We start from the raw sequence: 288358 nt of genomic DNA, 5'->3' as shown, positions 1-288358 counted from the left end.
TGGAAGTTTCAAGGAACAATACTGTAAAAGCATCAAAATATACTGCAAAACATAAAGCATTAAGTAAGAAAAATAATTAACGGTGAAAATGGGGCAGCAACAGTGACGGAAAAAATACCCCCAAAAACTGTGGATTTACTGTAACATTCATAAACTGTAAAAACTGTGAAAATATCAGCAAATATCTGTAAAATAATTCAATTTTTCTGATTTAAATACAGTAAAACTGTAAAAAAATTTACATTCTCACATTGCAAAAAAAAACTAGACAAGCCCCCAGTAGAGGGCAGAACCACGCCTATGCATGATACTCTGTATCAATTTTGATCATCCTACGTATCTCCCTTCCTACTTGATGTGCTGACCTGTAACTCCACAACTGAGCAGGGGACCTTAGACTGATATTCAGTGCCAAGTTTGATTATCCTGACTTCAGCACTTGCAGAGATATCTGACCGGACATTCCCACACACATACATACTTACCCAGCCAGATACCGAAGCGAATGTAGTAACCCCGCTGACGGACGTCAGGCGTGGTTAATAAAACATTAAAATTACTTGTCAGAATTATGTCAGAGTTATGATGTGAATGTTCTTTTTTGCTGTTGTTATTTGTTATTATTTTTTTTGTTTTGTTTGTGTTTTATAGATAGGATGTACATTTGCACTGTTTTTCTGTCATTTTATTCGATACAAGCTGTAATTCTGTAACTAAAATATACGAAATCTGAAGAGGATACTCAAGTTTGCCTTTGACGTAATAAGTAATAGCAGGTTTAATGTAATATTCATATCTCATTGTCTGCTTTAGTGTCCTGGGAGGGGGAAGGGGAGGAAACACAGCAGTAGAATAATACCTCGATCACTAACTGAGCTGGAATGACGACTAAGAGGCTGTTTCTACAGCTATACTACAAAGGATATTCAACGTCACTTGCATGGGCTTCGTGTCTTCATAAATATGCATTTGACGGATCAGGCTAGTAAAAGGATGGCTCCTGATCAAATTGGAAACTAATTACAGGCAGAATATGATTATGTTAATCACGATCCGCTTTCAAACGCGTCACGGAGAGATTGTTGCCAGGTGAAATACCAATAATTCAGCCTGACTTTTGTCCTGCACTTATCAATTAGCAGCATACTTGAACTCGAAGAAACTGCAGTTGGATAGCTGGCTGCTGGGAAGCAGAGTTACATTGTTGTTAGATGGCTGGAAGTTAAACTTCATTGCTTGAATAGATGGAAGCTTTGTTGTATTGTAAGATGTGGAATAATTGGAATCAGATACAAGGGGGGATTACAGTATAAGCAACCAAATGTGTTGAAACTGGATTTTAAAGTGCAAAGGGTTGACTTAAAGTACACTGTATGGACAGGGATAGATTACTATGGTCAGGAAGATATAAAATAGACAAAACTTGCTTCACCTCAACCAGTTATTAATGGTGTTTACATATGAACCCATTGTTAGTATATGGTAAATCCCAGTACAAAGACATGAGTGTACCTGCAGATACCTGACACTACACTTCTCATTATAATAGAATAGAAATGCTTTATTAATGCCCTAGGTGAAACTCAGTTGTTTCAGCAGAAAGAGTACAGTTATCCCCAGCATAAATACAGATAAACAAAAATATGCAGTAAGTAAAAATAACAGGAAACATTTTAAATGCACAAGCAGAAACGCAGTACTCTGCTCAATCGTTGTATCATTTCATTATCATTTCAACTCTTTGAGTAGGTTTGACTTATTACAGTTTGTCTTGGAGCCTCTCGTGCCTTTGTGTTCCATGTAACTGCTGTTAGCAGCTGCAAACTAGTTTACGAAGTTACCCATGTCTGGGGTTTGCTGCAGCCACTGAGAGATGGTTGCTTGTAGCTGCAAGCTAATGTGTGCTTTGAGGAACTAGTTTTGTTAAGTCTATGCAGTCTGCGCTAGTTTGTTAGTTTCTTTGTTAGTTGTGGGTGTTGCTATTGTGTCTGGAAGTTTGGTTGTTGTCCGTTAGCCTTGATTTGGTTCTTTGATTTAGCAACACCCACCAGTTCTCTTTTCTTTGTAGTAGTATCATCAGTTTCTTTTTTTACTTACATCACTATGAATGAATTGCTTTTCCCAACCAATAACGCTTGTTTTATGGGGTTTTCATTGTTACTCCCAGCTGGGTCATACCAAGCATGCTTGACTTTGTTCAGAAATAGCCCAGATTTTCCTCTCTGTTTTCTCTGCTCTTGCAACATCCATTTTCAAAATAATTCCACTTTTCTACTCCACACACATCCTCTCAACTCACTTTCCAGCAGTGAAATTCCTCTTCCCCAAGTTCTTTCAGCGACAAGATGAACATCCACTCACATTTAAGGCATTAAAGCAGTAGCAAGTGATTTGTTGACTTTTTTGCCCTGGATTCCGTCTCTTGGGCAACACTCAAGCTGATCTATATTCATGGTGGAAGCTGGTAGGGAGAGCGTGCAGCCTGTGAATATGGCTACAGGCGCACAAAAAAATCAGCTAGATGTTTAAATTTACAGATAACTCTCCCAAAAAGACATTAGAATTGGTCATCAATGAAAGAAAATACACTGAAAGATCATTAAAGGGTAACTGTTGACATTAGAATTACTTGTTTGTTATTTTGAGAGTTTTTTTTCTGTTTTATCTCCTTTTTCTTTTATTTGTATTTATTCATTCTAATGTTCCTTGTATGCCTGTGCTTATTTAAAGTATTATCACCTTTTATTAAAACTATTGCCTTATGAGTCAAATAAAATAAAGAAAAGTTGTTTAAATTTTTGGAATAATATATCAATCAGTCTTAATGTATTACTTGCTAGATGATAGCAGAATATATGGATCAAGAAATGCATAGTACTTTTACACATTGATTTTTGTCATAAGACTTTAGGTCAAAGAAATAAGTTGAATGTGTTTCATGCTTCATAAATCACTTGCAAAGTCAATTTACTTCATATTTGAAATTGCACAAGGCTTGTATGCAAGTTTGGACGCTTGCATTCCTTACTGTTGCTGTTTGCATCACTGCCACCAGCTGTTAATCAGTGGAGGAGCTCAGTGTGTAATGTGTCGCACATATTTACGTGCTCGTGCATTTAAATAATACAAACAAAATCAAGACTCCACTTAAACCATCGCTCCATAGTGTTAGCAGAGGTGAAAACTCCTTTTAATGAGGAGATTTTTCGCTGCAGCGCTAATGTCGCTCACTGCAGTGATTACACACCATTTGAAAGCACAAAGCAGCATGATGTCAATGCACAGCTCCAATAGCAGCAGGGTTCCGTTGCTTTGTAGTACGAGTGTGTAAACAGTATTACTATCTGCTGCACGCTATTTCCATTCTAAGAGTCCAACAAACGATATGCTCCCAAGTTTTGAGCCTTTTTTTAGTGAGGGTGGGGGTGGATGTTAAGAGGCTAAACTTGTTTCTAGTGATGGGATGTACTGTGCCGAGGCTTCGGAGTATGTGTCGAGAAATCCCAGAAGTCTTCTATGAAGCATGTATCAAGGCTTGCTTCTTTAAGGGTGAGCGATGTTTGAAGCCTCGCTGGTTCAGAAAATAGATTTATGAACATATATACAGAGCAGTGAAAAAGTATTCTCAAATTCTTGTTTTTTTTTTATATTTCCTCCATTTAAATGTTTAAGATGATCAAACACATGTAAATATCAGGCAAACATATCTCAAATAAACACAAGATGTAGTTTTTAAATGATGATTTTATTTATTATGGGGGGGGGGACTATTCAAAGCTACGCTGTGTGAAAAAGTAATTGCCCCCTAAAGGTAAAAACTAGTTGGACCACCCTCACCAGCAACAACTGAAATCAAGCATTTTCTGTAACTGGCAATGAGTCTTTCACATCTCTGTGAAGATATTTTGGCCAATTCTTCTTTGCAGAATTGTTTTTATTCAGCAACACTGGACAGTTTTCGAGCATGAATGGCCTTTGTAAGGATTCAATCGGGTTCACGTCCAGACTTTGACAAGGCCACTCCAAAACTTTTATTTTGTTTTTTAAGCCATTCAGAGGTCGGCTTGCTGGTGTGTTTTGGATCACTGTCCTGCTCCAGCTTCATTTTGAGATCACGAACTGATAGCCAAACATTCTCCCTTTGAATTTTCTGGTAGAATACAGAATTCATGGTTCCATCGATCACAGCAAGTCTTCCAAATCCTGAAGCAGCAGAGCAGCCCCAGACCATCACACTGCCACCACCATGTTAGACTGTCGGTATGATGATCTTTTTCTGAAATGCTGTGTTGCTTTTATGCCAGATATAAAGAGACACCACCTTCCAAAAAGTTCTACTTTCATCTTGTCAGTCCATAAAATATTCTCACAATGGATCCCCCGTAAAATTTGCGTTAGTGTGACTTTAACTAGTTTACTTGTGACACAGAGGAACTTGTTTTCATGGAGCCAGCTAAAAGGAGAAGGGTGTGGGCCCCAGTCACCATCATCCCGTTATTCACAAGCACAATCCCTATCCCATCTTTTGAAAACACTGCAACAGTTTTAGCAAACATCTCACTGCTATTGGATTTATTTAAACATTGGCTGAAATGATACATTAACAGAGCTCTATTGCCATTACCCACACATTAGTCAAAAAAACAGATTATATGAATGAATGAACCACACAAAATCAAATTAAGGTGTTTTTATTTCTATTCTTGGCAATGGTTATTCCAGTGCTGACACTATTGCAAGACAGCAAAGAGTCCATCACAAATAGTTGAATAACAAAAGTTTTGACCGGCAGAGAGGTTTACGTGAACTTAAAGTCTTGAGAAATGGACCAACTAGATGGAAAGCTTCAAGGCTTCATGAGAGTTCATCTGACCATCACTACTGGTTCCTTTGGTTCTTGGAACAGATAAAGAGCTACATGGTCAGAGCCTTTTGGATTTTAAGAGTAAAGTGAGAATGGGTATTTATAGCTGCGGGGGGGGTGCAACCGTTTTCTTCCAAGTGACTCGGATGTGTTTGAACAGCTACTTATTAGTGTCAGAGTGTCTCTAATACAGCCAGGACTCTTGTGTCTAGTTAGTCTCGCTGGTCAAAGATGAACTGCAACAGCACTGTTTGCTGCACGTGCTTAACTACCTGATTTAAACAGGGAGCTATATTTTCTATTTCTTTCTATTTCTCTAACTTGTGAGATATGCCCAGAATTAATTCACATTTTCTCCACTGCGGGATTATACTGTCAGCTAATAACTATTAAGACTTGCATAATCTACAGTCTCATTAGGTTACAGACAATCAATAGGATCCCAAAAAAGAAAAGTAAAAAAAAAACTGTGCATGCATTGAAATTGTCAAATAGCAGACAATTATTTGAAAAGAAAAACACAAAGAGGTTCAAAGAAGGTGCACAGTGGAATGCATTAAGCTGATTTGTTCCTAAAAAGCCCTAAATGAATAGGAATAAATTGTCTCATATATATTCACCTTGAATGCATCTGAACAGAAAAGTTCAAACGGTGTCAGACAGTGAATGTCGAAAAGGATACGTCAAAAGAAAGCTTCCAAATATATTCTTGCATGCCATTCATCATCATTGATGTTTTTGATAAATATTAGTTAATTTCTAATCAGATATATTGGGAACAAAATGAGAAATTTAATTAAAAACGTTGGTGAGTGTTTGTCTCTTTATAGAATTTCTAACAATTACACTGGAAGTAAAGCTAGCAGAAGTCTAAAAAGACGACATGAGAGCAATGATATTCTTGTTTTGACCAAATAAAACCTCACTCCAGTAACATCTACATTACAAATACAGGTTTTAAAATGACAATCCTATACTGTAGTTGGAGGACTTGTGTGGTCACCACTGAGTCATAATGTCAGCTGATAACTGGTGTCATGTCAGTTTTATCTCTGGGTCTTTAGCATTGTTCCAGCTATCTCATAAATTTCCATAAAATCCCCCGACATTCACATTTCCCCAGCTCTGTGCCTGAATGTTGGTGATTTCCTGGTTTTTCCTCAAGTGGGTGTCAAGTGAAGTGATTTGTCAACTAAATGGAATCTTGCAATTAAATTGGGGGCAGACACTCATTGTCCCCAGAGGATGAATCACAGAGAACCAATTCCTCCAACAAGAGCAGGCCAACATTTTCCTTTATCCACTAATGTTTTGGTGATTAGAAGGACTGTATAATTTTTCACCAGTGAATAGGGCTGTGGCCACCAGGGGGCATCAATTAGAATGCACTCCAAGACAAGGTGTTCCCTTTTGCTCTTTATTTGCAACAAAGGTTAAACGCATGCAAGTATTTGTATGCGTGTGGTTCTGAAACAAGAGGTAAATAGAAATAAGTAAATAAGTGTGCAGTATCACAGCACTCTCTGACTCTACATTGCCTTGGCACTATAAATCTAAAGAAATCAAATCACATAGCCCAACAAACAGCATATTCACCTACCTGTAAAGTGACAACCAACACACAAATATAGATGTGAACAGCCTTAACAAACAGTCTCTTCTGAATGAGAGTGCTCTTCTGCAGAGCACAGCGGCCACTGATTGGCTAATGGCTTTATTGTCAGCTAATATCATATTGAAGATTTTGTCACAAAATCTTTTGTTGTTTAGTGTATGTAAGACATTCAGACACCCTCAAGGAATCAATCACAATGCCTTTAGTTGCTCCTGACTTTTCCGTGCATGTTGCCTTCTGTTTTGCACAACTAATGTTAGCATGCTAAAAGTGTAACGATCTACAGCAGCATCTACTGTTATCTGTAAGTTGTAATGTGTAAATGATAAACTGAGGCATAATGTTGCTGAAATTGAACAAATTTTTCTTAAGAAATTTCAGGTTGTTCATGATGTTTTGTAAAAAGATATTTCCTTAAACGTGAACATTTTCAGAATACACTTTTTTACACTAAAACAAAGGGCAAATATGGAGTTGTTGTTATTTATAGGCTATCATGCTCTGATTTAACTGATTCGGCCCACTTGAGATCAAATTGGGCTGAATGTGGACCCTGAACTAAAATGAGTTTGACACTCCTGAGCTACAGCGTAGCAGGTCTGCTAGTATGGCTGCTAACGTTCATTTTTCAAGTGTCATTTTATCTTTCTCAGGCCCATATGTATTCATTATAGATATTGTTTTTATCATTCCAGAATTCTGTTTGGTGGTTGTATGAAATACAACACAAAATAACGCTATTTGAAGTGCTATTTCTCTTAATAGTGACGAGCTGAGGAACAAAATGCATTAGATATGTTGTTTTATGATAAAGCTCAGAATATAACAGTGTACATTTATTTCTTTTTCTTTAACATATACTTAACAAGGAAGTTTCTTGAACTTGAAATCCCTTTTATGAGGGAGACCTGAAGAACACACACTAATATAAAGTTACAAACAATGATCACATTGAGTATGACAACGGCAGACATGAGACAAAAATAAAGCACAATGAATGAACCAAAGGATCAAAGCTAAAACTAAACCCCGTTTAGAAGTAGCAAGTGCACTCTTCAGTTACATATCTTTTGATCAGAGCTTTGAACTCTCCCAGAAAGACAAAATCATTAAGCTGCAGTTTGTTTTGAAGGTTTTTCCATGACCAGGATGCAAAACAGAAAAAGATCGTTCCACCGAGTTCAGAGCAGAATGCCTTGCTATACGTAAACTTGCTTTACTTTACAAAAGACATGTTATTTTCCTCACATTGCTGCAGCATCTCTTCTCAACCTCTGTCAACCTCTGTCTTTTTCGGGCCTTCCTCCTGACAAGCCCATAAAACTCTGAGTAGCTTAAGCGAGAAATAACGTGAACTGGAAGCTACTCGTTCTTTGTTTGAGGCCGTGCCAAACTATTCATTAGGCATTCGTTATGCAAATGTTTTGCATAGTGATGTACGGAAGTGACAGTGTTTTCTGTGGGAGAGAATAACTCTCTTGGTGCGGTAACTCTGCAGACCTTTTGCATGCATCAAATAGTTACAGAACACAGTAGAAGAAAGAGAAAAGCCAACAAAAACAAAGCATAATATGGGATTTCATGAACAGATCAAGTGACATAGTTGAATGAAGTCAAACAGGCTCAGAGTCAGTAATACATAATTCAATCCTACTCAAAATGACTGGATTAGATAGGCCTAGATTTGTAATTTAAATATTGCTCCTCTGGAATGAGATTTCCTGGGTGCAGTGTCTATGATCTACAAAGGAACATTTCTTTAAAAATAATGATGAAAAATATGGAAATTTACTATTAGATTACTGCTCACCCCAAGTAGCAATCAATGTGTGTCAAAAATATCTATCCAAATAAAATAAATTTCTCTTTTAATTGACTGTACACTCAGGAATCTTATACACAAAGCTAATCAACTTTTATAGAAACAATGACATATCACTGAAGTGTTGCTGGATCAATATATAATTGCGGGACTTTTTGTAACATAGTTGACAGATGTCAAAATGACATTCTTGCTGTTTTCAGGCCTGAAATCAACATGGCCGCCTATAACCAAACACCACATGGTATTTGTACAGAATGATTCTTTTAAATATTTTATATACAATAGAGTAAAATTGAAATTGAAACTCACATGCTACTTTATATTAAATAACTCAGAAAGCCTTGGAGTCTTGCCAGTCTTTTCTTCAGGAGGAAATGACATCATGCGGATCTGGATTTAACACACTTCATGGAGAGGTGTTTTTGTCATGGGTAACTTTGTTGAAAGGGATTTCTCAGACACAGATACAATTTGTTATTTTCCATACAAAATTTGCCAAAAAAATAAATATCTGTCACGATTATCTCAACTTAGCAAAGAGAACACAAAACAATTTTTGAATAAGCTCATTTTATTCTTGTTTAGATAATTAGATGGTTTAGTGATATCCAGTCATTTTATCAATAAGTGACTGATTCCATAATAAGTAATTAGGCAATTTGTAAAGATATGATCATAATGAACATAACACTATTTTTTTTAAATAAAACTGTATGCAAGATATATCCCATGGACTTTAAAATTTCCTCAGTTATATATTGATCCTGCTAATATTATGAATATGATGCAATATTTAGTCAGTTTAAGTCATGCAGATATACTATACATATTCTTTTTAAACTTCTTTTCTTTCACTAATCCTAAAACAGACTCTGGCTTCACTTTGTCCCACTGGAATATTCTACTCCATCTTCAAAGGTTACTGTAAGTACATATAGATTTATGTGATCGCTTTAGTTCTTTATAGCTAATGTGGAATGATCAGCAGCGTTGGCTTCATCTACTCACTCATTCTGTTTTAAATTCATATCTGTAATTACATTGTAGAGTGATGTGAGAGATTCAGCCCCAGAGGTGCTGTCTGCTCCCAGATACAGCTCTGCTCTGCTGAAACACAAGCCACTGTTCCTGTCTCAGAGGAGTATTCGAAGACCGGTTCATAATTACATACATGACAGCGAGCTCAACTTGAATTTCTGCGCTTCAGACAGAACTTGCCAAGCTTTATCCAGCCATATCAGATGACAAAAAATGAGAAATAGCTCATCAAGAACTGTCTCCCAGATAAAGCTACATGAAAGTCCTCTTTGCAGACGAATTGGACGCTTCAGTGAAAATTTGGAATTTGCAGTAATGTGTTATAATTTTGTTCTTCAAGCAGTGCCCATTGAGGCCAGTAAAATCCATGAACTGTTAATTAGACAAAAGAAAAAGGAGGAAGTGAACTGAAGCAAAAAGCAAAGTGGCCCCAAACCGTAGACCGAAATACTCTCCTGGATATTAATGTACTGTATGTGGATTTAAGCCTAATGAGGGTGACTGAGGTTGTTAAAGAGCCCCTCCAAAAAAAAATCTTCCAAATGACTTATATCTTAGAAGCTAATGAGAGGACAGTACATCTTTGTGATCCCACTAATTACAGCTGAGAAAAAGTGGTTTGTCTCTCAGTTGCCTTCTGTTCGGCGCTCTGATCTATTAAATGTGTATTAAATCTGATGATGAGCCCTTTAGCATTTTCAGAGCTTTCAACCACATCTCACGTTCATCACGGAGCCGTCAAATCACATGCCAATGACTGTTTTCTTCATGCTGTTGCCGCTGTGCCTGGGACGTTCTCTGCCACCTTATCCACCTCCGATTCAGTCTCTCCTTTACCCGATCCTCTCCCTGAGAGTCTCCCACTGTCTGTCTTTGTGTTAGATTGCAGAAGGAGACATCTGTGCTGGAGTCGGAGCAGAAACTCACCAGCTGCAACCAGTTCAATAATGAATCTCGACAAACAGCCAGGCTCCACAGGCTCTGCTCTGATATGTACACTGCAATCTCCATACAGATGAGCAGTATAGAATCATCTCGGAAATATTCTTCATCCATACTGACGCACACCTTCAAGCGCCAACCCCGTCTTCATAAAATTGCTCCTATACAAGTAAGGTGCATTTTCAATTACATTTTGAGGGAAACGTATTTTTTGTCAGATTGTATTTGTTTGTAAAGTATCACAAATGCGTTTCTATTCGAAATGTCTTTGCCAAATCTGTTCGGAAATGGCTGTAATTCAGACATTTTTTTTCAGTAATCTGACTTTTTACATCCAGAGCTAGATGTATAAGTATTCATTCAGGGATAAAAATAGCACTTGCAATTTGTTGTCTTTAATTGCAGGAAAATGCTTTATTAAAATATATTTAGCAGGGCAAAAGCATAGCCAATAAATCATCAGACAAATAATCAAACCTTAGATAATATTCAAATCACTCATCCTAACTCCTAACTGGTATTATGCTTTCCTAAAAGAGAAGTAATATTCACCCAGATTACATAATTTGGAGGGAGAGCAGTCACGGTGTGGCCACACCCGGCTGCTCACCTGAGACCCGACAAGTGTTTGAGACCCGCCGGGGCCCAGGGGGAAGTGGACGGGGGTCCGACCAGATTTAGATCTGCATATATCCATTTTTGTTGTTTGGTCCAGTATTCCTCACATGGAAAATAGAGTTCAGTAATGTTCCTTCAGACAGCATTATTTCCAGATCACAGTTCAGTAATCCTCCAACACTGCAGGAAACGCAGTACTTTGGTCCATAATTCCATCAGAACAGTTATTCCTTTGCAGATCATGTTGAATTCCCTGTCCGAGTTACGTGGTAATCATCCCCTGTGCTCAGACTGATGTCTGGATTGCACCCAGGCAGATACCCGCAACAATCTCCCAACTTGCATCTCGATCAGATGTAACTTATAGTTTACTGTATCTTTACCCCCTCCCAACTCACACACTTGCCCCATACACTGACCGCATGATCACCTCCACTTTTAAGGAACTGAAACTATCTGTTTTGGACTGTCCAGACAGCCCATCTTGCCCCCCCTGATCTCTCCTGTCTGCAACTCAGCACAGGCTCCTGATCAAGAAATGGAAAAGCGGATGTCAGCCTCTAACTGTCGCTGGCATCCCATTGTGCAATCTTTTGGACAATGTGTACAGACTTATTAAAAAAACCCAATCTATTTTGAGTTTAGCAATCTTTACGGTGAACATTTGACCCTAGTTCACTTAACTCGTGACTTCTCACCTCTTTACCAGGTTAAAACCCTCTTATTTTAACAGTAGTCAAACCTCTTTCTAAAACATCTCAGTTTAATAGTAATCAAAACTCTTAAAAGCATTCCCATTTCATAAAGCATAAGTTCCTTATTTTAGTCAAATCTATCAAAAACATCAGTTTTCACAGTGAGCTGCTGTTCTGACCTCTACACTGTTTCAACATTAAAGAATGTAAGAAATAGACACTTGGTTAGTTCAAACTCATTCATTAGGTTATGGCATAATCTGATCCTAAATCACAGGTTATAATATCACAATGTTCCCTTATTTAGCTGTTGTTCTGTTAGAGTCTCCCCTTTGTGTCTGATTCTGGGATCTCATATCTCCATGCTTCACAACAAGCTTTACCTCAGGTATTTTGTATTTTCTATTGCTTCCTCCAGTGCAGTTAATCTGTTTCATTCTGATGTAGCTTCCCTGCCCTGGAGTTACCCTCAGTCTTTTGTATATCTGTTCATTCTAACTTTACTCCAAAAGCATACTAAAGGGCTCCCGTTCCTAGTCCTGCTTTCCGTAGGCTTCTCGTTGTGACCTTTTGTCACTTCCGAGTGTAGTCCGTTTGCGAATTTTGTGGTTTTTTTTTACTTTGTAATATCCTGTTTGTAAAATAAAAGCCTTAATTCATTTAATCATGTATCGTGTCTCATACCCTGCACTTGAGCCTCATAAGGGATTCAAAACAAGCGGTCGATTTGTAGTAGGATCACGATCATGTGAGCGTCAGCAGGCAGCTGATGTAGCGTTCACTTGTCATAGTTACAGTGACGCCGTGTTGCTATCTTGCAGTGATACAGAAATCTTGAACAAATCCATGGACCCAGACAACAAGCCTCATCGCTGCCAAAATCAAATGAGTTGGTCCTTGTCATTTCTGACCTTCCCTGAAAATTTCATCCAAATCCATTCATCCATTTTTAAGTGATGTTGTACACAGATGGATAAATGTGCGCCAATTGTCACATAACTCCACCGTTCCTTGGTAGAGTAACAATCAGGTAAATGGAACATAAATACAGAATAGACCACTAAAGCTGGCTGAAGTTAAGGATAAACTTCACATAAAAACAAATGTATATATGCATATATATTCTCGCGGCCGTACAGTTAAATCTCAAGATAGATGATAACTTTAACCGGTAACAACAGATATTCAGTTAATGCCTCCAGTGGGGATGCAACCAGAGGAAAGAAGAGCCCTGATTGAGAGCAGCCGACACTTCAGAGCATCAGTGCCCTGAACATTTGCCCGGCACCGTTAATAAGCTGTCGGGATTACTGCAGCTGCCCTGAGCTCCTGTCTGAAGCAGTTAAGTGGTACACATTTTCACATTAGTCCACAGGTCTGTCTGTAGTGTGAGGGCAGCCTGAAGCCAGACTTTACCAGTATTTACAACAGTACTGGAGCACTCACTGAGTAATGGGCTGCCTATTGGTAAAGCCTTAAAGTAAAACGGTAATTCACAGACTGCGATAAGGTCGTTTGGTCCAAGGTCTGGCTTTACAAGGTGCTGAATGAGCCTTCGTTTGCATAATGCTAAAAAATAGTCGTCTCATGCCGAGATTGAAGAGGTTCTTCAGGGTGGATTACTCAGGAGGAAACTGGAGTGATGAGGTTCAAAATGGAATCATTTTCAGGCTGTCTTCCTTCTTTTAAGAAATAGATGGCCACGCAGAACACAGAATTTATCAGTTTACAGGAAACTGGCACTCTGGTAGAAGTTAGGGATTTGTCTAAGGGTCGGGGTATGACTGCTCGTAACCATTAAAGACATCCTCTCTTATCGTGTCATAAATCCAGTGTGTTTGCAGCTTCGCTAGGAGACAGAGGGAGATCCAATTTGGTGTAAAACGGAGGATTATGGCGATTACTGACAGTACTGCGTTATCACTCTGAGTGAAGAGGAACAGGACATATTATACCTGCCTTAAAGTCGGTTTCTGTATTCATTTTAGAATTCCTTTACTTACTTTTCACACTTCAGGGTCTTGACTCAGCTTGTATGTCGCACAGCTTGATGTATGATCCAGTCAGGCATGTCAAAATGAAGGACTTTGACATGCCCAACTGGTTTATACATTACATTCACACAATGGGAGAATCTTAACATTTTTTACACCAGAGAGCTGCTAGAAGTGTTGAAATCTACCATATTATCATACAAACTCATTCAAACATAAACTCCACGCCGACCTTTTGAGCCTGGCTTTTGACTGAATAAAGGCACTTCTTACTCATGCCATTGTTTTTATGTTTTATATTTGATTCTATGTCTGTTTACTCCAATACCAAGTGTTTTGAAATCATTGTATAATCTTTAAATGCTTTTTCTTTTCATCTAAATTTATTCAGTTTGAATTATTTTCTAACCATTCCTTTTAAATCCTGGTCTATTTGGCCCTGTTTTTTCTGTTTTATCATTGGTTCATCAGTCATTTGTGACGCACTTTGAACTGCATTATGGTGTATCAAAGGTGCAATACCAAGAAAGTTTTGTTTGTGTTTCGTTGTATCCAGGGGATTGTTTTGTTCTTTTGCTATGCACAATATTGTTTTCTTTGTTTCTTCAAAAAGAAATAATCTTCTTATTTGGAGATTACTGAATTCTAACCTGTTTCTCCTGACTCTTTACCTTCATCCTGAGGAGAAAAAAGGCGAAGAAAAATGATCCTGTCCAGAGACGTATTTAAAAAAAAAGAGAAGCACAAGAAAAGCAGGACTTCTTCAGCTGTGGTCATAGGATTGTCAGAACCTTATGGAGTAAGGTTATGGAGTAAAAATTTCAAACAAATAAAAGAAAAGGGCTAGCATGAGTTGGATTTCAACATCATCGAACTCTGGTATCAAATACATCTGATGTGTCTCTTATAAACTGTTTGCATCCAGTCTTTAAAAAAATATGAGAAAACGTGAAGATAGAAATAAAACATCAAGCAGAATGGACAAAATTCAATCTATCTATCCATCTATGGAGCAGCAGTCGACATTCAAAAGTCCATTGCAGGGGTAACATGGAGAGAAATGGAACCGTTCACGCTCACATTCACATTTACAGCCAATTTAGAAACAGTAATTTACCTACCATTCATGTTTTTGGACTCATTTTGCTTTCCATGAAACATTTACTTCATACCATGAGTCTCCGTGGATTTAAATAGAAGATTGAGCTGTTCTGCAGACCCTGGCATGAAGGGAAAATGCAATTACTCTACAAAAGAATAGCTAGCTGGCAGAATGTTGACTCCAGTAGGTGCAACAACTTGCGAACAAGCAGGAGAACTACTGATGATGATGCACTGCAGTTTTTATATTGTTATAATATTAGGGGGACGGATCTTGGAAAGCATGTCTCCAGTGTACCATCAGGTCATGACTTCTAAATACAAAACAAACGAAAAACAGAAACTCTTTCTATTCTTTTTCAGCAATCATTTTCTGAATTAGAAAATGTGATTAGAAACAAGAGTCTGACCTAAAAAAAAAATCCACCTAAAAAGCTTACTGAGACGAATGTATTCTCATTAGTTACTTGAAAAACATTTTTAAAAAAGATGTTTATGTAAGTAGCAGTTACATGCTGTGAATATTTCTTAATGAACAACAGACAGGTTCAGTGACTGTGCAGATTCCTGAACTGCTGTCATCACATTGAGGTTATTTGGACCAAAACCAACCCTTATCTACCAGTTCACCTTTATAACAAGCACATAACACATTTTTGTCTGGTTTAACACGCAGCTACACCCGTGTTCTGTTCTGTTGCTCCCATAACAAGTCGGAGAAAAATCCACAGGCCTCATGTCCCTGAAATGAATGGCACTTTAATTCATCTTATTCTCTCTTCTGATGTTCTTCTTGCATTTTGAGCAGCAGGCTGGTATAATGCAACGACTGACCGGGGATCCCTAAAGGCTGAGTATTCTGCCTCCACAGGTCTGATGGTGAGCATATTTCTTGCTAGCTTAGTTCTACTTTTCTAGTATTTCTTTTTTTAATCAGCCGTTTTCACCCTTGAGATTCCTCTGCCAGGGCCAGTTATTAAAACACTCCCCTGGTGCCTGCTCAGTAGTAAAATAATTAAAGGGAAGCAGCATTAATGTGAAACATTTCTGCTGCATCAAATTTGCAGTTCAAGCAGGTTCAATAACACAACTGTATTGCACTCACTTTTGTAGAACTGTTATGTAGTCTGTGATTTATGGAAGAAAAAATGGGGAAAATAATCCTTGTTTTTCTAAGTTTTCATGAGTGCCTTTTTCCTTGAAGCAAAATGTTGCTTGTTTTGGCCTCACAGTTGTAAAGATTCATTACTGAATGAATTTGGAGATGTCTTTAGAGGTTTAAAAAAAAAACAGCTCAAAGCTAAACAGTTATGGGTTGTATTTCTTCTAAATCCACTGAAAGTCCACATGCACTGTCTCACTAAATCTGGTGATTTAGAATGTGTAACAAAACTTTATAAACACTTAAATTTGTAAAGACAAATTCTGTCAATAGAAGTGGTCAAAAATACAAACTTAAGCTTGCAAGAAGCTTGTGGACAGTGACCAAAAGCACCAAGTTGTGGTGAAAATGGCCAGAGGACATTGAACCAAATATTAGAAAATTAGGAGTTATAGTAGTCATTGGAGACTCTGGCGTGATCACATGGTCACTGACATGATATACATAGTCTTTAAATGTGCATGTAAAGTGTTGTTCACAACGGTACACTCTGCATCTGCGAACACACAAAAGTCTGTGAGGCAAACTTTGTCATCTCCCTGAGTTGCAAGCTTCCGCACAGAGGCACATATTTGTATCCCAGCAGACAACCCAGTCTGGTTTTGGAGCTTAATTGAAGTTCAGCAAATTACATAATGATCTTCTGCTTCCTGGATAGTCACAGAAGCATCTTAAGTGAACATAAAAAAGACAGCACTGCCAGTGTTGTTTATATGTATGCTTATAGTTAAAGATTAATAATGAGTAGATCTTTCTCCAGAACCTTTACCAGAAATATACATTTTGGAAGCGGGTGAACGCTATCTAGGTTCAACATTTTGAGGCAAGGCTGAGCTATTCTGTGCTTCAAACGGGAGGAGACAGTTCCATTTCTGAGACTGCTATTCATAATGACAGTGACTGTGGGTTGTACAGTGGCCAAGCTTGTTCTGAAAAAGATTAGTGGGATCAATGAAGACAGGTGTCATCGTCTGGCAGGCATCAAAAACAGACAAAGACTGTTGTTCTATGCTGCCAAAGTCTGCAATAGGAAAATCCAAATTCTCAGCTTCACCTCCATACCGAAGTCTTAGATAATCTAGCAGTAATATATCTTCTATGAAGCATTAAATATTGGCATCTACAACACTGTGAGCCTGGAGACCAACACAGTAGAGGCTTGCACTAGGAAACAGTTTGATACATAACATTTTCAAGTGGATAATAGCAACAGCTACAAGTCTGTAGGTATCCAGAGCTGTACATGTGTGTGTAGATGTTAGATTATAATCAAGACTTTACTGTTAACATTTTTCTCAATTGACAGTGTTTTGACCCTTTCAACCTTCATCACATGGACAAGCATTAGTTTTATGTATCTACAAACATTCTGGCGAAATCATCCAGTCAAAGCAGCACATTTCAGTTCATGTATGTGCTGTAATCTAAATCACCTTTAGCCTAAGTGGTGGAATTCCTGCTAGCAGCTTTATTTCAGTTAATCTTTTTTATGCTTATGCATCTTTTTCCACTTGACTAGACTGGAAAAAGTGGTGGAAAAAGTTTCATAATCCTATTAAAACCTGCATTGGTTTTCTTACTTGCGATTTTAAATGGATTTCTTATTTCATAGTGTTCTATATGCAGCAGCCTTTGAGCCAGGCGTAACTCATTTAAAATGTCTTTGGGCATATTGCTACTTCTTCCATGACCCAGCAGGGCTCATTAGCCCTGAACCGACATGGGAAGCAGGGGGCAGAAGTTCAGCTTCAGCAGTGAGGTAATGCAACTTGCCATTTACACAGTTCTGCAGGTCGATAGGTGCCCTTTTATCTAATGAGCTTATGAAGATGAGGAGACGCTCTGTCAAACTGTCACAGTAAATAAACACTTTGATGATGTCTGAAACTCACCCGTAGGCCTGGGGGAGTTCTTACAGTGGCTTTTATGAGTCATGTGGTAACAGGGGGCATGAAAGGTCAGGACCACTCCTTGATGAAATTTAAGGCAGTTGGTCTATTAGAGAACAAAAAGCAGTTTTGTGGTTGAGCTAATGAGCTGGGTGAACACTGATGCTGATGAAGCATCTGCTTAATTCAGCTGCAAATTGGCTGGGGACCAATGGTGAAAGATGCTTTTGACCATGCAGATGAATCATCCTGCTGCATGTTGGAAAATGTAAACCAAAAAAGACTACTACTGTACATAAAAAGATCACATTACTGCTGAAGTTTCTAGGCACATCACAGTTACACTTCTGATTGTAGGTATTTGGACATTTAGTATGGGCTTCAGCATATTTATTTTCAACTAAACTAATACATACTACAATAAACAAAGAATCTTGGCTTTCATTTGATAGTGTTTGTGCCAGTCTAAAGGAACAGGAAGTCAGTATGTGTTTAGCTGAGCTTGGTATAAGTGGTATAAATGCTCCCACTGAAGCCTTTTGAGGTCACTAATTAGTTCATTGTATCTTCTTTGTTTAGTCTGTAGACAAACAAAACTGTAGAAAAAGGAATGAATTTTGAGCTGGCAGTATTTCTTAATTAACAGCTGGGTGCAGTGATTGTGTGCAGCATTCTGACGTCTCATCTTCACTATGAGGTGCCCAGAACCAGTGATCATGGTTCATAGAATGACAGGATGGATGGATTCACTGTTGTTTAGCCCCAAGAAAAGTTCCAGCATGTAAACCCCTTAACTCCCTTTGCTCCTGTCATATGTTCATTCACTGTGAGCACGTTTTTCAGTGCAATATAAAGTCCTGCATTACCATGATTAGAAGAAGAGATAAATCAACAATATATTCTACGCAGCATAGCAACACAGCCTGCAGTTCAGCCCAGTTCAACAGACAAAAGTAACCGGATTTTCATCACATGTAGCTGAGTCACATTTTTGTTTTTCATAGTTATGTTTTTTTTTTTTTTACAGAATCTAAGGAAAATCGAACATATTTTTCAATTAGGCGTGTCAAATAAAGTGACTTTGATGAAACATCACGATTTTAGGTGCATTTTTTTGACAGAACTGCACATTGCACATGATTAGTTCAAGGGCCGTCAAAAAGTTTAAAAATCTGACAATTCTTTTTGAATTTGCACTATCTGGTACTGATAAATGATGTCATTTTGGCCTATTAAAAAAATGTAACTTTCAAACCCAACAGCAGGTTTTGTAATTTAGAGACTTGAAATCCGAAGCCAATTTTAATTTTTACATTTTTGTTTGTGTATAAATTAAAAACACAGATGCAACATATTGAGGTGTTGGTAGGTTTAGTCTTGGACTTATTATCTTGGACATAGCCAGGCTACTTCCAGTCTTTATGCTAGGCTATACTAAATATACACTGACTTCAGCTTTGTGCTTTAGCATAAGTGTTGTTTCCTTACATCGTGTATGTTTTTGCATAAGTGAAAAAACAAAAAAAATGGCATTAAAAGTCTTTTAACAGCTTCTGCTGAGTAGGTCCTTTCTATCATATCTATTACACATCCTGGTGGATACGCTGAAACAGAATTTTCTTCTAAATGACAAATCAGACCACATCACAAAGGACAAGATCAAGAGAAAAACACTGCATTTCTCCTTGTCTGGGAGAATAATTGCAGTTCCCGGAGATGCTGTAATTACATATTGTGGAGATTTTTCAGGCAATTACTTCATTTAATAATGCTGTCCATCCACACGGTAAGCCTCAGCCAGCCTTCTCATCACAATAACTTTTATATTCAGTTTATTAGATCTTATTTGGATGGCACTTCTCATATAAATAGCATGTAAAAGAAAGTGTTTTACAAATGTGTGTGTGTGTATATATATATATATATATATACATACGTTATGACCACTGACAGGTGAAGTGAATTACATCTATCATCTTGCTATAATGCAACATTCTTCTGGCAAACACTGACTCCTGACATTCATGTGGATATTTGACATGTACCACCCACTTAAACATTGCAGGTCAAGCAAACCCCCAACCTCCTATGACAACAACAGTCCTTGATGCCAGTTGCCACCCTCAGCAGGGAAGACTACAGAGCTAATGTGTTCACCCAGGTTCCACACTCCCAAGATCTAAATCTTATTGGACTTCTGTTGGACATACGAGGGTAAGCTTGATCTAGGTAGTTCCCACCCTGCAACCCACAGGACCCACAGAATTCACTGTCACCATCCCGGTGCCACAGGACATCTTCAGAACTCCTGTATCTATGCCCCACTGGGTCAGAGGACTTTTAGCAGCATTAAGGGGACCAACATAATATTAGACAGGTATTTACAATGTTATGTGTGATCAGAACATATAAACAATGCCCCCACCTACTTCGTAATCCCCCCATAAAACATCTTGCTAGAAATGGCTGAATGTTGTTTGATCAAGGTTAAACAATAAACATAGGACCAATCTTTTTTTTTTCTTTTTTTTTTTTCTTTTCTTTTTTTCTTGTCTGCAAGTCCGCTCAAAAATGACACCAACCACTCATGGTGCCATTGCTTAAGCTTCATGTGCAACTTTTTTTCTTCTTTGTGACTGTGACCATCACCGGCCCTCATGGCAAATTAACCTATCATGTTTATTTCAAGCTGTTTCCTACATTATGCCATTGAGGGCTGTGCACACCCAAGTGAAACATAAAACAAACACAGGACAGACAGAAAGGTGAGGCATAGACAGTGTTCTAAGAGAAAAGGTGCATTTTATTTGTTTGTACTCTTTAATTCACACCTTAAAACCATTTACAAATCTAAAACCCTTCACAAACACCTAATACGACAAAGTCCCAACTGGATCAATCATGAAGATGTCAGGAGGCCACAAGAAGGATAGATAGAGCAGAGTGAGATCCACAGACACTAACCCAGCAACCTCCACTGACTCAGCAACCGGAGGAACATACTCTATTGAGTTTTGGTAGGTGCCGGTGTGGTGGGTCTCGCATGCATGATAACCTCCACCAAAAGGAGGGAGCTGTCCCCTCCAGCCCAAGGAGGTCCACCCAGCCCCCCCGCAGGAGCCACCAAGCGGAGACCCAGCCCAGGAGCCCGGAGAGACCCCCCCCGACACAGCCAGAGCCCCAAGGCCCGCGCAGCAGGACGGGCCATAGCGGACCCCCACGGCGCCCCACCGGCCCACAGCCCCACAGCCCCACTTCCCCCACGACCACCCGCCCCCCCCATCCCCCCCCCCCCGCAACCCGGCCCCCACCGCCCCCCAGACCCCAAACCCCCGCCCCCCCCACCGTCCCACCCCCCGCCACCCACCCACGCCACCCCCCTCCCCCACCATGCCGCCCACCCACAACCCACCCCCAACACACTGCACTGGGGCCTATCCCGTCTAATGACGTCCCACCCCATAACCACCCACCCCCCAGGTAGTGTGGTGCATTAAAATTGGAGGGGAATTGTGGAGTAGGAATAGTACCTCTCTGCTTTGAACGACTTCTTTATTCTCTGTGTTGCTCGTCTTGTAGGCATCCAACACCGCTCCGTTTCCACCGAGCACCAGATGACTCCAGACACCCTGCTGGGGAAGGTTTTGATCCTCCTGCAGAGAACTCTGCTGGATCAACTTCAGACACCAAAACTCCCAACTCTTTCATAAAACAAATGGTTAATTGTCAGCACTTATAGAGCAATTTACTACCTTGGTGGTACTCAAAGTGCTTAACATGTTTCCCGTTCACACACATACAGTCATGTCAGAAGCAACTTTACGTTCAGTGTCTTACCCTTCAAGCATGTCTCACACTCAAAATAATGCCATGCCACATAAGATGAAGCCTTAAAGACATAGGCTACACAGGTACTAGACAAAAGCACTAAAACAGAGCACATAAGACACAGTCTGAGTGCCTCTGGTTGATAGAGGCTGACACACAAAACTCCATCATTGCAAGTTCTGACTCATTTACATACGGTACTGCTCTAGAATTTCACACCCATTACAGATTAAAATGTCAATAAAAATAGAACTTTACTGCTATGAAGATGATGTAACAGGTCAGATTAATAAGATTTACGAATAATTCATCAAAGAGAAACTGTCCCTAATAAGTAGTCTGTGGTTTTACAAAACAGTAACAGGAGCTGACGTTTGGCTTATTGCTTCCAGCTGTTTGTAGGAGTGTTTGAATACTTTTAGCCTAATAAAAGCAACAGTTAATTACTTAAAATGATAAATCATCCCTGACATGGGTACAGGATCGATCTGGTTGATAGTACGTACTTTTTTCACTTAAGACAGTTGAGTTGTCACATACAGAGTCATAAAGCCCCTTTCAAACCTGCACGACTTTTCATTAGTATGACACTTTCCAAATGTTTCGCTCTTTGTTTGAATGAGCAACTTGGATCTGTAGAAGTCAACATCTTTCTCGGCCTAGTGGCTCTGAACCACATTAATGGAAAGCCACACATATGATTACGGGTCAAATCAATACAAAGTTTTATGGATGATGACCTTTAAACTATGATGAAACATTTCGATCCTAAAGGGAGTGGTGTTTTCCAGGATGACAACGCCCCCATTCAGAGGACACAAGGAATCACCAAAAGGTTGGATGACTAGGAAACTGATGTCAGTCATATGCTATGACCTTAAAGTCACCAGATCTCAATTCATCCATCCATCCATTCTCTGTACACCGCTTTATCCTCACTAGGGTCGCGGGGGGTGCTGGAGCCTATCCCAGCTGACTCAGGCGAAGGCAGGGGACACCCTGGACAGGTCACCAGTCTGTCGCAGGGCGATTTCAATTCAGTTGAACACCAGTTGGAGATTTTGGACCAAAATGTTGGAAAGCACTCTCTAACACCACTGCTAAAACAACAAATTAGGGAATTTCTTTAAAAAGCATGGTGCCTTATTTCTGAAGTCGTGTTCTCAGGACTTGTAGAATCAACACCAAGGTTCATGTGGGTTACTCTGGCAGCACTGTGTTTTTTCCCCCTAGCTTTTTGAAATACATATAAACTGTATGTTCTTACATTCATCCACGGCATGTACCACAGCAGAGCCACGGAATAAACTGCATCAGCTGTGCACCTAAACAGTGATGTTCCAATTGCATCTACCAGTCACTCTAATTTCTGTGTTGCAGCTACTCTAATCATGTCTCTCACCTTGATCTGTTTACCTGTTTGTGAGTGCGGAGGATTGAAGGTAACGCCTGCAAGTCAGTGTTGATTGGAGAGCAGCTGTGAAGCCCAGGGGATGCTGGGAAGCCTAATGAAATCTTTATCAAGGACATTCGCCGTGAGAGGCCGCTGGGGCTAATTAGCCACAACTTTCACCTAGGGGAAGAACACGAAAAGAAAACGAGCCTGTAGTTTAATAAATCATACAAGCACAATGCTCGGAGAAGTTTAGGAGTTCAAAAGGAGCTCATTTAAAAATTATGAATGGCATGAGTGGAGGTCTTTACAGAGCAGGAACGTAGAAGGCAAGAGTGCCCTTCACAAGCTGTTGTTAATATGTACTCAGTAAGGCTATGTCGCTATCAGTAATGTTATCGGACATTAAAGATGCTCAGAAGAAGGAGATTTTCTTTTGGAATTTACGGACAGTAAGGCATGAAATAGCAACAAATCAGCAAGGACAAACTTCAACAGCGGTATAGTGTGAAGTGTTGTGGATGTACTCTTTGCATTACTCTCACTTGAATAGCTTTTGGGTTGCTAGCGAAAGGAATGAGTTCATTTCAGGACTAATGACAACTCGGACAATGTAGCTCCTTTGTGGGAATTCAAAGACCTCTGATTAGAAGCTGCCATATTATAAATCAGAACATGATTAGCTATACATTGTCTCATTGTGCATTGCTTCTTCATTATGTTTTACAAACCACGAGGGGTGGGGATAGGTCACTGTACATGTAACAGAACAGTGTGGTGCTAATCCTGTTATTGATTTTCTCTTATGTGAGTCAAAGCTGGAAAAAGACAGGAACTATTCCAAGAAGATGGGTGAGTTTAAGAAACAACTAAAAGCGGAACTAAAAGCTTTAAGGATAAATGTCAGGAAGTTGCATAGATGGCAAATAATGTGAGTGGAATTAAAATTGAAATCTTTCCTTCCTGGTGTTTGTTCTCAGAGAAATCTACCCTGGGGTATTGTAGGCAACAAAAGGTGGACAATGTAGGCAAAAACACAGATGGGGTATGCAGGGTAAAAATATGTGGGCTATATAGGAATAAACAGCTGGTCCATGTTGACAAAACATTTTGGCTGTTTGATAGAAAAAAGTGAGTTACATTTTTGTTTTTGCTCCCATTTTTTATGAGATAAACTCAAAGATCTAAAACTTTTTCCACATACACAATATCACCATTTCTCTCAAATATTGTTCACAAGTCTGTCTAAATCTGTGACAGTGAGCACTTCTTATTTGCTGAGATAATCCATCCCACCTCACAGGTGTGCCATATCAAGATGCTGATTAGACACCATGATTAGTGCACAGGTGTGCCTTAGACTGCCCACTATGAGGTGGTTGTGAAAACTGTTGCTGGCAGATAGTGGAAGATGAGGAAAAGCCTGCATGAAATGCAGAAGTTGGAGGCTGATACCTGCAGATTACATCCAGTGAGTCTGACTAGCTCTGTTATAGCCAAATGAAACCATGATTCTGCTTGATTTGTAAATAATTTACCGGGTTCTACTCTTCATGCGAAAGCCTTGGCACCTCAAAACATGCCACAGTTCATCATTGATTTTGGACGCAGTACTTCCAAGCTACACAAATACAGAGTGGATACAACACTTCATCAGCAGTCAGCTACATCAGTTACCAGCTGCACACAGAGTTAGACAAGAAGGATAAAGTTTTTACTTATGTGTGCCTACAAAGAAACAAGCTGCTATTGTACTGTGGAAACATCCAACCACTGCAGAGTATAGAAATGTCTCAGAATTGTTTGGTACTGTGTGTTTTAACGTGTGAAGCACTTCTGTGTCACTGTTCTCAAGGTTCCAGAAGTGATTTCTGTATCAGAAGCAGATTCATTTTAAAGATTGCTGCCTACTTTCTGATGTGCTGGTCACATATTACAGTAACTAGGCCAGAGGATTATAACACTTGATTGCAGAGGTCTGCACTGTCGATTTTTGGAATGTGTTCACAGAGAAAGCTGGTACATGAATGATGCCAGAGTTCACAGCAGACCGTTTTGTCATGTATGTGGGTTGGCTACTTCTTGTGTATGGAAATGAGCTGAAAGAAAATGGGAAATATGTTTTTCCTCACTTTTTAGAGAGAGAGAAATTATTCTTTATGTATTCAGTTTTCTATCAATAACTATATTTTGCAGAGACATGAGGCCTGAAAGACATTAAAACCATGAGTTAACAGGCTTTCAGCAGCTTTAAGTGATAATATTAATTACATATATAAACCCAATCATCTGTGAAAATGAGATCGTCACAGTGATCTGTATTCATAGCCTAGATGCATAAGTACCATTAGAGTCACAGCCTTTTGCACGCATAAAAGGGTAATAATTTGACCCAGCTTTTGGCGACGCCACTGCTGCTGACAATAGAGTGTAATTGTTTCTGCATGGATGTGGCATGAGCCTCAATCTCCATGGAAACACAGTGGACGGTACTGTGGCAGTGGCCCGCTGATAATGAATCTCTGAATCTGTCGGCTGGAAACGCATGAAGTGCTTCAGAATTAGAACTTCTCAGGCATTTATTTTCAACCCCTTAGATGCTTGAATGAGTGATTGGACCCTACACTCTTCCATAAGTGGGTCAAAAATGAGAAGCAATAAGAAGTATGTGTTTATATGCCATTGCTGTCATTTTGGTTAAGAACAATGATTTTTTTTATTTTTGTCTGTGTTGCATTTTTGTCCACACAAGAATGATTTCTTGCTTGAAATATGTTTCTTTTTCACTTTAAGATAGAGTTTGAACATTTTGACAATTGAAAAAGAAGAATTTTACATAGAACAACAGAAGAAGTATGTCAACATCCATTTTGTTGATATTTTTCCACTCTTTTCCTCCAGCTGTTGCTGCTCTCCATCCCTCCAAGTTGATGCACTGCATTACGTCTTGTATGATATCATCAGTGATAAAGAGCCTGGGGTAGTAATACCAACATCATAATTTCTTTAATAGTATAAAAGGTAATTCAAAAATGTAAATAGAATGATATGAAAAACATATTTTATGAGTATTAACTGTAAAATGAAATGAAAAGAGATAGTGCAAGAAAATGACCCCATGGATCATTTCTTAACCAACATATGCATCTAAGTGCTAAAACAACAGACTTTATACACACATGGTAATGGGACTATTGAGAAATTGTTCAAGAAGGTGCATTGGTGTGAATTTTAAATTTAGGACTTCTTGTCACAATGATGCATTACATTGACGGCCATCGCAATGAGAAATATAAGCTAAATGTTTATTTAGTGCTTATTTAAAACTAATTAATACTTGGCAGGTGCTCTGAAAATATTCAAAAATAAGCACTTGAACCTTTTAACTGACAGTTTCTGTTTATGAGCAAAATATTGCTTCAGTTCAGAGCCTTTTTAGAGAAATCTAATGTTCACTATGGACCAGACTGACACGACCAAGTAAAGAAGACAACTCTTACAGAGCGTGCTTATGTAGTTGAGACAGCAGTCATGTGTTAATCCTGATGCAATCTGTTGGAAAATAGGGCCAAGCATTTTGTTTATTTGGACACACATACACTTTTGAGGGGTGATGCACTTTCTTTGAACACCGGTGTCAATGTCCATCCATCCCGGACCAGCGGTTCGTTTTTATCTCCTGACCTCCAGGTGGATTAATTCGCTGCTCTGTGCTCACAAAAGGACAGTTTCAACAAAATAAGAAAACATTGGTTTTGCAGGTGAAAAGCCGCTGGGGATTCTGAAAACCTGTGTAAATTTGACACAAATGCACCTGTGGGAGTGCAGATAACATGCAGCTGCACTCTCACTAATGGATGAGATGTCCCTTTTTTCTTTTTTTTTAATTTACATGCTGACTATACTGTCCATTTAAAAATGAGTAATTGTGTTATTTGGTGATTTTCTGCGCCATTAATTTACGTTTAGCCGCTAAACTTTTAGCTGAGATTGAAGGGAAACGGTCACATCAGGATACAGAATATGTTTATCCATCAAAGTGACCATATCTCTCCGTCTTGCATTAAAGCAGAAAGGCGATTTAAGTGCCTCTGGGTGCATATATTAGCTATACCTGCTTAGATTTGATGGTTGCAGTGAGGGATGGAGCATTTTGCAGCTTAAAAAGGGTGAGAGATGGGGTAAACCCTGGACAGATCAGCTGTCAGTCACATACAGACAGTTAACAATTCACACCTACAAGCAAAATCAAGTCACCATCAACATAACTGACAGTCTTTGGACTGTGGGAGGAAGCTAGACCACTGAGAGAGAACCCACGCAGTCAGGGGGAGAATATGCAAATTCCACCCAGTTTTTTTTAAATGATAGATTATTGTAAAATATTCATGCATTAATATAACTGTGTCTCTTTAGATGCAGGGAGACATGACTAGCATGGCAAGCATGTTATCTGTTCTATTCCTTTATCAGAGAACAATACCTCGTCTATCTCTGAAAATCCCTCTAAAACACATTTAACTCACAAAATCTCCTCCTGGGGGGAGAAACAGAGTTTTATCTGATTGCAGAGATAGGTTTTCTTGTGCAGCAACGCCTGCAGTGTGGGATAAAATAATTTGTTGTTCCGAAGGGGCTCAGTTTAGAAATGTGAACGTTTAGTTGTACAAAAAAGCGCTGGTTTAAGTGTTGCAGAAGATGACATGAAACAATGGGATCTTAATGGCGACAAGTTTAAGTTAATGAAAAATCTATACGTTCTTTAAAATTTACTTTGCAGGCACAGTCAGTTTATTTTAGATTATTGGAACCCCCATTAGAAACAAGACTGCAGCAGCTATTTGCCATGGGGTCCACAGAACAGCTTTACATTTTGCTTGTGCTCCATAACAATTTGACATGGAACACTGCGAAATAAGCAAAACAATGATGAAAACACGCACATATGGGAAAATAGAACCTTTGGGATGTGGTGGAACAGGAGATTGGCATCACGGATGTTCAGCCGACAAATCTGCAGCAATTGTGTGATGCTATCATGTCAATATGGAGCAAAATCTGTGAGGAATGTTTCCAACACCTTGTTGAAAGTATGACACCAAGAATTAAGACAGTTCTGAAGACAAAAAGGGGTCCAACCTTTTACTAGCAAGGTGTACCTAATATAGTAGCCGGTCAGTGTATATTCATATGTACTGGGAGAGAAAAAGGGAAGTGGTCTGCTCTGAAGGCAGCACTCTACTAATAAGTAATAGTTGGCTTTTGGAATATTAATTTAAAAGTGTTTCTTTCACCTTTGTTCCATGTTTTCTCTTTTGGGTGCTACTATTAAATTTGGAAACTGCAAATTAATTACTACCTGTTTTTACAGCTCATTTCTGCCAGCAAAATGTTTGATTCTACCGATGCGTCATCATGTTACTCACACCTCCCCTTGCAACAATCAGGCACACAGCAACATTAGCATCCATTTCAAAAGTGAAAATCCAGCATCATTCTCTTGTTTGAACTGTTTTTGTCGTCACCAGCTTCCAGGAAAAGTTTATCAGAGCCGCCTGATTTATTTTCTAAAAACAGCTGCCTGCTGCGTTTGGAGGAGAGCAGCAAAACGGAAATAAAAGAGGAAACAAACATCACATCGTAGAGGTGAGAGGAGCTGCAGAGTCGGTGATAATTTTGTGAATTCATCACGACAAGCGACACCTTTCACATCAACCATATGTGATGAGGTGAAAATGCAAAAATGGACTCTTTATCACTCTGCTCTTTTAGCAATTAAAACTTTCAACTTGCAAAAATCTGTCTTTCTTACTTCCTTTCACAGATGAACCTTCTACCAGTGGGTTAATATTTCTTGCAGAATGGTAAAAACAAAACAAAAAAGGCCTGAAAGCTGAATAAGATTACTATTTATTTACTTTCATTTCTCACAGGCAGGCTACTGTTAAAATGGCTCATATGCAAAACAAAAGATACTTCCTGAAAAAAATAAAGGTAACATTTCACTAACAAATTTATATAGATCTGTAATTGATTGCACATTTGAATGGGAGAGTCACGCCAAACATTGGCCGAGCTCTTTCCTCCTCATAATGACACAGGTAATATATGCTGGCCTGACATTTAGCCCACTTGAAAATACAATTGTGCATTGGATGCGGTCCAAGATATGCTTCAGTACCGGTAATTGGACAGGCCAGTGCAATTTTCTGGTAAGCTGTGTGGATCATTTGATCTGCTTGGAAGTTGCAGCCCAAAATGTCCACCGTTTTTTGACCCAGAGCTAGTGTAAAAACAGCATTAGCACTGAAAGTTGACGTGTTAATTTTGAGTAATGACGCACAAATGGAAGCATTAATGAATGCAAGGATAATGTGCGGCCTTTATCTGGACATTCAGATTAGTGGCATTCGTTAATAAGTTTCTCACAGTACCGTTCAAAAGTTTGGGGTCACTTAGAAATGCCCTTATTTTTGAAAGAAATGAAAAACATGAAATTTGTCTGGGTGACCCCAAACTTCTGAATGGTAGTGTATATGTGGCTACAGCAATGTGAGGCTGTGAGAAACTAAACTTTTAAACCTTTTAGAAAATTTCCAGCTGAGAGGACATCTACAAATTAGGTCAGTGATAGCACCACAACCATAATGCCAAAAATAAACAGCTTTGGGATGTTTGGGGAAGAGATAGCAAGGGAAATTTGGAAATACAAATAACTTTCTTGTCCCAATCACCAGGCAGGAAAAAACAGAAAAATTACTGAACAAATTTTGTAAATCTACTTAATTTTATGAAACAAAAATGAAGCACGAGGTGTTCTATGATAGTAGGAGAAGAATTAGTCTTCTGGTTCTGCTACAGGGACATTCAGAGTGGAACAATATGCTGCATCATTTCATTATTTTGTGAAATATGTACTCTCTTACCATAATATTAAAGTGGGGAAGGTGGGGAATTAACACAAATCTGTTCTCCCTTCAACAGTCTAGAACTAAAGACAATATTTTCCTGAAGGTCACAGCTTGGCAAGGACAAAAGGAGAATAAAAACAAAGCTGCTGGAACTTGATTTCTATTAATTTTAACTTGAACTTTTGTAAACTTTCCCCATTATTTTAGTTAACGATTTTACACTCAATGAATCATGCATCTTGCCCTCGATTGATTTCTCCTCTGCCTTCGGTTACACATTCTCACATGCAAAATTTATTGAACACAACTATAGATTAGATTTTAGCACAAGCCACAGAGAGTTTAAGTTTACAGTTGTCCGTCCATTTCTAGCTCTTCTGCTCCACTGGATCCCCACAAAGCTGTTTTTGTCCTCTTTTGTTGTTGTTCTTTACCCAACTAAGTGTTAAAGTGCTCAAAGCATAACAACTGTCATTATTTTGTGTTTTCATTACATGGAAATAAACCATGGCCCAGTGTTTTTTGCAGTCTGGTGTAGATGGGTATTGATTTCTGAAATCATCCCCCAACTTTGGTGACAATCATCATTGAAGGATTGCCAGTGGAGACATTCTGAATGAAGCTCAGCTGTGATGAAAAATATCGTCTGATATGGAAAAAGACAAATTGAAGACTGTCAAAAAATGTTCTTCTTTTCTTTAACTGAATCTGTGTCAACCATTGCATGGCTAAGAAAAAAATAAGCATAGTCGTGTCTATGTAAATATAAAGCTCCAGCAGCGCGCTAGCTTAGCTTAGCAGAAAGAGCTGCTAACAGTCCAAAAGGAAAACAATCGTCAGGGACTCCAATGAGATTTGAACAACTTTTTTCATCATTTCTTCACCATTTGAGACATTTGTTTATTAATATTGAACAAGTTTCACATCATTCTGGATGAGTTTCTATTATCTTGGACTAAATTTGAGTCACTATCTACAATTTTTGAGTCATGCTGGACACATTTTTATTTATTCTGGGCAGATTGTGAGTCAGACAGTGATTGTGGACAATTTTGTATCATGTTGTACAAATGCTAGGTCACTTTCAACAATTTTTGACTAATTTTGGTCACACTCTCTAGAATCACCTATTCTTTCAGTTTTCAATGTTTTTCTTTTCTTTTCGTGAATCTGTGTTAACTGTTGCATGGCTAAGAAAAAAGCTGAACATAGTCATGTCACAAGTCAAAACTATTCTAAGTTATCATCTGAAGGATCTTAACCAGTAAGCCAGTGCCACTCAAAAAGCTGAGGTCACTCTATGAGACCTGCAGCCGCCTCTACATGACAAATTTCACTTATCTCCTAGAAAAGCTGAAACCGACAGGCTCTTATTCATCATTCACCAACTTTTCAACAAGAATTAGCTTTACTCTCTCTATTCAGCTGACCTTATGGAGGAATCTGCTGTTCTTGTCTAATATATACACTGCGTGTCCAAAAGAAAATAGTCACCATCTGGGCTTAACTAAGCAAATAGGTAAGAGCCTTCCATTGGATAATTAATGCAGTGATGAATACGTTTCAGCTGCAACAACTTATTTAACCTTACCTGATGCGGGGAGGAGCTTCTCATTTCTGAAACGACCGTGTCAGACATATCATTTGGTCATGGGAAGGATGTAAATCAGTTTCAGAGGGGTCAAATTATTGGCCTGCATCAAGCAAAGAAAACAACTAATGAGATGTCAGAAACTACTAAAATGAAGTTAAGAACCGTCTAATGCATTATTAGAAACTGGAATGACAGTGGTTAACTATTAGCCTAGCCATGCTACACCCATGTTTCTGACGGCACAAGGGTCTAGGGAAGCTCGACAGGGAGGGAGGCGGGCTAAAAGGTTGTCTATCAAATCCCTCTGCAGCAATTGGGTAGGTATACAACCAATCAACGCAACAAATAGGCTGACGTAGTTCCGAGAGCACCGGCGGATTGTGGCTAAGTCCCATTACCTTCCCAACCAGCGGAGCCAACTGGTATATTAAGGATTTGCCATATCCCGTCGGCATAAGTCCAAATACGTCTTTCTTCTCATTGAAACACTTCAGTGCCGTCCTTTGTTTATCTTTCAAGTTGAATTTTAGCTTCAAATCTTTAAGGGCTGTGGCCAAAGCCGAGTCGAAAGATAACTGTTTATTGTGCGCCGGTTGTTTCCGTCAGAATCGTCACGCCTCTGTCGTCACTTCATTATGCCCGCCTTCTGACTCAACACTTCATGGTGATTGGTCCGGCCAGTGTTAGGAGAATCCAGCCTCGAGCCTTATGGAGGGTAACTAGACCCACCCTGGCAGAGAATTAAATTTGTTGCCGTGGGTTGTCTAGCGCGGCTAGGCTAGTGAACTATCATGTTCGAGGAAGAAATGTGGTTGGAATAAACTCTTAGATGATCGTAGGAAATCAACAGTAGAACTCACAGCTATGTTTATTAGTGAAAGTAAGAGCATTTCCACACGCACAGTGAACTCAAGGGATTGGGACTAAACAGAACAGCTGTAGCTCTAAGAAAACCACTGCTCAGTGAGGCTACTAGAAGAAATGGCTTCAGTTTGCTAGGTAGCATAACGATTGGACTCTGGAGCAATGAGAGAAGGTCAAGTGATCTGATGAGTCCAGATTTACCCTGTTCTAAAATGATGGGCTCATCAGGGTAAGAAGAGAGGCAGCTGAAGTGATGAACTCATCATGGTTAGTGTCTACAAGTTTGTGGAGGTTAGGGTTATGATCTGGGGTTGGTCAGGTTCAGCAACATTATGTTCCCAAAGAATGAGGTCAGCTGACTACCTGAATATACTGAATGACCAGGTCTTTCCATCAGTGGAGTTTTTCTTCCCTGATGACATGGACATGTTCCAAGATGACGATGGCAGGATTCATGGAGCTCATATTGAGAATGAGTGGATCAGGGAGCATGAGACTTCATTTTCACACATAGATTGGCCTCCACAGAGTCCAAATCTCAGCCCCACTGAGAATCTTTGGGATGTGCTGGAGAAGACTTTGCACAGTGGTTCGACTCTCCCATCATCGATATAAGATCTTGGTGAAAAATTAATGCAACTCTGGACAGAAATAAGTGCTGTGACATTGCAGAAGCTTATTGAAACGATGCCACAGCGAATGTGTATCATTCTCAGTGCTAAATTTGGTCCAGTGAAATATTAGAATGTGCAACTTTTTCTTTTGGATGGACAGTCTATATTCATAATGATTCTGCTGTTATCTCGTTTGCAGCAAAATGTTGTCACTACATGAATAAATATAAATGTTAAATGTCATTGATGGGATGATTACAGAAAAACACAAAAGATATTTTTATAGTTACGGCAAATGCAAGTCCCACAAAACAGGAAGTGGATAAAAGGAATTTAGTTGTTTTTTTTTTGTTTTTTTACAAAGAACTAACTAATAGATGGTGTCAATGAAACCAGCTACTACATGTTGAGATCCTAAACTTTCACTTCAACAATCAACAGTGCTGCCAGCTAACTTGAGAAGAAGCTTTTCAACTAATATTTTTTTAGTGAGCAGCACATTGTTAATAAGATATGTAGGACATTTTAGGCTTACATCCAGGATATTACTGGATTTTAACACACTGGAGAACATATTCATGAACTTCCCTTTAGGTCTGGTTTGTAATGTGAGTCCATTTCTGTGATAAATTTCAACTTTTCGTGACACTGCCTGCCTCTTTGGAAAAGTGTAATGTGTGATGCTCTGACACCCCTGACAGACAATACTGTCATAGCTGTCGCCCTGCTCCCAGTAGAGTCTTCTGAGTTCTCTATTTTCAGCCACCTGGTCTCCTCTGTCCTCCTACCTGTAAAACTGATCCCAGCATGCCATTTTGAAGGATGTCTCAATTGCAAAAATACATTGCCAGCAGGTTTGCTGAAATGTTGAATGCCTGTTGCTTCGACTACTTTATCATCATGTCCCTTACTTTCCTCCTTAACTTGGATTCAAAGTAAAATGTGGACCTTCAATAAATCAATCACCAAATCCCAAAACGGAGACAATTCAGGAAGGATGTACTCTCCAGCTTTGTTTATTTGTTTTGTGTTTGTCCTCATCAGTCTGGAGAGCCACACTAGTAGCCTGTTCCAAAAATGTAGTTTATCAAATAATCCAGGCTTGTTTCAGTACGTCTGACTCACTTTTAGTTAATTTTGGCTCCATAAATCAAATTCAAAATAGTTTAAGTGCATTTACTGTTGAAGACGAACTATTCTGGTCCAGGGCAGAATAACTCTTAAACTAAGCCGCAGATGTTGCTGAACCAGAGATTTTACAACTAACTCAGAGTGAGACCCAAAAAACAAACACAGAATTTGAAGAAGACAGAAAAAATGTAGTCACTGCTTCCCACTGTGCATTTAGAAAATGTGTTCATATTAAAAAATGAAGTTTATTTCATGATATTGTGCCATTACACTTTGATGGTGATGGCAAGAATAACGTGCATGCCAGTATGACTATTAATTGTGAATCATACATCAACAACATGCTAATTTTACTGTATTCTTTCTATATTTAACAGACACCGGAAAAAAAAAAAAAAAAATTCCCTGAGGAGCTCATGTCATATTAAAGGGAGCTGAGCACCCCCTGTGTAGTTTACACTCTGGATTTATTTTTCAAAAATGTTAATTTTTTTAAAAATTACATGATAACACAGTTGCTACTTTTTTATATACTGGTAGGACTTCTTTTGTTTCTTATTTTAACCGTTGCATGGTGGTCGTAAACATGACTGTTTTTTTGCCATTTTCAAACCCCTCCAGCTTCTCAAAAATAATTGCACACAGAAATTGTGTGTGGAAACAATTATTTTGACTACCTGAGTGTGTAATGAATTATCCTGAGTCTGTTCCCTTGAACTGACTTCTATGGAATCGTTTCAGCTTTTTGTTTGGGAGGTCCTTTAAAGTCATGTCTAAGACTTTAATCCCCACTTTTTCAATGTAATTCAGTGTTATTTATATAAGGGAAATTACAACACATGTCCTCTCAAGGCACTTCACATAGTAAGGTGAAGACCTTACAAAATTTGTATAGGGAAATCCAGCTAATTCAAGATATCTTTGGATTCCCAAGTTGTTGCCAACAGTAGGGTGATAAAACATCCCTTTTACGGGAAGTAAAAACTGACTGTAGAACCAGGCTCAGGGAGGGCAAACATCTACCTGGACTGGTCAGGGTGAGGGTAACAGGATAGCAGAGGAAGAACAAATAAGTAGTGCATAAAAAGCGATAAACACTTCTGTGTTTTTGAAGCAGATGCTGTTCACATCTTCAGGACAAACTCAAAGAGAAGCTGCCAAACACGGAGGAGACGGTTTTTTTTCTGGTCAACATGGGGTTATTTTTTAATTTCCCTTTTGACAAAAATCTAATATGATTAAAGAATTATTATGACCACAAGACTGGTGATGAATTTGTCCAGTCATGCAGCTAAAACAGAATAAGCTATGACCAAAGAGAAGGCTGACACCACAGCACAAACCTGGACTTCTAACACTGAATATTCTCCAGCAGTGTCTCTGTCACCCTGACCCTGATTTACCTTTCATCTCCTCATCACCACTTTAATCACCTGACTGCGATGCCGGTGGTGCCACCGGTGGAGAAATATTACCGGCGGAGGATGACTTGTTTTTGACAGTGTAGGGGAAGGAGGGTGAGGAGGTGGGAAGGCTTCTTAATCATGACTGGAATTTTTCTCTCTGGTTTTTGTGAGAGGAACCTCGTCGATTCCACACCGTCTTCAGTTCCTTTACTTTGCTGCCCTCGGTAACTACAAGGTCACTTAATGTCTAGAATACTGACGGTGTGGTCAGCGCTGCACATCCACTCATTACTGACTGTGGAGGGTGTTACCTACAGGCTGCTGCATGCTGAGTGTTGAACTGAATCTCTTAGTCTGTCGGTATGTGTCGTCTGTTAACCAGAATACTTCCTCATTCTTTCAGTCGACTAGAACCAGCACATTTTGTCATGTTATCTCAACTGCAAAGTACTTTGGGTTGCATCGTTTCTTTGACAGGTTACAATTTGCTGATTTATAATTTCCTTCTTTTTGTTCATTGTACTCTTATGTCATCAAATCCAATGAAAACATACCAACATTTCTGAGATTCTCAAATAGCAGAATGTTTTCAACCTCAGCTGCAAGGGAACCAGGCCAAACTCCTACTTTCCCTTCTTTTAAAAGCCGATCATATCTATTTATTTGCATTTGAAAGCATTGAACTCTGGACTGTGGAAAGTAAGAAAACTGTAAACTACCTGTGTGTTTTGTATTAAAACCTACTGCAACACAATACATTCAAACATTTCTGTTTGTCCTTGTCCATGGTATTGAATCAAACTGAATGCTGTAAGTCTATCGTTTGTGCCTTTCTGGTTTATGAACTCCACTTTAAATTCTAGCGTAGCTAATACCACTTACAAACTTGTGTAAAAGTGCAGATATTAGGGGGAAGCAGTGCAATTCTTCACATCACCATTTCAACCGTATTAAAAATTTGCCTCCTGTCATGACCAAATGTACTCACAGAAAGCAATTTCCTAGAAAGGTGTGTCATATACAGATATGCACACAAATGTAGTAAAAGACTGAAATGAAGTCATGACAACATTATTAACTCTTAGTGATTCGACCCTACACTCTTCCATAAGTGGGTCAAAAATGACCCATATAAGAATCAATGTGTTTCTATTACATTTTTGTCATTTTCATTTAGAATAATCATTTGTACTATTTTGTATTGTATTTTTGTCCACATGAGAAAAATTTCACATTTGAAATGTTTATTTTTCACTTTATAACACATTTTGATGATTGATAAAGAAAAATATTACACAGAATAGCAATACAAGAATGTCAACATCCATTTTGTTGACAGTATTCCACTTTTTGTCTCCAAATTTTCACACTTCATCACCTTTTGCATGATATTATCAGTAATTTAGAGCTCGGGGTAGTAATACAAATATCACAATTTCTTTAAAGTATCAAAGATAAGTTAAAAAATGAAATGAAATGATATCAAAAACATGTTTTTGAGAAAAAAACTGGAATATGAAATGATCAAAACTTTACAAAGAATTTGCAAGAATATGACCTCACCGGGTCATTTTTGACCCACACATGCATCTGAGGGTTAATTATGCATCAGTGTAAAATATATATGCAGTAGTTTTGGGGTGTTTTTGCTCCTGTCGTGACTTTATTAACTGTGGGCTAATTTTTAACTGCAAAACAATCCTGCACTTTTATGGAAAGAGCGCAACCACAGCAAAAAGTATCATAATACCACAAATCTTAACAGAAGGATGAAGTTACTTTTTTCCCTATAATTTATTTTATAAACAAACTCTGAAATTTACATGTACAGCATTCAAAATAAAAATCAAAAATACAACATAGCTATGTTATGGGAAATTTGACGGCTAACATTTATAATTTTTCTTCATACTCATCTCCTTTCTGCTCTGTGTGCACAGCGTGCAGTTCAGCTTAGTTCAGTCAAAAAGTCCCTGAATTTTTTTTCAAAAGATTTTTGATTTCAAATGAGTCACTAATGACGTCATGGTTTCACCAAAGAGTACTTACTTTGTTGTGGCACATCAAAGATGAAAAGTTTAGATGCTGTCAGAAAGTTGCAAATGTGATGATTCCTTCCGAATTTTATAGTTTCTGGCTCTGATAAATGATCTAATTTTGAGATATTTTATTTAGCGATAACATGCCTTCAAAGGGTTAGAATACAGTGAGAACTAGAAAAGCACTCGGAGAGCGCATACCTCCGCCATACCCTTTGTCTGTCCGTCTGTGTGTGTGTCTGTCTGTTTGTCTGTTAACAGCATAACTCAAAAAGTCATGGACGGCCACCTGGCGACCGCCTGGCGGCCATTTCTCAATTGTCCTTCGACCTTCAAAAAATTCCTGGATCCAGATGGTGATTCGGATCACCTCCAAAATCTAATCCATTCTTACTCTTGCTCTTCCGGACATCCTGTAAAAATTTGGTGAAAATCCATCCATGACTTTTTGAGTTATGCTGTTAACAGACAAACAGACAGACACACACACAGACGGACAGACAAACAAACTCCGGTGATTACATAACCTCCTGGCGGAGGTAATGAACATAAATAGTAAACTTTATTGTTAGAAGCAGAGTCTGAACTAGACAGGACACTGTATTCATTAAATGGATGAAGAGTACTGTCCAAGTATTCTCCTCATTGGTGGATGTGCCAGCTTGATGAGCTTAAAAGTTTGTTCTTGACCTTGTAAATAAACTGGTACCACCTGCTGCCAGAAACAACACATTAAAAAAAAAAAAAAAAAAAAGGTAATACGATACAAAGACAAAAATCTTGAAATTTTTTTTTTGTCTTTTTGACCTTAAACTCTCCTGATGATATTGCTCCTGGATAATGTGTCAGTAAAAACACAAAGAAGCCTAGTGTACTTTAATATAGTAATATATGTCAAAAATGCACAGCGATTAGAGAAGCCTCTGTATGTTTGGTTCTGACATGTGGGATCACAGATATCACACATTCCAAAAAGGCATCAGCTCCTGACAGCAGCGGATTCTCTACGATCTCATTCCTAGCAGAGGCCTTAATGATCTTTCCTCCACATTAATGAAGCTATGTGGAATGTTGCTGGAGTGTGAAACCAGTTTACCACATGGAGAGCGGAGGAGCAAGATAATTGGATACATAAAGATCTGTCAGCTGCCCGGCGTCTACCCATCTGTCTGTTCCCATCAGTACTGTTGGATTAAATCCCTGTCATCGATCCCCTGAAGGTCTCTGTATTTATAATCGAGGTCCGGGAAGGTTTCAAAAGCCTGATGAGCTCATGGAAGCTCATCACACACGGAATGGCTGAAAGGTACAATAAGTGCACAATTTGATAGAAATGGGACCATTTAGAGGTGGTTTGAAGGGTTGTTAAAGTTTTAGCAGGGTTCAAAATGATAAAAAGCACCATATGGTGGAGTCTGACATCAGCCCCTCATTCATTCACACTCAGTGCTTTGCTTTATTTACATGCCAAATCATTAGACCTACCTTTCGAATATGAGGTTGGATCTACAGGCCTCTAATGAGCAAAGGAGACATATCATGCTTTTCCTTATTTTCCATCATACAATTTTATTGTTGTAGAGTCAGATGTTTCTATTTAACAACACCAAGGCTTTGAATGATGATTTAAAATATGTCAAAGTAATCCTTGTCAGCTAGAAACTGCTCTGATTACTCGCTACTCCACTAAGGAATGGGGGAGTTATGTGACAACTGGCCTAAGTTTGTCTGTCCGTCTGTCTGTTATCAACATTTCTCAAAAACTGAATAGTGGATTTGGATGAAATTTTCAGGGAAGGCCAGAAATAACACAAGAACCAATTGATTAGATTTTGTAAGTGATGCAGCTTGTAGTCTGGATCCACGGATTTGTCAAAGATTTCCGATTAATTGTGAAATAGCGGCACACCGTCACTGTAACAATAAGTCCTCAAATTCATACGACCGCATCGGTCGTTTGCACCGTGCACCGGAATACGACCTATGCGGTCGTATGAACGTTTGCGCCCCTACGGGGAAAACGAACGCATTACGGGATTTAATTCGCGAAACGGCTTTTCCGTCGCAAAACGGCTTTTTTCTCACTTTCCCAACACGTTTTTAGGGTTATGGTTAAGGTTAGGGTTAGGGATAGGGACAGGGATAGTGTTAGATAAAAGTTTGTTCATGGTGACGTTTCACCTGCGTTTCTCCAGAGTGTCGATATTTACTCAACCGCTAGAGGTCGCATACATCAAAACGTAACACTGGGTCGTAATACGGGCGTGTACAGACAACCTATGTGGTCGTTTTTTGTTTGAGGACAGGCTGCACTGTAACCATGACAACAAGTGAGCTGCCTGCTGACGATCACATGATTCAGATCCTACTACAAATCGACCACTGCAGAGTTATCAGGACTTATCCATCGGAAATGATAAAAGAACAACTGATTAAATTGTGGGGGTGTTTCCGAGTCCCATCAATTCCCGCCACCTCCTACATATTTAGGTCACATGATTTGGTTTCTGTACATAACGTTCACGTGCAGAACACATGCCTGTGCTCAGCATTTGGTCATTTTGTTTGTGGGTACATCTATATTAAATGGCCACATTCTATGTTGCCGTGATTTCTGCCACAATTTTTTCCAAGATTTTATCCATCGGAAATGATACAACTGAGCAGCCTTGGTGCAGTACTGTGCTATCTAAGTGCTTTTATTGTTTTGTATGTGATTTTCTACTTTCACAGATTTTTTTTAAGAGCTAGTGTTGCCTGTTTGAGGCAGAAGCTCTACTGAGGGGGCTGTTCAACAGGTAGAATGAGATGAAGATTGCTTTTGAACTGGTGAATCATGCAAAGCTACTCGAGTGCAAGTATGTCTTCAAATATCCCTCAGTACCCTTCGGCTGATTCATGGTTTGTCTCTTTTTGGACAACATCAGTAGGTACTCACCACTGCTGACCAAGAGCACCGCACACCCCTCGTCAATTCAACAAGTGTGATATACATCTGTACACCAGAAAATATGTGCAATTCACTTCTCATGGTATCTATTTTTTGAAACTTTTTTTAAAATAAAAAGTGGTCTTTTTATGCTGTGTCGCTCGTTCCAAAGTCAAGGCTTAAATCTGAGGGTGACCGGGATTCCTCCGTCAGCGCCCTTCGACTTTGGAACGACCTGCCTGAGGAGATAAAGCTTGCAGAGTCAGTAGCTTCTATTAAATGACCTTTTAAGACCCACTTTTATAGACTTGCTTTGATGTGAAGTTTACTTTTAGCTTTAATTCGTTTTAGTTTTCTATTCTGTATTATGTCCTGTTTATTTTGTATGTTCTCACTTGCTTTATTTTAAATTTAGAAACATATTTCTATGGTGTGACATCATCGTTAATGCTTTAATTGTCAGATTTTTAATTTCTAAGTGTTAATCTTCAATCTTATTCTTCAGTTTCAAACTGCCTAGTTCCTTTATTTGATATGTGTATTAATGTAGCTAGTTATTCATTTATCATCATTTTTAAAGCACCTTGTGAATGCCATTCTTAGGGGTGCCATATAAATAAAATGTTATTCTAAATACTTAATTTATTTTTATGATATGTGTTTGTAATTTTCTTTTTTATTGCTGTTGTTCTTGCCCTTTTCATTATTTTATGTTACCTTGTACGTAAAGCTGGTTCGAAAAAACCTACAAGGAATTCCAGAGATACCTGTACTGTAATGCACACATCCAAATAGCAATAAACCTCTTTTCTATTCTATTATAACTTAAACATTTAGGCCTTGTCAGAATCCCCCAAGTATACCCATTTCTCCTGCATCCAATACAACAACTTTAATAACTGACTCCCAGCACATAAAGACAGCCCCAAGGACTGGATTCATAGAGGCAGTAGTCTACCGGACAGGACAACAGACAGGAGTTTGTCCAAAGATGCCCGGTGGACAGTAACAATGTCAAGATGCAAGCTGGGACAGTGTGTTCTGACAGACATAATCAAGTGGCGGGGATAACGTGCAAGAACATCCATGTTGAGTATGACCAAAAAAAACCTCCCAAAGTCCTAATGAGGATGGTCAATAACAAAATGGCTAGGACCCTGTGATTCTTGAAATTTAAAACAGACAAGGGGCTGCTGAAAGGCCAACAAGCCAGAATGAAGGTCGATAAGGAGCAGAGAAAAGGCGGTCGTGATAGATGTGCTACTGCCAGGTGATGTGGAGATCAGGAGGAAGGAGCATGAGAAGATCAATCAGTCCCATGGGCTGAAGCAAAAACTTGGACAGATGTGGGAGATGAAGTCCAAAGTGTCTCCAGTGGTTATAGGAGCAATCGAACTGTGGCCCCACAAACTGGAAAAGTAGCTCCAGAAGAAGAATGTTTTCATGGTTTGGAAACTAAATCCACTTTCAGTAATAAGTGATGCTTATCTAAGGAAGCATAAGGAAGGTTTTTCTATAGCAACACAAAGACACCATAATGCATCTGTGGGTGGATGATTGGACTGCTGATCAATAGCAGTCAGCGGTGATTGCTTGGCCAGAAGCCAGTCTTATGAAGCCACATTTGTTGGCTTAAATGTGGCATTTCTGTTTCCCTAGAGCGGCTCACTTTGAAGCAGGTACATTGCCATGGTAACTCAGGCTCTACACCTAACCTGCCGTGAAAATGACTCCAACATGTTCAGACTATAGAACCAGCATGGATTAAAGTGATCTCCCTCTGACCAATCAGCTGCAAAATGACACTGTATAATGTAACTCTGAGGGGATTCTGGGTACAGAGAGTGACAAGAAATGTGCTTTATCTTTCTGTTTTGATCATTTTAACACCAGATTACGATCTGGAACCTACAACATTTGATTGGTTTGTACTTTTTGTCCCCAGTTGCATCTTTCCACATTCAGCAGTTACAATGCAAGCTTGCTCAGATTTATGCAAGACTACGTGAGCTGAGTCACACCCAAAACCGAAATGGACATTGTTGAAAAAGGTGGTTTCAACCTTGACGTGAGTGTCAAAGGAGACAGAACTGATTCCCTGCTGGTTTTCCCTCCTGCCAGTATCACTGCTGGGAATGGAGAATTAGCTCTGTAGTGGTAGACAGAAACTTCACCCTTGTGACCTCAAAACATTTTTTTAATTAAATTTTAAAAAATACTAATTGCATTTAAGCTGTTATCCCCATTCCAGTGTTATCAGTTTAGCAAATCTTGTGTTCTTACTTACTGAGAGCCTCTTCACAATTAGTGCAACTAGGAGAGTAATTTTTAAATTAGTTTTTCCCATTTTCCAAGGGCTTTCTAGTCACTTCAGTACACTTAGATGTCAAAGACTTGAAAAATACTCCATTTAACAAATGCATCATAGTGACAAACCTATCCATCCTGGTTTTTGTTAAGTGTTATTTCAGTTTGAACTTTAAATATTGTTACAATCTAAAAGTGATCTGCAAATTCTTCCATGTAGTGCATTCACATACTAAGGTGAAGATCTGACAACAGAGCTTTATTTTCATTGTGTAGTATCTGATCTGAGATGTATGTTGGGATATATGTTGCTTATTAGAATAGATGTGTTTTTTTGCTGAAGGAAGTCATTTCTGTGATTAGATTGGGGATCATTATGTCCAGGAAATGATCATTGTTCTTTGGGGCTCAAATGACTCTTTGGGTGTCTTAATGATAGGTGGTTGTTCTGTAGGGTCTTGTTCCATGACCAGAAGTCTTTTAATTAGGAAACATATGTTGTGACCTCATACTTGCCCAAAACATATAAAGATGATCTCAGATTGCTGTTCGGGCAGATTCATTTGGCCGGATTCTCCCAGACAGTCTCTCTGTCTGATCGATGCTGTTCTTCCTTATAGTAAACTTATTATTAAGCAAGTCAGTGTCAACAGATGTTTCTTCTCCGCCTGCACATCATGGACATCAGAGAAACTACAACAATTGTAATGCTGGGGAACTCAACATAGGGCGCACAGTCTTACTGGAAATAAACTTATCCTTCAATTTGAACATCAGAGTTCTGTCTCTTTTCAAAACTTGCGATCAATAATTTTTGGACTCTTGGAACTCTTGGTACTAAACAGTGGAGTATACCCACATCCAGCAGTTAGAATCAACATGATCATTCATTTGGAGTCATATTTATGTCCATTTGTAACATGTAAGTGCAATATTTACTCTCTTCAAGCTCTGTTTCTGGTTTCTGCCTCCTCCTATGCTGACCACCTACCTTTTTACTGGGTCTGTCTAGTTAAATTGTCATAGCAAAAACTGTCCGTATTTTGACAGTTGCATTGAATAGTGCATGAAGGTTATTTAACTGACCTTAGAATGAAAGACAGTTTGAGCTACATGACATACACATGCATTATTCTTGTACATCAAAGTCACATGTGACTTTCATTGAATGTTAAAAGCTGAAAAGTCTTCTTACTAGCTATGGTGAGCTCAGACAAACTTTTTAACCACGCCTGACGTGCACGTCAGTGGGGTTACTGCATTCGCTTCGGTATCTGGCTGGCTGGGTAAGTATGTATGTGTGTGTGTGTATGTCCGTTCATGGGCGTTGTTCTGCCATCTACAGAGGGCTCGTCTAGTTGTGATCTCAGACAAAAACCCCAGGATGAGCCCATCACTGATGCTCATTAAGTCTGAGGAGTCAGAGACGCGTCCGCAAAACACTTGATATTTTCTGGCATCTTGAAATTGGCATTACAAAATCCAAGATGTCCTTCTAGTCTAGGACAAGCCCTGAGAGCAATCAGTACGTGGCAGCTAATGAGGGCGCCTGGGCAAAGAAGATAGCGGGAAATAAACACCGTTATAGATTTGAGTTGGTTTAATTCGCTTTTTCACATCTGTTTTTGTGAACTTTCACTCCTGGCATGAGGTTGCCTGAGTATTGATTTCACACATCCAGGAGAAAGAGGCCTTCTTGTAATTAGTGCGTCCTTTCTGAGGTCAGTTTTGCCAGACAAAGCGAAAGTATTGGGAGTGAGGCAGGTTTTGCATAACTGTCACTATGTCTCACGCACTGGCATTGAACACTGGCTGGGAAATGGATGTAGATCAATAGTTTAACCTAAATGCAAATACAAATCCCCAGTATTTTGCTTCTATCGAACACATCACACAAAAGTTCCATTTATTATGAAGTCACATGTTTTCATACAGGAAATCTTCTGAAGTAAACAAGTTACTGTTACAGTATACGACTGAAGTGAATACCTCGCTGTTGCAACTCTTCCAAATTTTTTTCTTGCTTAGAAACTCTGTGTGATTTTGGCAGCTTGCTCTGGGTCATTATCATGCTAGAATATTCGTCTTCTGCCAAGTTTCTGCAGACTAAGAGTCATCTTGTCAGCCAGTGTTCTGGTATAAACACATTTGACATTCATGGCACCATCTATAAATGTCATCTCCACAACACATGTGCAGCCCCATATCATTACACTGCCCCCTCCGTGCTTCACTGTTGGGACTATGCATGCATTGTGATAGTTATATTCAGGTTTATGCCAAAAATGCTGGATCCTATCTGAGCCACTGAAATTGTTCTTGGTTTCATCTGGCTCTGAGGACTGTGCTTCCAATATTCATTAAGCTTTTTTGTTTCTCTCCATTGCATTTAAAGTTTAGCTTTGGAATTTTGTGCTGAAGCAAGAGCAAAAGTTTATTTTTCCTCAAATGCCGTCCATACAGATTTGACAGAATGTGGCGTTCTTCAAGCTGTCTGAGCTGTCACAGAAAGTCTGATTTCTTTTGAAAACCGCCATGCAAAGCTTAAACCATTTGTGAATGTGTTTTTCAGGCCTCGACTGTGAAAATACTGCACTGCCTGAGTGTCGTGTTATTAAGACAGCCACTACAGCTCTGATTAGTAGTAACTGGAACTTCTTCTATACCTCCTGATTACTTCTGCTCCACTGATTTTTTTAGATGGTCATAAATGTTCCTGCATCATTTCTCACCTTTGTGAAGTCCCAGAATCAGATAAGCACAGCCCATATGTCAAAGCTTAGAAAGTTCTGTTGTTCACAGATCATTTTAATACTATGTTCATGTACTTGGGCTGATTGAAAATCTCAAGTGTACTCAGTTTTGGTTCATTGATTACAGGCTTTCTGTCTTTTTCAGTGTAGTCTTTTAAAAGTATCTGTTATTGATTGCTAACAAGAGAAAATCCTCTACTTGTGAAATTAGAAATGATGCCGTTAGAAAGAGATGATACCGTTTTGAATCATTTGACATTCAGGTGATACTGCACTTCTGTTGTATGCTGTACATTAGTTCATGTCACCTATTGATTTGGTGCATTGATAATGGTCTCACTTTGATTGACACATTTTAAACACTAAAATAACGTTGATCTCATGTTTTTTATTCTGTGTAAAACTGAAGTCCGGTTTTCTTGTTCAGATCTTTGGAAACTTGCCACAGGCCGATGGCACAGGATGGAAAATATACCCAGAACAACAGAGCAGTGTTAAAATGATTTTCCCCCAGCAGTCCTTGACAGTAAAAAGTGTTAGGTTTTATTATGATATTTTTCAGATTTCCATAATGATTTGCTCTTTGTGAAAAATAAAAAACTAAGAACATGTTTTACTTCTTTTATCCTACATTTCCCACTTCCATGCTCACTGTGTGCAACGCATTGAGCCAGATGTCACAGATCGCTCTACTTCTACTGGTCTGTAAAGGTCATTTCTCCATTTTTATTACTTCAATGCTACACTTGGCTTTTCTTGACCTGCAGTACACTCAATGACTGATTGAGGTCAGAAGATCCATTTCTTTATACATTATAACAGCAGCATTATTTCTATCAACTTCAAAGGCTGCAGCGTGAAACACAACCAGCAGTATCTTACACATTTCACCCCCAAATAGCAGAGCTTTGAGATATATTCATATAAAAGCCTGTTTTTTCATTTATTCTCTCTTTACTTCAGTGTAAGAGAGAGTGTTACATTTCAATCCCTGGTTGGGCAGCTCTTCTGCCAGATGGCCTGATCATCACCCAGCACAGATCAGCAAGATGTCTGTTGCACATTTTTTCATTTGTTTTACACAGATTTTTGGTTTTCAGTTCCTTAAATTAGCAGCACATGTTCACACATGTGTCTCCTGTGCTCTTCTTCTGTTCTCACATATGCAAATTCTATTTTCATTTATGGGTGAAAATATCCAACAAAGGAGCTCTCGAGTTTTATTCACCTCAATGAAAATAAACAGTGCTGAAAGGGAAACCAATGGACTGGTGTCTGGTCACAACACCACACTATATTAAAGTGTTATAGTGATAGTACCATCTTGGTGATTTTACCATTCTTAAAAACATTGAGTTTTTGGAGTTAAAAACTAATTTTTGCAGCAACATTTGATCTCTATCCCAGTCTACAGTGATCACAGCAACAGTAGCTATTTGACTTTTTCCACATAAAATCATGTAATTAAGTCCTGCACATCCAAATAAGGTTTTGTCTGGTATTCCATGCCAGCAAAACTACATAGAAACATCCACCCACTGTGTTTTTATATGTGCAGCAAATTCAGACATTCATTGTCTGCGGTGTGGGGCATAAGGAGCCGTAGATGATTACATTTCTGTTCTAATCAATCAGTGCAACGATAACCTCAAATACAACATTTTGGAGTGAAGCATTACAGATTTGCTTTATTTAATGAAGAATCTCATGCAATGATGATCACTTCATCAATCAGCTACAACATGATGGGTTTTTTCAAATCAAAATGTTGAATTTTTAAAATCAAATTAAGAGACATTTTGACTTAACTTGTCAGAACTGGTTTTCATTTGCTTGTTCTGTTAACAGAATTATAAATATCACCAATTGGAAGACCTGACTAAAGTTAGTTTATATTACATATATAAAGACTTCATATTACACATCTACCAGTGAACAGCATACTACTAATTTAAAATCTTTATCTAAATATGTAAGCTATCACAGTCTAAACAACTGAAACTGTGTTTGAACCTCCTCTCAGGTGGATCACATACTGTCCAAACTCAGTGCACTGACGTCTCTATCAAGGCTGAAAATTTCTTTTACCGAATAAACACTGTATTTGTTATTCATGCTGTGTGAGGTTTAGCAGTGATGTATGTCAGGGTTTGCATGCATTTTTCAGAATTTGTAAGGGCACAGTTGGGTCATGCTTTAGAATGGATTTATTCATAAGCCATGATAGCAGCAACATTTTCAGCAGTCTTGACATAATCATAGTTTCCAACCATTAACAAACCGACGCAACACAACTCAGATTACAAATGTGGAGTATATTTCCCACAAGAACTATGATGATATTCTTAACTGAAGTTCTATTTTCTTTATGTTCTTTCACGCACTTATCTTCAGCAATGAAGATTATAGTCTTTGTACAGTGTGCATTAAATGGTCTCCACTGTCAACAATCTCCACCAACATTAGAAACCTGTAGGAGAAAACATGAGCGGCCCAGCCTCACCATTTCCACTTCCTGCAGCCCTTACAAGTAATTACATTTTCCAGGAGATGCATGTGCCCTATAGCATAAGTACTGCACATCTCTGTACACTTCAAAGGCCACAGAGATAGTTGTCCAAATAAGGATCCTATGGAGAAGGTGGATGTTGTTGAGGATTGATCATTCCTTGAACTCCGTGACCCAAGTGGGCAGCTGCCAAGGAAATGTCACAATATCAGAAAATGAATGGCAGCACACATGCTAACATGGTTGATGTTCAGGTGTTCAAGGATATTTCCCATGACAGTGTCTCCATAGAAACTCAAGTCAGCGGCATGTTCACATGAAGGTTTTCCAAACATATCTTCATCTAGCATTATCGTTGAGGCTTTTACTGTTAAGATTTGAGCAGCGTACAAATGAGCAAGCTCCATAACAGTGCTGTAAAAATAGCAGAGTACACCAGTCCTCAACAAAGGACTGTCTTTATGTGACTCTTTTCTGTGTTTGCAGAGCATGAGTAACGCATTCAAAGAAATATTACACATAGTGGAGATATCAAAAATTGGTAGGTCATCTGGTCTGTTTTCTGTGGTGCAGAATCACGTGTTGCAACACATTTCACTGCAATATTCTGCGAAAACACAACATCCTAAGACGATCTGACATGTTTTCTCAAGGTTCAAGTGCAGCTTGTATCACCAGCAGCATCTAATCACATCCCCCCCAGCTGCCAAACCAACCGTGCATTCTTCTGTAATGCTGGCACATGTATGACACTGGTTACACACTGCTAAGGCAGAAAGCCAATAAGATGCTCAAAACAATCTTCCCAGCCACTGAAGAACAACACCGAGCTGGTTGCATTCGGAAGCAGATACGATTTGGACATTGATGGATTGATTCTGGCTACAGCGGAGGCTTGGAAATACATCTGGGGAAGGTGCTCTGCTGCATGTGGGTCAGAATTTTCGATGGTGTCAGGCATTTTAGCAGTGCCATTGAAGTCCCTCTTAATCGAATTTGTTTTGCTGCAGTGTATGTGGGTCTGATATATTTTAGAGTTAGTCTAATGAGGGATTCGATGACCTTGGGGGGTCACAAGGCACAGATGATTGCAAGACACCTGATCTGTCTTCACTGTCACTTGATTTATCTCCTAATGGAAAGTTCTTCTAGCTAAATCTAAACCCTGATTCTAGCTGTTCACCAACTCAGTCTCTGAAATCATGCTCTCTTCCAAGGACCTCAGTTAAAGTTACATACTGATCAATTGAGGGTACCTGAATGAGAAAATTCTAAGTGTGAAAAGTGTTTAAAGTTCTGTTAAACCACACATATTAAACCACATATTTCTTGCATAAGGAAGCTAGAATGCAAGTAATGCTTTTCAATCCTGAGACTGAAGTTGCTATGTGGTATTCTGGCCAGAAGATAGCTCTACTAAAAGAAACATTAAGAAGTATCAGCAATGGAGAAAGCAAAGACAAAAGTTAGGAAAACTGCCCTGAGCATTTTTCTGAGTTTCATGAATAATCACAGAATATTCCCTGTCAATCTGTCCAGCAGTGAATGCTGTATGAGCACTGCTCTGTCTCAGCTAAAGCCCATATTTCAGAAAATTAATCAAAGTCTCATATGTCCCCACAGTGTGTCTGCCAGTTTTTCAGCTCAAAATACTGCAAAGATTTTTCATTTCACCCTCATTGTATAACACCTGGTTTTCGGGCTATTCTAAATTGTATGTCTATCTAATGGTGGGAAGGCTTGTGGAACAGTAAAAGTAAATATCTTCATAGACTAACAATTTTTATTTTTTTATCTTCAACTACTGCAAAACTAAATATAAATGGATTTTTAACACATTTGATCTTTACAGGTGCTGTATGCAACATTCAGAATCAGTAGGTGTCACTACATTAACTGCGTCTTACCAAAATAAATGCAATGTCGGCCACACTTTCCCCCTCCTTTAGCATATAATTTAAAACCAGTAAGGTTGTTCAAAGGAGATCCAGCAGCAAATAATACAGCCCTAACTTTTAGGCATCACTAGCACTGTAAAATATATTAAATAGCCGTAATGAGCTTGTGTTAATTCATTCTCTTCATGTGAGCTTTACTCCTCTGTTCCACTCCGCTCCATGTATGTCTGTTTCACCTTGAAAGAGTAGAAGAAACACAAGGTGAAACAGAGGCACGCACATGATAGAACGTTAAACTTTTCAGACATAGGATAGATAATATTGCTGGTTTCAAGAAGCTGTTAGTGGTGATATTCTGTCATTCAGACATAGACCCCTTTACGTTGATTTTCCTCATGGCAAGATTAGACGGTACATCATATGACGTGGTATCTGATATAAGACTTACGCCATGTTAACAGTATGTAAATATTACCTTGTTTGATATGGGTAAGGTTGCCATCCCGACTCTTATAGAAAAGTAAGCAGACTGAGCTAATTCAGACATGAAGCTAACATGCTCACGACGCTATCAGTATAATGTAAAGGAAGGTATGTTTGAAAGGGGCTGAGGAAACACACATGGTGAAAGAGACAGCCGATAATAATGGAGGAGAGCAGCAATACAACTGTAGAAAATCTCACACTGAGCTGAAATGAAATAAGTGCACATAAAGTAGGTAAATAACAGATATAATATTGTATGCTTGTTTGTGGGCCATCGGTTTAATAATCCAGGCTGAACCAGCAACCAAAACCTTTCTGCGCTTCTCCACTATATCAGTACATAGCTGTTAGTTTAATATTACATTATTGTTCAAGATCTTGCATGTCGAACCTTTAATAATAGTGGGCTGTAGTTTAATACCAGTGTTGGCTTTGTCACTGCATGAGACATCAGTATGCAACAATTGTTAGATAACTGGCTGTCTGTGTTTGGACAGAGATCAACTCATCTTTGTGCTGCTGAGTGTCCTGCTGGGCTTCTACAATGAGGGCGGTGATGAGATTCTTCAGCCTCCGACTGTAAAATAGCCATGAGCTCATTATAGCTCATTAAAGCTCATTAAAAGTAACTACAAGGATGGATACAACCTGATAATGTGTACGTTGTTTAGATTAAAGGGCGTCTGGAAATATTAATCAGTGACAGACAGTGAAATTCTGGAGATCTAATGTGAGACAGGATGCCACTGACACAAAAGTGGACACATTTGTTATGGAGCCGGCTCATGTGGAGACTCTCCATATTAGAAACATGACAGTATCCATCATTTAAAAGCTATGCTATAAAACCTTTCTTGGAGAGTTCTTCTGAAAAAATTACTTTTTTCATCCAGAAATGAAGGAAAAGGAAGCCTGATGTGAATGTTATACCACTGAACAACCTCTAAGGAACTGGTGAGGCCACTGCAGTTGAGATTAACACACTTCCATTTTCACTGAGACCTTATTTGACTTAATCTTTGCTTTATCATGACTGTATAGTTGGGGTTATGCATGCCCATAAGCACAACTGTCAACATCAAGAAGTAGCTACCATCAAGTTGGTTTTGGAGTTTTTGGCAGGTGAGTGTCAAAGGTTTTTATTCAAAGTCCATCAGATATTAAATTCAGGGGACTGCTGCAGGGTCAATAAAATAACTGTCATAAGAAAACTGCAATATTACTATTCCACTATTCCCTATTCATGTAACCTGAACTACCATATAGGTCATTTGTCCCTACATTGTGATCTGACTCATCGCAGCATTTACTGAATCAGCAACCCTACTGCCTGCAGATATTTTTGACCTCTGTGCAGTTACACTGGTCCACAAAAACAACTTGGTGAGCTGTAGGAAAAGACGGGGCTTTGGGGTTAAAATACAGGACCTTTGTTGTCATGTTTCAAGAAATGACCTTGACTATTGGTTTGAAACTGGAAAAAAGCAGCAGACTTCAATGCTAATATCCAATGTTTTGTTGACCCGTCCATCCACCCTGACCTCCCTATTAGCCATACACCACAAAACTAATTTCCCCAGAAATTAAATAGAAACTTAAAATTAGACTATTAGAGTAGAGCAGCCTCATCAGGAGGTTAAACATTGCCTTAAGCAATACTGCGTATTTACGAGTCATCTGAGCCCATTAATCACAATCTTTAAAAACCAAATGGTACTTTAAACGTTGCAGAATATGATTTAGCATCACTCCTCCTGTTTTGTTTATATTCCAGTTTATTGTGATAGCCTTTGACTACTTACAACCTTATTTTCATTTCTGTCCAAACACTGTCAAACTGGTTTTACAAGATATCCTATGCCCCATGTTCCACCTTCCTACAGACTGGTGACCATATTAGAAATAAAGAACAAAACAGCATGACTTCCAATGGATAAGTCCTGATAAGTCTGCAGCAGTGGATTTGTAGTAAGATCACAATCATGTGATCGTCAGCAGGCAGCTGACGTAGCCTTTACTTGTCATAGTTACAATGACGCTGTGCCTCTATCTTGCAATGATACAGAAATCTTTAACAAATACGTGTCCAGACTATAACCAACATCACTGCCAAAATGTAATCACTTGGTCCTTGTGTCATTTTGGACCTTCTCTGAAAATTTCATGCAAATCTGTTTGGCTGTTTTTGAGTATTTTTGCACACAGACAAGCAGACGAACATACAGACATACGCCGATCGCTTTGTAACTCTATTGCATTCCTTGGTGGAATAATAAAACCCTACGTGTGATGTCTAAATTTGCCACAGTGCCCAATGAATTTAGTGAAAGCTTTTTAAAACTGAACACCTCTGCTAAAAACTGAAAAACTAACTGGCAAAAGATAACGTTTTCAACCACTGAAATCAGCTGGTTGTCGAATCAGATGACTTCAGGGAGCATCTCAGTAAGTTTTTCTTTCTCAGCTTTGTCAGTGTTCAGATGAAATGTCTCATCTTTGAAAAGTACCCTCCAGAGTTTGCTGCTTCTGTGTTGCCTTTACCTCCATCTCCAATGTGAAGCTGTTAGAATGTCGGGTGTTTCTTTATCATGTTGTCAGTTTTGAAAGTAGCTTTCATATTTCCAAGCTGTGGGATTCCACACTGCAGAGAATTTCTTGATGAGAAGACGGTCTGTTCGAAATGCAAATGACTGTAGCTTTGAAATACTGGACAAAACACAACACATCCAGAAACATACAGCAGAGACAAAGCCACAAAAAAGCTAAACTAAATCAAAAGCAAGACTTTTGAAAAGATTTACTTTGCCCAGATTGTTAACCGGTGTCTGGATTTTTATTGTATCTTATAATGTTTCCACAGATATGGCCGCACTTATTCCTTCCATGTTGTTTTACTTGTGAAATTTCACTTCTATCCTGTTTCTACAAAATGCATGAAACAATATATATTTATAATTCTGCACATTAATTTAAATTCAAGGTCTGTTGTGGACCAATATAGACACAGCTTGATTATAATAACTGTACCATTCTTTGAAGCATTTGAATGCAGTGAAACATTTTATTGTGTGAACTGCAGAAACGTGTTCTTTGTACTTTGGGTTTGTGCTCTTCTAATGAGGCTCGAAATCCAGTGAGTCAGGCCTTAATTTTTCTATTCGTCTTCGTGACATAACACCGACAGTCATCGGTCAGCTCAGAAGCATTATCAGGATGAAATCTTTTCTTTCATTTCAAAGACTATTATTCACGTCTTTATTTACTGCCAGCTATTGTAATTGGTTATTCAATAACCTTCGCCAACAATAAACTGAGCAGCTCCAGCTTGTACAAATTACTGCTGCAAGGGTTCTCATAAGAACTGGAAAATATGCCCACATCTCTCATCTTGGCCTCCTTCCACTGACTTCCTGTGGCCTTCAGAATTGATTTTAAGCTTTTATTACTTGTTTTTGATTCACATGTAGGCATTAGACATGCAACATTTATGACCTTTTCTCTATATATCCTATATACTCTGCACAGTACTTTGACATCTGTTCAAACAGCTGTTTTAACTGCCCCAAAGTTTAGACTAGAGAATAGTTGGGAATTTACAGTCTGGAAATTAGATAATAAACTTCAATGTGCCCTATTAAATCTCATTGTTGTATTGACAAATTAGCTTTGAACTAGTTTTAATTAGGTCTCTTTCATTTTATTAGTCTGGTTTATTCATTTATTGTAGTTACTTAGATTCTCCTTTTTGCTGCATATTTAATCTGCTACAGTGAAGGCTCACTTTTCTTTTGCATTTTAGTTTTTTCAAAGGCATATGTGTTATTTTGGGCATATTAAAAACTATCTAGTCTCGAAAATGTCTGACTTACAATAACAGATAAGCTACCATGCAACAAACAGAAGAGCGTAAGCTGTGATAATAACACCAGATCCATGAAATACAAGATTGCGTTTCTTCTAAGGTGTAAACACTGAATTGCAAAAAAGAACGTCTCCATTATTTGATCCACTTATTCTGCAAGTTCACTTTTTTAAATGTTTTGTTTCTGCTTGTACCACAGTGGAATGGAACCATTCAGGGAGAGAAGATTAATGACAGCTATAAAAAGGAAGTGGAGGGGATCTCTGACTTCTAGTGAGATCAGATATTTATTATATATTCAATACTAACACAATAACAATAGAGGGATTAACGGGGAAAAAAACCTGAGTGAGGCAGGGAGCTGAGCGAGTGCATTAATCCAGTGTCTCGCCTGAACATCCAAATCTCTGACTCAAGTAACAAGGCTGCTGTTCTGACTGTGAGGCTGCAGTTTCTCTCCAATAAAAGCTGGAAGCACTTTGAGGCCACAGCACGGAGATATTTAATATCCCAGCTAATGATACTGACCCAGAGAACATTTGGTGAAGGTTTTTTTTTGCTACTTTTGAATGAGTAATCATTCAATTTTGCCTTATGTCGTTCTGCAGGATGTCTTTATTATGAGGAACGTGGGAATGACTAATGGTAAACCTTCAGAAAGAAAAATGCGATTGAAGAACAGATTGCAGAAACAGTCCTCCGACCTGAATGATTCTCTTAATCACTTGTGTCTACCTCAATAAGAAGCCATACCAGCGGCAGCAAAAATTTCACATATTTTTTTTGCCTTTTTTCCAATCTTAAATAAAAGATTTACGCTAATAATCGCTGTTCAAATAAATCTAATCTGGATGAAGCTTTAGACACTTATGACACTGATCAATGAACAAACGTTTGTCATGTTTTTGGTTGCACTAATAGAACATTCTGATTTCAGTTAGCATTGTGTAAATATTTGTGGTGAAGCTGAAATGGCTGTGAAGAGTGCAAGTTTTAAAAATCAATATTGCAGTAAATTGGATCCATTACTGTAAAGCACAGAAACCAAGCAAGGATGGTGCCAATACGAAATCTGTTAGTTAATTTGTGAGTGACCACATGCAGCCACTTGCTGTTGTAGTTGTTTATTAGAGTTGTTTGTGTTTTCTCCCATTCCTTTATCAAAAGCTCACATTTAAAACGCTACAGCTATGTTCTGAAGTCATGTCAATTCCATCTGTGTTAGTTTACTGATTAGGGCCTCATTGTAGAGATCTAGATGGAGCCCAAGAGCCACAAAGTTACAGCAGGGAGGAGGTCAGGGTGGATGGTTGGGGGACTCTTCGTTTCCCCATTTTAAACCTAAATCTTCAAATCACAACCTTCACCACATGTTTAATATTGCAACCATGAACACGAATTGTCATCCACATCACGATCTGTAGTGCAGAAGAACCGGTTGGCAGCTTGGGAACTGCCATGAAGTCCAGAGAATCAAACGGGTATTGTATAGATTTCATAATGAGCTGAGGGTGAAGGCATGATGTCTGTTAATGACAGATAGATCACAATGGCTGTCATATTAAAGACAGCCCTTGGGTACACAGGTACACAGGATTTCAATATTCATAAAGACATAAACTTTGGCTTTGATATTTACTGTTTGAATACAGAAATTAAAGAGTGTGTCAGACAGCATCTTCACGCTCAGCAGAAAGGAAGGAATCAAAGACAGTCACGAGTTTGTTGAAGAAAATCATCCAGCGAGCAGGAAAAGTTCACAGAATAGGTTACCAGGGCAACTGTTATCATGATAACTAACCCAGAGTTTAAGTTACTTCAGAGATTTTACTAAACCTGCGTTCTGAAACAGGCCCCTGCAGCTTTACACTGATTAGTGAAGTGGTTGCAAGTGATTGGAGAGGAGGGACGGTCAAGTGACTCTGCAGGCGGAAAAGCAGGACAGTTGGGAGTGGCTGAGAGGAAGCAGAATGAATGAAAAAAATAGCAAAATCATGACAGGAAATCTGGGTTTCTTCAAATAATGAGAGCTGCAAAGCTGAATTGCGACAAAGGCTAAAAAAAATTTGCTGGTTTCAGTACCTTGAATATGATCCGAGATCGTGTCCACTTCTGAGAAAATCTCACAGTCGATACAGTGTTTGCTGGTTTGTAATTTAACCAACATTTAAATTAGCAAATTTCCAAATTTGGAACAGTCTAGAGGGGTCTTTGTTAAAATCTAGCCTCAACACATTTATTATTTCATTTTTGTGCATGCATATTGCAGATTCTTCAATTAAATCCACCATAGAAAAACAACACCTTGCACAGAGTGTGAGGAAGAAATAAGGGGCCAGCAGCTATTTATTTTTTTTATCCCAGCCTGACCCAAGCATGCCCTCTGACACATTAATCCAAGTGCCAGACAATGGCAGGAGAGTGCAGCAGTGTGTGTATGTGTGCATTGTGAGATATCGCATTTCTTACACATGGTTCAGCAGTGTGAATGAGAATTTCTTTGAAATTCAAGCGTTGCCTCTGCTCTTGTCTGACATTTTCAGGTGGTTACTGTCGCTGCTGCTAAAAGGTGAGAAGCGTAAATAGAACACAGCTGCCTCTAAAATGACCTGAGGATACCCTCACCTAACAGAACCATATAGACAGTTAGTTAGAAGTAGAAGTTGAGATTTTCTAATTTTGCTATAAAATGCTGCTCCTGTAAAATGAGACAATACTAGCTTTGCTGCTAGTTACTAGCCTTGGTCACCATATCTATAGTGTTATGATAGCTAACACAACTTGCATTAGGAGGCTTAATGGTGCATCGAAGACTGTCTGAAAACATTGGAGAAGTTTGAAAATAACTGTTATTGTACAATAGTTGAAATGAAAGCCTGAACGATATATTGATCAGTCAGTATTGGCAAATCACAGATATATTGGTACATGTCTGAAAATATGAAAACTTTTTTATGTTTTAAATTGAACATAATACAGAAAACATGCTTTGAATTATTCAGAAATGCTGCCATCGCATAGTAGCACTGTCTGCAGCACATGTAGCAGAGAAGACAGTGGTGAGTAGTCGAGTAGTGTCATCATTGTAGCTTGTGAAATACATTCCTGGAAAGTTAATAAACAATGACCAAAGAATTTTCCCTTCTCAAATACTTCTTCTTTGTGTATAAAAATGAAGAATATCTTCTAATAAATTGACAGTGGTTAATTCCCTAAAAATCTCTTCAGCATCGGCCTTTATCAGACATTAATGTCTCTTTTATAAAATCTTTTTATAGCTATAACCAGTAACTACCAGTTACTTCTACTCCACATCAAGCTGTTTTGTAGTTTCTGTACTTATGTTTGTAAGTGATGTATGTGTGTAAAAAATTCAAAATAAAGGTCGTTAAGCGCTTGGTGTAGTTTTTAATGTAAGTAAGGGAAAATACCCCTAATTTTCCTTTTGTGGTTTTGCTATCTGTTCTTTATTGATTTGATGCAAAGTGTTTCTTGTGTTGTATTATCTAAAAATTTAATTGAAACAAAAAACTGTGAGGGTTTTGTTCACTCAAACACATCTTTAGGGACTTCAACATTCACTACTTTACCAACAGCAGGTATGACAGTGTTATGTCCAAATAATTCAAAATATTCTTTCCCCAGTTTGCAGTGATAACACCACCCTGCCGTATGCAGCTCCTCCCAGTTTAATGCAGAGCCTGCTGCTCCACACTGATATGGCATCATACATGATTGATCACAAAATAATTTGGGCCCAGGAGGTCAAAGACGCCTGAAGGTTTAAGGTGTTGTCCTTTGATCAAAAGGTTGCAGTTTGATATTGCAGCAGAGCAGTCTTCTAAAGTGCATTGCTTTGGTTTTTCCCTGACACAATAAACCGTCGACTTTTCCTATGTACTGCTTGTTCATTCAGAATATTGTCACTGTTACTCAACAAATAAGTAATTAACATACATTTCTTTCATTGGTTTCCTCCTCAACAAAAACAGCACAAAGATTCTGATACTACGGATTCTTATGGCCCACTGAGACCATTGTCATTGTACTCTTGTCAGCCCTCATACATTATGCAATTAAGAGAGATTAATGTCATCATTATAAGGAAATAGAAGAGCAACGTTCAGGATTCATTTGTTAATTTTGTGACGAATGTTCCTCCATTAAATCATTCTTAAAAGTCAAATCTCTGTCTTAAGAATGACAGTATTACAAATCATAAATGAGGCTGCTTCCTCTGCAGTGAGGTTCAGCTACATTAATAATGCACATAAAGGTATCTTAGAACATCCCAGAGCTTTGCTAGCAATCTGTTTTCTTTTTCCAAGACTGTTCACACCCAGCTATGTTTATCTCTTTATCGATGAATCCAGATGAAACCAAGCAGTAGCCAAACTCCAATCATGTCTCAAGGACATAAAAGACCTTAATGACCTATAAATTTCTTCATCTAAATTCAGACAAAACTGAAGTTATTGTATTTGACCTTAAACGTCTTAGAACCACACTATCTGACCAGATAGTTACCCCGATTGGCAATGTCTTGGCCTCCAGTTGTACAGTAAGGAAGCACGTCTCTGGTAAAGCTTTCTTTCACCTGGACAGTATTGTCAAATTTCGGAACATCCTGTCTCAGAGTAATGCTGAAAAGCTAGTCCACGCATTGTAACTTGTAGGCTGGACTTTTTCAGACCTCCATCTGATCCAAAATGCTACATCTCAAAGCTTTGGCAGGAATCAGTCAGAATATTTTCTCTTTATTGGCTTCCAGTAAAGTCCAGGATAGAATTTAAAATCCTTCTTGTCTCCCAATGATCAAGGTTCACCATTTCAAAAAACCTAATGGTGCCATATTATCCCAACAGGTCAAGAGGATGAAGAGCTCATAGCGAACCGTAGTCAAAATGGCAATGTACGTACTTTGCTGCTGCATGCAGGAGAACTTTGCCTAATATATCTAACAAACCTCACATTAAACAGTAAACTAGGCGATGGAAGCTACTGAATTCACACAGGAGAGGAATATGAATGCAATGGCCATTGGTACAGGAAATGTGTCCAGTAGACGAAAAGAAGCACTGCTGGTATTTTTGAATGTCAGCTAACAACATGAGGCACAGCAAAATTGGAGCACTTAAATGCCATCGCACTACAGTTGAGGTTGTTTGTACTGAATGTTCTTCACCAGACACCTTGGGACATTACAGTAGAACTCGATGTTGATAATATGATCCTGGGGGTAGAATTCAAAGTGCACAACTCCATAACTGTAGAAGAAAATAACAAATATGTTCTTGGAGTCCTCCTGACCTGAAGTGTCTTCTACAGTCTCGAAGACTGTGGGCTCGTCCACTGCAAAGACTGCTGTTTGGTCTATGGACCTTAACCTCTTATCACCTTTGAAGACTGTTGGCATGAAGGTTGGTTCATCGCAGGTTGTTGACTGACTAACTTTTTGATCTCACATCGTTCCATTGTAATCATTTAAGCAGCAGAAAAGCATAGGACGAGCAGTTGAAGGTTGATTTAGGGAGGCAGCTGAACTTGACCTGTGGCAGAGCTTGTATTAACATGTTTGTCAATGAAACAAGGAATTTTTCTGGAACTTGCTGTTCCTTGGGAAATCCGAGCACAGGAAACCCATTTGCAGAAGGTGGCTGAGATCTACCAGCAGGATTGGAAACCATTAAATCTCTCCATTCTAGCTTGTGTAAAAGTCATGGTTGCATAGCAGAGGAGCCAAAGAACATCACTGAAACCACTGTAAAGGCTTCACGGTGGCTGCGGATCAAGAGGAGGGACCCGTGGTGTAGCACTCTAATTGGACACTAGCGAGGGACTTAACTCCCCTGGGTGGCCCGGCTGGGAGAGGGTGTCCAATGATCAGTGACCTGGAAAAATATGATACGTGCAATGTGAAATAATGATGTGTCCAGGTTGTACCATTTAGGTGTATTGTAGAATTGGATCTCTAATGAATCTGTCCATCACCAGGGACTGGTGTCACTGCGAGGTCTTACCAGCACCTTAAGACATGAGGAAAACCCTGACATTAAAATTCACCATGGTGGTCTGGAATCTGGTCTTTGACAGGTCTCTACAAGTTTAGTAGCAATTTGTTAAGACTTTCTTGATTCCCCAATGGTGGAAAAGCTCTTTTCAATGATTCCCACAGAAAAAGAGTGTTGTAATCACCTTTTGCTGGTTTTAGCAGAGAACAAAAAAGTCCCACCTTACTTAGCTACCAATTTTTCATAGTAACGAAAACCTAATGCTTGGATTTTCATCAAAAAGCTTGTTTTACAAAAGAATTAATGTGTATACCAGTCGAATGGAAGAGGTATAATGGAAAATACTGGATCCAGTATTACTAAAAGTACTGCTGCTTTTACACTGACACTCCGTTTTAAAATCTGCACCTTGTTTGTCCTCTGACTTTGTAGAAATGTCCTACCAAAGTACTTAGTTAATGAATTCCTCCCTGTGTTTATAGGTGATAAGAAAGACCAATCAGACAACTTGCTAACCCCACTGTCAGAGACCAAGAAAAAAAAAGCACAAAGGTGTGAAAACTCAAAATAAGGTCAACTAAACAAAAACACAACTGAAGTTTAGGGATAATTGAACAAGCCTGACCTTACAGAGGACACACAGCAGGTGTGTAGAATATACACAAGACACATACAAAAGGGGAATATTTCCAAGACCAGCATTATTCAACAACCTAAAGACACCCAAAAATGAAATAAATATCAAAATAACAGCATTCGCAAAGAAGAATTATCTTTAATGTAAACAACAGAAAGAGTTTCGTTCACTGTTTCCAGCAGCGTCTCTGTTCTTTCATCCCTCAGTGTGTCTTTTCCATAAATGCCTTTTTTTCTCCAGGTGTCAGTGTTTTTGCCAGGAGCTAAGTAGTAATTGCCAATTAAAATGAAATACAACAGAATATAAACTAAAATGTGGACACCCAAATTACAAAAAAGAAACTGTCTTCAATAACATATGAAAACAAAAGATGATGTGTCGTGTCATTATTTGGAAAATGTTTGGGCGTTTAATGTGACCAGTTCATTTCTGACACTGGTGTTGGATAGCAGCTTGTGGGGTCAGCACACCCACACTTATCCACTAGCTTGGGGATCATTTTTGCAGTTTATTAACTTTCCTTTTGGTCTAACAATTTGAGTAAAGAAGATGTGGATGAATAACCACAGTTCTCTACACACCACTGAGACTCATGTTTGCTAAATCAAGCTCACTTTGAGTGATCCAGTCATGTTCCTAACAAAAAGACACCTCCTCCACACATTCCAGTACACTTAGAGACAACACCATGCATGGTTTCTGCTAGGTTTTAGTGACATTCCTTCAAATTTAAACTGTGTGATGGAATGTTTAAACTCAGACACTGCTTTTCTAATAATCTTTATGCATGCAATAGTAAATAGGAATTCAAATTAGGACTCAGTTGCTCACATGAAGCAGACCTCCAAAACATGCTGCTTGCTGTGAAACTTAAAAGTTAAACGAATGATTGCCTGGGGAAAGAAAATTGACTGAAGAAATTAGTAACGAGGTTGATAGACAGAATAGGAATCAGCAACAGTCCTAGCAAACAATTAATTGCCATCAGTGGTCATTTGTCTGCCGCTTTCATCTTCTCAAATGTGAAAATGTCAACATTTGCTCCTTTTTGCACTGAGCTAAATGTCCTTAGGTTTGAGGCTAGTGAGAGAAAAAAAATGAATATGTCATTCTGAGCTTCAGGAAAGCTGACTCACCTGCAGACATTCTGTCCTTAAAAAACCTGGCAGAGGCATCGTTTCACCAGCTGGAAGTCAAACATGCAGCAGTTGTTGTGCAGTTTAATGGACCGGAAAAGGGGTTCCCTATCACTTTGTGAGGCACTCAACGAAACGTGATGCCCCAGTAACACATTTCCCAACATGGCAACCAGCACAGCGGTGTCACTCTTCTCAGCTGTCAGATCATGAGTGGCAATACACAAACAGATATCTCTCCATAGCTTCCAAATTATTGCTAATATGTCAGTGCTGATGTGCAATTCACGACAATCAAAGGTGAGATATTAACATTCTCGAACCCTGCAGTGATGCTTATAGTTGGCAGAAATGTGGAGATATTTTTCTTCTGTATGTCTGCATACTTCCAGAGAGTGACAGTTGGTTTTGCCTCTGTCAGATCTATCTTTACACTAACTCTGCTGTAACATAGCTTGATAAGAACTCCAGTTAAAAATTGTAATTGGGCACTATTGATCCTCACTGAAACGCAGCAGTTTAATTATTTCCCCAGATGCCCCAAAATCAATCAGCTAACCACAGGATGTAAACTGACAGCAGTATTGACAACTGATGAATCATTGAAGCAATTCTTTAAACAAAAACACCGAAAAATAATTGGTGCCGGTGTTTAAGTTTTGAGCATTTGTTCACAGTATGCTCCATGTCCTCTGAGAATGTTGACTAAGACTTCAGGAAACAATAACGGGCTTCCTTTTGACTCATTTTTGACATTTGAAACTGTTAACAATCAACCTATTATTAAAGACAACAACTTGCCAAATGTCCTGATGATGAACATAATTGTTAGTTGCTATCTTATAGTCTCCCTATGATGGAATAACGCATCCTTATCTGGTATTTTCTGTGCATCTGAAGCACTTAAAAACCCCAAAAAGTAGGGGTAAAAAAATAGAACAGCAAATGAGCTCATTGCGAACTGAAGTAATAGGACATGTATACAGTTCAGCGATGAGTCAGGTCCAGCCACTCTTGCCCTCTTTCCTCTCACTTTATCCCATTTTTCCAGTTTCTTAGACCACTTAGAGACTCTATTACATCTCATTAAAAAGCCTTTTTCTCATTATTTCTCTTACTTGTCTCGCAGGGAACCGAAACACCAGCTTCACCAACCACAATAGGACTCTGGACACCCTTTGCAGAACGCTCTACCAGTTTCTGCTCTGTGGAGTCTGGGCTGCTACTTTCCCAACAAATTGTCATCTTTTATTCATGTGGTGAAGACTTTTTTTTGGGTTAAATATAGGCCTAAAGCTAGATTTTTTTACACACAGTACTTCAGGGAGATCGGGACAACAACACGGTGGTGTAATTTCATAATTAATCCGGTTATATAGATCTAATTAATAAACATTTGGTTGGGTGGTCTGGACCCTCATTGAGTTTGTTCCAATCAGTTGACGTACTTTCAGCGAAAAGACCACTAAACACTACAGTGATTAAAGGGGATGCAGCAGTGTTGTAATACTTTACTGCATTCATTTTACCCTCTACCTTCACAAACCATCCGGATTCTGCTGCTTAGAAGCATCTAGATCATGACACCACCACCACCATGCTTCACAATGGGGACGGTGTGTTTGTGATGATTGCACAGTGGTTGGTGTCTTCTGAACATCTGTTCTGATGGCTAAAAAGCTTAGTTTTGTACACCAATCAACCGACTTCTAGTGCCATATTTTTTTCCATCTTTGACTACGGATTTAATTTAAAATCTCGGGTTAAAATTAGTAATTGGTCAGAGAATAATTGTGATCCCATTGCCATTTTGAGGGAACACTAGAACTGTATAATGTCCATCGCCCCTGTCCAAGACAGTTGTGCCTGGTTTTATGAAACACACCATAGCAAAATGATAATAAGATGCAGTCAGACCGCTCTACATAGAGCTGTGTTGGCATAATGAGATACGGTCAGACCATTCAGTGTAGGACAAGCAAATAGGAACCTGTAAGATAATTTGAGGTGATCTATAGGTTCTAAAACTTGATTTAAGGTGACTGTAGTTGACAGATGCAACCTGCATGATAGTTTGAGATGTCTTCAGCTAACAGCTACGAGGAATTACCTCAATAAAGGGAAACAGAGTAATTTTTCCTTCACAAGATACAGTCAGACCATTCTACATAGAGACCTTTCAGCATAATGAGATATGGTTAGATATTTCTACACACACCTGTGTTGCCAAAATAAGATACAGTCAGACCATTCGGTACATTTAACAGTTATCTAGTTTTGTTTTAGACATTTTAATGTTATGGTTCATATTATAGCTGTATAAAAAAATGGCTACTGCCCTTTCATAGACCTGTTTTTCTGCAGCAGAAGAGAAATGGAAACTACTTGCTAGTGAATAAATATCCTCTGAATTACATTGGGGCTGTTTACTACACTGTGGAGTCACAAGTGTGGAGGGAGGTTAAAATTCCGACAGGACCTGAAGGCAGCAGCAGAGTGACGCCAGCTTCGGCAGTAGAAGAGAGGAGCAGCAGCGGTGTGGAGGAAACTGGCTCAGGAACTTCTCGTGGTCGCTTTCCACAGACAGATGAAGAGCAGGTGACTCTTCACGCCTGATATTTCCGCCGGATACAATAAGTTTATTTTATTTTTTTTTACAGTTTGTGCATCATGTAAAGAGAGCTGCCGGTTTGTGCAACAGGAGACAGACATTGCATCTTTTTTTTGTGCCTAAAACACGAAGAGGAGAAGATGAGGTGAAGGAAGGTTTTGGTGACTGAACATCAATGGTGAGTGAAGTAAACTTGGAGCTTCTGGGGGTTTGTGGTCCTTTTAATGACTGGATTTAGTGGAGAATGGTGCGTTGATGTGCTGCTACAGGTGCCCTCCCTGTCTGTCAGCAACCAGCCTGCAGCTCCTCCACTGTAATTCATAAAAACAAGCCTGATACTGTCAGGTCCCTCCTGCAGCTGCCTTTCACTGACTCTCCCTCCACTGTTTTAGGAAAAATCACGCAGCTGTCGTGCACAAACAAGACCTATGATGCCATAAATTACAATTTGAGTGATGTGGATCTTGTTTGTGACAGATTTTATCCATGAGAGTGGCAAAATCTGCATGAATAGCTTCAGGTTGGGATGCAAAATAAAATTTAAAAAAAACATTTTACAGCACTTTTTTGTATTTAATATAAAAATAATAACTATTAAATTGATTAGCAGTAGAAAAAGTGCAGGAATCAGTTTAATCAATTAGTTAACATGAAATGTGTTGCTTAAATTTTTAATCTAACTTGTTCGAGTTTTGGATTGATGCTCATATGAAACAAGCTTTTTTTAAGGCATAATCTTCCATGCTATGTCCACTTTCATTCTGACACTTTAGAGGCTAAACAGGTAGTTTAAGAATCAGTTGATAGATGAGCCCGTAGCCAATGAAAGTCATTAGTCATAGTAGCCAGAGATGCAGCCAGGATATCAGAAACACTGAGATTAAGTCCCCTTCCCTCCACAATCTGGAAAAATTTTAATTATTAGGATTTTTCATTTTTTTATTTGCTCATCTGTTCTTTTTTAGTGATTTTTAAGTCTCAAAACATAAGCTTCTTCTGTTTTTTGTGTACAATTTAGAACAGCAGGTGCACTGGTAAAAATATTATCAATCTTGATAAAGTCAAAGTTGAATATTTATGTATATTGTCAGCTCAAAAGTGACCATTTTCAAACATGCTGAGTCTATTCTGGGAACAGTTTGTCATTTTAAAAAAGCAGAACTCTCCCTAGGTTGCAAAAAATTCCCCGAAACAAAGCAAAAAACAACAACAAAAAAACCTAAATGTCTTCAGTGCATCTAGTATTTCAGCAGCAGTGATGTGTTTGTCTGTTTGTTTTTTGTCTGTAGTTTGATATTGCTAGAGTTGCCATTTCTTATTAATGTTTTGTCGAAAGAATATCGGCTGAAATATAATGAATGTAGGATCATGGCAGACTGGGGTCAGGGAGGTATGAAATAGAGCTGAATGGTCATTCTAGTGCTGAGTGAATCGGCTCGAATGGAAAGTGGGCACACTTAGTCATTGTGTGTGTGTGTGTGTCAGCCAGATAGAAAAGCACAATGAGAAGGTAGATGAGGCTACTAGGACTCTATTTCTTCCATAATTCACTTACTGAAAGTTTGCCTTGATTTAATCAGTCAATGAAGGTAAAGCTAAACAGTTTCTATGGATTATCGCGCATAGAAAGACTTTCCTGTAGAAGAACTACATTAATGTTTGTAGAAAATCCAATACTATTCGGGTGCTTAGGCCCTCTAGTGGATGTAGAAGTTAAAATTCTTTTCTGACTGATCAGTGATCAAGTGTGAAGTTTTCAAGCCATGGTTTACATTTGGAAAGTTGTAGTGACGCTCTCACATTAGCTGTTGTTTGACATGAGTCATGTTGTTCAGAGGCAGAGTAGGATGTTCACTACATCAGAAATGAGTCAAAAAAAAAGGTGTTTCAAGCACCAATAAATGGGAGAGTCAAAAAAATACCTCAAGCAAGAATAAAAAGTAATTGTTTTCAAAATGTGCTGTTTCCATAAACATTTTGTGACGTGATGTTTCAAAATATACACACGAATGCCTTATGTAAATACAGTGATGAATAGATGGATGTGTCAAAAAATTAAACTTTAACACAGGCCACTGTTTGTGTCTTTAAACAGCCAAAATTGGCTTCTTGACTGAGATTGTTCCTGAAACTCAACCACATTACATGATTGCAGCAATTGATTGGCAACAGTATATGTCTGTTTTATTTCATCCAATGAATTTTCCATAATCAAACCTATTGTGGTTCTATGGTTCATGTTAGCTTTGCGCCTTCTTTGTAGAATCACATAAATGATGTCAACAAGCTTGACCTCCCATCAGCTTTCCAAAAAAACCCTGATTCTTACAGAAGTCTTTTTAAACACTTTTAAATCTGACAGATGTAAACACAGAAAGTTGCCACCTGGAACAGCCATTTTGCGAGCTGCATTGGGGATCTTCAGGGACATAAACTTGCCAGCTTACCAAATCACTTGTATGTTCAAAATTTTCATGTGTAAGTCTGTGGACAGCTTTTCGCTTCAACTGTGATAATGAATGAGAGGTCACAGTAGATGAGAATTCCAGAACATTGTAACAGCTTTTCCTTACTTGCGTGGAAAGCTGAACATTTGGACCAGCCAATCTTGATGTTTTCTTCTAGTTACAAGGAGATCAAGCTTGTTGCCCTGGTATATGCTATTCTACAAAGAATGCGCAAAGTTAACATAAACCATAGAACCACAAGAGCTTCAATAATGGAAAATAGGGTGGACTAACATACAACAGACATACAGCCATGGCCATAAGTTTGGACACGGCATGACTTACTATGTCTGTTTTGATGTCTATTACAGAACATAACTAATATTTTTTGACAGCACCAGTTTAATTAGTCAACAAATCAACAAGGGATATAATATTATCAATAAATTCCAACAATTGGAACAACTTTGTTCCCAAAACATAATATTAGAAGAAAATAACAAAAAATGCAGTACTTTCACAACCAAATTTGGTAAGAATAACAAAATGACACCAAACTCTTTTGATGTTTTTTTTAAATATGAAACTTAATATAGTTCTCAGGAGTTGTGTACTGTATTGTAAGTGACAATTTTGTGGTATTTTCTAAGATTCACAAGCCTCATGGTACTTGTGTCCAAACCTATGGCCATGGCTGTATACTGTAAGAATAACGCTCCCTGTTGTCAACAATTCTGGTTGATTTTGAGGAAGTAATACACTATTTGTAGGATGGCAGTCCTCATGTTATAATTCCACAGCTGGAGTTATTGTCATTCATGAACACATGGAGAATTTACAAGTGCGGCTTCAACAACTCTCTCAATCTTTGCAGTAAAAGTTGTCCTCCTCAGTAGGCAGCAGAGAAGTGGCTGCAGAAACCCCAACAGTTTCCAGAGGTACATTGGCTTCAAGGATGTCCTGTTGTCTTTCTGCACCCATCCTCTACCATTTAGCTTAGTCATCTAACTGAAATCATTTTCAACCATCTTCATAATAGTCTACAGAGTTAATATGCCATGACATTTCCAGAAAACCATGTACAACCACATAGGTGGTAAGATATGACTGTCTGTGTGCTGTTATGTGGAAGTACTTGTTTCCACATTGCAGACGGTGCAAAGTTAGAGCCACAATAGCTAACCTAATGGGGGATAATTATTCTCTAACAAGGTAGTAATTTCAACTGAAATCACAATGTTGCTTAATGTTAACCAAGTTGTTTTGCTTCATGAACCCAACCAAACCTTAACCATAGAACTGTTCCACCGATTAATGGTATTATTTGTCATCCTGTCAAAGGTCTACAGGTGAATGATCAGAAAAGGAGACATAGACTGGTGTTTTGGCATTTATTATTGCGGATTTGTTGTACGTATGTCTCATCCTCTTGAACTGTGTTTGCCGCATTTCATTTTATCTCTAAGGAGGGTTAAAAAGTAGATGTCCTCTGGATGTATGTCTGTGAAGGTTCTCGGTCGTCCAGGTCATCTTTAGGTGAAGGGTTTAGTTCAGGCAACTGGACTTATTCTTGTGATCTTGAAGACAATCCGCCTCTCATCCGAGTGGCTTCTTCAGTTTTAAAAATTAGTTTGGAGAGTTCCAGGTATTTAACTACTAGAGGTGAAGGTGGGGCTAAGGCTGATGGTATCTACTAAAAGACTAAAGAAATCTTTCAACAGCAACCTGTTGTTGAAAGATTTCTGAACTAAACCCTTCACCTCCTGTGGATGTACGTATGATTTCAGCAGGCAAGGTAAACCTGAAGGGGCAAAGCCAAATAAACACACACTAGAGAGGACCAGCATTCAGATTAAAATACAGAAAGTAGCTAATTAATGTGTACATTTTATTTATTTGAATTTTAATTGCAAAACAGTACAGAGGTCAGGGCCACAGTGTCCTTAATGGCAGCAATGGTCCGACTTGGAGCACTTGTCAAAAGGTGAGGTTGTAAGTCCTGCTGGCAAATATGCAAAAACACTTTAGAAATAGACAGAAGCTTTCTGTTTCTGAGAAATGGAAATTTATTAAACCTGTAGTATCAGAGATCCCTGCAGAGATTCAACAAACCCAAGCAGATATTGTACTACTGCTGTAGTATCCATATTTAGCTCCAGTTTAGACTGTTAATCTTCCATTCCCCTTTGTGCTGTCTACTTTGATTAACTACTGTGAAAAGATGTGTTCAGTCAATCACTGTCATCTCCTGAAGTGACTCAGACAGATCCTGATGTATGTCAACTCACGATCAATTAATTTTCCAGATGACACACCAAACAATAGCCACACTGCTTAAGCATGTGGTATTTGTTGTTCAAAGACACTTTCCTAAAATACACTAGTCCTTCAAAAACAGCTCTTCAGTTCAGTAATTTCAATACAAAATAAATATTTCATCAAACAGGAAGGAATTATGCATTAAACATTTCTTTTGGACTATTTTTCTTTCCTTGCCTTCTTTTCTTGCTGTCACTTCAGTCTTCAGTCCTCCACAAATTCTCTGTGGGATCCAGGTCTAGACTCTATTTGGACCTCTGTAAAATGTTAATGGTGTTTTCTGTTAATCTTGTTTGAAGTTCCAAAGTTGCACAAGGTCAAGTTTTCCACTAAAATCTTTATTTGGTCATCTTTTCTTATTATGCCATTCTCTTTCACAGGGTTGCCTGGCCCATGGACACCCTAAAAAAGACTAAATTGCCACCACAAATTTTGACCACGGGGATGAAACAAACTGTCCTAGTGGCCAAACAGTTCAGGATTGATAGACATGGCTAAAACAAGCTTCAACTCCATTTTGTTTTTGGTTACCAGATGATGAATCCCTGTCATGTGATTGGTTGCATAAACCAAATCGGACACCAGCAACTTTCTGAAAAAGAGAAAGCTAAATGGACATTTGGTCTAAATCTAAATTTTGCATGGGTGTGAATAATTTTGTTTCCTAGGCTCAGAATAAATACATAGGTTTAAGACACTGGAGACTCACTAGAGAGTTTCCTTATTTATCACTCTCAAGTAGCTCTGGCACAAACATCACACATGATTGTTGACATTGACAGAGCGCTGAAAATGTCTGTATGGTGGATAAACTTCTCAGTCCTGTTGTGAAACCCTTGGCCTTGAGATAGGCTCTAGCTTAAAGCAATGTTTATGTCTTGTTCATGGCTTGTCTTGCTGTATCCTTCAGCAGCTGCACTGTATTAAGGCACTCTGTAGGATCGGTCCACATTTCTGCAGCAGGTTGTTTCCCTCTCGGCTGAGTTATTACAGATAAGACTCAGGAGTGTGATGGAGATCTGGAAACAATAGCACTATCATTCCTCCCAATCGCAGCAGGGGATTAAGCTATCTGCACCATTCAAAACAAACTTTCATCCGTTTGCTAAATAAATCCCCACTACATTTCTTCTCAAAAACTGGGATTTAAGCGGCTAACTTGTAAAATGATAGCAGATTAATGAGATTAGAGCAACACTGAGGCAGAATAGTTTCCATTGAGGGTTAAACTATTCTTCAGTCATTTAGGGAGGATTACCAGAATGGGTACATGCACATTATGGAGTTGTATGACGTAAATTGGACAAGGTTTTTTTCCTCAGTGTACCTCCCATATTGGTCCAAAAACATCACAGAAGCAGGACAAAAGACACTTTGCTTGCCAAAATCACAAAACACCTTCTCCTTATCTTTTCTCTCAAATGTTACATCTGTTAGATCAAGGTTTTTCTTTTTGTTGTTTTTCCTCTTGATCTGATTCAAGTCATTTGATATTTAGTTTTTGCTTGTACCTAATACTATATCCTAGATACCTAAAGAATCGTAGATTAGCTGTAAAACTACCAGATCAGGGAGTCACGTCTTTATTTGTAAGCTGAGAGCAAAATTGGAGTTCTTCAAGTAAAGTAGCACTTTGGTAGAAACTTGTATGAGACTTGCTGACCTCAAGCCAGCGAATGAGCATTAAATTAGGCTAGTAAAATGTAGAACAGTGATTCTGTGTCTCAGTAGAACATCTGCTAGATGTCGTTGCATTATTTTTCATGTTTGTGTCACAATAGGGATACAGAAGGGATTCAGTGTAGGTTTGTGCTGATCCTGATTGTTTCAAAATATCTGTGATAGGTTCCTGGGAATAAGCCAAACATCCGGACAGAGTCATTGAAAACTACCCTCATTCAAGCAGCACAAGAAGTTCTTCAACAGATGGTCTGACCCCCATGGAGCCCTGATCTCAATATTATGGAGTCAGTGTAGGATTATATATGGAGGCAGAAGATACAGAGAGAGCCTAAATCCACAGAGGAACTGTGTGCAAATGTACCTTGGAGAAGTCGGTTTAGAGTTAGCTTGCTCATGCCAAATATTGATTTGATTTAGGGTTGTTGAGTGCACTTTGTATGGAGGTCACTATGTTCTGGGTATACACAGTGAGCAGCATATTAATGTAATCGTCACCTGACCCCAGTTCACTTTCATTATCAGAAAGGTGTAAAATATTGCAACACACTTGCCATTCATTTTATTTATTGTAATAATATGAATGCATAATATGTTATTTATTGGTTCTAGTTTGCTTTGCAGTCACACAATAATATTCAGTTTATTGGATCTGTGCTGGTTCCTGCTCCCTCCTCCTCCATTCGCTCCTTTTGTTCTTCAGAGCCATGCTCACCTGTTTGTTTAGATGATAACAAGAGTGTTTCATGAATCATATTTACTGCTGGGCTGGCTAGCAAACATTATCAGCCTCATAAGCTATATAATTCGAAGAAGAAGTGATGATTAATCTACCGGAAAGTTATTTATTTTCCATTACAGTCAACATAGATGTCCATTGCAAAACTTCGTCTTTGTTTTCTGTCTGACGGCCACGTAATGCTTTCCATCTCTGCTTGTCCATGTGATGTTAATTCCATCATCTGTCCAAGTCTTTGGCCGCCCAGAATTTGTGACTGTGTGGATTGAACACAGAAAGAACAACAAAACAAATTCTTGTTTTGAAGAGTGGCTTTGTGAGGATTTTTGGCAGTATCCACACCTTTAAAATTCCCAGTTAAATTCATATATTCACAGTGCTTTGATTTGTACATGCTGGAGAAGCTCCAAATTCTCCAGCCATCCAGTGCTATGTTCGCCCACTATGCTTTGGACAGCAAGGCAAGAAACTCTGGCTCTGGTATGACATGGTATTAGAACCAAAATGGTAACTGTTTTCTTTATTTTATTAAAGTCACAGTTAGCCTTTCAGAAATTTTACTGGAGTTGTGTGTTTTATGATTGAAGGGGCAATATGATGTGCTACCTTCCCTGGTCCAATAAATCTGCATCTCTGCTGAGCTTTCAGATGGTGGCATCACAATCTGGCGTCAAGACTCCAGGTTGCTGCTGGTGTGATGGTGTGGGGAATGTTTCGTTGCACACTTTGGGCTTCTCGATTCTAGCAGTCATTGTTTCAATGCCACAGGTTATCTGAGTATTGTTGCTGATCGTGTGCATCGCTTTATGGCTACAACTTGTCATCTTATGATAGTTACCTCTAGTGGGATTTAAAGCTCCATTTCACGAAGCAAACGTCACCTGAAAATGGTTAGACAAATGAGTTTAGTGGAATTTGGTGGCCTCCCCAGTCAGCTGTTTTGAAACAGATTGAACACCTCTGCGATGTGGTAGAGCAGAGGATCTTTCAGCATGATTATGCAGTAGGCCAATTAGTACAAATAATGTGATGAATCACATGAAGCAGAACCTCCACAGATGTTTCCAACATCTTGTGGAATCAATGAGACCAAGAACTGAGGTTGTTTGAGAGAAAGGGGTACTTGGTGAGTGTATAGTAAGGCTACAGTAAGGGACTGCAGATGGAAACTAGCTAATAAGCTATAATCTGGTGCAGCACATCTCTGACTCATGTGAGCTTAATGTTTCTGTACATTGTCCCTTAAATAAAGACTAAAAAAAACAAAAACAAAACATGATTGTAACCAGAATGCTAATAACAATTATTTATCATGAGTATTCAATGTTTTTTTTTTTTATTGTACTCCCTTGCCACTGTCCAAATCTTTGCATGAAAATAACCCTGGTCTTTAATCACAGTACATCTCCAAGGAGGAAAACATAAATCACATTGTTGCCAGGCAACCTACAATGTGATTGTAGCAAAATGTTTAACCCAGATTTATATCAACAAACCACTGCATTCTCTGTCTTGTCGTGTGATACAGTGACAGTATATAGTAGATATCTCAGCTGATTCTTGAGAACGACAGGGATACAGTGATGTAACTTGAGCAACAATATTCTTCTTGAACTTTACGCGTTCATCATTCTGCACTTTGTGGTGGTTTGTAGGTGGTTGAACAAGTCAGTTGTGTAGCTTCAAGGTACAGAGTCTCCAAAACTGATTAATTCTTGCTAAACATCTCTTCCGCCTCAGACAATTTATTCTCATTTTGCCCATCTGCTGTCTATTGTCTATTACTCTCTTACTCAGAACTGCAGCTGCAACCTCCAGGAACTATTTACAGGCGTGTGTGCGCAGCGGCATGATGAAACATCTTGATCTCTCCCTGGTGGCTGGTTGTTAGTTTAGGAAGCACTTAATTTGATATGCTGCTGAGTTTTCTGTGAGCACAGCTTGCATTGTAGGCCTCAGTATTGCAATATTTTCATGTTCATTTCATGCCGGGAAGCAAAACTCATGATCAAGATTAATATTTCATAACTGTGCAACCCCTGTGTGTAGTTTTCTCTTTAGGTTTTATTTGTTTCTTTTGGCGAACCGATTGACTTTACACTCTAAAAGTCAGGGTTCTTTTAGTGGAAAGAGTGTTTTCTACAGTGTTTGTATTGTCTTTAGATTTGTGCAGTCACCGTGGAATAACAAGGGTGTTATTGTTGGATTTCTTTTCAATCATTTTTTGCTTTGTAGAAAATGTAGATAGAGGAGAAAGGCAAATATGAGGAGGGGAAAATTACAACTGCTGAGATAAAAGCAGAGCTCAGATTTTCAATAATCTGATATGCAGACTCACACAAGAGGCCTCCATCTTGTTGGTGAGTGAAAATGTTTCACTGCACTGTAGCTGCCTGTCTCATCATACGAACGTATTAGACCTGTACAAAGATCACACTACTGATGAGAAGGGATATGCCGCTCCTGCTGTCTTTGCACTTTCACTGTTTCTTCAAGCAGCTCAGCACATCATACGCACAAGTGTCAGATTGGGAGTGTAATATAAATCATCTCCTTAGCCTGGCAAATTATTCATTGTAAATCTTTTATTCACATCCTTAGAACACAATGGTCTTTCACCGAATCATTTCAGCATATAGAGAGCAGAGTGCAGACTGGCTTTTTCAAATAAGAAAATAATGTGGCTGTCTCGGAGGTTCCGGGTGGCTGAGTGTGAATACACAGCAGAACTGTTACATTGCCAGAGGCAGAAATGATGTATTGTCATATTTACATCTGCAGACAGATTCAAATTCTGGTCACCGTATTGTTTGTGTGTAATATGCAGCATTTTGGGACACTTTTGTTAGATGGTGTCAGTAGAGAGTTGACAGGAAATTAAAGCAGTACGAGAAATGGAGATTAGTGTTCAACAAAGATACTCAGCGCCTGAAACCCAGAGGTCAGAACCAGAATAGTAGCTGACCCCAGTTAGCACTGCTCCTAAGACAGATGTATGGTTGTGAACAAAAGTTTAAATGTACTTGTAAAGACCATGTGCTTCCATTGATTCTTATAATTCTCAATTTTCTATGATGGGACGATTGAAACGCGTAATTGTCACAAAAAACTATCATGCATTTTGGTTCTTTCTTCAACGTATCATAGGTCTTCTAGAAATATGACAAAATCTGCCGGGTCAAAACTACACATCTGGCAATACTAATATTTGGCTAAATGTCTCTTGGTTATTTTCACTTTAATTAGGTGCTTTCCACAAGCTTCTGGTTGCATCTTTGAACTTTCCTCTCGACAGACTTGTTTCTTCCTCACAGTTCACAGATTCTTGATGGGGTTTAAGTCTGGACTTTGGGAGTGGCAGTCTTAGACCAAAACCCTTGCCTGATTTACTCATTTCTTTGCCACTTTTGCCATGTTTGGGGTCATTGTATTGTTGGAAGACCCAACCTTCTGGCTGATGATTTCAGGTTTTCTGAAAGAATATGGAGATAATTCTTCTCCTTCATTATTCCATTTACTTTGTGTAAAGCATCAGATCCACTGACACCAAAATAGTCCCAGAGCATAATACTGCCACCACCATGCTGGACAGTAGGTTTGGTGGTCTTGAGGTTAAAGACACACTTTCTTTCAATCTTTCCATTACGGAAAATTAATAATTATAAGAAGCATTGGAAATTTTTGTCTACAACTGTAGTTGATCTAAATCAGTCACACTTCTATAAACAACAATGGTTTAGGCTAAGGTTCAGAATGCCCACCCAGGTAGATAGTATGTGTCTAAATTGTTCTGAGACAGTTCTGCAAAGCTCCAGTAATGTTTTCAATGGGAAATTTTGTTTTAGTTTGGTAATGTAGACCAGGCTTGTTGGGATAATCTTGTGTGGATTGTCTAAGACACTTTATGTTTCCCATTCACAGAGCTAGGGTTGCATAGCGACATTGGGACAGCGAGCAGGCCGTCAGGAGATATTTGCTGCATTTCACTAAAAGTATATTGGGTTAGAATCGCTCTACCTCTACGTTTTTTCTGTGGCAGAACGAGAGCTCCAGTATCATTCCCAAAGGCTGGGCTTGGCCCAAGATCCAAGACTGCATATCTTCCCTTTTTTGCAATCAAATTCAACAAATCAATAGTGTACTTTTTCTTTGCAAGGCACCACTGACTACTGCTTTGCAGACAGACAGGCGACGGCCTTGCATGCCGCCTGTAATCCTCCACAACAGCTCGCAAACTTTTTAACTCCTGCTCACCTCCTACGAGTCACTCTCCTTGCTAAGCACACTTTGTCCTTTGCTACAGTAATTGCGTGGAGAGTCGAAAGCAGCAGGTATCAAGCTGTCAGACAGGGAAATAAACAAATCTGCTATGTAAATGAAACAACAAGGACACTGTTTTGTATCATATTTCCTGCATCACAGTCAGCGTTGTTATGATATTGAGAAGGCAGGTCACTCTATGTAATTACAGACACACTGAAAAGATAAAATACTGTTTATCCATTACTGAATTTTGTTATGTTATTGACACTTAGACATACTGTTTATCCCTAGCTTGAGAAGGGCTTATTGACATTTGTGAAAGTGTGAAAGTCGTGGCTACTAATGTACAAAAGCTTATTTTCCACTTCTTGTAGAAGTTGCCTGAACACAGTTGTGTCAATTCCAGATATTAGAAGCCTAATTCTTTCAGATTTTGTGGGGTTTTCCTGGCGTATATGTTATCAAGGACAGACAGAAAGTCAGGACATATCAAGAGCTGCCTGCAGGAGGTGAAGGTGATCCTGACTTCCTAGTGTAGAGTAGCCTTCACTTCAGTCAGCACTGCAGAGACAGGACTTTGAACTACAAAGTGACAGCTTGTACCCTTAAGAACACCTTCTTGTCTCTTTTCTGTCCTTGGCCTTCACCTCAATATTTTTATGAAATACTTTAGGACTTTGCAAGAACTCGTGAAACTGTCAAAGGCTTTTTTTGTATCACTAATCCTGTGTGGCATCATTATGGGCTTTAAAAAAGAAGGCCGATGTTTTACTACAGTTTTCTTATTTTTGAAAAATTCCTTAAAAAGATCTGAATTCTCTGTTCCAATTGAGCCCCAATTCCACTGACTCCTATATAAATCTTCCACCACCATTCACAGCACCTCACAAGTACATGGTTTCATTTTCTTAAAGGGCTCAGTTATTTCCAACAACAGCTGCTCAGTAGATTTCATCAAACTTGAAGCGCTATATTCAGCATGGTGTTGTGCTTAGTTGTTCCAGTGAGGAGTGATGGGAATAAATGTTTGAAGACTGAAAACAGAGAACTCACTTTGAAAGAGTTTTCCACCAAAATATTGCTGAACTCCAATGACATTGTTGGACTTACAATGGGCAGCTTTTCGAAGCGTACTGATGCCTTTACTTCCCACCTTACTGCATGAACATCCTTGTACACGGTGTCCTCTATAGAGTACAGATTCAAGGTTTCAGAGGAAGCAAAATGTGAGAAAATTACAGTATTTTCAGCCCGACTAACTAATCACCACTTCCTTTCATTGTACAAAAGTGAAGCCAGAATGTCTCCAAAGAGGCCACTGACTCATGTCCTGTTGTTGTCATTAGCAATCAGTCTTTGCAAGAGTGACGTGGGGGTGGAGACTTTTGGGTAGCTGCCATGAAATCTATCTTCATTTGCAGTCTAAAGAGACTTCCACTGACAAAGATGACTGACTTCGGCTCTTCCACCCCTTTCAGCGGTTGGATTAAATATATCAAATTCTAGAAAATGTGTATTTGAATAATGTTTTTAGGTCAGTGTGCATCATGTAATGAACACCCGAAATGTCATACAACTCAGCGCTGACAAAAGTTGATATTGGATGAATGGATTGGTGTGACCTCGAAACCAGTTGATGGCTCCCTCTAAGTTACTGGATATTGTGCACAAGTGACAGGAAAATGGAGCTTAAGATTGTCTGCAGGATTTGTGCAGCGTCATCAGTGTTATTGGTGTTGTACCAGACGGTTGTAATGAAGAGGGCATTGAATCGGGAGGCAAAGGTCTTGACTTACAAATCGATCTACGTTCCAGCCATCATCTTTGGTCATGAGTTCTGGCAAGTGCCCAAAAGAATGAAATTGCGAATACAAAGCGCCAGAATAAATTTGCTCCATACAGTGGCTGGGCTCAGCTTTACAGATAGGCTGAGGAGCTTAAACATCAGGAGGGAGCTCATCGTAGAGTCACCACTCCTGTGCATCAAAAAGCAGTTCAAGTATCTGATTATGATGCCTTCTGGGTGCCTTCCGTTTAAGATTTTCCAGCCATGCTCACCTGGGAGGAGACCTAGAACTTACTGAAGGGATTACTTATCTCATCTGGCCTCAGAACACCTCAGAGGAGCTATCTAGAGAGAGGAATGTCTGAAATGCCCTTCTCAGCCTGTTTGGAGGGATGGTTTGGTGTGTCCTTCAGAGGTTACTGTACTTCAATTAAATGTCAGAAAAAAAAAAGCTGATGGAAGTTGGAACAGATATTTGACCGACTTCAAAACTTAGTTTGTTAAGAGAAGAATAAAGTGGCTAAAAGTATGTCTACCAATAGATGCGTTTCCATTACCCTTAGATATGCGCAAAATGTAAATAGTGCAATAAAAACTGGTAATGGAAACACCTGAATTTCGAAAAAGGACTAAAATATCGCTAAAAAGTTTTTACGCTCTCGTGAGGTGGTTTTTCAGACGTTTCAATATTGAAAAATATCACAAAAGCGCAATGGAAACACTTTTTCCGCAATTATACGTCACCGGACGTGACGTACCTGGTCACATGACCAGTTCTCTCGGAGTAAACATGGCGCAGTACGTGTGGACAGAAGAGGAGACTTTTCTTGCCATTATTCTTGAGAAAAACATCACTGCCATACTAGACAGCAAACAGCAGAGGAATGCAGAGTGTTATAAGGAGATGCAACAGGTTTTGGGCGTCGATCTTCCTGCAGTGAAATCTCACGGGATGATATTTTACGAGAGTTACGATGCTTCTGCCCAGAACAACCTTCAATGAAAACACGTTCAAAGCGCAAATATACTTTGTCGAAATTTTAGAAATATTGCTTTTATTTTGCGAAAAACTGGAATGAAAACCCAACTAATGACAAGCTTACAGTCACTGATAATGTGAGCAATACAAACAGTTAGTCTTTGCTTTGTACGGTTTTGCCAAGTAATTATGAATCCCGTTGTTGGTTTGGTTCATACTATGCTATCTTCTGCAGCCTTTTACACCAATGTACTGTAAGTAGCGTCAGAATTAGCATATATTTGTACCTGATACAGTGCCCTCTAAATCAGTAATTTTCATACTGTAGAAATTAAGTACGTATTACAAGTTATAACATATTTTTTAGCTCCCAGTATTACCTGGCTGCCATTGATATGGTCTCTTTTCCAACTAAAAACTTGGTTAGATTTTAAATCATGACTTCTCATCTTTTAAAAAAAATTATTCAAATAAAACTATTTTAGGGCTCCAAACATCACTACAGCTGCATGCTGGGCTAAAGCAAGATATAAATTAGCCCCATGAACACCACGGCTACGTCTAATAAAAAAGGAAGCTCTACAATAGCAAATCAGTGATGCAGTGCAGTTTTCACATGATAAATGTTGCAGCCTGCGTGGAGCTTGTCCTTATGCCATCTAATTTTGTAGAATAACAGTTAAGGACAGCAGGAAGGACAGATTTATGCCTCTGAGTAGTAATAGTGTTTACTTCCATGTTGTCATCCTTTCCATGTTATATGTTCATCTGTGCTGCTGTTATTGATGGTACCAGTGTGTCATGTCAGTGTGTGGTTCATTGTTCCAAGCACAATTTTGAAAACAAAATCCAAATGAAAACATGTCCCAGTACCTCTCTGACAAGGAAAACATGTCGATGAATCCTTAATATGACATGAAAATGAAAATAAAAGAGGTCCTGCAGTTTCTTGTTAATTAAAAATAAAAGGTGGATTTACTGTGGGTTTAGCAGCTGTCTGTGCAGAGAGGGATCCGTGCTTTGAAGCCCTTAACACAGTGCAAATTATATCCAGAAAGCAACTGCCAGTCAGTGTCTGAGTGACAAATTAAATGAGTGTGTGACATTATCTCGGGCTTGGAGCTCTCAAAAGGGACATCGGTCCAAAGCAAAAATATGACTTTAAAAAAGTTTATTTGACACGTTCATCTTGTTTTTGGGAAATTTTCAGAAAAGGATTCTGTACTTTGCTACCAATCATGGAAATGGAGATTCCTGACCTGATGCTTCATTACCTCAACATACACTGAAAAAGCATATTTGAGTTGTAGCTGAAGTAAAGTACAGTTCTGAATGAAACTAAATAGTGTCTCTGCTTTGTAGATGGCAGGTTACTTTGTGGATTCTGTCAACTTCAAATTAAACTTTGTGCCTTTAAACTGGTGTTCTAGTTTTAGCAAAAATGCAAAAAACATTAGGTTTACTGCTGTGTAGGACTGCATGTCTGATGTCTCAACATCAGTGTGTCTATACATTTTTTTTCTTCCAGTAGGAGTAAAGAAAAGGGAGAAAAAGTAAAATCTGATGAGAAAATCATGTTTTACAATTGATGTTTGGGCAAAGCAAAACCTTTGGTTGGAAAAAGTGAAACTTACAGTTTATTAAAATTAAGTTGCAGCGATGAAACCTCCTCATTTGTCAGAAATCTAATTATTTAAATTCATCCAAGTTACATCCCTGTCATCAATATTACTTATTCAGGTAATCTGGGAAAATTAAATTCATTTAAGTCGATCCAACAATTCTGCCTTTTCAATATAGTTGATAAAACTAAACCTCACTTTATACTCAGTAACCACACTAGGTGCTGTTATGGACCTGGTCTTTTTAAAAATCTACAACTTAAAATACTTGATGCTTTTGAATATTTTGATTGGCTTTTGGCTGACAAGAATTGAGATAGACTTTACCACTGATCAACTGGGGATCAGGTTCAGGCTTTGCTCTCCATTTTTGTAGAGGGTGAGACTTAGAAGAAATGTGAGACCTCTGTACTTCTGATACATCAGTGGACTAATTTGCTTCGTCTTCCTGCACTTTAGCCCTGTTGTGGAAACACAAATGTGTCAGAAGGCCTTGAACTGTACCCTTAGATAAGTTCCTGGATATTAGAGGAAGTACAGTCGGACATCTTCTCAATGCATTTGAGACCGTCACTTGTGTTGCGCTGGCAGGAACCGCTCACCTAAGTGAAAAGAAGCAAAAATGTGTTATTTCTTCAAGACATGAAGGTCAGTTATTCCAGACAATTTGAAACTTTGAAAGTTTCTTGAAGTGCAGTCGCAAAAGCAATCTAAACTATAATGAAAGTAACTCTCATGAGGACTGGCCCAGAAAAGGTAAAAACCAAGAGTTACCTCTGCTGCAGAGTTTATTAGACCTACCTGCCGCAGACATCAGCAATGAGCAGCAGCTCAGATTAGAGCTGACATCAATGTTTTTCAGCCTTCAAGTAGCAGGACACATCTCAACATCAGCTGAAACAGATGCAAAGAAACCCCGACTGAGGGAGACTGATAAGAAGAAGAGAACTGATTTGATTCCAAGAAACTCATGGAATTATCTTCGAGATTGTCAATGTCAGTATAAACCCAATGCATTTAAGAGGATGGTCAAAATAGCTAAAACGCTTGATTGTGTGAGATTGTTTCAGGTTTTGATTGGTACTATTTTAAGTATAAATTCACTCATGAATATGATTTTATGATTAAACATATTCCATCCGTGAACAATTCATGGTGGCATAAGAAGGTGAAAATGAGAGAATTATTTTTAGTCAGGATCAAGGTTACTTCATTGGCTGATATTTTCTTATCTTTTTGGACTGTTCCCCTACATTGCCCAGTATTTTATTTTGTTTGTGTAATTCACTCCATCTAGATATCACCCTAAGCTGTGTTTTTGATGTGAGATGCAGGAACAAAGGTTACTGAAATCCAGTAAAATGATTCAAATCTTGTTTCCAGCTCCACCAATGCAGTTGTTATTCGTTCAAGTTGGCACTGAAAACAGTTTATGCATCTTAAAATAGTCTCAGTAGGGACATAAATAATCAAATTAAAGAAAAAATTAACAGAGTAACCTGTTTATCATATTGCATTGCTGTGAGGGGGTTAATACTCGGATATACAACATGTTAGCCCAAGCCCGGGGTTATATTTCATTACAGAACAAATAATCACATTCAAGTCCACACACATGCATACATCTTAATATATATCTTACTAAACACATTTGTTGAACAGATTATGATGAGGGCAGTTTCAGATCTGTTTGTTTTTATGCACGTGGAGACAGCACTGCGTATCTTTAGCGATGGAGCAAAATGAAGTCTAAAAAACACGTTTTTTCAGTGGAATTAAAGTTTTATTTGAGTGTCATTATGTTGTCAGACAGTATGGAATAAAGTCTGAGCATTCTGCTCTGAGTCACAGTCTGCTCTTTGTATGATAAAGATGGAGTGTTACTAATACCTGCTTGTCAAAACATCCAATTGGATGTGAAATGAAAGGGAGCTCCACATGACCCATCCTCTCATCGATCTTAATCTGTCAGCCCACTTTCTCATGCCTGTCATTTCTCCACTCCATCACGCTGTTTGTTCCATATTGTGTCATAATAAGTGACAGCACCCTGTCTGGCTTTATCTTCTCCTCTGGCCCCCTGCTTTCTGTTCTCCTCTTCTCTTCAGTAATATGGTTAGCATGGTTACTACCGCACAGAGTGGTGTGAAATTTACTAATGACTGAATTTCAAATGCGGAATATGACCGTTTAGAGGTCAGGGTGGACTGTCTGCCTGCGAGTTGAATGGTGCCCCGATTCTTAAACTGCAGACACACCAGAATGCTGGCACTTTTATGAAGACGCAAAATCACCTCTGCAATCTCCAGCCTGGAAAGGTCATCCATTTTCCAGGTAAGATGACAGCTGAGTAATGGCCCTCACCGGCAGGCTCCCCAGGCATGACTGGCTGCTCTGCGAATGATTTAGGGCTGCAGTCCTTCAAGAAGCTCTCCGAATTTACCATTGTTGTAAAAGCCAGTGTTGGAAACTGAATTATAGACAGCTGCTGCCACATCCACACCAAAGATGATTACACGCGTTTAACAGCATCTTTTTGTTTTCAGAACACGAGATGTTTTGTAAGACTGAATAGATTCAGACACTCTGCTTATTAAAGTGTGTTACCGCATTGTAGGAACAAAGCACGCGTGCAAAGCATTGTCATCTGATAATAATTCATGTTAACCCGGTGAAATATGTCGTAATTGATATGACTGAACCTCAGGATGCGGTTTATTAACCGTGTCGGGGCTGATTAGAGGTTCGCCTGTAGTGATTTCTTTGTAGATTGACTGCAGTGACACGCAGCTATTTCTGTTAGTGAGTGGCAGGGAAGATGGGAAAGTGAGAAAACCTGCCATACTAACACTTCTCTGTGCAGTGTAACAGTATGAAAGTACGAGACTGCAGGAAAGATCAGTAAAACACTGGTAATCATCGTGTGTGGATCAGAAAACAATCTGAATGTCACTTTGAAATGAGGTTTCTGTTATTTTGCTGTGTCCTGTGGTTACCCAATAGCAGTGTCGAGTAGCCAGCGGGAGCTTGGCATCTAAATAAAACATGTGCAGTACTGAAAACATGATTTGTGAAATTTTTGGGTGTTCTCTTTTCATGGAGGAGGGTGATTCATCATGAATAGGCATCAAAAAGGACACTGGTATGTATGATATTCAAACCATTGAAGTGTAGTGACACAATATCATAAACCTGACTCACATTAACTCAAAAAAAGTCCTGGTTTCATTTTTAGTGCTTAAAATTAACTCACCATTCTGGATCTATAAACCTTTATGTGCTCGTTGAAGGTCAAACAAAATCTGGAGGATGAAAGTTTTTTTGGGCTCAGTAATTGTCTAAGATTGATCATGCCTTTAAGTGTACTTCTACCTGATACTGAATGAAATATTCAAGTATTCTTTTCTAATTAGCTTCCACAACTTTGAGCCTCACTTATGTTTAATGTTTCCCAGTTATAATGGCATCGTGTGTCTCTAAGTCGTACATTAAGATCTAATTGTTATTTTTCCTGGAGTGTAACAGCTTGTTGATATCACCACAAGAGACACCAGTCAGATACTCAGAGCAGGAAAATTTTATCCATTGTGCCTTACACTTATTCTTAAAACCCCAAAGGAACTTGAACTCTCTTTTCTCGGAGTAGCAGCTCTCTCTCGCAATCCATCTTCCTTGGTACCCTGGCCTAAGCTTTGGAGTCGATGACTCTCATCCCAGCCACTTGAAAGGAGAAGACTGAAACGACAAAAGGTCACAAATATAACTTCAGACAAGAATTCTCTGGGCTATAATCAATTTTAAGGTTAGGCATTACCTACTGTAGAGAATCCTGCATCTGTGAAATATGTGGAAATGTTTTTGTACCAAATCCTAGCAGGCGAGCTTTGGATCACCTGGACAGGTTTTTTCTTTCTGATGCTAGAAGGTACTGTCCATGACAATCTCAAAACATAACCATGGCAAGCCAAACAATGGTAAACACCCGTCAAGAACATGCTTAAATTTCCTGATTTTTCAAAGACCAGATGACAGACCAGATGGACAAATGCACCAAAGGACATTGTCAGAATCCTTCTCCACAACACACATGGACCTATCATGGGCTAACCCATGAACTCTCCAGAATCCTTAGCATATACATTAAGATCTGGTCCAGTGTGGATTCAACCGGATCCACATTGCTCCTCAAGAGTCTAAGATTTGACTGTCAGCCAAGAGCAATCAGCGTTCTGAGTCACATCATATTCACCCTTGTAATTACCTCAGTGACCTCTGCCACAGAGATGGCTAAGGCTTTCCAAGTCCTCAAACTCTGTCAGGGATGTCAGTCAGATCTAAAAATTCTAAGTGTTCCCTCACTGTCTGACAATATCATCAGTCAAGGTCAGACAGTCATTAGACAGTTTGACAGGCAAAATCTCCTTGAGACCATCTACAAGTCCTTGTCTTCATGGATCAGCATTTTCCTTTGATGACGGCGGTATTCAAAGGACTTTGAAGTGTTTTCCCATTCAACCATTACACAGTATAATCTGCTATACAAGGTGTTTGCCTGCCATCTGGAGCAATTTCACCTGCAGGGTCTTGCCCAAGGACACTTTACCATGCAGAGGGGCTTGGGAATCAAACAAGCAACCTTGCAATTAGCGGATAACCCACTACCCCAATCTACCTAATCTGTGCCAGCTCATTCAGGAAAAATTCCTACAGATATGAGATCTGAAGACAGGAGTATTGATTTTTAACACCATTAGAACAGATTGGTAGTAGTCTGATTTAAAAGTGCTATGATGACAGTAGAAAAAAAATGTACACTTAGAATCTGAGGAGAACTTGAAGACATAAACCTAGAATAGGATAGGTTTCCCACAGGACTCAACATAAATGTAGGTGCAGGATATTTTTATACTCATGTGGGTGAAAGCAAGCAGTCTGTATCAACGCTCTCTCTGTCGTTCTGTTTTTTTGGTGTAGTAGGATGAATATTTTTCGTTTGAGCATCAGTCAATAAAGTGTTACATGATTATAAATGAGGGCTAGCCCTCACCGAGGTTAAATAAATTTAATTAATCACATTAAATTTCCATCTTTAATCCAGACCCCTATCTGTTTACGCTATTACTGACTAATGGAGCTGGTTTGTATCTGTTGCTATGGGAAACAGTATCAACTATCAAAGCATGAGGGTCATGATCCATGTTTTTATCCACTTTTACTTGCCACTGCCTCGGTATGAAGCAGGTTTTTTTTTTCTTGTTAATGCACTCATTAAGCTTATTATCAGGTCCCCTATTTAAATATTTTTCCACTTTAACCCACACCCATGCAGATGTGATTGCAATCCAAAACAATACATCAGTATCCCACTCAGTTCTCTCTCCGACAAAATCTGCACGAAATTTTGTAATAAATTTCACAGAGCCTAGAAAAGCCGTGGCTGCACAGTGGTCTAGTGGTTAGCACTTTCACCTTGCAGTAAGAAGATCCCCGGTTCAAATTCCGGCTTGGGCCTGGGATCTTTCTGCATGGAGTTTGCATGTTCTCCCTGTGCATTCGTGGGTTTTCCACGGGTGCTCCGGCTTCCTCCCACAGTCCAAAAACATGCTGAGTTTAATTGATTACTCTAAATTGCCCACAGGTGTGAATGTGAGAGTGAATGTTTGTCTGTATATGTGGCCCTGTGACAGACTGGCGACCTGTCCAGGGTGTCCCCTGCCTTCGCCCGAGTCAGCTGGGATAGGCTCCAGCACCCCCAGCAACCCTAGTGAGGATCAAGCGGTGTATAGAGCATGGATGGATAGAAAAGCTGTACAATCTAACAATGAAACTGGCATCACAATTTGAAGTATTTTTTTTGCTATATCTCATGCCTTTCATCTATCCAAAACTTTACACAACTAATTACTTATACACAGTGAGACAGCAAGTGGCGACTCATCCTTGATAGGGACCAGGTTACGTAGAACTTACCCATTATTCTATATTTCACTGACTCATCTCGTAAAATTTTTATGATTTTCGTGAACAAAAACTTTTTCACAGTTTATATAACGTGATGAAGATTATGTACTGTATGAATGAGAGAGTGCAGTCGCTTTTCCATTGCCTTGACTACTGTCGGCTGCCAGCATGCCCTTTTAACCTCTGCAAATGGTCCAAATGCCACAGCTTGTCTGGTCATCAACCAGTCAAAGACAGCTCATTTCACTCCACGTTTCTTTACCATCCATTGGCTTCCTGTTGCTGCTCGCATTGTGTTTAAGTCACTAATGGTCGTCTATTTTCATCTCTGCTCCATCCACAAAATGTCACGCTTTTGTGTTACTTCATGCACTTGCAATCTTGGTGCACCTTTCTGTTGAAGTTCTTTCTCTAAAAGCTTCCTCTTTGATCTGATGTGGCTTTGATGTTATATATAGTACCTTTATACAGAAGTGCCGACCATACGATTGAATATAAATGTAATAGCATTTTGTTGTGTTAAAAATCTATGAGATATCTTGCAGGGAATGAGACAGATTTTAAAAGGAATTATCGCACTGGTTGGCAGTATCACAGTCTCAGTAAGAGTGGACCCCATTAGGACATCTTAACCCTCCTAAGTCATTTGCATAAACTCTTGCCACCTCAAACAGCCCCTGCCGATGTGAGAGTCAGACCTTCATACTTTAATTAAAGAAGAGCTACTAACCTTGATCTAGGTTGATCCATGGTGAATAATAAAGACCCTCACCGGATCAAGTCAGGTTTTTTATCTTGTTAGCCTGTCCATATGGTGTTTTTTTATATGCTGGAAAACACATCATGAGCAAAATATGCAGTCAGTGCCACAGCTGAGCATCTCCATCTTGAAACTGCAGCACTGTGTACTAATGACAGTCTCAAAACACAGAAATCAGACATCTGAGGCTCAATGCATAGCAAACCAAAGGAAGCAAACTTGACAATTTGCAAGTTGGTGCTTTCTCTATCACTGTTCGTCTTCTGAATTGGTTTCCGACCTGAGTATGTACATATGAATTACTGCAAAATTACAACTTGAGTCATGAGTGAGCTGGTGTGCTCAAGGTGTAGCCAGTAGAGAGAGGGAGGTGTAAAGAGAAGCAGGGACTTCATAGGTCTGTGCCTTATAGATGAAGTAAGTTTGTAGAGATGCATCTAAGCAATTTTAAGATAAGAATAGATTCTTTTCATGGGGAAAAAACTTCTAAATATGGTTCTTTGATGGTTTAATTTCAGATCTGTTGTGGTTTTGTACAGAGCTGAAATGTTGAAAATTGTTTCAATGTCCAAATATTCATGATTTGACTGTATGTCTTATCTATGTGGACATTCTAAATGCAGTGAGTTCCTAGAGTGATACAATCCATGTGTGGTGTCCTTTAAAATCTACAGCTGTTCTATTAGTTCTGAGGAGCTCTGTTGAGGCTCTGCTGTGATTTTAGTTAGATGCAAATATAAAGTCAGCATAACTGATTTTTAACAGGTGTTAAATTAACCGTGTTAGCATGCCCTTACTCAGTTATTAGCAACATGCTGAATCCAGCTGAGGCTGATGGGAATGTTAGAAGTTTTACTGGTATTTGGTCATAAACCAAAGTACTGGATGAACTGTTGGCCTGATGATGATTTTAGAGGAAATAAGATGACAGAAAGTATTACAAAAAGCCCAGAGGGGGACATAGATGCTTGCATTAGTTTGAGAATAGTCTAGTCTTTCATCTTGGACAGGTCAACTACTCAGAAGCACAACCAGAGTTGCCAAACTTCAGTTACTTGCCCTAATCATATCAAAGGTTGTATTTTCTCAAACATTTCAATTTATATTAGACTAGTTGAGCACTCATTTAAACAAATCTGTTCAGAACAGACTGGTTTCTACAGAGTTGGAATGTAACTAAGTAAATGTACTCAAGGACTGTACTTAAGCACAGCTCTGAGGATCTGGAGTATTTTCTTTCATGCCGCCTTCTACATCTTTCTAACTCCACTATGTCTCAGAGGGAAAAAAAATAGACTTTTTGCTTCAAGACTATTTATTAGTAAGATGTGAAATAGTTAAAGTGAATGAGGAATACCTATATTCATGTAGTGTGTTTTGTGACTTTATAGAATTGTGTGTGTGCACCTCTGTCAACCAAAGTCATACAAACTGCAATATTTCTACTCTTTTAGTTCAGAAACTGCATACAGTGTTCTAACACATATAACTCCTGTGTATTTTTCTTAAAGTTTTGGCTTTAGGTCTTCCTCTTATATGGTGTGAGATTTGTCCAGGAAGTGTGAGAGTGTGAGACTGAGCCTGACAGCGGGAGTCTCATGACAAAAAGCAAGAGAGTTGGCAACCTTGCACAACAGAAGGCTTCTGTAATCACGACCAATTTCATGCTTAGCGAGAGCCTTGTGGCCCTCGGAATAAAAAATGAGCTTCATCCTATTCTGGGGGAAATAAGACAATGGTATACACAATCTGATTTAAAACAGTCTTTTGATGTTTGTCTGTCCCAAATTTCACGTCTATGTCTGATTCCTGAGGGTGGTCAGTGTTTCAGACGTAGGCCAGCTACTGTATCTCCTCCCTCAGGGTCTCTGGTTTCTGGAGCGCTGCCTGTCACATGGGATTATCCACATCCATGACAGAAGAGAGGTTATGGCATGGCCTGGAGAAGGAATGGTCCACCCACATTCTAATATCCGTCGTGTTTTCCTTGAGGGTTGCAGTTTTCGTGGAAAAAAATATCACTGAGCTGCACTGATTAAGGATTGTTTTAATGTTTCTATACAAATATCATTTCATGGTGTAATTTCACCGCTGATGCTTGGTTGTGTCCACCGTAGCAGAGAGTTGGGGGAGAGGTAGGGACAGAAAGGGGGATAGCATTGGAGTTTATAGGAATGCAACAGCATGTGTATTTGGCTTGAGAGAATTGGTATGCAATGTTTGACTTATTGTGAAATTTCCTTGGTTTAATATGACCCGTAAGCCACACAGCTTCTGTCAGAAGCCTATATATACCTGTATTCTTGCAGCAAAATTTGTAGTGCAGAAGCTGTTCTCCATCAACAACTGCAATTCTGAGATAGCTTTGAAAGCTGTGCAGACATTGTACAGTTTTGTTAACCATGCACAGCATCTTAATGATGTCAGGATAGAAATTTTTAAATTTTACTTTTTTTTTTTTGGTCTTTATTATATCGGAGAGAGACGGAGAGAAAAGACCTGTAGCAAGTGGCCATGGGTCAGATTTGCATCTGGGACTATAGCCCTTGTTTATAGGTCACCCACTCAATCAGCTGAGCTACCGGAGTGCCTGTTAGGTTTGAATTTTAATCAAGCAGCAACCACTTGGGCTGAAAAATTAAGCAAGTGTCAAAAGCTGCAGTTCCTCAAATGGCCACTTGAGACTGACACCAAAAGCAAGTCAATCCCCAGAGAGCTCGGTGACATAATGTCCAATTCTACCCGACTGGTACAAAAACAGTTTTGATCCCTATATTCATGGCAAGTGTAGGGGGAGATGCATTATTTTAGATCATTTTCTCATTCATATTATTTTCAGTTTTAAAGTTATGCATAAATAAGGCTGTGACCGCTTCAAGACAATCAACGGACCAGCGATATTTATAGGTCCAGTTACGCTCTACATCAGATTTTTGTATTAGCTGGGAGTCAGGTACTACCAAGATGGCCACCGTCAGAGCTACCACACTGAGCTTCACACAAAACAGCTCTTCAGGAAGCCTATGAGGTGACACCGTGAAGGGTTTGTTCCTATTTATAATCAGTTAGTGATTTTAATCAGTCTTCCTGCATGACTAAAATCTGCGACTTCTCTGCTTATACCATACTGGTCAGTCAAGCTACCAATCCAGATTCACCTTTACAGTGCCTTTACCAGTTTTAAAAGCTGAAACTGCTTTGTTTCTTGGTAACGCAGAGAGTAGCAGTTGCATGATGGTAAACTGTGGTTTGAAGTTATGTACATAGGCTGGGGAATTCAAATCATGATTGACTGGTATTTAGATGTACAAAGTGCAACAAGAAAGCAATCCTGACACTATTACACCACCAGCATGAGTCTGAATGGTTGAAAGAAGGTTGGTTGGGTCCATAGATCCATGCTGTTACCGCAAACTTGTGAACCCATGCCTCGGCAGAAATGGAGATTTATCAGTCCACTGTACATTTTTCCGTCTTTAACCATTCAGTTTTATACAGCCTGTGCTCAATGCAGCGTCATTTCTAAAGAGTGACCCAGTGTGGTCTTCTGAGGTTGTGGGCCATCCACTTTGTTTTGGTGTAAAGAGTAGCTACCTGAGTTACCCTCTCCGTTCTGTAGGATGAAACCAGTCCTCTGACCTCATCAACAAGGTGTCTCCATTAACAGAACAGCTCTTCACTGACAGATTTCTGTGTAGTCTGAGTAAACTCCATTCTTATAGCAATTTTTTTTTCCACATTCTGATGTTTAATATGAACTTGTCTCTTTGCACGTATCTGCGTGAATTGATGCGACGCTGTTGCCTCATTATTGACTGATTAGATTATAGAACGAGTAAGTCATCTAACAGTTTTCTTTCTTTGTGGAAAAGCAAAGATCTTTCTGTGCTGCTGGCCTTGACTAGTCCTGAATTTTGTTTTGTGACTTAATGGAAACCTGCATTGAAAGCAATATGAGCGCTGAAGCTTTTGATCCATTCGATCCGCGCAGACTTCCACCTCCATTAGGCATGTCTGTCCTCAGAATCAGCTGTCTGACTGGAGCTCAGAGGAGCTGAGAGGAGAGCGGCCTAACAAAGGTTGACCAGAATGACTGATGGTAGAAATTTTCCAGATGAAAGCAGTTTTTATCTCAGCTCTTCAGGAAGAAATCACCCTTGTTTTTATGTATGAACTCATTGATTTTATTGACTTCTGCATTTTGTTGTTTCCCTCAATTTCTCATCATTTGACCAGCTGCCATCTCCTTTTATTTGCTGCTATTTCATCTTCTAGCTTGGCCCAATCGCCTCTATGTTCCCCCTTTCTCCCTCATCCACTTCCTCCTCGTTACCTCTGATATCATCTTTTTTTTCCTTAGGCTTCTTCCATCTCATCTCATCTGTTTTACCACCTCTCTTTCCTTTTATCCTCCCCAACTCTTGAAGTCGTCCATCATCAGGAAAAAAAAACATGCAGGCAATTTTCTAATCACAGTGGCTGTTATCTAAATTTTAGCATCACTAACTGAGGCCGGCAGCTTCAAACTAATAAGGGCAGTGCGTGAAAACTTCGCTCGGCCTTGATGAGTCGCATTCTGGGCTCATGATTGTTTTGGTTAATAAGTGCTACTTCATCAATAACAGATTTTATGATGGAGCAAATAAATTGTTTTAAAATATTCCCCGCCGCCCGCTCCCCACTCTATCTGGTCTACTCCGAGTCACAAACTGGAGGTGGAGGAGGAGTGAGAGCGCTCTGGGACACAGCCCATGTCTGAAGTTACAACAACGAGAGTCATTTTAGCATTAAGACAGCAGGAAGCGCACACCTCCACACAGCTCTCCCGCTGAATTGTACTTCTAGAGATAAGTCACTGATGACTCATCTTGGATTCAGCTGAGAAGTTTTTTTTTTTTTTTTCCACTTCATCCTCTCAACTCTGCCAAGCAGTGAAACCTAATCATGACATGCACAATGAGGAGACTGTGCTGCAGGTGCTGTTGAGAAAATTGCATCCGGAACGTTTGTCCATTCATGAAAACATCTCACTTTTGTGTAGTGTTTTGATAGAATGTTTGAATATCTCACAGGATTTTGCATCCCTTGTTAGATTTTTGAATATACAATTTCTAAGAGCTGGGAACATGTCGGACAAGAGCGCAACTAATCCTTTGATTAGTGGACGTCTCACTCTCCTACCTGAACACAGCCATTCAATTTGTATGAATCCTCTCAACCCTAAAACCTGCGGTAGGTTTGAAAAGCATGTTATTTCTTTTTTTTAAAAATCCTCAATTTAGTATAATTTATCAAAGCCAGAAACTGTATAAACAGAAAAAATCATCATTAAGTTTTTATATCTTTATTAATTCTTGAGTTAATAACGTTTGGCATGCAGTTTCGTAGAGAAAATTAATCGCATCACATCTGAAAATCATGATATTTCATCAAAATAGAAAGTTTGTTTTCATTTTAAAATTCACCAAAAATGTACCTTTGACAGAAAGTTCTGTTGCGTTAGTAACTCAGCTTTAACCCACTATTATGTAGCAAAGGTTTAGGGACTTTATTGCCTATACCGGAGGTCCTCACTTTACGACGTCGTCAGTTTATGACGTCCTCAACCTACAGCATTTCGTCATTATGTTGGAACTGGTTACGTGGAACTACATGGTGTGCAGAGCGGATGAATACATTGTCACGTGGCGCTCTAAGACTGCTTATTTTACATTCTCCACATGTAAACCACCTTGGATTGTGCTGCATTCTCTAACTTTTTGCTCTTCATTATGGCTCCCAAGCGTAAGTCAGACTCTTCTGATGGTAAAGAAAATGGTGAAAGCTGCAGCTATCCAACTAGTTAAATTCGTGCTTGCAAAATGAGTCATCAGCAAACTTGAATTCATTACTCTTGATACACATTACAAACATAGTGAAAAAATCAACAAAAACAGAACAAAACAACACAGATTAATGCAAATAAATTCTTTTAACGTAACCAGTAAGTCCAAAAACAAAGTTAATTACTTATGACAATGCCTCAGTGGCCAGAAAAGCACGTACATGTGTAAAGCTAAACATCAAAATAGCGGACAGAAATTGACAACTGTTAACAGACAACTTCAAACTAAATGCTTTTTCAAAATAAAAGTACATCGATAATTCTGCCTCAAGGGCGACACACCACTGAAGTGAAATTAGATTTAATAAAACGCTCGGAAAAGGGTGAAACACAGACAAATATCGGCAGCATTATTAGACCAAGTTGTAAAAACAGTGGAACATAACATGATTGTTGATCATTGGTATTCATGTCTTTTATGAGGAACTGATCAATATTGTTATGCACGTAACTGCTGTATTTACATTCCGACTTAAAGCTTAAATCGACTTGCATCAATCTGTATAAACGAAACTCTAACTTAAGTCGAGGACCCCCTGTACTGGGTTGAACTGCAGGCTGTGTAAACAGAACGCAGAGAGGAGGCAAGTATGTCAAGAAACTAAAATTAGAAGTAGGTGTTTTCAAGTGTTGTTCAATGAATAAAGAATCTCAAGTTTCAGATTTTCTTTTTTATGATTCAAGCGTTCATAAATGTGTACAGAAGAATTTTTTGGAATTCTTCTTGCCATAGTTGTCATAGTTGCTGTTTTCACAGAGGTGCAGGGAAACTGCAGATAGAACTGAATCCACCATGAGTAAAGATGTGCAAAGAGAGACCATGAGATGTTGAATGGTTTGTTGTACATCATCCACAACATTACAACCGCTGGCAGGTGAAGTGAAAACATTCGTCATCTTCTTACAGTTCAATGTTCTGCTGTTGTTGCGACACACACCACCTGCTTGAACAGTCTTAGTAACCACATACACACCTTCTTAGGAATTCCCCACGGTATTGTTTTTGATGGCAGTGTCATCTTTCCGCCGGATAATGCATCAAAGCTGCACCATGAAAAAATGTTGACGAAGAGTGACTGTCATTAAAAAAACAGTATCAGTGACAAATCTCAGTCAAAATGACCCATTCAGATTGTAAATGCATGGTCACAAAAGGAACAAGTGTTCACATTTGGTCTTTATGTAAAGCTTTGTTTCTTGTAATGTCTGCGATTTGCTCCATTTTTTTTAGTATTTTCAGTGCCGACATGGTCCATCAGAGCTGTCATCGGCGATGCTAAACCCCACCCATGGTCATGTCTCCAGGCTGTGATTAGACAGTTGTTTTTCTTTCTAACGCTGACAGTTCGTCTCCATCCCACAAAAGAAAAAGCTGACTCATACTTCCTCATGAAAACTAATGACAATGCTTTGCGTTTAGAATTAGCAGGCCTGTGCTGCTCTCTGTTGGACAACATCAACATATTATGCTTATTTTCCTTTTTTGTATGTGTGTGTTGTGGAGAATTACGTAAGATTATACTTTTAACGTCAGATGATGTGATTCTGATACAGACTGGTTGGTTGAGCGATTATCAGAAGGAAGAGGATGATTTGCAACCTAAAATTAAAGATGAGGTGAAATTTACAACACCAACACAAAAGACCACAGGCTGGAATTATAAATCAAAGATACTCATGTACATTTCTTCCTAATTTTCCAGCATTGCTGTCATATGCAGCATGTACTAATTTATTTTAAGGTAGAAACCTTTTTTTTCATTTATCTTCGAGACAGAAATCTTTTGTCTCAAACTGAACCACGGTGGATTCAGAAAGTATTGAGACTCCATCACATTTTTGCATTTTGTTATGTTGTAGATTCACTTTTAAACAGGGGTAAATTAACACATCCTATTCACCAATCTGTACTCAATACCCGATAATTTTGCATTCACTTTGGAGCAAGTTTTCTTCAAGAACCTCCTTGTATTTTATTGCAATTATCTTTCCTCCTGTTGCTCAAAAGCATCTCTGTGACATGATGCTGCCACCACCATGCTTCATAGACTTGCGTCATTATAGTGTCTGCAGTTCAGCTGACGTAGTATAGTCCATTCATTTCTGTCCATTCATTTCTGCCAAACGATTTCACTTTTTGCTTCATCTGACCAGACAGGTCTTAGAGATCTTTCAGTGCTGTTTGGCATTTAAAGGTCATCCCGTTCTAAGCAGGATGACCTGTCATATCGTCTGTCTGCTGCACTATGAGGATCAGATTGACGGAGAGCCGCTGAGATAGTTGTCCTTCCAGCATCTAATCTACGTCCTGTCACAGTTTTATCACTGAGGTATACAGAGAGTTCTTGGACTTTTTGGCTTGGTTTTTGGTTTTGTATGCAGCCTTATACAGGTGCCTCCCTTTCTGAATTTTTTTTGTTACATATGAGCTTCCATCAACATCAGAATGTTAGTATTTTTTGTAAAACTGCCAAAAAAACCCTTGTATTCTCTTTGTCATTATAGGTTACTAAGTGTAGATTGATGAGCAAAAGCGACACTTACTTTTAATCAAAATGAGCATTACAGAGGGGGGTTTCGAATATTCTTAAAATGAATATTTGGATACCACCTTCACAACCGAATATTCAGATGCATATTCGGGTAGCTAACACAATGTAGCTTTAGAACACAGGAGTGATGGTTGCTGGAAATGTTCCTCTGTACCCCTATGGAGATATTCCATAAAAAAATCAGCCGTTTCCAGCTAGAATAGTTATTTACCACATTAACAATGTCTTTTTCTGATTAATTTGTTATCTTCATTGAAAAAAAAAGTTTTTATTTTAAGCTTTTGAACAGTAGTTTATTTATTTATTATTATGTTTTCTGCCATTTTGATGAGACAATGCCACAAACATATTATTTCTGTGCATGCCTCCCTGGAATAGAAGCAAAATTTTAACCCCCAATTTTCACAATTAAAGACGATTCATATTTTCAGTTAGGTTAGCATGACACCTTCTAAATGTAGCAGATGACTCTTAATCATCTTTTTTTTTTATTTTCCAAAACTTGGTGTAGCAAATTCAAGTCCAGCAGATATACAGTCAAGCCCGAAATTATTCATACTACTAGCAAATTTTGACTAAAGTTACTTTTATTCAACCAGCAAGTTTGTTTTTGATGGGAAATGACACAAGTGTTTCCCAAAAGATAATAAGATGAAATACAAGAGGCATCTTTGTGGGGGAAAAAAATTCTCAGCTTTTATTTATATTTAAAAGTAACTTTAAGTCAAATTTGCTAGGGGTATGCATAATTTCTGGCTTGAGTGTATTCTACCATGAATGGAGTGATTTGATTGATCCAACCTCTATGATAAAATTTAGTTTTTTAGAAAGTGTTTGATGCCTTGAGATTTAAGATTACGTAGTTCAAACCAGGTAAAGCGTTTATTTCTTGTACCTGTGTCTGAATCAGGCTCCTGTCGGTGAGTTTTTCCCTGAGGACCTGGATGTTTTCACAGCATGCTGCTGTTCTGGCCCACCTGTCTGTGATTATTGGTTCTGCTGATGTCTGGTCGTACAGGAGAAGCGGTCAGCTGTGTCCATCGTGACAGCTCCCCGTGAGCTATTGTTATCAGTGACAGTCACCACTCGGTTAGCTGCTCCGGCCCACCCAGCATCCGTCTCGGTCCCTCGGGGAGTTTCAGCAGGAAGGTGTTGGATTCGGAAAGGTGGGAGATGAGCTTGAGCATTGAATAACCGCTCAGTAGTCAGTTGAATGAGCGTCTGTTGGAGAGTGAATAAGTCTTAGTATTCATGCACAAACATGTCTGAGAACCTGCTGCTTGGGTCTCACAAAGAAAGGAGGTGTTTCTTTTATAGAAGCTGAAAGTGACAACAACTAAACAAAGGTCTGCCAGACTGTCAAGGCCTTTTTGTCGTTACAGAGAAAAGCCAAACCGTGTTTTTGTGTGTCGGCGACATTTTTCTGGCAACTGGGCATGTCATATTTGAAAACCACGCTTCTTCTGCTGTCTAACGTGTTGTTCGACCAGACCTGATGCATTTGGGTTTTGACAAAATAGTTTAAAATTATTTCAGCAAGATTTGTAGTGTTGTTATAGAAGCAACACACACGCCATTGCAACGAATAAACTCTTCACGTTTCTTTCAAGAACTCAGGGTTTTTTCTACAGTTTCAAAGAAAGTAGCAAGGGTTCCAACTTGTACACAATAAATTTAATACAGTTTGAGCTACCTTGTAAAAAAAATGTAAAAATCTATGGTAATCTGACAGTAAATGTGTCCAGAAACAAGCAATCTGTTAAAAATGATGCAATGCCAATGGAAAAAAGTGACATATAAACAGTAAAAGTAACAGCAAATATCTGTTAAAAAACACTATTTTTTTAACACAGTAAAACTGACTAGTTTTACAGTCACATATTGTGAAAGAGAAATAGTTTATTTTGAAAATGTAGATTTTTGGTCTATTTTTTCCCCTTTTGGTCTTTGCAGTCATTGTGTAAATTGATTTTTTTTCCCACTGTGATTTTACTAAATATTACTTCTAATTTAACAAAAGAGGAAAGATCCCTAAAATAACAGATCCTAACATGACAAATCTTAAACCATTTTTTATTCATTCATTTGCATGATTTTCTTTCTAAAATTATGTTTTGATTATTTAAACACAGTAGAACAAGTGTGATTTTATGATCAAACATAAAAGAGCCAATTACCTTTTTTAAAAATACAGATATTTATATGGATGTCAATTTCTCAGCTTTGGCCTGTTTTTATGATTAACGGTTAAATTTTACTTTTTGTCTGTGATTTTTGTTGTTTGTCATTGAACAGAAAAACAGAATCTGTAAAATAACGGCCAATTTTCATCCAGTATCCACACAGCTCTTCATCCTTTATCTAACCGTCAGTCTGTTATGGATGGACCGATTGATGCATAGATGATAGATATGGATATTATCTATGTCACTCCATCCATGATAGATGATGGATAGATAGATATGTGTGTCTTTCCATCTGTATCATGGATGGATGAACAGGTATTGATAAGGTCAGTTCATCCATCAGCACAATAAGCTAAACCTTTACTAATCCCACAGTGGGGAAATTACAGTGTTACAGCAGCAAAGATGGTGCAAACATTTAAGTTCAAAAACAAAAATGAACTCAAAATTAAAAACACATAAATGAGCCACACAACATTGTTTTAGAAACAGAATTTAATAGGATTGTTTCAGAGTGCATATATCTAAACCACAAAAAACTAAACTCCTTCTTCTGGATTTAAGAATCTTACCATGTTTTGTATGTTACTCCATTTATTACATGTTTGCTGTTGTGATATTTTATGGGTGCTTGACATTTGTTTTCAGTTTACAGAACCTTTAAAATAGCTTTAGGCCCATCTGCAAATTTAAAATGTTTGTAGTCTTTTTAAAAAGTCACCAGATTTTCACAGTTTAAAAGAGCCAAAGTCTGTTAAAACAGAAACTTATGCGAATCTAAGCTTAAAAATCACAGTATTTACCAAATTAAAAAAAAAAAAAAACCCTGAACAGTTTGAACTAAATCCATTTCTTTAACCAATTCAGTAACAAAAATAAACAAGAAAAGCACTCAGAGAGCACAGTACTCCGTCAAGCCTGCTCAGTGGTTGTATCATTTCCGACGGCTGAAACCTTTAAAAAATCTGTGGATCCAGACTATAAGCCGCATCACTGCCACAATATAATTAACCGGTCCCTGTGTCATTTCTGACCTTCCCTGAAAATTTCATCCAAATCCACTAATCCATTTTTGAGTAATGTTGCTAACAGACAGACAAACAGACAAACCAACAGCGATCGTCATATAACTCCACCGAGGCTCCACCTCCTTGACAGAGTAATAAATAAACCAAGAATTATTTGCTGCTTGGTGCAGCTGAGAAGTCATTAGTCTCAGCTGGGATCAACAGTTACGTGACAAACATTCAGGGAACTTTTGGCTGACCTAGGCTGAACTGCAGGCTGTGTTTGCACAGAGCAGATAATTAGCATTTGGAAAAAAAAAGTTTAGTGTTAACTCTTGGTTTATTATCAGCTTTTGTAAGATAAATAGTCAAAGACAGTCAACTTTCACCTCTTCTTTTAATGATTTGTGAAATTATAACTTGGTTTTACTAAGCAGAGGACACTCACTGCTTCTGGCCATGGTTGTGCTGTTTCCATAGAGGTGTAGCACTTTATATTGCAGTGAATGAAAATGTGACAGCTGTTTTGGGTTCAAAGGTTTACCTTGGAATAACACATTTGTAACAAATTGTTTTTTATCTAACGTTGATGTAATGTATCCCTGTTGTGCCATGGTCATGGGTTTTTACTGTAACTCACAGAACCGATTTACCATTTATATGAAAAAAGTCACAGTTAATTCTCTAATGACTCCACTGACTTTGCAAGAGACCACAAAACTTCAATGACCCAGGTAATATCTGTCATTAATCAAATCTGCCACCTAATCCGAGAACAAGAAGTGACATGTTTGTACCTGGAAGAGTAATGGGACCGGTGTAGACGAGGTTGTGTCTTTAACTCGGATGAAAACACAATGCAGCCGCGACGATAAGGTCAGTTTAATGATGTGTCATCACTAATGACTGATGTTTACATGACCAAAATACTACTAGCAGCCTCTTTGTTAAACACAAAGCTGGACACACTGACAGCCATAAGCCATAATGACAATTAAACTACTTTTAGGGCCTTTGTGGACTCAGCAAATCTCTCTTTCTGTTACTTCAAACTTTTCTCCACATAACGATTATACGACTTTATGGAATTTCCACCTAAAATGACACCACAAAATCCGGCGAGTTAAGCTCCGCAACCTTGAGCTCTAGGCTTTAAAGACACCTCGAGCATTCTGAAAATTGCAACATCTGAAGTTCGACAATGCTGAGTCCATTATATCCTTGTCGTACTGGGAGCCTCTTCATTGTAGAAAAGTGGAGTACCATGCTCTGCAACTTCTCGAAATGGGATTGCACTTAAATAATAGATACAATCAAGTTTTAGGAGCAAAATAGTTCCAGAGTCATATTTTAAGGCTGATTTGGCATCTCAGTATTTCAGAAACAGTTTTAAGATCTTCTAGATAACCTTTTGGTGGCCTCTTTGGTTATACTCTTGACCTTTGAGCACAATATGAGCTTATATACAAAAGTGTACAGTAGCCTGAGAGGTCTTTTATCTGTTCCAGAAAGGACAGAGCCAAAGTCAAACAGCAATATCTTATAAATCACTTCTCAAAACATACTTGCTCTTCTTTTTCTGAAGGTTCTATTCACTTTGTCTGATATTTCTGTTAGAATATGAATTTACTTGCTTTCACTTTTTCCATCATAAGAGCTACAGAGTTTATAATTTGTCAGTTTTATGTAATTGTCTTGTGCAAGCTGTATTGGAAATTAAATATAACAGCTTTAGTCAGATGGTGGTGATGAAAAAAAATGGAATTTCCAAAATAAAAGACAGTGTTGTTAAATTAACTTGGACATCACAGAGAGAGAGATTTGGTTTCTGATCTCAATTTTGGGTCAGACTAAATGATGTGTTTGTTTTGAATTTATATCCAGAACATTCTGATGTTAGGGTCAAAGATTTTACACACCACATAGTATTATCTGTTTGAGGTTTTACGCCTCTTCTGGCTGCATCATTCACTCCCTACAGCATAAGTGACATGTGTAAGTGATCAGTGGTGTGAAACTGACTGATGGGGAAGCTTTTACCAAGCAATCTGAGGGGGAAACTAGCTGACCGTAGTGTTGTGTTCCAGTCTCTGTTTTTTTTGTTTTTTTTTATGTATGCGGCTCATTAATTCATTTGTGCACCCACACATCCAGAAAACGGATCCATCTCTTATTAAACTTCTGGCTGCCACATCAGTTCCTGTATTGATAGAACTAAACTGCACTTCCACTGCAGTGTGAAATCAAAGACAATAACAGTGTTGTCAATAAACCATTTGCATGAGTCCATCATGGCGTGAAATTAGTTGGACTGATTATAGATATATATTTAATTTCAAACCGTCAGGTTGGCACCCTGGATGAGGGCGCCCTCCAGCTGCCAATTACAGCACCTGATTTCTGCAGGAATAACTTCCACATAGTTACTCCAGTGAGATTCACTGCCATGGTTGCACAGGACATCTGTGTTTCTAAGTGGTTAACAAATCCAAATAACCAGACTTTTTGCACTGCATAACCGCAGTGTCCATGGTTTGATCTAGATGTGGAAGCGTGCTATAGGTCATGCCTGTCTGTGTGCTTCTCGCCTTTTTTCCTTTCTAATGCTGACATGCGCTTGCTGAGGTTCAATACCAAAAGGGATGTTTGTTTCTTTGGATCCTGTGGTGCAAAAAACTGGAATAAGTTTCAAATTAAAGCCATAAGTGACAACCACAGTTTCAAAAATGAAGTTATTTGGTGATTTATAAATACATTTTTTCCTTCATGATCTCATTTGAAGTGATTTTTATTGTTATTTTTATTGTTAATAACAGTCAAATATTTAAACATATCTACTCATTTAAGCATTTTTCTCTATTTTTACTATTTTTGAGTAAAACCAAATATATGAAATTATGAAATAATAGAAATGGAATTATGTTGGGGATGCACAGTGGCTTGGTGGTCTGCACTTTTGCCTTGCAGCTAGAAGATCCCCGGTCCTTTCCCAGGACGTTTCTGCATGGAGTTTGCATGTTCTCCCTGTGCGTGGTTTCTCCAGGTACTCCAGCTTCTTCCCACAGTCCAAAAACATGCTCAGGTTAAGTGGTAACTCTAAATTGTCCTTAGGTGTGAATGCAAGTGTGATTGTGTCTATATGTAGCCTGTAATAGACTGGTGACCTGTCCAGGTGTCCCCTGCCTTCACCCTAAGTCAGCTGGGATAGACTCTAGCAACCCTAATGAGGATTTAACGGTGTATAGATGGATGGGTAGACTGAATTATGTTGTGATGGGGAAAAGGTATAAGCAAAGTAAAATGTGTTTCATGTTTTAAATCCCTTAAAGTTGCAATTGACAGCTTTGTCTCCAACATTAAAGCACTGATACTATCAGTTGTGTTGTGTAGCGTTAGTATAGCAGAGTCCTATTCAGCTACTGTAGTAATCTATATTATGACAAGAACCGCTCAACTAGCTAAAAAAGAAACACCAGATTGTCACTTTATGACTTGAAAGTCAGTCAGCCCTGAAAATTTCAAACAAAAAAATCAATCAAACACTGTGATAACAGTGGCTGTCATGAGAAAACATCATAAAAAAGCTACTCACATGCATAAGTATGAGGTTAAACATTCACTTTTTACTGACTTTCACTTTCACACAATACTGAATGTGATGTTGTGCTTTTCTGGTAAAAAGACAAGTAAACCAACACCAGAGACCACAGTGGGAAAAAAGCCACAGGCATTATGTTTGACTCTAGGTGTCACCTGGGGTTCTTTCTCTGAACTAGAGCTAAATGAAAGCGACGACTCATTCAGCTCACGAGGCAAACTGATCCTAAAGTAAATGAAATGTTTTGCATACATATGGAATCTGTCACATTCTGTCACTTCTCTGTTTAGCTCTTATTTTCTCCATTTAATTGAATTCGAGGGACTTTATTGGCATTAAAGCTTCAAGAAACAATGTTGCATTGAAATATTTTTGTGCAGTACACCTGAAGAATACTTTGAACATTAGTACAACATTAAAATGAATATATAATGGATGTGCTGTGTATGTCGAGGTCATTCGCTGTCCTTCAGGTTGGGGTAATTTGGGTAGAAAGATATGTCCTGCCTCCTTTTCCTGTGGGCAGTTAGCTCTTTGAAATTTGAAATTTCACAGTTGTTAAAATACATCTTCGGCTGTTCATTGAATATTATACATTGCAAAAGGAAGTGTATCTCTGTCTCAGGTTTCCCAGCCTCACTTGTCAAACTGTGACCACGTAGTCTCATTTTTAATTTTTTTTTTTACTTTTTCATCACATAGAAAGGATCATCAAATCACAGGGATTTATCATCTTGGGAGCATAATTGATCACTACGAATGTCACTCCAATCTGACTGTAGGAGCCTAAACGCACTTAACTCAATGTTTAACAATTAAATTGCAAAACTTTCAGTTCATGGTAAACCAACATTGATTTAAGTTTAATTAAAAGAAGTATTAACAGTTGTGTAATAAGATAACTATTTCTTGCATTTGAGGCATGAGGTTGATTTAAAATGGTTAACAATTCCATTTATAGATTTTGTAATATGTGGAAATTGGTGGTTGTAACCGTGCACCTTTAACTGCTTCTTGATTTAGGGGTATAGGGAATGTGGCTAGAAAAGCTGACAGTCGGGCATTGAGAGTAGAGCCACACACTTTTTCGACCTCTGTTTCTTGCATTATTTTTGAAAAATTTGGAAAAGGATTATTTTGTACAGAGTATTTTTGTTGTGTGCGAGTTTAAGTAAGTAAACAGTCCAACTTTATCAGGAGGTCCTGTAGAGTGCAAAGGAAGGAATTTTCAGGCCATCTAGCTGATGGCTTTTTTTATGAGAATTTACACTGACCATTTCAAGTGTGGGTTAAGAGTTAGCATAGTAGCCAACATTGCCATCCTCAAACACAAAAACAAGCATTTTATTGCTTTTACCAGAAGATCCCTGTTAAGAAAGTATCCCAGCATGCATTGTGTTGAATTGAGGAAAGCCCGAAACTTTGAAAAGTGCACTTTGTTTCTAATGCACCATTTTCCTGTTTTTGTTGTTTCAGAGTGACCTTTGACTTGAGTGAGAAGTGTCTCCCTGGGAGGGTTTCCAGGGAGGGAGGGTCCAGAGACAGACATGGAGAGCTACTCAGGGGGAATCACTACTGCACCCAACATCACCAACTGCACCATCCCACCCGCCAGCACTGCGCTACCGGTCCAGTTCACGGACGGGATGGCGGTCGTGGTGGTCGTTCTTGGCCTCCTCACCCTTCTCACGGCGCTCATCAACGGCGGCGTCATCATCGCCATCTGCACGACCAAGAAGCTCCACCTGCCGGCCAACTACCTCATCTGCTCTCTGGCCGTCACCGACTTCCTGGTGGCTCTCCTCGTCATGCCCATCAGCATCATCTACATCACCATGGAGACGTGGTCGCTGGGTCAGGTGGTGTGCGAGGTGTGGCTGAGTGTGGACATGACCTGCTGCACCTGCTCCATCCTGCACCTGTGTGTCATAGCCCTGGACCGGTACTGGGCCATCACCAAAGCTATCGAATATGCTCGCAAGAGGTCGGCCCGCCGAGCCGGCGTCATGGTGGGGACAGTCTGGGTCATCTCGGTTTTCATCTCCATACCTCCTTTATTCTGGAGGCAGAGGTCCGGCAGCAGCAGCAGCAGCAACCTCCAGCAGTGCATCATAGAACACGACCACCTGGGATACACTATTTACTCTACGCTGGGGGCTTTTTACATCCCAATGGTCATCATTCTCATCTTATACTACAGGATTTACAATGCCGCCAAAACACTTTACCAGAAGCGCGGCTCTTCTCGTCACCTCAGCAGCCGCAGCATCGGCAGTCAGAACTCTGTGGACCATTGTCGAGTGTCCCACACATTCTGTGTGTCAGACTTGTCCAACTCAGACCCAACGCTGGCTACTGACAAACTCGACACCACCATCCGCATCCCGTCCTTTGAGACTGATATGGATGGGCAGGACGAGAAGAACCAGATCTGTACGTCACGTGAGAGGAAAGCAGCGCGGATCCTCGGCCTCATCCTGGGAGCTTTCATTATCTGCTGGCTGCCTTTCTTTATGAAAGAGCTCCTGGTTGGTCTGCGGGTTTTCCAGCCCTCGCAGCTCATCTCGGACTTCCTGACTTGGCTGGGTTATATCAATTCTCTCATCAACCCCCTGCTGTACACCAGCTTTAATGACGATTTTAAGCTGGCTTTTAAAAAGCTCCTCAAGAGAAAAGAGCATGCATAGGTCCGAGGTTAAAAAAAAAAGCACCAAAGGAATGTATACACTTTGACTGTCTGTCTTTTGGCAACATGGCGTGGGATGTTGTGCTTTTCAACAAAAAAAAAATTGACATCTCACCATACAATGTATAGCATTCTCTGTTTTTCTCAATAAAATAAATCTTTGTGACTACTTTTCATTCATTACATTGCTTACATTCCTTCAAGCCTATTCTGCTCTAAATGTATAATTAACAATGTCTGTCATACATACATACATACATTATTAAAACTACAATAGATAGATAGACAGATTAAATAATCTTAGACAGTTTCCAGAGTATATTTTATTAATTTTACTTTAATAAATGGTAGATTTTTGTGTATAGTGTACTACCACTAAATATTAAATAATATTCTACTATGTAGTAGACCACTAATTTTTTTTACAAGGTAAAGTAATGGTTACGCTGGGCTAACTAAGATTTAAATCAAAGGTAAAGCACCTTTCAAGTAAATTAAAGAGGCTAGCAGTAGTTTACAGTCACTGGCTATGACTACAGTGTCAGCCATTTATATAAATAAGGCTTCAGCTACTGGAGTATTGTGATTACGACGGACTCTGTAAACAGATTAATCACAGACACAATTATCTCACAATTTAATTGCACCAATATCTTTTTTTTATTGCTGTTTATGGCAATTAAAGCCTTTTAATACTTTTTGATAAGACAAAATGTTATTAATCCTGAAGGAAATTACTGTGCCAGATATTTATCAGAGAACAAAAATTACATAACATGAGAATAAATGCAATGCTTTATAGAATACAATACAGCAGGATTTCTTCATTGTCTTTGCACATTTTCAATTAAATTGGTCAATAATCTTGTAGTGCATAATAAATAAATACAAGTGCATGAAGAGATAATGGGAATTGTTAGTAGGTACTCGGGCTCAGACAATAAAGGTGAGTGTTTGAAGGAGGTCAGTTCTCTTACGATTCTAGAAACTGTTTTTAATGAAAAAGCAATAAGATGTAATTACAATATATTACTCAAATAAAAATACATGAACAGAAAATTGACTAGAATAGAAAAGTAGTAAGTATTACTGACAATGATCTGAGGTAGTAAAGTTACAGCACAAATAGTAATGAAATATGACACATGAAAATGGACAAGTGGACATGAAAACAAAATATTACATGACAAAGAATTTCTGCAAATGAAATTCAAATAATTCACATTAAATTGAAGTACTGCATCTGAAAAGTAAAATATTGCACAGTAAATCTTGCACAGGAAATAAAATATTACACATGATCGTAAAATGAATATTGCGCAAACTATTTTGAAAAGTTGTAGGCGCTTCAGTAGAAATCAACTGGACTTCTCTTGTGGGTCCTTCAAGGCGTTCCACCTCTCATCCAAGAGGCGTCTTCAGTTCTAACTGACTGATGGGGGTTTGCGACTCCACTATCCAGCACGTAAGACACAGTGATAAGGTTTCTCCCCATAAGGTTTTACCATCATGAACTTTAAGTCACTCCTCACTTGACAGATTCACATCGTTTGTTGTGTGAGCTGGCAGCTCCATCACCATGTTTGCTGTCATTTTGGTGAAACACCTGGTTTCTGTTGTGGTTTCTCTTAGAAGTGCCGAGGTTGAATAACACGTCCGGTAACCCTGTTGCTTTTAATATGACTTTATTATAAAAAGACAGCATCTGAACAGGCCCCATGGTTTGCCTGTGGAGGTTCACAGCAAATACGAACATCTCTCAGAATGATAAAGACAGCATCTAATCAGGCCCATGATCTGCCTGTGGGGGTTCAAAAGCCAATAAGAATCTTACAGAACAATGGCCAGCGATCAGTTTGTATAGGTTTTCAACATGTAGGGAGTCACAACATATGGTTCTCTGTTACCTACCATACAGGGAGGCAGGGAGCGTCGTCAACCAACCCCCCAAACTCTACAGCTCCTGAAGAGCCCCTAAATCAACGTCTTGGACATAAGAACCTCCAACAGGAGAACACATTCCATTCTACTAGGCCACATTTGTTTCACTCAGGTACCAAATATGATGAGCGACCCCTATCAGACACTAGAACAGGCAAAACAGATTCCATTCTACTAACTTATTAAGTAACACATGTCTCAGATCAGATACAACATTTCACAATTCACAACTTTGAGGCATGTGAGTCCTGGGTCATTAATGGGCCATTAGCCATGTGAACTGTTGGGTAGAACTGCAGAAACCTCTTGGATGAAGGTGAAATGTCTTCAAGAACCTACGAGACAAGTCCAGTTGGTTTCTACAGAAGCTCCTACAACAACCATGACCTGGATGATAGAAAATCTACACAGACATATTTAGAAAAAGTAATTTTTCAAATGACATTGATATTATTCTTCAGATTAAAGTGTTTCAGCTGCCATTCCTGCAGGAGGGGGAGGAGTTACACAGTTTTTGGGCCACTTGTCATATTTCAGTACCTGAGATTAATCAAATGAATCAGTAAGATATGAGTGTTTTTTACACAAATGTTGAAAGAAGTAGATTTTTTATCCACTTCTCTTACCAGTTGGTGACGCTAATGCACCAACGCGTTGTTTGCCAACCGCCAATAAACCTGCAGAAGAAGAAACAAGAGCGAACTGACGTAGTTACGTTGTAGTGGTACGCGCTGTAGCTGGGTGTGAAGATGGCGGACGAGGAGGCCGAGCAGGACCGTAGTCCTGCGAACGGTATCCGTGAAACGATCGAGGAACTCAGACAACGGTTACAAGGACTGCAAGAAGTCGTGGGTACAGAAAGCAACGACTCCACAGACGAGTCCTCCTCTGAGTACTGCCAAGAGTTTTGTAGGGTGAGTAATTTTACCCCTCATATTTAACAAACAAGCTAGCCAGCTAGCATTAATGATAACGCTCCGTCCTGGCAGCTGGGTAATCCGAGGAAAGGGCTGCTTTCAGAGCCAAACTGTGTTTGAATGGGTCTAGTAATTGTTGTTAAACTAATAGTTGCAGACTATGAGAATTTGAAGCGAACTGGTGAAGCGAAACGGACAAACAACTCAGTTCAAACGTTGACATGGCTACTCTAATGAGCTACTAGCGTACGCTAACTGAAGCTGTCTGTAGGAGACCGCAGTGTTGGTGTCGTTAAAAGTCCTTCAGATGTGTCTTTATTCATCTGTCGTAGAGTGGTGCACGCAGACTACTTGACTCCTTTTCATTTCGGGTAATAACAATTCCCACGTCCACATTATAGCGCATCAGTTCGGCTCTGCTTACAGTTAGCCTGACATTAGCATTTAGCTTTGTGTGTTTGATTGCATGCGCGTTCACGTGAGCATAGTTTCGCTGATTGTCTCTGTGGGGAACGCAGCCCTCAGGCTACATACCGCTTCGTGGTGGGTTTTGTTGTATCCACCCTGCTCTAAAATTCACTGCTAGAAACATAGTGTTGAACGTAGCGCATTTTAATAATTCTATAGAGAAGAGCGGCAGCGATTTGCGACCTCTCTCATTAATGAATATCTGGTGTGTACGTGCAGAATGAAACGCACGCCCGCAGAGGGGACACGCCGTTTTCCATCACAGTTGCGTAGTGAAAACGCTACAACACCGCCAATCCCCCCGGAGTCCTGTACGTTGCCCATCAGTAAACCATCTGCTCAGTTTAGTGGCTGAAAAGATGCGTGTCGTGCTGAGTGCAGGGAGGGCGGATCTGCACCAAGCATCTTGACTCTCATTGGAGTGGCCTTCCTGGGTAGCAGATTTGATGGAGAGAAAAAACAAATGTGTCCACTGTCCTTAGAGCATAAAGGGATGAGGCAGTAATGTGAATGTCTATGGGTAAAACACAAGTGGTTCCTCTTAATTAAAATTACTAGTAAGGTGAAAAGTAACAATCGTAGGGGGAAAAAATAAAAAGGATTGCATTCAGCATTACAAAAGTAACTTTGTGCAAAAAATTCCATGTACAAATGCATTCTAAAAGAGCATTTCCTATTTCCGTGACAGAAGTATTGACCAAACTGTCAAAAATGGATGCTGTTTAAGGAGGTTATCCTTCACATTGTGATTTCATTAGCAAACCGGATTCTTCCTTGTCTGCACCACAAAAACCTACACAGGAATTAGTCTGATTCTAAAACCTTGTGAGCATATACAGCACAGAGCCTTTGTTCTAAACCAGCATTAAAGCCTGTGAATTAACTTACTATGCAGAATGCAAGAACACCGAAATATATAGAAAGGCACATTCAACAGCATTCAATTAAAAAAAATCTTGTTTTTGAAGAGGCATTTGTTTGTTTACAGTATGGAGTGTAAGACATTTTATTACAGACAAGGGAATTCTTGTAAAACTCTAAATTACACACAAGACTGTCATAATTTGATTAACCTACTTTTTTCCAGTTCTCAAATAGATTTTGAGGTAGATGTGTCGTTACTTAATTTACTTAATATAATGAATTGAATTTGAAACTATACTTAGTGTTTTTTTTTAAATGCATTTATTGTGATTTCTTACCAGCTAAAATAGGGTGGCAGGTTGCAAGTTTTAAATCTGGACTTGCAGTATTTCCTTTTTAAACCCTAATGATTAGATTTTTAGATTTCCCTTCTTTGATAGCTTGGTTTTATCTTTTTGCTTTAACTGGATAAAGGGAAGCAGTTACTGTATCAAATTGCATTGCAGTGCTGGAGTAGGAAAAAGCATCGCAGGATCTACTGAACGGCTCGTATTACGGATGTTACTAACAACAATGTTTCTATTGATTAATCTGTCAAATGTGCAAGGATCTAATAAACAAAATTGTGTGTCATTCAGTAATGCTGCAGCTCAGTACAAAGTGCAAACAGAGGTTCACATTAAAGTGCAAAACTGTCAGGTTGCACTTGCAACTTCAGCATGATAAAATTACATTTTGAAAGAGGGCTTAATTTAAAAGGCAGAAGTGCAGCCACTAAAGATTTTCTGTCAAGCCCCTTAAGGAGGGAGTACACCTTGTATGCCTTCAAAAAATCTAAAAAAAAAAAAGTTAAGTGCTTAAACTATTCGTTAGGTATCAAAGAAATGTTTAGTTAGTGACATACAACAGCATGGCAAGTACTTGTGCATGGTTCACAATCTTTATCTGCCATTTTCTCAAAATCTGTACTTTTTGGGACAGGCATTACATAAAACCTAATAACTTTTAAACTATTTGAGCAATCATGCTGATTTTTTCACAGATTGTTCTTAAGACAGTACTTCTTAAAATAATGTATGCTTTTTTAAATACTTTATAATCTGACCACTTAAGACCATTTTCATTCTGGGGTAAAGAGTTATTTCTATTGAAATGGTTGCTGTGACAATAAGAAAAAGCGTTATCCCCAAAGCACCCATTATTTGTTTTACAGTATCAAAAGGCATAATAGTCATTAACCCAAAATTGATGGACTCTGAGTAGATGGTATCTAAAGATGGGTCACCGGGAAATGTGTATTGGCATGTTTGACAAGATTTTGTCCCCAGGGATCACTGCATGTAACTTCTGTTAAAATGATCATTTGCAACTCATAAGCTGTAACATGATGTATAGCATGTTAAATTGGGTCATATCAAACATTAAGAGCCTATACAATATAATGGCTTTGTGAACCTGTGAAATAAGCTGTACTCCCCCTTAAAGTCTAAACGCTTGGTTTTTATTTGAAACAAGTGCAACAAGCATACACCAGCTACAGCAACTCTTTCTCTCCTTATTGTTTAATTATTCAGTGCCTTTGGTAGTAGCTTTGAATTCTGTGAAAACATCACTGCATTCACAGTCTTTGACTTATTTGTGTGGTGAGTTTGTCAGATGTCATAGTGATAAAATCAGGATTTTAAAAGTGCAGAGCAGCAGCTTGGTTAACATGTTGCTCAAGCCACATTTCAGTCACTGTCATTCTTGTTCCATTGTCTGACAACAGAAGAAGAAAAGTATCAAGGTCAAGGTTTCTTTATTGTACCAAATGGTAAAATTGTTGTGCAAAAAGGAACTGAAAACGGCTTCATAGGGAATTTAATTGTATTGCAGTTTATGTGAGTACAGAGTAAGAAAAAAGCAAACAGATGTGAAGTGCCTTCATGTTGGACAGGACCTTTGTTTTTGCTTTGGGTGCTTATGTGCTGTGTGAGTGCTACTGTGGTATGCCATTGAAAGTCTGCACTGTCTACACACCATCTATTTGCTTTGTGATCGTTTTAAGTACTCCCATTCTTTTGAAGGCTCGGGTGTTTTAGAAACCTTTAAATTGAGCTGAGCAGACTCTGCAACTGCCACCATTGTCTAAAGCTGTAGTGCTGACCGCAGCTGACCAATGAGTGGAACTAAAAACTGTAGATGTAGTAATGCAGCAGTTGTGATACTGAAGCACACGTTTATCATGAATTAAAGTTAAAAAAAACAAAAACAATAATGCATCAGTTACAAATATCGAAGATGATACATTATCACTGCTGACGTCAGCAACTATGCAGATAAATCGCTACATTTCAAGGACATTATGTTGCCCAAACTTTCTGTCAGATATGTTACAATGTCAGATGTTCACATTTCTTGTGATAAAGTTTCAAAATAGGAGGTAATCAAATTTCAAGGTAATCCTTGAGAACCAAAAGCTCAGTCTTCAGAGTGCTCTGAATACTGGGTTTCTAAAACATTTTGCTGAATTGAGTCTGACATCAGCTGGTTCTTGATATGGTAAATAGTTCCAGACACAGCATACCCACAAAGTTATACTGCAGTTGTCTTGGTGAATGTGTGTACATGATTTCAGGAAATACTAGTTCTCAAAGCATTTATTGTACTCCAGCATACAAGTAGCTGACAGTAAAGGGAGATACTTTAGTTGTTTGGCTGCAACAGATTTCCACTTCAGTCTGTCTTTTAGTGCATTTGCATACATACGCTTGTTTGCCTTGTGATTGAAAGACTAAATTCACTTATGTTACACTCTGAGCAAGTAATGAGCCTGATATTTACCAGACACAGACATGTAGTCACACCTGTTTGCATGCAGGGACTGTACGTAGGCTGCAGAATTTATCGGGTCAGCATTGGCTTATGATTTGTAATAGTCACATTGCAAGAAATACAATTATGCATTGTTTTTATGAAATGATACAAGCAGAAAAGATGCATGGTTTTCAGTTTTATGACAAATTTACAATCAGAAGCCTGTGTGATAGAACATAATTTAGTTGATTTAAATGTTGTCGTGTTCACAAGTTTGGTTTCATTTTATCTTTTACTTGGCTCACAAAACAGATGTGCAGCAAAATGAAGAAGAAACAAGAGAGAAGCACTGAAAGGGAAGATTATGTTGCAAAAAGATGCAATATCAGTTGTATGGAAATATTTCAGCTACAGAAAGAATCATGACCAAAAACATGTCCTCTGTCAGCAGAATAAAAATACGTCGCTACACATGAGCGTATTATGTCCCCCTTTAATAATCTAGAATAGTGTTTAACTTTGTAGATGTGTTGAATATACTGTTTCTTTGTGGGTTTTCAGGGCCAATATCAGTTGTTATTTTTAAAGGACTGATATTCAGAATCGACATGCATTACAACAACGCTATTTACTGACAGCATGTGATGGCAAGGAACCTGCTGTTTCTAACACAATGTTTCAGTAATACTCAATGTAAATGTATACAGTAGAAATAGAACTGATGATGACAGAGTGTCATGTGACGTTAGGACGCTCTTCTGTTCACTGTGATACTGACTGAGATTGTTGTTTGTCTCCTCTTGTCCTGCAGTAACATTTGCTGATCTTCTGTTTCATTAATGTTTAACTGTTGTGTCACTTTAATTGCCCACTCACATCCAGATCCTAAAGCTTTATTTGTCATTTTTGTAGCATTAGCCACTTTTAATGAAGCCAGTTTCTTCCAATTTGAGCAACATCTGCATCCTTAAAATTATTTGCTACACCTTGATTGTACTGCCATAATTTGCATTTGCTGTGTATGTTTAAAATAAATGAAACACTCCAGTAATGCTTTAGGCCTGTTACAAGAAATTGATGTCAGACATATTTAGGGATGTCTTTAATTCTGGGTAGAACCGCATAGAACGGCTTGTTAATGCACCCTTCTCACAGGAGATTGTAGTTCAAGGAGCTAATTATTGCCAAGAAAATATTTACAAACTGTTACACCATTAACTCTGTGAGATGGTAAGAAAGGATTGGTTTCTGCTGCTTACACTAAATTCTGTCCCTAGCATCTGCATGTGGCAGCAGAAATGGTCAGACATCTTTCCAATCTTCTGCTGTCCAGTTTTGCTGACCTCTTGCCCACTTTGGCCTCAGTCTCCTGCTTTTAGTTGTCAGGAGTGAAAGCTGCTCTGCCTGTCTCAAACTGTTTTCTCCCACAGAGCAGCTGCTTACATGTTTGTTTGTTTTTTTACACCTATCTGTAAACCATTTGTTGTTTTGGAAAGATGGCTGAACCTCTTGCTCTTGTCAGCATGATTTTTTTGTATAGAATTACTGCTACATTAATGACTTATTGGATATTTTCATTAGCAACCTAATGGTAATACTAAGAAAGAATCTTTGCAGTAAATTAAAAAAAACTTCACAGTTAAAACAGGAAATTAAAAGTAAACAAAGTGATTAAGATAGATTAATAATCATTGTAATCAAACACAGTATTTTTAGTAAAAAAATAAATAGGAAAATGTAAGTAGTAATACCTAAAAAAGTTACTGTGCTTTGTAATGTCCTGATATATATGTAATGGTTGTATTAATTTGTTCTGGTATTGTCTAATATGTGTGTTTTTTCCGTGTCAAACACTAAAGAGCCCAGAGGGAGGTGTTGTCAGTGGAAGATCATGAGTGTGTAGGCTGAAGTTACGATGTCTGAAAAGAAGAGGGCATGCTTTATAAACAAAGTTGTGTTTGCACTTGAATTGGTTGTCTTCCCTGCAGGCCATAGTCGCCTGCATTTATCCAGCAAGATAAGACTGCTTTTCATTTTCTGACCAAGGTCAGCATGAACGTTGAGAATGACTAGATTGGTGAAAACTGAGTGGGTGTTCTCTTTTGTCAGTAGAATAAATCAGTTTGAAGGAATGTGTGCCTGAGTACTATATGTGTATTTTGAGCTGGAAAAGTCTTGTATGCATTTACACCGCAGATGTGAACATCCAAATCAGGGCTTGATGCTTTCTTTTTTTCCTCCCCAAGGAACACGTGCATCTAAGGTCTGAAATGTTTAAACATCTAAAGAACCTAACGGGTACAATGCAAGTGTTTTGTTTTGGACACAGCAATGCAAGTTTATGGTTAAGTGCGTTAGTTCCAACTACTTAAACAGTCATTGTTTCACTTACCCTTTCTGTAGAATTTTTTTTATACACATCCTACTCATAGTTTGGGTTGCCTGCTGCTCTCACGGTCTCTGTGTGAACATTTATCACTACAGTTGCTTTTAGAATGACATTTTCAGCACATATGCAACTGCTGACATTAGTGAAAACTTTCAATATTTAGATAGAAAAATATGTCTTGATAGACGACCATATTACTAACTTACTTGTTGCCAGTTGCTGTTAGAGCTGCAGTTCTTAGACCGTCTATTTTTCAGCATATGCATTCTTCTGACATCTTTCTGTTGATGCTTTTGTCTCTCTTGATGTTGTTCAGTTCATAATAAGCAAACACACTTGCGCAAAAAGAACAACCTTCTGATTTTATTTTGAAACTGCTGCTAAAAGTTGTCAGGCTTTTCATTGAATTATTAATAAATATGACTGGTTTCCCTTGCAGACGCTGTTGGAGTATGCAGGCCGTTGGAGGATAGAGGAAGAGCCTTTACCACTGGTGGAAGTGTACGTAGTCGCTCTGCTGAGTTACGCCCAGGCCTCACCATACCTCTCCCTGCAGTGTGAAAATGTTCCTCTTGTGGTTGAGAGGCTCTCGCTGTAAGTACAACGAAAGTGTGTTTAACTGCAAGTCAGATACAGAGTTTACCTCTTAATAAACACACATGTTTGTGGTTGGATATCTGCATATACTCATCATGGATGTAAATGGGCTTTCAGTTATTTGTTTGAGCTGTTCTTCTTCTGGAGCAGAAACCTTCAGCCACAATGTCAGTAGTGGGAAATACACCAAGTTGAAATTAACCACAACTGTCTTTTAAAGTGTGGTACTCAACAGTAACCTTTGATTTTGTTGGTCATTTGTTGTGCAGGAGCTTTCTTGAGCTTTTGCTCTCGCTGAAGGAGGACGTTCCAGATGGCTTATGGAAAGAGTTCAGGTCATCTGTGCAGGTAAAGATGAAGAGTTAAAGACAAAAGTGTGGATTTAAAGGCCAGGAAAGTGTTGTCACTACTTGCATAACATTGTAAATGCACTCTGATGTCTTTGTAATACAGTTATGAATGTTATTGACAGGATGTCATATGGATTGTTCATGACCCCTAGTTTATTCAAATAGTTACATTTACATTATTTTGCTGTTAATTTGCATTTCCAACCAACCAAAATGTTGCCTAAATACACTCAAACGTCAGGCTGCCAGCGTTATGACTAAAAGTAATGAAGTTTTCCTGTTTGCAGCTCGCTCACAGCAAGCTTAAGGAGAATGGAATCGCACAGCTGTCACTACTGTCTGTTTTGGGCCAGTATGATGGTGTCTGGACCAACGGCGTCCTGCAAGGCCTTCTATCAAATGAGAACCTTCAGGCAGAACAAGGTGAGTGCCGGGCATGGTTTTCAGAAATGCTGCAAAGGTCTGTTTGATGCACAGGAAAATATAATAATACAACAATACAATATGATTATTGAGTATCAGGCCAGTTATTGTGCTTGTAATAGTATGCCTTATCCAATGCAACACCTTACATTGCCTAAATATCACGTTGGTGGAGCAGGTATTTGAATTAGGAGAGCTATCAGCAGTTTGCAGATATTTTAGTGAATAACAATGACATAAGTAAATTAAACTGCAAGGTCAAAGGCCGTTTATAAGCTTCACTTGCCTATTACGTGCTGACGAAGACGTTGAAATTTTAAAACCAGAAGTAGAAGCCAAACGATTAAAAAGTCAATTTTATGCAACCTTGGATTTGGGGTTGCTTCAGATGTTCAGATTTTGTTGTTGAAGAGCAGGCTTTAGCTGTGGAGTGTATCCAAGGACCGTATTTACATGTCAGACTCAAATTACTTGACACCATCTGCCTGCGAAGCTTGTCTTATTTTCTTGTAATCATTAGAAAATGCAGCAAAATAATTTGGCTTCTGGCTGTGATAAAGCTGTCAGATGATTTATCAGCAACTCTCCCAACCGTTGGCTGAAAAGATAACGGTGTCAAGGATTTTCAGAAACGGTTTGCAGTTCCTAAAGTGTTGTGTGTACTCCTGTTGCAAAAATGTAAGACCACTTGAAACACTGTATTAAATCAGAACAGAATTTCACTATGTATGTTGCTGCTGTTGTTTAGTTGAGGAGTTCCTGGAGCAGGAGGGGCCGGTCCTGTTGGAGATGAGAGTGAAGCAACTCATGAAGGATAAGCAAATGGGGAAGGCTGCACTGCTGGCAAAGACCTGCTGCAACTGTGCTGCTTTCCAAGGGAAGGGATCTTTCAAGCAGATGTACCTCGTCTGTCTCTGTGCTACCTCAGAACAAAATCAGCTCATGGAGGAGGTAATGTATATTTGCATACGATAAAGATACATGTGGAAGTAAACACTACTAGACTTTTAAATAGCCAGAATATTTATTCATCCATGGATTTTTTTTTCTGTTCATGAGAGTCCCTAAAAGTTGTTGCTGTTGATTTGTTTCTCTGTATGACAGTGGGGGTTTCCTCTAAAGAAAAATTTGTCTTGACCGACTTTATTATAAGCAACAGTATGTGGTGCATTTAGATAATTTAGTCAGTCTAGTTGTGCAATCTAAGTGAGTGGGCCTTCCCTTCCTGTGTGATTGTGTGTGTAGAAGGAAGCAGTGGTTGAGATGCTACTTTATATTTGACAGTACTGTTTTATTTTCTCCATTCACTAGTAGAGTGAAACAAATTGAAGCAACTACCACATGAGCTGCCTCGTCACCACATGTTTTTGCCTCTATGAACTTGTAAATGTCCCTCTCACAAAAAAAATATATGTGAACATTGCCACTGGTCTTATTTTTTCTGTTCATTTGGGATGTCTCCTTGTGGCACGATGTCTTAGTTTAAATTTTTTCAAACCTCTTCCTGTAGTACATTAGGCATCCACTAGATGGCAGGCGGTACTTGCATACAGAGGAGACGGACAGCATTGGAGACATTTATGTCGTGTCCTGTTGGCTTAGGATGCATTAGTGGTTCCATTAGTGGATGCATAATTGTTCCTTACTCTCCAAATGGCTTCTTTCTGTGCAGCTTTCCAAGGAGGACTGCCGCGACGCATTAGAGATGATCTGCAACCTGGAGTCAGACGGAGATGAAATGGCAGCTTTTAGCTTGTGCTCAGCCTTCCTGACGCGCCAGCTTCTCCAAGGAGACATGTACTGTGCTTGGTAAGAAAACCTATGCTGCCCAGTGTGATGCTTACATACGTCACATTTCCTTATTTGATGAGAGAAGAAAATATTCTTCATTGACAGACAATAAATGAGTAACACAGTTATTCTATTGTACTCAAAAATCAGTTGTAAGATGACTGAGGTCGTTTATTTATTACACTAACAAGTGTTTATGTGCTTATAATTTAATAAGCATTTTTTTTAAATTCTGAATTATTAATGGTGTCTGTCATGAGTTGTCTGCGCAAGCAAAATATGATTAAATGAACCAGCAGAGCACAGGATGAAGCACAAAATCTGTATGCTAATTCTATCTTGCCTATTGAGCCTGATGCTCATTCAGTATGGATACAAAAATGAATAGAAAATTAATGATCACATTTGAGGCTAAGCATTCCCTTTGTTCAAATTAGGGAGCTCACTCTGTTTTGGAGCAAGCTGCTGAAGCGATTAGAGCCATCGGAGCAGGCCTTCCTTGATAGATGCCGCCGGATGTCTTTACTCGCCAAAACTGTGTACCACATCCTGTTCCTCATCAAGGTCATCCAGTCAGAGGTCAGTAGGCAGTAACATTTTTTTTAATCTGAAGTCTTGATTTGATACTAAATACTGAATGTGTAAAATGCGTTTTTGTATGCTTAGTGATATCGATTTAAGAAATCTGCTTTATCTAAAATCTAAATGTGAATACGTTTCATTTAAATTGCAGTGTTGTAACAACTTTGAATGTGTTTAGCAGCTTTGATTGATTTAATTTCCTTTTTTCCCATAGATTGACCATGTTGGCCTGCCAGCATGCATCGAAATGTGCATAAGGGCTCTACGGATCGACTCAGAAGATGGAAACACTAAAGCCACTGTGTGTAAAACTATTTCCTGTTTGCTCCCTACTGACCTTGAAGTGAAGCGAGCTTGCCAGCTTACAGAGTTCCTCCTGGAACCCACAGTGGATTCATACTACGCTGTGGAGACGCTATACAATGAACCAGATCAAAAACTAGAGGAGGAAAATATGCCTGTTTCCAACTCTCTACGCTGCGAGCTCCTGCTGGTGTTAAAAACGCAGTGGCCCTTTGACCCAGAGTTCTGGGACTGGAAAACACTGAAGCGTCATTGCTTGGCACTAATGGGTGAAGAGGCTTCAATAGTGTCTTCCATTGACTTGCTGAATGACACTGAGAGCCCCGACGAGGACGAAGACAACATGAGTCTGAAGGGATATAATAACATCCCAGACCACATCTTCAGCGGAACCTACGAACTTACGGATGTCACTGACAGGAAACAGAAAAACAGAGAAATGAAGAAACTGAGGGAAAAGGGTTTCATTTCTGCCAGGTTCAGAAACTGGCAGGCATACATGCAGTACTGTGTGCTGTGTGACAAAGAGTTTCTCGGTCACAGGATTGTACGCCATGCACAGACTCATCTAAACGGTGGAATATATACCTGCCCAATATGTGCTCAAACTTTTACCTCAAAAGATACATTTATTCCTCATGTCACGTCACACGTTAAACAGTCGTGCGAGGAAAGGCTGACAGCGATGAAAACAAACAAGAAACTGGCTAATCCTAAAACAGCCGCCCCCGTTATTGCAGCCTTAAAGGATAAAACAGAAAATAAACTTCACGGAAACAGTGATTCCTCAGGGCAAAACGGGGTCCTGATTCAAAATGTTCAGGCCAAAGTGGGAAGGAGTGTCCTAGAAACCAATGAGGATAACATGTGCCCTGTTGGAAAATGCAGAAGGAGCTTCAAATTTTTCAAAAATCTTATTGCACATGTTAGAGCTCATGGGGACAACGAGGAAGCAAAGACTTTCCTTGAAATGCAGAGCAAAAAGGTTGTTTGCCAGTACTGCCGTCGCCATTTTATTAGTGTCACCCATCTTAATGATCATCTACAGGTCCACTGTGGGGTAAAGCCTTACATCTGTATACAGTTGAACTGCAAAGCAAGTTTTCTGTCCAACACTGAGCTCCTCGTACATAAGAAAACACATGCTGTTTTCAAAGCTAGATGCATGTTTCCAAATTGTGGAAAGATTTTCAATGCCGCCTTCAAACTGTATGACCACGAGGCACAACATTATAAAACGTTCACTTGTAAAATTGTGGACTGTGGAAAGGTTTTCCATTCACAGCAACAGCTGGATTTGCACCAGGAGAGACACACTATACAAGAAGAGGAAAGTTCGTCATCTGAGCAGACTTCCCAAAATGTGCAACCTGGGCCATCACTCGTTGAACAAATGCTTTCCAATCCAGCTCCCATCAAACAAGAAAATTACCAAGAGAACTGGACCACTGACAGTGCTGTTAATCCGGATCATGGAAGGCTGCCCATGTCCATAGACAGTTTGTTGAAATCTTCACAAGAACCAGTGGAAAGCTTAGGCCAATATGAAGTCAAACGTGAACCGCAAAATCCGGATTTTTCCACTAGTCAGTCACAGGGTTTAACTCATTCTGTGATTCAGTCTGTGCATTCCCACCTGTCTGAACCTAGCAGACACAGAGATGATTCAGGACCTCAGTCTTTTGATTGCATGAGACCACCCCCACAGAATCAACCCGTACCTTCATTTGAAGCCAATTTAGCTAATGTCTTGCAAAACCAGCCACAAATGTTCCCCATTAATGTAAATACTGAAGCAGTTAGTTACAACTCTCATTGTAACTTACCTTTGCCAGTACAGCAAAGCCCAATGTGTATGAGTAGTCTGTTGCCAGTACCACCACCACAGAATTCTATGGAGCCAGCAATGTCGCAGCCACTCCCCCCAACAGTAAGCGTTCAGCAGCTACCTGGGAACAGACCTGAGAACTCTGTAACCTCCTCAAGTAGCATTGTTCCCCCTTCAGAACAGAGAGAACGATTTCACTGTCCATTTGAAACGTGTACAAGGCACTACAGCTCTTACAGAAGTGTTACCAAGCACATGAAAGCAGTTCACCCAGACTTCTACGAGCAATGGAAAGTTGTCCGAACTAAAATCAAGACATCTTACGGTCCTGCACCGAGCACATCATCTGTTGGGCGTCTAAATTCAGTGTCGTTGCTTCAGAACCAGCAGGCCAACAGAGTACCAGTTCAGGGAGTTCAGAGGCAGAATGTCATCCAGTCACCTCCTTATACTAACATGGGCCCAAGCGCAAACTATAATGCAATACATTCGCTTGCCTCTTCTTCCCACAGCCAGAATGGTTCAGTGCTAATGGCTAATGTTTTGAATCCCATTGTTCTCTCTCAGCTGGGGAGTGATGGAAATCCACCTGCACCGTCCCAAGTTTCAGACACTCAAAATTGGCACTCGGTCACTCCAAGTGAACAGATGCATAATCATAGCTCTTCCCAAGGCTATCCATGTGATATGCAAGTGATGCCACAAATTGATTCTACCAGTGCTGCTCTGCCAGTTAGTGTGCCATCTTGCTCTATGATGGGCGCAACAATGAACAGACCTGCAGAGTCCTTGCAGTCAGCACTGATGGACAATAGACCGCAGTCCATTCTTCACTCATACTTAAATGGCGCAAAGGAGGTTTCACAGCAATCAGAAGCTCTTCCACCTTATGCATCACAGATGCAAAGCAGTTTAGTCTCTGCTACGCAGAAACCAGACAAAACACAGACGATGCAAAATCATACCCATTCGACATTTCCTTCTCCAGACAATGCAAGCCAAAAAAGTAGTAACGACCAACCTCAAAATGACTCAGTCATCTCGGAAAATTCTTCTGAAAATCAAAAGCTATCCAGAAGGAGCAGAAGGACCAAATGTCCAGCAATTGTTAAGGATGGCAAATTTTTTTGCCGCAGGTGTTTTAGACAGTTTGATAGTCCTAAATCCCTTGGAGGTCATTTGTCCAAGCGCACAATTTGCAAACCCTATGGAGAGTCCGAACTGAACTCCGACTTGCCAAGTTCATTTCTTGATCTTCTCAATTCAGAGCAAAGTGTTAGCGCCTCTCAGCCACAGCTGTCTTATATTCCTGCTCCTGTGTATCAGGAGAAACCTCATCAGTCAGTAGCAAGTGCTTCAGTTGCAGAAAAAGATTATTCTGCTGCTAATTATCCACAAGATAACATGCCAGCATATGGGAATAGTGATTCAAATGATGATATTCTGAAACAAATCATGGCTGAGTCCAACATGTCTGATCTTTTTGTGCACACTTCATCCCAGATGTTGTTCCAAAACCCTTGTGTTCCGTACGGACCTGGTGAGCGTTTACCAGGAAGCTCTGTAATACAGCATACAGAAAATGTCCAGATGAAGCGTGAAGATAACTCCTACAGTACAGCCCATTATCCTCAGCAAAGTGTTGATACATTTGCTGGAAGTGAATTCCCTGACCCGCTTCTTTCTCAAATCCTCACAGATAACCCTCCCCCTGCTGTTCCAGGCGGTGCTTCCACTAACCACATGGCTCCTGGGGAAATCCACGGTGAAGGGTACCACTCTGAGACGACTATTCAAGTACCAGATGCAGATTCAAACTTGGTGACCCCAACGCTGTTACCCGATAGTCAGCTCAGTCCAGCAACAAGTGGGAAGCAGGCTGAGATGCCAAGGAAGACCACTGAACAAGATATAAAAAGGAGACTGCGAGAGCAGATTTTGGCTGGCGACTTTCAACGCAGAAACAGCATGTGTCATTCTGGCAACACCGATACTAAAATCAGTCCATTGTCTTTTGGCCAAACATGTAGCCCTTCCAATATTTCTGGATTTCATCAATTGTCTCATGACACCAAAATCGATTCAGCTAGTCAAGGACAAATGATTCAAGGAAATTCTGTCATCATCCCTAGCACGTCCGCCGATATTGAGGGACTTCTGAACACACAAAGCTTTACTTGCTTCAGAGAGACTGCGACGCCACAGCAGGAGGTACTGAGCCCAATGGGCATCATGGCAAATGATCCAGATTCTGAACCCTCTCAGTTATCAGTCAGACAGCAACAGGGTATGACAGAAATTCAAACTGCATTTGAAAAGCTTGACTTGGTCAGAGAAAATCCTGATAGGATGTCAACGTCTATTCAGCAGCACAGCGCTCCCACTAACAGTCAGACTGGATCTGTAAAAGTCGAGCCACGTAGCTCGGTGCCCCCAGTGTTTGTCAAACCATATGCTTGTGACAACTGTCCATTCAGCACCATGTCTGCTGATGGATTGTGGAGACACCTCTCCAAAGTGCACAACTACACAGTTGAAATGGTTAATGTGGTTAAAAAAAGGTATGGCCAGTATGCTCCTTTCAAATGTCAGAAATGCCATAAGTCATTCACCCGTAACTCAAACCTTCGCACTCACTATCTGTCAGTTCATAAATTACCAGCTGAAGAAATTGCAGAACTGGATTTGAAACGTAGGCTGGCCAAAGATGCTGCTGCTGCTGCTCAAAACCAGGTTGTTGGTGTAAACCAGGCTCCTGCAGTTCAAACCAAGGCAGCTACTCATTCATCAGTGAAGAGGACACATCTGTATTCACCCCATAATGCAGTGAAGCGCAAGTATCCATCGCAGGCATTTACACCGTGCACCGATGCAGGCGTTACCCATCGCAAATGTCAAGATGAAAATCGCTCCACAGTCATTCATCCTTTGCAAGCTGCTCCCATGCACAATCAAGTAATGACTCCATCAGCACAGGCCCAGACTTCTACAACTAACTTTCAGTCGGTACAAGCAGGGATGGTGGCTGAACAGTGGTCACATGAACAGCAAAGAAATTTGTCCAAGTTGCCCGCTCAATGTCAACGGAGTCAGAAAGTCGGAGTTCATTTGCCCAGAGTGTCAGTTCTTCTCACCCAAGCTCTGTGTGCCCCACCTCAAGCTAAACCGCCTCAGTCTCTGGACAAACAGGCTGACATCAGCAAGCAGGCAATAATTCAGCCAAGTATAGACATTACTAAGAAATCTAAAGAGAAGAAACCCAAATCAGGCGACGCTATGAGTCCATACAGACCGTATCGCTGTGTCCATCAAGGCTGTGTGGCAGCTTTTACCATCCAGCACAATCTGATCCTCCACTACAGGGCTGTTCACCAGTTGGCTTTGTCAGCGCTGGAGGTGAACAAAGAGCAGGACCAGAGTGAGGGAGTGGATGAAATGATGGACCACGATGAGGAGGAGCTAGAACCAGAGTTCCCTCGAATCTCTGAATTTAGATGCCAAGTCAAAGACTGCTGCTGTGTTTTCCTAGAAGTTCCCAGCCTTTTCCAGCATTACCTGCAGCTACATGAATTCAGTCTCAATAAGGTTGGGGATCTCTTAGGCGGCATCAAGCTCGGCAAGTTTACTTGTGGTCACCAAGGTTGTACAGAATCCTTCACGGCTTTCTGGAAGTATATAGGCCATGTCAAAGAAATGCACAAGGATTTAAAATTATCCAAAGCTGAACAATTAAATGGTACGTTTAAGTGTGAAATTGAAGGCTGTGACCGTTCCTATGCCACAAAGTCGAACCTGCTCAGACACGTCATGAAAAAGCACCAGGAACTTTACCAGACTAAACTGAAAAATCAACATATAAAAGATGATGGTGCAAAACAGAACTCAAAGACTTTGCATTACCAAATTACTAAGACAAGTAACGGGAAAGAAAACATTGAGAGCAATAAAAAGATCCTACCGAGGGAAAGTGACACAAAGAGAGTTGGCAAATCCAAGCTCAATCACTGGACGAAGTACGGAAAACCCTCATTGAAATCTAAAGTGGAGGCAGCTGCAATGTGTACTAAGAAATTTCCTCTTCAGTACCCTTGTATGATCAAAGGTTGCGATTCAGTCATGAACTCAGAGCGGAGCATACTGAAACATTACGTGGGACACGGTTTGTCAGAAAAATATTTGGAACAACAAAGGAGCTGCTTCATATTCTGTAAAAAGTTCCCCAGGCAGAAATTTCGTTCCAGAAGCGATGACTCAAAATCAGACAACACCTCGGACCTGTCGGACAATGAGGTGACCGCAGATCCTGGCCTGGCGGAAGGAGAATATGACCAGTCAAAGCCTGTCCTGCGCCGAAGGACCACAACCTTGTTCGACAGCAAACTGTCAAATGATGAGAGCTCTAATGGCTCTGTGGTGGCCAAACGTAAGCGGGGACGTCCACGAAAGTTTAAAAAAGTAGTGAAACCCAAGAAAATGGCACGTACCGCAAAGTCGGAAGAGGTTCGCAGCAAAGACGAAGGATCAGTTGCCCTGGGCCCTGCAGCAGTGCAGGAGGAGAAGACTGAGCAGAGCACTCCGCTCACCTCGTTTAAGCCAATGGGATTTGAAATGTCTTTCTTAAAATTCCTGGAGCAGTCAAACAAACCCGAACACACCATGATAAGCAAAGTTCCTGTGATAGAGAGGTGTAAGATTCCACCGAACCTGTACATCAGAGACACGTGTGTCAGGTTCAGCAACCGTCAGAATTTGAAATCCCTCAGCAACGTTAGATTAAATCTCGACGCGGCCTTTTTAGGTGTCTCAAACCTGATGTTGAAACAGCTGCAGGACATGCGGCCTGCAGTGGTGTTGGAAAAATACGACTAGTGTTTTGTGTTGTTTTTTGTTTTTCTTTAAAAAGCAGAATCTCAGGACTTCAATGAGTAAAATCTGCTGCAGACTGGTGCCCTATATTCTAAATGTTTTTTTACACCTCAGATTTTTTTAAAAAGTTGTTCTGAGTTATACAGTAATATCTGTACAAATTGGGTTTTTTTTATAGAAAATTGTATAGCATGTTTTTAAAATTATGGACAGCAAATTGAAAAAGAGAATTTTGCTCAAAGATAAATTATGACATCAGCTTGTGGTGTCCTAAGTATCCCTGTGGGACTTGGAAACAAATGGACTAAGAAAGTGATTGTAATGTTGTGTGTAGTTTGTGAAGATGTTCATTATTGTGTGTCGTGTATATAGTTTGAAATCACCCACTGCCACCAGCAGTCTTACTATTAAAGTTTTTTGTACGACTAGTTCGACTTGTATTTGTTTATTTGTTTTTCAAACAGCCAGAACTGTTGTGTGCCCACTGAAGGGAAAATGATTTTGTGAATGAAATGTTTTAATTGCCACAATAAACATCGTTACATGCTAATTTTTTGTAACCCTGTAAAGCCTGACCCATCAGAAAATAGCCAGAAAATTCAACTTTTTTGGAACTGAGATGTCTGTTACCCCTTTTAACCAAATCCAAAAGAAAAAATTTGCCATATCATGTAAAATTTCCTGAATTATACATGAAAATTTAGGAAAAAGGCAAGTTATAAACCCAGAGTATCAAATTCGATAGACATTTTAACACAAGTTAATTGAAATTTAAACAATTACTTAATAAACATGCTTTCTTTCAATGCAGAAAATATTTATTTTTAAAAAATGAGTAACAACTTGCATGTTATTTTTACCTTCTTGAAAATTAGCGATGATTTTCTTGAAACACGTGGATGAGTTCATGAGTAGCCATTTTGAAAAGGGGCAAAATATGACTTCAGCTGCCTGTAGTGGAATGATAATCCACAGGGGGGCAGAATACATGTATCAGGTTGTATACAATAGGTCATTAAGGAAATGATTCATGTTGATGAGATAGAGGTCTCAAAGTCATGTATCAAATATTATACAAATGGTTATGTATTTGATAGTTACCTCCTGTGTCTTTAGGGTTTAATCCAAGCTTTATTTTTAAAAAGAGTTTTCCCTCCATTGTGTTCATAAAAGACTTCTTTTTATTTGTGTGGAGTGATTCTGACACTGCTTTTCCTCAGTACGCTGGCAGAGTAGCTATACTTCTATGTAATCATGTAAAAAGTTCTATTAGCAGTGTTAGCAAAAGCACAATTTTGTCCATATCTGCTCTTGCTGTTACACATCAACAGTGCAAATGAAGTTTCTGAATATTTTAAACTTGGAAATAATCTTCCAAAAGTTTATCAGTGTCCTAAAAGTGTCTTTATGTGGATAAAAGGTCAAAATGCATAGACAAAGCCGTTTTTAACAAAATACCTGTGTGTGTGTATATATGGACAGGGCAGAGGAACCAGATTTTATACCTGAATTTGTCATATTTAATATTAACTGCTCATAGTCACATTCACTTGACCTAAAAGAAATAACTGCATGTCAGTCTTTTAAAGTCTGACAGTCTATGATCAGGACGAGGAGGTTGGTGAAAAGTGCTTAAAGGGGTCCTTTAACAATGTTGTGGTTGTGTCTACGTTCAAAACAGTTTTACGTGGCCACAATGTTTTAACACACTTTCTGGGTTGACCAATCAAAACAGCAGCTTTTAGCAGAGAAGCAAGAAAGCACACTTGGGTTTATGTCTATATATTAATTTACTATTGCACTTGACATATTCATAAGCTGCTATTGCATGAATATAAATGATGTAAAATGTAAACAGTGTTACACGTATAGACAAGCTGCACTTATAAATGTTCCATGATTAACTAATATGCAATTAACTAATATTGTCATGCTCATTTGATTTGAAAAATATATTTCCTATGCATATTACATACATAATAACCAGTACTAAATATTACTTCAGACAATATCAGTAGAAATCAGTTACAACAAAGACAGAAGAAACTCTGTCCTTTGAGTTTTGACAGCAACCTTGTGGTCTAATATGGTTTAAATTGCCCAAAAGCTGTACATGCATTAGCAACTTTCCTTCTTTTTTCAAACTTGACACATTCAACACCTGAGGACTCTATAAATGTCCTTTCACATGCTAAATCATGCTGCTCACTGTGACTGTAAAATAGGAGAAAAAGCAAGAAGTTGAGTTCTGCTGGTTCGAGTTTAACTGGAGCCATGTGGAATTCATCTTTTCAGCTAAACTGACTCCTAAACCAAACATCTGTTAAAGTAAAACATATTTTATTAGCATCAATATTTGTAAGTAGTTTGTTCACCCTAAAATGTAATACAACTTATTTTTTCAGTTTACACCCAACTGTACCGTTAAATCTATTCAGCTGCTTTATTAATAGCCCAGGTTGTATAAAGAGACACTTGTGAGCAGCATCCATGTAAGTACAGGTGAACAAAAGTTTCCCTGTGGTTTCACTCCGATGGGAACAGAAGCTGTGGGTCAGTCTCAGCCCTTCAGGACTGGACGGGCAGGTTTTCAGGGGTGGGTACAGCTTCAGATTCAGGCTCTGTGATGCTGATCTCTGTGTTTGCTGTGGGCTCAGCCGTGGCGAACCTGTTGACAATGGAAACAGGTGGCTCTCTGTGGCTGGGAGGCTTCTGCTTCACAGGGATGTACCGCTTGCTGAATAACTTCCACAGCTGCTTCCACATAATGTACATGAGCTCCACGAAATTCAGCGCGATGCACAGGATGGAGGTGCAGCCCATGATGTAGAGGAAGATCTTCTTTTCCGTGGCTTTGCCGATGAAACAGTCCACCGTGTTGGGGCATGGACTCTCAGTGCACTGCAGCAGTACGGGCACCTCGAAGCCGTTGTATAGGAAGTAGAAAGCGAGCAGGGAGCCCACCTCGAAGGCCGTCTTGAAGACCAGGCTGATGGTGTAGGTGCAGAAAAGACCTCCGTCGATGCTCCCTTTGTCCTGGTACAGTTTTCGCTTGAGCTTGGCCTCCCGGTGCTCCCTGTAGGCCACATGCAGGGCCACCAGAAGGGACGGGGTGGACACCATGATGAGCTGTAGAGCCCAGAGACGCACCTGGGAGATGGGGAAGAAGTGGTCGAAGCAGGCGTTCTCGCAGCCAGGCTGCCGCGTGTTGCACACAAAGTCCTTCTGTTCGTCCTTCCACACCTGCTCGGCCGCCGCCACGTACACCAAGATCCTGAAGAGGAAGACCACAGAGAGCCAGATGCGTCCAATCACAGTGGAGTACTTGTTCACCCCGCTCAGGACATTCTCCAGAAAACCCCAGTTCATCTTCTTCTGGTGTCCTGTCAGGGAATAGAGCCATAGTTAGCTGAAATATAGCATCACAGGGAATAATCACGTGTTTCCTGTTCCCATTTGTTGCACTCAGTTATGACAATAATTCATCATGATTCACAGAGACGTTAAAAGCAAACCTTCTCACTCTCCTTAGCTGCAGAAAGGTTGCTTCTGTTCAGGTGATGACACTGACTGTGTGTGTTTCATATGTCTGAAGACTAAGAGTTAGCTTACTCTGTCAACAAATACCACTCTCTGCATTCTCTGAACCAGCTTCATGAGGCGCATTTCCAAGTCTTGAAGGAGTCTCCACATATTGGACACTCTTTATCACTCAGCCATCTGCTTTGCTACCCTTCCACAAGCTTCACCACTATCTTCATTTTGTTTATAAGTCAATTCAGGGCAAGACAAATCCCTACCTGACCTCTCTTCTTCACATCGCCCATATCGCACCAGGTCCAGTGACTACATCAAGCTCATCATCCCCAATACCTCTGCTATTTTTGGCCACAGCTTCTTTCGCTTTGCAGCAGCTAACAACTGGAACACCTTCCAAAACACCCTCAAACTTGCTGCGCTGACTTAACTCACCACCTTCAAGCTTAAACTCCAGCAGATTGTAGTATTGATATATACACACACACTTTCTTACAGCTCCTGCACATTTTTTTTTTTGTTCACGCTTATGCTCCCATGCTTCTTACTTCTTTACTTTTGTTCTATGTTACTGTTGTATGTCTATCTGTGTCTGTGCTTTACATGTGTATTTGTTCATGCTCGCACCTCTTGATTAGGTCATATTTGCAAATGGTTCTCAAACATTTTTACCTGGTAAAATGAAGGTCATAAAATAAATAAACATATGGGGCACACTTGTTAGCTGCTGTTCTTTCACTGTGCAGTCTTACTCATCCCAAACAATCTCCGTTAGTTTAAGTTTAGGCGACTGTGGATGCCATCTGATGCAGCCCTCCATCACTCCTCTTATTGGTCAATCAGCCCTGACAAAGTCCAAAGGAGTCTTTGGCTCCTTGTACTTCTGTAAAATAATGATTGTCACACTAAGCTCTGCCCACATCGGATGTTGTGTCCCTACAGGTCATGTTGCTTATATATTGCCTTGAATTCTAAATAAATCCCCAACAGTGTCACGAGCAAAGCTCCATGGCTTACAGTGGAAACCGCACATGCAAATATCAGCGTTTACCTCACCGCATCGCACAACAACACAACTCCTAGAAACAAAAATCTCACATTCCCTTTATCAGACTAAAGCCCAGATTTACACTGATCTAATGTCCATTCTTTGTGTCCATTGGCCGAAGCAGTTCTTTCTCTCCTTATCAGTGTCATTCACTCATGGTTTCTTTGCATTGGTGTCACAATGAAGGTCTGATTCACATAATCTCCTCGCAACAGCCATTGTTAAGATATATCTGCTATGTAAAGCACTAATGTGGGCTGAGATGCTTTTAATTGCACAAAACTGATTTCTTATTTTTGATTATTTTCCTTTCTTAAGGTGGTCCAGGCTGGCAGAGATGAACTTAGCCACCCCGTCAGAAGTTAAGAAAAAGGTTCTTTTTGTTCAGTTGGTGTTGTTTGGTCAATGGAAAACAAAAGCACAGAAAATACCAGTTCTGCGATCTGATTGGATGAACAGGCTACAGCCCATATTCAAAGTTGCATGACCTTGTAGCAACCAGTAACACAATAATGGCCAATAATGGAATAAATCTGGCCATTTTAAAGATAATAAAGCCAATAACTTACCAAGAAAATAATAAGTGATGAGCATAAGTGACCTAGCACTAAAAAAAATCATTTTTTTAAATCCTTTGAAAATGTAATAACTGCAGCTGATAATGTAATAATACATAAATAGGACTGCATTTCTTGGGAGTAAACGATTTTTATTGTTGTTTTGGTGTAATTAGCTCGTCATATTCATTCATCAACTATACATCTCCTTAAGTATGGCTGTAAGAGTCAATTTGAAAATTATTTGTTGTTCAAACTCTTTATTCAGAACACTGTTTATTTACTTAGATATGTAAATTCATAATTCCATGTCAGTGTCTCTGTTGGATGTTGCACTGTCAAATTAATTTACCGCATTTTTTTTCCTCAAAAAACATTTCATTACAACTTTTTTCAAACATTTCTCAAGGAAAAACAATTCATTCCTCACTTATAACTTTAATTAAATAACTGGACTGGCACCATAATGGCACCAAGCTCCAAAAAACGGAAGCGTATTACATACACATAGAACTAAGAGGAAAAAATAAACATAAAATTCATTAGTTCTTCCACTTCCACCCAGTGGCTACATTACTGAGAAGAATCTAGGCTGTCATCCATCGGCTGTCATCACCAAATAACTGTTTTATGTCTAAGCTTAGACTGCTGTTGCATCCAGCAGCATGGAAGAGCTTCATAATACCAATGGAACAGTCCTCTTCTGTCTCGTTTTAGGCTCTCTGTAAATGTTTCTCATATATAAGAGAAGAAATGCAGTCCTATTTGTGTGTTATTACATTATTGGCTGCAGTTATTGCATTTTCAAAGGATGTAATGTAATAACTTATTACATTATTGACAAAATGTTATTACTTTATTGGCAAATTATTGCGTTATTGGCTTTATCCCACTTAAAATGGCCAAAATTATGACATTATTGACAAGTATTATATTATTGGTTGCTACAGACCTTCTCCAACTCGTGTGTTGATTGGAAACATTTAGCGGTCTAAATGTTAGTTCAGGTTAAGTCAAATGTTTGTTCATTGCGCAGATTTATAGCATAACACACGATACAAAAAGATAAGATATTCCATGTCAGGGATCATGCAAAAACATTGAACTGAAAAGAAGTGATTTAAACCAGCAACCTTGTGATTATTAATCCATTTCTCTAAGCTCTGGACCATCTAACCTGCCCATTCATTGTTTCTATCAGCCCAAGGGGTCCTCATTAGGCTCAGTTTTCTCATAGCTTTTGATGTTTTTTGTTACTGCACTTGTTACTCAAATCTTCTGGCTCCAAGTGGTGTCCTTATGAGCTTGTTTAACTTGTTTAACATATAACTCATTTGCTAACCTGTCATCAAGGCAAACAGTTTCATTTTCATTTCGTTTAACAATTTAGAAAAAAAAAACAGAATTGTAATATGTAGAGAGTTGTAAAACTGTAGAAAAAACATTAAATACATTGTTCAAACGCAGGTGAGTTCTGTGCTTGACTGGAATATATTTGCAAATATTCAAATGACCTCTAAACTTCACTCAACCAGTTGTTAGCTTTGCCGGCTGGTTCTGCAGCCTCGATGAATGATTCATTGTTGACCTGCACATCTACATACATTTATGTAGTTACTGTTTCTGCTCAAGGCTGTGTTGAGGCTGCAGTTGGTGTTTTAGGACATGTTGTCAACGGAAATGTTTGCTATCAGTCTTCATCACATATCATACTTTACAGCCCTTTACAAACACGGTGCCTTGGTAGTATGTAAATGGACTTACAAATTCTAAACCTGTTACTTGGACCTGATTTGTCATCAAATTGTAGAATATTATGACAGAAAGAGGCGTTGTCTAGATGTTGACAGGTTAGTGATTAGTGCTATAGAGGCAGACCTGCACACTATATGAAACAATATGATCATATCTTTACACTATATATAATTAAATATATATGAAAAGTCACAATTTTGTTCATGTGCTAGCATAATTGCCCAAAGGTTTTCTAATCATCAATGAGCCTTTCATCACAATTTGCTAAAACAATGTAGCATTCGAGCACAGGAGTGATGGCTGCTGGAAATGTTCCTCTGTACCCCTATGGAGATATTCTATCAAAAATCAGCCGTTTCCAGCTAGAATAGTCATTTACCACATTAACAATGTCTGTACTGTATTTCTGATTAGTTTTTTTTGTCATCTTCGTTGAAAAAAAATGCTTTCCTTTTAAAAATAAGGACATTCTTAAGTGACCCTAAACTATATGTATGTAAATGTATATTAAAACAAACAGTTGTGATCAAAATAAAGTGTATGATGAAGTTCTTGTTTGCAGTGAAAATGAAACCAGGAGTCTTTATCAGATCTGATGAGTTTCATTATTAGTTTTGGCCTATATACAGTTAGTAATTCTGTGAACTGAGCAGTAAATTTAAATTACTCTTCATTTACAGCCAAAGATTATACCAAAATGAAAAATAAAATTGCTTTCCACATTTATCTGGTAAATTCTTTCAAATTTTTTGTCACAGAAGGATAAAAGATTATGAAATTATCCTTATAGTGGCCTTTGAGTAAAAAGTAGTGCAAACACAGGACTCGAAATTTACTGATGACAGTTCAGCAGTTTTATTTCTTGGGTCAAACAGAAGTGAGAACAGAGAACTTACCGTGGCTTCTCCCCTGTAGCAGCAGTTGGTGTCAGGTCCGTGTCCTCTGCAACCTGCACACCTGCAGGGGACAGCTCAGTACCACACCTTATCTGAGCAGCCTCATAACAAACATCATATCAGCTCCATCACATGCTTTCCATTGTTCTCGACAGATCAAGTTTGCTCTGAAATCCTGTGAGCAGCAGCCTTCCTCTAAATCACCTGTTGGGCTTGTTAATGTCTGAAGTGAAGCGTAGGTGTGTGTATGTTAGTGTGTGTACACAGACATCACCATGGAGCTCTCTAATGCAAATAGTATGTGCTGCCTGTCCTGTTCAGGCTCAGCGTGGGGGAGGAGAGGCTCACACAGCATCAAGTGTGTTTTATTTCCTCCTTCTCCCACCTGCCCGGACTCACACATGGAACTTTGATGAGACTGGAATCATGTAACAGAGCTGATGAATAAATAATAACCATGGTGCCTGTGTCTCTTTTGTGTCAGGGTTATTTTTTTTTTTTTTTTGCTACAACACCCTGCAATAGATGCACGATAGGAATTAACGATTGTCGGACCCCTACTGATCCCATTATAGAGTAAATGTCAGAAACTAACCAGTAGCTCTGAGGCTGATGTGAGAAATTCATGATTTAATTTAACACTAATCATAGTGAGCAGTGTTTTCATTGTTTTGAAAAAAGACACAACCAGGAGAGACTTAGCACGTGTTAGACACATAAAATTCCCATCACGATTATTGATTCAAGATTGAAGACCTTTATTTATCAGAAACACATTTATATATAGTGTAATGCACAGTGAAATGCATTACACTCCTGTTCCAAACTGGAACAATAAGAATAATAAAAATAAAGAATAAAATCACTCGAGAAATATACAGGAATATATACATATATATTCAGACAGTAATATGCAAAATAAATATAGAAATTAAAGTGTCAAATTGTGCAAAAAAAATATATGTATATACACGGTGAAGAGTAAACAGTACAATGGACAGGATTTGCAGGTTGATTGTCTATTGAGTCTATTGTTTCAGGTTCAACAGGTGGACAGTCTGTAGAGAGAAGCTCCTCCTTATTTTGTTTAAACTTAAAAAAAGAGGACCTCTGCAGACTTTTAGCTGCGAAACAGTGCAGCGGTGCAAAGTTTATATTTTTGTCCAAATAGCTTTTTTTTTAACAGTTTGTATCTTCTTCTTTTCCTTTTGGCTTTTCCCTTCAGGGGTCACCACAGCGAATCAATTGCCTCCAGTTTGTATAATCATTGTATTTCTTATTTTTGGGGTAATTACTTTCTTTTTTTCTTAAAATATCGTACTCTTACTTAATCTGTATTTACCTTAATAAACCTTATTTAGAGAATACTAAAGAAAGAAAAAAACTAAAAGAAACGCGTCACCTGAAGTTAATCCAGTTGTGTGATTCGTCCTCTTCACCGCTGGGGGCGCTGTGAACTGTTAAATGTTTTTCACTCTCTTCTTCTTCGTTTTCTTCTACTTTCAACATGGCTTCCTTCAGGCGACCTGCGTAGTGCCTGTGCCAAACAGTGCAATGTTTATTCCTCGACCTTTAGCGTGATATATTTGTTTTTCCAAAAGGCGAACAAAAGGTTCGAGCGGACATGTCGGAGAAAGAGGCAGGGACAGGGAAGGAGGGTTCCGGGGAGAAAGGCTTCAGGACCCCGGGGCTGAGGGGAGCTCAGACCACCACACTGTTCCGAGCTGTCAACCCTGAACTCTTCATCAAACCTGTGAGACACTCACACTCTCTGTTTCTGCTTCAAATGTAACTTATTAGTTAACCCCTACTTGTAGGTTAACGACGACTCTGGATAGTGCAACACATGTATCATTTTGCCACTGTTTTTAAACGACAAATTATATTTTTAACCAATGCGTGATGCGTTTTCTCCTTTATTTTTTATAGATTTATGCTAACTTTTTTAAGATATGCGTCACACACTAATAATTAAAAAGTGTCTAACCTCTAGCACCTAGTAGAATGTAACATCTCTCTTTATTCAGCGCTGTATTACCTCATTTAGGACACCTTGGGCATACTTGTGCCATATGGGCCCCATTTTTCTTTTAAACCCAAGAAATTTAAACACATCTGTACAGACAAGCATTTTATGCATTTTTGTGCTTGGTTCTTGGTCTTTTATCTTTTTCTTTGCCTAATGTTTAGTGTGTTTGAATGCTTTGTGAAGCACTGTGTAACCCCTGTTGTTGATAATAGTACTGGTAGTAATAATAGTAATGATAATAAGAATATTAACATGCCACAATGCTGTTTTGTTTAATGTCTGAATAGATCTCAGTTAGGGCTGGACAAATAATCAAATGTTTATCCTGATTTTGGCTTCCCACAATTAAATGAGGAAGATCGACTTGGATATTGATTCTTAAAATGTGTGCACACAGTCTGCAACCGTGAGTGTTGCATTTTTCTCCAGCCAAATAAACAAGGATGCCACTTTTCTCTGATGATTTTGATGCTGTACCTCACAAACTGACAGGTGGCAAATTAAAGGAAAAACCTACAGTGAGGGGATCTGGTCGCTCTTTGCTGCCAAAATTTGGATGCATTTTTCCTCTTCCAGTTAAGAGTCACTGCAAATCAAGCCTTTTGACTGATCCGCTCTATCCTTTACTAACATATTTCGTCCTGATGGGAGCTTCCATATTGACAGTACCCCCATCTATTGGGCGCAAGGCTCACTGAATACAAATTATGTGAATTATATGCTTTGGCCTTCACTGTCAGTAAATCAGAACCCACTTGAACACCTCATGTTGAGGGAAGAATAATGTTTCATCACTCCTGCAGAGTTACAAAGATTTATAGAATTAATGCTCAAGTTAATTGAAGCTATTCTGGTGGCACTTTGTAGGCCATCACTTTGCTAACATGTCTTATGTTGTTCATCCTTTAGTGTCTCACCTGCATGTATGTTGAAAACAACAACCCAACAGTTAAAAAGTACTGCTAGTACTGTCTTTATGTAAGAGCTGTAACTCCTGTTAATATTGACCTAACAGTAATTATCTGCCAAATGTTAACTGGTTTATACAGTTTTAGTCTTTCATCTTTATGTACAAAATCACAGCAGTCCCTGTTTTGTAGGAATGTTTTTGTTTGTTTTAATACCACTGTCAGAACATACCATAGCATCTTTAAATATCAATTGCTAGACTCTTACTTGCTTGACTTTAACCGAAACCTGTGTTGCTCTGCAGAACAAACCAGTGATGGCGTTTGGGCTGGTGACCATCACTCTGTGTGTGGGCTACCTGGGCTACATGCACGCAATGAAAGAAAACGACCAGCAGCTTTATGAGGCCATCGACAGCGAAGGAGAGAAATACATGAGGAGGAAGACTTCCAAATGGGACTGAATGTGTGTGTGTTTATGTACCGTGACGATGGTGAGGATTAAAACTTGACTGGACTGCAAAAGAAAAGACACCTGTCATTCTCTCTTTACATGCATCCACTATACTCTGTTATAAATGTACCTGCTAATGATTTTCCAATCGGTACATACAGTTACTGTAATGAAATATTGGGCTTTTCTCTGTCTGTCATCGTTGTAAACTGACTGTTTCTGGCTTTGGGACATCATCTTAGCTTGGGAAATTTTTTTACCATTAATAGTAGATACTAAAAATTAACACCAGTTGCAGACTCACTTTGTCTGGGGCGTCATAATTCCCACCAGTTCTCAGCTTGGATCGGCCCAGAGAGTAATTGAAGACAGCTGTGTCGGTGGCCTTTTATTCAGGGTTAAGACATGTAAAATACTTGCTTTCTATTCGATGCAGAAATGACAAGTTTGAAGATTGTCCTCAGTTTCTTGTTAAAGCAGAAATATTACTTTTTACCAGCTGCCTTTCACTTTACAACAAAATATTTATCATGTTATAGTGAGCTGCCAATTTAGTTCTTGCAAGAAACTTCAACAGTGAAAAAAGAGTTTTGGGGCAAAAAATTAATATGTAAGCATGTCTATATAAAACTACATTTAAAATGACTTCCACTAAAAATACATACATTGCATCACTTAATATATATGTATTTTGTGTATGGCACAAATAATTTATTTATAAATATGACTTTTCACTCATAATTGACCTCATGCTGGACTATGTGTTCTACAGTAGTGCACTACATTCACCAAATAATAACAATGAGAATGGCAGTAATAGAAACCTTGCAAAATTACTGCATCAGAGACATGAGAAAAGATGCAGAGGGAATCCAGGGAATCATTGGATTTGTTGCGTTTTCCTTCTCTCATGTATATTTTTGTAGAGTCATGACTCTAAATTAGCCAGGTCAAACCCTGTAATTACCAATAAAGTAGGGTCTTTGCCTTAATAATTATTTTAATCATGCAAAGTTGTTTTTTCAAATAGTTTTAATCTAATGTTTTAGGAGTTAGGAGAAGCACCTAACTGCAGCCCGCAGATCGGGGCGTGGCTCAACGTGGGCGGAGTTAAACGTTTAGCTCCGCCCACATTGAGCTTGACTCATTTATTGTCGCCATCTGGTGGCAGAGACTATATAGCACATTCACAAACGTCAATTCAGCTTCTAAATGCTGGCCTTGAAACCATTTAATGATTGTACATTAAGCTGAACTGTATCGTTAAGGAAAGAACACTTTTGTATGCATCACCTAGCATCTTATGTGATTTACTGTCTTGATTAATTTTATATCAGCATTACTATTTATATCAGGATCAGGTCTGGAGCCAAAAAGTAGTTCTTTGAGAAAACATTTTTCTTGTACTATCAAATCCCACAAATACAACATATACAACCCCTGGCAAAAATTATGGAATCACCAGTCTCGGAGGACGTTTGTTCAGTTGTTTAATTTTGTAGAAAAAAAGCAGATCACAAACATGACAAAAAACTAAAGTCATTTTATTTTGCAACTTTTTGGCTGTAAGAAACACTAAAAGATATCAAGAGGAAAATTGTGGTAGTCAGTAACAATTACTTTTTTAGACCAAACACAGGGAAAAAAATGTGGAATCACTTAATTCTGAGGAAAAAATTATGGAATCACCTCATAAATTCTCATTCCCAAAACTAGCACCCACATCAGATTAAATCTGCTCGTTAGTCTGCGGTTTAAAAGGAGTGATCACACCTTGGAGAGCTGTTGCACCAAGTGGACTGACATGAATCATGGCTGCAACATGAGAGATGACCATTGAAACAAAGGAGAGGATTATCAAACTTCTCAAAGAGGGTCAATCATCACGAAACGTTGCAAAAGATGTTGGTTGTTCACAGTCAGCTGTGTCTAAAATCTGGACAAAGTACAAACAACATGGGAAGGTTGTTAAAGGCAAAGCATACTGGAAGACCAAGGAAGACATCAAAGCGTCAAGACAGAAAACTTAAAGCAATATGTCTGGAAAACAGAAAATGCACAACAAAACAACTCACACTCTTGACATTCTTCTTGGTCTTCGCTGTTGTCAGATGACCCTGTTGGCATTCCAGCTGATGGGGAATGAGCAAAAAGAAAAGATAATGTTACATACATTGTATAAAGTTGAATAAAGTGGATGAGGACAATAAATGTGCATAAATATTCATTAACATACCTAAGACTAGCCTTCCGTGGATGTCCCATTGCATTTCAACATCTGAAGGAACAATCTTGCTATACTGCTCTCGGACTCTTTTGTTCTTTGCCATGTTATAATGATGAAGTATGTTTCTTTGTAGAAATATTTGTGTGGATGGGGTTGTCATATTTAAAAAGTAATTGTTCTTTCTCATCCCAGAAAACAGCTGCTCCACACACTGGCTGTTTATAAGACCAGCAAGTTCAGGCACAAGCTCCAGCTTTCTCAGAACCTCCCTCTGGTCTTTGCTGTTGCCTTGGTGGAACACATCGTTTAAAGCAAAATGCTGCGAGGACCCAGTGAGAGGGTGACCATTTTCATCAGCTGGCATCTTAGAGTTTTTCAGCCATGGCAAGTTGACATGAACCTTGCTCTCTGAGGCATGCTTTATGTTGTCTGGGGTGGGATCCAGTAACCTTCCTTGAAAAGGGGCAAAGATTCCTGGCTGCCTGCGGTTCGCATGCAATGCCAGCCCTCTGGCATAACCATACACTGAAACATTGGGAAAGTCTTTCCACGATAACAAGAGATCCACAAAGTCACGTGGACTCTCTGCTCTGAGGTTGAACTTCAGTGAATACACAACCCCACACGGACAGGTGATTACAGCCCAACCACCTGGAAACAGAAAAACAGTGGTCAAGGGCAATTTTATTTGTATCACCCACTTTTACAAACAGTTTGTCTCAAATGCATATTATGAGACTATAGTATGAGTAATAACTGACATTAGGAACATGTATGGCTAACTTACATAAATATATACTGTTTGATGATGAACACATTACTTCACTTACCAGAGGCAGCCCACACTTTCTCAAACACCTTGTTGTAGGTGACTCTATTTGACATTTTTTCCCAAAGTCGCATGACAAGATCCACTTTGGAGCCTTTGTCATCCACACCACAGTTTTTACAGAGTGCTCTGATCTCCTCTACCTGTTCCAAACATGCATTTGAGTTGATATTGTGAATAAAGCATAGACACATTTTTTATTAGCACAAAAAAGTGGATTTTGCAGATTTCATCAACTAATTCACCTTCAAGTTCACAAGCTCATCTGTGAGCCGCTCTTCATTAATCATTTCATCATCATCATCCCTACTGTTTGGTGTTTTTGGAGCTTGCATTTTCTCAAATTCAGTGTTTAAAACTGAATTTGATCTTCGGGTGTGTGGGCCAATCCATGGGGCCCAGTGATGATAACTGGGGGGCACAACAAAAGGGTTCTTTCGACCACCTTTGTGAACAAATATGAAGAGTATTAGCTATTATTAGCACAAGACTGAACACATATTAATATACTTTACTTTCAGTGCAACTGCTCTTAACCTGCCTTTTCAAATTACTTACATGGAATTAAACCACGACTAATCATTTCCACAGCCACAGCATCCCAGAAATTTGCTATATCCACATGGCCATCATAATCATCAGGCAGGCTTTGGATCTCACTCACTGTTAAAAGAACAGTTTAATTGTTTCCATTTCAATCACTGCTAAAAAAATCTGAGCACGAGAGCTGACAGAATATTAGATTAGATTGGATTCAGCTTTGTCATTGCACATGTCACAAGTACAGAGCAACAAAATGCATATAGTATCTGATCAGAAGTGATTAAATAACTATGATAAGGTATAGTATGATATACATAGATGTATACAACTGCACAGTAGGTATACAGTACAGTATACAGTATGAATGACTAAAGTGACTATAATGATATAAAGGACTGAGGATATAGGTATGTACACACCATAAATGGGCTATGACTATGATATGTATGTACAGGAACAGTTATGATTATAGAGTATAATGATTATGACAGTATGTACAATTGTTACTGTGAAGTACAGTGCAGGACATTGGTAGTACAAAGTGAGAAAAAGTTCACTTCCTGAGGGGGTTGGGGCGTGTGTGTGAGGGGGTAAGGGGCGGCGGGGGGGAAGAGTTCTGTTGGGAAAAACCTGTTCCTGAACCTGGTGGTTTTAGTCCAGAGGCAAGGTCATTTTATTTGTATAGCATATTTTATGAACAGTTTCATTCAAAGGGTTTTACAAACCATCATAACAACATCCTCTGCCTTTAGACCTTAACAAAAACTCCCAAGAAAAACAGTAAACCTCAGGGTGAGCAACAGAAGAGAGATCCCTCTCCCAGGATGGGCAGACAAGACAACAGTTTACAACACAGAAAAGGGAGAGGAGATGCTAAACAAACAATGAAGCTAAAATACCTATGTGAAATAACAGCTTATCAAACTCACCTGGCAAATTGAAAACGCCTTTCTTGTGAAGATCCATCACAACAACCGCTGGGCTATAGCCACATGACACACAATTGTAACTGTAGTTATGGTTTGTAAGGGCCTCAAAATGAAGGTAGGCTTGGAGAACCCTCTCCTTGTTCGGAAAGGACACGTTCTCCGTTGTTTCAATTATTTCTATCACTTTGCTGATAGCTGTATGCGTCTGGAAAATGATGAGAACGGGAGTATTCTAATGTTATATAATTTCAAAATGTAAGTTGTTTTGTTAGAATTGCATCTTCAGTCACCTTAGGAAAGAAAATTAAATATATTTTATCTTGTCAAAACTTTTTTTGTATTACTGTGAGTTGAATTGTGGTGTCACTCAAAAGGATGGAAAGAAATCAAAATGACATCACATTACATACAAAATCAATTCACTGGACTTTTCAGTGAGCAAAATGCATTATTGAATTGTACGATCTCACCTGTAATGCATTCCTAACCATCAGGCACAAATGCAGAGACAAGATTATGTGGTCGTCAAAGTTGTGGACACCATCCTCCCACTCCTGGTATCTGTAGATCATGCCACAGTTCAGGCATGACTTCCTGTACGTTGATATTCCTAAAAACACAGTCCAACCAAAGGTTATGGTTGTTGCTGGAATGTCCTTTGAGATTAGTAGAACTATTCTTTTTGTTTGTCATGTACATATAAATTATGCAACACACTAAATGATAAGACCATAGAAAGACCTGTGATAGTACCAACCTTCAACTACACCCGTGCTTGTCAGGATCTTGGCTTTTGATGTTATGAGTTGTTGTTCATACATTGTGTATTCACATTCTACACACTTTGTTTCTTTAGGGATAAGGTGCTTTGGAAAGCTGTCCTTTGCTCTTCCCTCTCTTGACTGCTCCATGAGAGCTTGGGGCAGATCTGCAGGGAGCTTTTTATTTGTGAGGAGGTAATTCAGCATCCTTGCAACACTTCTGTCATCTGGTGGATAACTGTCCTCCACACTGTCCTCACTTGCTGGACCACAAAAAGATTTTTCAACTCCAAACACACCATTTTTGACATCAACACATTGAGAGGCCAAAAATCTGTCCTTCAACACTGTCTCAAAGTGGTGGGTATGCTTTCTTTTGCAGTGTGTTTTGAAGTTTTTCTTGCTCAACATCATGTTGCAGTGAGGACAAGTGACTTTCTTGTGTTTTCCATACATTGTGTGACTAGATGCTTTAGGGGTATCCGGATGCTGTGCGTGAGCCACAGGGAGCTGAGTGGGGGCCAATGGGAGCTGAGTGGGGGCCACAGGGAGCTGAGTGGGGGCCACAGGGAGCTGAGTGGGGGCCACAGGGAGCTGTGCAGGAGCCACAGGGAGCTGAGTGGGGGCCACAGGGAGCTGTGCGGGGGCCACAGGGAGATGTGCGGGGGCCACAGGGAGATGTGCGGGGGCCACAGGGAGCTGAGTGGGGGCCACAGGGAGATGTGCGGACGCCACAGGAAGCTGTACAGGAGGCACTGCGAGGGTCTTTGTTTGTTCTTTGGGGGCTGCAGCATGCTCCTCCTCTTGGTGTATTTCTACGTGTCTTAGAAACTGTGCTCTATTAATAATTGTTGCAGCACAATAGCAGCAATGAAAATGTGCAGCTGTCCGACAACTTAAGCCACACTTAATAATTGTGAATTCTGAAAGAGAGGAATGAAGTAAATAACATTTGTACTTGTAACAAAATAATGGTCATCCAAATATGTGTCATAAGTAAGTACCTCTGTGTTTTACTGAGGAATGTCCTTTTATATGGTTCTCCACCATATGTTTAGCTGCCTCATATTTGCAGAAAGGACAGTGGAAATGTTCACTGCTGCTGCATTTTGATTTTGTTGTGGTTGGTGTATCGCCATCCAGAAGTATGGTAATGTGTCTCTACAAATCAGAGGGGAAAAATAGACTTAAAAAGGCACAATACTGAGGAATCCACAAGACAAAAAACTCTGAAACGATTTTTCACCTCAGCAACAAATGTTGATTCATGTCATGTCATGTCATGTCATGGATGCGAACAGATGTCTCGACAGGAAAGAACGGTTCACCGTCTGGTAACATGGCAGCTGGAGCCGGATTGGCATTTTTAGTCCAGACTGGCCCAATACAACTGATCAGATTTAAATGTATATCAACAGCCACAAACAAAAGCAATAAGTTCTATTTAATGTCTAACGCAATAATTCATAAATTAAACATGATCATTCCATTAGATTACTCTGAATATTTAGAATTATTCTAATGCTAAAAGGAATGGCATCATTTTAATGTTTTGTTAAACGTCACTTTTCCAATTGGCTTGCTACTTAGCACGTGACAAAATCACGACATCGCGACAAAATAAATAAGTCTGACGTAAGTCTAAAACTAATACAAGGAGATAATGTAACTGGAGATAAAATAATATCACTTCCTTCCTTGTCTGTCACAAAATAGCAAAACAACAACATTAAAGCACGTTAAAACAGCACGTTTAAACAAAATATAAACCTGCTTACCTCCATTTTGCAAACTTCTTCTTCGGCGGTTCAACTGCGCGATGCGGGCGGAGTTAAACGTTGAGCCACGCCCCGATCTGCGGGCTGCAGTCAGGCGTAGTTGGAGAGTGGGCATTTTCGTCACGTTGGGGTACATTATTTATTTGATATCTATATGCTGAAATTTAAAAGCTATCAGCTCATATCCTATATCCGCTATCACATAAGCATCATATCCAGATGTACTATATTTTATCATTCATTTTGTTAATATATTTTTTAAAATCACAATCACAACCAAAACGTAACCTGATGGTCCCCTCACCATTTCCGTATATGGATCGATCCGCTCGATGACGTCCACCAATCAGATTCAAGTATCAGAATTTGAAATCGCAAAGGGAGTCACTCACTGACTGCCAGTCCGCCTGAGACGTATTTAGGTTTGGAAATGTATTAATTTAACTTTCGGTTTTCTGTCGGATAAGACAAGTAAATTCAAGAAAAATGACAGAAGAATCGGCGGTAAAAGTTTGCGTTCGTGTCCGTCCGCTTGTTGCGAGGTAAGTTTAAGGCTAACAGACAGTTAACTATGTTTTCCACTATACCTCAAGCTATTGCTAGCTAACTTAGCTGAAGTAATGTTTATAGTTTGTCGTTGTTTTAAACGTTATTGACAGGAAATTTTTAAAATATATATAGAATTATTCTGTGTAACGTTGGCAGTACCGTCTTACATTTAGCTTTCTTGTGCTTTACTATCGTAAGCTAGTGCTGTAGCTGTTAGCTAACTTTTCATTGGAATGCCAGTTGGCCGTTAAAACATTCAAAGCCTGACTTGCGTTTTTGTAGACTCTGTGTGCTAAATGCTCACAGCTGTGGTAATAGTGACATGTTTTCAAATACTGCATCATTATTCAAGTTATTATAATTCTACAATAATTGACTGAATTGATTGGCCTTGTTTGCCATGAGAAGGCCTACACAGTATGAGAAAACTCTGTGATATGTGTTAACATTCTTCTCTCATGAACTGACGACATGTTATTTGATGAATAAACAAACCTGAAGTACATTAACCGTACAGTTCCTGCTTCTTTCTGTTTTAATCGGGACCTGCTGACATAGACTCCATAGAATACCAATGCCCATTCAATAAAAATTTGAAATACATCATTTCAATCATACTATTATTGAACAAATTGAGGTCGAGGGGACGTCTGATTGGCTGAATAGTGTGAATGTGTTGCACCAGTGTTTTGAAATGTTTCCAAATCCTCGAAATTTAACAGATGTCAGACTTTTGGACCCCCTGTTTGAGCTTCTTTGTTTCATTTTTGATTTCACAATGAAGCTAGATTTAAAGTTAGGGGACCAACTAGATCATTGCAATTCATCCAGAGGGAAACATGAATACCAAATGTCATGGCAATCAACCAATAGCTGGTAAAGAAATTCTGTCAAATCCAAAGGATGTCAGCCACCTCGGAGACCCCAGACATCACCCTCCTGTTGCTAGAATTGCATGGTTTCAGACTTGAAATAAAAAAGATTAGAAGGAATTACTTGCATGAAATACTGAATGATTGGTCTGGCAAATGTACATAGGCATATGTCCTAAGTGCAGTGATATGGACATAATTTTTAATCGTGTAGGTCTTTAGTAAAATCTTTCTGTCTTTTCACTGTGCATTTGGATATCAAGACCATTCACACACCTAAACTAGAGGCTTTTCACTACAGAAGTATTTGTTTTCATGTGTTTGTTTAAGCTGGTTCTTCCATTGCTTGCTCATAAAATCATCATGAGTGTTTTAAGAAGTTGTCCACAAATGAATTCTCACAGAGCAATGTGGAATTGTGCCACTTCAAGATTTCCAGAAAGTCTCTTGATGTCTCCACAAATTTCTTACATGTGTCTCTTTGTACAGGGAAGAAAATGCTACATCAGAGAATGCAGTGCCCGTCCAGCTGTTTTGGAAAGCTGATAAGAAATCAATTCATCAGATTGATGACGGAAATTCCACCAAGAGTTTCAGTTTTGGTATGATTTTCAACATGTAGAGATTAACTATATTTTGTTGTGTTTTTTTAGATATTCAGTTTAGAGTTATAGTAATAGAAATGTACTATGCGTTGACTTACTCCATCTGTTGTTCACAGACCGAGTGTTCACTTCTGAAGAAACAACCAGTCAGCTGTACCAGAATATTGCAAAGCCTCTGGTTGTTTCCACCGTTGCAGGTTACAATGGTATGCAATGGGAAGAGCACGCAGTCTGACACATTTTATGCGAATGTGTTGTCCCATCCCACTCATTGTATTTGCGATGTTCCTATTTTGTTTCTATATCTGTTGTGCTCTTGTTTCACAGGAACCATATTTGCTTACGGGCAAACTTCATCTGGAAAGACCTTTACCATGATGGGCAGTGACCATATGCCTGGAGTGATACCTCTGGCTGTAGAAGACGTCTTTCAAACCATTAAATCTGTAAGAACTGTGTCACGTGTTTGAAATATGCCTGGGTTTGTTGTCTAGTCACATGTTTTTTCCAAACAACTGCTTCTCTTTTTCCACAAGTATCCAAAGAAGGAATTTCTGCTCAGGGTGTCCTACATGGAAATCTACAATGAGACTGTGACTGATCTGCTTGTAGACAGCTGGAAGAGAAAACCTCTGGAAATCAGAGAGACAATCAATGTAAGCGGGCTCCTTGGTATTTCAAAGTCTAGGCGCATTGAATGGGCAAAAATGCTTTGCTGTTTAACATGGTCTTTGTTGTAATTATTGTTAATCACTGTGTCTAGAAAAACATCTATGTGGCTGATCTGACTGAGGAGCTCGTCACGTCTCCTGCACAAGCCCTGGCATGGATTCGGAAAGGAGAAAGTAAGATTTGAAATGATTTATTTGATGGATTCTTACTCGATATGCACTATGAGCTGTATGTTAAAATGTCTTTTTTTCTGCACATTGTTCCCCTCCAGAAAACCGCCATTACGGAAAGACAAAAATGAACCAGAGGAGCAGTCGTTCACACACCATTTTCCGTATGGTAAGCAACATGCAGCCTACATGCAGTAGGATTCTCTGTAAATCGGGATGTTTTCTAATTTTCTTTTGTTCAGATCCTAGAGAGCAGGGAAGGGAGCGACCCAGTAACCGGGGAAAATGCTGACGGAGCCATTATTGTGTCTCACTTGGTAAGCTAGATTATTATTATTGACTTATTTTCTAATTTTGCGTAAACTTTGGTTCTGTCTTGCTGTCTGTATCCTTATTTTCATTGTTGTGATTATTCAGTAACAAGTAATTTTGCTTTGTCCACAGAATTTAGTTGATCTTGCTGGATCAGAGAGAGCAAGTCAAACCGGAGCAGAAGGTAAAGTGCAGTTGACTCCACAGGCTGTTTTAGTTAAATGATGGAAGCCACATGAGATGCTTAAAAAGCCTGATATAATGTTAATTAGAGTTCACTAAGTGTATGCTACAGAGTCTACTCAACTTACAGTATAACACTTTTTTTTTCCTTTTTGATATCCCAGGTGCTCGTTTCAAAGAAGGTTGCAACATCAATCGCAGTCTGTTCATACTGGGACAGGTGATCAAGAAACTCACTGATGAAAACCAGAAGTGAGTAAATAATGGGCATGTAACACATATGTATATACACACACACACACACACACAGAGTCACCCACATATATATTGCAATGACTTTTCCACGTACTCTACAGGCCAAAAGTTTGAAAGCAAGATCAAATTTGTATGAAACAATTGTAAGTCTCATTGGTATACTTCGCAACAAAATAAACATGATTATTCTATCAAGAGTCACTCATCAGAATACATTTATACTTTAAGTATCAGGTATTTGTATCTGTACTCTAGTTTCTTTACTCAGCTGTTTCTTTCTAGTTATTTCTGAGGTAGTTACAGAGATATGGACACAGTTGAGATTTATTTTGTCTGCAGACTCTCAAAAGCCAAAGAGCAAAAGTGAAGAATGCAAACTGTGATTGTTTTTATTACTTTTGCACTCAAGTTGTGACTCTTGGAAATCTGATCAATTCTAAAACTAAGCCCTTCTTTTGTTAACATTTATTCAGCAATTGTCTGGTAACTCCAATGTATACCTAAAGGTAAATTGAGGAAAATGGTGAATATCAATGAAAGGAACGTCTAATCCTGCAGTAAATGCATCCCAAAATCTGTTGAATTTATACAGTTTTTTTTTTAAATTAATTTTTACCTTTTTAAGAAAAGCATTGTGAACAGAAAATCAAAGTTGCTTCCAATCTTGTGGCCTGCCGTGGATGTAAACAAGCTTCAAGTTTTTGCTATCAATTATAATATCCATACATCCAGTAACTAAAGAACAACAAGTTCCAAGCAAGTCCCAAAAGTCCATTTCTAATAATGAATATTCTGTCTTAGTTGTTGGTTTGAAATGGCTTCAGACCAGCATGGAATCACACACATTTAGATCCATCATCCAAGAGTGAAAAAATGTGTACATTGCCACCAAAAAACAAAACCGGATTTAAAATTAGACATTCACTGCTTGTTTGAATGCCTCTGCTGCCATTTCTTAAATATCTATCTCTTTCTTCAGGGGTTTCACAAACTACAGAGACAGCAAGCTAACCCGTATCCTCCAGAACTCTTTGGGTGGAAATGCTAAAACTGTCATCATCTGCACCATCACTGCTGCCGCTCTGGATGAGACGCTGAGCACTCTGCAGGTCGGTGGAATATGCAGATATGCACTACCATTGAAAAGTTTGGGGTCACCCAGTCAATTTCATGTTTTCCATGAAAACTCACATTTTTATTCATGTGCTAACATAACTGAACAAGGATTTTCTAATCATCAATTCGCCTTTCAACACAACTGGCTAACACAATGTAGCATTAGAACACAGGAGTGATGGTTGCTGGAAATGTTCCTCTGTACCCCTATGGAGATATTCCATTAAAGATCAGTCGTTTCCAGCTAGAATAGTCATTTACCACATTAACAATGTCTACACTGTATTTCTGATTGATTTAATGTTATCTTCTTTGGAAAAACTGCTTTTCTTTCCAAAAATGAAAACATTTCTAAGTGACCCCAAACTTTTGAACGGTAGTGTATGTCTTGTTGAACACTTAATAATAATAGTTTCTAAGAGCCCTGTAATGTTAAATTTCTCCTTTGTGAGATTAATAAAGTCTATCTTATCTTATCTTACCTCAGTGCTATGACTCTGTATTGTTGTTGTAGTTATTTACACCAACGTAAAATCGTGTTGTACATTTTTATAAGGTTTGCACATTTAAAATGAAGCTTTTGCAGATTGATGTGTGGAATGAAAGTTATGAAAATTAAAAACGTGCACCATCAGAGCAAAAATGGAAACTGACAAATCAAAGTTAAATTCACAAAATGCTTGTTTCTTTCTGTTAGTTTGCCAGCACAGCAAAGAAAATGAAAAACGACCCTCATGTGACCGAGGTGTCAGATGATGGGGCTCTGCTCAAAAGGTATCGCAATGAAATTGTGGACCTCAAGCGACGCCTTCAAGAGGCAAGTACCACTACTTTTTATCTTCAGTCATGTTCTGTTGGGCCTGTCTCTGCGCGTTTCATCACAGCAGCACTTTCTGCACACTCATCTATGCATGATCTGCAGGTTTCCTCAGTCACGCAGACCACAGCGACGGAGAAGGAGGTTCTTTCCCAGCTGCTTCAAGAAAAGGATCAGCTCCAGAGAGAACAAGAGGACAGGATCAAAAACCTGACTAAACTGCTTGTCACCAGCTCAAACCTGGTCCCTGTACATAAGGTAGTCATGATGGAAATCAAGCTGCACGGCTTTCTCTGCCTTATCATTGTAATAACGAGTCTTCTTCCGCTGTAAGATTCGTAAACGCAGGGTTACGTGGGGAGGAAAGATGGTCAGACTCAGCCGTCCATCCACCTGTGGCGACGAATCGTCTAACCTCAGCTTTGCAGATCCTTGGCCTCGGAAGAGGAAAGCAGACCGCTCTTGTTTGATGGAGCTGGGTGAAGGTAGCTCAAAAATACATGTTTATGCAAACTGCAAGTTGGAATTCTAAGTGGAATTTCCGTTTCATGCAGGAACTGTGTTGTCTCATAGTTGGTTTAATGCATGCTATATTTTAACAGAGGAGGAAGACTTTGACTCTCACTGGGGGATTCCTGAGGAGCCATCAGATGACATGGATATAAGTCAGAGCTCTGTGACAGTTCGAAGCTTTGGAGACAGGTGAATGTTTGAGCCGATATCATTGTTTTTACTTAATTAATACCCCAGGCATGACACGTATATGAAGAGTTAGACCATTTTCAAACGTGCCTGCGGGGCGTCTTTAGCCTTCACCTCATAGTGACAGCCTTCATCATCCTGGACTCCAAAATGGTGCATTGTTTTTTTTTCTTTTTGTTCTTTGCCATTACAATGTGCAAATGAGTTTATTTTCTCTATGCTATATTTATGTATGTATAGTCCACTTAATGTAAATCTGAATCCGCTGTATGTGAAAATACACCCTGCTATTGACGTATTTGTAGTTGTTCACACTTGTCATTTCTATGTTTTATCTTTCTCCAGTCCCAGAGACTTTGTGTCTCCTGACCGGATGCGGGAGCTTACAGGGAAAGTGTCCAACCTGGAGATGCAGCTGGAAATGGAGAGTCAGCAAAAAGAGGAGGCCATGGCAAAGGCAGAAACATTAGAAGAAAGAGTGGCAGAGCTGCAGCTGCAGCTTGAAACAGAGGCTCAACAGAGACAGGAGACTCTGGAGAAAATACTAACAACAGAACAGAAGGCAGCAGAGCTGGAGCTGCAGCTGGAAGCTGGAGCTCAGCAGAAGCTGGAGGCCATGGAGAAAGTGGAGATGTTGGAGTTGAGGGTGGCAGACCTGGAGAGACAACTGGAAGAACAGAGCCACAATAAGACTGAGACAGATGAACAGGTAATGCTCTTTTTAGAACTGCTCTGTGGCTTCCAAGTGTCAGGAGAGATCCGCAGTTATGAGAAAAGCACCTTTTGATGTCCTGTTTGTTTCTGATTATCTCTACTGGTTGCAGCCCTAATCTTAATGTCTTGTTTTCCAGATGAGAAAAGAGTTTGCTGAGACCATCCAGCTGTGTGAAACTTTAGCCACAGAGAAGGTAATGCTGGATGAGGCTGTGGCTCAGGCTCACCGCTTAGCCTGTTCAAACATATCTTTATATAGTCAGACCAGTTGGAGAACCTACCATATTTCTGAAGGCAAAGCATCCAAATTACATCTGGAAAAGCTTGGTAAAGTTAACATGGGTTGAGGTTCATATACTTTTTGCACAAAACACAGCAAGACCAAAGGTGTAACGTTTGCATTTCGATTTACATGGGCATTTATTTAAGAAGCTGGAGATGGAAAAAATTCTAGGGCCATGCATTTCACATCGAAATGTTCGCTGTTGCTAAAACCGATGAGTTTTATTTTATATTTATAGGACATGGTGGTTGTCGAGCGAGACTATCTGAAACAGGAGCTGGGAATGTTCATAGAGCAGACTGAAACTTTGGAGAAAGAGAAAGCTGCTCTGTCCCAGGAGCTGGAGGAGAAGAGGGAGATGGATGAGTTCAATCAGCTGGAGGAGGAGATCAAGAGGGAGAATGAGGTAAAGTTCTTCATTCTGCTCACACTCAGTACTTAAGGTACTTGGATCCAAGGCCAGAAAAGTTCACTTGTACTGGCTTTAGTTTTCTTTGGCTAGTTTATTGGAAACTTTTTCACTGTAAATTCTTTTCCATAACTGAATGTTGTCCTTGTGTATTATATATTTAAATTTCAATTGACACTGCGTTCATTTAATTTTTTGCTGGGATCTTGCAGGACGAGTTGCAAAATGAAATATCTAGCTTGAAGAAAGCTGTTGAAGCCTCTGAACTCCAGTGCCTGGAACTTCAGGTAAGATGGCATGCTGAAACAGAGTTCTTCTTTAGGTTGTTCATCTGAAAAGGAGCTTATTTTGTGTGACCAAAGTATCAGTTTAAATACATGGAAGATATATCTTATCTAAGCTGAATCTACTTGTCATTTCTTATATCACAGTTCTGACTTTCATAATTCCACTTTGTTTTCACATCTTAAGGGGACATCACTGACCAATGTTAAGCTACTGAAAATGTTCTACCCGAGATCTGTTGCAGTTGGTTTTACGATATTTTTTTGTTTGTTTTTAGAACAAACTAGATGTGATGTCTGAAAAGCTGAAGAAGAAAACTGAATTTGCAGAAGAACTTCAGAATATGGTACGTGTGTTATTCAATCATGTTTTTAAGTGGCTGTCACATTGCTTGGAAAAATCTTAAGTGTGCCACATGAAGTTACACTTTTCAGCAAAAGACAGATGCTACAGTTAGCTGGACTTTCTCAGCCAGGTTGTGTGTAAACTAAGAGCCCAGATGAAATATCCCAGGGAGGCTATAGTGAGTTGTTTTTGTTAACATTTCTGTCACGTAATGTGATAAAACATACAAAAAAACCATTACAAACAGCATCACAAATTCTCATGTTCACAGTCTCTGGAGAATAGTTCCTCGAAAGTTTAAGTGTGAAGTGTTGTCTCAATTAATCCTGAAAAAAAATGACTGATATTACTGATGCACATTTGTCTTTTTTTAATAACTGTTTTTTTTATTTAAAAGTATTTAAGTTCAGTGTTGCAGAAGCAGCTTGTACGATATTGTGTATATAATTAATAATGAATGAACAGAAGTCGAGTTACTAGACTGGATATAACCACATTACTTTGCAATGAGGTGTAATGATAAAGTGAGAACTGGAAACTACCCAGAAACATCTCTAACTCTCAACCCTAATTCATGAAAATTTTAGTGAGCTTGTTTTGAAAACTGCGGGTGCAAATACTGTAAACAGGTCAATAAAATTCTAATTGTTTGTGCCTGGAATTCAGTATCAGATTTGTAGTTGAATCCGAAGCGCTCCACAGATTTGTATTGTCTTGAAGTATACAGACTGTGGGGAATTGAAGTGATCAAATAATTAAGCCGATTGACTGAATCGCGTTTCCTCTTTGCAGAACGGTAAGGACTTGGTGCAGGAGGTGGCGAAGCTTCGCCGTTCTCTGGACGATGCAGAGGGGCTCAGCCGAGACACAAAGAAGGAATGGGCTGTGCTCCGCAGTCAGAAAATTTCGCTTGAGGAAACAAATGTAAGTGGGATTATTGCTTTTGTAATCGGATACTCTGCTTAGCAGTTAAAATGTTGTGCGTAGTTTAATTAAGTGTCTGACTTAAACAGAAAGGGAGTGCTTTCTGCTATTCTGTGTGTGTGCATGTTTGTTGCATAAGAGAGATGGAGCTTTGATCATTAATCTGTGTAGTGTCAAGAAATTTCAGTTTGTCAGCAATGTTAAATCAAGGGTCACTTTGACTTTTGTGGATCTGTTTATTTAGCTCAAAGACAAAAGCTATGATTAACTTACAGTTTTATGACAAAGCAGAGAATAAAAATTGGGCTTAAACTGATTGTTTGTATTTGTTTTATGAAAAAGAATAAAGCAAAATGCAGCAACCACAGAGCAGGTAGCCCCAAATAGCCAAGTTTTTTTTGTTGTTGTGTGAAGTGATTTGTGTTTTGTTATATGACAATTACAACACAATAAGCCTTATTTACTTATTAACTGCTTGGTAAAAGCAGACATCCTCGGTTCGTGTTCACTCTCCATTAATAATGTTTACAATCGGCAATATTTTGGTGAGGTCTTTGTGACGCCAGAGAAAATAACACAACACAAAATGAAAAAGATTTGTCACAACTGACTGGAATCAACTCTTGTTTTGATTTTCTCAGTGTGATGCCATGTAGAGCTGGTTCTGTACGACGACACTCACTAAAAGTATCCATTCAGTGAATTACCTGTCGGTTTACATCAGATCATGTTTACCCCTCTTGGTGTATTTGTTGTAAGTCAGTGTCAACACAAACTATCAGAACATCCATTAGACTGATACATACTGGTTATCGTGGTAACTAAATAATCATAGCCACGATTGTCAGTTTAGCTTTTCAATTCATACTGAAGTCAGAGGAATTGTCAGTCTTTTGATAATTCTCACCACAAATGACCCATACCAGGTGGACTGGAAGTAGATGAATGATTCCTCTTCAGGTTTTTTTTTGGTTCAAATGAAGACTTTCACAACAGCCACAAAGAACAATAAGAAATATGATGAAATGGTGGCTAAATTAGTTTAAATTTTCGCTAAAATGGTGACAGATATTTAGTATATTGTCTGCCTTTAGGAGCTATGTGTTTCTATATTTATTCTTCTTATGTGTTACATGAGTACTAGTGATTGCAAGGCCACTATCAGTAACTTTTTTTGCTTTGTTGTTGTCATGATCTCCCCTCTAGGTGACCCTGACTGCCAACCACGAACGGATGGAGGCAGAAGTGAACAGCCTGCGATTTCAACTTGAGACAGAGAAGACACGTTTCAAAAAGATGCAGACTGACCTTCAAAAGGAGCTTAATGTAGCGTTTGATGAGAACACCAAGCTCACCACTCTGCTAGATGGCAAAGTCCCTAAAAGTAGGTTTTAACTCCAAGTGTTTATATGATACAAGTCAGCTGTTGGAGTGCAGACATTCAGCCTGTAAAATCGGATGAGAATTTTAAAATGCTCTCTGTTTCCAGATCTCATCGACAGCGTGGAGCTTGAGAGAACAGTGGCCAGTCTGAATAAAGAGCTGGCAGCTTCTCATGAAGCAGAAGAAACTCTCAGAGCTCAGCTGGAGGAGCTGGCTTCATTTAAGACTCTTCCTGATCAGGTGGACAGCTTAATGAAGCAGGTAAGTCGTTCAAGCGTCCTCTACTTTAGCTTTGGCTAAATATGCAAGTAATCATGCGATTTTATTCTGTTTTGTCTCAGGTGTGTGAGCTGACTGAGGAGCTGCATGCTGCTCAGACTCAAAAGGACAACCTGCTCTCAGTTCAAGCTCAATGTCAGGAGGAGGCTCTGCAGCTCAGAAACTCCTGGCAGACGTCTCAGGATGAGATTATGAGAATCCAAGCAGATCTGAGCGCTGCTGCACTGAGAGAGACTGAACTGAGGCAACAGTGTGCTGAAGTAACGCAGCAGCTGGACTCACTTCACTCAGAGCTGGAGCGGCATGAGGCTGAGAAGAGCGAGCTCATGGCCTCGATGGAAGAGAGGAGCTTGAAGGTTAACATTCAAATTATAAAGCTTTGATTGATGTTGCTGTTGTTAGCTGAGACTCAACACTGATTTATCTTCCATTTGCCATTAGGATAGTAACTGACAGTAATTTAAGTAGTTACTGTCTCTCTTATTCGTATTTAATCAGATGAAAAGAAATCTGGGGTAGCGAGGCTGAATGGGGCTCGATAGTGATAAGAGTTGACAGTATTTGTTAATAGTGGTTATTTTTCATAATGCTTTCAGTTGTAACTTCTCAACAGTACATTTTTGACATTGTCAAGGCATTTGTGTAGCATCATATTATGCTTAAATTAGTATAGCAATAGCAAAGCACATACCACTGCAGTTTTATCGCTTATTTCTGTAACGAAATTAGATACCACTGGGCTTATGAGAATTCTTCCCTTTAGCTTGAAGAGAGTGACCAGCTGAGAGCATCACTGGAAGGAAAGCTGAACGAGATGCAGCAAATGATAAAGGATTTGGAGGAGAAGTTTGCTGACAGTGAGGTTTCCAGAGCAACCGAGGAAGAGATCAACAAAGAGCTTCAAGACCAAGTATGTTAATGATAGTTGCTTTTACAGCCGTAGATAAGAGCTGCACCATGAGTCTATCAACATAGAGATAATGGACAACTATTTTGATTTTTTTTTATTTTAAAGTCAAATGTTCTTTTTGTTTGTTTTTTCCGTAGCTGAACCAGCTGAATGAAGAGCTTCGGTGTGCGCAAGCTGAGAAAGACACTCTCCTGTCTGAGCAGAGTGCTGGTGTTCAGAGCTCTGCAGAGGAGACCGAGAAGCTGCTTTCTACTGTAACATCTCTGACTGCAGAGATAGACCAGCTCAGGATGAACCTGCAGGAACATGAGGAGAAGGTGAGTGACTGCTCTGTTATTAATTATAAAATGACAACTATTCGTGAATATCCCCTTAACATTCATTGATGTGAAGTAGACCATGGTTTCATCCTCTCTCAATGTAACTTAACTCATATGAGTGTATTTTTGGTTGTTTTTTGTACTTTTTGTCCAAATATTTCAACATTTTGCCATCCTATTACGTGTCACAACTCTTGTTTCTTGTAACTTCCGATCCAGTTATTTAGATTTTCCCTTGCTTTGCTTTTTGTTTTTTTTTCTCAAGGCTGGAGAAACAGAACGTCTTCTCGAGTCTCTTCAAGATGAACTCCTACAGCAGAAGCAGAAAAACTCAGATCTGATTCAAGTTCACGAGCAGAAAGAGTCTGATTTCAGTGAACGGGTGAGCGTTTGGCACTGGTACTTTATTGTTCATTTATTTTTTAAATTAATCTTTAATTGTTAATACTTACATGGATATCTCACCATATAAACAGATGGTAAGACTATCACAGGAGCTGCAGTGTGTGCGAGATGAGATGGAAACTCACCAAATGGCCGCCACTCAACATTCTCCAGCCGAGGTGGAGAGTCTGCTCTCTACTGTGGCTTCTCTCACTGCAGAGAGAGATCAGCTCAAGATGGACCTGCAGGAGAATGTGGACTTGGTGAGTTGGCGTCCAAGTGCTTTATCCAGCAGCAAGTTTTTAAAATGTTTCAATTCCGTCGGCCGTAACAGGCCGCTGCGGTTTGTTATTGTGTCTGCATGTCATAGCTATAAATCAATTTCTTTTTCCCCTCACAGATGATTGAGAATCAGGAGGACCTGAGGACAGCCCTGGAGAATAATCGCAAGCAGAAAGAACAGATCAAACAGCTGGTGACTGCACAGACGCCCAGACTGGATGGACCTCCAAACGATATGAGCTCGCAACTGGAGGAGCTGCAAACACAAGTAAGAATTTCACATGAATCGGGGAAAATGGGATGCCATTTCTGAAAAACTGAATTTTACATGGAACCTTGTGATTACAATAAGTCGGATCTTGCTCTTTTAAAAAACTGAAATTAAGATTTATTCATACTTTTGTTCAACAATTAGAATCTTTTTTTCTTCTTTATTTTTTCCGCAAACAGTAAGTCTGACTAAACATTCTTTGCTGACCTGAGGTATTTTATGGTTATCTAGGGTCATGAATTGAATTAAGTTTCTGATTAAAGAATTATTCCTCTGGATTTAGAAATTAAAGTCCTATCCATTTTCAAGACTGACAAATAGACTGTTATTTCCTGTCTGAAGCATTGGTACAAATTAGTCAACACTGTTAGAAAATATCTGGAATTGTAGGGTTCAGTGCTGTGTCGAGCAACGCTGACAAAGAAGTAATTTTTCCGAAAGCCGGGATGCAAAAAACTCCAGGCTAGCATAAAGCCATAGGGTTGTTGTGTTATCCAGGAGGCTGTCATGCTTCTATGTAGCACTGAAGATATAAGTGAAGAAACATTTTAAATAGTACAGAATGGGGAAAGTTACTGACAAAACCAGCAGGTGTTCTCCCCTTAACAGTCCTACATTCATCAAAGGTAAAATTGTCTGGAATGTTTGGAGAAACCCTGATTGTTTTTGACATGAATTCACAATTTGACAGATGGAGACTCTCACTAAGGAGCTCCAGAGTGTGCGAACAGAGAAAGATGATCTGCTTTCTGAGAAGGAAAGAAACACTCGGACCTCCACAGAGGAGATGGAGAAGCTGCTCAGCAGAGTGACGTCTCTCACTGAGGAGAGAGATCAGCTGCAGGAGATACTGGAGGGACTGAGGGAGGAGAAGAAGCAGCTCGGAGCAGAGCTGGAGAACAAGATGGAATCACTACACAACAAGGTTTGTGCCATCGCTTCTTCTGTGTGATTGCAAACGTTTTTTGTGCAAAGCAGAAGTTGTATCAGACTTCTAAACAGTTTAAGCTGCAACTGGAGTTAAAGAGATACTTTAATGATCCACAGATGGAAACTTTGACTCAGAAACTGCAGATCATTGAAGCAGAAAGAGACAGCCTGCTCTCTGAGAAGGACTCCAACTCTCAGAGCTCCACAGAGGAAATGGAAAAGCTGCTGTTCAAAGTGACGTCTCTCACTGAGGAGAGAGATCAGCTGCAGGAGATACTGGAGGGACTGAGGGAGGAGAAGAAGCAGCTCAGGGCAGAGCTGGAGGAAAGAATGGAGATGGTTTGTTATCAATGTCTTTTTTTTTTTTTTTTTTTAAATGAAATGTTTACTCCTTTCCAATCTACTCACTCTGCCCAGAAAGATAAAATGAAAGTTTTTTTTTTTTTCTGCAGGTTGCAGAAGCACAAACTGGGTTTTACCAGCCAGAGATGATGACCTTGGATCTGCAAGCACATGATGAGAAAGTAAACCAACTTCAGCAAGAGGTGACAGCAGTTAAACTAGTTACGGCTCATGATATTCTGTATTTTTCCTCTTGTCTGCAGATTTCATGTCCAGATCAAAAACTCACACCTAGTGACAAGTATCTGTATCCAAAGCTTGATACAACTACACATAGCTAAAAAAAAAATCAGCTCATTTTGAAAATCAGCTCGTTTGAGCTATAAAAATACAATTCCCCAAAACTGACGCCAATGAACTTGAGTTGAGGAATCAGAAAGTATTTAGAGACTGCCTCACACAATGTTGGTTTGTTGTCTAGGATTTGTTGACAGTAATCAATCAAAGTTCATTTGTATAGCCCTTTACAACAGCCCAAAGGGTGACCAAAGTGCTTCACAGTAAAAAAAACAAGAAAGTAACTTAAAAATAGTACAGTAACTTAAAGCAGGAAAAACAATCACTTTCGCAAATACGGGCAAATTTAGAATACTCAATTAGCCTCAGCATATTTTTGGATTGTGGGAGGAAACCGGAGTACCCGGAGGAAACTCACACATGCACAGGGAGAACATGCAAACTCCATGCAGAAAGATCCCAGGAAGGCCGGGACACGAACCAGGGATCTTCTCGCTGCAAGTCGAGAAGTGCTGACCACCACTCCACTGTGCAGCCCGTAAAATATACCATAAGACAATAAATAAACAGCACTAAAATATACATGTAAAAGAAATAAAAGTAATAAAATGTTACCTTGCAGATCGAAATTGAAAGCCATTTCAAACAGGAAAGTTTTGATTTAAAACGAAATAAGAATAATGATTAGCAGCAGCCTTCAAACCTGCCAGATTGAACAACGCTTAGTATGGATTGTGGTTATTTTCTTCCACAGATCGAGCTACTCCAGGCGACTCTGCAGGCCATCACTGAGCAGAAGAAACAAGCGGAGGACGATCTGCAGCGTAGCAATGAGATGGTGAGCGGATTTTCCTGTCGAACCGAATGTGGTTGTTTGAGAGTTTCAGTGTGATATTTCTGCCCATGATGCTAAAGACCTTGTTCTCACAGTTTTCAATATATTTTTCTTCTTGAATGAGTTAATTGGAAAATTTTCATTTCCTTGTTTATAGGTTACTGAGACTCAAAGCCTTGTGCAGTCACTTCAAGAGCAGATCCAAGAACAGAATGAAAGAAACCTCACAGCTGAAGGAACAAGCCAAGAAGGCCAAGCTCAGCTAGAACAACAGGTTTGTTACTAAACCTGTACACATAGTGTCCATTTGCAGAAGTACTGTACCTCGTAGCCTTGTTTTTAATTTGCAGAAATCGGTTGTATTCCTACAGTCTTTTAAAGGGAAGCTCCAAGAGCAGAGGCCTAAGAAATCAGATCTAAAGAAACTCAGTGATCAAAATGAGGCTGATTTCAAGCAGTATGTTACTGACTGACCTTTTAAATTCAGTGTTCTGACTGCTAAACGAGGATCTTCCCCTTTTCAACAGACCAAGACACTAGCTGAGGAGCTGGAGAGTGCTCGAGCAGAGATAAATGCCTTGTTGTTTGAGAAGGAAGCCAGCCGTCAGACCTACACAGACGAGATGGAGAAGCTGCTGTGCAGAGTGACGTCTCTCAGTGAAGAAAGAGACCAGCTGCAGGAAACACTGGAGGGGCTGAGACAGGAGAAGAAGCAGCTCAGTGCAGAGCTGGAGGACAAGATGGAGATGGTAAAAGCCTCAACTAAATATTGTAAATTGAGATTCCGGTATCGCCCCAGTCATTCTCACTAAGATCTGTTCATGTTTTCCAAGAATAAGTATCTCTGGCATCCTGGAATTTTAAGCAGCTGTGTTTGAGTACTCGACACTTTTGCAAATCTGACACCTAATGTTTGTTGCCAAGTACAACCAATCTGATTTTAGGTGTTACTCTGGCAGCCGAGAGTCCAACAGTGGTATAGAATACTTGAAAAAGTCTATGAAGTGAATCAGAGAAAGAATCAACAAACAGTTCAACAAGTGATTTAGGACACAGTTGTAGGGCCAAAGTGGTGTTCAACAGAGTGAATATGAATTGCAGAAGGCTACATTCATGTTAAACTCCACGTTAATCTCATGATTATACTACTGTTGTATTTATATATGAAACAATCAAATATCAAAACCTTAAGTGCAGTTTGTGATAATTTATCCACAGTTCTGTTTTTAAAATCAGACTTTTTAATTTTGCATAATTCCAGGAATATAATCAACCAACTGATGTAATTTATTCTCATGAAGTCACAATTTTAAAAGGTCAGAACAAACTGAGGTCACATTGTTCTCTCTCTGCCATTTAGATGCAATGCGATCTACAGCAGCAGCTCAGCTCCGAACCACATTCGCTGAAAGAAGAACAGGAAACTCAGCGACTTCTGCAGGTTTGATCACACCACTTTGTTACTCCTCTTTGTTTTAATTTCAGTATCCTCTTTCTTTGCATTTTCTGAAACTTGAAGAATCTTTAAGCAAATAAAAAGGCAGCGTGTTCCATTATTTGCATTTCTCGGTTCTGAGCCACTGAAGTGTAAAAGTATGTCTGTGCTGTGCTTTAGATCCAACAGCTGGAGGAGCTTCTGGAGAAGACTAAAGAGGAAGTCACCCAGTTGGAGTCAGACCGCCAAGAAAATGTAGAACTGGTGAGTTTTTTTCTAATTAATTTTTCATTCTGTTTCATTCTCTGGTCAGAGAAAACAGCTTTCAGATTTTAACTTTATGACCACAATTGCTCCACTTATGTGTTAGTTGAACATGTTATTTCCAAGATTTACCTAATTATTGATGTGTAAAAGTTTAACCTGCTATTGTACTCACCCTTTTAAATGACTTGTAATCAATCTTTCAGATGATCGAAAATCAGGCGGAGCTGAGAGCATCTCAGGAGAAGATCAGAGCTCTACAAGAGGAGATCGACATGCTGAGAAGTGAAAAGGCAGAGCTTGAGAGCAGAGCAAGCAGTGGGAATGATGCAGACAGTATCCTCCAGATACAGGAGCTTAAAGACCAGGTAAGACTGCATTTTTATACTCGGAGGAGAATAAACCTGCTGCATAATGCTGACTGAATAATTTCATCACTATCTGAACACATTTTGATCTGTCAGCAGGCTCATTTAAACACAGATAGTCTTATTGACGTTATGCTGGCTATTTAAAATTGCATGTGTGTTCACTGTTGGTTATTTCTTCATAGATCCAGAGGCTGACTGAGGAGCTTGAGAATATGCGAGCAGAGAGAGACAGTCTGCTGTCTGAGAAGGAAGCCGACATTCAGACCTCCACAGAGGAGATGGAGAAGCTGCAGTGCAGAGTGACGTCTCTCAGTGAGGAGAGAGATCAGCTGCAGGAGATTCTGGAGGGACTGAGGGAGGAGAAGAAGCAGCTCAGTGCAGAGCTGGAGGACCAAATGGCATCACTACAGACTGAGGTTTGTGGTGGATTGCTTTAATTCTGTACCTTAAGATTGTTTGCATATATGCACACATTGGTTTATGCATAATAAGAACTGTGGTAAAGCAGGTTTGAACCAAAATCCAGACATGCACACAGATGAAGAACTAATCACTAATCATAAGGCCCCAGTGCAGATTTATTGGCCTCGTTGAACTAAATGGATACATCCATGTGTCTAATTTTATTGTCCGTTTTTTAGTAGGAATGCACTGCTTTATGCACAAAATGAAAAAAATGAAAAGACAAAAAAGTTACAAAGCGACACACAATTGTACAGAAATGAGTCAAAAAATGGAACAAAACAACAAAAAAATAGACAACACAAGCGAGACAAAAAGGAAACACAAAGAGACAACGAGACTCAAAATGACAAACAGGAGACAAACGTCAAAAGTCAGACAAAAAAAGCCAACAAAATAAGGCACAAAATGACAAAAAAAACAATGAGCAATCTTGTATTGTACTTTTTGATCAAAACAACTTGTCATGGTCTGGAAATTATTTTAAATTTACAGTTCTACAAATTTACAATTTGCAGTTAATGTCTTCCCTGTAATTTTTACACTTTACAACGTCGTCCTGCGGGCCGGATTGGACCCTCTGGAGGGCCGATTTTTGGCCCGCGGGCCGCATGTTTGACACCCCTGCTTTAGACCATCAGTCAGATACATCTGGTGAACTCGATTCAAAATTTTCTTTAAGTTATGTAGCATTAACAAAGCATTTGTGTTTCTGTGGTCGAACTGATGCAAATGAATAATGAATCCATATCTGCAACAACAGATTGCACAGCTGAATGTTTCTCTGCAGACTGTTAATGAACACAAGAGGCAGATGGAAGATGATCTGCAGCACAACGTAAATATGGTGAGAAAACTGGTCCTTGTAAGGGATTTCAGTTAGTTAGCTTTTAATATATTGTCATATTATTTTCACTTTCCTATTTTATCTGCTCCTGATGTGGTGACATGTTCGTATGTTTGACATTTTGTTCTCAAGCGGTCTTCTACGGAAGAGCTTCTGCAGTCAGTCCAAGAGGAGCTGCAGCAGCAGAAGAACATCAACTCTGATCTGGAGAAACTAAATCGGGAGAAGGAGGTTTCCTTTGAGGAGCAGGTTAGTGTCTTTTATCTCTTTTGTAAATAGCATGAATTTGCTTTTATGAGAAACCTGTCGTTATAGCAGGATGAACATTCTGTTTCTTTGCAGATAAAGAATCTGACAGAGAAACTGGAGATTGTTGAGGCAGAGAGAAACTGTCTTCAGACCTCCACAGAGGAGAAGAAGCAGCTACTGAGCAGAGTGACATCTCTTAGTGAGGAGAGAGATCAGCTGCAGGAGTTACTGGAGAGCCTGAAGCAGGAGAAGAAGCAGCTCAGTGCAGAGCTGGAGGACAGAATGGCATCTCTACAGGCTGAGGTTTGCAAAACTTTGGATACCCAATAGAAGTTGTAATACAATTTTGGATTATATACAGTTTTAAGGCACAATTTGACTTTCAGAGACACGAGAATGATCTTAATAACTCCTGCCTTCTTCACAGATAAGAACTCTAACACAGAAACTGCAAATAACTGAAGCAGAGAGAGATTCCCTGCTGTCTGAGAAGGAAAGAAACACTCACACCTCCAAAGAGGAGATGGAGGAGCTGCAGTGCAGAGTGACGTCTCTCAGTGAGGAGAGAAATCAGCTGCAGGAGATTCTGGAGGGGCTGAGGGAGGAGAAGAAGCAGCTCAGTGCAGAGCTGGAGGAAAAAATGGAGATGGTATACTTGTGCACAGAGTAACTTAAAGCACACTGCGTCAAAGCACTTTAATATGTTGGTAAAAAAAAATTTAAAACATTATCCTCTCATCCAACTACAGATCTCAGCCATCCAGACAAAGTTGAACCAGCAGGAGCAGTTGAATGTGCTGCAGCAGTCTGAGAGTGAAGAACGAGAGGTGAAGATGCAACAAGAAGTAAGTCCATAGTTCGGCCTAATTGCTTCTCTGGACTTTGACATTCTTGTATCTGTTTTACATTTATGAAGGGACCACGAGAAGCTGCTTATCTGAGCATAAAGACTGGTGAAAGATAACTTGGCTTTGTTCAAAGTGGGGGGAAAAAAAATCACCCACCAAAGCTCCCCAATTCATTACATAGTATCTCATTTGTTTAATTTATGCTCACAAATAGATACTGTGCTTTAAAACTTCCATAGTCTGGTAAATAAACACTAAACTTGACCATGACAGATTAACTAAAGAAACTATTTGCATTAGATGTGTGTTAATTTGTCATCTTAATGGTAATTGTTTAATGTAAAAAAAAAAAAAGAAAAGAAAACCTCAGAGAGAATACATGACCCTCTTTCCACTTTCAGAAAAATTCCAGTCATGATTTTGTTTTCCAAATTGCCCCCTATGCCTGTTAACATTACCGGTTCTGTTTGTTCAGTATGACCTGTCACTGTCGATTGTTTCAGGTGCAGAAGCTCGAGGATCAAATGCAAGCATACAAGGAGAGACAAGCTCAGGCCAAAGCTGAAGCAGAGGCCTCACAGCAGGTTTGTGGACGTGTACAGAAGCTGTTTGTTTATCCTTTGGTATTTTTTTCTAGTTTTAAGAACTTTTATTTAATCATCAAGATCCAAATGCAGACTGAAAAACAGAACATTTCTACATTCAAAAGTTTAAATTCATCCACTGAATTCCGTTGTTCAATTTTAAAGTCATTTGAAATGGATTGCAGTGATATAATGCAAAGTATTGGGAAGGCAATCTTTCCAAGTTCTCTATAAACTTCTGGTGGGACTAAGCCTGTCCTTGGATCAGCTTTAATTCGGAGTTTTATTTTTGGAAAGAAATGATTACGCTGACGAGACATTTATTTTTAAAATTTGAGAGTAAGTAATTCTCTACTTGCTCATAGTGATGAACATCTTACTACATGATCTTCATCTCTTGTATAACAAATCAATGATAAACTTTTTAACGGTGCTTTATGACGGAGTCATTAGCATCTCCACTGACGAGTACAGACAAAATCTGTCTGTGAGAATTCTTGCATGATTTTGATATTTGAGAAACACATTTTATCTTTGGAAACTGCTATCAACCCAATTTCCCAAATATTTATGAGACCAAACTACTTCACTTTCTTTACTATTATAAACTATGAATGGATGTCAGGAAGGTGTAAGACAGAAATAATGGGTTAGTAAGAATAAAACGCATCCCGTCTTATCGGTATTCAGAACAAATATACAGAAAAGAAAAGGCAGACTGTATAAAAGACTATCATCTGCTTAAAGATGAATATATTTCTAGTTTTTTCTCTTTCTTTCCCCTTTCAGCTGCTAAGTGAAGCAAACACAACCATCTCAGCTCTGAGAGAGCACTTCAATGCCTCCCAGCAGAGCGCTGCTGAAGTCAAGGAGATGATGTCATCACAGCTGCAGAACTCCACTGACCAGCTTCAGGTAGCACCGCAATCCTGTCTTTCTTCCTTTATTTAATCATTTGTTGAAACCGTTGCTTTATTGTAACTCTGACACTACTGAACTCATATCATCGTAGGAGTCCTTTGGACGATTCCAGCACTTTATCAACACTTGTTCCAAGTATAACTCTGCAGCCCTGGAAAATGCCCTGAGAGTGCAGTGTTCCCTGAAGTCCTCTTATCTGACCGTTCTTCCAAAACCCACCATCGATGCCTACGCCGCTGTCCGTCAGCAGGGACAGGCAACTGTCCAGAGTCTAATAAAAACTCAAGTAAATATAATATTTTTTACATTTGGAATTTCACAAATATGTTGCTGGATTGATTCAAATTTACCTGGAGACTCCTTCTCCCTGCTTTTCCAGGAGGAACTATATGCGCGAGCACAGCGCTACAGGGAAATGTTTAAGGAGTTGGTGAAGAAAGATTTGGCCGTGTTCGAGGAGAGGCGGCTGCAGGACACGTTGCTGTGCAGAGCTCAGGCACCCGCCTACTCTGTCAAAGACGAGGACCAGACAACGTGGGAACACAGACTCCCTGAGCTGCTGGACAAGAGGCAGCTTTACCTGCAGGTGAGTATGTCTCTTTAGAGCCCTGTTTAGACAAGATTAATACTTATATGGAGGTGGACAGCATTTTTTGTCATTGTTCTTCTTTGTAATCTTTTGTCATTTGGAACAACATTTTAAGCGATATGACATTACAGAATATAGTGGGGTATGTTCTGAGAATGAAAGATTGGGCACAGACAAGGAGACGAGAGGCAGTAACAATGTATTTAAACTGTATACTACTTCTCAGTAATAACTCAGTCAAATCTGTATACACTGTATATCACTGAGTGTCACTATCACTGGTGATGTTGTACAAGAAACGTCCAGACATCTGCATAAAACAGGCATCAGAATTGTCAGAGTCTTTGTGTTTTAAAATTTTCCTCAGAATCACCTTGATCCAGTGATAGTTAGACTTTACATCCACTGATAACTTAGAGACAAGAACTACTCCAAGCTAATTTTGTATATTTTTCACATTGACACTGTGCCATAGTCAAATCCAGCCACAATGAAAGGAACTCAACAGCACAGCAGTATGTTACAGTACAACAGCAATTACATAGACCCCACCCAGATATACCTGAAGTCCAACTTTTTTCATACTGGCAGAAATGTTTGACTTCCTGTATTTCCACACAAAAATCTAATTTCACGTAGCCCAAATGTAAAACAAGAATCATAGACGCAGCTTTTCTCATGAAGAAAAATATGAGATCTGTTAACATTCTTACAAGGATGATGTCCAGACTGCATTGTGGACAGGAGTAGAATCATTGACCACCATAAATAATGTTAAAATCACTTTATGAGGAGTGACTATAAAAAAACATGAGGCAGATTCAGTGACAGACATTTCATTATGGTCCTGTTTCTCAACCTCATGACCTTTGGATTTAATGTGGCTGTATTCTTCAGTATAGATCCACCTTTTTATCATTACCGTAAATGAAGCTTTATGATGACTCTGCTGCGTTCACAGAAAATGGCCAGCGTTCTGGAGAAGCTCGAGACCAACTTGGCTTCTTACGTCAGTGGGCGGAGAGCTGAGATCCGGGAGAGAGAGAAGTTCAAGGAACAGCTGCAGGCCTCGATCGCCCATCAGCCAGACAGCTTCAGTTGGCTGGACGGCATCCTGAGCCAAGAGCTGGAGCGCAGATCTGCAGTGACACAAAGCTGGAAGATGCGTCTGCAGGTAGAGTTCAACGCTTTCTTCTGTCATTTCCACCTCCCAAAGATGTTCGATTTTATGTTGCTTACCACAATCTATCAAACTCTCGAGAAATGGTATAAAAGTGAAATCTTTTGCTATTGTGGCTTTTTATCATACATTTACGCTGTGTTTTGTTGTTGGGATTGTCACCGTTTTCCATATAATAACTACATTACTGTCATCTTTCCGATCATTTCTTTCCACTCACCTTTTGTAGGGCATCACTGATGAGCAGAACAGTCTGTTTACAGAGCTGAAGCAGCTCGAGCATCAGGCCGATTCTCAGCTTAGAGAGGAGAAAAGCAAAAATTCAACTCTGCTGCAAGCACTGGAGGGAGCTCCTCTGAAAACAGAGGTTTCCTTGCTGAAGGACAACCAGCAACTTCTTCTTCAGCTGCAGCAAGCAGAGGAAAAAGTTAAAGTATGTCTTCCATTTGCATTTCATATCCATCCTCATGTCATTGGTGCTTTTTCTCAACCCAATATCTCTTTTGGATTTCTGTTGTCCAAAAAGACATCAGTGAGCACTGTTCTTTCTTTATAATGATCTCACATACTGTACTATATTTGAACCACCAAATGTAGATTAATCTGCCCCATAATAGTTCCAAACAAATGCACTATGTGGGTTTTATGAGGTTGATTCACGTCTTCAGTTAGAACCAATAGGCTTAAGTTATGTCCTCAAGCTACAGATAAAATATGGAAGTCTGAAAGTACAGAGAACTGGGAAAGTGTAGCTTACAGAGTACATGTCGGCCGCTTTTGTTTTTTCACAAACAGTAGGTCTATTTCAGGATAGCTGAGCAACCTTCTTATTAGCAAATGGTGACACATTCTTTGTTTTCAGGCTCTGTGTGTACAGAACGAGCAGCTGGAGGACGCTCAGATCAAAGCCAACAACAGGGTGTCCACCCATAAACACACCACACAGCTCCTACAGACTGAACTACAGGACAGCCGCGCACTAGTGGAGGAGAAAGAAAACGCAATACAAGCCCTTAAAAGCAAGCTACGGGATTCTGAGGTTTGTCTCAACATTTAATTTTTTTTTTAAACCATTCTAACAGACTTGACAGTGGTGTCTGTTACAGCTGACACTACAGCTAATTTATTACAGTCTGTAGTCTTTTTTCCTGTTTTTTTTTTTTCCTTTTGTCTGTTATTAAGCATTGATAATACTTATCTTTTTCTGGTTCAGAAAAAAGCCCCGCCTACTGCAGTCGAACTGGAAAAACTTCAGGCCAAACTGTTGAAAATGGAGGTGCAGCTCACTTCAGCATCTGATGAGCACCAACAAGAGTAAGAGGCCTTTGGATTCATTCTAACAGTTTCTTCCTGTTTTCGTATTTTTACTCTGCCAAAGAACACGGCGAAGTTGTGACGATGGGCGTATGTTTGTCTGTTTGTCTTTCTGTGCACAACATTGCTCAAAAAATGGACTAACGGATTTGGATGAAATTTTCAGGAAAGGTCAGAAATGACACAAGGACTAACTGATTAGATTTTAGCAGTGATGCGGCTTATAGTCTGGATTCATGGATTTGTTAAAGATTTCTGTATCGTTGTGAGATAGCGTCATTATAACTATGACAGCAAGTGAACACTACATGAGCTGCCTGCTGACGATCACATGATTGCGATGCCACTACAAATCAAACGTTGCAGACTTATCCGTCAGAAATTGTACAAGAGCTGAGCAGCCTTGGTGGAGTGTTGTGCTCTCTGAGTGCTTTTCTTGTTGAAAATGTGTTGGATGGAGAAGATCACGTTAGAAATGTTCCTGTTGACTAAAGCTGAGTGTCCACGAGATCCGCCAATTTCCCATATCCCATTCATTGTCTATGTGAAACACACCACGTTGCACACTGGTCCTTTTGTGGTGCGTTTCGAGCTGCCACCCGGTGCATCTCCCCAGAGCTGTCCGCAGATTGTTTGCGTAAAGTGGACTGGACTTCTACTTAATGCAAATTCGATGTGGCGTGTGGAGGTCCGACACATCACGAAACTTCGTCAAACGTCTAAACTGGCCGTTGGTGAACTAAAACGAGGACAGATTCAGCTACTGCACAGGTTATTTCTCGTCTGAAATCCTTTCAGAAATACTTTTTGTCGAATTGATTTCGTAATAAAAGAGAAAATTTGTGGCCGAGTCGTCATATTGGTCCAGCTTGAAATCCAGGAGCAGACAGCTGAGTCGATGCGTTTGTCCAGTCGGGCTGGCAGGATAGTTAGAGAAGAAGGTCTGCACAAGATCAACACCAGCTGCTGGCCTCAAGTAGATGCCCACCATGCAGGCGATTTTCAGATGCGTCACGTTTACATGTGGGAAAACACATCTTGTGTACACATAGCATAAGACCTACTGGGAGTCTGGTTCACTTGTATGATGCATTAGAGTAGAAAGGTGGCCTCCCTAGCTGTCCTTTTTCTTCCTGTAAGACAGAAAAATGCAACGAGGATTTTCTTCTCAGTTTCATGACCAGAAGTTCTGACCAGAGTTCTGTCTCTCAGGATGCAGAGGATGACCATGCTGTTGAATGAGAAGGAAAGCTCACTGAGGAAGCTGAAGGAGACTTTGAGGAAATCCCAACAACAAGGAGAGGACTCATGTAAGACAACTTTGTCAGTGTGCTTTTTTTAAATTTTTATGTGTTTGGAAGTGGTTTGTGTCAGGGGGAAAATGTTCAGGCTGAGATTAAAACTAATATATTCTCATTGAAATCAGTCTTGCAGGGTAAAGACCTTCATGCCAGACTGACCAACCCCAGAGGTTTGGTCACCAGCAGCATTCAGCTGGAGAAGGCAAAGCTGGAGGAGGAAGTCAAAGAGCTTCGTCTGAAAATCACCGAGCTGGAGAGGTAACCGATTCAAGATTCTATATTTTAATTCAGCTGTGGCAAGAAAAAGTAGGTGAACCCTTTGGAATTATCTTGTTTTTCTTCATTAAATGTCATCCGATCTTCATTTTAATAAAGGCAAATCCAAATAATTCAAATCTGTGAGGTCAACACAAGCCTTATATCACATTTAGTCACCACCTCGTGACATAAAACAGTTGGTTTTTAAAAAGAGATTTACAGGTTGAAAAGCTGAGTTGTTTGGACAGTTCTCATAGTATGCTCTTTCCTTTAAATCAGCTCTGACCTCGACCTCCTTTGTCTCACCAGCTTGGTGTCCAGTCAGCAGGCAGAACTCAGCAAGTGGAAGAGCAGAGCCATCAAGTTGAAGGGGAAGAGCAAAGCTGAGGTGGACAAGCCGTCATCCCCCTGCACTCCCACCAAGAGGGCATTTCCCATGACCTCAGACTCCTCCCATCTCCTCAGCTCGCCAAAAAAATGTCCCGTTGCTCCTAAGAAGAACTTGGACTCTCCGAGGAAGGCTTTGGAGTCTCCCAGGAAGCTGCTGGACTCTCCTAAAAGTGGATTCTTCAACATCGGTGGAAGCTCAGAGCTGCTCTCCAGGACCTGTCCCAAGAAGTTCTTTGACAATTCCAGCCTTGGAATTATTCCAGGTAAGCTCCACCCAGAGTTCACCTGTATTGCACTTTATTAATCTGACTCTCTCTTCTAAAATTTCTTAACATCATGAATATATGGACTGTTTATTTTGCCAGAGGTTTCCTATGTTCCTGATACTGCAGATGACGAAAAGGGTAACGGTTGTAATTAACGTCACTGAGGGTTTACTAACAGAAGCACGGAGCTATGGGAATTCACTGAAAACACAAATCAGCACTGAAGTACAACTTCCTGAACTGATGACTTAGTTTAACCTTTTGTTTTTTTCTTTATCTTTTATTTGAGCAACATTTGAGTTTAGTTGAGTAGTCCACTCTTTGATCCTTCACATAAATATAGGGTTATTGTACAGGCTGACTGCTTCTTGAAACAAAAAAAAACCTAACAATATGGAAGCTCATTTACCCCTTAAAGTTACAAGGAGTGGATGGAGTAAATATACACAGGAATGTTTTTAAAAAATCAAGCTATATTTAAAAGATAAAACAACATTAAGAGATGCTAAACTCAGTTTCAAGTAGGTCCACACAGCCAAAACTAATGCAGGGATTAACAGCCTCTGTGAAGATTCTTATGTTGAATTTTTCTTGAACTCAGCAAGCTGGTGGTTCAGATGTTTTGAGGCTTTTAACTCCAAATACAAATTCAGCAAAACTATATTTGAAAGGATACGATTTATTTAGTTCAACACATTTATATGTAGTTTCATGCATAGATTAGGAGTTGAAGTTATGCCATTAGTTAGCATCCTTGTTTACTAGCTTGAAATTGGTTTTGTTGACACATTGCTACAAATCTTTGCACTTTACAGCCACCTGTAGAATAGTGTGACACCACCGAGAGGACTTTATATCACATCACCAGCATTCACATGCATGAGATAAACAATGTAGAGATCCACGGTGCTGCTCGAGGTCGTTTTCCCCCGCAGGGAACCCAAACACTTTTATGAAGTCAGACGTGATGATAGCGACATATGATGCTCGCGTTTCCATTTCTCTTATCAAAGTCTTGTATTTTGCAGATGCAGTTGTGGGTGCAAATAAAACGGAGGAGTGGTGGCCACAGTCTCCAAAGCAAGAGGAGATGTGTAAAACGCAGTAAAATATGCTGCATGTGCAATATTTTAAAATGTCTTTCTTTTTTGGTGTTTTGTTGTAGTTTTAAATAATAAAGTTTCCTTATAATAATGACATTTTATGTGACTGGTGTTTCATTCACATTTGAGTCCACTAATCTTGTCTCAGTGAGACAACACTGCAAAGAAAGAGTTGCATCTTAGCTTTTGATACATGACATGAGTGACGGAGTAATGTTTTGTTTTTTTTAAGTCAGTCATGTGTGCTGATTGGAGTAGTGTGAAAATCGTAAGATGTTAACAAAGAATGCTCAGAAATCAGTAACTAAATTTGAGCTACTGCACTGAATTAGTGACCAAATAAATATATTATATGATATGATGTTGATTTGTGGGACACTTTTGTGAACATTCTCCGAGGCAAATTTCCTTAATGTTCCTGAAATGTTTGGGGGGGATTCAAAACATTACCTTAAGAGTACAACCCTGTAAAAAACACTCTTTTGAAGGTTGTTTTTCTTATTTGTTGCAATGTTTGTCGAACATTCTCGCAACTTTATTAAAACTCTATTCAAGTGTTACATCACTAAATTGTGCCATTGGTAAATGTGAACGTGCAAGGGAAAAATGATATATTATGAATGTAGATTAAGTATATTTAGAATACGAAAAAGCACACAAAAACACAAAGCACATGCAAACTGTCTCAGTCTGATTAAAAATCATTTTTTTAGTTAGAATTTTCTTAAGTCTCCTGAAGCTTTTACTTCGAAGGACAGATCAGCCGTGGTTTGGTGATGTGGCCGTTCAGAAAGCTTGACGTCATTACGTACGACGTCGGTACTTTGTGCGCGGGAGCTTTGGTTATCAAACAGCGGCGTTTGAGGGAAAGAAGAAGTAGTAGGCAGGTAAAAATAAAACCTGCAGGTAGACCGAACTAAACATCCAGTTTCACGGAAAGCACACAGGTAAAACTTCAGTATGAACTTTTGTGTCCCTTTTCTGAATCGAGCAGAATTGTCTTGCTTGGGTAGGGGTCTTGCGGAGAAACAAGCTCCATGGTTGAAAGGGTGCGAAAACAGCGCTAATGCTAAGCTAATAACCTCAGTAAATGTGCTTCAGTTGCTAATGACAGAGAAAATAAACTGCTCCAGAAGTTATAACGACTGTGAAGCTAACAGTTTAGCCTTTTCAGTCACGTTAAGGTATTAGTAAATGTTATTAGCGTTAGCCTGTCGAATATTAGGACGTTGCTAAAGTTGCTTACATTCGCAGTGTGTTTTAAAGATATGTATCTGAATGTTAAGTTTGTGTGGTGGAAACTCAATAATTTCACCATAGCTATTTCTCAGCTTTAAGACAAGTAGGTTATTTAACGTATTGTCAGACTTGTATTGTAGAACTGGAGGAGGAAGCTCATCAAAAATCCCTCCCAACATGTACTGGCATGATCACTCTGTTCCTCCATATCAATACTGTTGCTGACAGAGCTAATATCAATGGAAGAACAGAGTGATCATGTATTGAGCCTCATCATTTAGTTCCCTTCCTTCTTACTCTGCTCTGAACAGGTTTTCACACTCAGACCATGGCCATGAGAAGCGAGGCCAGAGTGGAGGCGGAGGTAGAAGAGGAGGAAAACTTTGGGCCACAGCCTCTGTGCAGACTGGAGGTTTGTATCCTGAGTGCAGAGGTCGTGATGTTTGTCTCTCTCGCACTAAATTTACACTTCACTGTCTGTTGTTGGGATGTTTTCTTGTGCAGCAAAGTGGAATCAGCGCCAGTGACATGAAGAAGCTGGAGGATGCAGGGTTCCACACCATCGAAGCAGTGGCCTATGCACCCAAGAAGGAGCTACTCAACATCAAGGGCATTAGCGAGGCCAAAGCCGACAAAATTCTAGTAAGGAACATCACTGGTCCCATTCAGTGTCACAGAGTTATTCTTGAGTGTTCACTGGACTGTTCTGATGTAGCATTTAACCTCCTTTACTTTCCGATAAGGACAAGAATGGAAATCATACAATCAAGCCTAAAATTATTCATACCTCTTCCAAATTTTGACTTAAAGTTACTTTAAATCAACCAGCAAGTTTTTTTTATGATTCGAAATGACACAGATGTTTCCCAAAAGAGAATAAGATTATGTACAAGAGGCATCATTGTGGAAAAAATCATTTCTCAGCTTTTATTTACATTTAAAAGTAACTTCAAGTTAAAAATTTGCTAGTGGTATGAATAATTTCAGGCTTGACTGTATGTGATACCAGTAGTGTTTTATTTTCTCCATGTTATGCTGTTTCCCTGACTGATGAAAAGGAAATGCAGCATTTTAGTGTAAAAATACCTGACAATCTGTAATATTGATATTTTAAATGACCTTGAATGTCTCTTAAGTATTTGTGCTGATAATTCCCATCATAATAATAATTCCCTCCGCTTGCTGTGCTTTGTAAGGCTTCCCTGTCACTAATGTACAGTATTTTGCAGTATTATAGCAACTGTGGTTTCTTACGTTGTCTTCCTTTCCTCCTCAGACTGAAGCTGCCAAACTGGTGCCTATGGGCTTCACCACAGCAACCGAGTTCCACCAGAGGAGAGCAGAGATCATCCAGATCTCTACTGGCTCAAAGGAACTAGACAAACTCCTGCAGGGTCAGTCTTGTAGAAACTCTTATCCTCCAGAAATTCAGTCTGTAGTGAACATTTGAGCCAGGGAACTGCTGATGGTTTGAGGGAACAATAAGTGTGTTTTTTTAATTGTATTTTTTTTTAACTTTGTGCTGTCTTGCAGGTGGCATTGAGACGGGTTCAATCACAGAGATGTTTGGAGAGTTTCGGACGGGGAAGACCCAGCTGTGCCACACACTGGCTGTCACCTGTCAGGTAGAGTCTGATGTTGAAGCTCAATGGTGTTAGAAGAAGTTGCGTGATCACAACAGAAGCAGTTTAAATTCATCAACTGGGATGCACAGCATGTAGTGTAAAGGACCATAGACAGGGAGCATAGTACGCTGTGGAAAACACTTTCAAAACACAACATTTAAATAATGAACAGGATTGAAGAAGTGACTCTCCCATTCCTCTGCCCACAGCTGCCTATTGATCAAGGAGGTGGAGAAGGTAAAGCCATGTACATCGACACAGAGGGAACCTTCAGACCGGAGAGACTCCTCGCTGTAGCTGAGAGGTGAGTCATTTCCCTCCAGCTTTGTTGATGACGCTTTGTTTCAGCATGTGTCAGACCAACGGATCAATAATCAACAAATACGGTTCTAAATTGATTAAGAAATACATTTAGGTGGAATATGAAATTCTAGTCCAATAAACATTTTGTTGAAATCTGGCAATGTCTCTTCATGAGCCACTAGCTTTTGGTTCTGTGTGCACTGGGGGGTAAAGATCTGGTGTTCACGGCCCTGCATTCATTTGTTCATTTCCTCATCCATTCGTTTTTATGTGTATTTGTTTGTCCACAGATTTTTTTTAAATTTCTCTTTGTTATAAATTCAAATAAATAAATGCTCTTTATGATTTCAAACTACTGTACAACTCTGTGACTGTTAACTCAGTAAATTTTCATGATCAGCTTTGACTGTGAAAACATAACAGTTTGGCTTTGCAAGCAGCCGGTAGAAACGGACAATACCACAAACGTCCTGTAACTCATGGTAATGTAACTTGTTTATGTGCCTGTATAAAAGCTAAGGTGTTTCTTCCCAGACTGTGTTCTGTGCAGGGTGACTCCTTGCGCAAGTAAAACATTCGCTTTGACTTGAGAGACGACTCTGAGTATTGATTTAGAGAAGTCCGGACTCTGCTGAAGAATTTTCTTGTCACTTTTTATGATTTTTTTCTTTGTTTGACCTGGGTGTGTCTTCCTCTTCTCTGTCTCCAGGTATGGGTTGGTGGGGAGTGACGTTTTGGACAACGTGGCCTACGCCCGGGCCTTCAACACAGACCATCAAACTCAGCTGCTGTATCAGGCTTCTGCCATGATGGCCGAGTCCAGGTCAGTCACAGCCAAGCGAGTCTTGCTTTGTCAGTCCATCCTGTAGTAAATAATCTGGCTGCACTACACTGCCATTCTGCAAAATGGAAAAAACAACCCGATGTGATTGGTTTAACCTTTAGATGCACGAGGGATCGAACCCTACACTCCTGTATTAGGGGGAAAAAAAACTCCTGACTTCAAGGAAAACCTTGCAGATGACAACATCAAACCAAAAACATTTACAGCACCATGTTTCACGATAAGTGTCAAACACTGGTGTGGTGGAAAAAAAGTGTGGTTTGAGGAAAGACTGCTCGATGCTCACACATCTTTTTCCAGCAATATCTTGAAGAGAGTGGCAGCTGGTATCTGTACAGTGGAGTTTAGGCATCCTGACCGGATATAGTGAAGTCCAGAATTAATGGAATACGTGGATCAAAAATGACCTGCATAAAAATCTGTGTTTTTATGTCATTTTTGTCATTTTGGTTAAGAAAAGTAGTCTGTATTATTGTTTGTATGAAATTTTTGCCCACACAAGAATGATTTCATGTTTGAAATATGTTTATTTTTCACTTTAGAACACATTGTGAACATTTTGATATTTGAAAAAGAAGGATATACACAGAACAGCAATAGATGAAGTCAACATCCATTTTGTTGACATTTTTCCATTCTTTTTCTCCAAGTTTGTGTATTTCACCACTTCTTGTATGATATCAGTGATAAAGAGCTTGGGGTAGTACTACAAATATTACACTTTGTTTAAAAGTACAAAAGGTAACCTAAAAATTTAAATGGGCTGATATCAGAAACGTTTCTTGAGGAATAGCTGAAAAATTAAATGATAAAAACTTTTCATTACAAAGATATTGCGAGAAAACGACTTCACTGGGTAATTTTTGACCCACTTATGTATCTAAGGGTTAAATGAATACAAACAATCCAGTTGTTGTAGCAGAGCTAAGCGGAGGATGCGGCTTTGGTGTTTTTTTCTTATGCTGTGATTAATCCAGGTGTGTATCCTTGCAGCTAACACACACTCTCTCTCTCTTTCTGTGTCAGGTATGCTCTGCTGATAGTGGACAGCGCCACAGCTCTGTACAGAACTGACTACTCAGGCAGAGGAGAGCTGTCGGCCAGACAGGGACACCTTGGACGTTTCCTCCGCATGTTGCTCAGGCTGGCAGATGAGGTAGGCAGCTAGACTCTCTAAAGCAAGGCTGGCAAACATGCGGATGACTTTGTAAAGTGTAAAAATTAGAGAGAAGACATTAACTGCAAATTGTACATTTGTAAAAATGTAAATTTATGATAATTTCTAGACCTTGACAAGTTGTTTTGATCATTAAGTAAAATGTTATGTTGGACATTGTTCTTTTGTCGTTTTGTGCCTTGTTTTTGTAATATTTTGTCTTGTTTTTGTTGTTTTTTGTCTGACTTTTGTCATTTTTTTCTCATTTTGTTTTGTTTTATATTTCCTTTTCATCTCGCTTGCTTTCTGTCTAATTTTTGTCATTTTGCGTTTCATTTTATTGTTTTTGTCTCAATTTTGTCATTTTGTGTCGTTTTTTGTCTCGCTTGTGTCGATTTTTTTGTTGCTTTGTGTCTAGTTTTTGTAATATTTTGTGTTGTTTTTGTTGTTGTTTTTTTACCTTTTTTGTCTGACTTTTGTTGTTTTGATCATAAAGTAAAATACTATATAGTTCAGTTCCAGATACACTATATTGCCAAAAGTATTCGCTCACCCATCCGAACAATCAGAATCAGGTGTTCCAATCACTTATAGTCGGGTCATTTCCTCGCTCCTAAATCTTCCACAGTCAACTGTCAGCTGTATTATAAGAACGTGGAAGTGTGTGGGAACGACAGCAACTCAGCCACCAAGTGGTCGGCCACGTAAACTGACGGAGCGGGGTCAGTGGGTGCTGAGGCGCATAGTGCCAAGAGGTGGCCAACTTTCTGCAGAGTCTGTGGCTACAGACCTTCAAAGTTCATGTGGCCTTCAGATTAGCTAAAGAGCAGTGCTTCAGCAGAGAGCTTCGTGGAATGGGTTTCCATGACCGAGCAGCTGCATCCAAGCCGTACATCACCAAGTGCAATGCAAAGCGTGGGATGCAGTGGTGTAAAGCACGCCACCACTGGACTCTAGAGCAGTGGAGATGCCTTCTCTGGAGTGACCAATCACAGTTCTCCATTTGGCAATTTGATGGACGAGTCTGGGTTTGGCGGTTGCCAGGAGAACCATACTTGTCGGACTGCATTGTGCCAAGTGTAAAGTTTGGTGGAGGGGGGATTATGGTGTGGCCTTGTTTTTCAGGAGCTGGGCTTGGCCCCTTAGTTCCAGTGACTGGAACTCTGAATGCTTCAGCATATCAAGACATTTTGGACAATTCCATGCTCCCAACTTTGTGGGAACAGTTTGGAGCTGGCCCCTTCCTCTTCCAACATGACTGTGTACCAGTGCACAAAGCAAGGTCCATAAAAACATGGATGACAGAGTCTGGTGTGGATGAACTGGACTGGCCTGCACAGAGTCCTGACCTCAACCTGATAGAACACCTTTGGGATGAATTGGAGCAGAGACTGAGAGCCAGGCCTTCTCATTCAACATCAGTGTGTGACCTCACAAATGCACTTCTGGAAGAATGGTCAATAAGTCCTATAAACACACTCGTAAACCTTGTGGACAGCCTTCCTAGAAGAGTTGAAGCTGTTGTAGCTGCAAAGGGTGGACCGACATCATATTGAACCCTATGGATTAGGAATGGGATGCCACTTACATTCATATGTGAGCCAAGGCAAGTGAGCGAATACTTTTGGCAATATACTGTATTTATAGGTTATTACATTGTAATTTTACTGATTTGGCCCACTTGTTTAAATTGCGCTGAATGTGGCCCCTGAACTAAAATGACTTTGACAACTCTGCTCTAAAGCTACAGTCTAAAGCTCCTCTCAGACAGGCTGAATGTTAGTGGGGAAGGTGGAAAAGGCAGTGTCTCTAATGTAAGTGTTTTTGTCTGATCTGTCATAATAGTTTGGCGTTGCCGTGGTGATAACCAACCAAGTGGTGGCACAGGTGGACGGGGCGGCTATGTTTTCCGCAGATCCCAAAAAACCAATCGGTGGCAACATCATGGCCCACGCCTCCACCACACGGTATGCTTCTATTCGTGCCAACAACATACTTCCATTGTTTTGAGTTAACGCTGTGACTAAAACTAGTCTCACATCTGCAGTCTGTACCTGAGGAAGGGCAGAGGAGAGACCAGGATCTGTAAAATCTACGACTCGCCGTGCCTGCCAGAGGCTGAAGCCATGTTTGCCATCAACGCTGACGGAGTGGGCGACGCCAAGGACTGAGGTGGCAGCAGAGGAGCAGGAAGCAGCAGGTTGGGGTAAATGCTACTCTCACACCTGCTGAACTCCTGGACTTGGACTGTCTTGTGTACATGTGTGGGCTTCCTCCCATCACACAAAACCTCTCACTGGAGGTGGAGGTCAGAGGCTGCATGATGTGATGGTTTCATGCTGAGAAAGACTATCGAGATCTGACCTTCAGGGACTCAGTGGTGCAACACGATATTCTCTGCAGCATATTGTATTCGACAACAAATATTCATCCTGCGATTATGACTTCATCATAATTGTAGGATTTGTCTCTGCTGTTAAGAGAAACTAGCTCATAATTGACTTAGTGTGTCCAGAAATTTAAAAAACTTCATGAGGTCTTGATCATGTAATGAAATCCAAACTTCCCTGACCAGTATCTAATTCGTATGAAAACTATAACATGGCCTTTACGTATTGTGGTTGTGAGATCTTTGTTGTGTAATTACAAAAAATGGAAATGCCCAAAGATCTCATAATTAGAGCTGTAACATTTCTGTTGAGTACAATGTGCTGCTGTGGTTCCATCTATGGAGTGGCCAAAAGTAATAATTTTGTAAAATCATTGTTAATAGTTTGAGATCTTTTTCGTTATCTTTGTGTTGATAATTTCGGCTGAGTGGCGTGTTCGGTTTTGTACGTTTAATAGGAAGTGCTTTGCAGTGAATGCAGCCGAAACTAATTTTTTCATGAAAGCCTTCCTAGAAAACTGCACTTTAACGTAGTTAAAGAAAGGAATGTTTTCATCTCTCGCCAGCTACACAACTACTGTTTGACCCTTCTCTGTTTGTTTTCACTAGAATCCTCTGTATATATACACTTAGAGATAAATTCAATTTGTTTTACGATTAAAACGGCCTTTTTCATTCATTAGCATCATCACCGTAGCACTTCATTAACGGTGTTGGCTGTTACTTAGGAGAGAAAGAAAATTCACAAGACGTAAATGCAAAAAAATAATTTTATTAAATGTTATCTGCATTTCACTTCAGTGCATATTAACTTTTCTTCGTGGAATCACAGTATTGAGGAATCTTCATCACTGTGACATCCACTCGTACCTCAAAGCAGATAAATGAACAAAAATAAATTAGAAAACAGAAAGTGCAAAGTTCTAGTGTTAGATCACGGCGTAGGAGTGTAGAAATACTCAATTCAAAGGCAGCAAAGAAAAAAAGAAGAGGGGTCACAGAAATATTAGATTTTTAACAGTTACAACCAAACAATAGAGCTTCAGTCACTTCATTCTACCTCAAACTGTGGTCCGGTATAGTCACTTTCAACTACACCATCTACTTGGATAATCAATAAGATTTAAAGGTGGAGGGAACTGAACATCAGCAGATTAAGTTTACAGACTTAATGATCTGATTTTTTTTTTTTTTAAATCCCCCAGTGCTCTCACTACAGCTACATGACTTATCTAGCTTCACTAAACAAACATCTATGAAAGGGCAACTGAGATGGACCCAACACCACAGTATCAGAACAACTACTTTTTAATTCATTTAGAGGAAAGTACATTAGACTGCAAATCTAAACGTCCCTGATCAATCTGGATTAGCAGCTCTTCACCCTCCAAGAACACATCCGAGTCCAATTAGTTGGACCCCCCCATGAAATCAGACTAAAGAAATAATTAAGTTATCTTCCCTGGAGTGGCTTTATTTGTCTACATTTTGAGCCAGTTGTCTTAGATTAGTTTTTGAATAAATCAAACCAAAACTGCCTGGCAGGGAAATTATTTTTTTAAGTCAACTAATCCCTCAAGTAGCTGCTCAATTAAGACAAAAGTGCTGGCAAATAAAACCTGCTTTGTTTTATCACCAATTATCTGTTTAAAAAGGCAAACAAATTGTATTGAAAAAAACTTTAAATATATTAGATACAATATGTGATTCATATTAAAGTTTGCAGAAAATAAATAAAACATCAATAAACTCCATCATTTCACAGTGACAGTATAATGAACACATCCACCAATGAAGGGAAAGAGCATTTCTGATTGACGTCCTGAGTGGCCAATCAGTCCTTCAGCCGAGCAGCTCCGCCTACTGCTTGGATGTCAGTAGAAATTACCTGTTCAGATTTTTCTGTCAGTTAAAACTCCGAGCTGAGCCTCCAGTTTACGTGTTTCCTCATCCTTAAAAGAGAAAGAAAAGACAATAGATTCTGGCGCTTCTTCACAGCATGATATCTGAAGCTTATCATGTAGTTTAAATGGACAAGTCATGTGTTCTTACATTATCAGTGTTTGTGGGCATCTTTAAGGCCAGCTCAGCCCAGTTTGTGGCTTCAGAGATGTTTCCCAGCTCCTTGTGACACTGCAAACCAAACAACACACTGATGATTGGTGTTACAGTCCTCACTATCACAACATACTGATGACAGTAAATACTAATTGGGCAGTTAGCTTTTACGCTAAATCAGTGAGCACACTGTGAAGGTTTACCTTTGCGATGTACAGCCTCACGGTCCTGGAGAAACCTGGACTGAGTTCCTCTGCCTGCATGTTCACACAATACACAAAGCAGAGACTGATTTATCTGTTTCACACTTGTATTAGTTTAGTCAACTGAGGATGAAGATTCACTGAATGAGAGGCAAAAAAAAAATCCCAAAGCACTGTGGTTAAGGAGTGGTTAACCACCCTGTTATCAGACACCGATTCCTCCTCCCTCCACTCTCCTGCTATTCGATACAGAGATACAGGATTGTAACACGAGGAGAGCTCACCTTAGCTGGATTTTTTTTTTAGAAGAGCTAATAAACTCCCTCATTAAAACTGCTGCATGGATCTGAACATAACTGTACTGAATGGACCTCTATAGGGGGATTTGTACCTTGAGGAAGTTCTCGAGAGCGTCGTGCAGTGTAGAGGCTGGGGGACTCTGGTAGAGGGCCGCAGCTGCCTTCTTCTCCAACCAGTCCAGAGTGGCTACCTGCAGACAAACACATACTGTATCATACCTGAACCATGCCGATGTTTTAATGAAGAAAACTGAACCTCTTGTCTCACCTCATAGCACCATCTGCCCAGCAGATAGAAACACATGGGGTCATCGTCTCTGAGGGCGATGGCTCTGTCCAGATGCTCCTGGTTGTAAAAAAAACCAAACAAACAAACACATCTTAGTCACAACAATAACTTGCTAAATACCCAGAATGCTTCTGTACTGCAGGTGTGGCTGCGTTACCTTTAGTATGTGGCTACTCTTCAGTTTGCCATGCATGCTCTCATACTGGGAGGTCAGTCCTGTCAGCACAGCAAACCTGGAGAAGAAACGATGACATGCAGACCAAACGATCACTGATACGAGATACGTCTGTGCAGATTTGAAATCTATAATGTCAGATGAAAGTTCAGAGTTTGTTGCCGTTTTACCATTTGTGACACTCTGCGTTCAGGCCGTTCTTGTTCAGGGCCAGTTCTGCCTCCTCTCGACCTGCAATCCCAGCACACAGGTTAACAGCAAACAGCACAAACGACCAAAATATCGCACAGTGCTCATGACTGAGGTAGTAGCTTTATATGTAGACGCGGTCTAGTTCTGTTTTTAATCTAAACTCTAGTGTAATGTACCACCTTTCAAGAGGTGCAAGTTCTTCATAGACAAATTTATTTGGATGCTTGGCAGTAAAGTTTAGCTTAATGCTAAACTCTGTGATGATGTGCAGCATGAAGTTAAATTTCTGTTTAAAATGACAAGAGATAAGTGGAGAAGACCACATATTTGGTAATGTTGTGGTCATTTCTTACCATCTGTAAACAGCTATGAAGATGTCACCTTGGTCTGTGAGAAATCATAGCTGATATGTTCAGTATTTTGTAAACAAAGTGGTTCCACTGGTAAACTCTGTGGCCGTAATTACTTGGAATTATGCTGGGGTTGTGCGTCTCTTGAGCCATGCTTCAGGGCCCACACACTGTTCCAGATGTGCTTTTACGTCTTTTCTGTTTGGCAAAAATGAAACTGACTACAATTTATTGTTGTTTTTTCTCTACTTCACTTGTTCTGTCTTTGCTTTAGGACCAATAATTCCTCTATGCAGTTAAAACCCTGTGTGTATACGTGTGCGTCCATTACCTTGTTGTGCAAAGGTCTTCTTCTCTTGTTTGTCCTCAGTGGATTCGTACATGTCATTGTAGGCCCGAGCCAGTCGCCATAGAAACTCCCGGCTGTCGCAATACTGTAGAATCAGAAAAGCATAATTCAGTCAGTGTTCAGGTTTTTTTTATCATATCAAAGTGTGCTACTGTAATCAGAGTACTTCGATCCCACCGCAGAAGTCATGAAACTAACGCTGTAACTTCGATCAGCCGGGTTATTGTTATTTTTTAATTGCATCCCACCACTAATACAAACCTTTTCATGACTGAAACAGGCTTGGCACACTAGAATCCCTGACAAACACTAAAGTCAGAGTCTTGCCAATCACAACTATTGTGATTGCTTATGTGGGGAAAGCGTCACACATTGCATAGTAACTGAATCACATGTAGTATTTTGACTGTATGTATTACCAGGAATACTTTATCATGATGACCTGGGATGACCTCTCAGAGCTCAGCAGTCCTTCACTGACACCTACAGGCACAGCTGCATAACTGCATGATAAATGTGCTGTGCATATGCTGCCATGGTAACATGCTGAGTGCAATATCTCAGTCTTATGTAAAACTTCATTTTCCATGAGTATTTCAGACCCAGGAAAACAAAATAAAAGGATGACCAAGAGTATTCCTTGCTTTGTCTTTAATCACTGTCTGGCTGATCAATATCAAATTTTCTACATAGATAAGAATCCGTTTTCCTAGCTTCACAGCAATCTGTATTAAATATTTGTACTTCATCATTATTTATACCCACAAAGGAATCTCTGTAGTATTATTACTATGTGCAATCGTGTTATTTTTTCCATCCAAAGGAATTTGGACAATGTAAATTTGACCCTTGTCAAAGTCACACAGATCCTTCCACTGCCCATTTTTTCTGCTTTCAACACACCAACTTCAACAACAGACTGTTTACTTACTGCCTAAAATATCCCACAATTTGACAGGAGCCACTATAATGACACGATCTGTGTTATTAACTTCATCTGTCAGTGGTTTAATGTCATGACTTATTGGTGTTTCTATGTATTTTGCAAAGCACTTTGCAACTGCAGATTCACATCTACACTACTCTTTAAAAGTTTGGGGTCACTTAGAAATGTCCTTATTTTTGAAAGAAAAGCAGTTTTTCTTTAATGACGATAATATCAAACTAATCAGAAATCCAGTGTAGACATTGTTAATGTGGTAAATGACTATTCTAGCTGGAAATGGTTGATTTTTAATGGAATATCTCCATAGGGGTACAGAGGAACATTTCCAGCAACCATCACTCCTGTGTTCTAATGCTACATTGTGTTAGCTAATGGTGTTGAAAGGCTAGTTGATGATTAGAAAACCCTTGTGGAATTATGTTAGCACATGAATAGAAGTGTAAGTTTTCATGGAAAACATGAAATTGCCTGTGTGACTCCAAACATTTGAATGGTAGTGTACATAAATACTTGTTGTTGTTATTGATAATTTTGGCGTTGGCTTCCTGTCATGTGACCACTGCACTCACCTCAGCTCTGTTGTCCAGCAGCAGTCGGAAACCTTCTGCTTTTAAGCTGGCGTCTCCTGTGTGGAGGATGTCGCTCTGAGCCAGGAGGAGAGCTAATTCCCCGCTGGGAACCTCAGTGACCAGCTGCAGCCTCCTCACATCATCTTCCTCCTCGTCCTCGTCTTCCTCCTCCAGCCCTCTCTCCTCCACCTCCTCCTCTTGAGAGTCTTCCTGGCGAAGGGTGAGGACTGTGGCACAGCTCTTGTCCTCTTCTTCCTCGGACTCTCGTTCAGGCTCACGCTCGCCCTCCTCTTTGTCCGTGTCACGATCGGTGTAGTCTGACTCAGCGTAGGCCGTAGAGTACCTGGGATATATAAAGAAAATGATTCATAGTATTCACAATTACTTCCAGTGTAGTTTTCAGTTTTCTGTCGTTTTAGGGTTTAGAATTTAAGGAACATAAGAAATTGCTATCTTTCTTCTCTCTGCTACTGAGATTTCTGCTCCATACAATGTGGTAGAGGTAGGGCTGCACGATTATGGCCAAAATGATAATTCCAATTATTTTGATCAATATTGTAATCACGATTATTAATCACGGTTGTTCATCATGTTACAGAAAATGTCTGTATTTTTATTGCACTACTTTTAAGTGAACAATATATGAGGCGTTTTCAGTGCAAAATGAAACTTTAAATAAGAAATGATAAATAAATAATAGTAAAATAAAATTTGCCCAAGAATTTGAAATTTACCAAGTGCTAACTGAAAAAATGTGCTATTCAGAGTGCAATCACAAAGTGCAACTCAATGGAAACAATTACACTCTGGAGAAATAATTGCGTGAGGGGATCACATATTTATTGTCCTGTGTTTTGACTATTTTTCTGAAGCCCTCGTTGCTCACTGTATTTATTGGACACATGTCTTTGGCCAAATAAAACGATACTGCGTCCGTTATCTCTGTGTGTCTTTGGGAGGTAGCTGGATACGGTGTTGCCCGATGCAGGGTCGCTGTAATGGTTGTCTGGGTTGCCGCTGGACACGGACGGGGATTTTGTGAATCAACGTTAGCTTTAGCCTTCATGCATTCCTCGAATTTGCGTTTGTGATGTTTTTTCAGATGGTTAAACAGATTAGTCGTTACTGTGCGGGGCAGACACAACTTGTTTAACGTCACTTGCCCTGAATCCGAAACAAGTTCAGACGATGGATGCTGATCCGTTTCGAGGCACTAGTAGCTCCTCACCATGATGCTCCTCATCTCCAATTGCTGCTGTACTTTCTTCTCTCGACATGACTCGCTCTCATCAGTTTAGTCCACTGAGTGATTTGAGGCTGCCGCTGCAGGGTGCGCTCGCTTGTTATTTAGGCAGCTTAATGAAGCCTTAACCATGTGTTCGCCTCCTGGTGGTTGGCTGACTACTGGTTGACAAGGCGCTTGATAAGATATGCACCAGAGCCCGCATTTTAAATGTAAATATCACCAACGATCAGGTTAATTTAATTGTGGCAGCCAAAATCGTGATCGCGATCAAAATTCGATTGATTGTGCAGCCCTAGGTAGAGGTGAATACAATTTAGTGTGTTTCTCACAGGATTAAAAAAATAATAATAATAATCTCACATGGTTTTCACATGAGCCTGTTCTCTGGTGGAAGGTAGTCTTTATGAAACTATTCAGTGCCTGATTTTGTGCTTCGGTCAAAGAATAAAATCATAAGCAAGTAAAATTTAGGAATTTTTGGCATTCTGATATCACAAGAGGCAAGTCAAAAAATACAAAGTGTAAAATGTTACTAATTTGGTGGAATAATCCCCTAAATTTCTTTTTACATCTGCTTAGTGTGTGAATGTCAGCCAGCTGCTACACATTAGTCAATCACAGATCTATTAAAAATCTGTAAATGTCTTACAGATTGAGACAAATATGTCACAGAAGCTTGTTAAAACCCCTAATACAAAGCCTCATACTTGAATATTTTCCTGATCTGAGCACAAGAAATGATTTTTGCCTTCAATCCACCTATTTTCCACCACAAATAGACCAACTGTTCCCATAAAAACAAGCCCAAGAATAAATAGACAAAGCATGAAAGGATCCTAAATATATCACAAGCAATTAATACAGCTTACTTCCCACCAATCATACACTGTACATTATGTAGTATAATACTGAAGAGGTGAAACGAGAGAGTACACCAAAAGACAAACAAGTGAGCGTGCTCTACTGAAGCCAGGACATACCCTCCTTCGCTGGTCTCTTCATATGCGCTGGCCATACCCTGGCTGGCAGTGAAGTAGATGGAGCTGGAGCTGTTGGAGTCGGTGCGCTCTCTGTGGACAACATGGCGCCGCCGACGTACCCGCTGACTGTCCTCTACTCCTTTTCTGAACGTGAGGGAGGAGCAACTTCAGGCATCTAACACAGACAACCTTTATGTGAAGAGGCAGCGCCAACCTCACATTCATGTTGTTATTATGTTTGTTCGATACTGTGAGGCAGACACTCTGAATGTAGACATAACTGCACCAGGGTTTTCTAAACACCAATTAGTCTTTCAACACCATTAGCTAAGACAATGTAGCATTAGAACACAGGAGTGATGGTTGCTGGAAATGTTCCTCTGTACCCCTATGGAGATATTCCATTAAAAAAAAAAAAATCAGCCGTTTCCAGCTAGAATAGTCATTTACCACATTAGCAATGTCTAGACTGTATTTCTGATTCATTTATTGTTATTTCCATTGAAAAAAAAAACCTTTTCTTTCAAAAAATAAGGACATTTCTAAGTGACCCCAAACTTTTGAACAGTAGTGTACCTATATATGTAAAACTACTCTAATACTATGTAAATCTGCCTGTAAATTAGCCCCTCAGAGACAAGTCGTGGATTTGAATTTTTTTGTCCTTGCAGTGTCATTTAGTCAGTGTAAAGAAGGGGACATCCTATGCAGCTGGCCACATTCCCACTCACTTGACATCCTGGATGATTTGCAAGGCGATATCCTGCAGGCCGCCCCTCAGCTCAGCCACCTCTGAGCGCAGAGAGCCAACGCAGGTCAACACCTGGTCCAGCTGGTTCCTGAGCTCCAGCTGCTGCTCCGGGGACAGACCCTGGACCACCGCCTCCACTGCTGCCAAGGCCTGCTGCTCGGCCTCCATCTCTGGAGGAGGAGACAGGGAGATAAGAAACAATAGGCATGTGATTTGGACTTGACTGAATGCCTGCGCTTCCAACATGAACATTTGTATAGCCAGCTCACTATTTTTCCCTTCTAAATAGAGCTTATAGTGGCAACAAGCCAGAAAAGACAGCTTCAGTGTTCCTCTTTCTGCCTACGGATGCCTCCTGAGATGGTTTGTTACACAGAACCATGTGAGAAGCCATTATTGGAAAGCATTTGGGAAAGGAAGGCACTTTTATTGTATATACTGGGTGGATGACTGAGTGAAATCTCTATCACAGGTTCTGCCACTGATTGCCGTGGCAGACTGCAGATCAGCCACAAGCCTGTAACTTAAAATGTGGCAAATAAGAGTCGCTCTTGATTGAGATCTCGAGCGAAACCAGCTGCCTCCCAAGGTAAACAGCCTCCAGCTCCTCCTGTGAGATCCCAAAGTGTTCTTGATGTTGGAACAAAGTCATCTAGTATAGAGTATAAATGCTGTTCTTCAGACACCAAAAACATCTGCATGAGGAAGAACGTTAAAGATTCTTAAAAGATCCCAAAATGTTTCGAAGTCAGGTGGGATAAGTAACATCTCATGCATCTCCTGGGTCGTCTTCTTGCTTGACATGCCATCACAGGGAAGTGAAAACGAACCCACAGCACTTCTACATGGGTTCCTAACCCCTCAATAGCTGTCACAGAGAATTTCCTTACGCATGGTGGAGGGGCAGGAAGTAGGGGTTGTTTAGGGAGCTGCTCATGGAAGTATGACTAAGACTAAATGGAGTCAAACTAAAAGTGAAACAAAAACCCTGACATTCTGGCAGAAAGCCACACTGCTAGGTTAAAGCGACTGCAGGGTTCAGCCAGAAGGTGAAAGCAAGGGACTGCAGTAGCAATTTGTAAGAACAAGTCATGCGTTTGGGAGTTATAATAATACTAATAACTTTATATTATTATATGCTATTTATATAGAACCTATAGAAACAGGGTCAAAATATGCAACACAGACATAAGAAGACATGACAGAGCTGTCAATTAAAATAAACAGTAAAAATGCTAAGTTAAATGAATAATAGCTGGATTAGTAATCATATCAAACAAGGGAACGAGGCAGTTTAAAAATTAAAGAAGTTTTAAGGTTAAGAGAAATTAAAAATCAAAAAATTAAAGAATTAGAGAGGACATCACACTAAAGAACCAGGCAGCTAAAATTAAAATAAAACAAACAGGACATAGTACAAAATTTAACACTCAACTAATAAAAGCTAAAAATTAATGACACTGCAAGCCCTATCTCCTCAGGCAGGTGGTTCCAAAGTACACATGAGCACACATATTAGCATAATCAAGTTGCATGTTAGTTACTAAGTAATAAAACAATGCATTTGTCTTATAAAAAAAATCAAGATTTGTAACATTAAATGTCCCTTTAACTACTAATGAAATGCAGTCCAGCCCCATCATATGATGATTGGTCCTAACTGCAGTGCATTTAGGGAAACATTCATGTAAATATTTTATGAAGATGTCATATGCTACACTTGCTTCATTTTGAAACCCAATAAAAGCTGCTTTAAATGGAACCTAATGTGCATTTGGAGCCAAGCATGCTCTCAGTACCAGCCAGTGGATAAAACCCACCCTGAGCATCCAGCGTCTCCCCCAGCAGCGCAGCTCCATCCGGCCCGTCCAGCAGCCTGGGAGCTGGCCGGGCCTCCATCGCCAGCTTCTGGGATCTTCTCTTACTGACCTCCTTGTAAATGATGAAGGCAATCAAGCCCAAGCCGGCTGCAGCTCCTACAGCGAGCCCGATTAACCCGTTCTTCCCGAGCGACGTGTTCATGTCTCCACGCTGCCGACACGCAGGTTCAGAACTGGGGGTTTGGTTCCTCAGAAACAACCCTTTGCCATGACACCGACCAGAACCGGGTGAGAGGAGTCTCAGGAAAACGGTGACATGATTTGAACCGCTTGACTTCAATTATGTCGCTTTAGCTAAATACGGTTGCAAGCGCACGGCCAGCACGTTAGCTTAGCCTCGTTAGCCTCACGCAGATATATATAGCGACCAGCGGCTGATAACGCGGACGAATTTTTTTTTTAAAAAGAAGCTTTACAAAAATGGCGACAACTAAAAAAAATCCCTTTACAGACTTCGACAAAATAATATCTCGAAGAGAAGCTTTCAAGCTAGACGAGATAGTGATATAGAAACGTGAAAGTGAGAGTCTGCTAGCGTCTGCGATGCTGTTGAAATATGTAACGGAGCTACATCAGCACCAATTCACCTTTCAAAATAAAAGACCTGGACAAGACATTCTGTGATGCAATAAAACGCATTTCCTTCAAGCTATTAAAAATGTAACATTAATGCAATTCTAGGCATTGTGTGAATTTTTAATATTTTTTTGCACGAAAGGAGATATAGGCTTCTGTGTTTTCAACGCTTTATATGTAATTTGTCTACAGTAAATTATTAGTCTAGCTGTTTACACTTTGTCTGTTAGACATGAATGCAAATTACTGCATAGTGAGTCAGATAATATTTCATTTATATATTCTAATACAAAATTTCAGCATGAGTACGGAAATGTGGAAGTTTTGTAGTGATACATTTACTAATACAAGTAGTTGCCACCTTTGTTAAAGCCTACCAATGTTTGTAAATGTATCCTCTTGAAGCATTACCAGTATTTCTGTCAAGCCTGCAGTGATAATGTTGTCTCACTACTATTTCAGTGAAGTGGAGGAATTCTCTCAAAGGATTAAAAAAGACCTTGAAGAAAGAAGGCAGACTGTTCAGTTGGTAAGTGCTGCTCATTTCAAAGGGAGGTGTATTGGCATGAAATGTTAAAAATAAAATATATTTTAGTAGCAGTAGTAGCAATATTTTTACAATAATTACTGGTAGTAGTTGTAGTAGTAGCAGTTGTATAAATTATGACATTTTCTATTATTGGAAGCCACAATTTATAGTTTTAAAAAATTACTAATATATCACTACAAAATTTCCCCAGTTGCTTACTCATACAGAAATGTATAGCAGTAAAAAAATATTATTATTATTATTATTTTGGTTCTTTTTTATTATTTTAGTTTTATTTATTTTGTGGCTGTTGGCAATATTTCATGCAGTGACTCAACAATTCCCTCTGGAAAAACTGTAATGTGTCAAAAAATAATTAAAAAGTAGAATTTTGAGCCTGACTTTATTCAGTGTTCTGATTTCTGTTCTGGAACAAATGCAAATTAATGCATATTTACTCAGATAGTACCTCAGTTACACATTCAAACATAATATTACAGAACTTTTAATAAAAATAACAGCTGTCTTAATGTAAGTAGTTGTAGCTAGAAGAGGTTTCTAAATAGTGGTTTCCAATAAATATGTAAGTCTGTACAGGGTTTCTGTGGGTTTTGCCCAATCTTGACGCCTTGTCTTATGAAGGAAAATCAAGCTGTCGTACCTTTAATATTTATGCTGATATGTTTACTTGGTGAATATTGATAAAAACAATTCTGTATTTAAGCTATTTATCACCAAGTTTATATCATACAAGGTGGCCTGCAGCAATCCTGTGATGTAGATGGTGTGATTTTATTATTACTGCTATTGTTTATGTTTTACGTAAAGGGTTTTGGTTAGTTCTTGTAAAGTGCTAAATAAATAAGCATTCTTTGCCTCAAGATATCATATGTACAAAAGTTAGGCAAGAAAACCTGTTTGACAGGAAGACCACATCTCCCACAATACCTGGGAGCGTCTGGGAGCCTCCACTAAGCCACGTTTCACCCTGATAACCTGACCCACATGCACAAAGAATGACACAATGGATGAAAACCAGTCAGTTTGTTTCTGCTTCTTCTGAAGTGCCAAGAATGCCTTCAATGGAAAGAATACTGTCATTCATGAGGAATGTGTCGCTCCACACTGACACCTGCTGGCTCTTAAAATCATTACAGGTAAAATTTAATTAAATAATTTTATCCCCCGCCTCCACGAAGTGGAACAGGGGATATAGGTTTGGCCTCCATCCGTCCGTCCGTCCAACATGAAGGGGACAGCTTTTCTCGGAAACTATTACAGCTAGCATTACGAAATTTAGTGTGTAAGCTTCACACCATGGACACCTTGATCAAATTCGAAAATGAGACCTGTGCGATAATATTTAACAGAGTTATGGCCCTTGATCACTATTTTGGATACAGACTCATAGGCATCACATGTGGCGGGGGATATTGATGACCATGTCATCTTGTTAAAATTTATATATGTATGTGGCTGTGTATATAAATATATATAATATATATTTGTTTAAAACAAGTTACAGCAGGTGCGAGATGCAGGAAATGAACGAGTAGACAGATTTGCAACAAGAACAAATTTATTCACAAAACCAGGAAGAATACAGAACTACAACCAGAACAAGTTGTACAACTCAGGGAACCAACCTAGGAGCCTCTAGAAGCAGGGAAGACTAACAACAAAACAAACCCAAAAGCTAAGGTTAATCCACTGTTGCTAACACCAAGGCAGGAGAACAAAATAACAAGGGAAATCTAACTAACAAAAACTAAGCAACCAGAACTCTGTACTAAAACCCAAAAGCTCAACCCAAACTGCTCTTGACTATGGGGAGCTAACACAGCCGCAATGCTAACCTATGGGACAACAGGTGATTTTCCTTGACCCAGCCAGAATCCACAGAGGACCAGGAGCAGACCAAGGAGTCAGGTAACCAAAAGCAAGTTGAGGTCAGCATGGAGGGACAAAGACAGTCCGGCATCAAATGACGACTGACGACGGTTCTTATAGGAGGCCAGGACCTGATTAGCTGGCCTCCACCTGCACATGATCTGCTGATGACAGATGACACACACCTGGACTTCTCATCAGCACAGCACACACCTGCAAAGAAAGAGAGAGCAAGGCCGAGGGAGGAGAGAGCCCTGCCACAGCTCACAGCCTAAGCTGTGGCTGGAACAAAACATGTGACTTTGCATGTTTTAACACCTTATTTTGCAAAGAAATTAACACATTCTTGCCATCTGATGATTGCACTTTAAAGAAAAGGCCCTTTATTTGTCACGTTAAGATAAAACGGAATAAAATGTTCCTTCTCCAGACTTTACAGTGGAGCCTGGAGGTTGCCTGATCTCAGACCAGCTCTGTGTCCCAGCAGGGCCGTACCCTGATAACCTGACCCACATGTACAAAGAATGAGACAATGAATGAAAACCAATCAGTCTGTTTGTTTCTGCCTCCACTGACGCGTGCCAAGAATGTGTTCAATGGAAAGAATACTCTCATTCATGAGAAGGGGAAGTCAGCGTGACAGACACATGCTGGAGGACATGGAGGCTCAAGAAATGTGGCAAAGATGAGTTTCTGACTTCGAAGACTCAAAAATGATATTTGAGCTCTGGAACACCACTCAGCAAAAACATCTGAATCTCTATGATGGCTGACGGTGGATTTAGAAAATTATCTGGTCACAAAATACATTTCTCTGATCTTATGATTTGCATTGATATATATATGAATCTTGAATGAGTTTGTCACATATACAGGATGTACTGCACTGTAAAATAAAACAGCGTTTTTTTAAAATCTGTAGCTGTAATGTCTTTAGTAATTTATTGTTATTTTACAGATTTTCCCATTGTATTTTTAGATTACAGAGATTTACTGTTAAAATCACATAAAAATGTTCATTTAAATTTTAACCATGACACAGAGGAAATAAATAATAATAATAATCATAACCACATCAGTAATTATGTATTTTGAAAAAAACGGTTACCCATACATGTATGTTTTACTATAAAATGACAGTTTTAATGCATTACATTGGACTGTAAAATATAATTTTACAAATTTTTACACACTGAACTATGAATATTACCAATAAAATATAAATACATTACTATTTTACAGATTATCTATGTTTGCTAAGTGACCTAATATCTTGTAAAAATTACAGAAAAAATATTAATTTACATGTTAACTATCTGTTGTTATCTGTAATCTCTTTCTGAAGTTTCTACAAATCTACAAAGGTCCATTTTCAGTCACCTATGATTGCATTTGTGCATGAATGAAAGGTCAAAAATAGAAAAAGCAACAGTATACTCACATAGATGTGGACCAATTCATCCATACACTGCATTTCCAGAATGGCAATGCTCTGCCATAATAGATACTGGATGAAAGTAAAAAAAATCATGTTGAAGCTGAAACCATTTCAGCTTACAGTCGTACAAACAGATGCTTAAGAATCAGTTTCTGAGAAACAGAAAACAGAAACTATCTTTCATCTGTTACTTCTTTCTGTTTAGTTTCTTTAGAATGAATAAACAAAAACAAGTGAAATAATAATAATATCCTCAGCATGTTTTTGTACTGTGGGAGGAAGCCGGAGTACCCGGAGAAAACTCACATGTGCACAGGGAGAACATGCAAACTCCATGCAGAAAGATCCTGGGAAGGCCGGGACGTGAATCTGGGATCTTCTAGCTGCGAGGTGAAAGTGCTAACTACCAAGCCACTGTGCAGCCAGGTTGTTCATAATGCTTTGTAAAAATGATAGTTCCTTAAATGTGAACTACTTTTTTGCACTAAAACAAAAATAAGTAGTCTGCTATGATTTTACACATGTGGCCCATTTGAAATCAAATTAGGCTGTATGTGTCCCTTGAACTAAAATGAATTTGACACCCCTGTTTCACACCTTTTGGAATTGGAATCGTCTGCAGCCTGGTCTGAATAGTTTGGTCGTCTCTCTGAGTGTTAAATCTGACATGAGGCTAGAGTTAATTGATTCATGACTCTTGGTTCAGTTAAACAAAAGGTCACAATGACATTCTCAGCAGGTATGCAGTCAGACCAGTCCAGTGTTTTAACAGAACAGAGGGACTCGTTCCCACACAGGAAATGCGTCCTGCACAGGTGATCTGACTGGCTGCCAAACAGCCTCCACACAGGGCTCTCTGATAATAAGAGCATTTGTTTTTATGGAGACACTGAACAGAAATGGGAATGTTTAAAGGTTTATTCCTGCACAGCATGTCATTTGGAGATTCAGGGAAATGCTAGATCCTCCAAGGTCCACTCCCTCAGTGCTGATGTGTTCTGAAGAAGTGGTGTAAATCACAACAGTAATGAAATCAAAAGAACTAAAGGCCCGATCTACAAGAAGGAGGACGACTCTAGTGGCCTAAAGTATGGAAATGATGATAACAGACATTTAATGGGCTCATAACATCCAAATCAGGACTGTAGCTGTGAAATTCACCCACACCTGAACCAGAGTTTTAGTGATTTATTCTGATTTTAAGCTTTTTAAGGTTTTCTAGTGGAAATGCACTATGGGAGTTGTAGTTAATGTCTACCTAAACAAAGACAATGTCACAAAGAAATTGTCACAAAGACAATGAAGCTGGGCCGTCTGACTTGAAAGCAGCTATTGTTACTGTTAACATTAACACTTGCGATTTTCCTGCAGCGTTGTGTCAAAAGTCTTCTGCAGAAAAGGTCTCTTTAAAAAAAAAATAACATAGTAATTAATGAGGCCACCAAAGTCCCAGAAGATTAGGTTTTTTACTCCACCAAGGACGCGGGGCCTTGGTAGAGTGATGTGATGACTGCCATTAGTTTGTCTATCTGTCTGTCTGTTTGTCTGTTAGCAACATTCCTCAAAATTGGATGAACAGATTTGGAGAAAATTTACAGGAAAGGTCAAAAATGACACAAAGAACAACTGATTAGATTTTAGCAGTGATGCTAAAATCACATCACATCAACAACTGTGTGCACGGGATTCATATTTTGTGTGAACAAAACAAAGATTCTTCTGCAGACTAAATCCGTGAGGACAGAAAACACTCTTTTACGCACCGATTGGAAGCAGAGTGGTGTAACCCACTTTCTGTAGTTTTAAGAAAAGAATGGGTTCAAAGTTTTGTGTTTTCAAGAATGGTCTAACATTTGAAAAGCCACTGTAACGCTATATTTGGGTTGTGGGTTAGACCACTTTACCAGTAAAATCTCTAGGCCATCAAATATTACAGAAATGATGTAAAACTCACTTCTCATTTTTTTGTGGATTTGACCACTCTGCTTCTAATGTCCTCTTATGTCTTCAGGGGCCCCATGTTGTGTCGGTGTACGGATTTCAAACTCTGAGACAGCATTTGAACTTAAATAAACTTCTTTTTCTAAGGTTTAGTAGATAATGTTGTGTCTACAGTCTTGTTTACCGAGGACTTACAATGGACGGTATTAAGACAAAGACTGCCAAACTTCTTAATGTTCCTCCATTTCCAACACATAGGCCACAAAATGACAACAAATAGCATTTGACATGTGATACTGTTGTGTCTCTAAATATTTGGTTCATTTTTGCAGATGTTATGTGTCTTTTCAATCCTTTGGTGTTTCTCAGTAACAGTATTAGTCATAGTTGTAGTAGTTATAGGCTAGTTAGTAGTACTTTTAGCATGTTTCAGTGAATGTTTTGTGTATTTTTGTGTCCGTTTTACGGCACTTTTGGCCTCTCTTGGAAGTTATTTTGAGTATGTCTGTGGTTTTTGTGTCTCTTTGCAGTCATTTTGTGCCAGTTTGTGGTAGTTTCATGTCTTTGCGATCACTCTGTGTCTCTTTGCAGCACTTTTGGTCTCTGAAGTTATTTTGAGTAGGCCTTTGTCTGTGGTTTTTGTATCTCTTGTCATAGTTGTGTCAATTTGTGGCAGTTTTTTTGTCTTTGGGGTCATTTTGTGTCTCTTTTGCTGCACTTTTGGTCTCTCTTGGAAGTTAGTTAGTTTATGTCATGTGGTTTTTGTGTCTATTTACAGTCATTTGGTGCCAGTTTGTGGTAATTTTATGTCTTGTTACAGCCATTTTAACCTAATCAGTTTGATTAATGTTTTATTTCTCGTTTTGTGACTCTCCGACATTAACAGTCACTTTAAACACTGGTGCCCCTTCACCTATTAGGGTTCAGAGCCCCTCCAGAATCCTGGCTCCGGCCCTGTCCATTATTAAACTGATTGGACCGGGGCCGGGTCGTGCTCCACAGTTTCTGCCCATCCTCCTCCTCCTGCGTGTTTTCTCCGCCCTCCGTGGTTTATAAATGAGCCGGGCAAGCTGCAGGCAGCGGGGATCATCAGAGCAGCAGGACACCGATCAGAGGACACAACATGGCGGAGAGACGCTGCGAATAGCCGCCGTCCAGGTGCTTCTGTCCGGCTGCAGGGCAGTAGAACCGCCCGGTTCTGGCTCGGTTCCGTGGATTTACAGAGAAGCAGCAGTTTGCTTTTAAGCAAGAGTCGAAAAAAGTGAAAAATGATCCACGAGTGAGGACTTGGAGATGAACCGACACGCAACAGGTAGGAGACAAGTGCAGCTTCGGAGGAGGTCAGCTTCTCCTCATTAAACCTCCAGCTGGACTTTTTATTATTTTTTAGTTTTACTTCATGACTGCTGCTGCTATCAGGCTGCTCTGTGGAAGTTGCTCAGGAATTTGCTGGACCAGTTCCTCCAGCGGTCATATTGCAACCTAGGCTAGGCTGTCTGAAAATTCTTGTCGGGCGTGTTTTCAATAAAAATAATCGTTTCCTACCGAACCTTTCAGACGTCCAGGAGCCGGTGCAGGAGAGCGGCTCCTCCTACCCGCCGCTGCCCGCCGATCATGTGCTCAGCTCCGGAGCGGTGCTCTTCCCTGGTCGGTATCAGCCTCCATAGTGTTCTCTGTCCTGTACCTGCTCTCATCTGCACTCTGAACTGTTTTAACTCGAAGTTATTTCACATTTTACTCTACTTTTGCGCAGATTTTTGAAGTTTTGTAGACTGATAGACAATAACTTGTAAAATTAAAGGGAAAAAAAATCTCAATTTCCTTGTTAAACCCCCAAAATTGTGAAAACTATATTGTACACTTAAAACAACCTAAAAAAGTTATTTTTGTAAGTGTAAATATAGAACATAATTAGTCCTTTGAAAACACTCAACCATAAAATTGCCCAGTTTTTTTCTGTATTTAAATTACCAATTAATTAATTAATTAAAATAATTTTACATATATTTCTTCATATTTAAAAGAAAAAAGTAGTTATATATTTTTCCAAAATCTTTTTTTGACAGATATTTTCCGCTTGGTTAAAAACAGATATCCAATACAATTATGGGGGAAAAAAACACAAATTTATGTTGACCTTTAAAAAAAAAAAAGGCAGAACTGTAGGAATTGTACACATTAAAAATATGAATTTTAATATTTTTTGTTCTTTTTTTTAATCACTGCATTTAAATATACAAAAGACAGGATCATTTTTCTGATATGTACCTATTATTATAGGGTTAGCTAAAAATTCAGTCATCAGCAAACTTGGCCAGGAAATGAATAATGATCTTGACTAATCTGGGAGGATTGACACAAAATTGATTCACCGAAAATGTCCCTTAGCTTCCTATAGATACCTGATGGTCTTGTCTTTTTTTGCTGGAATGCTATGATTTTGAGGTAAGCGGTGTTCTCTATCTGTGCAGGTGCTTTTGATCAGCACGGCTGTCCTTTGATCGTGTTCCCTGTGGATGGACAAACCAGACTCTCCTCAGAGCTCAGCAAAGCCGAAGTGGTCGACTTCATAAATTACTTTCATGGGCTGCACATGTAGGTGAAGCGGAGTCTGGCTTACTGTGTCGGGTAGAGTTTGTACAAGATGTGCTGATGGTTGTGGCGTTCTTTTCCAACAGTAAGAAGCAGGAGAAGCCGAGTTTAGTGTCGGTGGTGGCTGATCTAAGGCAGGCTTCACTGGCTTCAACCAGATTCATCGCCGAGACTCTGCTTCTACTCGAGGTATTACTGTGATGCTTTGGTTGCTTTATGTCTGAGTGTGGTGTTTTTGACATGTTTTAGTAGTAGTCCTTTCGGTTTTTTGTGTGGTGATTGCATCTTTTCAGCCGGTTTGTGTCTTTGCGGTCATTTGGTGTCTGTTTTTCTTGGGTGATCATTTATTTGTTCCTTTTTTGCATTTCTTTGTGTCTCTAGTTGTTCTTAAATAGTTGAGTCTGGAGGTCCGTCAGAGTCACTGTCAGATTGTTTTTGTCCTGTGAATTTGCAAAAACATAGCATACACCCTCATCACATTAGCATCTTTCCAGTGTTTGATCTGTAATTCGATATCATCCATGTACAAAAAAGGCATCTAGATTTGTACTGTATTTGGAAAATGGGGTCCTTGACTTCCAAGATGGGACCTCATCACCTCAGTGAGTTATTATTGTGTCACCCACAGCTTGTACTGAGGCCTTCGGAAGGTTTGTCCAAGTGTAAAACCCTAAAAGTCCATAACAGAGAGTACTAATTGACCTTGTTTTCAGTTGGATGGTTCCCAGTCAACGGGTTTGTTCTTATTGTGTTTTTTTGTATCGGAGGTCTGTGGAGGAAAATGGTTTTGGGCTTCAAGGTTTTTTGTTTTGTTGCAATGTATCTAGCTCTCCTAATAGATGTGCATTCAGTTGACACACTCCAAAACTTGGCCTCTTTGCCTTCTATACAGTAATAACAGCCAAGCACAAACTGTAACATTTTTTTGTGCTTTTTTGTTAGTGCAGTTAAATTCTTACATTTACACCATCTGTACTAGAGCTGCAAGTATTAGATTAATCAGGTCAATATATAATTAAGAGACTTTTGAAGTCCATGAGCTATATCTTGCATACATTTTTATTAAAGGTAAAAAGCTAATGTTTTTTATGTTCATTATGATCATGTCTTTAAAAATTCCGTAATTATTTATTATGGAAACAGTCACTTAATAATAGAAGATGACTGGATGTCACTAAAATGTCAACTAAATAACCATCTGAATTTACTAACTAATTTGCTTAACAATAATAAAATTAGGTTATTCAAAAATGGTTTTGATTGTGTTATTTTTATTAAGTTGACATAATCATGACTGATATTTCTTTTTTGCCAGTATATCAAATTTTATATGGAAAATAACAAATTGTATCTGTCTGAAAAGTCACTTTCAGCTAAGTTGCCCATTACAAAAACGCCTCAAGGAAGTGTGCTAATTCCAGATCACATGACCTGCTCCACATGATGTCATTTCCTCCTGAAGAAAAGACTGGCAAGACTTTCTGCGTTATTTAATATAAAGTAGTGTGTGAGCCAAGTGTGGATTTATAGCATGTCAGCAGTGTTACTACAATGTCTTTATAAATAACTTTCAATTTTACTCAGTTGTGTATATATAATACTTTAGAAGAATGTTTCTCTAAAAATGCCATGTGGTGTTTGGTTTTAGGTGGCCATGTTGCTTGTAGGCTTGAAAACAGCAAAAAATGTTAACTACGTTACAAAAAGACCCGCAATTACATATTGACCTATGGAATTTAAGGATGATTCCAGCTTCTTTAAGGTGACTATTTTCCCTTTTTTAATCCTTTATGACGGTAAACTGAACATCTTTGGGTTATTGACAAGACCAGACATTTTCACCATTTTCTGACCGAACAGCGAAACAATTAATAGAGAAAAGTAATCCACCAATTTATTGACAGCGTAAATACTTGCAGACCTAACTCTTACAAGCTAGAAAAATGCACTGTTAGTAGATGTGTTGCAAAAGTACTCCTTATTAAGGCAAAAGAAACCCTGATGCTGCCTGTGTGTATGCCATGATCTGACATTTTGATTGTTTACATGAAGTAGAAAAAGGAAAAAACCTTGCACAGTAACATGATATACAGTATGTAAGCATCTCAGCCAGTTCTACCAGACAGCATCCGTCAGTGAGGCGTCACTGTAAGACTTTGAGACACAAAAAGATTACCTGCTCTGGTTTTATCTCCAATAATATACACCGACAGTCATTAAAAACTTTGAGACCATATTTTTCAACATAATTTTTATTTTTAAGCCCGAAACTGGATTTTCTTCATATGAATCATTTGTTTAGCATATTGGCAAGCAGAAACAGAAATCTAAAGTTTCAAGAATGATTTCAAAATAAAGAATTTCACAAAAGAAAACGGCACCTGCCAAACAAAGTCACAACAGTCAATACCCAGTATGGCCTCCATTTGCTTGGATGCAGGCAGCAATCCGTCGGCGCATGCTTTGGACCAGGCTTCTGATTGTGAGTTGGGAACAGCCCATACGCCTGGCTACATCACTGTAGCTCAAACCGGCCTCCACCATACCCAGTGCCCGGAGACGTTGTTCATGTGATAGACGCGGCATGATGCTGTTCACTGGACTAACAATGGTGGCCTTTTTTGGGCCTTTATATAGGCCTTCAAAACCCATTCTCAAACTGTGCAGATACTCACTGAGTATTGCTTGGTGTGTATTTGGTTCACTTTTGCAAAGTGACCAACCCATGTGCAATGAATCATGACAAAATGACAACTCATCATTATCTCAACTACCAGGGCACTAGATCATCAGTAAATCCACAATGAATAATTACAACCCCCCTACAAGTAGAATTCTGCGTACATTTCTACCTCAAAGTTTCTATTGACTGTCAGTATACGTCTAGATATACTCTGTATGCAGCATGGAGAGATATTTCAGTTTTATATTGCAGATAATTGTTCAGTACATGTATTAAAGAGTCAGGCACCTTTTCATTTCACATAAATTTGCAGCCATGTTTGCCTTAAGCATGTATTTTTATTCCATTTGTCACTACACTGGCTCATTAGATTATGTAATTCATGCATTTTTCCTCATTCAAGTGCATTTTCCTAAAGTTCTGTCACTGAAACTTTGCCAGTGACAACAAACTTTGTGGGTATTTAATGGTATTTTGCAGCAGAGTTTCATAGAAAGCAAACCCATCCTTCAGATGCATGATGGAGTTAACAAAGGGTAATTTGTTGGTGAGCACATTTGTGTCCAACTGAAGCGTAAATCCTTAATGTTGTGCCACAGGGAGCCTTTTGAGTCTGCTGGTCAGCACCAGCACATTTCTTTTTCTTTCTTTCTTTTTTGTTAAGGTTCAGTTCACATGAATTGCTTCCTGTCACTCGAGGGTTGTGACCGTATGGGTGAACACAATGAGCTGGTCATTACAACTGTAATGTTTTTTGAAGGACAGTAGACAAAGACAGTTCTGTCCATCCCACAAAGCCAAACTGCAGTTATCTGGTCAAAATCAAATTAAGTGTATCAGACCAAACAACACAGCATAGGAGGTAATCATTCACAAGAACTGAAAACCAAACTGTAGTGACTGAGCTCGAGCTTGTTACTGACAGAGGTATAACTAAACCTGATTTACCCATTTTTTTCCCCCTAGGGTTAAACTATCAGTTTATACATCTAACAGGTTTGTTAACCACGTAAATGGAGCCTGTAACTCGATTTTAAATTGTACTTTAAGTAGCAAACCTAGTTGTTGTACAAGCTAACTAGCCTAGCTAAACAGTTGGGGAACCTTTTTTTTTTTTTTTAAGACCCCCTTCAGTGAAAATCAATATTTTTCCTTTTAAATGCATATTATGTATGCTAGAAGACATATGGGTGAAATAAGCAGTCAAACCCATGACTGAGCATTTCCACCTAGAAACTACTGTGTACCAATTACGACCTAAAACACAGGTTCAGACTTCCTTAGTTTTGTACGTAAAGCAAATCTGAGAAGCCAATCCTGTGAAGTTACAGAGCCGGACTTTCTGTATCTTTATTATGAATCAGAATCCGTTTCTGGCTCAAACATTTGCTGCTGAATTAGTCCAATATTCCAACTTTCAATGTGTAACGCAGAGCAGTTTTACAGTCTTTGAGCAGAGTCATAGGTGAGCTGGTGTGCTCGAGCTATGGCGAGTAGCGGAGGGTTGAGCATAGAGCCCTATATGTATGTCTTTTTATGGCAACAGGATTATTTTTATGGAAAAACTTTGATATACAGAGATGTGTTTGAGGATTTCTTTAAGAGACTGGTGGTTTTACATAATAATGGAAGTATTTGCTTGATTAGAAATGGGCAAGAGAGGAGGAGGAAATGTATTTCAGCATAGAAGATGGTGGTCCAAAAGATTTAGAATAGACTTATCTTGTTGCTGTGATTTGCAATGATGTTGGTCGACCTTTTAGTGCAAAATTAAATAAATGCAAAGTGCATAGATCGTGGTAGGTACTTGGGTCCATATAGTTCATGAGACTGCAGTTCTCTGGCTCTGGGGTAGAAGCTGTTTTTAGTCTGTCAGTCATTTATAGGAGCTTAAGTCAGCCTGAGGGTCAAATTGATGATGTCCAGGATGGTTTTGGTCTTTTAAAAATGTTTGCAGCGCTACTAAGGCAGCGAGTAGGATGCCAGGATGGGAAACGATTGGGTTTTATTGCGTGGTGTATCATTCTCAATGGGATGTGCCCAAAAAATTAACGTGCCAGATTTCTTTGTTTTCCCTACTCGCCTGACTTGTGACAGCTACCAGTAGGAGCCCAAAGTGCCTCTCTGCAAACAACACAATGAAGAAGAGTGTCCATTTAAATGAACAGACAACATTTACAATCATTGAATGGTGTCCAAGGCAAGAATTTACCAATATAATGGGCTACTTGGACACAGTGAGCATGTTATCAGACACACAGTATTGTGCAGTCTGAAGCGTCTTAATGCCAGATTGAAATGAGAGATGGACATAATACGCAACACAAATCCCCTCCCCAGCAAGAAGCGGCCAAGAGATGCTGCAATTACATGGCCGGTTTTGTAAATTCACAATGGTACACCAATGGCATTTCCAATTGTTGAGAAATAGTCTTGATTTGTTCTGTTTGCACATTACTGCCTTTAAAATACCTCTCCTTAGAGCTGCACAGGATTCTGCATACTTTCAAGCTGCCAGCTCCAAAAAGAAACAAGGGTCACCTGCAATGTTTTCGTTTCGCTGTCCAGAAATGCTGCACATGGAACTCGTCCTTTTTGCCAACAATGGTGGCAAAGTCGTTGCTGGATTTGGATCAGCATCATTTCCTAGTTTGGATTTGTGGTTTCCTATAGAAAGAAAATGCAAATCCAACACCAGCATTTGGTTTTGGCTGACAAGAATGTGCTATCCTGGAAAAAAGCATCATTGTCAAGATAAGACTTGTGCTTTTATGTTCATCAGTTCAGATGCTTTTGTGGAAAGGCAGCTCTGCGTTTCTGCCACCGGTTCTGTCTGAATTATGCATGAACACTTGAAGTGAGTGTTCTGCAACCCGCGCCGTGATGTGCTCAACTTGTGATCGCCCTATCGACAAGGAGAGCTTTTTTCTGTCTTGCAGCATAAAGTTACGCAACATTTGTTTTCTTGATTCAGAGTCTGAGCTGGTCTTCAAAGTACAATCCCAAACTGCGTCATGTCTGTGGAGCCCATAGTGGAATTCCTGTGCGAGTGTGTGGAGGGAAGCGGGTGGGGGTCACATGCATGGTTGGTCACATGCTTGGTTATTTAATAGAAAAGCCTCTGTGAAATTACATGAAATGAGCACAATTATGTAGGGGATGCAGCATTCTTTTATTTTCTTTTGCATCCAGATCAACTGTTCCCCACTCAAAGAGGAAAAGACTTAATAGCTTTTGTGGTCTTCGTTGCTGGCCTGATGTCAGCCTGCATACTGACATGTTTTATTTTATAATTGCAAACTGCTGGGAATAGGGTCAACTTAACTCAGAGTTGGTATTCTGTCTGAACTTTGTCTGACTTTTGGTGTTCTCATTCTGCAATTTTAAAGACGAATGGATGTATTTTAATGACTCATTCATTGATGAAAGCTAAAGGATTCCCAGTCATCATCATATTATTATGGGATCATGCTTGGCCTCTGGGAACAGCGGTGGGCTATGGGGTATTTTGCATTTGTCAGTGTATTTACAAGAACTGGAATGGAATAACTGTCCCAGATCTTAAAGGCCCCAAAAAAGTCCTACTTTTGCACAGTATGAGCAAAGTTTTGGTAAATTGATAAAACTGTCAGTTTGTTTGACAGGACCTGTGTTACCAGCTTGTTTTGTTGTATCGAAGTAGACCTTTTTTTTGTTTTCATTTAAAAATCCTGTGTCCAGAGGCCTTGGTGCCGGATTGTGGTATTTCTGAAAGGTTGAACTGCCCCTGAGGCTGCTAGTTTGGTAAACCAGTGGGGTTTACACAGGATGAGAACCTTCCACTGCACAAAGGCACTTAAACTTTCACTGATTACTCTTCTGAAACCCACCAAAATCCTTCTCTGAGCAAATCTGAGGCCATAAACAATCAGCCGAATTGCTGAGTCTTCAATCATATTAGATCTACAAGACCTTATTTCAAACTTGGTCTTGACTTTAATTGGCAAGGGCGCTATTTTTTTTTTTTTTTTATTCCTGGTTGCTACTGTTCTCTTAATCCCAGTTCAGTCTTGGAGTGGGAAAAAAAGCGAAGTGAACTAGCAAAATCCTGAATGATCATATGTAGATGTAACATTAGTCTAATAGCACTTTTAGTGTGAGACTAAGCTACTTATCCACATTTGAATTTGTTGTTGTTTTTGTTTAATCAGATCAGGTTATATTAATATACTAATATAAAATGTGTGTATTTGGGTTTGTTTGCATCACTTAATATCAAATGTTGATGCGTTTTAATATTTGTAACAGACATTTTAAGTGTATATTAATCAGCTAACAAGGCTTGGTAATACTTGCATGAGAAAGGTGTGTAGGCCTAATTTCTATATATTTAATTTTTTTTTTTTTCTGAATGTTGCACATACCCCAGTATGGCTCCTAGTACCAATAAAACTGTCAAAGTCTAGAAGAGGACTGTATCAATACATGTTTTTCCTGCTTTTTCTGTTTGGAAACCACCACTACTACTATGTGGATATGACTGTAAAGAAGCCTGGAAATTTGAGTGACAAACTTTGATTTAAATGTATGATCTGCTTGTTTGATTTCCCTTAACTTTATGTAAGAGCTAAAATGCTCCTTTTTATTCTGATTCAGCAGGATGAGCAGTCAAAGTCATCTGATCCAAATCAAAACGGAATTGTTTCCGTTTTTGATTTATTTATTTTTTGCTCTTGTCTGTTGTCTAGTTACACAAGCGGACCGTCCACTGTGTCTACATAATTCAGCCCAAAAAGAAAGACGTTCTGAAGCTGTTGCTGAAGCTCCTGGCTCCGTCAAAGTCTTACACTCCCTCTTTCAAGGCAAGTAAACCAACTCCAACTGTACACAAGGTTGTGTTTAGATTCAGGGAGTAACTAAAGGCTGGTTTCATCTATTTTTTATTTTTTGCAGAAGATACTTCTGAAAGAAATCCCGGAGCTCTCCAACTACATTGACCGAAGCCAGCTACCAGCATCTCTGGGTGGATACCTCATGTACTGTCACCAGAGCTGGGTGGCCTTCATTAAGGTGATTTATTTAATGTTTTTGATTGGTCAGTGTCTCTCAAAAGTTTCTCTTGACTGCCTTCAGTGAAGCCAGAAAGTCCTTGTGGAAGGCTGGCTTTCTTCTTGAGAGTTTAGAGAGCCAGTTGGGTGCAAATCACTAAATTTGTGACTTGGAGACGGTGCATTTTTTCACAAGAAGTCTGCCGATGTTGAGAGCTACAGCTATGAAAATGTAGCATGTTTGTATCTTCAGTGGCTCTGGGTGGCTTGTGATTAAGGCTTATGGTGCAACAGTTATAAGACAAACTGCAACTTTCTTGAAATGCAAAAATGACAAACATGAGTGTATTTTTGTCCCAAAATAAGATCCACTGGTAGTTCACTGTGGTCTGGTCTGAGTACAGAGACGTCCAGGGTTGAAAGGGTTAAAGCAGAGGAGAACCATCCTCTGACCATATTTGGTTTTAATCACCTTTTCATTGTATTTTTATCTGTCAGAATGACAGATATCTGACTGTTTAGAAGATGCTGATGTCGCATAGAAGGCAATCTGCTCAGGTAATTTCTTGGATTGCATTTTAAATCAAATTATGTTGCACCCAAACAGTCTGTCTTTGTTTGTAGGAAAACTGAACCAGTAATTTGAGAGCTCACAAGAGAAGAGTCATGATGTGACAAACCTGTCACCATATTAGAAGACTTAACTACTCTCTAGTTTATTGGTCAGTACAGGTTCAGGTGTGAGTCTGACTTGTTCAGCTTGTTCTCATTGCTCCCTTTACCAGCTGGACTAGATGAATAGTATCTGTGAGTAGCCTAAAAGGTTCCTGTGTTTTGTTTTCTTTGTTGATAATAAAATCTTCTCATTTAATGACCACCTTATCAGGATTACATTCCCTTGGCAAGACTTTAAAGCTCAAGCTGATGTGCAGCCAAGTTTCAGACCAACATAAATGATCAGAAGTAGAACTGACAAATGGATATTTAAATTTGATCACTCATAGAAACAATATTGCAATTTGCAAGTTAGCAACAATTGAGGAGCTTTTCTGACCGGTTACGTTTGTAAAACAGGAGTCTGATTCACAGCCTCGCTAAGAATCTGTCTTATGATCAGTCAGAGGGTTTTACACAAAGTAACATTGTGCTGCTGTCCTCAGCAGCTGTAGTGTTTGTGTGTGTGTAAACACACTCCTACACGCACGCTCACTTATTCCGCTGACGACTGAAGCGGCACACAAATATTGTCTGTTTATCGAATCTCCAACACTGGGATGGAATAAAGGCAACATATTTATTCCAGCTGAAGATGGCTGCTTTGTGATGAAGAGCTCACTCAGTCAGGAGGTGTTTTAATTTATGAATCCACTCGTGAGATTCGTCTAAGCGGCCCGCGTCTATTGTTCGTTACCTTGGTGAAGCTTGTGCAAATGCCTCGCGTAATCAGCTGACCTTATTAGCAAGTGAAAGGAGCCTTCTTTCTATTAGATTATACATTCATTCATGTTCAGTTGGGCCATGACAGTATTCATTAAGCATGGCAGAGCTCTGCCTATAGGAGGCCTGTTTAGGATGCAGCCACACTATCTGCACTGGATTTACATGTAAGCTGTGAGCTGAACACAAATCAGTTCAGCCATAGTTTGTCCACCATCAGGTTGAATGTATTATGAAGATAATTTAATTATAAAGGTGAGTGTAACTCATGATTTTAACGCTCTGAACGTTGAACAGTTTCGGAATGTTTTTAGCTTACCGTGAGCTAATTTTTCAGAATGTCCTTTGCGCTGTGTGTTATCATGCCATAAATCATGAAAAAGGAAAAAATGCAATTTAATCTTTTGGGTTGTTTATTTTCTGAAAAATATATGTTGGAATCATATGTACAGCATTCCTCCAAGTAGCCACAGGTGCTGCCAATACTGGGGTAAATTGTGCCTCTACATACTAGAGCTCTTTAACTACAAACATTTTTGATTAATTTTGACATGATCCTTTCTGCTTTGTGTATACACAGCCTGCAGTTCAACCCAGTAATGATGAATAGTTCTTGAATAGTTGTTCAATTGTAAGCTTGTGTCTGGTTATTCTCCTGGCAGAACTGTAGAGCAGTTAAAGGATGGTCAGGAAGTTGGAAAATCCAGTTGTTTTCTCTTTTACTATTTGTAGCTTTGAGTAATTTAAAGAGGACATAATTATTTCACCGACAGCTGGGCAAGTGTTAAATACTCCTGCTTTAAGCCAAACAAATATAAGCATTAGCAGTGAAAAATACCAGTATCTGCAGCCTGTATGTTAACTAACACGTTACTATGACGGTGGCATTTTAAAATGACTCTGGCTCCTTGCTGCTCCCTGCAGGAGATTGATGCGTTCGTCCAGGAGTTCCTGTCTGTGGTCCAGCGGCTGCCCTCATGTATCTCTACACTACAGGCTCTGTCCAGGCTGCCGCTACCCTCCACCTTCACCGAGCTCCAACATTTCTGCTCCACAAATGAAGCAAAGTTCCATCAGCTCAGAAGGTCAGACTCATGACTGCAAGTTCAACTCTCACAGACCGGTTTTCAGTTCAAAGCGTGGCCTGTCTGAATTTTTCAACCCCAAAAATGTAGTAAAATTAAGTGTACCTTGGCCTTCTAGTTGCACCAACAGGTAACTGTAGATATATGAACGAGTGCAGTCATTTTCAATAAACAATTAAAAAAGTGGATCCGAGGAGCACAGTTATTTGACTGCAGCTTTTTATAACTGTCACTGAATGCTTGGAGGTAGCATTTTGTAGGGCAGTTCTTGTCTTGACTATCTTCTTATAGGAATTTACTGTGTGTTTAATTGTAAAGTAAAAGTACGACATTCTCCTCGTTATTGAATCTGTTCTTTAAGTGTGGAATACCTTACTTTGATATATGTAACACATTTTTACTTCACCAAGGAATGGCAGAGTTATGTGATGATCGGCGTACATTTGTCCGTCCGTCTGACTGTTTGTCCATTTTTGAGTAATGTTGTGAACAGATTTGGATGAAATTTTCAGGGATGGTCAGAAATCACACAAGGACCAAGTGATTGGAATTTGGCAGTGATGTGCATTTGTGAGAGATTTCTGTATCATTGTGAGATAGTGGTACTGTAACAAAGGCGAACATTTCTTGACTGTTGCACCCCTCCATTTGAAGTGGTACATTCCACCCTGTCTAAGTTGAATACATGAAAGTCATGTCCGGGCGAAATATTTCAAATATTTTAATTGGAAACTAAATATGAAAAAGAACATAAATCTGACCAGATGGCTGATGCTAGCTAATAGTTTTGTTTTGTTTGTTTTTTTTGTGCAAATTTGACAGTACTCTAAAAGAAGTGAAGTTTAGTCTCTAGTCTTCTATGTATACTGTTAAATAACTTTAGGTAATTACATTCTTTTTTGTTTACTGCATTAATAAGGAGAGTTCTTATGTACCACCTTGTGCTGCTAATGTATTTATACCCTGTGTGTTGAACTTAATCTTAGAGCTTTGCTTGTAAAAAAATGAAAAGTCATGTGCTTTACTCAAAGGAGCACTGAAAGAGCAGGAAACATAATCAGTCATCTTTGTAGTTTTGTAACAACACTGCTCTCTGGGTTTAACCACTTCTGAGTATCAAACATGCTGTAAACTTGAATTTCCAGGTCCAACGCAAAACTAAGGTTCACTGACGGGCTGCAGAGCTTCGCAGTCATGTCCACAGAAAAGGAAACTAAATTGTGGGTTTGGAAAGATGCTTTTGCTGTGACCTTATTGTGGCTGCTGAAATATGTTGCAGTGAAATCTAAGCAGACTGAGTACCAGTGCAAAACGCAAGAAGAAAAGCTCTGTTTACTTGAAGCCATTGGTCACAGGCAGTATACTGATATTGTTTGTGTCCATGTTATGCAGGGAGCTGGGTCTGGATGAGCTGCTGAGGCACTGTGACGGCGTGGTGGAGAAGCTGCGTTACCCTGACAGGGAGCCGTGCTATCAGGCCATGGCCGGCACTGCCCTCTTCACCCACACCGCCTTCGACATGGTGCAGAACCACAGCAGGTACTGCAGGCGGCCGCCTCCATCACAGGAAGCGTTCTCCTTGGCCTTTATCTTAATCCTCCCAACAACGCTTCCCACACATACCATACAGCGGTGTTGCAATGATCTCGGGTTGCACAACGACTAAAGCACCGTGGCAACATGAGTTTGACTAATAAGATTTTCTAAGCTGGTGCATGTTGGATAATCTATTGAACATTTAATTCTTATTAATTTCTTTAGGTTTCTTTACATCACACCATTTTGCTTTGAATATGTGGAAAAAAAAAACCTTGAGTGACATGCCTTATCTGCTGAAAACAATGAAACTGTTGGGCAGATTTTTGCATTTATTGATCAACATTAGTATCTTTTACCTTGAATTTTTACAACATAAGGCCAAAAAATCTTGCACAAAGTACTCTAAAATATATGAATAAATGATGCCAGTGATGAAAGGTCTTTCTCTTTTCTACAGAATAACTGCAGCTGTAGAAAAAGTGGAGCTTCTGTGGCACCAGGCCTTTTCTAAAGCTCACTTGCAGCTGCAGGTGTTCCAGCTGCGCGATGATGCGCTGCAGGTAAGTTTCACACCAAACTTGTTCGTTTCAGTTTATGAACAAACTGGGGTGTTCTCCCATTTGTGCTGGGTTTATTCTCATTCTACTTTAAAGTGAACTCTGCAGAGATCTGTTGAGGCAAGACTGAAAAACTGCAAGATTTAATGGTGGCAAACTTGTGATTCTTGCATGAACGTAAAAGTTTAACTACTGATAATTAGTTTTTTAATAATGAATTATCGAGGAAGCTGTATATATTTAAGTTCTGCATGCGTTTATGCAATTAGCTTTTTGTTAAAGGGATTTTCCAACCACATTCCCCCAACAAAAACACCAGGCCCCTCTTATCAGTAAAGCAGGAGAATTTATCAACCGCAGTCAAGAAAGCAGAAACGACTGGTAGCAGTGTTACTTCAAGGTAAACCAAGGTCAGACAAGAAACAAAGATATGTTTTCTCAGAAATATGCTGATTAACCTTAAGGGGAATAAAGAGATTTATCGCATCTATCTCGCTAAGATAACCAGAACAAGAGAAAAACAGTTCATGGAAAAAAGGTCATTTACTCAAACGGCTTTGGTGCCAACAATGTGGCACTAGATCTTCTGGAATCAAGTTATTTACGAAAACAAGCTACAAAATGGGTTTTGAGGTCCAGGACAGAAGTGAAATGCTGCTGTTAGATTGATTTAAAGACCTACAAAGGTGTTCACATGGCAACGCACACACTTAAATACAAAAAAGAAACGGTGTATTGCTGCCTTTAGATCAAGGCCAGTTGCATTGTCCAAATCAAGCCAGCTACAGGCTTTAGTGTAGGTTTTAAATTACAACTATGGTGTTCTGTGGAATGGAAGATGATCCAACACTGATTTTGGAAGATAAACCATGTTTGACTTGCTACTGTGATAAATTCTTATTTGCCTCTTATTTAATGATGGCCTGATGGATTGAGAGTTTAAGTGGCTGTTGTAAGATATCAGGTTACCTCTGACTAGTAGTAGCAGTAATCTTTATTTGTGCAGCGCTTTACTCAACAATGTTACAAAGTACCTAAAATTTAAAAAAAAGAGACAAGACAAGGCAGATAAAATGGACCTGAGCACACAGGAAATAAAAGCTTTCAATTACATTAAATAAGAATAAAGTGGAAGAAATAAGAACTTCTGTCAAACAGTTCTGAAAGTTTTCACAAATATAAATTGTAAGGGATTTAAAAGACTTGGTTTGTCTGAGTTCAGTTGGCATGGACTTCTATAGAGTGGGACTCTTTCTAAAAGCTGTGAACCAAATGTGTTTGCAGATCACAGAGGAGATTGAAACTCTTCTTCAAGAGAAGCTCCAGCCCTACAAAATGGACATCGCCAAGGACGCTGCAAAGGCTGCCATGATGGTGTCTGAATTTGAGACTTCCATTCACACTCCTGCCATGGTACTGACTGTAGATGTGGTGTTCTGAATTTTACCTTGTGGTTCAGCTGTTGTGTTGTGTAGCTTCAATCAGACTTCACTGTGGCTCAGATTCTTAGTCCTTAAAGGGCGAATGGCCGACATCACGCTGCCACATTCTCCGTGACTTCGATAAGTGCTGGTGTCCACTTCGCTCGGGACTTTAAATTACTTGAAAATTGCCACTCTGACCTTCCAGGCTCTTGTTCGCTGCGCCGAAGACGTGATCCACACGTTAGCGGAGATCCTGCCGTTGGACGGGCAGATCAGGGAGAGCTGGGTTCTGGATCTGGAGAGGCTGAAGGACAAACTGCATTCTGCTGTGCATTACATTCTCCAAACCCTCAAGGCAGCTTCCAGCTACCATCACTACTACAACAAGGCAAGTCCTGATCAGTGGAGTGAAAGTGAGAATACAAAGTGCTCATTGCTTCTGATGCCGTTTCTTTCCAAGAGTAGCAGATCTGAAGCAGTTTGTTTCCTCTTCAGGCCAACACCTGGTACAATCTGGTCCTCTGTGAGAACTTCCTCCAGGAGCTGCTGTCAGGTGTCAATGGAGACACAGTTTCCTCTCAGCGGCAGAGGAGCAACTGGTCGACCATCCCTCCATGGAGACGGAAGCTGTCCACCTTCCTGAAGAAGAATCCTCCTCCAGACATGGAGGAGCTGCTACATCTGGCCCATCTGTCCAGTTCCATCCCAGACGATGAGATCCAGCAGGCGGGCAAGCAGATGTCTCAGAGGTACAATCATAGAGGGAAGACCATGGCTGTCTTTGTTTTAGTTTTCTTACACCATTTGCTTCCAGAAATGTGGAATGTTGGTAATTAAATTGCCACCTATTTTAGAATTAAAGGACAACTTCAGGGTTGTGTAAGTAAATCTGGTCCTGATTTTTTTTTTTTTTTTTTTTTTTTTTTTTCCAAAGAATGCAGCCTTTCATACCATGTTTGAGACGTGTAGTGAACCTAGAAACACCCCATCATGACAGGAAGTTGACTCACTTTAATGCATATTCACTTAAAAAGAATCGCATAAAGAAATAATGGAGCAACAAGATTTTTTTTCCCCTAATTTTCATTATGTTTTCATACATCCTCCCTGTGACCAATTTGTTCAAGTAGATTATGTTTGAACAATTTGCACTAAACTAATGACACTTCCCTGTATTTCAAGAACTATCAGCTTCTGCAGACAAGTGGGAATACCACTTACTTTATTTCGTCAGAGGGATGCTGAATCTTTATTAAATGCAAAACAATTGTTTAGAAGTCACTGGTCTACTCACCATCAAAAGGACTGGAGGACAGGACTGAGGATAAATCTCAACGGTCATAAAATAATACACAACATAGATGATACTTATTTTTAAGCTTCAAACTGGTCTCACTTGAGAAATTAATCCTTTTTTGGTTTGCATCTACAAAAAGTTCCGCTCTGTTTTGTCTCCAAACTGTGAGTCATTATAATGTAACAGAACAAAAAGATTATTTGTTTAGCTTTTTTTTTTTGCCTTGGAACTTTGAGCCACATCACCTGATCTTCATCTGTAAAGAGACTTTGTATCGTTGTCATAGGGATAGATCTGTCCACACTCAAGCTTGATTGCGCCTATATTTTCAAACCAAGCACTTCCATAGCGTCTGTATATGTTGGCTTCAGTTTCTGAATATCCAAAACATCTGCTATGCCTTGATACCCAGTGATACTATCAGACAAAATCACATTACCCTTTGATGCACAACATTGGTCAAAAGTCACCCAAATCCAATGGAAAATGGGTATCTCTGGACCCACACTGCACAACAGAGGGTTAACATATCATGATACATTATATCCATGTTGCAAACTTTGTTCTATTTCTACAGATTTGCAGATAAGTTATAGTTGTTTTGGCATAGACTGATCATTACCAATATAGACACTTCTGTGGGCACACCAGTGTTTTAGATTATTGACAAACATTTTCAGATACTGTTGTTTAGTCTTTTTTTTTTTTTTCTTCAGGTGCATGACCCTGAGGAAGCTCCTGATTTCTTCAGGATCGGTGGCAGTCAGGAACCTCCAGCTTGCTTTGCAGTGGCAGTATGACTTGTTGCGAAGCAGCCACAGTAGTCCGTCCCCTGCTGAGGGCGCTGCAAACGGAACAACAAAGGATGATCAACACAGCCCCTCAGAGTCTAACCTCACTAAATGTGAAGGAAGCAAAGAAGCTCTCCATCTTCTTGGAACGTCTCCTTCGATCGCGGTTCCCGTGATGGTCTTGGCCGATGGCAAACCTCCCTCCCTCAGCTCATTCGACTCTGGTTTCGATGGAGCTGGGAGCAGCCAGCTGGAGGCCTGGGGAGGCAGGGAAGGACTGGAAGGTCTGTCCAGATTAGCGGGGACCAGAGACTCTGTGAGAGCTGCCTCAAGTTACCCTCAAATCAACGAGGAGAACTTCTCCAGTGTTTCAGACTGTGAGGATCACAGGGAGGAGTTTGACTTGGGCTCTGTGGGAAACTCCTCCAGGGCGAGCATCAAGATCATCCCCAGTGTAGCGGTGGACTCGCTCAACTTTGAGATCAAAGTGAAGCGCTCGGCTGCGCTGCCCAATAATCCCTGGCTTAGCTTGCCGGTGGATGACTTGGAAAACTCGTACACGGTGACTATTACACAGAACCCAGCACTGCAAAAGAGAGACTCGCACTTTCACGAACCCTCAGCCATCCATTCTGCTGCCAGCCAGACCAGCAGGTCTCGAAATCAGCCCACACAGACGGAGGCTTTGAGCAGCGACAGGAGGCTTTATTCCCAAAGTGGTTTGGAGGATCCTGAGCTGAGCCCCATTTGTAACATTCTCTCCAGCACTATTACCGATGGAAGAGACAAGTCTGTGTGTTCAACAGCGGGGATTCCTACTCTTCTCTGGGATTCTTATGACCTCCATGAGCAGAATCCAGATACCACTGATGGGTAATGCTTGTTTGGCTTCACTCAGCAGCAGCCACTATAGTCAGAGGTGGTAACAGGCCTGTCCTTAAGAATGCATTGCACTCAAGCAAAGCACATTTACAGCTAAGTGACAACGCTGCAGATTTACCACCTGAAATACATTTCACTTAGAGCTGCTGATTCCTCATTTCAATCTGTTGGCTGTTGATTTTGGCAGGCTTGTGTGACAGCTGTTGCCAGCAAGATTTATGAGCTCTAGTTAAACGTAATTAATGATGAGCCTGTACAGCTATTTTACACCCACACAGCTGATCACATGCGTATTTTTGGCTGATTGGACCTCTCCTCAGGGAGTATGCTTTCAGTTGTCAGTCTCCAGCTGAATCATTTAGACATGTTGGACATTATATGGGGAAGAACTGCTTCACGTAAACGTTCCTAATTCGATAAAGATTAGCAAAGAGCTGTTAGCCTACACTCATTTCATTGTAGTGTTCCGAACCAGTTATATCAGGGAGAAGGATCCAGTAATGAGGAGGACTTTATTCAGTGTAACCTTGTAGGCTCAGCATGTGCTACATTTGGACTTCACTATGTCAAAACTGTAGGTAGTTGACTAGTTATCCAGGTAGCAAAGTAGAACAATACAGACCAGTCTTTTACCTGGTAGATCAACTAAAACTGACATGTCATCCTCAAAACACTTCATACGCCAAAACTCTTTCTTACTAGAGCTCCAGCACACAGCCTCAGTCCGCCAAACTATCTAAATGTTTCAGACATTTGCTACCATGAGCTGGTCTGATCTTACCAGATCAAGGAATACTGTGAATGTATTAAGACTGTTATTGCATGAGTTTAAACTTTGACCTCTAAGAGAATTAATGGGTTTATGTTCTTTCAAAATCACTATAATAGTCAAAATGAGCAGCTTCCATTTGGAAATGGTATTTGGTTTTCTGCCAGAGATGGTGATGCAATGTACTAAACAGTAGAAAAACTCATAGTGCGCATGTTACTAGCGTGTACTAATAATTGCTTTGACTGCGAGGAGCTGCTATTGTGACTAAAATTAAAAGTACAACAGCTGCAGACTGGGCTGTTTATTTCCAATGAAGCTCAGTTTGACATTATGGGGATTCCCTTTGTTGTTGAATGTGCATGATGTAATGTCACTGTACTTTTTTCAGTGTGATGGATGTCCCCCTAAAAGACTGGGATGTGAAGGAGCAGGAGGGTCTGAGGGAGGTGGAGAAAATCCTGGACAGAGCTGATGAAATCCTGGAGGTAAGAGCTGCACTAACCCTAACCCTGCTAAAACAACAGATGCTCCGAAAAACTGAGAAATGTCTTAATTTCTCCAATGATGTGATCAGCAGTCGAGTAATGTCTTGTTGTGCAGGAGGAAGAAAATGTTCTGGCTCAAGAAGCTGTGCTGGACTCCCTGCTAAGGTTGGAGGAAAGGCAGAATAATCTCTGGCCATTGTGGGAGAGTGAAGGGCAGCTTTGTACGGTATGTTAAGTATACATAATACATCAGATCAAAGCTATACTATGTTCCACCTGCCATCTGGGGTTTGATGCTACAGATTTTATTCATAGTCGCCCTTAGATCACACCAGGTCGTCTTATTTTAACTGTTCCAAACAAGCAAGTGATATCTTCTTCTTGAAGCATAACTGTAAAACCCTTCATAAGCCGCTATAAAGCAGCCGACTCTGATAACTTTATTTCTTGAACAGTTTAAATTCACTTACAGTGAGCAAAGCCTAAAGACCTTTTTGACCAGTTTTCATTGGGTACTTTCATCTTCACATTTAAACTTTTTACATGTAAATATTGTAAAGTGTGTGCCATAGACTGTATAATAAAGATAGACGTAGCTACCATGACGTCACCTGTTGGGTTCTACACTGAAAAAAGAAGCCAGGATTTTCAATCAATCAAAATGTATTTATAGAGCACATTACAACACTCAAGGTGAACAAAGTGCTTTCCAGTTAAAATCAAACAGTAAAATTAGAATAAAAGCAAATTAAAAGAAAGCAACAATAGAACACGTCAACAAAATAAAATCAAATAAAATAAGATAAAATGTCACCACATTACTGAGTATTACCAGTATTATTTTTGCTATTTCCTGGTTGCCATCTTGGACTTTTGGTACCAGAGACCAAAAAAAAAAAAATCACCAGAGAGCTGTGATTGGTCGATTGACTGAGAGCTGATTACTCTGTCGCCGCCCACATTTATGAGCTGCTGCTGTTTACTCATGCTGTTGCTTACAACGCTAGCCCCCAAAAGTGGAGCTAAACTTTGTTCTGGTCAACATAAGCAGAAATAAACTCATCAATATCTAGAGGGCATTGCACACATTATATCTGACCCTAAAGTTGCATATAAAGTGCATTAAAAGTGACACAAATAAGAAAATAAACATTTACTTACTGAACTATTAGTCCTTTCAGACTGTCAATCAAGTAATCATGCCCCCTGCAAAACTATGACGCTTTATATAAAATTCAATATTGATTTATTAGTGACATTGTTTCAGAAATAAAATTACTTAAACATTGTTGACCTGCTGGATAGTTGTAGCTCTTCCAGACATTGAGTCCCTGTAACAATCAGTCTCATTTGTAGATTGGAGCAACTTGTATTCAGTTCTTCAGTTCCTGTGGCCTAAAGCAAATGTCTCTGGCCACTGAGTTATAGTTCATGCCATCAGTATAAACCTGCATGTATAAGCTAGTGTTCATTATGCTTATTCTGCCTTTGCTCCTTTTTAAAGATGTCGTCTGGTGAGCTGGCTGAAGCCGGTGTTCTCGGCCTCGAGGACTCCCTTGACCTCCCAGAATCCGACAACCTCAGCGAACTCAAATCAACAGATTCTCCAGCTGAACCTAAAGCTTCTGCCGATGATGACTTCGACACTGAAGCTGAAATAGTGGGAGATGCAGGATCGTTCAACAGCAGGCCGGACCTGCTGACGGAGCTAAAGCAAGTCCACATTCTGGATGAGCTGATCATGGAGGAGAACCTGAAGATCCACAAGCTCAGACACTTTGAAGAAAACCCCAACAGTGAAGTCACAGGAAGCGATTCTTTGGAGCCAAATGGGCCACAGTGTGTGTACAAAGAGAGGGAGGCTTTCCGTTTGCAACTTGAAAAGGAGAAAAAAGAGGTGGAGAAACTTGAGAAGAGTTTGGACAAAGAATGCAAAGTGAAAAATCACAAGAACAAAGCTAGAGAGGTTGTACGATGTTCTGTAATGGAGAAGTGCAAAGCTGAGAATGAGGAGGAGCGAGCTCTCTGTGAGGGGTTTTTATCACATAGTTTCAAGAGATCACAGAGCAGGCCTTCTAATTTGTTGGTTCAGAATGATTCTCCAACTCAGGGTACAACATCAGATCAGGATGTTGAGAAAGAAGCTACACCAGAAGACTTGGATCAACTTCGAGTTTCCCAGTGTCAGGATCCTAGTGACTGTGAAGCGGATCCATCTCTGTCTAATAGAACTACTTTTAACGGTTCATCTGAGTTGAAGGAAACCCCTGAGGTGGATATCCAACCTCAGAAATGTATCTATGACACAGAACTGGACAAACCGGTAGAAGAAGCTAACCAGAACAATCCAGAAGCTTCTCTAACCCCTGAAATGAGGCCAGATGATGGAGCATTTGACCCAGGTGGAAAATCACTCCTTCCTCCGGTACCCAAGCCAAGAAAGGCTTTGCTTCCTGTGACTGATAGTCTCGCTGAACTCGAATCTCATTCCACAGAGACGCTCGATCCATCTCCGTCTTTCGTAGCTCAAGATCCTGGTTTTGCACAACTTGATCTGCAAGCTAAAACATTTGATGTGCTGCCAGAGAATGTGGTTCCAGATGTCCTGGTTCTCAATCCAAATGTGAAGGAGCACAGTAACAACAACAATAACAACGGTGCACCTTCAGAGGAGTGTGACATGCCAGCTGAAGGCTTGTCTGAAGTAATCACCAAAGACGAAGAGGAAACACCAGCGGTGCCAGCGCGTTTGCTACAGATAACGGAGGAAATCCAGACCCCACCACCTGGAGATAAACCGCCATATAACCATTCAGCAGCTCAGCTCACTCCTGATCATCCTCTAGAGTTTGATCCAGGTGGTGAAGATGAACTAAATGAAGACCTGCCTGATTCAGTTCAGAGATCTGAGACTGTGAGAATATCACACTCCAGGTCTACTGAGATCCAAGCGCCACTCAACGTCAACATGAGACAGGTACAGAGGAGTGTCCACTATCGAAGATGTGATTTTTTTTTTTTTTTTTTTGTCGAAACGGTTGAGAACCGACAGTTTGGCCTTTCAATCTATCGCAAATGCAGAAAACTAGTCTAAGGATTGATACCGTTTTTGCTCTCTTGTGAACACTTGAGGTAGCCGAGCTGCGCTAGACCCATGTTCTGAAGGCACAAGGGTCTAGGGCCGCTCGACAGGGAGGGAGGCGGGCTAAAAGGTTGTCTTTCAAATCACTCTGCAGCAATTGGGTAGGTATACAACCAATCAGCGCAACGAATAGGCGGACGTAGTTCCTAGAGCGCTGGCGGACTGTGGCTAAGTCCCATTAGCTTCCAAACCAGCGGAGCCAACTGGTATATTAAGGATTTGCCATATCCCGTTGGCATAAGTCCAAATACGTCTTTCTTCTCAATGAAACACTTAAGTGCCGTCCTTTGTTTATCTTTCAAGTTGAATTTTAGCTTCAAATCTTTAAGGGCTGTGGCCAAAGCCGAGTCGAAAGATAACTGTTTATTGTGCGCCGGTTGTTTCTGTCAGAATCGTCGCGCCTCTGTCGTCACTTCGTTACGCCCGCCTTCTGACTCTACACTTCATGGTGATTGGTCCGGCCAGTTTTAGGAGAATCCAGCCTTGAGCCTTATGGAGGGTAACTAGACCCACCCTGGCAGAGAATTAAATTCGTTGCCGTGGGTTGTCTAGCGCGGCTAGGCTTCCCTTGAGGAGCTTTTCCTTAATTTTTTGCACATCTAGCAACACACAGTTCCTTCAGTTGACCAATCAGCAACCAGACAGATGTGTAAATTTGCCTAAATGACTAATTCCTGATCTCCATTCATCATTTTCTGAGATACAACTACTTCTGCTTGTTTTACTTTCTGTATGAACAAAAATTTGTTTAAATTAGATTTTATTCTTTAACAAAGTCCATGTTTAATGGATTGAGGTCATTTCACTGTCAAGATTCTGTTGATTCATGAAACTTCCGGAGTTACCTGAAAGAAATTTGAAATTGGAGGTAGATTTAGGCACAGACTGAATTGGCAATAGCAACTTGGAAAAATTACTATCAGATATAATTATTTACTTAATTAGTTTAGGCCTTGTTCTCAAGAAAACATCATACATGTGATGCTGAAAAGTCACTGATAGAACATTTCTCATATCTCTGGCTATAGTGCAGGAGTCTAAATGATCAGTAATCATAAGGTTTCAATGCAATGATGACAAACTTAAGGTAAAATGTTACAAACCAAATTGTGAATATTCCCATTTTTTTTTAGATTTGATTCACATCTTCCTCCTAATGTGTTTGCAGATGGAAGATTTCAAGACCCCTATAGTCCTGGATACGGGGTCTGGTTTGATGAAGGCGGGATTTGCAGATCAAGACCTTCCGAGCCTCATGTTCCCAACAATAATTGGGATGCCAAAGTATGAGGTAAAGACTCTAATGACTAGAGGTTTTGTACCAGCATTTATAAGCAAAAATTTAACAAATGGTTCATATGACAGTGTAATGCTTTAGGCAGGTATAGTAACATTTTTTTTTAAAGTACAAACTCTCCACAAGAAACTCACTCCCTCTAAAGGCTTTTCAGAGGGAGGCTTGCAGTGCCAAACATTCCTGATTGGTCAAGCATACTGGTGTTTGATGCAGCACCATTAGAGAGCCAGAATTTCTAAAAACCTGAATGCGGGTTTGCTTGGTTTCTGTAGCTGACAATGAGGATGGACAGCCGGAGCGATTTACCATTAATGGACCAAAGTTCAGGCTTTGTTGTCCGATATTATTATTTTTTTATTTTTTTTTGCAGAGCGATATGTGAAATTGTTGTGCATTTGGTAAGCTGCTGAAACTTCTCTGGGTTTTTGCCCTGCTGCAGAAACACATATTTCAGGGTGCTGGAGGAACTTCAAGCTCTGGGGCAAGTTCCTAGAGAATTGTTTTCAGTTAAAATAAAATTCCAGGGACTTCAGATGGATGTCAAAAATGGTTACCTCTCCTATGAAGGCACATTTTGTCATGCAGTTATAGTAATATGAATACATTAATCAACAATCTGCCTACAAGTACATTTTAGTGTGTTGTGAGTTGTTTATTGAATTTCTATGTATTGCTTGTCAATGTTAAGCATAGGGATTTAACATACACTGCTTGTGTTTTGCAGGAAATAATGAATGGCAACCTTGAAAGGGAGACCTACATTGGCCATGACGCTCAACACATGAGAGGGGTTCTGGCTCTGAAACACCCCATAAAGAACGGCATCATTCGCAACTGGGATGAAATGGAAAAGGCGAGTAGGATGCATCCAAGCTGAATACTAATGAGTGTGTCTATGTAAAAGAATTTAACTGAAATATGTTTGATATTGAAGTATTGTGATGGTCATTAATGTAATTTTGCTGCATAATTATCATTACAATGGAGGATTAGCTAAATGATGGCTCAGACTTCCATTCTTTCCAATTGGGTAAAGTATTTGTGTCGTGTCCCATTTCCATTCATGATGCTGACCGAAAAAATGACAAAATTGCACGCAGACACAAGATTTGTCATACTTTTACCAGACAAGGGAGTACAGGTGTAATTGAGTAATTTTGCTATGATTTGGCATGTTTAGATCTTTTATTGTAATCTGGATTTTCATTAATGTGCATTCTTCCAAATAAATCAACCAGATGAGCGCTCAGTACTCCACCAAGGCCGCTCAATCGTTATCATTTCCGATGCATAAGTCCACTACAATTTGTAGTAGGATCATCAGCAGGCAGCTGACGTAGTATTCACTTGTTGTCGTAGTTACAGGGATGCTGTGCCGCTATCTCACAATACAGAAATCTTTAACATATCCATGATCCAGACTATTGGCCGCATCACTGCCAAAATGTAATCCCTTGGTCCTTGTGCCATTTCTGACCTTCCCTGAAAATTTCATCCAAATCCGTTAGTCCATTTTTGTTTAATACTGTGCACAGACAAACTAACAGATGGACAAATGTGCACCAATCATCACATAACTGCCGTATTCCTTGGTGGAGTAACAAATAAAATAAGCTAATTATGTGTGAATAGTGGTTGGGCAGCTTTTGAAAGATCCTGAGGAAACTAAGGTATTAAACCATGAGGCAAACATTTAGCTTTGTTTGTTGCATAAAGTTAAGTTTCATTTTCTGTTGGTACAAAAAGGTTCTAGCATATTATCTTCAAAAATTGCAGAATCTGACTGTTAGTTTCTACTCCGGCATTGAGGCTTTTGTCCTCACCAAGTGGAACTAATTGAACTAATTGACATTATTAGTCCACTGCTCACATTTCTAAGTGAACAGAATGACACAAACACTTCCAGTACATTACCCAGGACATGGGAGCTGCCCTGGGAGGTGTCTGCAGGTTTCCACACACGTGGCCATTTGATATAGAACTACAAAGTATTCTAACTTTCACACCGTGTTTTTTTTCCACCTTTACAGTCAGCCTGCTCCCACAGATCAAATGTTCGGACGTTTGCTACTCTTTCTAGATCCTTATAGCACAGTTCATGCCTTGTTCAAAGACTGAGATCAAGTCTGTTCATAGCAGTCGACAGGCCAAGAAAATGTGGAATTGTGCCACCTGTTCATTTGTTACCAAGTCGAGGAAAATTTAGCGAAAAGGCAACTGTACCTGCCCACATTTGTGCAGAGCTGAAATATTGGGCTTGACCGTATTCAGACCTGTTAGCTTGACTGACTTGCAGTTTGGCTTTCAGATTTGGCATCACACGTTCCAGCAGCTGTGTGTGGAACCAGAGGATCACCCCGTTCTGCTGACCGAGGCAGCCATGAACCCTCTGGAGAACCGGCAGCGGATGGTGGAGATCATGTTCGAGTGTTTCAACGTTCCTTTCACCTACGTGGCCATGCAGGCGGTGCTGGCGCTGTACGCTGCAGGGAGAACCACTGGTACTGCAGTCACATGATGGCTTTGAATGAGTTTTAGACATTGTGATGAATAGATACAGATGGACAAATAATTAGTTAACTTACAGACTTAGTAGGACTTTGTATTGTCTTGGATTAGAACAGCTGTAGCAAAGACATATTTTCCTTCCTGATTAAGCTAATTAAACTCAGAGTATACTGATTGTTTCTCTTTTTCATTGTAGGTGTGGTGTTTGACTCTGGAGATGGAGTGAGCCACAGTGTCCCCGTGTTTGAGGGATACTGTCTACCTCATGCAGTGCAGCGCTTCCCTCTGGCTGGTGTAGACGTTACAATGCATCTTAAAAAGGTACCTGCTGTTGTTCTTTACACAGTTTATGGGCACTGTCAGTTAGCAACTTGGATGAAAACTTGCAGTCAAGTCGAAAAGCAGTCCGATGTAAGGACAGCTCGGTTGGTACAATTGCTGCACAGATTGTACACCAGGATCCCAAATTTCAGGTTGTTTTGGGAACCTCTTTCTATAATGTGCTGGAAATTTTCCATTTTCGATTCATGACTGAATCGAGAAACATTCCTGTAAAATTCCCCATCATTGCAGCAGTTTGAATTCAGTGTGGTCTTATCAACATAAAGACTGCTGGAGCACAAAATTTAACTGAAATTGAGTAGCTAATGCATGACAGACATAAATCTCACCCTTGCATTGGCAAAAAAAACAAAAGCAAAATGCAATCGGGGACAAAAATAAATGCGTGGGAATAAATTTAGCCCATAGTTTAATCACAAGATTAACAAAAGTTGCTCTTTATCCTCCTGACAAATCTAAATCCCAAGTTTAACAATTGCAATGAAAGTAACTAATAGCAAGAATAAAAGGCTTTTTGCAAGTCTTTTTTTTCCTTCTTAAATACAGTGACGCCAATGAGCGTTATTTACAGAACAACCCCCTGTTTGTTTTTATATCTTAAATGATGCCTTAGGTTGGTGTCCTCATCAAAAAACTCTTGCTGTGAGATGGAAGTGGAATTGTACGTTCATGCTTTTTTTTCTCTGTATGCTTTATGTGCAATGATCCCCAATTTGACTACTAATTAGCAGCAGTTGTCCACTGAGGACCCTTCAATCGTAACTGTCCCTAAACTGATCATTTGCTGTCTGTGCTTCCAGCTTCTGCGGGAACAAGGAGTTTGCATGCGAACCTCAGCAGAGGAGGAGATAGTGAGGGAGATGAAGGAGAAGTGCTGCTGCGTGGCGCTAAACTATGAAGCCGAGCTGAGTCGCGGGGGTTCGTCCTGCGAGGAGATGCATTACACCATGCCAGACGGACAGATTGTCACCCTCAGCACGGAGAGGTTCAGGTAACAGCCTGCACGTCACGTCCTGCTCCAGACGGACACTCAACCCACCGAATGGGGCTCATAAAGGAATTTATTATTAACACTGGAAATTTGAGGATTTTACTGTGAGGTTTAGGCGTGTTTTATCAACAAACCTCAGTATGCGCAGAAAAGGACAATGATTGGTTGAATATAAAGTGTGCCAAATATAAAACCACTGCAGCTCCAGGAACAAACAAAACAAAGTCACGTTAATAATTGAAGCACATTATTTTCCTTCAGTGATCAGTATGTTTGAATTTTAACTCCTCTGAGATGACAAGCTTGGAAGTTTAGTTTTATTCTACTTTAAGTTCATGGGGTCAAAAGGAACATCACTGATGGGTCAAAAGGGCAACAGTTCCTTTTTTTCACTTCAGTTCAACAAGGAAAACACTCAGAACGCAGGACAAAACCAAAGGCTGCTCAGTTGCTGTATCAATTCTGACGGGCGAAATCTTTAATTAAAAAAAGTACCTTGCACTGAGCACGGGTGTGTCTTTTGCATGTGTATGTTCTGTATGGATACCATGTCATGTGACCTAAACATGTAGCGGGCGGCTAGAATTGATGGGACTCAGAAACACCCCCACAATTTACTCAGTTGTTCCTTGTATCCTTTCCGATGGACAAATCCCGATAAGTCCACAGTGGTCGATTTGTAGTAGGATCACAATCATGTGATCGTCACCAGGCAGCTTCTGCAGTGTTCACTTGTTGTCATAGTTACAGTGGTGCTGTGCCACTATCTGGCAATGATACAGAAATCTTTGACAAATCTGCGGATTCAGACTATAAGCCTCATCACTGCTAAAATCTGAGGTGGTCCTTGTGTCATTTCTGACCTTCCCTGAAAATTTCGTCTGAATCCAGTAGTCCGTTTTTAAGTAATATTGCTAACAGAGACAAACAGACAAACAAATGTACACCAATTGTCACATAACTAGACGCATATCTTGGAAGAGTAAATAAACTTTGTCCCCTGAGAACAATTTAAGGCACATAAAGCAGTTGGACACAAAACAGTCGCACCCACTTAATAACAATAGTAGTATCAACTATGTGGCAGTTAAAATAAGATTAATAAAATAAATTTTGAAAGTTAAAAAATGGAATATGCAGGGAAAAGAATGAAAAAGTCTAACAAATAATGTACATAAAATGCTAAAGTGGTTCAGAGGTGCAAAGTGACTGTATATGCATTTAGCTGCATAGTTAAATAAGGAACAGAGTTAAAGTATTTACTTTACTCCTAGAAATGGAGGCAGAAGGCTGCTGTAGTCGGCCCCAGACTTAGTTAATTGTATAATGAAGTGGTTGTACATACTACTCTCCTGTTATGAATTATGGTATAACGCTAACTAGCCTCACTTAGCATAAGAAAATTGGGCTGGAAATCAGGCTCTCTCTGTATGTCACTTGTCTTAAGGCTTGTTGAATAACGTTTAACACCAGTTTGTAGTGCAAAGCAGCAGAGATCTGTCCAGCAGGTGCTGCACCAGGTCAGACTGTTGCGACAGGCCAGCTGCCTCTCGCTAAAGCAGACTCCTAAACTTCCCCTCCGTTCATCCAGGGCCCCTGAGATTCTGTTTAAACCCGAGCTGATTGGACGGGACCATTATGGGATGCACGAGAGCATCTTCAAGTCAATCCTGGGCTCAGACATTGACCTGCGGCGCTGCTTCCTGGGAAACATCGTGCTTTCAGGTAACAGTTGTTTCCCGTTAAGGTGTTGCACAACAGTCCCGGCAATGAACTCCAGCTGCGCCTGTAAATCAAAAGCACAGCTTGGCATGCTTTGATTTTTATTTGCTTTGGTCTTTTTCCAGTTCATCTTCTGCTCTTTGCTCTTTTTTTTTTTTTTTTTTTTCTCCCTTGCTGAAGGTGGGAACACTCTGCTGGCCGGCCTGCCCGAGCGGCTCCAGGCTGAAATCGTAGACCTGCAGCCCGCGGACATGGCGGAGGCCGTTCGGGTCAGCAGCCCCAAAGACAGAGACTTTTCGGTGTGGAGTGGAGGAGCGGTGCTGGCCAATCTGCCCACCTTCAGCTCTGCATGGATCAGCCAGGAGGAATACGAGGAGTACGGCCCACAGATCGTCTTCAGGAAGTGTTTCTGAGGCGGACTAGTGAGAGTTACTTCACCAAGTGCAATATTCAGTGCCACGGGTTGCTCTGAGCCACTTTGACCCTTTTTAAATATCTGTTTTTATGTGTTTTCTTTTCTGTGGAGTCGGTTTCACTCTGGTCAGCTGCGTGGATCTCGACTCTTGAGCTCTTACTTGACCCCAGCAGGTTTTTTTTGTGAACCTGCTGCCTCCTTTATGCTTCATCTGTCGAGATCCAGCAACATGGCAAATGAGGAAGCTTCTGTCATAAGATTTCTGTCCTTATCGTTGTCCCTTCAGAACCCTATAACTGTCTTAAACTTCCTATTTTGGGGATGAATTTGTGTCCCTAGGATGCAAGTCCTAACACATTCATTGTTAAGGGACTATAATTGAAGCTGGCCTTTAATTGATGTCTGCCAAGTTTGCTTCCAGCGTAAGCAATTGAAGCACAAAGAAAACTCGACATACTGACTCCCGTTATCTGTATCAATCTATCTAAATATGTCAATCTAATATCAAATTTCGATGTATTTTTACAGACATTTAAAGTAAATTTGATATCGAATTATTTTATGAATTAGACATGGTGAAAGTTGCATTTATGAAACTACTTGGCTTTTATTCAGCTATCAGTGATCTTGATGGGGAGTATTCAGGCCTCTGCAAGGAAGAAAATCCGACTTTTTTTTTTTCTTACAACAAAAACAAACTTTTCTCTTTAAACGTTTTCAAATTATTACAGTATCTTTTTATATATATTGAGTGGACTTTTGTTTTTGTTATAACATGTCTTCTTAAATGAGTTTCAGAAGATTGCTTGGTTTTTTTTGTTTGTTTTTTTTCAACTCTCCTAGATGCATATTTTTCATTGCAGTGGCCCTAATGTTTATTAAATAATGCATCTCCTAAATCAAAGCTGAATATTCCTTTACATGGATGTTTTCTGTTGCAGCAGTAGTTTGACTCAGAGAGGAGAAATTGAGGATTTGTTAGACGTGAACTTGGTGCTGATTTTTCCCTGAGCTGACTTTACTGGTGAAGGTTTGTGGAGTGCAGGTGTTGGTCTGGTTCAGATTTAAAATGCTCCTGCTGCAGGTACAGTGTTGGTCCTTTGAAGTTTGAAGTTTTTTTTTCCTGATTTAAATGAGTGCAGTGTCATTCTATCAGTGTCTTTTGTAAAATATATTGATGCGAGTACTTTGACTGCATGTGTTTTCCACACCTACGTGCACAGTAGCGTTAATTTAAAAAGAAATGTTCCATTGGTGCCAAATTGCTGCATTTCCATGAATCCTGGTGTCAACCCTGTGTATTTAGACTTAGTCTGTTTTTTTTCCCCCCTCTTTTGCATGATGTAATTTAGCTGTATTGGATTTATTTGCACCGTTTGGCCTTTTTCTCCTTTTGCATGTTTTAATGTTTTACCTCTCTAAAGGCATGGGGTTGTCATGTGACCTAAAGCTCAGCCCTTAAGTGGAAATCACCATGAAATGTGACTGTGGGAACTGCAGTGTGAGTCTTATGTAAAGCCAGCAGTGACCTGATCAGTGTGCCTTTTGTTTACTGGGGAGTTTGAAGAGAATGCACGTCCTGGTTGTCTCCTCTAAATGTACTGTAACAGACTGGATCTAGCAATTTCTCACCTGAACCATGTTATTTATGCCATGTTTTTTTTTTAAATAAATATTTTAATCCTAATTTCTTCTGGTGTTGACACTTCTTGTTTGACCATCATAGACTTTGCTAAATTTCTTGACATTAATACGCAATTGTAGCAGCTGTAGTGAAAGTGTTCTTTAGCCTGTCTTAGTAGGAAATGAATCGAAAATTCACAGAAATTTGACTACTTTTATTTGTCTAGTGTTGAACTCTGCATATTCTTTGCTGTACATTATGTATTTTTCTGAAACTTTGCAGTTTGAAAACCTTTTAATAGCATTTCCTAATGCCACAATCCTTTATTCCAGGATTTATTTCATAACTATATTATTTTATTAAACATTTATTTCTTAATTTGTCACATCCTGAGTGATGGAAATAAATAAATTAGACAATCAAATATATATATATATATATAATTTAATAGGCTTTAATTTATTAAAAAAGCAATTTTCCAAAGCTGTATTTTTATTTATCCAACAGGCTTTTCAATGTCACAATAGTTCATTATCAATATATGTATTAGAATTTTACAATTTGTTGTATTTCTATTTATTTTTATTACAGTAAATTTGTGATTTTACTCATACATTGTAAAAGAACTATTTTTTAAAACAAATATTCCCTATGATTTAATTGAATTTTTTTTTTTTTTGGTAATTTAACAAGGAAATCTGTAGAAAATAACTTTGTAGAAAAGTTTTACCATTTTTAAACCTCAGTATATATATTTTTGTCATAACTGCAAATGTATGCAAAAATAATTATGCTTTTGCTGATTTAAATAGACAAATGTTTTTAAAGTATTAATTCGTTAATAATGTCTTCTTAAAGTAATTAATTTGTAGGGAAAATCACGATCAAAAAACTGAAACAAAACATTGATTGGCAGCAGCGTTTGACTGCAGCGCACTCTAGTGGACGTCACGACGTAATGCAGCGCCAGTGACGACGTTGCTGTGGAAACCAGTTGTCAACATTCTGTGGTAGCTGCTAGCTGCGTTAGCACCGGTTATCTGTAGTTTAGAGTTACTCTGTAGGTAGAAATGTCTCGGGCTCAGGCTGAAAACGTGATAAAAAACATAATTCGTGAAATAGTCCAGGAGTGTGCGATGCGGGCACAGTCTGTGTCGGACACTCTGGTGGCTTTTATGGTCAGTAAACCCAACTAACCTGCTACTTGCTAACTTGTTAGCTAGTACCGTTAACTACTGAAATAATGCTTCTTGGTTTGACAAGACTATACGCTATTTTGATGCCTTATGTGTAATAATTACACATCAATTTCTTGTTTTTTTTTCTTCTTTTAAATCTCCTCAGGTGAAAGCTGTGGTGTTGGACCCAAGAAATGGCTTTAATGTTGACCGTACACTCACCAAACAAGATATCGAAAAACTGGAAGAGGTGAGTGACTCCATTCATTTATTTAGTTTCATTTACAGTATTTTTTTGTATAACATGATATTACAGAGAGGTTACTGCTGTCATAATTAGGATTTTTTTAAATCACTAAATTAATTTAATGCATTTTCAGTCACACTATAGTTGCACTTTTGCATGTCAAATCAACCCTCCAAAATATTCTGAGTGGACACTACAACTAAGATCTACTGTTATATTTACATTTTTATAGTGATTCATGTTTCTACATTTGTTTAAGTTGTTTACATCACAACATAAACATCTGAATTAGTTAGATTTAGCTTAGAACCTCTACAACAGTTATGGGTATAAAATTTGAATGGAGAAATGCTGAATTCTTTAAGTGGTTAAATTCAAACAGATTTAATCTGCAAGAGCTAAACTGGACATGTGTAACTGCAGAATATTTCTTTGATATTAGTCTGTATTTTCCCTTTGCAACATGTCTTACAGCTTTGCTTGGATAAACTAATGGAAAAGTGTAGCCCCTCCCTTGACACAATCAAAATGCAAGTGTATTTTGATATGAATTACACCTCCCGACGTAAGTAATAAAAACCCTATTCTGAATTGTCAAGGTACAGAGTTGCACTTCTTGTCTTGTTTGTGGGCCTGTAGGTTTGATCAGTAATGCTGACCAGGTACCTTGATGTTTTTTTAATAATCTACACCGTCAAATAGCGTAGTGACTTTGGTACTCTGTGCCTTGTACAGGATTGTCTCGCTAGTTAAACACTGGATGGGATATGAGTTAAATTTGGTTTAATTTAAACTGGAAAGACAGGTTTTGTTGTTACTTAACTGGTGCCACCAAATCTGTGATTCCGATCCTGCAATATTAAAGGTACATGGTGGAGATTTTTTGTAAACAACAAATCATCAAAACTCAATTCGTGCCAGCATGTGCATCCTAGATAAACAAAATGAGAAACTACACAGAAAAACAGCCCCACAGTGCCGTTTGAGGGTAAAAACTGCCAAGTAAACCTTGCAAAAACCTGATCCAAGTTTAAATGATCAAATTACTGAGCAGGTTAAAACTTTAGTTAGAAGCGTTGTAAAGGTTTTCTAAACCTGTCACTCGTCTTTATTTTTTGACATTTTCAGATTAGCTCTGTTATTTGACAACATGAGTTAATGATAGACTGACTATACAAAACTTTGCCACAAGGCTTTTATCAGCAAACTGAAGCATACTGCACAAGTTTTTGCCTTCTGGCTTGCTGTTAAAGCACTGCATGGTTATATTTAAGAAATTTGTGGGAGAACAATTCTGTTCTATTATGACTGCCATTATCACTTTCTTTGTATATAGGGGAGTCTCTTGAGGAAATCCAACGGGTGATGAAGTCCAGGCTGATCCCAGTGAGCAGAGACATCACTGACAGCAGGGTGAAAACCAGGGAGGAGTGTGACGCTCTGTACCGTAAAATCGTCACCTACATCCTGCAACGCTCCGCCATGGGCTCCCCCACAGACACCAAAACAATGCAAGAGGCTACAGGTCTTTTACTGTTTCTGACACTATATAGCTACACTGAAAGTCCAGTGACTGCTTCATATTAAAAGGCCGACATTGTTACTATAAGGTGGAGATCATGGCCATGTGTGTCCTGTGTCTGACTCTTGATTTTTCTTCTTATTTTCGTGTCTCAGCTGCCCTGCAGAGCGTCTTCCCTCAGACTGAAGTGGGAACCTTCATGGTGCTGTTTAAGAAAGACAAGGAGCAGCAGCTTGTAGAGCTCACCATGCTTGTCACTGGGATCCTGCTCTTCAACAAAGTCAGCAAGAAGGAGGAGGTGGAGGTCCACATCAATGATTTAAGTAAAGTCTTTATTTTTATGTAAAAACTGAGCAGGTGTACGTTGATCGGCCGGGTTGGCAGCATTCAGTTAACAGTTCATCCTAGTTGATCTGCACAGCATTTTGCAAGGTTAACCTCAAAATAATCTGTCGATATCTCACCCTACTGAGGCAGGATTTATTTGTCTAGGGGAGGTCAGATGATTTTTATGTGTTGGTCATGTCATTGTACACAGTGTAACAGTTAACTGATTATTGATCGATCGAAAAATAATCAGCAACAGGGTTGATAAATGATACATTATATCATTTTTAAAGCAACTATGGTGAAAAATGCTGAACATTTCTGGCTTTTCAAAGAGGATTTGCAGCTTTTCTTTTGCATACATCCCAATAAAACAAATATCTGTGAGGCTTTAACTGTGGCTGGCAGCTGCTCTTTCGAGTTTGTCTGCAGGCAGGAGAGCTGGTTCTGGTGCTCGTCTCAGATCCTCTGAGTCATTCTGTCAGCCTCCTACTGCAACTTGGCCTCTTCTTTTATTACTAGATGCAAGCATTAAAATAAATGATATTCTTCATGTATTTTAGTCCCACTTTTTGTATTGATGTGTGTGTCCCACGGCTGAAGATTCGATACACTTGACTAAAAAACAGTATATAAAAGTGACCCCATTTTCCCAGTGGTATCTTTTGAGTGGTGTCCAAAACAACATAGAAACAGGAGGGAGAAAGTAGGCTTAATGGATTCTTAAAGGTTCAGATTATGGGACGCTCCAATTGTTAAGTGCACAGTAGTTGAAAGGACCTGTAACAATTGCTGCAATGTGAGAATTCAGTCTACAATGGTGACATTTGATTTCAACCAAGAGTGTAAAGTCTTCATTTGGTGTCTTCAACAACATCAACAAACTGCTTTGTTGTCCTTCACTAATGATAAACCTCGTTTTACACTCTCTCCACAGTACCTACGGTTGTCAAAGAAGTTCTTCCCGTCACCACTAAAAGTATAGAAAACGAGCTACATGTGACACAGAGTCTGGCGTGGAAGTATACAGCTCTGCTGGAGGAGCTAACCGACCCTGACGTTCAGCACAAACAGTGTGACATGCCCATTGTTCTGCTCAAACAGGCTCTCTACAACGTCAGGCAGCATGAAGTTTTCCTCAAAATGTTACTGGTGAGGTAGCAGTAGCTAGTAATTGTGTAAATGTGGTATTTTAATGTAGCCTGCATTAATTACTATTATAAAACATACTAATGATAGCTTTATTTATACTGAGTACCTCAAAAACAAGTAAGAAAGTACTTTGCAAAGACATACTGTATATTATAAAGAGAAACTAAAAATTACACTCTGAGAAAACACTTGGTGACAATAGGGAGGGAAAAACTCCCATTTAATTGTAGGAAACCTCTGACAGAACCAGGATCGGGGAAGGAAGTGAGCAAAGAAACAGAATCTGAGCAATGAAAAACAGCAAACAGAAAAAAAAATGAGCTGGAGAGAAAAATAAAGTACAGGAGAGAGAAGACAGAAACTTAATGACACAGAAACTTAGATTACTGTCAAATGAAATACCAATGTCCTCCAGTGATTAAGATTTCACTTTGATTGTTGTTGAGCTGAAGGTAGTGTTTTTTACATCCAAAAAACTGCAAACAATATTGCAGGCAACTTAGCATGTCAGGGTCATTGTGCCTAACAAGGAGGTACAAAAAATGAAAAGTAAAAAAAACCCCACAATAACTACAAATTAAGTGTTCTAGCAGTGACATATATTAAGGAAAATTGACCCAGAAGTGACCCCTGAGGCACTCCGTACTGCATGTTTTCAATTAGGAGCCATGACTGAGATGAAAACCTGTGCCAGGGACACACAATTAATGTTTTTCTCTGTGCATGTTATTAAATGAAGGAAGGCCACTACATTTATGCTTTAGGTTACTACTGAGTAAAGTGTTTAGTAACAGTAATGTGTTTTTCCACTGACCACTAGGCTGATGCAGATTTATGTACCAAACACATTGAAATGCTGCAGACTGAGCTCTCATCAAAGATGAAGCTGCTGAAAGAAACTATGCAGTCAAAGACAGCGGTACCAACTGCAACAGTTTTTGTAAGTGATCTCCTGTGTTGTTACTGCTTTTATGTTTAGTTAAAACTCATCTAAAGGATTAACTCTTGTGGGCCTATCTATGCCAGCCTTATGTCTTTATGTTAAGTACAGGGTTGAATTCAGGAAATGATTAGCTTAGCTTAACAAAGACTGGAAACAGGAGGACATCATTACCATGCATCTTGTAATTTTTTTATCTTCCCGTAAACCTAAGTGACAATTCAATATCTGTGGTTTTAGTTTTTTTTTTACTGTACATAATGAAACAAGTTTTTGGTGAACAGCCTGGTACAGCATCAGTGATTGTTTTTCAAGGTGTTGGTAACTGCTTTCCCCTTTGGTATTTACGCGAAGCCGGAATATACTATATCCAGCTCTGCACTTAACACACTGACATAACAACAGTATCAAATGTCTCTGCTTAGTTTTGTATTTTCTAAGGAGCATTTCTTTCATTCCTCAAATTTTCCTCCAGCCAGTGTTCAAGGTCCTGTCAAAGCTGTGGTCCGGACTTCAGGATGAGGCTGAGCTTCTGAATATCCTCAGTAACATCACACTCAGTCTTCAGCCTTTCCTCGCCTCTCAGGCCAAGATTTTCTCTGAACCTTATCTGGACGGCCTGCTGGAGGGATCAGAGGTGAAGACAGATGAACAGAGAATGACGGAGTCCTCAGGTACTGCTGATGTCTCCAGAATAAAAACAGATCCAAGTTTATGTGAATCTTAAACAACACTGTTCTGCATTGTGCCTTCCAGACGAGCGCATTGATCCAGATCAGTTGACGCCACAGGAATGGCTCCTGCCTGAAACAACGACCAGTTTTAATGAGCTGCCACAACAATATAATGGATTCTGTGGCTACACATTTGTAAACAGAGATGGGCTTTTACTTCCAGGTACTGTTTTCATGATACACCAATGCAATATGCAGCCTTAGGTCTTGTTGAACAGTGTGCTCCGCAGAAGTAGTTACAATGTTTTGGCTCATCGATGTATGTAATATATTTAAAGGGATGCAATATGGAAACCATTCTTATTCTATCTTTTACAGGTAATCCACACATCGGAGTCCTGAAACACAAGGGGAAGCTCTACGTTTTTAGCTCCAAACAAGCTGCCTTGAACTTTGCCTGCAGTCCAGATGACTTTGTTGAGAAGGTGGCAGAAAAGGCCAAGTACTCCCCTGAACTCATTCAGCTCCTCAAACTCCCCCAGCAGTTTTCCTGTGTCAGTCCGTACTCTGAGGTCAGCTTCATAGTCTCAGAGCAAGACACAACTCCAACACACCTGTTACTTTGTAGATTTTAATTTTCTTTCTATCTACCATTAACCAAGTCACATATTTCAGTATATATTTTAATAAATACACGAGGATTTGAAACATCACTTTGGTGCCATCTGGTGGTAGTATTAAGAATAGAATTGAGGTCGAGAACAATGCATGCCACTGTCTTCCTCAGAGACTCCACTGGGAGTTTCACAAGAAATGCAGTTTTTGACTCTTTTGCAGTTGCAGCCAGGAGAGAGTTTGCTGGTCACCAAGTGTGAGAGTGGCACGCAGACTGACATACACCCGATGGAGACAAACATCGTGAAGTCATATGAGTGGAATGAGTGGGAGCTTCGACGGAAAGCTCTCAAACTGGTGAGACACATGAATGCATAATTCCTTCTCCCACCAATGCAAGACTGCAACGCCTGAACTATATTTTAACAGTTCCACCTGAACAAATATCCCCATAATTAGTCAGTAACAGCTGCAAAACTGTGAAGCCAAAATGGACATTCGGCTCTATGGACAGGAGACACTTTTGAATTTTGAAATGCAACAAGCTTCCTATTCGTATTGTCAGAGTGATCGTTGTTTATTTCCACTTTGTCAAAGCTAAACTAGAGAGTAAATGTCAGTATGTAACAGTGGGTTGGTGATACTAATTTTATGATAGTTATTCTCAAATGCAGCAGCAATGAAGCACAACAGTGTATCCATTTTAGCTATTGTAATGGCAGACGACGTCTTCAGTAAATGTGGTGCGCTTGGCAACCTTTGATCGATGTTGTGATTTATTGACATAAAGTCAAGTCCCTCTACAGCAGGAGTGTCAAACTAATTTTAGTTCAGGGACCACATTCAGCCCAATCTGATCTCCAGAGGGCCAGACCATTAAAATCATAACATAAAAACTTATAAATAGCTGACAAAAATGCAATACAAAACAAAAAACAAAGTGACAAAAACATAAGACGAATGGCACATGTTGGTGGGCCACATGTTTGACACCCAAGCTCTACAGGGATCCCCCGAAAAAAGGAGCTTAATCCTTTGCTTAATTTATTTCCTCGTTTTAAGTGTAATAATCTTCATTGTGTGCTCCATTAACCGAGGCTGATCTTCGGACCAAAGTGACACACTCCACGCAGACTGATCTGAGCCACCTGAGACGGGAAAACGTCACTCAGACCTGGCTGCCCAAAGACGCTGCCTGCCAAAGCAAGAGAGACGGTGAGAGCAACGTGCCCAAACCTCAGATCTACCTGGCAGGTCTGAGGGGACAAAGAAATGCACAAGTGGCCAAAATAAACCTGACCAGGTCTGTGGATGAATAAGCAAGGTGCGCAGAAACATTTAACACAATAAAGGTTATTGTAAGCATGCTATTGTTTCTCATCATTTTGCTCTTTTCTCACTAAACAAGTGTGCACAGTACAAAATTTGGTTTTGATCTGATCGAGAGATACCAGGATATAAACACAGATAACATTTTACTCCCTTGTCTGCATTGTTTTGGGACTTTTATGAGAGTGAAAGCTGTATATTTTTATTGCATTTAGTATGGAAAAGCCCAACTCGTGACAGGAGTTGAAAATTAACTATAGCTATAAACTCTTGATGCAGCTCAGTTTCATGCTTTGTATTGGAGTTCTCTTAAACTGCATCGCTCCATTGAAAATTCCCTAGCGAAGATACTTTTAATTTATATACATTTTAAATTTCGTTTAGAAAATGTTTCATTACGTGTGATAACATCAGATCAGCAGTTTTAGTGAAAAGTTCAATCTTGGAATATCTTACGGTACATTTGATATTTAATGACACAGTCTGAGTAGTTCTCATGATTGAGAAATGGCAGGCTCTCATTGTGCAAAAATGTATATTTCAGAAATATTGTTTCAACAGTATGCTGCGTTGTGTGTGAGGATTATTTTGAAACTACTCTGTTACAAATTTAGCCCTCCTATTGGGGGGGGGGGTGACTGTAACATGATAGTTCAATAGCAGCAACCTTTGAGCCACAGTGAACAAGATGTGTGAGGGAGCAGAGTAAGTTACTGAGAAAAAAAGGGTCACGTGATGTAGCAGCAGCACAGAGCTCAGCTGAAGTGTTTCATTAACAGACTAACAACTAAACAGAACAACACGCTGAGAGTGAAACATGTCTGAGGGAGCAGAGCTGCTGCTGCAGCTCAAACAGAGACTCTGTCGCTCCATAGACGAAGCCGAAGCGAAGCTGCACAGCCTCAGTCAGGACATCTGGAGCTGTCCGGAGCTGGCTTACCAGGAGAACAAGGCTCACAGCAGACTGGTGGAGTTCTTCAGTCAGGAGGAAGGCTGGAAGGTGGACGCTCACTTCAAGCTGCAGACTGCGTTTCGAGCATGTTGGTCAACCAAAGGCAGCGAGCAGAAAGACGTGGTCTCTGTGGGCTTCCTGTGTGAGTACGACGCCCTGCCTGGTATTGGACACGCATGTGGACACAACCTGATAGCTGAGGTTGGAGCTGCTGCGGCTGTGGGGCTCAAAGCGGTGCTGGAAAACACACACAAGCTGCCTGTCTGGGTGGAGGTAAGACGACTGAACACAGAATGTTGTCACCCAACCAAAGAAGTTTATGCCCAGTTTGGAACAAATTAATGAAATCTTGTAGTTTAGTTAGCCTGGGCATGATTAGTTTAACAATGATGAACTGAAGTGTGATTCTTTATTTGTCTCCACAGGTGACGGTTCTGGGAACTCCAGCTGAAGAGGATGGGGGAGGTAAAATTGACATGTTAAGGAAGGGAGCATTTGAAGGTTTGGATGTGGTGTTTATGGCCCATCCGTCAAAAGAGGACGCCACATACCTGCCCTGTGTGGCTGAGCATGAGTACGTTTTATTACAGAGCAATGTCCTGTCAAATATGTCCTCTTTATCTGAAAACACAGTGTACTGTAGTGGAGGTCTTGCTAAGTGATACATTCTGTGCTTTGTGTTGCTTCTTCTTTTGATATGCCCTCTTACTGTTTGTCATAGTTTGCTCTAGTATCCTCATGAAACCACAGAAGTGTGTTTGTGTCATGCTAGTGTAACTATAAAGTATCACGGTAAAGCGTCTCATGCCTCTGCCTACCCCTGGGAGGGAATCAATGCGTTGGATGCAGCGGTGCTCTGCTACAACAACCTGTCTGCACTCAGACAGCAGATGAAGCCAGACTGGAGAGTTCATGGTGAGCAGCCGATGCTCCTCTACGCTCATGTGTCGCTCTCAGGACTTCACTGAGGTGTGATTCATCCGTATGCAGGAATCATAAAGCATGGAGGAGTGAAACCAAACATCATCCCTGCCTACACGGAGCTGGAGTACTATCTGAGAACCCCGTCGAGAGCTGAGCTTCCTGTCTTGAAGGAAAAAGCCGAGAGGTGCTTCAGATCAGCTGCCGTGGCAACCGGCTGTGAGGTGAGAAATGATCAGGAGACAACAATGAAGGAGCTTTCTGGACTCTCTGTGCTGCTGCATTCATTACCCTTTAATATTCATCAAGTTCACTAAAAAAGACTTAAAGCTTGGAAGCATTTTGTTCACCCATTGACAATAGATGGCAGCATATAAGTATGTGCCCCCATAGACAACAAACTGCAGTTTTTGGCATTTAAATCTGGCTTCATTTCTCACCCTCTGAGGTCGCTGCTTGGTTCAAATGTGTTCTAAACCTTAAACTGCAGCCAACCCATTGCTTTCAAATGGTAATGGTCGCTAACACAATGTAGCATTAGAACATGGGAGTGATGGTTGCTGGAAATACACTTCTGTACCCCAATGGAGATATTCCATTAAAAATCAGCCATTTCCAGCTAGAATAGTCATTTACTCCATTGAAAGTGTCAAGACTGTATTTTTGATTATTTTCATGTTATCTTCATTGAAAAAAATACTTTTCTTTCACAAATAAGGACATTCTTAAGTGACCCCAAACTTTTGAACAGTAGTGTATGTACAAACAATGTCCTTATCTTTTTTTTTTTTTTTTTAGTTTGCGTAGACAGCAACATATCCTTAACTTTAAAAAAATCCTTTCATTTTCAGGTTGAAGTAGAGTTTGCAAGAAATCAGTATGACAACATGCTCCGTATTGCAACACTAGAGGAGCTGTATGAGATGAATGGCAAAGCTCTGGGGATGGACTTCACTACAGATGAAGATGTTCTCAAAAATGAATCTGGTCTGTGTGAATCCTGTGTGTCTGTCAAACAACGCTTGTACATCAGAATGTTGTATGGATACTTGTGTTTTTCTTCTTCTAAACTTCTCTCTTCTTTTTTATCCTCAGGCTCTACAGACTTTGGCAATGTGACGTTTGTAGCCCCTGGCATCCATCCATACTTCTACATTGGTTCTAATGCTCTGAACCACACAGAGGAGTATACTGTCGCTGCTGGTATGCAACCTCGAATGATGTGCTATTCAGTTTTCAGCTACATCTTCAGCTGAGAGAACACTAAAGTTGATCATTTCAGAGTAACGGTGTGTTTGTTGCAGGTGATGATAAAGCTCAGTTCTTCACTCTGAGGACGGCCAAGGCTCTGGCCATGACGGCTCTGGATGTGCTGCTGCGTCCAGAGCTGTTCCGGAAGATGAAGCAGGAGTTTACTGAGGCAAAACTGAAGGATGAACAGAATGCAGAGCAGTTTGCAAAAAACTTAAAAATTTAATGCAGGTGGAGGAGCTGCTGCTGCACTGACTGCCATTCAGACTTATGGAGACTCTCTGCAGTCAAGAACACTATGAAGAACACTCTGCTGTGCAAAGAAATGCTGATAGATTTTAGGTGGTATCTTTCTTTATTAATCACAATGTCTCAGTTCAGTTGGTTTTTGTTTTGTTATTTTCTATCTGTGCACTAAATGTTTCCATCTCTTTTTGTTGCAGTCGAGCCAAACACTCTAACACTCTTTCTATAAATTACAGACTTCAGTCTGAAAAAAAAAGGATTTTCTATTTTTTAAGTAAATGCACTGAAGAGTAACATTGGCAAAGAGCTATGAGCAATTAAAAGAAAAACATAAATAAAATAAGAAGGAAATTAGTTACATATATTTTAGAAATAAACTGATTAGCTGATTAACAATGTGCAATTCGCATGATTTCTGCTTTGGAACCTTGTGTTTTAATACACTGGGGTCATAATTAAATTGATTAATAAACTATTTTTATTATAAATGCGAAAAAGATAAAATAGAAATGATAACATGTCGTTGTGTTTGTCATCTCTACAGTCTTTAGAGCACTAAAAGTTCAAATCTATTCGGGAATATTGAACTGAAGCTTGACTTCACAATAACTGTTTCGCAAATTGCATTATCTGTCAGAAAAATTGCAATTACATAGCATAATAGCTCTAGCATAATAAGACACTTGTAGTCTTCCATATATGTAAGTGTACAACTGCCATTTTATGAAGTCATACTAATAGTTGAGTAAACTAAATGTCTTTTCAATAGTTTAAAGGCCTGTTTCAATTATTTAAGAAATTAGAATAAAAAAACAAGGCCATAAATTAAATACACAAAATATTTTTTTTGTGTGACAAAATATTTGTTACACAATTTAGCTAAAACCCTTCAAACTTCCAGCCTCTGTCTTTGCTTTTTTTTAGCTACTGCTTTCTGTCTTTGTGAGGGAGTGTTTCGTGACACTTGTGATCTTCCATATCCTGTAACTTTATAGCGGCTATATATATGTTCTGTACAGACATAGTTCAATAAAGTTTCTGAGAAAAAGGGTCACGTGATGTAGCAGCAGCACAGAGCTCAGCTGAAGTGTTTCATTAACAGACTAACAACTAAACAGAACAACACGCTGAGAGTGAAACATGTCTGAGGGAGCAGTGCTGCTGCTGCAGCTCAAACAGAGACTCTGTCGGTCCATAGACGAAGCCGAAGCGAAGCTGCACAGCCTCAGTCAGGACATCTGGAGCTGTCCGGAGCTGGCTTACCAGGAGAACAAGGCTCACAGCAGACTGGTGGAGTTCTTCAGTCAGGAGGAAGGCTGGAAGGTGGACGCTCACTTCAAGCTGCAGACTGCGTTTCGAGCATGTTGGTCAACCAAAGGCAGCGAGCAGAAAGACGTGGTCTCTGTGGGCTTCCTGTGTGAGTACGACGCCCTGCCTGGTATTGGACACGCATGTGGACACAACCTGATAGCTGAGGTTGGAGCTGCTGCGGCTGTGGGGCTCAAAGCGGTGCTGGAAAACACACACAAGCTGCCTGTCCGGGTGGAGGTAACACCTGAACACCCAGCTACACCACAGCAACACACCAGGGGAGGATGCACCACAAATCCCCTCCTGGCCACTGACATAATCAAAATATATTAATATAGACAGGTGTAATTTCAAGTCTTTTCTTGGATCATAATATTTGAATATTGATTTTTTTTTTCTGATGGGAGAAAATCAAAACGGGTTCTTTAGAGGTATGTTGATATAAATAATTCTTGATGGTGTTTTTTTGTATTAATATACATATTCATTCTATTTTATTTTCATTTTTACTGTTTATTGAATTAGAGGCGTATGGATGCATTAGTTTGAACAAAAAATAACAACTACTTTTGTTGTAATCTGTGAAAAATTAAGAGTAAGACTTACTCATCCATCCATCCATTCTCTGTACACCGCTTTATCCTCATTAGGCTCCCAGAGGAGCTGGAGCCTATCCCAACTGACTTAAGGTGAAGGCAAGGGATGTCCTGTACAAGTCAGCAGGGCTACACATAGAGAAAAATATCGACACTCACATTCACAATTTAGAATCACCAGTTAACCTCAGCATGTTTTTGGACTGTGGGAGGAACCCCACACATGCACAGGGAGAACATGCAAACTCCATGCAGAAAGATCCCAGATCCAGGCTGGGACACAAACCGAGGATCTTCTCCCTGCAAGGCGACTATGTTAACCATTGATCCACTGTGCAGCCCCTTCCTCATTCAGTTTAATTCCATTCTGTCTGCATAGTGCCAAATGTTTATGTGGATGTTTGTCACTTTAGTCCAAATGTCAGGACAGTCGTGGAATCTCAGGAACGTTCTAATAAAAGAATATCGAGATGATTTAATAAATAACACTTCCATCCCTGAAGTCTGCACAAGGAGCCATGTGGAAAGGAGCAGACTAACTACTGTAAACAAGACTTTTTTTTAACATTTCTTGGACCTACTTTATGTGGTAAATAAGCACTAGGGTGTTGTGAAACCCAGCACACAAAACAGAAAATAAATGACTAGCCACATTTGTCATTTTTTAAGAGCAGGAAAACTTAACTAACACCTGTAAGTACCAGATTCTTGCATATTTAACACACTGCCACACAGAGGAAAGCTTGCCTGCCCGACTATAGGAAGATACTACACCCAATAATAACTAATGATTGTCTCCACAGGTGACGGTGTTGGGGACTCCTGCTGAGGAGGATGGAGGAGGTAAAGTGGATCTGATAAAGGAGGGAGCCTTTGATGGTATGGATGTGGTGTTCATGGCTCACCCCCTGCAGGATGACGCTGCATATCTCCCTCTTATGGCCATACAAGAGTAAGTGTTGAAGGATTATTTTAACAGTTTTAGAAATCTAATGTTTAACCTCTCTGTCAAAGTTGAGTAGATTTACTCAAATTAAGTGCAGTTTTGAGGTGTTTCTATTTTACTTTTAGAAGGAGACATTGAACTTTGTGCTCCACTACATTTATTTGACAGCTGTAGTTAATATTTAGGTGACATAACTGATAGTATACCAGGTGTTTAAAGTACAACACATTGTTAGGGATTAAACCAGTGGTTTCCCAACTTTTTGGTCTGTTCCAAACAGCAGTGTGGAGTCAGGCTCACTTTTCAGATGTCTGAGTTATTCACAGCTTTTCTTATTTTGAAATTAATCAGGATTGTTTCGTGCTTAGATATGTCCATACTGATGTGTGTTTGTGTCATGCTAGTGTAACTATAAAGTATCATGGTAAAGCGTGTCATGCCTCCGCCTACCCCTGGGAGGGAATCAATGCGTTGGATGCAGCGGTGCTCTGCTACAACAACCTGTCCGCACTCAGACAGCAGATGAAGCCAGACTGGAGAGTTCATGGTGAGCAGCCGATGCTCCTCTACGCTCATGTGTCGCTCTCAGGAGTTCACTGAGGTGTGATTCATTGGTGTTGTGCTGTACAGGAATCATAAAGCACGGAGGAGTGAGGCCACACATCATCCCTGCCTACACGGAGCTGGAGTACTATCTGAGAACCCCGTCGAGAGCTGAGCTTTCTGTCCTGAAGGAAAAAGCCGAGAGGTGCTTCAGATCAGCTGCCGTGGCAACCGGCTGTGAGGTGAGAAATGGCTCATGAAGTTTGTATGACTGAGTCCTGCAGGTCACTGTGTTAACTTAATGTTGTCCTCAGGTTGAAGTGGAATATGGGAAGAACCCTTATGACAACATGTTGCGAAACAGAACACTTGAGGATCTGTATGAGATCAACGGAAAGTCTCTGGGGATGGAATTCATCACAGACGAAGAAGTTCTTAACAAAGGTTCTGGTAAGAAAACAGTAATGTTATGTGTTTGAAGCAACTCTTTATTTCAAATTTCAAATCTGTACATCACATTTACCCCCCCCCCCAGCCTGGTGTGTGTGATTACAGTGTTTCATTTCTGTGTTTTCCACAGTCTCCACAGACTTTGGGAACGTGTCATTTGTACTTCCTGGCATCCATCCATACTTCTACATTGGTTCTAATGCTCTGAACCACACAGAGGAATACACTGTCGCTGCCGGTATGCAACCCCATCTCTCCAGATTTTTGTTAAGAGGGATGCAAATTGAATTTTTATTAAGTCACTGTGAGAATAATGATGTTAAAATTTGCACATTTGTTGCATGTAGAAGTGCAAGATATATTAACTTTGTGCAAACACAAAACCAGTTTTCTGCTGTGCAACAAATTCTATGTAAGAGAACACTTTGATATCTGATCATGATCATTTCAGACTCTAACAGTGTGTTTGTTGCAGGTGATGATAAAGCTCAGTTCTTCACTGTGAGGACGGCCAAGGCTCTGGCCATGACGGCTCTGGATGTGCTGCTGAGTCCGGAGCTTCTGCAGAAGGTGAAGCTGGAATTTGCTGAGGCAAAACTAAAGGAGGAACAAAGCAAAACACAACTGCTGCTCCGCTGAGTGCAAATTAGACGCAACAAGGATCCCTGCTGCCAAGAACACTGTGAAGAACATTCTGCTGTGAAATGAAGAAATGCTGACAAATTTTGGTTATTTTTGTCTTCAGTCTATCTTCCATGTTCCAATTACGTGAATCCCACCTACACCTGTCCTACAGCAACCACTGCTTTCCTGCCTTTACCTGTCACCTGACCTGCCTTGAACTGGAACAAAACACAAAATCACACACACACAGAATAGGGATAAACAGATTAACAATAAGTCTCTTACGTGATTTGAAAATAATGTTTCACTTTTTTTTAAGTTAGTGAAGTCAATAAACGATGAATAATGTAAAAGTATTCAAAATATTAAACAAGAAAAGCATTCAGAGAGCGCAGTACTCCACCAAGGGTGTTCATTCCCCCACATGGCATTGTCAGAAATGCAGCATTTTTTTTTTTTTTTTAGAAATGCAGAATTTGTTTATTAGTTATTGATGATCAGAAATCACGGCACTATAGAATGTGGCCATTTAATATAGATGTACTCACAAACAAAATGACCTTGCACTGAGCACAGGTGTGTTATGCATGTATAGGTTATATACGGATACAGAATCGCGTGACCTTTTGTTCAGTCTAAACTTCCAGCATTTATCTTTGCTCTTTCTGTAGTTACAGCTTTCTGACTTTGTGAGGGATGTTTTGTGACACTATTTGTCTTCCACATCCTGTACCTGTGTAGCTGCCATGTATATGTTCTGTACATAGGTTTTGTTCAATAATGTTTTTTTTAATACTGAGACTAATAGTGGAGTAAACTAAATGTATTTTAGATAGTTTAATGTCCTATAACAATTATTTAAAAATGTATATTAAAAAAGCAAGGCACTGATTAAGACTTTACAAAACATCTGTTACAAAATTTACCTAAAACCCTCCAAACTTCCAGCCTTTGTCTTTACTGTTTTTTAGCTACTGCTTTCTGACTTTGTGAGGAATGTTTTGTGACACTTTTGGTCTTCCACATCCTGTAACTTTATAGCGGCTATATATATGTTCTGTACAGACATAGTTCAATAAAGTTTCTGAGAAAAAGGGTCACGTGATGTAGCAGCAGCACAGAGCTCAGCTGAAGTGTTTCATTAACAGACTAACAACTAAACAGAACAACACGCTGAGAGTGAAACATGTCTGAGGGAGCAGTGCTGCTGCTGCAGCTCAAACAGAGACTCTGTCGGTCCATAGACGAAGCCGAAGCGAAGCTGCACAGCCTCAGTCAGGACATCTGGAGCTGTCCGGAGCTGGCTTACCAGGAGAACAAGGCTCACAGCAGACTGGTGGAGTTCTTCAGTCAGGAGGAAGGCTGGAAGGTGGACGCTCACTTCAAGCTGCAGACTGCGTTTCGAGCATGTTGGTCAACCAAAGGCAGCGAGCAGAAAGACGTGGTCTCTGTGGGCTTCCTGTGTGAGTACGACGCCCTGCCTGGTATTGGACACGCATGTGGACACAACCTGATAGCTGAGGTTGGAGCTGCTGCGGCTCTGGGGCTCAAAGCGGTGCTGGAAAACACACACAAGCTGCCTGTCCGGGTGGAGGTAACACCTGAACACCCAGCTACACCCACAGCTACACCAGTTCTGTTTGTGTATATTACTGTAAAAACAAACAAACAAACAAACAAACAAAAAAACAACCAAATTCTGTTTGCAAAAGACAGTTAATTATCTCAAAATGTGCATTTTTGGGAACCGAAACAAGAATTAGCAGCAGGCTACTGTCAAAGCTTAACACAAAGTTTTAGTATAAAGCTAACAAAGCACTGTTTAGACTTGGGACTAGATTTTAGCCGTTTCGAACAATATTACTAACCTTACACTAATGCCCTGTGATATGCCATTTTACACTTGTTTTGTTGTTGTTGTTTACATTATGTTATGTTATTTTCTTTGCTTTCTAATTTATACTACACTACAATTTGTCATGTTGCTGCGTTGGAATAAGTGTTCCTCATCCTTTATCCTTTTATTGTTTTAGGTGTTTTAGTGGCATATGCATTTTAAACAGAGTTCATAGATCTGAATTCTGGACTTAAAAGTGTCTTTGCACTTTATGTTCAAAGAGTTATTTATGATGTATGTTTGCAATTTCTACATTTTCCAAGGAGAAAGGTATTTATTTTGTCATTTAATTTATTATTTTAATTTGGAGTAATATTTAACAGTAGATCTCACAGAGTAATTACCAGGTTAAGTATTAATGATTATTTCCAGTAATACAACAAAATATGTTATTATTGCAATAATGCAAAATACAGTAACATACTAATGACTACTACTGCCAGTATTTTGCTGTAATTTTACAGGAAAATGAGTTTCAGTGTATTCTATGCTGCACTTAATTTTATTATACCGCTGTAGTTAAAGTTGAAGATTTAAAATGTCAGACATATGTTCTGATCTCTTCTTCTAGATTAAACTGATGATGACATAAATATGCCAACAATATTTCATTAAATTAGAATGAATGTATGAAACTCTAAGTCGATTAATATGGCTTTTTTGGGCCACTAATCACTAATACTAATTATCAAAGAGACCGATAATTGATGTTTGAGCGATATTTGCAGTCAAAATGAAAATCTTAGTGTCAAAATTCTGTTTTAGGATCAAGTTTACTGTATATTTAATGCTCTGCCACATAGAGACAATCCCACCTGCTTCACTCGAATTATCGTAAAGAATGACTATATTAGTAAGTGGGGCTGCAGAGTGTATTGATTTGGGGTTTATACTGAGGGAAAACTCATTAATTTCTCATTTTCTATGATAGATATATAGGAGAAGTCTGAAATAATTTGTTCTGATTTTAATTTTTTTCAAAACTTTATTTAAAAGACATGGAATTTGCTGACGTGCAGGCTTCAAATGTGCACAGCAAAATGAGTGAGAAACAGCAGAGAAACACTTAAAAGGAGGATTTGGTTGCCAAAACAAACACAATGTCAGCTGTATTGAATACTTCTCCTTCAGAATGGATGATGTTGACCAAAAATAGATACTCTGTCACCAGAGTGTTGCAGTTGTTGCCACCACATGAGGCAGGCCAACCCTCAGGGTACCCGCGGATCCTTAAAAAGGTCTTAAAAAGTCTTAAATTTGACTTGCTGAAACCTGCAGATACCCTGACCCTGATCTTACCAGAATGATTGATTCTTGCCAAATCGTGTCAGCTTGTGCAAATTCCTGTATTTTGTCAGATATCGTGCAGCCCTCATAGTAATAATTGTCTCCACAGGTGACGGTGTTGGGGACTCCAGCTGAGGAGGAAGGAGGAGGTAAAATAGATCTGCTGAACGAAGGAGCCTTTGATGGTCTGGATGTGGTGTTCATGGCTCATCCCCTGCAGGATGACGCTCCGTATCTCCCGCTGGTAGCTGAACATGAGTGAGTTTATAATAGTTCAACGTTTTTTAGCCCATGTTGGACGTAAAAAAAAACAATCAAATTCTGTGTTGTCTGCAAAGTGGTGATAGTATCTTGTGTGTCATATTGTTATGGTATCAAATGGATTATTTTACATGTGATTATTGGTGCATTAGGTGAAGGTTATGCATCTGATATGCGCATATCGGAAAAGTAGTTCACACCGTCTCAACCTGCAGCAGCTCCAACAGCAACTTGCTGCTGACACACTGATGCTTCGATATTAATAATATAATGATGCCATGTACAAATAATATATCAATCAGAGGAACCAAATCAGTATTTTTATTTTCAAACTTTACCCACAACTTGCTGCTAATGCTGGTTCTTTTACTTAAGTAGCATTATTCATGCAGGACGTTAACCCGTAACAGAGCATTTTTACATTGCTGTATTGGTACTTTCACTTAAGTAAAGAATCTGAATACCTCTACTGTGATATAATAAGAGAAAAGAATGGAAGTCTTTGGGACTCTCATGTGTCATATTGCTGTGTTGTGATCTCCTCATGTTAGCATTGTGCACATTTCTAGCAATAAATGTTTGTAGGCTAGTTATAAAAGCAAACTGTCCTTGCCATGTTGATGTTTTTGCTCATTATTTTGAAATTTAATCAGGATTATTTCATGTGATTTTCAGACTGATGTGTGTTTGTGTCATGTTTCCAGTGTAACTTTAAAGTATCATGGTAAAGCGTCTCATGCCTCCGCCTACCCCTGGGAGGGAATCAATGCGTTGGATGCAGCGGTGCTCTGCTACAACAACCTGTCTGCATTCAGACAGCAGATGAAGCCAGACTGGAGAGTTCATGGTGAGCAGCTGATGCTCCTCTACGCTCATGTGTCGCTCTCAGGACTTTACTGAGGTGTGATTCATCCGTATGCAGGAATCATAAAGCATGGAGGAGTGAAACCAAACATCATCCCTGCCTACACGGAGCTGGAGTACTATCTGAGAACCCCGTCGAGAGCTGAGCTTCCTGTCCTGAAGGAAAAAGCCGAGAGGTGTTTCAGATCAGCTGCCGTGGCAACCGGCTGTGAGGTGAGAAATGGCTCATGAAGTTTGTATGACTGAGTCCTGCAGGTCAGAGTCAACACAATGTTGTCCTCAGGTTGAAGTTCAATATGCGAAGAATGCCTTTGACAACTTATTGCGAAACAGAACACTTGAGGATCTGTATGAGATCAACGGAAAGTCTCTGGGGATGGAATTCACCACGGATGAAGAAGTTCTAAATAAAGCTTCTGGTGAGTGAGCATTATGTCTTCTGTGTTTGCTGTTTAAAATGTAAAATCTGTCATTGCAGTCAGCGCTCTGCATGATGCAGCGAACACAAAGTTTCATTTCCTTGTTTCCTACAGTCTCCACAGACTTTGGCAACGTGACATTTGTAGTTCCTGGCATCCATCCATACTTCTATATTGGTTCAAAGGCTCTGAATCACACAGAGGAATACACTGTGGCCTCAGGTATGTCTGACACCTTAACCTTATTTCCAATTTATTACAACTTGGGTATCATTTTTGTTCTAACTTTATATGGAGCCCGGTTTGTTAGGTTTTTTTTTAATAACAATAGCTATGCTGTTGCATTAGTGATTATCATAGTAGGAATATTATCAGTTGCTTGGCACCCAGTTGGCTACATCCATTTAATATATATTCACTTTTCCAGAACTCATAGTGTTGTCATTTTAATTTAATCAAATTTTCATGTCATGATTCAATCAAACTACACTGAACAAGCCATTATGACAAACTGAAAACAATTTTTAAGATGTTTTTTTAATATTATTTTTTACTTTTTATTTACAGTTAGAAAAAATTAATTGCTAAAAATATAAATGCATTTATTAGAGCCAAAGTGCTCTAATAATTTTTCACGTGTCTAGAACTTATTTTTAGTTTGGCAATTGATTACAGTTTGGAAAAGCTGCGTATATATGGAAATATTATATATCATCTGAGTAAAAGGCACATGACAGCCCGCTTGGAATTTTTCAAATGGCATTTAAATGATTTTTCAAGGAAACTTCAAGCACTGTGACTGTTCAACACCAGTCTCTGGTCATCACATGCTAAAACCACTTCTACAGTAAAGCGTGGTGGCGCTAGCATCATCCTATTAGAGTGCATCTAAGCAGCAGGGGCAGGGAGAGTAGTCAGATGTGAAGGAAAAATAAATGCCGACAAAAAAATAACCCACCCTCAGAATGCAGAGACCTGAATTGGATCACTTTGTGGCACTCTGCGTTATTCATAAAAGAAGAAACAATATAAGTTGTTTCCTTTTTCTACGCTTGCGTTTGAGCATGTAGTTCTAGACCTTCACCAGCACAAAAAGCATTTAAACAAGGATGAGCTCAAATGAAGAAATAGTACTCTTGTGGGCAAAATATGGGTCACTCTGAGTGTATTCTGTCCCTCAGGCATGACGGAAAGAGGTTGGGCTTGATCTATGAGTGCACACTTTTCAGACATCAAGACTTCCATTTCTGCTACATATTAAACTTGAGAGATCAGATGTATTCCTGGACTTCATAGGGAGATATAATTGGGCATCATCTGTAAAGCAATGAACATGACACTGTACCTACATATGATATGATCAAGGGGAAGTGTGTGAAAAGAAAATAACAATGGGCCTAAAACGGAACCTTAAGGCACTCCACATATTATTAGGGCCAGAGAAGACAATGTCACCCACCAAAACAAGAAAACTATACTGCAAACCACTGTAATGCTGTATCAAATATACCAATACAATGCTTTAGTCTGTTACATCAAGTAAAGAGAAATGTGAAGGAAGCAGTCTCCAACATCTGCATTCAGTAAGGGGTCATTTACGACTGTCTGACGGGTTTTTGTGCAATTAGTTTGTTGAAAACTTTAAAAAGATAGTTTTCTGAGATAGTTTCCAGAAGTTTTAATGAGACTGCCTTCTGAAGATTCCGACTTTAAAGACACTTTCATCATCGGCACAAATAATCAGACATTGTTCCTTTCTGTTTTGAGAGACTGAACGCTAACAATTGTCAGCACTGAAAATGCATCAGACAGCATCAGTTGAACCCTGGTCATCAGCATACATTTATGGAGGACACTTCTCTGACCAACAGTTAAAGCATCTGCTGTTAATGTTGCATATTCAAGGTTGTGGTTTGGATTACATTTCTGTGTGTGATTGTATTGTTTACGGCCTTTGTTTTTCTTTTAAAAAACCTATTATTAGACCAAAGCACATCAGCTTAATATGGTGTTTGTTGCAGGTGATGATGAAGCTCAGTTCTTCACTCTGAGGACAGCCAAGGCTCTGGCCATGACTGCTCTGGATGTTCTGATGCATCCAGAGCTGCTGCAGAAGGTGAAGCAGGAGTTTACTGAGGCAAAACTGAAGGAGGAGCAGAGCGCTAAGCAGCCTGCAAATCCATCTTAATGCAGGAGGAGGAGCTGCTGCTCCACTGAGTGTAAATCAGACTCAGGGAAACGTCTGCACTTATTTTGTTACTGTGTTTAGGTTGATCTAAAAAAATTCTATCATATCAAATATGTTCGGCTTTGCATTACTTGCACAAAAAACTTGAATTAGCACATTAGCAATAAGCTCATTAGAGGCTCTTACAGGAATCCTCCTCAGACCTAAAGTGAAAAATGTAACAAAATATGCATTAAAGGTAGAATATGTAATTCTAATTCTTCACACTTTTTTGTCAAATTCAGTGAACATCTCAACAGCTATCTGTCCTGTAGATTCTTAGAAAAAATCAGGTGTTGATGCACAGCCTTAGCTCTGGAAATGTGAAAAAAAATGTCTCTGACTGACCCACCCAACACTATATCAGAGTGTTCTGTTCATGTTCATGCCTGTGCACATTTTTTGGTCTTAAAGAATCACAAACATGCTCTCAAACTATCTATACGTAACAAAAACCTCACAAAAAAATCCTTTAGCTCTTAAATGTTGGGGCGTCTCACACCTCATTACCTAGCTTGGTTGCTCACAACCTGTCACCTCTACAACAGACATTCAGCCATATACTAAAATCATCTGCATGTGTTGGCATTTGTGAGTTTATACATTAACTGTATGATCGTCAGTTCAAACTGATACAGGGGGTCCTCGCTTTATGACGTCCTCGACCTACAGCGTTTCGTTTTTACATCGGAACTGGTTGGCGACCGGAGCGGACAAATATGTCGTCACGTGGCGCTAAAAGATAGCTTTGTTGTACGTCACCTTGGATTGTGCTACATTCGCTAACTTTTTGCACTTCATTATGGCTCCCAAGTGTGATCAAGTTGTAAAAACAGTGCAACATATTCTGTTATCTTCTTGTAAAATGACTCATACGTGCGTAAAAGTCAGTGGTATTCATGACTTTTCTGAAGAACTGATTGATATCATGATGCACGTAATGGCTTGTCTTAACATTTTTGCTGGAGTTCCGACTTGCACCAAAATGTGATTCACGTCCAGCCATAGAAACGGAACTTCAACGTAAGCCGAGTAGCCTTTGTATATTCCATGTTTCTACTGCTTTATTTTGCACACAGCTGCTGTAACTTCTCACAGGGTGACACTAAAACTCAAATCAGTCAGCACAGTGCTCACTAATCACACTCATATACTTTATTAATAATATTATTGCAGCCAGGCTTTATTGCACAAAGCTGCACTATTCTACAATTTTGTGGTAGTGAGTAGAGAGATGAGGGAACTTTTCAGCTGAAGCGTTTCTAATTCCAAAGAAATTAGAGACTTCCAGGGCATCCACCAGAATTTTGGAAGTCATGGTACTTCTGTGGTTGGAAATTTGGCCTAGAAAGCTACTTTTCTAGTTGTAGGATTGAGGCTGATGAGTGAACTATATCAGATTCCTTCTTCAGTCCTCGAATGTATTTTGACCACCATTTTCGCACAAAAACACGTGCTCATGTACATCCTAATTTGCAGAGCTGTTGTTATCTAAATCCTCCATGACCAAAGAATACTGGACTGAACTAAACTGATAAATAGCTGCAGCTCCATCATATACAGTGATAATAAGCCAAACAGACACATTCCTCTATCATTGTGTTTGCAGTCATTCAGTTAAACAGTGAGATAATATGGTTGCCATCAGATAAAACTGTGAATCACAGCATTGCCTTATATCATTTTCTATCCAGTATACTGATAACTTTAGAAAGAAGTTTTCCTACGATGATAGTGAACATTTTGATGTGAGAAAATTGCTGAAAAATCCAGGGAGTTTAATGCTAAATTGATGTTGCTACACTGCATGAGGTGACGCAAACAGGAAATCACACTAGAAGAAATAGAGGAGGGAACTCTCTTCTAAGTAAACACTGCTCACACCGCTGCAGCAATATGCCAACATCATATGGCTATAAAATATTTCATGTTATTGCTTTAAATGGTTACTAATGTATACTTCCAATGTAGCATGATTTCATTAATGCTTGCAAGTTAAGCAAAAAGAAAGTGCCGATGCATATCTTTACTGACTTTAATAGTCCTGATTTTATCACGCTGAATGTCTATAAACTATACCCTAATTGTCGTTTTCAAAATGTCAATTTTTTTTATTTTTTTATATGACTGTTAGGGAAAATCTGATATTTACAGATATGTGACTTGACGAGCACAGTGCCTATTAAATAAGCCAATAAATAAATAGAATGAAACAAAACTAAAGACTGTTTGCGTCTATTTTTCACTGGGGGTTTATCATGAGAAATACAAGAACAAAAGAGCAAAAAACACAGACATAAGGGTAGTATTATTTGACTGTGTCATACAGTCACAGGACATTTTATGGTTCTGAAAAGTGATGCTACTGTGTTTTGGCCTCTTTTGCTTCATGTAGTCAGTCCACAAACATCCACTCGGGGGATTCTATATTACCGTATGTCTATCAAAGACAAACCTTAGTGTGTAAATGCGAGGTTTTTTTTAGAACCACAGTCATATTTTCATGCATTTGCACATTATTTGTTTGACATAAGGATGGTATTTGTATATTTATATCAGACAAAAACACACCTCCTTCATTAAACTATTTGACATTTGCAGTTCATTCAGAATGCTGCATCAACACAGATTTTTAGGCCACTGTGCTGGCTTCCAGTTGAAGATAGATCTGAATTTAAAGCCATGTTAACTGTCTTTAAGTCTCTGACTGGTTTAGGAATATGTTTGCTTTAAGATCTGCAAGGACTGATTAGTTTTTTGTACCAAGAGTTACCAGGCAAAGACCAGTGGTGTTCAGACATTATGAACCAGCTCCTCTTAGATCTAGAGTAAGTTCTTTTGTCCACTGCTTCTGATTGACGAGTGTTGTTACATAGTCTGGTCTAAGTTGCCTGTAATTTTATTTAACGTGTGTATTTTTATTCACTTAATTTGAATGAATTTCTATTTTACTGCACACTTTATCACTTACATGTGTTTATTTTTCTCCTATCGTCTTTTTTTAAGCTGTTTTAGTGAATTTTTTGTCTGAGTTGTTTTTGGTTGATTAAATTCTATTAATTATATAATATTTTTATTTTGTTTTTGTGTGTTTATATGTTTTTACATTTGCCTGTAAAGCACTTCCAATATCCTCTGTGTGTGCTAAGTGCTTATCAATCAGATTTTATTCATATATCACTTTTCATACAAACAAAAATGCAACACAAAGGGCTTTACAGATAATAAAAATGCACTAAAACGACACAAACAATCCGCATTCTCACTTCCACAGTCAAGTTATCAATAAAAGACTCTAAAACACAGAGGAACTGAGGAACCGCTGTCTTATTTAACATGTGCAATAGGGAAACAGCAGATGAGAGAAAATGAAATAAAATAAGGTAACATAGGCAAGATAAATAACTAAAATAAAATGTTCATTATTAAGACAGACATATACCAAGAAGACAACAACCCCTAACAGACTTCAAAGCTGTGCAGAGACGACTGGACCAAGAAAAAGGAATCTGGAGTTCTTGAACTGATGGACTGGCCAAGTCAAAATCCACACTTGAATCCTTTTGAACAGATCTGGGATTTATTGAATTCAAAAATAGATCACACAAAGGTTTCATCCAAAGCAAGTCTCTGGGAACAGATAGAAACTATTTGGAACTCAATAGCAAAAGGGACTGTGGAAAAGTCCATAAAAATAATGGTAGCAAGAACGCAAGCTGTTATCAGGGTCAAAGGAGGTCATACAAAATACTAAGATTTTTGGTTAATATGTGAATAAGGACTATTTAGTTGTTCCACTTTATTTGCCTAATACATAATGATGCAATTTTTAGTTTGAATCAAGTTTTTGACAAATTTCTCAAATATTTGTGTCTTCTTGTTTTGATGAGAGGTGGTCTCATAAATTTGCTAAGCATTGTATAAACAGAATAAGAAATTACAAAAAAGTCGTAAAATGTACATTAACTAGATTAAAATATGTAAATAAATCAAGAAATCAACAAATAAAAATAGTTCTAAGAAGAGTACTAGATAACAGAGATCAGTCAATATAAATAGACTGTCTTGCTTTAAACAGATTATTACACAAACTGTTGCTTTCATGACATTTTGCAGACCTTCTTCATGCTTCAAATTCATAGAGCACAGACTTTCAGTACATTGAGAACTTATTAACAACATGGATGTACTTTCACCTTAGTAGTTTCTTCTGGTGAACTCCAGGCAGACTTTGTGATTTTTCTGCTCACATGTTGTGTCGTTGTAAACTTACTCTTTCAAATAAATAGTCTCCTAACCCCCTAGAAACCAGTGTTTGTCCTGTTTTTGTGTTGCTCCCCGGCGACCCTAGATAGCTGGTTGTAATATTTTTTGAGCAACACACCATACTGTGACATTTTTACAGTGAAGGTTCTACTATGGCACCAGTTTGACATGTTCAGGCATTCTTTGTGTGAAAATTCAGAGATTTCAGGTATTAGAAGGTGGTTTTCAATTTCTTTGTTAACTTTCTGCTTCAACTTTAACGAAATTTCCTTCATTAAGCCAGCCCTCTGGACTTTCAGTAAGCTGTGTTCCTATTGGCTGTCCAGGTAGCTGCTTGATGCTATCAGGAACACCTGAGCAGCTCAGTGTCTTCCTGCGTTATGTCTGCAATCAAACATGTCCTCTGCTTCTCTTCACTGAACCGGGTTTGGCTCCGTTGCTTTAGTTTGTTCTTTAGGCGTCAGCTTGCAGCTTCCAGCAGTAAAATCGTCTTTAATGTGTTTCTTGGTGTGTTTTAGGGATTTGTACTGGATAGTTGTCTTGGTAAATGTGGTTATTTAGCCACAGTTAGCTTATGGTGCTAATGTGTGCAGTGATTAGTGGATTTGGTGCAGCTGAGTTGTGTCTTCATCTTGGCTGTAGTGAGTCTTTAGAGGTTTTTGGTCAGACACATTCTGTATTCTTGTTTGTGAACCAACGTTGGTTGTCCAGAAGGTAAGACTTCCTGTCCTGATTCTCTGTTTAAAGAGCTTCTCTGGTAGGCTGCAGGAGACTTTAGTGTTTGGGTTGTGCTAGTTTGGTTTTTGTACGGTTTCATTTGGACGACTATGTTGAGGCCCCTCCATGCATCCATCCATGCATCCGATCCATCCCTTGTCTTCCTTCTGACAGATGAGCTATTGCATGGATCTGATGTCTTAAAATGTTAAAACAATGAAAAATGTATTAAAAGTCTTGACTTGTGCTGCAGTTGAAGTGTCCTGTTCATCTCCATTAAACTCCAGAGCTGGTTAGCAATAAAACTTTGGTTGCCATGACAATCTCCCTTTGAAATAAAGACTAGAGAACCTGAATCAAACTCAGCTATAACTCACTAATCTCCCTTTGTGATACAGTCTGTAAAACAATGGGTCACTCATCCATTTAAAACTTGCGGTCCCAGTCTTTTCCACCACAACTATATCTTAACAGATGAGGACCAAACCCAAATCAGTAATCCTGTTTTTATGAGATGACAGTGGATGCTGGAGTTTGTTTACAATGACATGTCAGATTTTGCTAAGCCCTCAGTTTTGCCCACTATGTCTGTCGGTTTAGCTTTGTCTAAAATTTGGCGTAAGCCACAGCAGATGTTACAGCAAAATTACATAAGATGAAAGCAACCGAAGGATGGATTTCAAAAGCAACCTCTGAAAATTTTCGGATTCTGATCTTTACAGCATGTTTTTTTTCCATTTGTCGTTAAAAAGGCCTTGTTGGACTCAAATATGTCTCATGTTCCGCTAACCCTCGCCCATTTCCCGAAGCAAGTCAACAGAGTTGCTGTAAGAAAACCATTTTAATCACAAAGTCTGTACACTGACTTACCACACAGTCAACAGTCATCATTTATTATGCCACTATGTACATGAGGAGAGATAAAAGAAATGGACATGTGAAGTAGAAAAAGCTCCAGTTCTTTCTTAGATGTACGCTGCAGTCAGTGACAGCTACTAAATTGGAAGTTCAAATGTATGAAGGATAAGATCAAATGACCAGATGAAGACAAAAAAGTAAAAATAAAACTGTAGACCTGATTTTAGAATGAAAAATGAAAAATAAGCCAAAAAAAGAGAAACACGTTTTACAGCACAAACAGCTGCTGTTTGAAATGTAAAATTATTTCAGTGTATTTATTACTGTGCAGATGGAACCACAATGATGCTGTATCACAACGCAATGACTGGGCCACACACACAAAAAAATGACCTTTTATCAAAAACCCTGATACAAAACACAAAACAAAACACATGTAGAGAAAATGTTTTTCTCTACACACCAGAATGTGATTAAAAACTCTTGAAATGTGATGTGAAGACACTTCAAAAAACATGCAGTTTTTTTTTACAGAGGACAAAAGCACAGATACGAATAGATAAAGACATACATAAATGAAAAGAGGCCGGATTCAATTATTGTTTTGAATCTGTTTCTACATTTAAATACATTAAATTTATTGAAGGCATTTCTGTATTTCTACATTTCTGGTTTTCCCAGCAGACAAATCCTGCTTTAGACTGAGGTTAGGAACATCCACCTATTTTACATATAGATGCAGCTTCTCTTCATTGGCTCCCTGTAAAATCCAGGATAGAATTTAAAATATTGCTTCTCGCATAAAACTCTTAATGACCAAGCTTCATCGTATCTTAAAGACCTTATCGTACGATATCATCCTAGCTGAGGCCTTCGCTCTCAGACTGCAGGTTTATTTGTAGTTTCCAGAGTTTCCAGAAGTACAGCCTTCAGTTATCAGCTCCTCTGTTGCGGAAGCAGCTCCCAGTTTGTCTTTCAGGAGGCAGACACCTTCTCTACTTTAAGAGGCTTAAAACTTTCCTATAGGTTTAGATTGCTGGTGGATTTCCTTGCACTGGGCTCCACTTCTCAACTCTTTCTATACTGTTATATATCACCATTACATTTCCTAAACTCTGTTTCCCTTGAGGTCCTGTGTTTGTTTTCTGTGTGGATGTCTGGATCTGAAACTCCCTGATCTGAAGCTGCTCATCACCTGCTATCCTGCCATCCCCCACCTCAACACCTCCTGCTATCTCCACCCCCTTCATCTCAACTCTCACCGAACCAGTCGAGGAATATGGCCGCCTTCCCTGAGCGTGGTTCTGTCGGATGTTTTTTTTTTTCCCTCTCCCGATCCCAGCTTTTTTATCGTTCCTTCCCACCGTTGCTCACAGGAAATACAAAGGTATCTTTTAATTGCTGGGTTTTCTGTTCTCTGTTTATAATTTGTAAGGCCTGTATCTTACTATGCTAAGCGCTGTTAGATGACAGATGTTGTGTTTCTGCGCTATATAAAAAAATGCAATTGAATACAGAACAAAGTAAGTGAAGAAATGTAGAAATACAACAGTACAGAAATAATTTCAAAGAAGAGTTGATGCATTGGACTATAAAATAAATTCACAGCATTAATCTAATTTAATATTTCTGCTTCTAATACAGTATTTATACTTAAGCCGTTGTCTGTCCTCCATAAGAAACTGCATGTTTTCTTTGAAAAAAAAGTCCTCGCATCATGGTACAGTATTTGTGTCAGTTCAGCTTCTCTGTATGAATCAGTTCACACATAACGAAACATACGTCTTCATAAAGGTGAGATCTTCTTAGATCTAATAAAGCAAATGTCTTTCACTGCAGATAGGGTCCTCACTGATATAAAAAAAAAGATCCAAAAGCCTGGGATGTACCTCACATTGATTTAGCTACGTTCATGTGTCGGCCCAAAGAACAAAACATGACATTGTTATGCACCTGTCAGTGTGGATTTACAAAGACACCAAGCGGTGTGAGTAGGAACTTAAAGTGAAAGGAGGGCAGTGCTGATGATGCCATTCTACATTGTGGACCCACAGATGGAATAACTGTTTTTGCACAACTCTATCTTCTCCTGTGCTACAAAGAGCTCACAAAATGAGGGTAATGCTTCTAGAAACAGAAAAATTCTGTCCTAAACTGAACCATCCAAATGGACTTGAGGCCAGATAAAAGAGGTTTACACGCAACTTTTACCGATGTGCTGCCTACCATCTGTTTTAAATCCTTAATTAAAGAGTTTGCCAGGCTCTTGATACTGCAGTATCAAGGTTCAAGTAGGGACAAGACAAGGATTCTTCCACAATAAAACTTATCTTTTAACACATGATTATTGTATTTTTTTGGAGGAAATTTCTAACTGGCAATCAGTACATGCCAGGGTCAGTTCTACGATATGAACATATTTGCCTCCTTGGGATTTATTTAGTCCTGCTAAACTGTTCCCAGGTCCTCTGAGGTTCTGTCCGGTCCAAATGTTTGAATAGTCCTAAATGTCAAAGTGTTGTGCGTAGATCTTCTCCATATCAGAACCTCGTTTTTTTTTTATTTTGAGACGGAGTAAAGTCTACCTGAAGACCTCGATTGCACACAAGTCTCTTTCTTTTCTTCTCTTCAATTTGCCAATGCAAAAACCTGAAAATGTGATTGTAGTGCTCAAGGCTCCACTTCACTGCAAGTGTATCAGTTCAGAAGGCAGATTTTTCACACTTCTGCTGGAAGCGTTCAGACCTCTGTTAGCCACAGGTCTGTTTTAGAGTCATCTGCCTTAGATGGAGTAGATGGACCAGTAGATGATGTTGAAGAGGATGTAAGATCCAGGAAAGACGACCCGGGAGTACTTGTCTATGGCGTGTGTGTCGATCCAGACGCTGCTGTAGACAGTGGAGCCGACGTGGCCGGTAATCTGGTCGCTCTCCATCGCCAGCTGCACCAGCATCCTCTCCCGTTTCACCCCGTTCTCCTCGCGCATGCCATAGTTCCCGGTGTTGTTGGCGTCCACCTCGCTGTAGCTGGCTGACATCATGCCGGGATGGTCCACACCACAGGTACAAGGCAGCTGCAAGCAGAGGGGGAAGACTTAGTGTTGCTACAAACTCATATTTAAAAGAAAATCTTCACTACTTTCTCCTCAGGGTCATTCCACCTTAATTCACCCAATTTTTAGAAAATTCACGCCTGACTATCTCGTATTTGTCAGATTTTTTTGCTGAACATATTAGTAAGTTAAACGTGTAAAATTTTTGGTCCCTCCATTTTTATGTTTTTGTCCTCACATCAATCTGTGGAGCACTGTTTGAAGTACCATAACTTCACAAATAATGTAGCGCGTAAAGGTTTTATGGTTAGTGGAATATTGCAGTTGACAAAAATATTTAATTTAAATTTTTTTTTTTACCAACTTTACACCATTATATAATTGATTTATATTATTCAATCAAAGCAGTTGTTGTACCATTTATAACTATATGTGCATTTAGCCTGCTAAATTTCAGGACTCTAGCTTTATTATTTCTCAAAGTTATGGTGCTTCAAACATTGATCCACAGATTGGTGCAAAGAAAAACACAAAAATCAACATGACACCACACCTCTTTACAAATTTTTAACTCACAAACCAATATTGCCTATGACCTCCAACTTTACACAACCCAATCAATATGGAGCACTTAAATAAAATAAAAATCTGTTTGATTAGGTGTTCAGCAATCAGTGAATTAAAATGGATTCTTTTGTCATCTTTAATGACATCATGACCTGTTTTTACATGATGCAATTGGCAGTTTATTTATGAAATATTATTAATTTGTGTTAGTATTATATACCATCTGGAATCTAGAAGCATGTAGATGCTGGTACTGACCCTCTCTCGCTGTTTCCTCTCCTTGCGTTCTTGCAGAGTAGACAGGTAGTTGACGGCAGCGTACTCTATCACCGACAAGAATACGAAGACGAAACTGACCCAGAGGTAAATATCCACAGCTTTGATGTACGAGACCCTCGGCATGGAGGCGTTGACTCCGGTGATGATGGTGGACATGGTGAGCACCGTAGTTATACCTGAAGTAGGACAACAAGTTCACGTTAAAGATGTTAAGTCGTAGTGACGAACCAGAGTAAGGAGGAGAAAGAGAAGCTACAGAATGGAAAAAAATATAAATTCCCCTGGTCAAGCAGGTGCATCTTTGCCTTATTTGCTCAAGATCCAGACAAAACTAAAAAAAAAAAAATTAACAGAGGACTGGATTTAACAACATTTAAAGTGCAACTAGTTCCCTCTTGCTGCCATTTAGGATTATTTAAGTCGTGGGCTCACCCAGCGGCACTCTGGCAGGAACGGCTCTGCGGTCGATCCAGAAGGAAACCCAGGACAGCATGACCATCAGAGTGGCAGGGAAGTAGGTCTGCAGCAGGAAGAAGAAGATGTGACGCCGCAGAGTGAAGTTGATGTACAGACGGTTGTACCAGCCTGGAGGGAGATGAAGAGGAAGATGAAGATAGTGCTGAAACACTGCAGACTTGAAAACAGCTCTGCACCTCCTGTCAGTACCTGTGCTGCTGTAGAAGGCCAGCCTGGTGGTCGTGTGGAACTCCTGGATGAGAAACTGGGAGAGAGAAATTCTCTCATCTGTGCTCAGTGACCTGTTCCCTTCCTTCCAATAGAGCATCAAGTCATCATCTGTATACGCATCTGGAGAGACAGAAAGCATCACTGTGTATGGCACAAAAATAATAACCAGGTAAAGATCTAAGACACAAGAAGACTGGACTTTACTTTCTTTAATCCAGTTAATTCTTATTGTAAACAGAATAGACTATAGAAACATACAGAAGGGTAAATATCTTGTAGCTATCACAACATTTATTCAGTAGCAACACAAGAAATTACCAGAGTGCAGTTGGCTGAAACCTTTTAACTGCGGAGACAAGCAAAAAGCACATTATGCTTGAACACCAGTCACTTACAGCTCTCAATCTCCAAAGAGCATGTCTGCGTATCGAGAGGGAAATGACTCAGGTCCATGCTACACATGGCTGTGACTGTCACCCTGCAATGACAGAAGAGTTAGCTGTGCAGTGTCATGGAACAACGTTAAGAGGGGATACATACAGTATAAGAACATTTCTAAGTCACTGAATATTCCTTAGAGTACAGTTAAACTCATCATTAAGAAATGGAAAGATGGCACAAGCATAAATCTGCCTAGAGGAGACTGTCCTTAAAAACTGAGTTACTGTGCAAGAAAGAGACTAGCGAGGGAGGCCCCCAAGACACCCATGACTTCTCCAAAGGCGCCACAAGCTTCAGCAGCTTAGATGGGAGCCACTGCATAGAATAGCTGTTGCCTGATGTTCATCAGTCAGAAAAAGAAAGCTTCTGTTGAAAAAGCTCACATTAAATCTGAACTAGGGTTTTCCAGGGCTTATGTGGGAGACTCTGAAGTCAATTGGAAGAAGAGTATTTGGTCTGATGAGACCAGAATTGAGCTTTTTGGCAATCACACCAGACCCAGTGTTTGGTGGAAAACAAACACAGCACATCATCACACACGCAGTAAAGCACGGTGGTGGCAGCATCATAATGACAGGATAATTCTCAGAAACAGGCCCTGGAAGGGTGGCAAAGGTAGAGGTTAAAGGAAATGTAGCAAAGTTTAGGAAAAACCGGGAGGACAAATGGATGTAGTCTGCAAGAGAACTAAAAGAATGGGATAAGATTGCTGTGCAGACTAAAATCGATCCGGGCGCAGTGTTATAAATCCGGCTAAAAGTGAATCAACTGATCTTAAAGACAGTGCCTGCTTATGATATCTTATTGGCCCTGCCTTGCAGATTGTGACTTCAGGGAAAGAAGTTATTTTATAGCCCAAATATAATGAAGAAAGCATTTGGAGTATAATAATAATAACTTGATTTATATAGCACTTTCAAGTCAAAGTGCTTTACAGGGCAAGATAACTGATAAAAAACAATGGCTGAGAAGACACAATAATAATGACAAAACCAATAAAGACAACGTCTAAGAAGACACAGTACCTCACAAGTTATGATTTACATGCAGCAGAGAACAAGTGGGTCTGTAGCTTCACTTTGAACACCTCTACTGAGCAAGCTTCCCTAATGTCAGACGGAAGAGCTATCCAAAAAGATGGTGCACGGAAATAAAAAGCCTGCGCACCGACTGTCTTCTTTTTAGCTCTAGGAACAGTCAGCTGGGCTTTGCTGGTTCATATGGGACTACAAGCTCCTTTTATTATTATGGCCCAGTGCTATTTACAGCTGTATATGTTTATAGCAGTATGAGTGTGTTATTGCTTCCCAAATACAATGTCATATACTAAAATATACGTTGTAATTCTGGGTGTCCAGATAACTCAACTGGTTGAGTGGGCGACCTATGAACAGGGGCTATAGTTCCTGACGCAGTGGCCTCGGTTCAGTTCACGATCCCTTAGCTGTAGGTCTTCCCACCCATTCTTCTCTCTACTTTCCTGTCTGCCTCTTTACGAACTTGTCTAATAAAGTCCAAAAATATATATATACTGTATATATATATTTTGATTCATATTTAGCTTAAGCTAAAAAAACATCATTATTAAACCATCCAGGATAGCTGAAAATCCTCAATTAATTGGACACTTTTCTGCCGATGCATCCATTTTAGTTTTGTGCAGAACAAGTGCTCCAGACAGTTAGAGCTGTCTCGCAAGTAGAACATACCGAATATTTGGCATATTTTTAATGCTGGGAATGGCCAGTGTATATTATAAGCCCATAACGCGTGCGTCAGCAGAGCATATTCACAGGGAAATAGGTTTCATCTGAGATTTGGTTAGAAGCACATAGCTGATAAATGAAAATGCATAATCCAGCTCACAGGAGGATAGAGGGCTGCACGTTCTGCAGGCGAGGTCACCAGACTGTCAGCCTCACTCGCCAATCTGCCATAGTCCGGAAAATCTCCAAGATTATCCAGGCCATGTGATGAGTATGCATACATGTATATACAGTATATGTGCAATTTCATGCGTATCTGCATGTATTAGCTATGATCATAAATACAGTATACACCCAGAAGGTAGCAAAGCAGCCAAATTTCTGTAGTTTGTAGCGTGAGTTCTTTCACCCTATTGAAGATGTTTGTGCGTCATCATGTGCCTCACATGTCGCATAAGTAGCCCTCACCTTCAGCGTTATAATTAAAATATCTCAGAATTAACACTGAACGCTTGTGAATGGATTTGTAGGTTTGTGGATGCTGATGTCATCATTTCAATTTTGTTTGTGCTCCTCTGTCAGGAAGTCAGTATTATGCTCGAATGGTCACAACAGGAGGCAGATGGCCAGCTGTTCCTCGCTGCCAACGTGGATTACGGAATCAGTTATCTTGGCTTGGGGCCTCCTATCGCTCACCAAAATTACAAGGTCGCGCTCAGCAGTATTAGTAATGGTAATTGGCAGAACGTTATCCCCCTAAATACACGTCTTGTACCGTGACAGCTGGTGGCACTTGTCTTGGCAGGATTGCCGGTGACAATTACATTCCTGAATACCTACTAACATCCTAACCTGCTCCACTGAATAAGTAGCACATGTAAGGGTTTTGCCTAGTACTAAAGAAAATGGGAAATTTACTCGAAGGAATTTTAGGAAGCTGTCGTGCGCATTACACGAACCACCAAGACTTCATGATTTACACTGATGAATCAAAGCATTGTAGCCACCTGTCCAATATGCTGCTGGTCCTTAATGTGCTGCAAAACAGCTCTGACTTAGGTCTTGAAATTGTCATTCATGTCTTTTCCAACACCTACCTATTCCAACACATTGAGTACAAAAATAGTCTGTTTACTCACCCTGACATGCTTGGTTGATAGAAAGATGAGATAATCACCATTAGTCCATTCAACTGTGAGCGGTAATGTTTTTGCTCATTGATGACTTGTGAGCAGAGTGCTAGACAGTGTTTTAATGAGGTGCAATGTTTAATTTTTAGATATTCGAGAATCCAAATCCTAACACTGAGTACGCTGCTGTGGAGCATAAAGGATTATCCCCCATTATTCTGTCCGTTCAGGTAAAGTCAAGCCAAATTCTTCCAATGTCACAATCCAGTGGTGTGTTTTTCATCAGAAATCTGGTTTCTTTAAGTCTCTAACCAGTCGTTGACTGAACCTCTAAAAACTCATATCTGTGTATCAAAACTACTTATTTAGAAGTAAGTGCTTTGATGAAAAGAAAAAAAAAATCCCTACCTGCCATCAAATCGCTTACATGTAGCCCTACGCTGTGGCTTCCTCTAAAAGTCATCCCTTCCACTTACTGCAGTTCGAGCACACCAGCTCACTTTCAACTCTGCTGAAGCGCTGTAGACCTACTCTATACTGCACAATGGTTAGTTGTAACATTGGAATAATTCAGCAATACTTGTTCAACATGTTCAACTGATTCTTAAGAAGAATTACAATGTGAAAAGACCCACATTGCAAATGGACAGAATTGCTTCTTTAAGTTTGCTACTTTTGGAAGTCTGAATCTTACGGTGGCCGACAGGTGCAAACGCGCTGCAAACGGCAAAAGCGCTGCAAACACAGAAATGATCCAAAACCAAAAACTCACAAACACATAAAACACATGCAAGAAAAAAATGCTGCAAGAGAAACATGCTGCAATCACAGAAATGATGCAGAAGCAAAGACTTACAAAATCACAAAACAGATGCAAAGGAAAAATGCTGCAAATATATAAAAGCACATACAAAGCCCCAGAACAACCGTAAGAGAAAAACGCTGCAAATTCAATCCACAACAGAAGTGCACCAGACACGAAGAAGAAGAAGAAGAAAACATAAAACATAAAGGAAAACGTACCTTTTCACACTGAAAGAAATTGCACGCCTTCTTTTTTTCTTCTTCTTCTTCTTCTTCTTCTTCTTTGAATTTGCAGTGTCTTTCTCTTGTATCTTAGCGACTGTCATCAATACACTACAGCTTCAAGGTATAAATGCTCAGCCAAGCCACTGACGTCTTATTTTGGCCATGTTCGCATATAAAAAATGGCAGATTTTTACTGGAGGGTGTCTTTAATGACAAACAACAAAAGGCAGAATTGACTTTTATCTTTTCATTTTTGATTTGTCCCTTGATGACAACGCCCAACTTTTGTGTGTTGACGAGCTTGTACTATTTGCTGCACTGTAAACAAAACCTTTTTTATTTACATAATGTGATTCAGTGCCGTTTGCCGGATAGCTCAGTGGCTAACCAGACCCCAGACTTTGGGAGACTGGTGGTTCAAATCCCACTCAGGGCACAGTTGTCAACTGAAGACCCTTGGGTAAGGTCCTTAGTGCTGCCCCATCTACCTATCTCGTGTTGTATCCCCTCTCAGATGTACATTGCTCTGGATAAATGTGTCTGCTAATTTAAATTGTGTTATAATTGCATCTAAATGCTGGGTGGGTATATGTGGATTGTTTGGGAAATTGTACTAAGGACAGCAGCAAGACTAAATCAAAAAAGCTGTGCACAAAGAAACCAAAATTCATACAGCTCACACCAAAATCTTCCATCAAACTGAAGGGAACCACGGAGCTGCTGATAATTCACTGGGACATTTGTTTGGTTTCTCTCCATGTATTTTAACTTAGTTGTGTGCCATTACTGTTTCAAGACGAGCTGCAGTTTCTCCATTTACAGTATAGGTTGCCAGGTTGGGTCAGTTAACACAGGAATTCATTTTAACATTGTGTAGAGTCTATACAATATGAAAAATCATGTCTATATGATGGTACCAAACCACTGTGGCCACAAGGTTGTAACTACCCACAATCACTGCTGCTGTACAAAATAGCTCCAGGAATAATATTTCCAAGTAACTCTTTGAAATATATTACGAAAGAAGTACCTCAGGCTGTAGAGGACTTTGCCATCGGGGTAAACTCGCAGCATGACATTGTCAGTGGTCGTGTCGTGTGTGAAGGACTTCTTCGAGTGGACAAAAAACATGTCGGGTACCCAGATTTTCTTCACTATGCGGCCATCAAAAGTCATACTGTGGTTGGTGTTGCTTCTGAAGGATAGACGCTCATCTTTCCAGTAGTGCCTTAGATACAGGGTCATTGTAAAGTCCTGAAACAAGAAAATAAACAAATGTTTTAGTCAACTACCAAGACACCCATGACTACCAAGACTACCACTTTACATTACGTACCATGTCAACCTCGGAAATTGCATCCAGACTTTCAACCTGAACATCGACTCCAACTGGGACTGCAGGGCCTAGAAGAAGAAGTAGCAGATTCCAAAGATGCATTAATGTGACTTTTACTGTAGTGCCATCATGAGTTATCTGAATATACAGCAGTGGACAGTAACAGTGCAGATGTACAAACAGGTGCCGCATTCGGAGCTGTCGGGATTATCTGTCTTTATTTGGAGGTCGTGACTCCTTTTTATGCCAAGTGTTTCGCATCAAATAGTGACTTCTGCTCTCCAAATCCACATAAAAGCAGTTGTGTGCAGATTTTCAGAGCACAAAGCCAGTGGAGTGAGTACACTAATCCTAACTGATATTTTGCTGCTGACTGTTTTTCCTCATCATACTTTTCTTCAACGTGGCTTCAGATACTCTACATTTGTGAAATTGAAAAAGTCATGAAGCACGTGGAAAACAGTGTGTAGAAATGTGGCTACATGTGAGCTTAAAATTCTAATTGCGCTGCTATCTAGTGGTGGCTTCAGTCACCTTTCTGTCATTACCAGTACTGTACAGTGCTTCACACCCAGCTGTGCTGATGGCTGACTGTCCTCTCAGGAATACAACCTTACCAGTCATTTGTTAACATGGCTAAAAGTAACATACAGTTATATTTAACTTATAAAGATTTCCAGCAGTAGTGTCAATTATGACTCTTGCTTGTCAGGAGCAAAGATATCTGAAGTAAGGGCAATTGTCGTCTTGACATAGTGTATGACATAAGTGATCTGGAGTTGCATCCCAGCGTTGTATCTTTTGCCCAGCTTTCATCAGGTACTTCTGCATTTAGCCCTGTCAACAATAGGTACCTCACTGGTTGTGAAGTCAAAGGGCAGAGCATCCCCAAACACACCAACTGGTGGATGTAAAACACACTCCAGGCCTGAAGGGGCAACATCAACATCAGCAAAGGAGGGGAACTAAAAAACGACAACCAGTGCTTCCACAGGGACACAATTTACCTGGGAACCGTGTCATCAAGCAGGCCTTAAAATTTTTGGTGATCTTTGATCATGGTCATCATATGAAGTAAGACACAGCTGCTGTTTGGACTGTGAGGACGCAACTGGTAGGACTAATTAAGAGAACTTGAAATGTTTCTTTTGTATAAAGAAATTGAGGTTTAATTTAATGAATTTGGTTCACACTCAAGATTATTAAGTTGAAAGTCAATTTAAATTTATTTAGTAAATGTGTACATTTAATTTCTTTGATTTAAAGAACACATGATGTTTGAAAATACTGTGTCTTTTTTTTCGATTCATATTGAAGGTTATCAACCTGTCAACTTTCATTCCACCTTTAAACCAAAATCAGCAATAAAACAAAGAAAGAAAGAAGACTGAGTTGTCCCTTTGTGACCCTCATGTCCAAACAGGCTTTTTACAAGTTTGAGCAAAGCTGTGTCGAAACGCATACAGAACTTGATGCTGGTCACTGATTAAATGCCTGAAGACTCATCTCTTTGAATCAATGTTACATATTTAGTAGTTTTTCCATGAAAATAATCCCTTCCTGCCTTAAAATAATTTAGATGCAACTCCACACCATTGCTTCCTTTAGAGTGTGCAGATCTATTTACCCGCTGTTCACAGCAACTCGCCTACGACTGCTCAAATACTGTGAAACTACGATGAACTACACGATGGCAAGTTGTAATATTGGAGTAATTCACCCATATATACTAAAACCATAAACCAATTCTGAAGAATTATAATGATGCATCAGGGACACCTCGCAAGTGAACAAGAGTAGTTGCTTTGGTTTATTATTTTATTCACTTTCAGTCATTTTCAGTACTTTGAGTTATTGGTTAATTCAGCATCCTGTCAGGAGCTGGTTCTAAATGAAATACTGGAGCTACACTAAGCAGCCACCTCAACAGCTTGTGCCTGAAGCCAATTTTAACATACAATGCTGTTTAGATTTTGGTCTTGAGTAAGTGTGATGTTTGGCATTTTGAAAATTACTGCTCTGGTAATTGGATTTGAAGGATTACAGACAGTTTTGATGTGGGATTTGTGGCTGTAAACTGACAGTTGACTCGCCTGCTGCTCTACGCTCAACCCCTAAGTTCAACCTGATGGGGCAGTTCTTTGTATGTGTTTGCGGTTTATCAGTCGCATCAGCAAAAATGCTCACTGAATGCAATCACAAAATACGACTGTAGATTTGCGCTTGAATGTGATACCTCTCCTGTCAGCGCGGTGCAGCTAATGTTGGTAGCATTGGCCCATGTGTGGACCAGTCAGTGCTTCCACTGAGCTAGCGTTGTTTAAGTCTGAGGATGCGGGGCGTATTTCCAAAGCATAACACAAAACCTCTTATTTTAGGAGTCCTGTTTTCAAGCTGAAAAGATTACCAAGAGATACAGTTGTGAGACTAAAACCACCAGCAGCTTTCTGTACAGTCTATGAGGTGCCCTGGATAGGTTCAGTCAAAATTTGATAGGCAAAATTCTCAGACAAACACCATCGCATACATAGAGATGGTACAGTCCAATTTTTACATAGTTAATCCACTGCCTTCATATTTTTGGAGAGTGTTGTTTGAAATATTTGTTGTGTAGACAGTGCACTTACAGCATGCAGTTTACAGTAACTGCTCTGACTCATTCAGCTCAATATTTCCTGTTGTGTTTAGCAGCAGTAGAATCTGACCAAAGCCTACAGAGTAAAGACTTTTCGAGAACTCCACGTGAGAGTTCAAACTTACAGGGGAAATACAAGTGTGAGAGTTTAAAGACACACTGGCTTTGAGCCCTGCTAATGTGACAGATTAGGATGGGAGTTACTGAACTTCAAGCTAAAGACTGTGGCTGCTTGGTAATTAATCATGGGCCCACAGCAGCGTCGCTCAGACATAATCCCACTCTGTTATGTCATCTCTGCAAGCCAGCACTGGACCCTCCCACCTCCCATATTTAGATGAGAGTATAGATTGGATGTGTGGATTGGGGTTTAGCGTAAAGTCCACAGGAACATTTGACACATGCTGATGACTTGTGTGGACAGCTAAAGCCTAAGCATCTTTGGATAGAGATCACAGTCTGACTGTCTGCGAGAAAAACGATTGACGCTTCTCGTCAAAAGATGGACCTCCTTACCTCCAAAACCTGGTCGCATTGTGAAGTCATGCTCATCTAGCCTCAGCAGGGTCTCTGATTGTGTACCCCAGGCTTTAGTTACGTCTGGACTCCTCTTGATAATGGGGCTGATGGAAAACAGCAATTGGAGAGTTAATTTGTGAACCTGCACTGTACAGTTAAGGGTGTCTTAGAAAGATTAACAATTCTGTAACTCTTCTATTCTGTTGACATCTTCACATTTATACAGTTCTTTTTCTCAAGCAGGTTCTGGTCTTGGCAGTGTCTATTACAGTATGTGATGGTCCAATACTATGGCTGATGTCAAATCACACCAAGTGAATGTAAAGAGTCTTGAAAAAAGCAAATGTCGTGCTTTCTTAGAGGTGTCACACCACATCTGGTGCTCTGCTTAATACAGTATCCTTTAATATTTCCCTCAGCATGTTCCAACTGGCCAACATTGTGTGTCTCAGAAAGGCTTGGAACTTGCAATTTTTGTTTTTTGATGCAACAACATTCAGACAGTTCCGAGCAGACAATATGGGAACTGCAGTTTGATCAAACAAATGCAAACAAATGCAGTAGTAATGTAGGTCATAAGTTTTTGAATATTTTTGATATTGTGGATGTATTCCACGGGCCGGGTCTGACCCCCTGGCGATCCGGTACTGGTCCACGGACCGTATGTGTGACCCCTCCCCACACAGGCTGAGAAGATTACTTGTAATGTATACTGTGTGACGCGGAAATGTTCCCAGGTAACCTATCATTCGGCAAGGCAGCTGTTGCGCTGCATTATGGGATCTGTAGTTTGTGTGTTATCAGTGCTTCATATCGTCGGGCCATTAATCACAATCATAAAAAATCAATGTAAAATGGTCTCGTGGACCGGATATAATTGTATTACGGGCCGGATATGGCCCGCGGGCCTTGAGTTTGACACATGTGCATTAAAACATTCCCTTCTTGCCTTAAAAAGGCATCCATGTAGATTTACACTGCTACCTCCTTTAGAATGTGTGCATCATCAGCTCATCATCTGTAAAAGCACTCAAGTCACACTATGGAATGTTGTAATATTGGAGAAAATCAGTGATGTGTGTGTTCAAAACAAGAAACCGATTCTGAAGAAGAATAATGTTCAGCAGGTTTCTTAAGTTTGTGAAGTATGAAACTCTTCCTGTCTGAATGTGTTTTGAGACTGTTATTGGCACACTTGAGTTTCAAGGTAGACGTGCTCATTAGTGGAGTTTTTTACTGTTTTCTATCGTATAAAGACACCAAATGGGGGTAGCAAGATAACAAAAAGGGCTTTATTTGGAGTGAGTGTTTATTATGTGATATTGGGATGGCTGTAGATGTCTAGGGCTACTGTGTGGCTCTTCCCTTCAGGTAATTGTTCTCAGATTGACAAGAAAAATTATTCTGTGTGATGTGTGTGATCCAGAATCTATAGTGCTCCAATCGAGTCAGAATTTCTGGTTAACTGCAACTCCTTTGGTTAAGAAACGGTTGAACTATAAGATAAATGGTTTCATTGTATGTGCATGTTTCTCACTGGGACAAAAAAAAAAGTATATTGTGCATCTAATCTGGTGCTTCACCAAATCACTTGTGGTTAAATGATGTCTTCCTTGTTCTTTAGATCTAACTTTACTCCCAGAAGTTTGATTTTTGGTCATCATAGCTTCTTGTCATGTTATGGAGATTGTGCAGCACTTTGAAATAATCTTATGAACTTCCTAACTCTGAAGGATAAGAATGGATTATATTGGGCTTAGTAAAATACACGGAAGCTCCTCTCTACATACTCCAAACAATAGTGTGATTAAAATGTTGACTATGTCCCTCCAGGTCAGGACATGCTATTTTAATCTCCACTATAAGATTCTTTCGTCTTGCCCCCGTTACAGTTCCAAATAGTACTTGACCTAAATGAAAAAAAAACAAACATACCTGCCAACTTTGCAACCGGATACTTCTGTTTGAGGCATTTCTCGTTTCGATCTGAAAGGGGAAAAAACATTGTCATTGATTTACACGAGCATTATGCAATGCTAGACAGCCCTGAAGCCACAGGGTAATTTGGGTGAATCTTGGAAGTAATAAATTAAGTAAGAATGACATGTTTGAAAGTAGAACACAGATTTTAGGAGACTGTGGCATGATGATATCATTCCCAGTTGTTACATAAGCAGCTAAAAACCACAAGTACTTCTAATAAGAAAAGGGATATCAAATAAGATGAAATTCACGAGCCTAAGATTGGAATGAAGAGATGATGACAGCGGGATGGGAGTTTGAGCTTTAAGCTGAATAAGCCTCGAGATCATAGTTTTTACAACTCAAACACTAGAACAATCTCTTAAAAATGGCAGAAGAAGTTATTTTTTTCCCTTCACTAACTTACCAAAAACTGTGCACAACAGTGGACTGTAGCAACCAAAAGGGGGCAAAAGTTGATTCTAAGCAGAAAACTTCAACTACAAGCCAGATTGCCATTTGTCAAGAGGAGTTGAGATCTGAGATCCCAGGAGCAGCCGTTACTGTGGGATGATGGTATTAAGAAAGCAGAAAAAGGGACTGTATGGTACAAGGTATTATAGGCTTATAATTAATCACCTTGTAGTTACCAAGATCTGATGGTACTAAAAAATTGGGTGCATACGATTTCAATGGTTTGTTAAGGTTGTCCGAGTCAAAAATTAACATGGAGTTATGAACTTATCCATGGGGTCTCACTTTCCTGATCCCTAAATCATAACCTAGCAATTCACCAAGAGCCAGATCCATTTAGAGGAAAGCTGCTGTTAACAGGCATGACTAATAGAGTAACTGAACTACAAAGGATACTCAGTCTGGTTAACTATTAGAGTATTAGGGACAGGCGTCTTGATGAAGGCAGTCAGAAGCTAGACAAGTTTCCTCGACTCCAGCTTATGCTGTCCCACAGAACCCATTGGGGTTAAACTCTTCGGGCTGATGGGACCTAACCCTAGAATCGAAAAAGTGGAACAATGGTCCTGTTCTCAGGGCAATACTGTGATGGGTCAACACATTAAAAACATACAAGATCATGGTCTGCAGAGGATGAAGCCTCGTATGTTACTATCACTTCTGATGCATTCATTTATATTTGTTAGTTAGAAATATCAAAATCTAATCATTGTTCGTTGGTGACTGTTGTGATGTCTAGGAAGAACATTCTTGCTATTCAGAAGATGAACTTCTTGTGTCACCGCCAGAAGGAAAAAATTGTTAGGTTTGCACAAGATAATTGTCCTAACTGGCAGACTGTAATGTGATGTGTTGTGGACTTCTACACATACAAGAAGACAAACTCTTTTAGTTTTTCTGAATTTCTGCCTGAAAAATTATCACTAAATTTAGTCTGAATGTAAAATTAGTTAGGCCAAACTGAACAGCCTTGGCTTCTAGGGATATGAGAACGTAACTCATTAGTTTGAATGCAGTGAACTGAGAAATGGTTAAAATCTTTGAACACTGGGAGGTCAGAGTGCTGATTTGCTGTCTGGTTTGTTGCAGGACCTTTGAAACCAAGTTGACTTAAAGAAGAAGAAAAGCGTTAATAACCTGTCTGCAAGCATACTGTAGATCAATTCTGTTAAACCATAAGTCAAAGCAGCTGGATACTGAACTATTTCAGTAGGTCAAACATTTTTGTTTTATGAGAACTTCCACAGCTAACTTTGATTTCCCAAAATCCTTGGCAGTACTGTCCTTGAAAAAATATTTTGCTGAAACCCTGACAACAACTAAAAATACTTTCATATGACTGTGCAAATAATATTGTGCTCTGAGTGTTCTCCCTCAGAAGCATTGAGGGCAGGAGCTTTATTTCGGGATCGTATTTTATAATCCTACTATAGCCTTAACCAGGTAGATTTATATGACTAATACTAACCATAGCAGGGATATTTGTGTCATTTTGGAATACTGTTGCCCACAAAAATTCTCAAAAGCATCATTTTATTTTTGAAATAATCAAGTTCGTGGTCTGCATTATGAAGCTCAACATACCCAGCTTAGTGTTTTGTTAGTTGGCTTCACAAAGTTCACCATGAAAAGCACTCAGAGAGCGCAGTACTCTGCCAAGGCTGCTCAGTCGTATCATTTCTGACGGATGAAATCATGAATAAAAAATGACCTTGCACTGAGCACAGGCATGTGTTTTGCATGTGTACATAAAATAATCATACCGAATAGCGTGACCTAAATGTGTAGCGGGTGGTGGGAATTGATGAGACTCGGAAACACCCCCACAATTTAATCAATAGTTCCTTGTGTCATTTCTGATGACTAAGTCCTGATAAGTCTGCAGCGGTCGATCTATAGTAGGGTCCCAATCATGTTTTCACCAGCAGGCACCTGCTGCAGCGTTCACTTGTCATAGTTACAGTAACGCCGTGCTGCTATCTCTCAGTGATACAAAAATCTCTAGCAAATCCCTGGATCCAGACTATAAGCCGCATCACTGCCAAAATCTAATGAAGTGGCTCCTGTTTCATTTCTGACCTTCCCAGAAAATTTCATCTAAATCAGTTAGTCAGTTTTTGAGTAATGTTGTGCACAGACGGATTCACAGAAGGACAAACGTACATCAATCATCACATAACCACAACTAGACCAGCCCTCAGTAGATGGCAGAACCACACCCAGATATCTGACCTTGACCTTGATCTGCTGACCTCGAGCTCCACAACGGAGCAGGGGACCTTAGACCGATCTTCAGTGCCAAGTTTGATTATCCTGACTTCAGCACTTGCAGAGCTATCTGACCGGACATACACACATACATACTTACCCAGCCAGCCAGATACCGTACACGTCAGGCGTGGTTAATTACACAGTGTCACAACAGAGATAACCAACACAGGTTTTCTAAATCCAGCTACGTTCACATAAGAGACGTGTTCACCCCACATGACCAACTGCAAAAATTGCAGGTCAAAAGCTGCATATTTTTCACAAGCAGAACAAAGTATAACCCAAAACAAATGTGAGGAATTAGTATATGGACTAAAAATGCAGTTGCAGCAGTAACAACTAGGAAGGACAGAAAGCTGACAAAAAAAATAGGCAGTCATTCCCCATAAGTTATTCTCAGAGACGTATTAAAAATAAACATTTTATTCATGATTATGTTGTCAAATTACATTTGAGCCCCTGAAAATAGCAGCCTGTGTATGAATATGGTTATATCTCTACCCATTTACTTTACTTGAAAGTTTGCATTTCAATTGCATCTGAAGTGTTTCATTTAAATCTACTATGATTATGTACAGAGGCAAAAATAATGAGAACAATGTAAATGTCCAAATATTTCCCAGTCCTAACTTTAAACTTTAAATATATCATTCATAGCAGTCAGTAGGCTTACTGGGATAAGGTCAGCAAGTACAGTACTGCCCTGGTGCTTTTTAAATCTGTTTTGGATTATATTGCTGTTCAAATGCCAACTATAATATATAACTGTGGGAGTCACTATTAAAATGTATGTTTTCTCTTCTGTTGATTGAGAGACCGTAGTGTTGCTGCCACTTACAAACCTCAGTCCCATACAGAACAGTAAAAACATTTACATTTACATACAGATAAATCTGTATTTTGTTTTGTTTTACAGGTCATATGTAATCCAATCAAGGAAATTCACATCAGAAATAGTACTCCAATTTCATAACGTCACATTTTAACATGTTCGGTAAAATTGTCACTGTTACGGAGCTGGAGAACCCAGGCGCAGACACAGAGAGACTGGTGACATCAGGAAAGGGGTTTATTTAACCAGAAAACTAAAACAATACATAAAGGGAGAACTGAACTGAACACAAAACTAAACTGAATTAACAGAACTAAGCTAAGGACGGGAATTCACAAATCAAGGGAAAACTAGACGGAAGAGACAGGGAAGCAAGCTCAGGGAATCCGGGTGGAGAGGAGCAGAGTCCAAATAGGGGAAATCCAGGAGGCAGGGGGGACACGAAATCCAAAAGTGAGCAGAGTCTCTGAAGGGATGTGAATTGATGATCCAGCGAGGTGTAACTGAATGCACAGAGCCGAAATAGCTGGAGGTGAGGTGGAGAACAGGTGAGTTGAGTTGAGCTGATTACTGGAGCTGACACTCCCTGCAGTAATCAGCAGGTAGAGTGCAGGTAGGTGAAGCAGGGAGAGAGAGAGACATGAGGGAGAGAAGACAGACCGAGGAAGCCAAAAAGAGATCAAAACAGAAACAAATCAGGAACCAAGGGAGAAAGGAGGACAAAAAAGGGGGGAAGAAGGGCAGGAGCTGGAGCAGGATCCTAACAGTCACACTATATAAATAACAGGGATTTGACTTGACATTTCTTCATTACTCCACCAAGGAACACGGTGGAGTTATATTACTACTGGCATACGTTTGTCAGTCTGTCTGTCTGTTTATCTGTCTGTTTCTCTGTCTGTTAGCAACATAACTCAACAACGGACTAACAGATTTGGATGAAATTTTCAGGGCAGGTGAGACATGGCACAAGGGCCAAGTGATTAGATTTTGACAGTGATGTGGCTTACAGTCTGTATTCACTAATTTGTTAAATATTTCTGTATCATTGCGAGATAGCATCACAGCGTCACTGTAACTATGACAACAAGTGAGCACTACGTCAGCTGCTTGCTGACGATCACATGATTGTGATCCTACTACAAATTTATTGGGACTCATCCATCGGAAATGATACAAGGAACAACTGATTAAATTATGGGGGTGTTTCCAAGTCCCATCAATTTCCATCACCTGCTATATATTTAGGTCACGTGATTAAGTATCCGTACATAACGTACACATGCAAAACACACGCCTGTGCTCAGCGGAAGCTAGTTTTTTAGTAAAGATTTCATCCACTGGAAATGATAGAATGACTGAGCAGCCTTTGTAGAATAAAGTGCTCTCTGAGTGCTTTTCTTGTTTATGAGCACGATAACCTGTCTGTGGAAAACTGTCTTGCTTGAATCCAATCTGTGGTGCAAAAAAGCTTCTGTTTTAAAGGACTCAGCAGGGGCAAGAAAGATATTCCAACTGTGAACCCTGAGCTGGGTTAATTTTTCCGAATGTCCATGCAAGCTTTGTGTGAGAATGACCGAACAACGAGGAGCTTTGTTTATCATTTAATAATTATGCTGTGAATCGACTTATGAGTGACAAAATCACCTTTCTTTCTCACATTGCCATGCTTTGATGGAAATTCAGGTGCAGTCTAAACAATCTAAGACACCACTCACTCTGAGAAAATCCTAAGACAGGAGCAGACTGCATTTAACATACAAGCATAAATGTCATAAGGACTATATTATTTGTAGACCACAGTCAATGAAAGCCCTTTTTTATGAACCGAGCACACAACAAAAGCAGAAACTAATTCCATTAGATCAAAACCACATTGAAAATTTAGGGTCTAACTTTTTCTTTAAGTCCTCCACAACACTCATATACATGAAAGTACCTGTTGCTTAAAAAGACAAACCAATGCATGCAGCCTGTAAGTGTGTGACTCTGACATGCCACATTTTTAACATGCAACTCAAGAGAATCTACAGTATATTCCCCATACATGCCAGGGAAGAGATTAGATGATCTGTAGAAATCCTTGTCTTCCTCAGAGACTTTTATTATTTGCACACCGAGCTGCACGAGATCTTCTAGCAAGGGTAATGCCATTGTCCATGTAAACTGGGTGGTCAGTAGTCGGTGCTTTTATATGTGTTGATTTGTTGTCTTGAACATAACCTGCTCCACTCAGGTGTGCAGCATAAGATGTTCCATTAATGTAACCCAATAAAATGTGAACCACTGTTGTGTTGCTAAGAGTCCTGAGTTAAACCTGAAGTTGCCTCACTAACCCATAATCCTACTTTGTAAGAGATTAAGTCTAGAAAATTAATTCCCCTTGGTCTGTTTTTTTTTCTTTACTTTGCTCCTCAGTTTCTTATTTTATTTTTGAACTATAATCAAACTAAACCATGTTCTCTATTCCAGCTAAAAGAATGGAAGAATTTATGGCTCATTTTCTGAGATGGGGGTGAGAAATGAGAACTATTAATGTGAGTTTTCCTAATTTGCAGCCTAATATTTACAGAGGTGGGGTTACTACTGCATAGCATGGAACTTACGGAATCACTTAAGTACATAAAAAATTAGGCAACAGCGATGTAGTCATGAAAATGGAGTTCATTAAACCGAGCCTATAAGGTAGAAACTAAGTTACTTAGTGATAATGCTTTTATACTTTGCAAAAATATGTTGATATTTTTGGGAGGAATTTTATTTTTTATAGAATAATAATTGTCTATGTCAGGGGTGTCAAACATGCTGCATGACTTTGACTTTTTTCATTTGTCATTTTTGTCATTTATTTTTGCTTTATTCATTGGGTTTCGTCTTGTTTTTGTTGTTTTGTGTGTTTTTTGTCACACTTGTGTCATTTGTCCATTTTTTGTTGCTTTGTGTCTTGTTTTGTAACATTTTGTCTTATTTTTGTTGTTTCTTTCATCTTTTTTGTCCGACTTTTGTCGTTTGTCTCATGTTTTTGTCATTTTATTTCTCGTTTTGTGTTAGTCTATGTTTCCTTTTTGTTTCATTTCTGTTTTTTTGTCTCATTTTTGTCATTTTGTTTCACTTTATTGATTGTGTTTTTGTCATTTTGTGTCTTATCTTGTCATGCTCGTGTCGTTTGTCCATTGTTTTATCGCTTTCTGTCTCCTTTTTGTAATATTTTGTCTTGCTTTTGTTATTTGTCAGACTTTTGTTTGACTATAAAGTTAAACTGACCTAAATTAAAGGTACACTATTTTCTCCTTTTTCCTACTGTGATCTGAACCACTGAAAGTTGCATCCGTAAAACAGAAAACGTCATAAAGTCAGCGAACCAACTCAGTTTGTAATGTGCCAGATTGAATACGTTTATTTTACAAAAATTTGAATCATCCATCCACTCTGAGATGTGACTTCATTTGAATAAATCTCCATTTATTGTATAACCTGTAAAGCTGCTCAAATCTAAAAATCTTTTGACAGATGCACAACAGAAAGACAGATAACCTCTGACTGTGCCTGTAAAAACAACTTAAATATTTCTACATTGACTGGAAATGACATTTAATTACTGGCCTTTTCTTCCGCTCTGCTAACCTTTCCCAAAGCCACAACAATAGCAATAATAATAATTCAGGAAGACCATTAACACAGTCAGATTACAGGTTACGTAATCAGAGTAAGTGATTTTGCCATGCAGGCACGTCACCTTTCGTTGTTGTCAGCTAAAAACAGAGCTTTGATTCTCGAGCACGTGGGCTCGCTGCTGTCCGACAAGTAGCAGGTCAAGGCTACAATGGTCTCCAAACACTCTGGTGTTTTGGCTTGTCCCTCACTGCTCTGTTTTAATGCAGAGAAATGGTTTGATCTATAAAAAAAAAAAAACAGTTGTTGGACATATTTGTTAAACTAACATCTCCTCATTCTCTCTCATTGAAAAATCCTATGAAATAATCTACAAATATGCAAATATTGTTCACTTCAAAACTTCAGTTGCTCATTCTGAACAGTAATATCAGATCCATGGCTCTTTGCAGTCACATCTTGAATAAAAATGTGTTTTTCTCATCTTAATTGTGCCTACAATTTGATCAGACCTCAATGTGCAACTAAAGACTTGTTTAAAAAAACAGTGAATTGGACAGCCTTTGTTGTATTTTTTGTTGTTTTTTCCATTGCCAGGCTACTGTTATTGCTTCTGCCCATAGCTTTTGTTAGCGGTGATCAAGTTAACTGGAAAAGGTGGACTTTGGTGACCTTTCAACTTGTAGGACTGAATGTGTTTTTTTTTTAGAATGGGGTTTAGTTGTGAACCTCACCACGTCCACATGTAATCTTCACATTCATATGGGGTGCAAATGTAATAAAGACGTCTCCTACCATTCTCAGAGTTTCACATTTCCACATTATATTTTTATAAGCTGCAAACTGAATGGCAGTTCTTATCTTTCTCCCTTTAACAGACGAAACTCTGCACTTACATTATTCTGCGCAGTGAAGCTCAACCATCTAAATCAAGAATGGCATTCACAGAGTGCAGTCAAATCCAAAAGTGATTCTTAACTGCACCGAAATGTAGTGGGTTCTTCCTTTGTCCTTGCTCCACCTCTCCACAAAGTTTCATGAAATCCGGCCTGGTCGTTTTCATATAATCTCTCTGACAGACGAACAAACAAGCAGACAAATAGTCCTGAATGTATCCACCTGCCTCAGCTTTGCCTTGGTGGAGGAAAAAGCAATTTATAGATGGAGGAGGGCTTGCATCATTTTATTGAAATATAATGCTATTAGTTTTTATATTTAGATTCAGCTTGCTTGAATATAACAATGTCTGCAAATAAATTTCCCCTGAGTGCCGAACAGGTTAATCCAGCTCTTCTCTGCATGTTATAAAATTCTGTTGTTGAAAATGTCGGTGGGTTCTGGCTTTAATAGCAGATATAGACAATCCTGTTGTCATTATTTGCGGAAAGAAGCTTTATGGGGCCACTATCAAACCGATGCAATCCCTAAATCAGAATAAATAAGATTACATCATCATGACAGAAGCCAGAACGATAAAAGAGGGAAAATCCTTTCGCTGCCAAGTTACAACCAAATGCAACAGTATCATGTGCTAATTTCATAACTGCACTCCAAAGACTGAACCGAAAACAGATTCCTGGTGAAAAAACTAAACAAAAAAACAGCCAAACCAATCAAATGGGACAAATTGGAATAAAATCAACTGTTTCGAGACAAAATAATGAATAATAACTAAAAATGTCTAGCTTGCTTTTTATGGTCTTCATTAGCAAATAGATTGAACATTTTTTTGTGAACAACTACTCCCAGTGTCAAACGCAAACTTGAATACATTTCAGACAGTATTTCGGCATTTTGTATGGATATTTAAATTAGCAACGCAACACATTTGTTGTTTTGGTGTAGTGAAAGCAGACCAGCGTCAGCCTGAACCATGCAAAGGTTTACAGATCAACAGACCACTGTGTGATGGATCCAATAAGTACAGCATGGATAGCTCAGGCCCAAGCAGGACTGGAGTGGTGCACCAAAAATATGATTAGACTATATTCATTTTAAAAACAAATTTAATCCTAGAAGCGATCAGAGTCATGAAAAGCTTGAACATCTGGCAACAGAGCAAACTCAGTCTGCAGTGAAGAGCTCCTGATGTACTTTAAAGTTCAAAAGCAAGTCTGTGAGTAGAAGTTAGGCTTCAGGAATGAACTGTGAAGCTCTGTGATGCTTTCTTGAATGGAGCTGTACTTTCTTAGAGCTGCTGCAGTAATGCGCAACTTCACCTAAACTCATACTGATTTGCACAAAATTTCTTAAAGATGTTGAATTAAACTAAAAAGACTTGTCTCCAAGCTGTTTTTGGATAATTACGCACATTTTACGCACGGCGCAGAAAGGAGACGAGCCTCTCATTCTGCGTTTCTGTAGCTGTGGACTCACCTGAAGTGTCTGTACGGCTGCAGTAGTTGTCCTCTGGGACGCTTCTGCCCGGACACACCGACCATCCAAAGCAGCAGGCTGAGCAGCACAACATCCGTGTGCATGGTGCCCAGAGTCCCGGCCCTCTTCAAGAAAGTCTCAAAACTGCAGGCTGCTCCCTGCACTTTTTGCGCACAGGTCGCGCATTCCGCACATGCTTCGCGCCGTAAACATAGTGAGAATCTATACATGGATGCCACGGTATTAAAGCTCCCAGAGGAGGGGGAAGCAATTTCGCCTACAAATCCTCCGCGTCAGATGGCTCGGATTTGCGCTCCGTGGAGACTGGAGCGCACAGCACGGTTTTTCTTTCTTTTCTTTTTTAGTTTAGTCGAGCCCTTTACCTCCACATGCTCAGGTAAAAGCACACAGCTGTGTAGATCACAGGTGCACAGAGGACCTTATCTATCTGTAGGCCCACTTTTATCATGTACAGGAGAGTGACTGAAGGGAGGAAGGTGTGCCCAACCAGCTGATGGATCATTTTTAACCTTGATGATATAAATTCTGCCAAATTTCACATGATACTGGCATGACAGCTTGGACTTTGTGATGCATAGTCTCAACACATTATAGGAGACAGGTTTGCAAAGCATATTCTCGATTACCAATATGTATTGGAAATTATGTAACACTGTTAATCCAGGGTGGCTGAGTGCAAACGTGTCAGTGGGGTTATATTCTCCATCAGCATTGCACAAATACTGTACATTTCATTGTCTGTCCTGCATTATAGTTTGACATTGAAATCAGACTGTTTGAACTGTCCCCTGCTTTGGTCCTCAGTGATTTATTTTATTTTGAACTGTGTCTTTATTAGTTGATGTGAACTTCCATAAGAGCTCCTATGTTACCCACAAATCAATGATATTTAACAGTTTTATTGGAGAAATTATCAGTCACAGCAACAATAAATTGTGCAATGAGTGCTTTTTGTCACGTATGATACACAATTCATAAAATTACTGGTAATATTCTTTTCAGCAATACTGTATGTGTCAGTCCCACTAGTATGGAACCCCATTTCTGCCAAGATTACAAAACAAGATGAGAAATTACAAATATAGGCAAGGTAAATCTGAATTATGTCAATGGGATATTATTTAGAGATTCTGAATCAAAACTGTAAGGCAAATCAGTACTTTTTTCTCTATATATCCATATTTTAAAGGGGAACTTCGTTTTTTTTCAACCTGGGGTCTGTTTCCATATGTAATTTCATACATGTGAGTGATGGAGAAATGAATTTTCGACATAGCTCCAGTATTTAGCCAGGCAGGCAACTTAGCAGCTCAGCTAGAAGCTCGGCTAGCAAAAAGTATGGGGCAGCTGGCCCCCCCACGTCAAAGTCCGCCCTAACGTGCTTTTGCCCCATGCTGACCGGCTCAGATAGTCTCAATGAGTGTCCCACAACATACTAGAGATGAGAAGTGAACGAAAACCTCCACATTACCTGGCGATCGCTCTTTGTTGTGTTCTGTATCCAAATCTCAGGACGCTAGAACGCAAATCTTGTTCTGAAGTCGCGCGAGAGCTTGCGAAATCGCACAGCTGCCCCATACTTTTCGCTAGCCGAGCTGCTAGCTGAGCTGCTAAGCTGCCTGACTGGCTAAATACTGGAGCTATGTCGAAAATTCATTTCTCCATCACTCACATGTATGAAATTACATATGGAAACAGACCCCAGGTTGAAAAAAACCGAAGTTCCCCTTTAAGCTACATTTGTATTATTATCTTTATAGCATGTAGTGCATGTGCCCTGCATTCACCCAATGTCAGCTGGGATAGGCTCCTGGCCCACAGTGACCCTACAGAGGATAAAGCGCTGTATAGATTATAGATAGATGGATACAGTGTATGTGTGAGGATCAGAGGATGAAGAGCAGCAACAGCATGGATACTGGAAGCGGTGGGAGCGAGTTTTCAAGCCCAATCGAATACAGTTTTAACCCAGACTGGCAATGATGTTCTACCAGGCACGTCCACCTTGTTGTTCCAGGATAAAGTGAAGTCACCAGCTTGCCCTTTATTCCTGAAGAGAGGGCCCTGAAGCTGTCATTTGTAAATTCTGCTGATGGGTGTTACTGCTGGCACCATGGTCACAGTAGTGGACGCCATTGTGGACACCATAAATTGGATTAACTATTGCATGTGCAGTGAAGAAGACCATCTCTTTTGTCAGGGCAGGAGATAAGTTAACATCAGTTGCAAGGAGCACCTTCCCTGACCTACAAGCAATGTCACAAAACTGGGAGCTTGGAGTCAACCGAGGAAAACAGCAGAAGTTCTAGAAACTGTAGCTCCCCAAATGCTAAGCTCAGACTTGGTGCTCATGTTGGAGGCCCCAAAATACATCATTCGCTTAGAACTCACCATTCCCTGATAGGAGGAGGCCAACTAGAGGAAGAAGCTTAGGTTTAGTGACCCTGTAGTGCCTACAACATGTTGGGAATCGAAGGACTCGGTAGGGAAGGGCCATCAGGTTGACCACTGAGGCAGCAGAAGTTATTTCGCTTCCACTATTATTGGCATTATTATAATATGGCTATTGTTATTGAAACATCTAATTACCATCACGATCATTTGCACTGAATGTTCTTCCTTTGATGCGTCAGGAAATTACATTGCAACTCGGTTTTGACAGTCTGACCCTGAACAATGAATTGACTCTGACTGTCAAAATAAATGATGAGCATGCTCCTGGTGCTCCTGACCAATCGCACCGTCTTCGGTCTTAGATGGTGCTGGTTCTTCAACTGTGAAGCCTGCTGTTTGGTTTCTAGGTCATAGCTGTAAACCCACAACCCACTCACGATTGTCAACATGAAGGCTGGGACATTTCCAATTGATGCAGTTTTGCAAATCGCAAATGCATACCAGCTAGTGGTCACAAAAACACATGCACCACAGGTCCATCAGGCACAAAATTGTGACTCACAAAGTGGCTTTCACACAGGAAACGGTATACACTGAGCTTGCCACAGCTGGAGGGGAGTCATGGACTAGCAAGAGAAATAGGTGGAGTTTTCAAAACCTCCCACGGAATGACAACACCATCACCTCAAACAGGAAGTAATCTGTTTGTTGCAAAAGCTTCAACAGCAAAGATGCATTTGTGCCGCGCTGAGTAGCAAACATTAGAATTAGCATCGGTAGTACGCAGCAAGCATTAGTATTAGCCTTGTAAGTATGAAAACCTTTCTCCCTGAGTCTCAGGACAACCACAAACTTGTGTCATGTAATCCAGGGAATTCAGACACATGCAGATCTGTGCCTCATTTCTGTTGGCCACATGTTCTTACATAATAGCGTGCAGGGGTCAAAGATCAACAAACATGAACACATCTTACGTATATATTTCGACTGCTTACTGCTCCAGAGGCCAGTAAACGTCTCCTTTTCAAACTCCACGCTTGCAGTTGCTTACACAGATTATCTGCAATAAATGTCCAGTCTTGTGTCGTCTGATGACCTAACCAGAGATATTTTATCAGACTTGACCAAGCTGCTCCACAGCCACAGAAGACATTACACTATGGGCTGAGTAAGTCTGGATCTAGGTTTGTTACACTGGTGGCACACTTCTTTAAGAGTAACAGCCTGTGTTCAGTATCTGTATCCAGTCTTTTAAGCCTCACCTCAGATTATTTATGGAACACCTTCACTCTCTCCTGTTTTCTTCAGTAATCCTGTCGATATTGAGTGCTGCCGTGTGAACAGTATTAGTATCCATGGGGCAGAAGGCGCTGATGAGCTCTGCTTTGTTGTCAGATTTACAGTTTATGGGATTATCCAAAGGGACGCTTTCATATTTCTTTGCTGCCTAAGATTAGTTTAGATCCTTTAATGCTGTTTCGATAGATAGAATAGATATTAAATGTAATAATCAAGAGCTCTACAACAGAACTAAATCTGTGTCTGCAGACAATCTGCGTGGTCAGAGTTGAAGGGAGATTCTGCTTGTGGCATTCATGATATGCCATAAATAGCCCAGTGCTTTTTTTTAAAGCTACAATATTATTAATGTCAGCAGTATTAAGAATGTTTTGAATATAACTGTGATTGCACTTATGGAGTGCCTCAAAGCTCATCCCTAGGTCCTTTACTGTTCACTATTTATGTGTTATCTCATGGTTAAATCTTTCAGACACAATTATATTAATCTCCATTTTTATGCAGATGACTGCCATGTCTATTTTTCAATTGGATTAGAACTTCAGCTAGGTCCCTGGGTGCTGCAGCAAAGACTTCTCACTAAATCCAATAGGAGAATCCATAATGCAAATTCTAGCATTCCTGCACTAGTTACCTGCACATTCTAGAGTTGATTTTAAAATATGAATCAGCACTTTTAAAGCTCACTTGCAGTTAGTCAGTGATTACATCTCCAACATGCCAATCCCTTAAGAGTCTGAAGGCAGCCTGGTATCCTCTGGCAGAGGTCTGCTAGTAACTCCTAGTCAAGGCCAAAGACCAGAGCAGATCATGCCTTTGGAGTCAGGACACCTGACAGCCCTTCTTCTTTTCTTAAAATCTTTGTTTAATACTGACATCTTCAGAGGGACTGCACAGTGGACTAGTGGTTAGCACTTTTGCCTTGCAACAAGAAGATCCCCGGTTCAAATCCCAGCCTGGGCCTGGGATCTTTCTGCATGGAGTTTGCATGTTCTCCCTGTGCATGCGTGGGTTTTCTCCGGGTGCTCCGGCTTCCTCCCACAGTCCAAAAATGTGCTGAGGTGAATTGATAACTCTAAATTGCCCGTAGGTGTGAGTGTGATTGTTTGTCTGTATATGTAGCCCTGCGACAGACTGGCGACCTGTCCAGGGTGTCCCCTGTCTTCGCCCGAATCAGCTGGGATAGGCTCCAACACCCCCCGGGACCCTAGTGAGGATAAAGCGGTGTATAGAGAATGGATGGATGGATGGAGACATCTTCAGAATTCCTCAGGCTAAAAAGGGAACTGCGGCACACTGAATAATTTGCAGCCTTTAAATGTGCCAACAAACCAGTTTTGATGCTGTTTAATTTGAAGCAACGTCAAAACTTCAGTCTTTCTGCACACATAAATGTTATGAAGTGGTCTCCAGTCCCTTAATGTCCTTTAAACGTTGCTGTCCTTGAGCCAAGGAGCCCCTCTGTGGTGTTGTGCTGGGAGATGCACACAGAACTGTGTTTTAACACTCTTTTAGAGCTTCTTTTTGTGTTTTATATTTACACTAGTGCATTTTCACATGTTTGTTCTCTTGGGAGAAAGAAATGCTGTGATAGTCTTTCTGTATGTTTACGACATACAAAAACATGAAGAAAAAAAACAGAACAACAAAGCATCCCTGTCATAAATGTGCCATGTGAATCTGCAATTATATTTTGATGTGAGTTCATCCAAAGATAGAAGCTAATACAAAACAACGCTGTAAAAACAAAGTTGTTTGCTTGTTATCATTCATTTACATGATACCCATCTGTGCATAATCAGTTACTCGTGTGTTTACTCTCTTTCAGACAAAATGCTTATTAGGTGTTTTCAGGTTACACCTGATCAGTGATGGGACAAGAGTAAGGTCAAAAACGGGGATATTATGTATTGAAGAAGAACAGAGTTTTAGTCTTAAGAAGATGTTTTCTCAACTTATGAAATATAGAGTGAGAGTTTCTAAAATGATCAAGAAAACTTACCATAGGTTAACCTTGGATAACCAAACAAAGAAAGAAGAGTTGTGTGTTCACTATCATGCCATAAATATGAAGACACTCTTTCTGTGAGAGAGGTGCTGGACAGATTTTCTCTACTTTATAATTCATCTGGAGTCATGGCAGTTATTCCACAACGCTGCTGCTACAGAGAAGTTACAACATTACACAAATCCTCGCTGCTCTTCACCGGCTACCTGGGAGATTTAGTGTGACTGTAAAATTTTGTTGCTCGTTTTCGTAGCCTTAATGGTCCGGCTCCTGCCTATACTCAGTGGTAGAAGATGTCTTCAGATGTCAGACTATGGTAATATTCCACTACACATGCAAGTATTCTGTAAAATCATCATACGTTTTGTAAAAGCTCAACTTTTCATTAACTCAGAAAAGCAATAAAAGCAATTCTGTTTTCAGCTTTGTGACAGTACATTTTCTAGTAAATCCAAGTGGGTCATTATTTGGTTGTCTGGCTTAAAAGGCAGGAGAATTTTCAGTTTTGCTTTTATTTCAAGTTTTTGGAGCAAAGTCCGGGCTTTCATTTCCTTCTTCTTTTACTGTAATAATTTCAAGAGTGCTACGTTTCAACTGTTAGTTCAGCAAATGGTCTGAATATTAAATCTATATAAGTTTGAATTAAAATCTTTATTTGTACTTTTAAGTGCATTAACGGTGTCTTTGCTTTCCCTTTTAATTCTTTCATGGTCAATTCTCAATACTTTGCTGATGTTAGTTCAGTTAGCAGTATGTGTAGTCTGTGTAGGTGTGTTTGAATATCTGAAATTGGAAACGTTTCAAGGGATTGCGTGTCTTTTATTTGGCTATATTCAAACCAACTTGAGCGGCACAGAGTGAGGGAGAGGAGTGGGCAATTGGAAGTTGGCAGAAATGGGAGGCTAGATTATTTTTTTTATTGTGCCTGGTTGTTTCATTTTTTCACTTTTGCTG

The 288358-nt window shown here is 39.5% G+C and overlaps 14 protein-coding genes and 1 long non-coding RNA gene across 20 annotated transcripts; 10 read left to right on the top strand and 5 right to left on the bottom strand.

The window, feature by feature from the left end:
* Positions 1 to 64553: 64553 nt before the first annotated feature.
* LOC110963198 (5-hydroxytryptamine receptor 1E) lies at positions 64554 to 105307 on the top strand. The gene is made up of 2 exons (XM_022211431.2): positions 64554 to 64840; positions 103922 to 105307. Exon 2 carries the CDS (start codon positions 103993 to 103995, stop codon positions 105130 to 105132), a length of 1140 nt encoding a protein of 379 aa, XP_022067123.1. The 5' UTR covers positions 64554 to 64840; positions 103922 to 103992; the 3' UTR covers positions 105133 to 105307.
* A 2477-nt stretch (positions 105308 to 107784) lies between these two features.
* znf292b (zinc finger protein 292b) lies at positions 107785 to 125674 on the top strand. The gene is made up of 8 exons (XM_022211430.2): positions 107785 to 107986; positions 114946 to 115100; positions 115373 to 115451; positions 115741 to 115876; positions 116625 to 116827; positions 117549 to 117685; positions 118105 to 118246; positions 118464 to 125674. Exons 1-8 carry the CDS (start codon positions 107822 to 107824, stop codon positions 125247 to 125249), a joined length of 7803 nt encoding a protein of 2600 aa, XP_022067122.2. The 5' UTR covers positions 107785 to 107821; the 3' UTR covers positions 125250 to 125674.
* A 110-nt stretch (positions 125675 to 125784) lies between these two features.
* Positions 125785 to 133470, bottom strand: gjb7 (gap junction protein beta 7). The gene is made up of 2 exons (XM_022211432.2): positions 133040 to 133470; positions 125785 to 128629 (listed from the first exon to the last, which is right to left on the bottom strand). The coding sequence occupies exon 2, from the start codon at positions 128613 to 128615 to the stop codon at positions 127815 to 127817; it is 801 nt and encodes a 266-aa protein (XP_022067124.2). The 5' UTR covers positions 128616 to 128629; positions 133040 to 133470; the 3' UTR covers positions 125785 to 127814.
* Positions 133471 to 134518: 1048 nt separating this feature from the next.
* smim8 (small integral membrane protein 8) lies at positions 134519 to 136733 on the top strand. Its single transcript, XM_022211433.2, has 2 exons — positions 134519 to 134792; positions 136282 to 136733. The coding sequence occupies exons 1-2, from the start codon at positions 134664 to 134666 to the stop codon at positions 136438 to 136440; spliced, it is 288 nt and encodes a 95-aa protein (XP_022067125.1). The 5' UTR covers positions 134519 to 134663; the 3' UTR covers positions 136441 to 136733.
* A 1225-nt stretch (positions 136734 to 137958) lies between these two features.
* On the bottom strand, positions 137959 to 143560 carry LOC110966392 (uncharacterized). 3 transcript variants are annotated; one of them, XM_051960842.1, is made up of 11 exons: positions 143498 to 143560; positions 142724 to 142880; positions 141716 to 142642; positions 141429 to 141568; positions 140959 to 141163; positions 140045 to 140149; positions 139732 to 139931; positions 139488 to 139629; positions 138667 to 139308; positions 138506 to 138562; positions 137959 to 138366 (listed from the first exon to the last, which is right to left on the bottom strand). In XM_051960842.1, exons 1-11 carry the CDS (start codon positions 143501 to 143503, stop codon positions 138350 to 138352), a joined length of 2598 nt encoding a protein of 865 aa, XP_051816802.1. In that variant the 5' UTR covers positions 143504 to 143560; the 3' UTR covers positions 137959 to 138349. The 3 variants fall into 3 exon arrangements, with proteins under 3 accessions (XP_051816802.1, XP_051816801.1, XP_051816805.1); XM_051960841.1 differs by having other exon boundaries at positions 137959 to 138562; XM_051960845.1 differs by lacking the exon at positions 143498 to 143560 and adding an exon at positions 142966 to 143435 and having other exon boundaries at positions 137959 to 138562.
* Positions 143561 to 143701: 141 nt separating this feature from the next.
* On the top strand, positions 143702 to 171419 carry cenpe (centromere protein E). 2 transcript variants are annotated; one of them, XM_051960840.1, is made up of 56 exons: positions 143702 to 144039; positions 145408 to 145520; positions 145640 to 145729; positions 145851 to 145969; positions 146060 to 146179; positions 146287 to 146368; positions 146467 to 146534; positions 146608 to 146682; positions 146810 to 146861; positions 147025 to 147112; positions 148095 to 148224; positions 148929 to 149048; positions 149154 to 149306; positions 149383 to 149533; positions 149651 to 149750; positions 150096 to 150459; positions 150602 to 150658; positions 150986 to 151153; positions 151369 to 151443; positions 151719 to 151787; positions 152579 to 152710; positions 153917 to 154094; positions 154200 to 154354; positions 154435 to 154728; positions 155136 to 155282; positions 155420 to 155599; positions 155868 to 155984; positions 156079 to 156249; positions 156387 to 156536; positions 157231 to 157464; positions 157587 to 157808; positions 157922 to 158014; positions 158863 to 158946; positions 159101 to 159217; positions 159471 to 159692; positions 160304 to 160384; positions 160559 to 160642; positions 160849 to 161010; positions 161196 to 161429; positions 162266 to 162322; positions 162455 to 162571; positions 162665 to 162874; positions 162999 to 163220; positions 163321 to 163416; positions 163923 to 164003; positions 164793 to 164918; positions 165016 to 165210; positions 165304 to 165510; positions 166475 to 166687; positions 166923 to 167126; positions 167556 to 167732; positions 167907 to 168007; positions 169220 to 169317; positions 169434 to 169566; positions 169876 to 170219; positions 171251 to 171419. In XM_051960840.1, the coding sequence occupies exons 1-56, from the start codon at positions 143984 to 143986 to the stop codon at positions 171328 to 171330; spliced, it is 7968 nt and encodes a 2655-aa protein (XP_051816800.1). In that variant the 5' UTR covers positions 143702 to 143983; the 3' UTR covers positions 171331 to 171419. The 2 variants fall into 2 exon arrangements, with proteins under 2 accessions (XP_051816800.1, XP_051816799.1); XM_051960839.1 differs by having other exon boundaries at positions 162239 to 162322.
* A 704-nt stretch (positions 171420 to 172123) lies between these two features.
* On the top strand, positions 172124 to 179544 carry rad51 (RAD51 recombinase). Its single transcript, XM_022215226.2, has 10 exons — positions 172124 to 172272; positions 172876 to 172976; positions 173069 to 173206; positions 173841 to 173958; positions 174098 to 174189; positions 174399 to 174493; positions 175202 to 175315; positions 176363 to 176492; positions 178338 to 178459; positions 178540 to 179544. Exons 2-10 carry the CDS (start codon positions 172893 to 172895, stop codon positions 178661 to 178663), a joined length of 1017 nt encoding a protein of 338 aa, XP_022070918.2. The 5' UTR covers positions 172124 to 172272; positions 172876 to 172892; the 3' UTR covers positions 178664 to 179544.
* An 89-nt stretch (positions 179545 to 179633) lies between these two features.
* rmdn3 (regulator of microtubule dynamics 3) lies at positions 179634 to 189746 on the bottom strand. Its single transcript, XM_022215225.2, has 13 exons — positions 189109 to 189746; positions 187269 to 187458; positions 186538 to 186681; positions 184312 to 184654; positions 182779 to 182881; positions 182076 to 182136; positions 181888 to 181963; positions 181710 to 181787; positions 181534 to 181632; positions 181143 to 181196; positions 180934 to 181014; positions 180792 to 180833; positions 179634 to 180760 (listed from the first exon to the last, which is right to left on the bottom strand). Exons 1-13 carry the CDS (start codon positions 189308 to 189310, stop codon positions 180716 to 180718), a joined length of 1518 nt encoding a protein of 505 aa, XP_022070917.2. The 5' UTR covers positions 189311 to 189746; the 3' UTR covers positions 179634 to 180715.
* Positions 189747 to 193547: 3801 nt separating this feature from the next.
* On the top strand, positions 193548 to 228217 carry LOC110967889 (uncharacterized). The gene is made up of 23 exons (XM_051960721.1): positions 193548 to 196854; positions 197100 to 197189; positions 198014 to 198137; positions 198221 to 198323; positions 205545 to 205658; positions 205750 to 205866; positions 208206 to 208366; positions 209759 to 209905; positions 210363 to 210465; positions 211747 to 211875; positions 212092 to 212274; positions 212382 to 212635; positions 213900 to 214847; positions 216017 to 216113; positions 216229 to 216339; positions 217618 to 219090; positions 220424 to 220546; positions 221277 to 221405; positions 222861 to 223053; positions 223257 to 223381; positions 224203 to 224393; positions 225985 to 226118; positions 226296 to 228217. The coding sequence occupies exons 1-23, from the start codon at positions 196836 to 196838 to the stop codon at positions 226526 to 226528; spliced, it is 5301 nt and encodes a 1766-aa protein (XP_051816681.1). The 5' UTR covers positions 193548 to 196835; the 3' UTR covers positions 226529 to 228217.
* Positions 228218 to 229143: 926 nt separating this feature from the next.
* On the top strand, positions 229144 to 236176 carry cfap206 (cilia and flagella associated protein 206). Of its 2 annotated transcripts, none has more exons than XM_051936761.1 (12): positions 229144 to 229332; positions 229499 to 229582; positions 230054 to 230144; positions 230916 to 231104; positions 231257 to 231424; positions 232366 to 232580; positions 233401 to 233520; positions 233996 to 234194; positions 234277 to 234417; positions 234573 to 234766; positions 235032 to 235166; positions 235907 to 236176. In XM_051936761.1, exons 1-12 carry the CDS (start codon positions 229225 to 229227, stop codon positions 236126 to 236128), a joined length of 1866 nt encoding a protein of 621 aa, XP_051792721.1. In that variant the 5' UTR covers positions 229144 to 229224; the 3' UTR covers positions 236129 to 236176. The 2 variants fall into 2 exon arrangements, with proteins under 2 accessions (XP_051792721.1, XP_051792720.1); XM_051936760.1 differs by having other exon boundaries at positions 235014 to 235166.
* A 614-nt stretch (positions 236177 to 236790) lies between these two features.
* Positions 236791 to 239738, top strand: LOC110967892 (peptidase M20 domain-containing protein 2-like). Of its 2 annotated transcripts, XM_051960967.1 has the most exons (7): positions 236793 to 237363; positions 237516 to 237664; positions 237863 to 238005; positions 238081 to 238235; positions 238863 to 238998; positions 239107 to 239214; positions 239316 to 239738. In XM_051960967.1, exons 1-7 carry the CDS (start codon positions 236956 to 236958, stop codon positions 239486 to 239488), a joined length of 1272 nt encoding a protein of 423 aa, XP_051816927.1. In that variant the 5' UTR covers positions 236793 to 236955; the 3' UTR covers positions 239489 to 239738. The 2 variants fall into 2 exon arrangements, with proteins under 2 accessions (XP_051816926.1, XP_051816927.1); XM_051960966.1 differs by having other exon boundaries at positions 236791 to 237363; positions 238863 to 239214.
* An 845-nt stretch (positions 239739 to 240583) lies between these two features.
* On the top strand, positions 240584 to 245075 carry LOC127537767 (peptidase M20 domain-containing protein 2-like). The gene is made up of 7 exons (XM_051960969.1): positions 240584 to 241056; positions 242219 to 242367; positions 242766 to 242908; positions 242992 to 243146; positions 243219 to 243354; positions 243485 to 243592; positions 243830 to 245075. Exons 1-7 carry the CDS (start codon positions 240649 to 240651, stop codon positions 243991 to 243993), a joined length of 1263 nt encoding a protein of 420 aa, XP_051816929.1. The 5' UTR covers positions 240584 to 240648; the 3' UTR covers positions 243994 to 245075.
* On the bottom strand, positions 242730 to 248271 carry LOC127537768 (uncharacterized). Its single transcript, XR_007947589.1, has 2 exons — positions 248225 to 248271; positions 242730 to 242862 (listed from the first exon to the last, which is right to left on the bottom strand). It is a non-coding gene; the product is annotated as an uncharacterized LOC127537768 (long non-coding RNA).
* LOC110967888 (peptidase M20 domain-containing protein 2) lies at positions 245152 to 253948 on the top strand. The gene is made up of 7 exons (XM_051960968.1): positions 245152 to 245572; positions 247272 to 247420; positions 248128 to 248270; positions 248346 to 248500; positions 248571 to 248706; positions 248821 to 248928; positions 250728 to 253948. Exons 1-7 carry the CDS (start codon positions 245165 to 245167, stop codon positions 250892 to 250894), a joined length of 1266 nt encoding a protein of 421 aa, XP_051816928.1. The 5' UTR covers positions 245152 to 245164; the 3' UTR covers positions 250895 to 253948.
* A 5469-nt stretch (positions 253949 to 259417) lies between these two features.
* On the bottom strand, positions 259418 to 272141 carry LOC110967893 (gamma-aminobutyric acid receptor subunit rho-1-like). Its single transcript, XM_022217641.2, has 9 exons — positions 272091 to 272141; positions 270153 to 270259; positions 267002 to 267069; positions 266696 to 266919; positions 261755 to 261837; positions 261339 to 261479; positions 261105 to 261257; positions 260652 to 260848; positions 259418 to 259847 (listed from the first exon to the last, which is right to left on the bottom strand). Exons 1-9 carry the CDS (start codon positions 272126 to 272128, stop codon positions 259557 to 259559), a joined length of 1302 nt encoding a protein of 433 aa, XP_022073333.2. The 5' UTR covers positions 272129 to 272141; the 3' UTR covers positions 259418 to 259556.
* Positions 272142 to 288358: the final 16217 nt, after the last annotated feature.

The sequence above is a fragment of the Acanthochromis polyacanthus genome, chromosome 16 (assembly GCF_021347895.1).
Source record: "Acanthochromis polyacanthus isolate Apoly-LR-REF ecotype Palm Island chromosome 16, KAUST_Apoly_ChrSc, whole genome shotgun sequence".
Classification (NCBI taxonomy): domain Eukaryota; kingdom Metazoa; phylum Chordata; class Actinopteri; family Pomacentridae; genus Acanthochromis; species Acanthochromis polyacanthus.
This window is presented reverse-complemented; position numbering and strand designations above follow the sequence as displayed.

What these genes read in the sequence shown, in the direction of transcription:
- gjb7 (XM_022211432.2), bottom strand. Translation starts at nt 128,615, where the DNA reads ATGAACTGGGGTTTTCTGGAGAATGTCCTGAGCGGGGTGAACAAGTAC.
- rad51 (XM_022215226.2), top strand. Translation starts at nt 172,893, where the DNA reads ATGGCCATGAGAAGCGAGGCCAGAGTGGAGGCGGAGGTAGAAGAGGAG. An exon ending in CCAAAGCCGACAAAATTCTA is followed by an intron (nt 173,207 to 173,840) that starts GTAAGGAACATC and finishes TTTCCTCCTCAG; the next exon opens with ACTGAAGCTGCCAAACTGGT. An exon ending in CACTGGCTGTCACCTGTCAG is followed by an intron (nt 174,190 to 174,398) that starts GTAGAGTCTGAT and finishes CTCTGCCCACAG; the next exon opens with CTGCCTATTGATCAAGGAGG.
- znf292b (XM_022211430.2), top strand. Translation starts at nt 107,822, where the DNA reads ATGGCGGACGAGGAGGCCGAGCAGGACCGTAGTCCTGCGAACGGTATC. An exon ending in GTGGTTGAGAGGCTCTCGCT is followed by an intron (nt 115,101 to 115,372) that starts GTAAGTACAACG and finishes TTTGTTGTGCAG; the next exon opens with GAGCTTTCTTGAGCTTTTGC. An exon ending in AAAATCAGCTCATGGAGGAG is followed by an intron (nt 116,828 to 117,548) that starts GTAATGTATATT and finishes CTTTCTGTGCAG; the next exon opens with CTTTCCAAGGAGGACTGCCG.
- cenpe (XM_051960839.1), top strand. Translation starts at nt 143,984, where the DNA reads ATGACAGAAGAATCGGCGGTAAAAGTTTGCGTTCGTGTCCGTCCGCTT. An exon ending in TACAGGAGCTTAAAGACCAG is followed by an intron (nt 161,011 to 161,195) that starts GTAAGACTGCAT and finishes ATTTCTTCATAG; the next exon opens with ATCCAGAGGCTGACTGAGGA. An exon ending in GCAAGCTACGGGATTCTGAG is followed by an intron (nt 167,733 to 167,906) that starts GTTTGTCTCAAC and finishes TTTCTGGTTCAG; the next exon opens with AAAAAAGCCCCGCCTACTGC.
- LOC110967889 (XM_051960721.1), top strand. An exon ending in TACTTTCATGGGCTGCACAT is followed by an intron (nt 198,138 to 198,220) that starts GTAGGTGAAGCG and finishes CTTTTCCAACAG; the next exon opens with TAAGAAGCAGGAGAAGCCGA. An exon ending in AATCCAGATACCACTGATGG is followed by an intron (nt 214,848 to 216,016) that starts GTAATGCTTGTT and finishes TACTTTTTTCAG; the next exon opens with TGTGATGGATGTCCCCCTAA.
- LOC127537767 (XM_051960969.1), top strand. Translation starts at nt 240,649, where the DNA reads ATGTCTGAGGGAGCAGTGCTGCTGCTGCAGCTCAAACAGAGACTCTGT. An exon ending in CCTCTTATGGCCATACAAGA is followed by an intron (nt 242,368 to 242,765) that starts GTAAGTGTTGAA and finishes GTGTCATGCTAG; the next exon opens with TGTAACTATAAAGTATCATG. An exon ending in GGAATACACTGTCGCTGCCG is followed by an intron (nt 243,593 to 243,829) that starts GTATGCAACCCC and finishes TGTTTGTTGCAG; the next exon opens with GTGATGATAAAGCTCAGTTC.
- LOC110963198 (XM_022211431.2), top strand. Translation starts at nt 103,993, where the DNA reads ATGGAGAGCTACTCAGGGGGAATCACTACTGCACCCAACATCACCAAC.
- LOC110967888 (XM_051960968.1), top strand. Translation starts at nt 245,165, where the DNA reads ATGTCTGAGGGAGCAGTGCTGCTGCTGCAGCTCAAACAGAGACTCTGT. An exon ending in AGCTGCCTGTCCGGGTGGAG is followed by an intron (nt 245,573 to 247,271) that starts GTAACACCTGAA and finishes TTGTCTCCACAG; the next exon opens with GTGACGGTGTTGGGGACTCC. An exon ending in CCGCTGGTAGCTGAACATGA is followed by an intron (nt 247,421 to 248,127) that starts GTGAGTTTATAA and finishes TCATGTTTCCAG; the next exon opens with TGTAACTTTAAAGTATCATG.
- cfap206 (XM_051936760.1), top strand. Translation starts at nt 229,225, where the DNA reads ATGTCTCGGGCTCAGGCTGAAAACGTGATAAAAAACATAATTCGTGAA. An exon ending in TTTTCCTCAAAATGTTACTG is followed by an intron (nt 232,581 to 233,400) that starts GTGAGGTAGCAG and finishes ACTGACCACTAG; the next exon opens with GCTGATGCAGATTTATGTAC. An exon ending in AGATGGGCTTTTACTTCCAG is followed by an intron (nt 234,418 to 234,572) that starts GTACTGTTTTCA and finishes TATCTTTTACAG; the next exon opens with GTAATCCACACATCGGAGTC.
- smim8 (XM_022211433.2), top strand. Translation starts at nt 134,664, where the DNA reads ATGTCGGAGAAAGAGGCAGGGACAGGGAAGGAGGGTTCCGGGGAGAAA. An exon ending in CTGAACTCTTCATCAAACCT is followed by an intron (nt 134,793 to 136,281) that starts GTGAGACACTCA and finishes GTTGCTCTGCAG; the next exon opens with AACAAACCAGTGATGGCGTT.
- LOC110967892 (XM_051960966.1), top strand. Translation starts at nt 236,956, where the DNA reads ATGTCTGAGGGAGCAGAGCTGCTGCTGCAGCTCAAACAGAGACTCTGT. An exon ending in CCCTGTGTGGCTGAGCATGA is followed by an intron (nt 237,665 to 237,862) that starts GTACGTTTTATT and finishes GTGTCATGCTAG; the next exon opens with TGTAACTATAAAGTATCACG. An exon ending in CCGTGGCAACCGGCTGTGAG is followed by an intron (nt 238,236 to 238,862) that starts GTGAGAAATGAT and finishes TTTCATTTTCAG; the next exon opens with GTTGAAGTAGAGTTTGCAAG.
- LOC110966392 (XM_051960841.1), bottom strand. An exon ending in TGGTTAGGAATGCATTACAG is followed by an intron (nt 141,164 to 141,428) that starts GTGAGATCGTAC and finishes ATCATTTTCCAG; the next exon opens with ACGCATACAGCTATCAGCAA. An exon ending in AGGCGTTTTCAATTTGCCAG is followed by an intron (nt 140,150 to 140,958) that starts GTGAGTTTGATA and finishes TTCTTTTAACAG; the next exon opens with TGAGTGAGATCCAAAGCCTG.
- rmdn3 (XM_022215225.2), bottom strand. Translation starts at nt 189,310, where the DNA reads ATGAACACGTCGCTCGGGAAGAACGGGTTAATCGGGCTCGCTGTAGGA. An exon ending in CTCTCGAGAACTTCCTCAAG is followed by an intron (nt 181,197 to 181,533) that starts GTACAAATCCCC and finishes GTGAACATGCAG; the next exon opens with GCAGAGGAACTCAGTCCAGG. An exon ending in TGCCCACAAACACTGATAAT is followed by an intron (nt 180,834 to 180,933) that starts GTAAGAACACAT and finishes TTCTCTTTTAAG; the next exon opens with GATGAGGAAACACGTAAACT.
- LOC110967893 (XM_022217641.2), bottom strand. Translation starts at nt 272,128, where the DNA reads ATGCCTCAAACAGAAGTATCCGGTTGCAAAGTTGGCAG. An exon ending in AAAGTCCTCTACAGCCTGAG is followed by an intron (nt 261,838 to 266,695) that starts GTACTTCTTTCG and finishes CTGTCATTGCAG; the next exon opens with GGTGACAGTCACAGCCATGT. An exon ending in CTCTTTGGAGATTGAGAGCT is followed by an intron (nt 261,480 to 261,754) that starts GTAAGTGACTGG and finishes CTGTCTCTCCAG; the next exon opens with ATGCGTATACAGATGATGAC.